Source organism: Netta rufina (genome assembly GCF_964035555.1).
Source record: "Netta rufina genome assembly, chromosome: 2".
NCBI classification, from domain to species: Eukaryota; Metazoa; Chordata; class Aves; order Anseriformes; family Anatidae; genus Netta; species Netta rufina.
Window position 1 is genome coordinate 35,943,270 of NC_140124.1, and position 259,832 is coordinate 36,203,101.

Below are 259,832 nucleotides of genomic sequence, written 5' to 3' on the forward strand. Positions count from 1 at the left end.
AGTGACCTACAACGAGAAGCAAAAAACGTACAAAGAAAACCTCAAAATACAATGAACAGGAGGGAGCGGCATTGGCAGCTCCCTGAGCACAAATAATGGACCTCCTTAAACCATGCGCAGAATTTCTAATTTTTATTTGCAACCACAGGCACATGCTAGTACAGTAGTTGCAAGAATTGGCAACACATAAAACATTAAATCTGTTGGCAATAGAGAACTACAAAGTGCTTTAAGACTTCATCTGAGATGAAGATAATTCTTTCTCACACACACATAAATTTGCACTTAAGTATTTCCAAATGTCTTTCTAACAGATATTTCAGGGGTAAATATTTAGTTGGACTGGGATATTGGTCCTCAAAAGTTTGATGGGCATGAACATAATATAACATCTTGTACAAAAAAAAAAAAAAAAAAAAAAGTAATTCCTAACACTAAAGTGATTGTTTACTAGTTCAAATGGCAAGATTTTCAGCATTTCAAGAGGGGGAAAAAAAAAAAAAAAAGATTTGCAAGATAATATAAAATACAGCAAGCACACATTTTTATGTATGTTATTTAAGTATGAAAATATTTTTAGCATATTATGTTAAACATTCTTTCTTATTTATATTTCCATTACCTAAAAGACTTGCTACTCCACTGATAACTCCATAATGTAAGGCATGTTAACTATAGTTTGACAATGGTGGTATTGTTTTGGTTTTGCACACACACTGACAGATGCATCGGAAGTCTTCATCACATTACAATCTTGAAATTACATCAGTGCCAAGCTCTCCTCCCCTTACTCCTATTCAACACTTCAGTACAACTAAATACGCGACGCCCCCTAATTTTTTTGTTTTTGGAGAAAAAAAGTTCTGAAGAACCTATAGCTTTTATAGCACCTTATCTCAAAGTAATGAAAATGGGTATGATGATTACATGTGCAAATGTACAAAATCATTAACTCTACAAAGATACATCATTCCAAAATTACAGAAAATTTTAAAGCATGCATTTAATTGTTTAAAGGGTTGCTGAATGCTTCCCCTGAAAAAGGTGGCTGTTCTCAAAATCAGCAACTGCTGGTGAGGATTTCTTGGCACATTTGTGACCAGCATGTTATTGCTGCATCTTCCTGATAATCTCAGCAGACACGGGGGGATGGAAATTGATTGTGTGGTGCCGCAGGCCCTGAGCTGTCTTGTAACTCTTTCCACAGCGACATTTGAATGGTTTGCGTACGCGGATTTGCGTTCTGTGGCCGTTCTTGGCGTGGTACTTTATGCCATTCACATTCTGCGAGCGAGAAAGCAGAGCGTTAGTGGTCGATTGGCCTCGAAACGCCTCGGTGTCTGCTGAAAAACACAACCCGGCTAATGGTTACGGGCAGAATTACTCAAATTGCTAGGAACCCTCCAGGTGTTGTGCATGTGTTGTGCTCCAAGACAGGGTGGGACAGGAAGGAGAGTGATCTGTGCAGTCCTAATGTATCACACCTGGGTAGTTCTGATTGTTATCTCCCAGCGCATGGCACTTTCCAGAAATATTGCTTGCTTAGTGGGATCATACATAAATGTTCTTTGCTTCCTGCCATTTTAAAATTTTTTTTTTTTTCATATAGCATTGAAAAATGTTATCCCGAGGTTCATTTACAAGCAAACAAAGGTTTGGCATCAAGACTCGAGTCACACTTCTTCAAAAAGCTGGAGCTCCCCCCATGGTGTTTTTGTTCCGCTCTGTGTCATTGTTTGTAGATATGTCTTTAGGCACCAGCAACTTCTGATAGTTTACACATTGTCTCCAAAGAATTAACTGCAGGGAGCAGCTAACTCGGAGTTGCGCAGGGCACTCAGAAAATAATCCAGAGAAGCAATCTTCAAAACAGCTATTGTTTGGGAAGATCCTACAGCTAAAACTGGAGGATCCTGCAGCTAAAACCTACCACTGCTCTCCTCGCATCTTTCTGGCAAAAATGGAAGGAGCTGTTGTGGTCTAACCAGCACGTGATACTGCTTTCTCTGGGGTTCATCCTAACAGAGTCCCTTTCACACAGTATACACCAGCTTCCACCAAGACAGCTTGGATTTTTTGGGGGAAAAAAAGGGAGAGAGGAGAGGGGGAGGCAAACTGTGTTTCATTAGAGCTTCTCCTAGCAAGAAAACCAAAAAAGAAGCCAAGATGACTGGTAGCAAAGGTACAGCTCTGAGGCTCTACCATATCCTGTCTAAAGTTTCTAGATGTCTGCCTCAGATTATTATTTTTTTTTTTAACTAAGAAAAGCCAAAATCAATTAACAGCCTAGATATTAATTAATTTAGCCCACTAAGTAAGAGCTTAAGGAATTTTGTCTTTGCTGAGCCCTGGGCTGTTGTTACACATGACAAAATGTCCCCGTGGCTCTTGGAGCAGCAAGCTCAGCTGTGTTAGCAGGCAGCTTACGGGGGAAGCTCCAGCTTGGAACTCGCAGCAATTGGACAAGGAAGAAGAAAAGAGAAGGAGAAAGAGAAAAAAAGAGTTAAAAGCCTTCTGTAAACAGAACCGAGCTGAAACTCCTCAAACTTCACCAGACTCCACACGTATCACAAATCTAACATCAGAGAGTCACGAGGTAACCACCTTTGGTACCGCTCTCCTGCCAACACTTTCCTTCTCCTCCCCTCCCTCCTAACCCGATTTACTCTGCATCAAAATCCCAAGTGCTCGGTGATGCTCCTGGCAGTCCCTTCCACATGCTGCCCACACAACGCCGAGCAAGAAAGGGCCGAGAGGAACTTGTGGCCCCCATCACGAAGCCGGGAGGAGCGCGGCTGCAGCAGCCACCGCCCAGCGCCCCGATGGTGCTGATCAGAGGGCGACCTGCTAAATGTTGCTGCTGCAGTGAGACTTTAAAAACAAAGTAAACCCCAAACCCTCTATTTATCTTGGAAACTACAGAAGCCTGCTCAGACTTCCACTCTTTATAAGCAATCATTTTGAGGTACTTTTAAGCGACCAGCACCAATTGTTACGGACTCCCCAGATCATGAACGCCCTCACTGCTCCGTGCCAACTGTGCTCTTCTCCTCTTCCAGATTTTCTTTAATGATCCACTCAGCCTCAAGTACAGGACGCACCACATGCTTTGATGAAAGGGGAAAGTAATTTCAGGCAGAAAAATTTAAGGAAATGCTAAAACAGCAACCTGTGTGGAATTAATTGGGCCGTGGAAGGTTTGAGAAATAGTAAAACACGCGGGGTATGAGGAGCCAGTGTAAGATGAAATCCGATCTGCACTTGTGTCTAAAAGAAAGCTGTTGTTAGAATTACAGTCAACTCTTCAGCACTTTTTCCACTGCTGCAATGTAAACACTTTGTTGTATGTCTGGGTTGAGTTTGTTGAGGTATGGCAAAAAACGCTGCCAAACCCATACATCACTTTTATTGCTCCGGTTACTTGGGTTGCTCGTTATTTACTCTCACAAGTGATTGAGGAAGAAGATGGCAGCATGGAAGGGCACTCACAAACCTTCACCAGGAGGAAACAATTATTAACCCGGGACCAGATCAGGAGGAGGCGGGGGAGTTCAGCCTGGCACTGCCCGGTCTGCAGGGACACGAGGACACTGGATGGACCCACGAAGCCACCACACGCCAGAAGCCAGAAGTAGGGCTGGTTCAGGTGGATTTCTTTTTCCAGACTCATCTCCGGGCTGTTCCTTCACAAAAATCCCACCCAGCCTAGCAGCCTGGCCTACCTGCTTCTCAGTGTCCGCTGAGGGAGGGCAGGGAAACGGGAACATCCTCGTGTCCCCTCCCTCCTCCTCGCCCCGTAACTGTGCTGCTCTGGCTTCTCATGCAACTTGTGCCCTACTGAGCACTACCATGAGTAAGGGAACACGCCAAATATATCTAAGTGAGACAATCTGGAACAACCGTAATGACCAACACGCCAACGGTAATTAAAAAAACACCCTTGCAAAGGCAATGTACGGACAGAGATGAGCCATGGTTTATACGCCCTTTCAAACACCATCATAAACCGGGTGCACTCAGGAAAGCACCTCTACCACCCCAGTGAATTTCAGTCCTGGGTAATGCACCCACACCGATAAACTGTTAGCTTTTCATGTAGGAAGAGCACGTAACTTCAGGAATAATCCACAGACTGCACAGAGAAACCAAGCTTGTACCTTCTGGGTAGCTAGAAATTTTACACAGACCAAGAGAAGCTTAGGCTAATTTGCTTTTCTGGAGTGCCTGTAGGTGAGAGATGAGAACTGAGGCTTGCTTCGATGAGATCAGCTGCTGACGTCTTTTGTATTTCATGATTGCACTGATAGAGATGCATATAACTACGTTTTGGGTGTATGTACAACTATTCTCGTGTTATTGTATTTGCACAGTCCGCAAAAACTATGACAAATACTCCAGGGTTTTGTCTGTAGTAGTATATACACATCATTTATGGCATTTTTGTCTTTATCGTGCATTGAACTTTTATTGGAAGTTGCCTGAATCAGTTTATCTACATCACATGCATTTTGAATGTCCTTCTCCTGAGTTGGCACCCAAGTAACTGATACAAACAGGTGGGGTGTACTAAAAGGAAAGCCAATCGCCAGCTTCACCAATCCACACTGCAGCTCCCACAGGTGGCATCTTGCAAAGCACGTTAAGAACTCATCACCCACCGACTACTGGAGAGGTCACCTAAATGTCAATGTGAAGCCTGAATTTGGCCAGGGTGAACTCTGAAGAAACAAGACGTTAAGGTTCCTTTCAATCACTTAGATGATTTTCTAAAATCAAATTAATGGCTTCAAATGCAAAGCAGATAAATCGTAGTGAAACAGCAAATGACAAACTCTAAAATACTCAGCATTTCCTCTCTCAGCAACTGTGAAATGACAAAGAAAGCAAGCTCCAGAAACTACTTCAGAGGGTGTTAGGCACCTACAAGTCAGCGTCCTCCAGATCCCTTTAGCTGTTTCAGAATATCCCAACAAACAAGTTTACAAGCCACTAAAGTTGTTATTTTTTCTCTCTCTTTTTTTTTTTTTTTTCTCTCCAGAATCTTTGGCCCTTCAAGAAAAATCTGTGCCATACTGTACAGAGGGCTTAGTACTAATGCATTTTATAAGCAAGCAATTTTATTTTCTTAAAAAAATAAAAGTTCCTGAAGAACAATTAAATGTTTATGACTGCCTTCTGCTGCAGTGCCTATGGGAAACTGCCAGCAGATAGCAGCTGGGCAGAAGGCCAGTAGGGTCTTCTGATACTCATCTGGGCTTGTGTATAAACATGTTCTTATTACAGTTTCCATTGTCCGCCCCAACCCACTCCTTGGGAGTATTTGTTGTACTCATTCTTGTTGTATTTACCTTTCCATAATGACTTTTCAGTGCAGAGGCCATCTTTTATCCTTGTACATTGTTTGCAAAAAGGAGCCCCAAACCCTACCGGGTCCTTTGGGCAGTCCTGCAGTACAAATAACACACCTAAAAATAACATCTCTGCTTCTCAAACGTACGTCACCTAGGGCCAGACAAAAGAAAATTGTGTACATTCTCCTTTCCTCCTCACTCCCTAAAAGAATGCATCCTTTCTCAGCCGTGAAGGGAGCCTGGCAATTACTGTATGTGCATGTCCGTGTTCCTGTTTGTGGCTCTATAATTGTTTTACAGCCCTGGCTGTGATTATCCAGTACCCACCAGAAAATCCCAGCGCTTTGATCACAGGACTCCCTACCCAGACTCAGCAAATAATTCATCTGAGGAGGGGGTTAAGTAGGAGGAAGACGAAGAGGAAACAAGAAACACAGCTGACACGAAACTAAAAGGAAGGAAACAAAGATAAAAATGTAAAAAGCAGGAAAAAAAAGGCTGAAAAGAAAAAAAGGAAGGAAGCAGAGCTCACAGAAAAGAGAGATGAGGTGAGGCAGAGCTAAAGGAAATGTATTTTCCTATCTGGATTGAACAGAGGTGAGTCTCTGAGGAAAATACGGCACTTTTTATTTGCTGCTGCTCTCTGTCTGCCAGCCTCTCTCTGGGTCATTAATTTGTTCCCTGTCCGACTGCTCAAACATTAATGGTGTACGAGATATCCCTTAGACAGTCCTCATGCATTTGAGATGAAGGTAGTGAGATAGCAGAAGCAGGCAGGAACAGCTTGCTTATTTGGGCAATAAAAAGACAGAGGGCTGGCAGTCAAACAGAGAACAGACAGGATATAGCAAATTACAGGGTTCTCCTTCTAGCCTGTGCCATTAAATGAATGTTTTCTGCAACGCATAGATGCCCTGTGGGCATACTGACTTCTAACAATCACCATGGCTTGTTTGCTTCCTGAGCTAGGGGTTTAGCATTTATGCCATACCCTCCGTCCAACACAGCTTCTGCCACACACAGGAAAAGTATTAATCTCACTTAAAGCGGTTTTATCTGCAAAGTAATACTTGGAAAATAGGCTCAAAACAGCTTTCCCTCTGTCCTGCGCCCTGAGATGGAGAATAATCACTGCACAGGTCAGACGCAGCTCCGCAAAACCAGGCTTGTCCGTCGCTAAGAAGGGAGCACGCTGCTTTCCTGCTCGCGTTACCAGGATTTTAGGCAAGCATTAGCCGATCCCCGAGCACCGTGCACGAGCCCCAGTCTCGTGACCTGCTGCTAACGGCGAAGGCGCAGCCCAGAACAGCTGCAGGATCGCTGCAACACATTTTCATCCACTACACGTTTTCACGCACAGTTTATTCGTTCTTGTCACAACTGTTTTATCTCAAACGTTATTGGTCTTCCTATATTTCTCTTTCATATTTCTGTTCTCTTTTAAGTCCCTGCTTTTCAGTTATTTAAAGGCAAAGCCATAAAATAGAACAAGTATAAAAACAAAGCCCACCACTACCGGTTTTTCTAGGGTGTAGGTCAGTGGTTGAATTTTCTAGGACTTCATGCACGAAGTTATTTAAAGGAATTGCAGCCAGTACACTATTTCTGATCCCAAATTTCAGTGTCTATACAATACTGAAGTCCAAGGTGGTCAATAAAACCTAATCTGCCCCCGCACCCGTTCACGTGAAGCAATATTCCTGTCCACGCACCGTCACAGCGTGTTCTTTACCAGCCAGCTCAAGGTTCAAAGTTAAAGACGTTTCACTCCCATAAACAGAGAAAATTTTCTCATGATGGAGTGTAATCAGAAAGGGGAAAAAAAAAAAGTTTCCCAGCATGTCACGCAGAGGGACGCAAGCCCAGCGCTCAGGGCCAGACACAGCGACTGCTGCGCACATGAGTCACTGGGACACTGACCCAGCACAGAACGATGCCAGAACTTCTCCAAGGCTCTGCCTTCTCGAGGTGACCTCTGACTCGTGAAACATTAACCACCACCTTCCCGCACATCGCCTGTACCAGAAGGAGTACGCCGGGCACGGTGTCTCTGCAGGAGAGGCAGCATCCCTCTCAGTTTACTTACACAGAAGGATTTCATCCCGGCATTGACGGGCAGAAGCTTTTTACTTAGTGCCTCTGAAAGGGACCCATGAGATCATTTTGCTGGTATTGCCTCCTGGGTTCTGCACTTAATTTGTCTGAATTATAGAAAACTAATTAAAACGTGGAAAGCGTAAGTCCTAGGAAAGTCACCATACGTAATCCCGTTTGACAGACCAGGATGCAAAGGCCACATTTAAAAACCTTATAACTTGGCTGCGCTTCAGAGGAAAGCGGTGAATAAAATACATACTCTGCTAAAATACCACAAAAATAAATATGACAAGTCTATTAAACATGACGGGTATAAAGTGATTTTACAGGCTTTCCTTTTTTTTTTCCCCTCGCCTCTCTGCAGCAGCTGGAAGTAAGATAGGTTTGCACTACTGCTTACCTTATATCTTTTTTTACATCCAGGAACAGGACAGGCAAAAGGTTTCTCATCCCCTCCATTCATGCACATTGAACTAAGGATAGCTTCAGAGCTGATAGCACTTTCTGTAGTCCAGGACTCATCACTGTCTGATTCTTCATAGTCTACTTCCTCCTCATCATATTCACTACCTAGAAAAGCAGGGTGGTGAGATAAGGATAAAGGAGCACGGCAAGATAACGCATTCTGTATTTATCACATCAGTTACAATGACTTGTCATTTCCCCACTTTTGTCTTTGCTGGAAGACAGTTTTAATTTCATAAACCTCTCCTCCTTATAGCCATTTTTTCTTTCCTGAAGGCACCGGTGGCTCTTTTTCTGATAACCGAGACAGGCATTATTCCTGTTATTTTCATAAACAGTTAACTGTGTGGCGCAGGAAGTTCAAAGGATTGATTTTAAACTGCAGTTTCATTACCCCGCAAACAACAGGATCCCTCCTTCTTTCCCACGGCCCAAACAGAAAATGTGTTTTTCCTCCCCCCTGCAATTAAAGCTAATTTTAAGGCTTTTCTTTATGCAATACAATACTGAGGAGCGTAATTCTACAGATCATAAACAGTGTAAAATAATATGTTGACAAGTCCTAATGCATTTACTAGCCCTTTGGAATTAATAGGAATTATAGCACAACATTAATAAGAATTATATTGTAGCAATTATAGTTGTGAAATTCATTCCCTCAGGTGTGGGGATAAATTGCATTGTGTGGCTGCCCTGCGCAGACCGCATTATGTTCCAGATATGCTACAAGAGCCGTTTGAGCAGCTGGTGCTGAGTTTATTTATTATTTTTAATTGCAATAACTATTAATGAAATTCTCTGAAGAAGTTAAATGTGAAACAAGAGAAATTGGGAAAGCAGAATTCCAACTGTAAAAATACAGTAAAAAAAAAAAAAAAAAAGGCAAGGGAGGGAAGAGCCCCAGCTGATTAAAAAGAAAATATATACACAGAGGGAGAGAGAGGGAAAGCTTAGGGAAACTTCTGTGGTGTCAGCAGGAGGTGGTGCTGTGTTTCCCCTCCCCTTTATTCTTTCCCTTTCCCAGCTCTGCTAAATTTTATCCTTTCTGCTGAAAGACGATTTGGCTCCGAGTGCTGGAATAGCTCCCGTTATTAAAGACAGTTACATGACACTTGCATGGCTCTATTTGCTTCCCTCATTTGCCCTTTAAGTGCATGCCTCCGAGCAGCTCGAGGCAGCGAGGGGAAGGCGCAGACAGATGCCTTATGGCACTTTAAAAAAGAAACATCACGACTTCACACAGAAAACCCGTGCAGCACTGTACAATGGAGGCTTTGTTTTTCTCGCTTCTCATGAAACTGGATCCGCACCTATCGCCTTCATTTTTCTCTCCCGATATCCCCCTCCTCCCCATGCGCTCCCCCCCTCTTGCTCGGCACCTCCCCGTCATTAAGCGCAAAACGCATGTCAACTGGTAGCTGGGAGCGCTTCGGGCTCCCGAGCTTTAATCAGATATTGGAAGTCAGCTTACAGATGTCAGGCCATTCACGGTTCTTTCCTGCGGCTCCCATCCTGGCGGGGTGGTGCGCAGATGAGGGAGGAGGGATCCCTTCCCACCACCGCCAAGCGCGGCCGCGGGCGCACGCACACGGCTTTCTGCGGGACAGCTGGAACAGCGCGCCGCTGCCCCAGGTCCCCCATCCCACACAGAAGGACTGAACGCCAAGGAAAGCATTATTGACCTCTTAAAATATTCCTGAACTCTAGGAACAGTTAACCTAAAATGAAGTTAAGAGTTGTTATAGTTTAATTAACCAATAAAAAAAAAAAAAAAAAGGAGGCAAAACCACAACTCTGCTTCTACGATTTCCTGCCCTTGATTGTATCTCGATGGAAAAAATTCCTCAAGCTGTTCCTTTCAAACTTTTTAGCTCACTTTTTTTTTTTTTTTTTTTTGGCAAATGCAACAGAAAAAACTATTGTAAATAGATACACGCATTTCTAGGATGAGAACATATCCAACCCCTCTGGACGCCGATACCAATGATTTCTGCCATTGTAAACAGCCCCTTAAAAGGGGGCTGATTTCCCCACGAATAGGATTTTGTCCTCCCCCCAAAATATCACCCAAGACCACGATGTCACTAAGGATATCACCACTTTCAAGGGTAACAAGGATCAAACAACCATCGGTGCCTTAGAAAACCTAATGTGCAATGCGCTGCACAAGAAAAAAAGGTATGTGGAAAAAAAGGGAGTAGAAGTAATCGTAATTATACATCTCCATAGGTTTTCCTTTACGTTAAGGCATCCTTTAATTTTTCTAGTAACTTTGAATAGACCCGATTCTGTAACAACTTCTGCCTGCGCTTCACTTACAGGTAGGCTCACTGTGGTGGTTTTAAGGAAAAAAAGAGAGGAGCAGTCAAAAAGGATGCACAAGCATCTATCTGCAAGGTCAGAGCATCCCTATGGTTTCACTTTAATTAGCTTACCTGAACAGAAATGCAAGATTTTGTCTAGTACAGTGAAAAGAGTTGTTTAAACAGTACAAACAAATTCTCTAGTGCCTCGGGTTTCTAAACCAAGACCTGCCATTAGGGATTTTACAAGCAGGATGGTATGAATAACCATAGGGATATGCTTTCCTTCTTTCCCTAGCCAGGCATCCCGCTAATGATGCGAAGCACCTTGAAGGCACAGCGCTTTGTACGAGCTGGAACTGCAGGGCCCATCGCTGCTCTTATCTGACAGCGTCCTACTGAACTCATGGCTTCTACCCTTCTAAAAAAAAATATAAACAAATCCCAAAATGTCTTTAAGAGGGGCCCTGATATAAACAAAATGTAAAAACTTACTGTCTTAAAAAATAAAAATAAAATTCATTAGCAATAAAAATTTATCCTTTAAATAATGATGTTGTTTCAGTTGCCATAGGAAAACAACACGGATTCAGCCGGGCTTTTACCCGATTCCGCCTCGGAATTTAATTTCCTCCGCTGTCGGTGCCTACGCGCAGCGGGGCCGGCGGCTGGGCCAAGCGGTTCCCACGGCGAGCGGGGTCCCCGGCCCCGGGCCGCACGTCAGGTGTAGGAGCTGCAACACCACCACGGCTGCAACTCGAGCCGGCGGCGGCGCCTCGATCCCTCCGGGCAGCCGGCCAGGGCGGCGGCACTGCGCGGGGAAGCACGCAGCACCGTGCTTTGATCCGTGAGAGGGCTCCTGCTTGCCTTAAAAAAAAGAAAAAGGAAAAGGACCGGGGTGGTGTTGCATGATATTAAGTGTAAATATTTGATCTGAAGAGGGAAGGCAAATGTTTAAGCGCATTTGCATCTAACCTGTGGCCTGTTTTGGGGTATGACAGCCCGACCATCGGACTCGGAGAGGCATCTGAAGGAACTGTTAAAGGAGCTCCTGGTGACCCGGCTCGCTGAGCTCTGCCAGGGTGCTGCCCTGTGCATGGGAAAGGGGCCGGGATGCTCTGCTGGGGCACGCTGCTCTTTTGGGGGACCGAGCAGAGCAGCTCGGCATGTCAGCTCATCATATTATTACCGTAACCAAATACTAGTTCTGCAACAGCAAAATCCTGCCTTCTCCACCTCTCTCCTCTAGCAATGCTCTTTCCGAGTCTCCTTGCTAGCTCACTGCTTTCTACCAAGCTAGCTGTACCACAGAGCTTTCATTTTGGGACCCTGCCCAGCCGCAGCTCAGCCAGCCGAGACCCCATGCTGCACCCTCCCAGAGCCCAGGTGACATCCTCCCGGCGCTGCCCCTGCCCTCGCACACAGCAGCATGCTCCAGTCCCGGCCCCCAAAGCTGTTTCCTCCGTCCTCACTCCAGCAGCCGTGCCAAAAGTTTGCTCACTTCATCTGGGCCGCCCCTAGTAGATTAAAAACCGAAACAAAACAACACAAAAGCATGGAAAGAATGCTATGGTTGTGTATTTTTTTCCCTTTTTTTCCACGTTGCACACTATGCCACTGCCCCTCAAACAAGAGGTGGAGAAGGATACCACGAGGCGCAGCTGGCATCGACTGCCCTGTCAGAGCCAGGTGTGACAGAAAATTACCAGCTAGGAAAAGGCAGAAATTACCCAGGCTCACAGAACTACACCACCAAGATATTTTCCTTTCAATTTTTATACTGCGTTTAAACAAAAGCCATCGCAAGTGAGATGGCTGGCGGCACCATGGCAGCTTATTTGCCAAAAGAAAACACGCACTAAAAGGGATTATGATTACTGCTAAAACGTCTTTGTAGTGTAACGAAGAGCAAAGTTGTACCATCAAGACTCGCTCTACCTCTTCCTCCAGTCGGTTTTGCCACTGAAGGCAGTGAGAATGCCGCTTATGCCTACAGCAAAGACCTGACCTCTTGAACGCCTATCTTCTTCTCTTCGTTCCTCCAGCAGATGAAGTCAGCACTTTAAATAGCTCAAAAGCATCTGGCAGGGAGTTAATCATCTGACATTCTGGAATTGACAACATCCCCGTTACCCTGCTGAGGATCTGGAGCCTTATCTTTTAGACTTGTTAAGGGTACTTGGCATTGATGCCACGGCAGCCAAGACCCAGTTCTACCTTTTGTGTCCATGCACTCTTTCTATCGTGAGATTTACAGAGGCAGTTTTTTCCTCAACTTCCCATGAAGCTTGGTTCTAGCAGGTGCACATCATTTGTAGTTGTTTGATGTGTAAAATCTAAAGACTTCTGTAGTGTGCACTGGAAAATAAAAAAGACAAAGCTGATTAAAACCAGCACAAGCTGCGTGCGCCATTACAACGAATATGATCCGTCTTGATCTAAAATCAAGAACATTACGAGTTCTTCCTTTCTCCTCCCAAGGAAAAAAAAAAAAGCAAAACAAAACATCCTTGCCAATTGCCTTTGTGACCAGAAAGCATACATTCAAGTATACAATGAATAACTAAGAGCAAATAGCTTACTGCAGCGGGAAGCAACATCGCCAATGTCACCGAAAGTTCACGGTTGTTCCAATGATCTCTCATAAAAATTCAGCTTCACACTTTGTCCCATGCGGGACTCGCAGTTTGTATTTCACAGAACCAGTTTTATGAGAGCACTTCTTATGTTAAGAAGCTTGCATTCCCATATACCGTGACAGCTTCCTTGATTAAAAAAAAAAAAAAAAAAAAAAAAGTGAATTATTGATGTTATGTGCATTTTGGTCTACCACTAAAGCACATTGGCGGGTTTGTCAAAGTCCTTCCTACATGTCCATGGATGTGCCCAGCTTCCCTCCGTGCTCGCCAGCAGGGAGAACATTCCCACAGCTGACACTTGCTGGTGATCCCAGGGCTTATCGAGTCATTCGAAACAAAATATTCTTCCTTCACAGAAAGCACAGGAAATAAATGCTAGGAGCAATGAAACACAAAGCAGTTAAATAACACGTGTCACAGCTGCTAGGCAAGGCTTTAGTTTAGGGGCTGCAGCAGGACCAGGAGCTGGTACAAGTGGCACAACGCATTGGGCTCTGGAAACTGCAACAAATTCCCAACACTGGATCATCCCAAGAGCCTAAGATGGATTTTTCCCTTTGGTTGTTCTTTTGGGGGTTGGGAGGAGAAGGGATTGAGAGGACAAAAATGCTTTTCAGCCTTGGTGACAGGTCCATTCAGATTGAGATTTTGTATTTCCAAAACCATTTTAATCACCGACGTCCACAAAAAATGATGTGCGCACGTGGAATACAAGAAAAAAAAGAACAAAAAAAGGGTAGCTTAAGCAGCCCAGGGCGTAGTGCTGGTATTTTAGACTGCCAGTGCAGTGTTGGCGTTTGGATTAAGCCCCTTCATGAAGTGAGTGCTAGGTTCCCCGTGGTGAGGCTGGACTTTCATCATCCAGGCACAACGCACACCGTTGCCTTCGCTCTTACCCCAGCCAGCATCTCTGAACCTCGCTCCCGAGCGAGAGGCAGATTTGCTCTCCGAGCCAGCTGAAGGCTTGGCAGCCCTGCTGTCACTTGAGGGAGCTGCTTGAGATGGTTATGGTTTGTCAAATGGGTGCCTGCCAAGGCTGGCAGAGACCTCCATCCCTCGGCGCGATCACAAAAGAGCCATCAAAACAGCAATTACTGCTTATTACTGACTTGGACCCTCATGAAGCTGTGTGGCCGCGAGGGGCATGCCCCGGGGATGCTGCCAGCCCCCTCGCAGCGGGTCCCGGTGGCTGTGTGGTCTGCGGTGCCGCTGCCGGGCAGCGCGCTCGTGCCAGCTCCATCCGCCTCCTGCCCTTCCTCACAACGCTAGTCAGAGCAGGATTTGGCCAGAAAAATGGCTTCTGGAGTACCCGCCCTTCCTTCCAGCCCTCTCCGAGCAGAGATCAAGTGTCAGGCGCTAAGTAACGAGCTGTTTAGGAACGACGACTATTTAGAGGAACTAATTTTCTATTGTTTCTGGCTGCAGCAAGGCTGGGTTAGTGAATAAGCACCACGAGCATTTCAAAAATGTGCCTCGTGTAATGATGTGCATACGGACTCAAACACAAAGAGCAGTATGACTTTCAACATTATTTAAACGCACAAAGTACTTAAAAAAATGGCTCTGGAGAATTGTTAGACAAAAAATGACTTTTTCTCGTTTACTTGCCTCAGTTGAAGAGTAGCTTTCAGCCACCACGGCCTGCTCCACTGAGGGGAAACATTAAAGTAGGCAAGAAGGTGTTTAGGGGTTTCTGGACTTCCTCTGTGGCATGTGAAGTAGCCATAGAAATGGCAACTGCAACTTGGACAGTCACAGAGAGGGCCTGAAAAGCTGGTATGAGTTGTGGTACCTCAACCAGGACTGACCCACAAGTACAGCGATGCACCCACTGACAACCTCAGTGCTTTAAATAACATGGTAGACTGGTCTATTCCCGAATTTTAAAGCACCTTTAGGTTATATTCAAACGCTCAGTGTAAGCACATGCTGAGTTTTAAGTGACCTAAGACACATTCAATTTTACTACGTCTGAATCTGCTTTGGAAATCACAGGAAGACCTCAGATCCTGGAGGTGTAACAGAAGCGCAGGCTGTATTTTCACGTAGAATGGTTTCAGCTGAGCAAGTCCACTTGGGAAATCACTCTAAAATCCTGGAGGTAAAGCTATGAAAACAACAATGGTAAAAAATAAACATCATGCTGTTTCTTTGAAGTACTATTAGTATGATATCAGCATTATATATTTTTATTTGCTGTCACTAAAATTGGGAACTCCTTCCAAATTGGATCTGTTCAACTTTCTGGGCTACAAAAAAATCAAAGCTAATCAAGCTAGGTTTAAAAAAAATCTGCTAGAGCCAATATAGGGGTAAGGTGGATATCTGTCTTTGTATAAATGTGTCGATATACACGTACCAAAGGGCACTCTCTTTGAAAGTAAAACACAGAAAATCCCAACCCAGAGATTATAAATCCATTACGAGCAGTTTGCACACCCCTATAAACAGACACGCTGTAACTTACTGAATGTCTAAATGCAAATAAAACATACATGCAACAAGCTGGATAAAAAAAAATAAATCTCTATTTTCAATTAGTAGTGAAACGGCAACTAATCACAAAAACATGCATGTAAAGAACCAATTCTGGCAAAAACAGTCAACTGATACCGTGGCATGTGTTTTGGAGAACAGGACTTTCTGAAAAACGCTGCAGAGGTGCTAAAGCAAATTGTTGTAATGTCACTGCACAATGTGCTGTTGAGGTTTTATGGTCACACTGCGCCAATAGTCTCGGGAAGTTATTTTGCATTCTTATATAAACTTTTTTTCCCAATCCTGTTTTCCACAAAAAAGGGCTTTCAATAATGTACAATCTTCTGTTTATACGTAGTACAGGAAAAACACGATAAACCCAAGAACACAATCTCGACTTTAAACATATTTTAAACGTAGATTTCTACAACTCCGTATAAACAAGAATAAGCTATTAAACGCTCACCAAAAGAGAGCATAAGCTTCCTGTAATTAAACGGCAGTGTTTTACATGGCAATTTTTTTTTTTTTTTTAAATCATGAAAATAAAAAAGTAAATAAATAAATCAATCCAGCAGACCCCTCCCAACTCAAGGCTTAACCTGTAAATTAATGTAGCAGCAATAAAACCTGTGCCAGCTGGAATCCTTTCTTTCTCTGGCTTTGGCATGAGCCACACGAGCAGGTATACGTTTGAAGAAAAACAAAGCAGGACATTTTCCACCTTTAGTCACGGGATGTTAATTGAACTCTGGCAAATGTTTAAAGATAGTCTCAAAACGTTCAAGAAAGAATTAAAACCAGTTGGGGCTGAGAAAAAAAAATAAATTCATCCTTCTTCCCCCTTGCTCTCCTCCCCCCTCAAACATCTGTTCCAAACTTATACTCCACAAACCACAGCGAAGAACATCCATAATTAATGTTATTTTGGCTTTTTTAGTTGCTGGGCCTGCATTCTGAGGTTACAGACACAAAAATACAAGTTCAGGGCACTGTTACTGTACTTTAGGACTCTCCCGATGCATATAACAAAAAGGCAGATTTTCTTTTCTTTTTCTTTCCCGTTTTTTTTTTTCATAAAAAGGAGGGGAAAAAAATAGAAACAGTATCAGGAAACAGTTTCATGTTTAAGATAAAGGATTACAATAAAAAGTACCTACATAAATGAACTGCAGTTTATGAAGCTATGAAAACGCATTGGAGACGTGTTTTATAACACCAGGTTAAACATGCTTTACAGCTGCACAAAAGCCATTCAGCCACTTAGAGCACAGGCCATAAAACCTGCAACGCGCACAGCCCTCACCTACCCCAACTGCTCGGGGCTTCCCATTTCTCAGCGGGCAACCCCAAAAAGGATGCACCAAGCTGGTGCAACCAAGGGGTTGAATCGTTCCAACCCCTCCTGCAGCAGCCTGCCCGTGGAGGACCATGGTATAGTGAAGCTGTGGAGACCCGAGGTGGCTCAGCACTCTTTAAGAAGTTTGGGGCAGGAGGAATTTCACACCCTGGGAGGATTACAGACCCTTGCCCAGCAACGAGGGAGGCAATGGCAGATTCTCCACCTCGATGCACTGAAGGCTGGGAGGGTTTATTTTGCACAAAAATATACTTAGCGCTTTCTTCTACCTGCCTTCAGATGCTCCAACCACCTAGATTTAAGAAACTCCCTAACTTTTGAAAGCTAACCCAGAATAACTCATAAACAAGAACAAGGACTAAGTTCATTACTGAGTCAGGATTTTGTCCTCCTACCTACACATAAAGTCTACAAGAGAGATGTTAACTTTTTACAATTAAACCTATGTTCTTCTTCTTAAAAAGATACTCCTTTTTAACATCCAAACGTAAGAACACATTCAGTAGGGAGTCACGACTCCCATCTCTTTTTTTGATGAAATAAAATCTGCACTACTTTTTGGTATGCTGTCACAAACCTTTCTTTGAAGCTCTCACAGTTTCAGTCAGGTGCACGGAACACATGTGAGCAGGTGTGAGTTGTTTCAGATGATATATCACTGGCCTACGGTTGAAATTAAAGTACTTTTCAAGTTGTTATTTTCCACTGCTCCTTGGCTTCTTGTATCCTTTGGCATTAGAGGCAGAAGTGTTGGGAAACTGCTCTGATTGATGCTGTCTGACTACGTTAGGAAAAACTTCACAAGACAGAGGCTATGCTAGTGTGGAGAAAGCATCAGATCTGATCTTCAGCAAGAGTTGGGGTGGTGTCCCTCAACTGCAAGGCCACAACTGCTAAAAAGACAGGAGAATATTTAGTTTTGGGGTCAGCAAGCCCATACCTCGCTTGGTAATGTATGAGAGCTAAACCACTGTTTTTCCTGGCATTTTACATCACTTTGGTGATCACGTACTGGCTAACATCAACTCATAATACACCGTTTCCCCTGTGAAATAAACCTCTCTGTGTTTCAAGTCATCAAGTGTGAAATGGTACGTTAGCCCTTGCTTTTTTCTACTTCTGATTTGCTTTGGCTAAAGTGCAAGGAAAACTCAAACATTTGCTTAAGTTTCACCATCTTCAGCACATTGAAGTGCTGGCCTAAGTAAGTAGGATTTTTTTTTTTTTTTTTCAGCTAAAAAGCTTTGAAAACCCTAACTGCTTTCAGTATGCAGACGTACAGCACTAGTATTGCTCAAGCGTTTTCTTCAGTTCACTCTCTTCTGTACTATAATGGTGTAAATAAATCCCACTCAATCTCACAGTGTAGTGTTTTATGTGAACGTGTGTGTGGATATACGTGTGCATATACAGATACACATTTTAAATAAGCATCCTAAAGGTTCCCTGTGCCCAACTCCAGTTTCCAGCTTTCTGAAATACATTTGTGCTTTCAGTTAGTGATTTTCAAGGTAATTAGCACATTATTCATAAATCTAAATAGTTTTTTTTTTTTTTTTTCTTTTTAAGATCTTTCCACCAGTTGGACCTTGCAGCGTAGACACACAAACCTGAATGCTGGCACTGTTACCCAGAACCACCAAAATTCCTTTTTGACTGTCAAGCTATTCCTACATTAAACCAATTATGCCACAAACCATGGAAAGCAGTAACATTTAGACAACATGCATTCTACAAAACTTATGTCCTTTTTTTTTTTTTTTTGTTTTGTTTTACACATTTGGGGAAAGAGATCCATGTGCAATGGAGGCACTTCTACACCAAAAACAAACCCCAAACCCTACCACAAATTAACACAGAGATAACCTTTACTTTCAGCTTATTGTACATTTTCTGTTCTTGACCCTGTTAATAATGGCTTGCCAGGTTAGACCACTAAGATGGGGATTATAAAACAGTTCCTGCACTTGAAAGTACTTTAAAATCTATGAGCCACAGTTCTGTTACTGCTTTGTAGCTCAAAAATCAAAACTAGTGATGATTTTATGAGTTGCTATAGTCTAGACAACATGGTTACTTTTCAATGAAATTGTTCCTCAGGGAGAGTACTGTGAAAATTCCCATACAATTAATTACAGGTACGTGCTACTAAAATACAAATCTACTGCACAGTAGCTCTACATTTGCTGGCCCATTTATGTCTGTATCAAGCAAGAATGAACTGGGAAGAGGAAATATAATGAACAGGTTACATGCAAAGCTACCCGAAGTGAGGGAGATGAGACAAATAGGATGCGACGTGGAATTTTTGATGCACCTTCTCCTCTAGCAAGACGCAGAGTTCTACTGGAGAGCACAAAATCAGAAGGCTGAGTCAATCTTTCCAGAACATATTCTTACAGAAAACTGTGTTCAACACATTTTTCCTGCCAAGTTAAAGAAAAGATCAGAAATTTAACAGAATTTTAAGGGAAATGCGCCCATAAAGCAGAAAAAAAGAAAGCGCAGAAGAAAGCTACAAGAAAAATTGGGAATAAAAAAAATAGCCTTCACGTATTTTCTCCTCATAGCACAGCCCTATTTTCCTCTATCAGCTATTTAAAATAATTTGATTTCCTGAATGTAGTGTACTTTTTGTACTTTATAAATTGGTTATAAACTGGTTTAGGATGAAGTTAAATAAAGGACTAAGCAGGGGAGGTCATCATGATATGTGTCCTTGATAAACCTGATAAAGGTTCTGATTTCTTCTGCAGAAGAACAAGCCCAGGGCAGCCCACCAGCCGGCCAGTTTGCAGCTTTTGGTCCAAACAACTTCCCACAGGTCACAGAGACACTGCTGTGCTGCAGAAACCTTCCTCTGTTCCTCCTTGCAAACACTTCTCCAACACTCCTCTTTCACCTGGGCCATCCTCAGCTGAAAGGAGCCGCCTCTGGGAAGTTCCAAGCTTAGTGTAAACCAAACCAGTTAATTCCTGTAAGGCAGATGGGGGCTGTGGTTTGCAGGGTGCTTAAAGACTCCAGTTTTGTCTGGGAGACAATAAAAAAAAACCAAAACAAAACAAAACCAACACCACATGGGTAGGCCTCCCTGGCACCCTGGTAAGAAAAATTGCCATCAGGCCTGGGCCAGCTCTCATCCTTCTTTTTAGGGTCCAGCCAAACCACAGAGCAGGTACCCAGGTAACACAGCTACGTTTCATTAAATGCCAAAAACTTTTGTCCTGTCTGTAATTTTAGGTCAAGCCCTTTCCTTTCTGTACACCTATTCCGCTTCCCATCCTGACTCCTGACCCTCAGCAACATCTTGTTGCCAGAGTTCCCTCCACAATCTCGCTGGATGTTGTTGCTTACCTCCAGCAATAGGGATGAGAAATTAATCCGTCACTGGAAGTTGCTTTTACCTACTGCTGTGCTTTATTAGAATTCCACAAGAATTTCAACAGAAATTGGAATTTCTAAAAATTTTTCTTCGGAAATAGGAGCAGCAAGAGTTAGAGCAGAACTGTAACTCCAGTCGCTTTGGTGTTCACTGTGTGAGAGGACATCAAGATATTCTTGTAGATTTGACTAAGTGTTCTTGGCCTTCATGACAATTTCCAGCTGCTTGATTTGGGGCTTTAAGACAAGTTATTAATTACTGTTTGCCACATAGTCATCCCCAAGCACATGACAAAAGCACTGGGGCCGTGCATGCGATACAAAATCATCTCTGCTCAAGAAATCTTCCAAGCCCGAGTTTCCCTATGTCCTGAGAATATTTTTATATATATAATATAAACATATATAATAAAATAATATATATAATATATATTATATATATTATATAATATTTTTTATATATATATATATATTTCTTTTTTGGCGTGCTTTTGCCAGTGAGTAGCTAACATAACATTCTTGCCTCTTTAAGGGACCTGTATGGCCATTTGACAGCAGATGACTGCTGGAAAGACAAATCCCTTTCTGAAGTACTCAGCCAAACACACACAGTGATGGGCACTTGTGCATTTTTCACTCTGTGGAAAGAAAGAGTTGGATATGGACAAGGTTAAAGCCTGGCTTCCTAGAAGTCAGGGAAATGTGGCATCAAGCTCTGAAAAAAAAAACCAAAATTCTTTATAGCTGGTGCTGGGAACAAATCCCACCTGTGCTAAGAAAACGCCTATAGGAAATAATTGCACTTTTACTTATTATTTTTCATTGTTATTGGAAACCTCCCACCATAGCTTTATTCCTTAAGGCAGAAACTAGAAACTACCCCAGATTTTACTTATTATTCATGCTCAGGCGCGACCTCAGCCAAAAGCTTGTGCTAAAATCTCATACCAACTCTCAACACACACATATATTATAGTCAACTCATATGTAGATCAACTGTTTTGCACAATGTCCCTCATTATTTTTTTTAATTATTATTTATGCATTTACTTTTTACAAGAACACCCATAAGGCTCTGTTAGAATAGACGCCTCAGACTGCTAAATGTTGGGCAAACACATGTATATATTAATTAGCGTGCAGGACTAATATAGGCCCCCAAACCTGCAATTAGATGGAACCATTTTGGCTCCCATAATTATAAACAAAGTTCTCTTTCGTCATCTGCACAGAAAATGTGAAATCTTGGCACCAGTGGAGTCCCTCAGAGGGAAGCTTTGCCACAGACCACAATGCAGTTGCCTCAAGATATTTTATCATATATTTTATCGTCCTTTGCAGGCCTGAAATACCAAACGCATTCAGACAAACTTCCATTATGCTAGAGAACAGAATTTGGTCTGGTCTTCATTTTGCGAAGCATGGCTTAGTTATTTGCTCTTTCTGTTTATACAAGAGTGGGTCTATATATCTAATTTTTTAATAAAAACATACCATACAAGTTCTTCAGTCTTCAGAACGAGCAATTAAGCGAGTAGAAACCTCTGTCAATCGGAACAACTAATGAGATGGTTCCTCAGACATCTGAAAGTGTGTTTTTTCAAGTTACAGTAGAACTTGGTTGGTTCGTGCTTTACTACCCTAGACACCCCATAAGTCATACACACAAAAATGTAGCACTCAACCCGCTTCTCAGCGACAATTTAATTAAAGAGCCCTGGGATTTGCGCTCATATTTCTACTTTTCATTATTTTTTTCAATTACATCTGCATGATACTATAATACATTAACATAGGGTGTAATAATTAAACCTGAGCATTTCAAAGACGCTAATTCAGGTGAAAATTATTTTTTTTTTTGAAGCGAATGGCTAAAGTTAGGTTTTTGTGCTTATATAAATTTTTGAGTTTGCAAGTCTGCAAAGTGCAGGAGACTTTATTCCACTCTGACAAAACGCTTGTTAAATGCTCAGAGTGAGGCATTCACCTCCTCAGTGAGCAGTCTGTTGCTTATCACTAATCCTGTGCTTAAGTGTGTAGGAGCTGAATTTGTAGCATGATTTACAAAAAAACAAAACAAAGCAAAACAAAAACCAAACTACCCATCAACTCGTACTTGTTTCCATTGACTTGGTTGTCCTGACTCTCAAAGCTAATTTCAAGCACATACAAAATCTTAATCGTGGAATATTTTGCTGCATACTATCTTTAAAAAAAAGCAGCAGACCACAAAAGAGCAAGCTCCCTCTACAGATACCAGCATTGAGCCAATCTGCATGGCTCAAGGAAAAAGCTGTTGCAGATTATCATGTGAATAGTGGATTTAATGGTTCACAGTCTACTCTGATTCACCCTAACATGGAGTTCAGAAATACCACCTGCTGACAGAAACTAAAGAGATTCTGATATAAATAGCAGTTCTGCTCCAAATTCAGATTCATTTGGCTACACACTGACAGGACAGCCATAAACAGAAAAGGTTCGAACACTGAATTCCTCCCCCTTTCAGTCCTCAGTTCATTCTGGGGGGAGGAACCCAGTTATTTTACATTTCTACTGTCCACTTGAAACTCACAAAGTAGCTTAGCTGCACAGATCTCTTTCTTTGCTGGACGGACTCTGTTTAACGTGCTGTTATGGCACTCTGCACAACAGCTGCCTGTGCCATATGATTACTTCATTGTTGAAAGCATAACATATGGAAACTGTACTAAAATGTTAGTTGCTTTGATACCTATGAAGAGGAATGAGCTTTCGCATTACAAAAAGACAACGTATTTTTCAAACAACTCCGAGTAACAAAAATTAAACACACATTTAGAATCTAAACCATATTAGTTTCTGGCATGTCTCTCGCTCTGTTTCAGTGCCCAGTTCCAGTTCCAGTTACTGTTGTGTTTTTGATCGCTATTACCAGCAAACAATGGGTGGCTTGCTTTTAACTTCTGCATTCCCAAAAAAGAAAATGAATAGGTCCAAGAGAAGGCCCTTGGGATTCCTTCATGAGTTATCCAAGGAGGAAAATGCTATATAGGCAAATTGTATACGTAATATCTCATGTCACTGAGATAATATTACTTGAGTTAATCAGGCTTATTGGGAAAACACCCAAATTGCCACACACTGCTTTGCAATCTTCTCCAAACCAAAGCTGCCACAATAAATGAGTCCCTGATGGACCAGCAGTGAGGTGGATCCTTACTGATTTCATTTCTGAGTCCCGATTCCCTTTGATGCAAGGAGAAAGGAGATCCTAAATCGTAACACAGAGTTTCCTCTCCTTTAGATTAGTCACCCGGAGAGGGAACAATGAAGCTCTAAATTATTTCATCAGTAGCAACACTCATTACCACGAGAAGGAAGCTGTAATTTTTTGGTCACTGTTTGGCCAGGAGTTGCATTTGAATACTGAAGCAAATCCAGCCGAATAAGAGGAAAGATTAATGGTCCGAGTTGTAAGAGTCTATTAACTTCATTGCATAGATGCTTACACATACATGATTTTAATCTTAGAAGATATTCTATAACGGTGTAAGTGGGGAACAATTCACCTGAAACTAAATTCACAACAAAACCAAAGATATTTAAAATCATTGTACAGATTTAAGAATTCAGTCGTGCTGGGTATCAAAAGTACTTTTAATTACAATAGGCCACACTAGCTGAGGTCTGCCTTTTTTTTTTTTTTTTTTTTGTCTGAAAATATATTCAATTTCACTTCCTTTCTTTAAGTCATGTACTGTATTTTAGAAAGGCATGGTTCACCACTGGTAAGATTTATTAGAAAAAAAAAGCCCATTTCACACAGTATGTTCTAAGTGGCTGAAGTGATGCAGTTTTAGGGTTACTGACAAAGCTACAAAGCAGTGTTGAATACCCTCAGATGGTAAATATAAAGGTTTCTACATGAACAGCACTAATATGAAAGCCTGAGTTTTCTTTTCCTTTATGTCTAAAAATATTTCTGTTTTGAATCTTTGGGCATACTTGATTATAACTTCACTCTTCACATCTTAGATTCATTAAACGTTAAAGGCAATTCTACAAAGTAAAAATAATTATTGATTTCATATTGCATTTAAAAAAAAAAAAAGAAAGAAAAAGAAAAGGAGGAGGTTGAAAAGTTACAGTTTTCCTGTGGGTGGGAAATTGGGTCATTTTTGTAAATACTAGTGCAAATTTCAAAGAAGTTGGCCATGGTATAGAAAAGTAAAACTTCCTCATGCAGTCAATCAGAAAGGACTGCACATATACGACTCCCCAGAAAGGCATTTATCCTAATTAATAAGATAAACCAACAGTTAGTCAGCTATTTAAATGACAGCTGCAAATCAAAATGGGCCTTGCCAACTCTCTCCTAGGGTCAGCTCTGACCACCCAGGAGAACTTCGCCCTTTCATCTCCTTTACAAGTGGAAGGACTGACAGACGGCTGCAGCTCTTGCAGCCAACCACAGCATCCTCGGCGCTGGCTGCCAGGACTCGCTGCCATCAGCTGCCCAACGCGATCAGGCAGTAAGCAGGTTTATAAACCTATTAAAACTGCATAAATGTTATACTTTGCAATCTATTAAAATCAAAATAAACAGGAAAGGAGGTCTGAGAGCCAATTTCTTCAGAGCAAAATGCAATGCCAATTATGAGGTTTTCAAATATTCCAGCCTTTTTTCTGGGGGGGATGTAGGGGTGAAGGGGACAAGACTTAGGGTCGAACCATTAAAAAGCCAGTTGGTAGTGTTAAACCCTTTCTTGAAGATTTATAAGGCCAAACATTCACTCCAGGCTTAAATCTAGAATCCCACGCCTGGAATCATTAAGAAAAGAAAAAAAAAAGTTTTCATAAAGATGAAAATCATACAGAAGAAAAACAAACAAACACAAAACAGTGGTTTCAGATGAGTTCTGATTTTTGGCACTTCTTCAATGCAAAAGTGGCTTTATTTTATTTTATAAGCCTGAGACTCATTACTATGAATTACTTTTGTAACTAAAATCAGGACCAGGTTGTTTTTTGTAATGAATTACCAGTAAGTCACTATCACTGAATCTTTTCTAAAGCTTTTCAGCATGACCAGATATCATAGTTTTAAAAGGAATGTCAATGCTCTGACTTGCGCTCAAAAGCCAGGAAATTAGGGGTAGAAATTTCATCTGTGAGCCACACAGATGTATAAAAATGTTTAAGAAATTAACAGCGTATGTTAAAGATGCAATGTCAGCCCCATTTTTATCCATAACTAGACTTCATTAGCTTTGTGGCTTTAAAATTGACATTTAAAAATAAAGGCAACACAAGTTTTTGTGACTTAATTGAGCACTTCTTAAATAAAGAGATATTTCAATGTTTGCAGAATGTTAATGCCTTTCCAAAATAAGCTATGTGCTGCTGCTACTTAGCTGTACTTCCCTTGCACCCTAAGGAGTCTATTACTGATGGAAGCCATTTCTTTCACTAAATCCTGCCCGCGAATCCTAACAAGAGCTTTAAGCCTTAAACAATGTCTCCTGGGAGACACTATTGTTGCAACAAAAAATGGAAGAAATTTCTTAAAGTGAACGTTAGGCAATTACTAGAGGATGTAGGTCTTCGGAAGAAGAGAAAACTTGTTACAGCAGAGGGAACAAAAAGCCAAATGTAAGCAGAGAGCACATGCCAGTCACCCCTGAGGGAACAGAGGGGAGGTATAGAAAATTAACTGCTGCATTTCTACTTCCCACCAAAACCACAAATGGGCCATTTCAGGGGACTAACACACACAGAGCTTGCAGATAAATACGTGTCTACCTCATTACCTGGGAAGAGCCTTCAAGAGCACACTTCTTTGCTGAATATTTCTGCTTCTACGTGAATAATCCCATTTATACAGAAGAAGGTGCTGTACATACGCATGCAACGTTTGCAGCATGTATGTGTGTCAGCTTGGAAGCTGCTCAGCTCCGTCTGAGAATTTGGCCCCTAGTCCTTTGGCACAGATTTTTACTGCTAAACTTAAACGTTCTCTGCAGCCAAGCCACCTTGAACTGTTTCTTATCAAATTTCATAAGCAAAATGGGTTCGAGTCTGGTCAATATGTGGATGGGAGACCATTATACGAAATTTATTCAGCTTTGCTGAGAAATGACAACAGCAGCTTGACGGCATCAGGCAATGGCAGGACTTAGCTGTAAGGACGCAGACAGATGACAGATTCAGACAGCTTCATTCAAGACAAGACTACTACATCTAGAAAAGCCAAGACAAGTAGCAAACCTAAACAGAGGACGCAAGTCTGAAGGATGAGGAGGACAACGATTATGTTTGGATTATACCAGTTAACACCAACCCAGACAACACGCTGTCAGACAATCTAAGGAAAAACATCCTCTTTGTTGTCTGAACTCACCAGAAGTCACGTTTACCTGTATTTGAAGATGAGTTAACAGGATTTGCTAAGAGTACAAATCAAATAGGATTGCACAGAAGGAACACAGCAATATTCTTCATTTTCACTGGATGCAGCATGGGGCTTGAAGGTTGTGTAGGAACTGAGAGACTGAAGTGCAGGATGATTTACATACCTTGTCTCCCTGAAATGGATCTTGCCTGGCTATCCTTGGTTTTATCACCTTGCTAGTTGATTGCCATATGTATTTGCACTCGAGGGAAAAAAATTCACACCAGCTAACAACAGACGTGTGAACTGCTTATCTAGAATTAGCCTGCCTGCCTTCCTGGGCTCCCTCTGCAGGCACTGCACAGGGAGGAGGAGAGAGAGGGAGAAGCTCAGCCAGATTGGACTGAGCACCTGACCTATGTATCAGAGAATCACCGAATGGTTAGGGCTGGAAGGGACCTCTGGAGGTCATCTGGTCCAACCTCCCTGCTCAAGCAAGGAGGCTTAGAGAAGGTTATCAGAAAAATCTCAATTCTGCCTATTTTAGGTCCAGAAAAACTTTAACTGGCAAAAATGGAAATTCTGGGGTGAGGCTGCTGAAATATAACTCAATTGATAGCTAACTAAAAAAAAAAAAAAGACCTCCAAGAAAGAGTATCTATTTTATATGTGGTTTTTGCTACCAGGCTATTCCAAATCCTAACCTTGTAATATGGCTCCAAGGGGAAAATTGGAACAAAGGATACAGAAAGTGGAAGCTGGTATTATTTATATCTTGGCAAGCAGGACTCGGTTAATCCAGAAACTCACTTGGCCAAAACAAGCTTATTCTCCTAACTACAGGTAAAACAACATTCTGAATAACTTTAAAAGTTTGAAAAAAATATATAAATAATAAAAATAGATTTTTTTTTAGTAGACTTTTTTTTTCTTTCATGTTTGATGGAGCGTATTTCAAAGATCATATAGTTAACCAATGTTACTGATAAATGTGCAAAGTCGTATTACCTAACCACATCATAAATTAGGCTGCTCAGTAAGAGCTGAACAAAAAGCAAAGCAAAAGAAAGGAGAAATTCCTTCACATCTGTAGTGAAGGAATTTAATCAGTTCATTCCAAATGGGAGATAATTAACAAATTCTTACTTCTAAAATTTCCTGTACTACATTAGGACTTCATCATTTAGCTGTACTCAACATGTTTCCCTTTTTCATACCCCAGGGACATACTGAACAAATGATTCGTTTCAGAACTTCCAAACAGAGTGTCTCAACTACAACTTTTCCACTTCATCATTAATACCAAAATGTTAACTAGCTTATGCAAAACACATGGCAAGGCAGTTTATCAAGGCAGGGATGCTCATGTTATTTCCTAGTAAGAAGAATATGTTGAGCCTATTTATTACAAAATAGCATAGATAAATGTGTCCATCTTTTTAGAAGAAAAAAAAAAGTTATTTAGCCTGAAGTGTATCACCATAGCCTGACAAGATCTCTACCTAATGTAAGCCAGAATGACTTGGGCTACAAGATCTGATTTAACACAGAAAGCAAATTTTAGTTTCTTCAGTTCCTTGGAATTTTAATACCTGGGAGAACCTGAGGAAGACTTGGTTTTGAAGAAAACACAGATCACTTTTTTCATACATTGCTTTTTATTTCCTTTTTTTACTCAGTGGATGTAATATGTTAATACCACCAACAAAGAGAAGATGGAAGAGTGTTCACCACTTAGCTATTCTGTAATCTGTGTGAGAAAAATTACCTATGATTTTGGCCCTCTCAAAGCCTAAAGCTTTTCTGTTTTACTTTTAGAGGTTCTTCTTCCTGATGCCTCAGTACATCTACTGTTCTCTGAAAGCCACACAGAAAAAACGCTAGCTGATGTGGGGATAAACAACACAGTATATGCTTACCTGTAGGAGTACTACTACGAAACGAAGAGGAAGGAGTGATTGGAGGGGTAACTGGAGGAGTAAGGCTTCCACTGCTGTGGCGAGGTGGAGTAGATACATTCCCACGGGATACTGTGCTTGACAAAGTCAAAGAGAGTTTTGGCTGAATCTTTTTCTTCAAAGATTCCTGCTCACGTCGAGCTGCATCAGTCATAAATCTAGAACAAGGACAATCATGAGGATGAGAGGCTTGAAACACTACCAGCACACAAGCTATAGGTAAAGAAAAAAAAAATATATTTTCCTTTCTGTAGCAAAATGAAGCTTCAAACTCAGCCATGACAAGTTCCTCCAGAATACAAAGAGATTTCAAGAATACAAACCTCTCTATCAACTTTATTCACATAGAGTTCAAGATCTGGGGCATTTGTTTCTGATTTTGATATAATTTACATTAGACATTCACATCGTGCACAAGCTTTTTGAATCTCCAACCAAAGATCAGTATTGCACACATCACACTAACTACTCTTAATCCTTCCATTGAAAAGTAGCTGAGTAGCTCTAGTGGAGACAAATGTTAGGGGCAAACATATTGAGTAAGAATGTCAAAATGGTATTAGAAATTACATTGTGCACATCATTTCCAGCTTTGGATAATCACATCTTTTTTTCTTAAGAGTTTTAGACAGTGTTGCCTGATATAAAACATGTCCAATTAAACTGTAATTCCTCAAACAGGAGCTCCCATCTCCTGAAAACTGAATTAGACCTCTGTGCAGAGCTTTGGTACATGCTGCTGAATGCCTAATGCAACTCAAGGTTCATCTCAGTGGGGTGCTAAGAGGAAATTCCACCAGCACAATGCAAGGTGTATGCTAGTAGTACCCTAATTCCAGCAGTGCAACTTCACGCATGGGTTCTCTCACTTGGAACAAAAATTGTTTTTTTTTTTCACTTTTTATTCTGATTCCTTCCAAAAAAAAATAACAGCTGGAAGGAAAATGTCACTTTTATTCTAAGTGAAAGTGCCTACGCACAGTTACACCAGAACATCCGATGCTGACATTTCAAAGCATCACCACTGGCACCTGTGTTAAACCTCACTTGAAAGAACTGGGGATCCCCCAAATGACCTCTGCAACCAGAGATCATGCACCGAGGGTTCCTTTCTTTCACTTCCACTGCACAAGGAGCCATCCTGAAGGATTCCTAAAAAGACAGCCTGGAGTAAATCACCTTTTCTATACAGTCCTCTGTACTTTGTGCTAAAGTATGAACTATGCCTCTCAGCAAATAATACAATACACAACAGTACGTGATACTGAATTATGCCTAAGTTACAACCAGACATTTGTCTGACTTCAGTTAGACAGAATAAGCCAGGTTTTAGTCAAGATACCAGGTTTAAACGACAAGCAACCTGGGCAAATGGTGAAGGCTGTATTCAGCTGAGAACTGCGCTCAGCCTGTGTGCTGCAGTCACCTTGGAGCCAGCTGTCACCCAGAAACTCGTATTTGCAATCCACTAAGGAAACAGATGACAGAAATTACCAGCAATTATTTGTATTGGACTAAGGAAAGGCAACCTGGCTTTCTTTCAATAGTCACACTCTCCTCAGAGGAGCCTAAGAGAATGAGGCAGACCCAGGGATGGAAACAGCAGCAGAGTACACATCCGCAGAGGAAATAATGAAGATGCTGAGTTGCTGTACTGGGCGTAGGTGGCACGGTTTTGGTGGCAGGGTGAGGTGCTGGGGACCTCTGTGAGAAGAGCTTGGAGGCCACCCTGTGCTGGACATGGCCCATTCCAGCCAGCCCCAGCACTGACCCACTGCAAAACATAGCTGAGCCCAGCAGCAAGGGTGGTGGCACCTCTGTGAAAGCACATTTAAGAAGAGGTAGGAAATGCTGGAGGGAGAGAGAGAGGAGGAAACTGAGGGAATGAGAGAAAAAAAAGGTCAGAGGAGTGGGAGATGGGGTGCTCCTGGGTGGAGAGCAAGCACAACCCCGAAGGGACTGCAGCCTGTGGACAGCCAACATCAGGAAAATGGTTTGGAACAAGGAGCAGCAGAGAAAATCCATTACATCCTGACGCCAGCGCCACTTGTTCCCTCACTGAAGGGAGTGAGTGTGACCATCAGTGGTGACAGCGTGGCAGAAGAGGTGTCTGAGTGAAGCAGTGCCCTGGGGACCAGCAGTGCCCTGGGGACGAGAGGGGAGTGATGTGAAGTGAGCCTGCAAAAAATGGCTCCCTCCCCAAATGTTTTAGTGCTTGGCTTTTGCTTCTTAATAACCAATACCTGAATCAAGAGTTAAATATTTCTGCTAGTTGGCAATAAATTAAGTTTAATTCCCCAAAGTGACTCTGTTTTGCTTGTGACGGCGCTTGGTAAATCATCTCCCTCTCTTTACTTCAAGCCAGGAGTTTTCCCTCTCCTGCTCCTCTTGTTTTCTCCTCATCCTGCTGGGGCTGGGGGTCAGGCAGGGGCTCAGTGAGCGAGCAGCTCCGCGGGTGCTTGGTGGCTAGCAGGGGCTAACCCAGCCCTCCACCAAATTCTTGGCACTCTACCTGCTGTGTGACTTGACACACCTCATCGTGAGAGAAGACATGGAAGCAAGCCCTGATCAACATCTTGAATCCAACATAGGACAGGGAGATCTAGTTGGGCTCCATGGAAACCCCGCATTTTGCGACTGCTTGCAGCCCCTGGGCTGTTGAGTGGAAGCTGCGTAGACTCTGCTGGCCATCAGTCCAGACCTGATAGCATTTATGGAGAGATCACTAAGAGAAAATAGCTCCTGGGGAAGGAACAGTAAAGGGTGCACAGGGAAAGGGAGGGGAGGAAGGAAGAAATCGGGTTTTTAGGTACGTGCGCCAACTATGAAAGAAAAAATTGGCCCGGATCTCCAAAAATTGCTCTTTTGAAAAAGAGATTTAGGTACTTTAACACAGCCTCAAAACACTAGGGCATAAAAATTTAACTACCCGTAGAGCAATAAAGCTGTATCCTGTCCAACCATGCCATGAAGGCATTAATAAGTGGATCTTTGCCATGATAGCATCATGCACACAAACTGCAGACTTTAATAAACAGGTATATGACATGACGGCTTATCTTCTTTCAAACAGGGACAATGCATCATGTCAAACCCAGATATGGCAGTTTTATGAAGTTAATATTTAAAAAGCAGATATCCATAGTAACGGCTCAGTTTTATATTTTTCTTCTCTCAACAAGGGTGCAGATATTGGCAAAACAGTCCCCATAGAGAACTCTACATTTCATTAAAGAAAAAAAAAAAAAAAGGATCTCAATAAAACGGCCATTCAGTACACATTTGCTTTTCCTCTAACCAGGAAACATCTAATTCACTATTTTTGGAATTTGTAGCACGATGTGTGCTTGCTTCTGGATGGGAAGCCTTATTCCTCATGAAAACGTTATGGCAACATTATAAATCCTTGAAAACTTGGATGATAACCTCAAGTGTGAGATGTTAAAAGCACCGGCATGAACGCCGTTATTTAATAAACTCAGCCACAAATAACAATGTTAAAATAATATTGAGGTATAACCAGTCTGGTTGAGGTCCATAAAAATCAGGAAAATTTGAAGTTATAGCTGAAACTTCTCCCTGTCCTCTTAACTCACTCCCCTTCGGGCTGAGCAGGCTGGGTACGTTCCAGAAGGTCGTTTGTTGTCTACACTGTGAACCTGGGAGAAACGGAGGGCAGAGTCTGCTGAGAAGGTCAGTTCCTGATACGTGAAGTACGAAATTAACTTCTTCAGATCCAAATCGTCCCTTACGCGTGTTTGCTGAAGCACTGACAGTGCTGAGCTTTTGAAAAGAAAGCTTGTCTAAATGGATTAAAATATAACATTTTAATTGAAACACAATATTATACTCATGCTTAATGATGGTGGTGTTCTTCAAAGCCTATAATATAAGCATTTTAATGATGGGTATTGGATGACATTTCCGACTAAACCTTTAATTTCCATGTTGAAGGTACATTACGGTTGCAGCATCAAGTGCACGGAAATGAAACATATTGGATTTAAGGTTGAATATTGGTCTCTAAATTACACAACTGCATAAAATTTTCCCTGCCTCATTTAAATGCACCAAAATGTATGGGACACAGACAATGAACTGTAACTAAAAAGGGCTGCCATAAGACCACTTAGGTCATATCTCACCTCCTTGCTTAATAGTCCCTCTTGCTATCTTTTTGCTGAGCAAGTCTCCCTCTGCTCTTCTCAAGCCTTATTCCCAGCTCCATAACCTTGCCCTCCAAATCTTATAGCCATGTTCCCTATTGCAGAGGATTGTGTTTGCACCTCGTAATTCTCTCTCTCTCTCTCCAAGTGCAACATACCACATAGGTGCAGCGGAATGGGGAGAATAATCGTTCAGTTCCCTGCCACTCACTGATCCTGTTTTGACAAGTAATTTTTTTTTTTGTGTGCTTCCTTGCAGATGGTTCACAACATTTGGAAGAAGCCTATTCCTTAGAAAGAAACCTCTTCTAGCCCGTTTTTTCTTTCCTCTCCCTTTCACCTTCCTAGGAATTCAAATCCCTGCTCCAAAACACGTAGGTGCAATGATTTCCGAACCAAGCGCTTGCAGCAAACTTTAATAAACATGAGCAAAATATAGTATTTCCCCCTCCTCTCATTCCCTGGAATGGTTCAAGTATTTTTATTGAAACTTTCCCAACAAATTCTGCCTGAAGGAGACACCCAGCACGGAAAAATTCAGCCCAAACAGCTGAATGTTGGCAACATAATAAGCAACCGAAACAGCCTTATAATGGAAAGTATTGCACAACCTTCCATATAGGTGGCAATGCGATACAAACAGCACGAACTGTTGTTAACAACAATAACAAAAGTCACAAAAAAGCAGAGGTGACATCCAAATTAAAACGTTTTTTTTTAAATCAACCCTTTGCAATGTTTGTGAGTATTCCTCCCTCCCAGCCCCCATGCCAAAACCAGCTTCCAGAAATCTCTGCTAAATATACTCGCACGGACTGCTTCAGGATCATGCCCCCGTGTGACTCACACCGTGACGCCGGGGTTAGTTTATCATAAACCTCTTCCTGCGCTCAATTCTGAGACAGCTGAAGCGTTCTGCACTCATACACCCGAACCGAGGGCAAGGGCAGTCATAAAAATAGGCTGCCCTGCAGAATCTATCTTCTTACTGATGGTCAGTAGGGTAGGAGGTGCTCTTTCCTCCTCCTCCTCACTGTTGCAGCTTGTTGATGTGGGAAGCTAGCCCTCTTTGGCCAGATCTACATCCACAGACATTCATATGGACAGTGAGAATGGTGCATTACAGCTACTTTGTGCAACTGAATATTGATTTTCTAGCCTTGGTTTCTTCATGATCTAGACTCTAAAACATACCAACAGTCAAGATGACACAATCACAAGTCTATCATCCTCCAACTCCTGCACACCCACACAAGAGAGGGGAGAGGGAATATGCTGAGTTTGCAGAACAAGCAGATTACACGTCGGAGATGCTCATGCCTAGGACTGCTCCGTAGCATTGTGTGATTGCACCCAAGCTTAAAATAATATTAATAATAATAACAGCACTACTTGACAGTAATAGATATACACCTTGTCCTGTGCCTCACCAATGACATGTTGTACTAGACCATAATAGTAAAAGGGAGTAGAACAGAATTAGTTCTGACCCTTCTTCTCATTATCACACAGATAATTATGGAAAAACGCTGATACTGATGTTCAGCTCAGCTTCATGTTTGCCTAATTTTGTTAGCCTGCACTGGGAAAAGCTCCTCACCTTTCCCAGAACACGAGAAACCAAGCGGCTGTGCTTCCACCACTCTTATTTCAGCAGGCTGCTCCCTAACCCAACAGTTGGTCAACTTCAAGATTGATTGGAAAGAGGAAAAAAAAAACAACACAAGGTGCTTCATAGCAGATTTGTGCTGTCTTCTGGTGGTATTATATTTAGGTTAGAAATGGTGAAATTTGCTTGTCAGATGGGCCACCCACCAGCTTAACTACATACTGAAGGCCACATATTGATTCTCCTGCTAGGCTTTACACCTACCAAAGTGCTCGTTATGTATTTGATTTTCCCCTCAATCTTTTTCCACTTTTGTCCCCAGATGTGCGTGCAGTTCTTTGTCACTGCTGTATGAGGAGAAAGGAGGAGGTGGGGATGCTAAGTTTAGCTCCTAGCATTCCTCCTATTAGTAGTGTTTAGGAATTTAAAAAATGCTAGGTGTGAAGCCCCTCTAGTAGTACAGTATGTTAAAACTACAGGAGACCTCTACATTGAGGAGGGGGTTAGGAGGGTCCATTTCTCATGGTGGGACCCTATTTCAGGAGGGTGGGGCTCTGCAAACCCTTGAACTTCTTAGTCAGGAACTGTCTCTCCCCCACACCCTTTGCTGCCCCTACAAAGCAGCGAGGTTTGGTTCAGCTAACACTGGGAAAAGGAGTCAATTGTTAAGTTGAACTGTTATCGGGTTAAGTAGAGATCTGGTGAAACCTACACTGCTGGAGCTCGGCAGTAGGCTGCCTTGTCTCCTGGGAAGGATGGAAGGCTTTTCTCAGCTGAACTTCACAAAACTGGGCCGAAGCAAAGACAATCCATGTCCTCAGTAATGCCTTGCACACTATTTACTTGATAACGAGGAAATAAATAGATAAGCAAGTTTCATACCATTACTCAAATTATTTGAGGAACCTTCTCAGCACTTTCACGTACCTTTCTTCGTAGTCTGGGGGGAAACAGAAATATCCTGCAAAAACACTCTGGAAAAAAAACCATGTTGCTTCACAGAAGCTATCAACCACTTTTTCCTTTAGAGATCTTCCATTACAGTCTTAGCAAAACCCTAAAAAGAAGTGTCAGTGTGACAAAGCCCGATAAAGACGCGTGCATAATCACACACATTCCTCCGCCAGTATCCGCGCATGCTAAAATGTGTGATTTATACGAAACTCCCTCTAGCTTTTTTTCTGATTTCACAAAAACATCCAAAAATGGGGAAGAAAAACCACAAAATAATAATTCTCAATTATTTCCTAAAACCTGTATTTCATAACAGACCCTAAGCAGACCGAACAACTCGTTAAAGGGCTTTTCTAAGTTTCAGGAAAAGAATTCTTCCAGCCCAAGATGCAGTATAGAAACACAAGGCATCTGTGTTGGGCTTCAGCATGGCACATTCACGAGATCAGGTCTTACAAAGGAATTCAGTGTTCATTCTCCATGCAAGTCTTACCAAGACTGATCTGTTAAAAGCCTTCCCTATGTCCTAAATAAGGAATATTTCTGACAAACTGATGACTATCTTAGATAGACAGGCCAGAATCAGATTTCTTTTTATTATTAGTCCTAGGAATAATTTAGTGCTGGTACAAGTCTTTCATTTCCATTATTCAGACTATTTTCTCACGATGTTAGTATTATTATCACCACAAAACCAGATATAATGGAATACAAAAACATTTTTCTGAATACGTGCACCTTCAGCAGTTGTATTACAGGTTATGAGGATGCCCACGTAACAAAAAAAAAAAAGGTGAAAAAACAGACTTTGCATTGCATTTTTGCTGCAGCACTGATAAGACTAGAACACAACATGCAGTCTTGTTCACATTGCTGTCACTACACTCAGGGTGCAACCTGGGGAAATCTGTTCAATATGAGCAAGAGTTCACTGCATTTAATTTAATTGTCTGCTCGTCACACACATTCTTAAAATATACAATAAAATACCCACCAAGTACATGTTTTGTGCTTCCAGCATGGAAAATTGATTCAAAAGATTGAGTAATTTCACATTTAAACATATGTAAGTAGAGCTAATGGACGGTGACATGCCAAATAATCTATTATCACTCCAAATGAACGAAAATAAAGCAGCAATTACTTAATCATCCCAAACCATATACTTCCCCAGAGTAAAATGTGTGTTTATTTGCTGTTGGTCAATACAAGCAGGGTTAAAAGTACAGAAAAGGAATTTAGTCTCTCTCTCTTTCATGAATAAACAGACAAACTTCAGTGTGAATTACACGTCACATTTAGGTTAATGTAAATAATTAACACTGGACATAAGCCCTACCTTCCCATTTTTCTACATTAATATTTTTTGTTTTGGTTATTTTTTTTTCTGCCTTTTTTTCCCTCCATTCTTTTTGTAAGACACTTATATTTACTGTACTGTATCAACTTTTCACAGGGCAACAAAGTAATTAAATTAATTAAAAAAATAATAACAAAAAATCAGTGTTGTACATTTCCCCACCATAAAAGCAGCTGTTTACTTAGAAATGTTTTGTTCTGAACCTTCCAAAAAAGGATATTGTTTATTTATAGCAAAAATGGTATTTTGACCTTTTCTTCCTTCAATTTGTGTAGGTCATGCAGAAAATGCAAAATCCAGGACTATGTCCGATTTATTTATTTATAATTACATTGACATAAAAATTCTGCCCTGCACAGAAAACATTAGAACAATAATGTAACCAGAGAAGATGAAGTCTTTTTTCAGATATTTCATTCATAATGAAAATTCATTACTTGTGCTGTGGACTGACGATGGGGACTAGAAGAAGACAAGAGCCCACAAGGGTTTTCTGCTTTTGTTAAAATAACAAATAATATTTCTATGCTTAAAAAAAAACCCACACAACAGCAACAAAAAACAACAGAGCTCACGGAAATCAACTTAAGAAAGCTTCCCAAACATTAGAAACATATTTCTATCTCTTTGTTTCTCTGCCACTCTTTTTCCACTCTATTTTGATGTGAAAGAGCAAGTTACAGAAAGGAGCTATAACTTGTCTGCAACTTCAGATTTCTGTAATTTCCATAGCGCGAGATGCAGGAAGGCAACCACCATTTGTCATGATAGTGTCACCTCTTTCACAAATAAAGAGTTTACAAAGTTGTGATAACCCTCTCAAGCATATCCTATCAGCATGATACTATGCTGTGCTCTACCTCTAGGTTGAGTTATTAGTTATCAAACTAATTCTAGAATTTTGCTGTTGGCAAAAAAGAAGCATTTGGATGGCACGAAACATTTGCAAGGTTTCTCATATTTGGGCTAGGTTTCCAAATGCTGCAGCAAACACTTGCCTTTAGCGTAATGTAGCAGTTGTCATTTCATAAAAAATCCTCCCTGCATTTACTGACTGCCTCATTAGGGCACCCCATCAGCCGTGGCTTTGCTTATGATCATTAATGAACAAACCAGTCGCTGCCCACTTCTAACAACAGATATGGACTAGTGCTTAATTAATTGTTAAATATAACTTCAGAAATCTTTATATTTCAAATTATATCCTAGCTAATATACAAGAACAATCTAATATTATAGCCATAAAATATTACAAAACCCCAAATTAGAATTTTAATTGACATCAGTAATGTGAAATACAAAGTTTCACTGATAAGAGTTTTTCCAATAAGACATATATTAAAGTATTTTTAAAATAAGACTTTAAAAATCCACACTGTCACTTTTTAAATTTGCATCACATATGCAAAATGAACAAATTCATTTTCTTGGCAGGAAGTTACTATACTGACTAAAGATGATCTCACATGAAAGACTACTGATGGTATCTTTTCAGTAATACTCTAACTTAACATATCACTTATCCAATTTAAATATTTTAAAGACTGTTATTCTGTTATTTTTATTTTTTTACTTGTTAGGCTAATCTGTACTTTAACATGAACTAAATGCAAAATTCTTGAAGGCAGAATAAAAATGTAACATTTATGTTAATGGGAAGGAAGTACAGGGGAATGATTTATTTATTTCTTTTTTCATTTGTAGAAATTCTAATCTTTAATGCCCAGTCTCTTTGAAGACGGTGAAATTAGGCTGCTCATAGAATAAAAAATAATGAGTCTGTATCTCCTGAGTTTGACTCAAATCTGAAAATAGTTCTTATGTGAGACTTAAGTAGTGTACCAGCCCTGCTCTGGCTCACTGCACAGGCTCGAGTACTGTCAAATTGCCTAGTTCCAGTAGGACATTTTACTTTCAGATGTGCTTAACCTAGAATACCGTATTTTTTTCCATTACTGGTCCACCCTCTTTCCTTCTTGAAGAGTTTATTGTAACTATTTATGTAAAAACAAGTTCTTGCAGTCAGCCCTACAGAGAAATAGATCTGTGTATTCGTGACATCCACTTTTACTGTTGGACTTAGTTTGGTTTTATTGATGCCTCCAGGACTTTTAACTTTAAGAAGCAGGGAGCTGAAATGTCAAGTATTTTATTCCTGTAATGTTCCATTTATGTCACGGTATTCTTGTGTCATTTCATACCAAGTTCTTCTGAGAATTCAAGTCAACACCCAAAGACAGATTCATCAAGGAAGAAGTCAAAAATAGATCCTACCACAAATCACTGCTTATTAGCTATAAGGATGTCTAATATCATCTGCATAAATAAGCCAGTCTTCAATAATTTATACAGTATTAGTCGAATGCACTAACCAACACATTTTCCGGTCTTGCAGAAATGCATCACATACTGCCTATAGTGGCTCCATCAGTAGCATCTCTACAGTAAGAAATCCAAGATACTCGTTCACTGAAATATGACAAAAAGAAGCTCTGGTAATAATAATCTGCATAATAAAAAAACTCTTAAGACCTATAGTTGCTGATTGTCTTTTAAATACAAAGACCCCTAAAATTTCTTACAATGCAGTCACCATTTTATTTTATTTTTAAACAAAATACTGCATCTATCTGGGAGGACAATGATACAAAATACAATTCTCCCATTAAGAAGGATCATTCAGCTCAAAAGATGCTGTTCCAAGCTTAAAACCTAAGTGAAGATTTAGATGGAAAAACATTTTTAAAAACTGATTTATAAATCTGTATTCAGAAGACTGGGTGGGGTGAAGCTTATAATGGAAAATTGCAGCAATCTTAACATTAGGAATGTGAAATGTCTGGTCTTAATAAACCAAATTTTCAGGCATCATGAGTTGTTTGGAAGGACGATAGCAACTTGCTAACAACTCACCCTTGCTGAAATGGCAAACTGAACAGTCCCAGTGTTCCAGACTCTGCAGCAATTAGTCACACATCTGTAAAATAGCTGATGTCAAAGATTCCTCCTAAAAGAAACTTCAAGGTGAAGGTAGACAAGGGAAAGCAGAGTAGGAAGAAGATAACCATCATTCATGGGTTTTGCTCTTTCATGCAAAAAGAATGAACTCTCATTTCTGTAATTACATGCTATTTTTAAAATATACCTTTCTACACTTCAAGCTGATTTGCCTGGAGGAACTGACAAAGTTAACAGTTCATTATGTAATCACTGTATTAGGAAGGAAAAAAAAAAGAAAAGTACCTAAGAATCAAGAATAACTCCCGAGGTCCCCTTATTCAGCTGTGAGGTACAAAAAGAGATTTGCATTTTGAAACTTTGGTGTCCCATTTGTCCCATTAAGTCTCGGGGTGTGCTATCGCACCAGAACCAGGCACGTACACGAAAGCAGTAAACTCCCTGGTTTCGCCCGGTCTGCCAGAAACCATTTCCATCGCTTCCCTCCCACCTCCAGCTCGCAGCGAGCTGCTGAAAGCAGCGAGACCCTGCGAGGATGCGGAAGAAAGGCCTGACATCTGAACAAGGCACAAGGCGCTGCCTCTCAGGCAGACAGCAGGGAAGTTCCTTCAGCCCTGTTTGATCTGCTTCGCTGGCGTGGCTGCAGAAAGCCGGGTTTTCATTAGGGAAGGGGGGAAAAAAAACAAAAACAAAAACACAACAACGTTGAGATGCTGCCCGCTAAGCGAGGTTACAAATGCACCGTAACACAAAGAGCGAAGAGAAAATATATGGTGTAATACAGAAAGGCCTAATACTTGTCAGTGGAAAAAAAGTATAAATGACTATTTTAATTAATTTCCTAATGTAAAACACAGCTGTAGTAATGTTGGCAAATATCACCTGCCTGTTTTAAGTTTGTTAAATGAAATCATGCTCTTTAATTGGGTCTTAATGTACAAAAGTATGTTTTATTTACTTTTTATTACAATATCAGCATTTTAACTTTCAGTTTGCTTGTGCAAAAGCTTTATAAATTACTTGAATCACTTAAATCCGAATACTATAATCTGCAGTTACAATGTACCAGTTTGAGTTTCAACAATTAAATGCCTTTTTTGTGGACTCCCGCTGCTATGTGAACTAGCTGTAGGCTATTAAAATAATGAGTCCGGACTGAGTCATCTGATCTCGGGCTCGGTGCAAAGCCTGAGGAAAAGGACTTAGCCCACAATTCCTACTCTGTTTACCAGACTGCGACCAGACCGCTGGCAGCCGCGCCGCCGCTCCCTCCCCCTCACGCCGCCCCAAAGGCGGTCTCACAGAGCCCTCTGCAGGCCGCCCCGGCCCCAAGCCACAGGCCCACCTGCTAAGGGACGGGCCCCAAAGAGCCCAGAGCACCCCAAGATGCAGGGCTGGCACCGACCACGCTGCCCCTGCCGAGCTGGGGTGGCTGGGGAGCTGTGGGGAGGATTTTAGAGGTGCTCCGCACAGCGCCTGCCTGATGCCAGGGGGTGGGAGGGAAGGGGGCTGGTGGCCCCAGCCATGTGGTGGTGTTCTCCATGACCTCCTTCATGTTGTACATCGGTTCAGAAACATCACCAGCAGCACCAATTTGCGACGGGAACGGTGAAACTGCCGACCCTGTCACGCACTGACATGCAATTTCCCCACCGCACCGTGTGTCTGCCTACCAAATCCCCACAGCGCGTGCACATTACTACGTTGCCTAAAGCACTGTCTGCCTACCTCGGCTCAAACGCCCAGCTGGTACCCAGGGGGTGCTGGTGTAATTTTCCTGTATTATTTTTAAGTTGGTTTGTGTGCCAAGAAGTGTACTTTATCCACTTCCTTGATCTTTGCAGTTTGTGCTTTACGTAATCTTACAGCATCAAAGATAAAGGGAGAGCTTTCTCTAACTAATCTCCATAGCTCTTTCGGTAGATTTACCATCATCATTTCCACTTACTACTCTTCTGGAAAAGAAAAGAGCTCTACAGTTACAGTTGTTCCTTTACACCCCCGTTAGGTTTACACGTATTACCAATCCGTACCTGCATTCCTGGCCCTCCAAGTGACACGTGTGCCCTATGCGTCATTCCACCACTCCTCACATAAGGTCCTTTTAATTCCTGCCCTCTCCAAACCACACTGCTGCTCTGGTTCGAGTCATCAGCCCTCATTAAAAATTGATTTCCCCGATTTAGGTAGCACTGTATTTTCGGCTTCTTCATGTATATTTATAAATACACACATACAAATACGTACATGTATGCACATATACACTATTGCATGCATATTTAATAGATAGAAATGAAATATATGTACACTCACTATGCATCTATGTATATTCTTTTTGCATTTTAATAGCCTAGTGAAATCACTGCTTTCAAGTGCCAAAGTAATCAAATAAGGAAGTTTAAAAAAAAAAAAAAAAAAAAAGCGGCCAAGATAAAACAGCTTGTGGAGTGCTCTTACTCACAGTGTGCAGATAATGAGATTCAGCACACACAACAAAGTTACCAACCTGTATGACTCCAAGTCTGCCAGTGTTTCTCTAAGGTAAGTCCTGATGAAAGAACCAATGTGGAGAGGAGAACCATGGCAGTTATATAAAGAAGGAAAATGATCTAACCCCTGTAGTTGCACATACATATATTTATTTTTAAACTTGGTTTAAACTCTAGAGACAATTTGAAACACTAGAGACAACACTGTGAAAACATCTGAAAAGCTCACAAACCAGAAAGTAAGCAAAGAGAAACTTTGCTATTAGTCAACTTTTGAACCATAGTAACTTGTGATCAGGTCTGATGTGATTTTTGAATTTCTGATGTTGTCTATTCTGAAACACATTACCAGACAAGCACAACACTTCCCTGCATCCATTTCTGCTTCCAGAAATACTGTCAAGCAGAGGGAACATGCCATGGCAAATTCAGAAACACCCTCAAACCACCACTACACCAGCACCACCAGTGTTCAGTCAGCGCTCAAGACACTATCCCACTGCAATTCCTATTTCATTTTGCCTACCTGCAAATAGCAGACTCAATAAAATGCCTCACATTCAAATTACTGCTCATCCTACATAGATTCTAAAACCCACCAACAAGCTCTGTGTAAACATCAGCCGTGTTTAATAGCTGACCTGGCTGACTACAGGGACTTGAAACTTTCCTCTGGCCCAGTCAACTAGCACAGTGGTTCCACAGCGTATGCTTAGTGGTAACTCGATGGTCTACAAAATTATATTAACCAGTTGTTCATTAGAAACCACAGGGCAAGATTTGGTGCATTATGGTCTGGGAAAAATATTGAGGGTTGGCTCTGGTCTGCTGAACTCCTACACTGGAGAATTGCTGTGCTGGTGGAAAGGCACAGGTCCAGGCCTTGCTGCCACTTCTGCCCCAAGCATCACAGACACATCCATGAGGGCATTTCTCACTCACATGCTTGCTCCACATCAAGCCCAGGCCAAGTGGCCCTTCGGCCAGGGAGCAGCACGGGAGGGGCAGGCTGCCAGCATCAGCAACATCAAGGAGGTAGAGAGAGTTAAAAAGCAGACAATGAAATAACTTCTCGTTGCTTTCTTCTCACAAAAGTTTCCACAAAATTTACTTTGCATATTATTAGGACACTACTGCCTTTGGAGAGGGAAGGACTCCCCCCCCTAATGTTTTAGATACTCATTTTTTAAACTTAATTTTGTTACAGGCTAAAAACCTGTTAAGCCCTACACACACACTCTCTGTCCACTTTCCAGTCTCATCTGCTGTATTCTTATTGCATAAACTACCCCAAAAATGCTAAGAAACAGATGAGCTGCATGAACTTTTCATTTCCTAAAACCTGTGTCAAGCACCAGAGCAGTCATTTTACAATTTACAATTTGCCCTTGGAAACAACCTATGGACTGCTGTCACTGCAAGCCAGTGCCAGCTGATTCTAAGGCTTTTTATTTACAGATGAACTACTACGTAAATCTGCATGCTTTTAGGATGGTGAACCAACGCAAAACACTTTTCATCTTGCAAATTGTTAAGCAAGAGCTTTTAATCCTCAAACATAGTCCCTGGATTTAATCCAAGTCCTCAGAAACATTTCAGGTGCTCCTAAGAGTAGCTTCTTAAAATGTTTTTTAAATTTCTAAATTTATCAATAATAATAATAATGATGATGATATAAAATTTACAGGCTGTTCTATTCATAAGCCTTAAAGCAAACCTCAGATCACAGTTCAGAATGACTAAAAGGTAATAGCAATCCATCTTTGCAAGAAGAGAGGGACAAAGAAACTTTGTTGCTTTGAACATTTCAAAGGTGGCAAAAGGAATTTTGTTTAACACCTACAAATGCAAAGGTTGTGTGATGAAGCGTCTTCCCATAATCATTAGCTTTTTCCTTCCATGCTAACATCCTTTCCTTTTTTTCTGTCCAAGCCAATTTTATGACCAGTTTTCATTCACAGAAACCAATTTCTACTTGAATTGCCACTTCTTTATAAGAAACTCACAGCATGACTAAACAATATAGGAACAGTGCGTTTTCCAACGAATTTTATTCAAGAATTTTTAAAGCCACTGGGATTTTCTAGATTGCTTGGATATGCTTACCCCTTGACGCAAATCCCTTTCTATAAAGGGAAGAGCTCTGAAACTGCCTTTGTAGTATTTTCCTACATAAGTTGTGAAGTGAATGCTCACTTATAATCAATTATAATAGTTAAATTCCTCACTGTCTCATAATAAATAGTATCTATTGTGCTACATAATCGAGAGGAACAAATAGAATCCTCTATGCAGGGTTCACACCCCTCCCCACAAAAAGTCTCATAAAGGTCTGAATTTTTAAAAAACAAAATGTAAATTTAAGAAAGATATGAATTTTAATGACAACGATGAAAATGAGAGTAATAAAATATACTAATTTAAATGTTAAAAGCATCTTAAATTGATTTTGGTATTGTCCAAAAGCCCTGGATGTCCCATGCAACCTAAGAGGTTCAGGGCATCTTTCAATAGCTGCAGAATAATTATTGCAAAGCTTAACTTAATCCCACTTTGATAACTCTAAATGATATTTTCAGATGAAATACATTGGAATGGAGTTGGAACACACTGCTCAACTGGAAAATTCTTTACGCTAGGAGAGTCAGAAGACTTAAGTAGATGCAGTATTTTTACTTGCTTTTGCTGGAAATTGTTGTAAAGCATTGTAGTTCACCAACTACAGTAAAAATGAGAAGTAAAAATTGAGAAATACGTATTTGCAGTAAAAACTGTGACACTTAGCACTGAACTTCACCAGCAGCGTCCCCCCCAAAGTTAGCTTCTTCCCTCTTCAGCAATAATAAACTTGACAACGATGCAGACTGGCCTATTTTCAGTGGCAACATAGCAGCAACATGCTGGAGCAGCTCAGCACCATTTTTATCCTCATCTCCCACTGACATCGGAGTAATTGAAAACACTTGCCCGAGGTGCTCAGCAACTCGCAGAATCTAACACAAACACAAGCGAGCCTCAGCGCTGCTAGAGGCCTTCATGCAGAGGAGCAAAACCATCGGGGTCACCGCAGCGCTTGACTGGGAGCCAAGGTAAGTAGAATAAAATGGGAGTGCTACCATAAAAGGGCTCAGTACCATGGGTGTTAACATTCTTGTCAGCAGCAATTCAAAACAGCAGGGACAAACTTTGCAGGACAAGACGCCGCGAAGGTGGATTGAAATGAGCAGAACTGGGCTGAGGAAGGGTGGAGAGGAAAGTCAGTAGTGGTGCAGCTGGGTGCACCGCCGGCAACAGCCCCACAGTGACAGGAATGGAGAAGGGTTAAGGCTCAGTGTTAATAAACAAATAGGAAAAATGAGACTCTCATTGCAAACAACTGGCCTCGTGTAAGTGTCCCGAAATCTCAAGGTAAGGCACTGCCCAGCTCTCCAGCTAAGGATGGCACTGGCTGTGTCTGCATGCAGTGAGCTCAGCGAGGAAACTCTTCCAGACCAACACCCTCAGCTCTCCCAGCTGGAGGGGAGCATCGCCCTCGCTTGGTCTGCTCTGACAGCGCACGACTGGAGAAGCACTTTAGCCCACCACATGCCTCGGCGTACCAGACTGCCAAGAGAACAGGAGCTGAGTAAGAGCTGGCATGGTTTATGGGATTAAAGTCCCAGCAATGCTTACAGACTGCTCCCCCATCCTCCCCAAAGCATTGCTGCTTAACTCTTATGGGCCAAAGAGCAGTTTCAACAACACCGATGCTTTCCTCGTGCAGAATATGGGAGAGGACAGGTGATGAGGATTAAGAGAAAATAAAATTTGCATGTCTTCAGCATAGCTGAGGAAAACCACACCGCAGTGTCATGATTTAATGGCAGAAACATGGACAGGAAAAGCATAAAATTCAAAGCAAACTCTGAGGGAGCAGAAAAAGAACCAAAAACCCTGAACACCAACCCTCCCATCCACCAGCCCACACGACTGGTGTAGGAGTGGAGGAGGGAAGCTGCTCAGTGTAATATTGGCAGTGATGAACAGACGAGAGCTAATGGAAGAAACAGAGCTAGCAGTTCAATCACCGATGACATCAGGCTATCAAAAACAATCTGGTCACTATCACATTAAAAATCTATAAAGCAAACAAAACAAAAATAGAGATGAGAACAGAGAGCTTAAGACTCACTTTAGCAATGGACTGATGATTGTCATTATTAGTTCATAACACTCTGAAAAACAATGTATGCAAGCTAAAAATTATTACCCATATTAGCCGATTTACTATCAAAAATGCTACCTCTCTGCCAAGATCTGGTGCTAAACCAGATAGAGATGCTCTGCTGATTTCCTTTCCAAGAGCTGATGCAGTGGTTGACTTGTCTTCCTAAGCCTTTGGCTATCCCAGCAAGCTAGAAATTGGAAAGTAATTCTTCATAGTTTTTAGCCACTAAAGAAAGAGCCTTCACCAGAGCACGCAAGCACCACAACAGCTGGCATTTTAGAGGCAGCATTTTAAATAACTCTTGATTTTTCAAAGAATAACTTTGTAATTCATTCACTGGGCATTATAAACATACATAAAGGTCCATACATTTAAATAAGCAAAGGGATAACATGATCTAATGGATGGGAGCTGGAAACATTCTGACTTTGAATAAAAATTAAAATTAAAAAAAAATCTAATTAGTTGTGAGGAAAAAAAGTTTGTCATTTGGCTTCAAACCATTATTGGATGCTTTTCTAAAATGTATGCTCTATTTCAAGGCACACTGTACAAAATTTGGTCTATACTCACTTATGCAGCAAACTCACTTTATGAAACTCCTTTGCGGAAGCAGAGAGGAAACTCCCTTGCTTGTGTCATGCCTCAGGTAAGACTAATAACCGTAAGGATCCCTCCTGTACTATCAAATGCTTTGTAAATCCTGATACACAATCTTAATCACAGCTCTTAATTGGGAATGTCTCTCTAGAGCCATTCAGGAAATGAGAGCAGGAAACAACCATTATGTGGCAGGAACCTCTGTAGATCAAACACAAACCAAGTTCATCTTTCCAAGTCCCTACCAACTCATCTCCATGCAATATGGATAAACCTACTAATCTACCTCGAGTCCACTGTACTTCAATTTGCCAGGGAAACTGCACAGAACAAGTAAGATAAGAAGGCCAAACTGAACCTCTGAAACCATTTTTTGTGTACAGTACAAATAAGACAAGCAGCAAGTATCACTGCTGTTAGTGCCTACAGAGCGTTGGCTTCTAACCCGTGTGTTGCCTGAATATGACATTGAATATGAGGCTGCATGTAAAAAGGTGGCCACAAGTTTAACAACATACATTTCCAAGAGCCCACATTTCCATGTGAGCACCCATCTGCTCTCAGATTCTTAGGAAAAAGTGCAATTACTCAGAGAAAATAAGGAAAGACCACACCACCAAGAGAAATCTGTAGTGCTGTCCTGGGAGAGCTGTGGTTGGGTTGCCTGATGTCAAAGCTCCTGCTGCACACTGACATGAATCTATTTCCTCCCCCAATTCCCCGAACCATAACAAATATCTTCTGCCTTTCTGATGGTGAAGTAGGAAGGGACCAAAACTCATTTGCAAATTCAGGATTACTAAGAATGACACCTTCTTCTGGTAGTCACAATGTAAATACCCCAGAGCATGGATTTTCTACTTACACATTTAGGTTTGCTAGGGCCTATTGACAATACTGATACAACTTATACATATGCAAAATAAATGACCACATTTTTGCACTTTGGGCAAATTTTGGAGAGATTCCTCAAACACAAAAGACATGCAGTAAGAATTTTAACTCCAAAATGCAAAATTACAGACTAGAAAAGATGTGTAACATCAACACTGCAGTTCTCTTCCCATGACAGCTCTCTACTGTCATCACAAACTTAATTCCACAGGTAAACAAAAGAGATGTTTTGATGTACAAACCTAGCCTTTTAAAAATCAGGACCTGGTCTTGGAGAATTAGTTGTTTCTGTGTTGTTGTTTGCTTTTGTTTCTGAAACAAAAAATACCAAGAACATCAGCAGGAAGAAAGAACCATAAAGATTTAATTCTTGACACGTCTCATTTATTTCCACTTTGGAATAAAGCACTTTCAAGTATTCTGGCTATTTTACCAGTGTTGTTCTTGGTTTTGCAATTCTTAGTCAAGGAAACGAACATCACTAAGAAACTAGTAACTACATGTGGGAATAAACAGCTGAATCAGAACGTACTTTTCCCATTCCTCTATCATCATCATCCAGGAACTGACGAAAGAGCCCACAACTGGTTTCTCTGTTGGGATAATCATCACCTCTGGGTTCACAAGATACTATCTCAGTGTCATCTTTTCAAAACGAAAAAACATTAAATAATTAAAACCAGGACACGTAGGACTCTGATGAGAGAAGGAAAAAAAAAAAAAAAAGATGAGAACTAGTTGGAAATTTTGGTATAAAGGTTAAGTCAAATTTGGGAAGTTCTGAGTTTTTCCTCACATATAGTAGTGGAACGGGGCCTTACAGCGTAGAGAGAAGCCAGCTCAGAGAAAGCAGCAGCTAACTTCATGTCCTCTGGAGGAAATCTCTCTCTACTGGTGTTTGAAACCAAGCTAGTTGCTATTTTATTTGCTTGCAGGAGTTACTGCAATGCAAGAAAGCATTCAAATCTCTTTCCCACCTGTTGCACCTAAGGCTGGCTGCAGCTCAGCTGGGGCAATGCACTCCATCTGTCCTGTAGGCACAGAGTTGGAGAAGGGCAATTGCACCCTAAAACAAGAAACCCCAACCAACCTCTGGGATGACTTGCCCACTCTTTCAATCTTTGTTTTTCAGCAATAACCCATTCAGCTGAGTTTTTGAGTGTGGCTACTAGCCCCTACACACACCTATGGGCTTTTGTAATGCTTTTGTAAAGGCAAGCATTTTCCTCAAGTTTATTTATATAGTTCTAGGTTTCCTCCGGCTCTTCAGTACTTCTTATCTAGAAACCCATTACTGTTCACATGCTTCCGAAAGCCAAGATGACAAAGCCTACACCAAACAACTCATCACCTCCAATGACAACAAACACGCAGCCCATGTAACGAGCTCTTTCAGGAAATTGCTTGGCCTCCAAAGTCAGGACTTGCCTTGTACAAACAGATTCTGAAAAGTTATCTGTTTTAATGCAAGGTCATAATAGAATCTGAAAAGAATCATTTGCTCTCTTCCTAACGTTAATGGGATTATTTATATATTTAACAGTTAAATAGCATTTCTTCAGGTCTTTCCTAAGTTTAAGGCTATCTGTTTTCACTTAAGCAACAGTCTTCTGCCAAATTTTTTTGGTACATTTGTAACTGCTGAACAATGAAGTGAAAATGTAATTGCTAACGTGGCTTAAGTCTCGAATACACACACGATTAATAATATTTTATTTAGGTTTAGCCACATTTTACTCAACCTTTATAGAAATCTTGAATCATGGCATATTAATGATTTTTATTAGATTTCACAAGTTGTAGAAGGTGTCTTTTATCAAGCTAATTCCAAATTTATTGCTGACAATCTTTTGCAATTTACACTCTAATGAGAAATAAAACCTAATTGTAACAGGGGCTGCTCTTACTACCTTTTAGCCTAATCCAATGCGGCGGATTTTATTTGGCCCTTAAGTATTGAGCTTCCCATCTAGAACTCCTCAGCTATTCACACGCAAAAGACCACACTAACAACGGATTTCGGTAAAGAATGCAAGGGGACCTCTTGTTCTGCTTTTGCCCTTTCAGGGCTTGATTATTCTCATATGTTATAAATTGCATCTGGAACTAGGCAGTGGTATACGCATTTTCAGGTCCCAAGTTCCCTCTCCACTTGCTCACGTGGTCCTCCACTTACCTAGAAGCATGGCAGGGCTCCCCCCACTGCCCAGGCAACCAGGCTGGCTGAACTGAAGCCAATTAATATAAATAAATAAATAAAGGACGTATTTGTCTTTAAAGATTCCCATGCCTCTTCTAGGGAAACCGAGGAGAAGCCGCTCTACAGGACAAGTCACACATTCCTCAAGTAAACTCCCTGATCCAGTTCACATGGGAAAGCAACAAAGGAAAGGTAAGATCAGAGCCTCAGGCTGTCTCTGTTCTCCCCATTTTCATTTCTCAAGAGCTTGAAAACCATCTTACAACCGTGTATCGATCCTCCCCTCCAGCTCTCAGATAACTCTACACAGCCTTTGTGTAATTTCAGGGGAAATCTGAAAACCAGCAGACCTAACCAAGTTACTTTTATGAACTGCGCTAGTTTTACTGCTTCTTCATTTTTCAGTGTCTCTACTGCCAGCCAAGGCTTCATGATAACCGGCATTCTGCTTCACAAAAGAGATAGAAGCTTGCAAAAAGTCACTCAAGAAGAGCTGAAAACAGGGCACAGATTTCCGCATCCGCATTGCTTTTCAGGAAGCAAATTGCAGAAATATATGCCTATTACCCTCTAGCACTTACTCTAGCACTGTAACTCTCTCTCTATAAGGTTACATACAGAGATTTGCAATTTTACTAATGCCTCCCAGCTGACAGACCTGCTATTTTTTTTTTTTTCATAATGAAACAGCCAAAAATATTTAAATCCTTACCACCACCAGGTCCCAGACCCCCCAGTCGCTGCAGGAGCAGTGTCACTGTGATGTGGGGCTGTTCCCTCAGAAAGGATCAGGCCCCAAGAAATCTCCCCCTGGTGAGAATGACATCCAATATCTGATGGTCGCCAGGAACTCTACCCTACTGTCAGCTCATCTTCCATCAGGAACAGAAGACAGGCGTCTACATCACGAACAGTACCTCACTGTGATGTGGAAATATATCATGAGCAACGTCAACCAACTGTAGTAAGTCTTCTGTTAGCATCCTGCTTTACTGCAGTTTGGCCTCTATATTTCGGGTAGTGGCATTGAAACCATGGAGCATTTCTCTGCAATGTATTTGGGATTCTAAATATTAGGAAATTTGGTTTGCTTGCATGCAGTTCAAATCTAACCCTGAATTTATCTTTTCTGGAAAGTCAACCCAACTGTCAAGATGCCTTGAACCCAAGTAAGAGATAACATCTCTGAGACAACTAACTAAGGGGCTTTTTCTTGGATGTTTCCACCTATTTCAGACTAGTTCATCTCAGTGAAAACTAGTCCTTACCAAAAAAAACAACCAACCAAAACCAAAGTTGCCATCTAACACCTGCTGGCAAACCTATTTGGATGTTCCAAGGGTCTTTTATCCAATTCCCAAAGTCCCTACTTGGCATCACGGCTTGCACTACAGGCTCTAAGCTCTCAGGGCAAGAAATGTCTTTTAATACAGATTTTACCCCCAAGTACAATGCTCCTAAATCCTAAAGAAGTGCTCTAACGGGAGTCAATAAAGAGAGAAAAAAAGAGAAAGTGAGGGGAGGAAAAAGGGCTCAGTATTATGCTATCAATATTAAATGTCAGGAGTCAATAAAACTATAATTACTGAACATGGGTTGGAGAGAAAGATAGACTTTTTTTTTTAATAACAGGAACAAAACAACAGTACGAACCCCAAATATCTTTTTTACAAAATATGAACAAGGAGAAACACACACGTGAACAACTCATTTGGGAGAACAAACTTCACACAGTCACAAGGACTCTTCGTAGGTTTTGATCTTCTGGGAAAAAAGGGGAGGTGAATAAAGAGAAGCAAGAACCAGATGACTGCCAAAGATGCATCACCTTCTTGCTAAATCTACCCACCTCTTTGTCTTGCTTGGGTCCAGGTAGGAATACTCAACTGCTTTTTACTTGAGGATGGTGAAACACGGGCACAGAAATACTGGTGCTATAGTAAACACAGTGTAAATATTAAAAAATCAAGAACTTCAGCAATACAACATGTGATTTTAATGGCTTTAAGAAGGCCTAAAAATGCCCGGACCCTCCTGCTGCCCCTTTGGAGGTGCTGGTTTCACAATGTTGGAGCTGGCACAATGCCCCGCTGCTGCCCGGGCACGGCGTGCGGCTCCACCTTGCTCCCACCCCAACCTGCCCGTTCTCACCACCGCTCCTTCCTCCTTCCCAGCAGCAGTGTTTGCACACTTGTGGGCAAGCTGGAACACGGCCCTGGATCCGAATGAAAACCAACCCGAGCAAAACCGCATCGGATGCGCGCAGGCAGCACCCGAAGGGAGCGGGCAGCCCAGGCAGGGAGAGGCAATCATCCCCTTCTGCAGCACCACCAGCCCGTGCCAAATGGAAGTGATGACAGCCTCAGACTGACTTGCCTCATCACGGACTCTCTCCAACTATTCCCCAAATAAATTTTGTGCATGACAAGCCTTTCCATTGCCTGTTCCCATACCCTGATCCAGGCATGGGGCTGGAAGGATACCATGGGAACAATTTCTAAGATACGCAGGAGAAAAAAAAAAGGGCTTCCACTGTGCAAAAGCCTAGAAGCTGTTTGTCACCACGTCATTCCCAAATTGTGAGTCCACTACCCATCCAGCTTAAATTAAAAAGTTATGTACAGAACAGAACTCACAAAGCTGGATTTCCTATGGACAAGCAAGCCACTTCCTTCAACTTCCTACTGCAATAAACACCAGCTCCTTCTGTGTCTTCTGCCACTCACCCCCCTTCAGCTTCATTTTCCTCCACACAACCCATTTCACAGGCTTCCCTCCACATTCAGGTCCACCCTCTCTTGCTGTGTTTAAAGCTGGTTCAACCTCAGTTGGAACCTCAGACAAATCTCTGTATGTTCTCTGTAGCCCACTGACTTTAGATAGCTCCAGAAGCAGCCTCGTTTTCTGAAAATAGCATTATTCTCTGAAAATGAGGCCTTTGCAAAAAGGCACCTAGAGTTGGCTTCTCCAAACCGCTAGTCACTTCGAAATCCTCATGCAGAATCCTGACTGCTGGTCTTGAGCCCAAAACCCCCACCCGCCCCAGCCGGTACCCCAGGAAGCCTTCTGAGGCTGGGCTGGGCTTTGCGCTGCAGCCCGAGCTTGGCTCCCCTCCCAGCTGCGTGCAGCAAGCTGTGCAGATAGCGCAGTGTGCGGCTTCCAGCCCACGGCGGGGAGAGAAAGCTTAAAGCTGGGCTGCTTTCACACGGGGAACTCGAGAGAGTAAGGCACGGAAGAGGTGGTCAGGACACACCGTGCCTACACCCCTGCCATTTACTACCTTCTGTGCTGGAGCAAAATCCCACCACCTTTGCTGGGAAGTCTTTCTTTGAAGACGCTGACCTTGCGTGGCCTCGCAGCCCAGAGCTATGCAGGATGCTGAGCCCTCGATCAGGGCACGTGTGCTGCTCGCTCCTCAGAAACATGCAGCTGACGGGTTGCAAAGACAGAGACAGGGGGGCTCGCAGAGGATGCTGTGCCTCAGTCACACCGCACCGTACGTCACACGTGGAGAAGCAGCTTTGCCTCGTTAAGCTTTTGAGGTGTATCAGAAGGGTTATTAAGCAGCCAAACCCAGTAATTAACTTTAATGATATGTAGTTATAGAATCCTTGTATTGGCTAGATAATGTAACAGCGATTAAAAAGGAAAAACAAACAAACAAAAAAAATACCTTTCCTACCAATTTGTTATTTAAAAAGATGTTTCCAGCAGAAAAAAATATATATCACTCTAACACTTTAATACATACTGTCCAACATACAATCTCAAGGGCAAATATTTTAACAGAATATTTAAGATACTTGCTTAAGAAATCTGGGTCTTTGATATTAAATTTATGACCAGTCATTGCTTGACAATTGGAATTAATATGCTGGGTGATTTTCTGACTTGCTCTTCCAAGAGACATTATTATTTGTAGTCTGCCAGTACAACACATAAATTATGAGCCATGTTCACCTGTAATAGACTGAAATGAAACTTCAAAATTGACATTTATGAAGAAAAATGAAAAAGTCCTTTTCCATCAGGAGAATGGGCGCAGCCCACAATCTGCAGCAGACTCAGAGCAGAAGAAAGTTAAGTTCTGTATTTTGAAATACCTGCCTGCCAAAAACAATTACATACTTAGAAATAGATTACTCTTTAGACCCAAGATCTCATAAACTGGGCAATGTCATGCATGATCAAGGAGACTTTTATGTAGATGGTAATTTTTTTCTTGCATACTGAACACCAGCATGCAGTCATTTTTCACTCCTTTATGAGATCTTTCTTGATGCACTGCTATGCATGACTATAAAATTACCTCCCTGCAATAGAGCATAAACTATTCATAAGACAATCCCCTAAAATATAACAGGTTTCATCTTTTTTTAAAAAGAAAAAAAAATCAAGATAATCTTCTCTTCCCATTACACTGCTATCCCAAAATTCAGTTTTTTAATCATGTGAAATTTCAGACCAAAATGCATAAGGACAAAAGCAGAAAAGCAGAAGCTGTTTACACCAACCACACACCAACTATATGCTTGGATTATCCAGATATGAAAGGCATTGTATGGAAAAACATGCCCGAACATCTCCCAGATATTAATTTGCACATTTGAAACAGTCAAAGACTCTTTCAAAGCTGCTGATCATTAAATCTGAAAAAAAAAAATAATAATAATAATAATAATGTATGCACAGACTACGTAAATGAAGAATATATAATACGTACTTGCCAAGTAAAAGTGTGGATTTTTTTTGTTGATATTCCTTTTTTTTTTTTTTTTTTTCTAACCAAATGAAATGTCTGAAGTAAATGCTGTGAATCAGTATTACTGAAGAAGTTCAGGTATGTCAAGCATCCCCAGATTCCAGTAACTTCTGATGGAACCACAATGGCACTTTTGCAAAATCAGGTAAGGCCCTGATAAGGCACAAATCAGGAGGAAAAAAAATATCAGTAGAAAATATTTATGCTGACCAAGCCTAAAAAAATCTAGAGGAGGCAACTGGTGCTCAAAGGTTACCTCTGCAGAGGATGGATGCTAGTGCAGGAAATGCTCTGGAGCCCAGGTGTCACAGGTGTCACACGGGGAAGAACAGTGACACCCGAGCCAGGCATATTAGAGCAAATCCTATGGAAAGATGCTCTTTAAAATAAAGAGGGAACCTACCTACAGGGCTCACCAAGAGAGCTGTATGAATCAGCAGGAGTTCTCATCTTGATCAGAAGTGAAGATATACCTTAGTCACTATGTGCACCAGTAGGTGTAATGTAAGAGTTTTCAACTTCTTACCAAAAAAAAACCACCAAACAACGCTCCAAATCTGATAGATAAAAGTTTAAACCACAAACCCAGACTGGTAAGACCAGAGTGAAACTAAACCAAATTCCATCCCTTTTTGTAATTTAGCCTAAATTAAGTGAAAGCATCAAAGTTTAGCCTCAACTTTTGTGTCAATATTTTGGTTTGTTCACACAGGAAAACCTAATTTTAATACTTGCAAGTTTTAAACTAATCACAACATTTCAACAATTTCAGTTTGGAAAATATGAGGCATACAGAGTTCCAGGGAACAACCCCGCAGGGCTTCTTTATTAATTATTATTTTTTATTTTTACTTTTATTTGTTATGCAACCAGCTTTGCCTCAATCATTTACATCAGAGTTCAGAGTACCAGAGCCTGGTTTAAGATTATCTGTCGCTAGTAGCCCTCTCTGTCTATACATTATCCCTTCCCTCCCTCCTCATATGCACAGGACATAGGAACAGAGCAAAAACAACCACTTCGTAGGGAGGTCTGGGCTAACTATGGGCTGAACCTACAGCATCATTCCTTGCTAGCCCACAGTCTTGGGGTTACATTCGTTGTCCAGCTTGCAGACTAAAATAGCAGCGACAAAACCCCTGAAGTTACAGATGCCAACAGAATTACTGTAAATACAGGGGAAGGAAAAGTCTGACCAAACGGTCTCAGATTAACAAATACATCTGCAGCTTACCCCTATTGATAGCAGTGTTGGTATTCTAACGATATAATTATTTTTGCCTGGTTTTAAAAGGTTTAGTCTTTGAATTAGTACAGTCGATGCATTCAGCCTACAAAAACACGTCTGTCCAGATTGAGGATATTTTTTTTTGCACACTTGTGGACAAGATGTTGGCTTCATTTTACAACCAACATCTTGTCCACATCAGGGGAGCGTTCTCACACAGACATGCATACCATGTGGGCTACCTGCTGAGTTTTGGCAAGCTTGGCAGACTGTAGAACATAAAGGGTAGGCAGTTGTAGTGGAAAAAACCTTCATGGGAATTTTTTTTATGTTGTGAAAAAAAGAAAAAGGGAAAAAAAAAAAAAGCAAACTGTTTCCCAATGAACCACACTGTGAGCTGGCATAAGGAAGATAAGGGCAGGAAATTGGATGTAAAACTTGTGCATAGGTCCTTTAACAGAGGAGGCACTCTGCGAGTTGCCAATGTGACATACACATTTCTGTTCTAAAATTCAGCCACTTTTTTCTTTTTAATTAGCCATATGGAAAGTTGAAAGACTTGTGAACTTACAGCACCAATCCCACATGTTGAGCTTAATTTCTAAGAGGTTTTACTCAATCTTGTGTCTTTAATTTGTTTTTATACTCACAGATATACACCGTTAGGCAAAACAACACACGTGGAACAAGATACTCCTTATGCTCGGAACGTGGGTCGGTATTACTTCCTTCTTATATAAAGGTGCTAAAGTGTTTCCAATTAAGAAATGAAATTCACCTACAAGTGGTTACGTTTTAGTGTTCCACCTTGGTAAATTTTACAAATATCAGCGTAGCCAACTATTCTTAATTTCCTAGCATGATCTAAAAAGCAAAGCAGAATAAAAATGACTGAAGCTTTAAAAACAGCAGCAGCTGAAAGCAAAAAAATGCAACAGCACCACCTAAGGTCCAGCTAAAACAGTGCAAAAAGTCATCCAAGATATTACGGATTCCTTATTCGTATTTATACAGCTGTAACACGCGTTATAAAATTTTAACACAGCATTTCTTCATCGCTGGAGTATTGGCTAACCAACTCCCGATACATATTTTCTCACATTCAGATTTCCATGCAGCTCACAGTACCGTATGAATCAAAGGGCGGGGGTTCAATGCTGAATACATTTATACTCCTGGTTTTTCCACTCTGTAATTAAGTGATATTGTATTTCAAGCACAGCAAGGACAAGAGCATTTTTAGAAGTGTCTGAAGCAGTCGTGACAAACTATCTAGCCTAATTGTAGCTGGTGAAGTTTCAGAGCACACAAGTGTACGCAGATGCAGACTTTGTTTTCTAACCTAGCTGAAGTGTCAAGGTCACTAAAACTTCACCTCAGATAGTTGTTCTCCTCTCTGCTCGTTTACTCTCCACATAGCACTTAAAAGCAAAGCTGTTCCCTCCTAGACTTTGATCGCCTCTAAACGAGATCTAACCTTCCCTTACACGACTGTTTTCCCCGCAACCCGCTGCCCCACGCCCTGTCCCAAATGAGTCTCCATGTCCACAGTGACAGGTCTTACCTTACTTCCCTTACCTTACCTTACTTCCCCTGCAAACCTTTCCAGCATATCTGACCCTCTGGCTTGTACCTATACACCAAGTGCTGTACTGCAGGATGACTGAATGGTGCTCCGAAATACAATGAAATCTGTTCCTACCGGGGAGCATAAACGTGCTCAAGTCACTTTTGATTTTATTCCCCCATTATTTTATAAGGAATTAATTTGTCATAACATATGGTACCAAGTAAGTTTAAGACTTCATCAATTCATCAGCGTGAGACCACTACAGAAGACAGACAAATGTTATCTCTTCCTCTGACCCACCAACATCCTTTTTCTTTCCTTGTTTGTAAATTAACAAGGCACTCCCAAAACCAACCTTTTTGACAAACCCGCCTGTAAGTGCTATAACAGATTTCAGCGAGTTCCCCTAACGTAGGAGCGATATTAGAAATAGATCATCACGGCAGAAAGGGAGGTCGATACCACATCTTCTGCCAATACTGCCACAGGTTACGTGCGCTCCTCAGCTCGTCAGCTGCGAAGTCTCACGTTGTCAAAAACAGGGCTTTCAGAGATGTGTGCGTGCTGAAAGCAAAGGCACTGAGGGCATTTGTCTACACCCCTAGCAGGGTGCGTGTGCTTAAGGCACCTCCGCGTGAGTTGGGGGCCACACGGAGCAGGGTGAGCTGCGGGAAGGAGGGGAGAGGACTCCACAAAGAGACACCCAAGAGGCAGACCTTTGGGTCAGCCAAGCCCGACCTAATTTGCTCTCTTCACTGCCCAGGCACTCGGCCCCCCGCCCTGCTGCCCCCCTCTTCTTACCTGCCAGAGGCACCCCAAGGAAGCAGCAGGCAGCGGGCTTGCAGGCGCGGAGCTGCCAGGGAGTGGCCTCCTCCTCCTTCCTATTTTATTCCAGGCACGACTCCAGCCACTGTCCCTTGTACTTGGACTATGAAAGGAACTATTTGAAACCGAATTCCTAAATAATGCCCTCTGAGCAGATGTGATTCCCAACCTGCTTGCAAACACAGCTCGTTCACTGTGTAGATTTGAACTCACACCTCCCCAGGAGCTGTTTACATTATTAACACAAAATTAACAATACATTAACAATGTTCATCTGAAAACTCGACCCCAGCCTGGGGCAGGGTAGGTTGCTGGGCCCATAAAAGCTTGCAGCCTGTATCTACGTTTTAGTGGTCTTCGGCACCCGCAGACCGATGGCAATAGCAGCAAACTGTTCACGTGCTGCAGCCAACATTGTGCTCGGCTCTCCTGCCTGGCCTCAGCCTTGGCTTTAATATCCTGTGGCCCGAGCAAGAGCCTCACACACAGCGTGGTGTTCCCACAAGGCAAGGGCTGAATGCTACACCGATACACCCGGCTGCTCCCCGTTGTTTAAGTGGGGCAGCAAGTCACTTCGTTACCTAGAAAATAATCTTAAAATAGTGTTCGGGGAATGTCATTCTGGCAGTCGTACAAGTAACACAACGCTGCCTGCAATGAGATATTTCGAAGGATTACAGGCTAAAGGAGGTAGAGGAGAAGAGCCGGTGCCACAGAAGTTTTATTTCAAGTGCCTGCTGTGAGGGAGGCTTGCATGACACTTGGGGACACTTGGATGCTTTATGCTCCACAAACGAGTTACTTGTTATTGATGCACCTACCAAAACGCCTCGTTGCTTTCGTTGCTTCAAGAGGAAACATTTCCTACCTATGCTTTACAGAGGCAACACCGAGGAACTCCTCATCCCTGATCCAAAGGCTGTGTTCTCACACAGCGACATCGACCTCCCTTTCTCTCTCCTAAGACAAAAGCAGCGAGCATCTCATGACAAAACTGTCCTGCACGTCCACGCGAAAGAGAATAATATATGCTCAAAGATTATTCAGACTTTTAACAACTGAAAATCATCTACTTACTTTCTAGAACCAAAAATTACTTCAACATATTTTATATTCCCCATGGTTACCCTTAAAATGTATGTTATCAAATCTTAGGAATACATTTATTATTTATTTATTTTTAAATTTTCAGTACTTCATTCTTTCAATTTCACCCCAAAGAATTCCACAGTAATTATTGCTCTCCTTAAACAGATAATTAGTGGAGGGCTATCGTTATAAAGGCCCCCAAGCCCTGTTTCCACCACAGTAATGAGTTAGCCACGAACGCTGCTGACCAAGGAGTGGAAACATCAGCCACTCTGCATGAAATATTCAGTGCCACAAATCAAACCAAAAAGGACTCTAAAATGCAAGCGTGTTAATCTCAAAACACACACCCATCATCAAAATGTGGCAGCTAAAGCTGCTTTCTATTGCTGAAGAGGCATGAGAGGCCTAACTGGGAAAAGCAGGCTCCCTGGGTAGCTCCTGCATTTCAGCAGCTCTTGAAATGCCTTTCGGATGCAGCACCCATTGATTAATTGGTCATCTTTGCACTACGTTTTGTCACAAAAGCATAGGTGCTGATGTTCTCATCTGATTTTGCACCCTTCGGAAGCCCTAGGTGCACATGTGCTGTGCAAAATGTGGTGGTTTGCAGCAAATGGCTTTCAAAAGCGTTTCTGGATGTCGCCTATTTTAATAAATGGGTTTCTTTAATTAAATGAGAGTGCCATAAACTGTCCATGTGTGAACCACAAACAAGAGCTGTGTTAAATTAAAAGCACAGTATCGTACTAATGCTAACAAATTAGGTCTGCCTCCAGGATGGAGGATTTTTTTCCTTTAAAGTGTCAAATAATTACGGTGGTGATAGGAACGGAACAGTCGTGCTAAATCACCTTTTCAAAATTAATATTTCTTTGCAATCAATTAGGAATTAAATTTAAGACTTAAACAGATACAGAGGACAGACGCTCCTGCACAGCATTACCTTCTTTCATAAATAAGCTTATTTTAGAGGCATGATCTTCCTGCCAATATTACATGAAATTAGCATGGTAAATATTGAAATAAAATGTTTCTTAAGTACTACTTGGCCTAATTTTTTTGCAGGCTGCACTTAATCTTTATTCATCCATAATCAGTATTTATTGTGTGACCCTGACAGCTTGCTACTGCTGTGATAAATTATCTGACTCAAGTCAGATTAAAAATGCAACCCTGAATCCTAATTATCTCAGCAGATCCGCTTAGTAATAGCATTTCTTGTCAATTATGGAATCACAGCATGGGTGTCAATTGCAACGAGCGCGCGGGGCCGTCTCAAAGGCAGGCTTCCCATGATGCTTTCTTATCTGCCATATGTAAATCTTGGGTTCTTTGTACCTTTGCTGACCTTTTATTAGCAAACTGACAAAATGATAAAGCTAGTCATGGCAAAACTCCCACCACTAGACAATTATCCGCTGCAGCTCCAGTCAGTGGGAGATCAACAAGACATAGTTAATTGTGATGCATTTTATTGACTTCCCCTGCTAATGGACCCTACAGGTCATCCAAACTGGTAGGGCTGGGCATTTATTTCACATCAGAAGGGGACAGCAATGCAATTTTGACCCATGTGAGGAGAGGTTCTTCCATCCTTTGTTCTTCCTCTTCAGTATGACCCCATCATCTGTTTTTAAAAAGACGTGTGAAATCGTTTATAGATATATAAAAGTAGAAGTGCTAGCAAAGACTGATCTGCTTCAAGATTTTACAAAGCTGAGATACTGTATGCAGAAGAACACCAGTTAGATCGAAACCACACTGAACTCCCTGCTCCCACTGCCACCCTCCAGGTGAGGATTCAGACCCCAGCACACCTCTGGCAACATTTTGAGGCAGGCAAAACGAATGCCAGCAAGTACCAGAAACATGAAAATCAAACAACCAAACAACCATAATCAAATGTTCTGCGCATTTAAGGCTAGCACTTAGGGTAAAGAGAGAAACAAGTTCAGAACTGCTCAGCACAGTTCAACCTTCCTGCTCCCTCAGAGCTGTTCAGGGACGCCTATAGCAGAGGATCCTGCAAGAAGCTTACAGCACACCCCCAGATGTTGCACTGGAGATTGAAAATTGGAAAAGTCTGCTCCAATTTTGGCACTAGTCATTCCACTCCAGCTACCTTCTGGCTGCCTGCAGTTGATAAAAGCATCAGGCTCTGCAGAATGCAATATCAGTCAAAGCCCTGTCATTTACGAAGCTGATGCATATTTGCTTTGTAATATCATTTATTTCTGAGAGCACAAGTTGGCACAAAAATCACTTAGATTTTTCCCAATTGCACGGAATGAGATTTTTGGAGAGTGCATGCCGAGCTACATCTCCTACGGTGCTGTTACCAAGGATATGGTTGTTTAAACAGGGCGAGAACTGAACTGTGATGATGTGTTGTATTTGGGGGAGATATTCTTGAATAACTCCGACAACCGGCACTCCCATGTCATCAGCTCCTGCAAAAGAGCTGTGTGCAGCAGGAAGAAGGCAAAAAGAAGGGGAAAAAATGTTTCTGTTCAACAAACATCTTGTTCAGCCAATTCCCCAAACGCATTTGCTACTCTTAAGTGGGTAAAATTCATGTCTTCTTGAAGAAAGGGCAAGACTGATGAATTCTTCAGACTGATCCCAAAGTGAATGAGAAAGGTAAAACCACAATGTCATTTCTTACCATAAACAGAAGCAAAGAAAAACGAAGCTTATAGGAAGATAGGAAACCTGTGAAGCACATGAGGAGAAAAATAAAGCCAAGAAGTGGGCACTGAATACTTTAGCTAAGATTTGGGCTTAAGAAAAAACCCTGACACACACACACAAAAGCCTTTTGTGACATTTTGTGACGGTCACTGTGCCCACGGTAGTTCTGATTAATGCAGATCTATTCTCTGCTTGGATCGTTCTTTTCTTCTTCAGTTTTAAGCACGCAAGGCACAGTAACAGCACCCTGCAGGATTAAAGACCATTCCAGACCGACAACCAAGATTCATACTCGCGAAGCAAAACTAAAACAGCGCCCAGTCTTGCACACAAGTTTGCAGGCTAAGTTCCTCGCTCAGTTAAATGATTCCAAATGCTGAGAAACCAGCCTATCTCACTACAAATGAAAAACTTGTGAAGATTGTGTCAGTTTATAAATCAAGAAGATGGAACGGATTCAAATGTCTATATCAAGTTGCATAACATTCTTCCAATAACATAGCCTCTGAAACAGCCCCGCAGCAGAGAGGAATATTTGGTTCAGCCACGATGGTTCTCTGAAATGAAGCAAGGAGATTGCAATCCCAGCTGTAAATGAAATGAAATGAATCCCCAAACTTTGAAAAAAAAAAAAAAATATATATATATATATAAAGCTTTGAAAGAAGATATTTCAGTGCTGCGTTATTTCTTCCCTCATCAGTGAGCTCAGTGCAATGACCCGATCTTTGTGCCAATAGTTTGTCAAATTAGTACAGCAAATATTGAAATCAAATGTTTCACAAGTTCTACATGGCCTGGTTTTCTTTCAGGCTGCACTTAACTTTAGTGATCACCCTTTATAAGCATTCTTTGTTTCTCTGCAAAGAAAATGTTCTTGATTGCTCTTTAACCATTGTCTAAAAGCCCCCTCTGCTGAGCTGCTAAGTGCTTCAGAGGTGTGCAGGCGTAACCATCGTCCTTCAAAGAGATGAAGCTGAATACCAAGGGGAAGATTTCACACCATTTTGCCCTGACATAAAACCACGATTTCTCTTTGTTCTTTGGAAGCTGAACTAGTTGCTGTGACGATACAGTAGAGTTTCTATATCCTCCAGTAGAGCTGACCCAAAAATATTAGACAGCACCAAACCATTCAAAGAAGAAATACGAAAGTCGTGTAACCAGGCATCTTTCACACTCCTGTTGAAAACACATCAATCTGGAAGTTTCACACCCACGATCAGACTAAGCATACTACACCGTTCCCTTTTCTCTTTTGCTTACACGCATTCAAAAGAAATAATGAGAATGCTCTTGATTCACATCGACACGTAGCAAACAGCAGACTTTGTGCAACAAGCTGTAGCTGTATTAATTAAGATACTTTTACTGTCAGGCTACGTTCAAATCAGGTTCCAATTTGTATTCCTTAAATATGAGATTACTGCAACCATGTTTGGCGTCTAGAAGCGCTGATCTCTCCAGAAGATACCATGCTGTTCGTCTCACTGCTCCACTTATTTTTATATACATTATAATGCACACACCCAACATGGTTTGTATTCCACGTAACGCAGCTCAGGCAGTGAAATCTACAGCGCAGGCTCTGCAGGAAGGTTTCTCCATCTAGACTTCAAACCTATTAGCCCAGCTCCGCTGGCTCTCTAATACTGCATCTGTGGTCTTCCACCAGACACGGGGAAGGGAGGGGGATTCCTCGGCTGCAGAAGGGGAAACTAAAAGAGCCAAAGCTGAAGGAAGGCAGTCCTTTGCTGGTTTACTGCTTCCTTTCCCCTCGGTAGCACAGTGCATGTATAAAAGTTTGCCTTTGACCTGACTCCTCCCATGCTGCTGTAGACCACACACCCTTGCCTGCAGCCGGCGGTTCACTCATGCTTCTGCGGATGGATGGAGGGGCTACACACAGACACACACAAGATTTTACAGCAAAATAACGTATCTGTGAAGTTCACTGCCTGGGAGAACACATGGCCCTTAATCCTTCATGATTTTTTAAACCATTAGTGATGTACGCATTAGAATCCTTAGTGGTTTTATCTGTAATGGAAATAAATTTCATGGAAGATGTAAGCTCACCAGGTTACCCGAGCTGTTCTTACAACACAGCCCTCAGAGAGGCACCAACCTAAGAAAAACCCTCAAAGAATTTCAGGTTGGTTGGCAACCGAAAACCTGATGCCCGAGTGCCCAGTTTCTGGTACTTACCAGCAAGCCACATACAACAGACATCTTGTCATCTACCCCTGCCTGAGCTTCCATCTTTTTTATTTCTTCACTTTTAACTTTTCTCTAGATGTTTATATATAGTTGCGTACAGCATTTTGAAGATCATTGCTGTCAGCAAGATCTCAGAAAATACAAAGACCTGATGATGGAAGAGCAGCATTTTAACACTGCAAAAGACACCCTTCCCCTTTTAAACAAAATAGTGAACTGATCGCAGCCCCGCAGCAGCAATCAGCAGCAATCTCCTGTGCTCAAACGCAGCCTTTAGAGCTGCTAAATAACAGGGCATCATCTCAAGAGTGACAGGAGGCTATCGAATTTCTCCCGCTGATCCCTTATAAAGTCACAGCTTTCCTTTTGCAATGTTCTGCTGTCTGCAGGATTTCCCCTGAGGTCTGGAAAAAGCCACAGCTGGTGGAGTTGCTCCGCAGCACTGCCAGCACTTGCGCACTTTCAACAAATCTGTACCGAGCACTGTAACGCAAGCCTCACTTCGCCTTTCATTGGAGGCTTTCTTAAAAAGAGAGACTGCCCTCCCACTGATCCCAGCGGGTTTCTTGGCAAAGACGACTGCAGAGCCTTGTACCTGGGACAGAATAAGCCTATGCTGAGGTACACGCTGTGGGCTGGCGGGGCGAGCAGCTGCACTTTGAAAAAGCTCCCGGGGATTCTGGTGGTCAGGGAGGGGATGAGCCAGCAGGGCAGCACGGCAGTGATTCGGGCTAGCAACGCCCTGGTAGCATTAAGGAAGATTGCAGGCAGCAGGTCGAGAGGAGCCCTTACTCCTTTATTTGTGGCACTCAGGAGGACAGATCTGGAAGGCTGTGTCCTCTTCTGCAACATGAATAAAAGAAGAAACGCTTCAGCAGGGAAGCACTAAGATGGTCGAGGCCTGGGACATGGAAGATGTGAAGAAGCTGGGAAAGCTGGCTGGCTGCAAGGTTGAACCAGGCTCTTCTCAGAGGTTTGTGCACGGCAGGAGCAGCAAACACCACCGGATGCAAGTTGTAGCACAGAAAATATCAACTTTAATCCTGGTTTGAGCACAGGGCTGGACCATCTCAAGGGACACTTTTCAACCTAAATTATTTGGTGTCTGAAGGGGGAGATGTCTCTCCTTTCCTAGAGGGAAAAGGTCATCTGAGCATCTTTCTCACCCAACCCTAACATTTACGTAGCTATTCAGCGCTGGACTTTATCTTAAAACCAAACAAATTCGAAATTCAAGGGCCTGAAATACAGAGATCTGTGATTGGAGTATCATCCTAAAAAAACTACTCGAAAACTTCCACCGTATTCTTTGGTCCAGTCAAGAGCCCCAGCTTCCTGCTACGGTCTGGGTATTCCTATTACCCGGGCTCTACCAACTCCTCTATCAAAACACAGCTCCTCTTTGATGTGAAGTACTTTGAGATCCCCACATGGAAGGCAAAGCAAAGTTCAGCCCAAGCTGCTATGTGTAAAACGTTACTTAGTGAGTTATTTTCCTAGCCCTGTATTCCTCCTCTGCTGTTTCACCATGTGACATTTTCACTCATTCCAATATAAAGTAGGTTTCAGAGTATTCAGAGCTGTAACACACAGACACATTAATCACCAGCCTAATACATGTCCTGTGTAGTAGCTTTATTACCTTTTCAAAGCAGGCTTGTAAAAACAGAGAAACTGTGATCTTTTATGCTATCCCTTAATAAAGTTATTTTAAAAATGCTATAAAAACGGTTTCAGTTTTTTTTTTTTTCCAAGCTACAGCTTAATGCAACTAACTCTTGTACATCCAAAACAGTAAAGTCTGAATAAGTAGTTTTAAAAGTCCCTGTGGACTTGTAATCTAGCAAGAGTGAAGAATTCTAACCACTGGAGACAGAAATGGGAAAGAATCCTGAGTTTCAAGTTACAAAACATGCCTGTTCCTTTGTCATTCTGATGGGCACCGCCTCGCAAAGCGCTCTCGCTTCTGCGATAAATTTTAAACGTCTATTCCTCTATGCCAATATTTACATGTTTAGGGCAAGGGTGGGTTTTTCTTTTTTTCTTCTTCTTCCTTTTTTTTTCTTTTTACTTTTCATAATTCCTTCTTCTTCAGGCTCAGTGACAGCCTAAATCCTTATCCACTTAAGTTAACGACTATTTTATGCTGGCCAAGACTGTGGCGATGTAACACAGCCCTAGCAGCCTAGTGTTCTCTTTCACACACAGCATGAAGAAGGACCAGTCACCGAGGTTGAGCATCTTGCACCCTGTCAAAGCCAGCAGCAGCAACTTTAGCAGAGCACCTTGCACATCATGGGAGGCGTGAAGTGTCCTTCCAGTGGTGCAGGCTGACCCTGTTTCCTTCTCTCCTTCCAGAGATGCAAGAGTGCACATCCACGTGTTTATGGCTTTCAAAAATGGCACTTTGGAAGACAGACCTGAAATCTCAACACAATTTGGAACAAAGCCAAAATGCTCCAAAAATCCGTGCTGGTAATAAACACGGCGATTGACATCAAGTAGGCTTCAAACCTGGTCTGGTTATCCCACACCACTGTTTGTCCTCATCTCCTCAGGTGGAAGCAAGGCACATTAATTGAAGGGAAACCTGTACACTTGAGTTTTGTGCAACTTTCACACCTTTGCCTTGGGCAGCCTAGCACTCTTGGACAAAAATCTGCCGCAACTGGTACAAACCCAGCAATGGCAGACGCAGATGGGTTATCTGCATCAGCTGAAGTCAGCCTTGAAAGAAAGGTTTTCTGACTACATAAAGCTGATTCATTAATACAGACCCAATAATATGTCAACAGACCTTCACCAATCCAGCAGGGAACAGCCTCTCAGCTCCATATGTTACGGCCGATCAACCAACTGCACATTTGCAGTGTCAGGGAGGAAGGCCCTGCATGGCATCCTGGTGGCCTCTGCGTGGCCACTAACCCAAAGCAGGAAACATTGCTGCCATTTCACGCAGACTGACAAAATTTCTCAAGTTTCCCGCCAATGAAAACTAGATCTTCTAAAATTAAAACAGCAGAAGTGGAATAAAACCTTGCATCTCACCAAGTGTAATTTAAAATCAGTCACTCAATAGGTGTCACTTTCAATATCCAGCAATTTCAGCCATGACCCAAAAAGTTTCCTTCCCAAAAGTCCAATAGAAAACTGCAGGCTTTTGTAGCAAGTTGTGGTTTGGGTAAACCAAGATCTTTGTAAAAGATGCGTGTAGATGAAAAACATCACAGATGACGACACGTTATCCCAAAGTAGACACCTCCAGAAGAGTTGCGAGTGGTTAATTCCCTCAAAGAACCATTTCAAGACCGCTGCTATCAGCGCCCTAGGAAGCTTGTGACCAAGACTGTCCCCACTCTCATGGCAAACCGAAAAGGTGGCCAAATGGAAAAGGTGGCTGTGCTCTTAGGGTACGCCGCTCCCCTGACGTCCCCAAGGAGCTGGGGGTATTTGGTGTTCTGTAAGGCAGAAACTTGCATGTCATTATGCTCATCAGCAGTACCTCACCTTTCCCTCAACACCATCCCTGCAGCCCCCTTACTTTTATTATTATTATTATTATTTTAAAATCAGAGCTATTCTGAAGCTGCAAAACCGAAAGCAATTTATCAAAACAAGGACATGTTTTAAATCATACTTTATTGGACCCTCTAATAGGGGAAGAAAAAAAAAAGCCGAATTCTTTCGCTTTTATTTCTACATCTGGTAAAAAGTATGGAATTCAGCAACGTTGTGCCAAGTTTTGACTAGAAATGAATTTTTAAATCCAAGTAATAGATGACTAGGGAAATGGAGTGGTTTAAAATGCAAATGTGGGGATATTAATTATTGTTGTTATTGGGGCATTTACAAGAATAGCGTGGCACTAGCTTAGAACCAGTAATTTCTAATCTTTTAAAACTGCCATAACAAAAATAGAACTAGAATTAAAAAAAAAAAAAAAAAAAGCACTAAGAAGTGAATTTCCATAATACTTCAGTTTGTTTTGTCTGAAAATTTATTTGAAGTCTGGAGATGGCTGGTGCACGTATTCGGCATTTTATAACTTAATTTGTTCGACGAGAACTGCAGTATTTTAACAAGGTGAAACAACTTCACGATTAAAGCAGTGCCTGCTCCATCAGTGCTAAAGAGCTCACTGAAACATATCTAATCTTTGCAAGGCAGAGACTCATAATTTAACTGCTGAGAACAAATGAAAAGTGTAATTCTTTTTTCTGCTGCTTTAGTGGTAGCATGTGGCGATAGCAAAGTATTAGCATAAGCCCGAACTTGCTCACACTTTCCTTTCCAGGCATGTAACAAATATCTGGTGTCTATGCAAATTGCACCCAGAGCTGAGCTGTCCCAGCTGGCAAGCCATACATTAAAAGGTAAATTACACAAAGCTGAGGCCATCTGGACTAAAACACTCACCATCAATAGGATCTGAAACCCACTAATTCCACAGAACTGAGGATAATACATTAAGTATGCATAATGATATTTTGAGGCGTTTACTAAACACTATTTAAAAACAAAGCAAAAAAGAAATGATGATAATAGACTACAAATTGATTTTGTTTTCTTGGAATCTAATTTTTAAAGTGTGCATAGCCTAAATTTAGTGGTATTTTAAACGTACCATACATTCAAGTTCATAAATGCCCGTTTTCTGACAAATGGCAGGTTCAGGGAGCCAGCAAATCTAAGCCATTACACGAATGCCACGTACAGGCAACTCCACTCAAATGACAGTATTTTAAATCGCAAGCTGGATCTCTCAGCACTAATGGACAGATCAGTACGTACTCAAGTAGTACATTCAAGTAAAGGCATCACCGAGGCATTTCATTACCTGTGTTCACCAAAGCAGCCTACAGTTTTCTAAAAGTGCTAAAAAACAAAATAAAAATAATAAAAAATTTCAAATTTTGAATTTGCAAGAAGCCCCCCAGCATAGGCATTCCCACACAGCTGTTGGTACTGCGTGCGTCTGTGCAGGCTGTTAATAGACTGCAAACCTTGACAGGACACCTTCACTATTTTCTTTCATTTTTAAACCACACTACCAATGAGGAAGAAATGTGTAGGAAAATGAACATATGAGGGAAGAAAAGCTGACCAAATGACGGCAGAGTCTCCACTTAAGTTTGTGGAGATTCCTACATTGAATTCACTTTACATTGCCCATCTTGTCCACTCTTGAAAAACTCATCTCCGTGTCATGTATTAGGGAATTTAAAGCAACATCTGCTTCATTGAAATTAAATTAACACACTTGTATTTGATTAGCTTATTAACTGCAATCCTCAATATGCTGCAGAAACAGACACCAACTAGAGAAATGCAATTGACAACACCACCTGTCTGATAATAAAGTACTTCTTCTAATAGACATGGAGAGATCTGTCAACAGGCAGCCGAAGCACCAGATTAGGACGTGACCCAAGGGCAGAAAAATGACTTGCCTCTGCTCATGACACAGGTAATTGATGGAACGGGGAGAGAACCTGAGCGTCTTGGCTTACGGCCTTGTACCTTTGCTAATGGCTTTCCCCAAAATCAAATGATGCAAGGAAAGAGCAGTTTGTAACTCGTGTGAGGTTAACTGAGGAAGCGTTTGAGGAAAAATACATTTAGGTGTTTTATGTGCTGCTGTGAATATTTATTATACCAGTCCTCTAATTTACATATTAAACATTTCCCATTTCATCCCCCCAACATGATAAACAGAAGACCTGTGAGCGTACATTCATCTTCAGCTGGCTGCTGCCAGCATGATTCCCTTTAGTACAGCGATTGGAAGAGTTTCTTCTACAAAAGGGGGACATCAGGAGAGATTTTATGCAAAACACCTCCCTAGCAGGGCTCTAAAAATACACGTGCTCAGTCTCAAAGTTACGATGCATGAACAAGGGTAACGAGCAAACACAGCCTCTGGGCAGTCCCCACTCTCTTCCCCTACCTGGTGAGATCCTACATGCTTCCTCACAGCAGGGAGCCCTTATTATCCCACCACCTCCTCTTAACCTACAGGACACTGCTCCAATCACCCAGCATCTCAGCAGGTCAATTCCAAGCCATCAGGTCTGTCCCTACAGACAATTTCAGTACGCTGAGAGCTAGAAATGCTCTCAAGTTATTCAGGAACAACAACAACAAATTGCATTAGTTACGTTTTCACAAGAAATCAGGAGAAAAAAAGAATACAAATACATGTAGGCATTCAGGCTGCCAAAACAACCAGGGTAACGGTGGCTAGTCCTTACAACTCAGAGCCACTTTGGCTGAAAAAAACCCTCAGGAACTCTGGTTTTGTTCTCCTCAAAGCTGCATCACAGACGTGATCATCAAGATGCTACTTTCTGCTGCTCTTATCTAAAAGTCTTCTCCGAATCCCATCTATCTTTATGTATATAGTTTTTAGGCTTGACACCCCAAAGTAGATGTTAATGTGATTTGTCTAGCGGAGTCATCTGTATCCTTCACCTGAAACCACGCTGTACTTCAGCTCCTGTGGACCATTTGCTGGAAGACAGCATACATTTTTGGCTACAAATGAAATAAGTACACTGCCCACTGATCCTTTTAGATGCTGCTCCCTATCACAGTTACCAGGGGATTCCCAATCCCAATTCCAGCTCCACAGACTGTGTACGCTTGCCTGCAGCACACAGAACCTTCAGAATCTACAGATGGCAGAGATATAACTTGAGGAGTTAATTTGGCAGGTTTCTTCATTAATCTGGGTGATGCTGCTTCTTACAAGTTCTCCCCAGACTTGCTTCTATCTTACCAAACAGAAGGCTACAGAGAGTTTTGCATTAGATGATACGAACGGAAAACAAATTGCCTACGACCAACAAAAATACCAGAAGGCTGCTTTCTTAAAGCACTTACATGTACGTGCCAAGGCTGGTCCAGGGCCACGCTGCCAGACAACAGCTGAGTCCTTTCCTCAGTACACAGAGCATTCGTAGGGGACGTTCTCGCTCGCTCAGCCAAGAATTTATTAGATGAAGATGAGATTAATTTATCTAACTTTAAGACCTCTATCCTACTGGTACACTTGGCCAAAAAGGGTCTAAATGTTCCACAACTCTGATTAGCATGAAGTATGGTGGGTTCCCAAAAACCAGGCTTCTTACATATCTCTTGGGAGATCGCTTACTGAATTTTCTTTTGCCACTTACAGTTCATTTCCAGTACGTAGAAATAAAACAAACTCCAGCAGCTTCAAGTGCTACCTAAGCTGATTTCAGCACAGCTGACAGAGAAATAGAAAGGGAACAATTTGTTAGTGGCATAACCTCAGCACCAAGATACCAAGCCCTGGATGTTCAAACAAGCATCCACCCAACTCGTTCCTGCGACACTGAGTTCACCACAGAGAGCTGCAGGCACCACCACCAGCAAGTATCTGCTGAGGACAAAGAAATAAAGAGTGGGGTTTTTGTTTGTTTGTCTTTTTTTAAGAGATGCCCAGCAGCCAGAAGGTTAGATATACTAGAGATAATCCAAACTATAAAGTTTCCTTTTACATTTATCCAGAAATACCCTTCAATGAGAAACTGAGCCCCTCCCTCCTCTAACTGCCCAAACGAGATGCTGGCCCCCACCCACCACACTGAGGTACTCCTCCTGGAGGCACTTTGTGTCCCCTCTCTTGAATTCTCCTTTAAATATTTCCGCCATCGTGTACCTCATCTCATTCCATCCTTTATTCCCCCCAAAGACTCATCTCCCTCCGTTACAATTTCCCATTTCCCCCTGTCTCCAAGAGACCTCCCACAAAACTCCCACGTTTGTATCTGGGAGGGGCAGCTACGCCATCTCCATTTCCACTCCTCAGCTTTTCCTTGTCACCAAAACCCCACTGTGCCTGCATGGTCCTCTCCTGCCACGTTGTCCTACAGCCCAGCAACGACCAAGTGGGAGCTTCTCAAACACAGTGGGAGGTGGTGCCTACACATGCCCTTCCTCTGCATGCTTCTGGCAGTGCCAAAGCCTCTTGCTTTCTGCCTCCTTCCTACCTGAGTTCACTTCCCAGAGTTGGAAGAAGGGATGTCCAGCTCTTCCTGAAGACACCAGTCGTGTGGAATGACTGAAGGCTGGAGCCATATGAAACCAATCCAGCTCTCGTGGTTCTTTCGACACACAGTAAGTGAGCACAGATTGGCTGCAAATTCAACCCAGACTTACAAACCTCAGCAAACGTTCTTGTGAACTGGATCCAACCTTCAGGTTTGTTTCATCCAGTTTCAGGTTGCATCGTGAAAGTTTCACTGTGCCCTACATGCTGCCCCAATAAATGATGTCTCAAACAGAATGAGGACATCAGCAAAAATGAAGAACTCTTCAGATAGCAATGTTTTAGTTTTATACCATATGTGAGAACATGCACTGACAAGCAGCATGCATACAATTACTGCTGTTACAAATCAGAAATTGTTCACAGTTAATGGACTTCTACTTTATTGCAATTTTTGCCAAGAAACTACTTTCAAGAAGTACCTCTGCGCCATATACCACCCCCCCCCCCCCCCCCCCCATCATCATCATTTACAAAGCAACTGGGAGCCTTTTCATCACAACATGAGCACAAAAAAAGCTAGCATGCTTTTCAGACATTCTGGATGTGAAACAACCAAGCCCGGTTTACTGAAGCTATATTGTCTGCCTCCATACATCATCACTGAGGTAACAACAGGGAAGGAAAAATAATGCTGAGGAAACGACGTCTTTTATGGATCGCATGAATACAATGCCAAAATGCACTTAACTGCCTAGCTCATTGAACATATCAGATCTTTTCCTATAAAGCTGTTACTACTGGCCATGTTTCCTTACTTCTCTTCAAGTATACTTTAACAATGATTGAAGTAAGTAGTTGCTAGACTTACTATACTTTTGGGAAAGGATGTAGGTTTTTTTTTTTTCTTTTTACATTGCACATCACACAGGCAAAGTACTGTAAATTTTGTAGTCAGAGATCAAAACTAAACCTGTGCTATAATCAGTTTGGGGAATGGTTTAATCCGTGCATGAAAATATTATTAAAGAATATTATTAAAGAAAAAATAAGCCCAATAAAACTAGAGGTTCAAGTCATATAGGAACTACGTAAGCCACAAGACAGCCCACTCCGACCTCCCACAAGCAGCACTCCGCTGAGATCACTAGGGGAAGTCCTCATTTCTGCAGATGTCATTTGTAAAAGAAGGCACTAGAGAGACTGCAACAGGAAGCTTCCACAGCAGATTTGGAGGCTGACACACCTGAAGTTAGTGCAGCACGCCAGCCCGTGGCCCTTACTGGACTGGCCCCTAAATCTGAAGGGAAATCATTGACTGAAAGGAACGTACACGCTGCTTTCCAGCGGGGCAGCTATACTGCCTGCAATTCCAGGTTTAGCTGTGCTGAGTTACGCTGGTCTTACTAAACCAGATGGACAAAATCAAAAGGAGTTCCAAACACACAGCGACATCTCACAGGTCCTTAAAACGTACCATGCAAATGATCAGTTACGTGCACAGGACCTTAGGTACCAGTAAAAATAAATGAGGTTGCACTAAATGTAGAATTTAAAAAAATGAATTGTTACCTTTTGATTGTATGTTTCTTTCTAAGATATTAATTTCATACAACGCCGCAGATTTCTACAAATCCTTTCTACATTACACAGAACAACAACAACAAAAAGGGCAATATGTGAGTATATAATGACTAAAAACTATGAAAGAGGTATAAGAATAAAACTTATAAAAATTAAAGGAATAGGTTTTGGAAAACAAAACAAATGGGAAGAGGAATCCTAACTACTCTCCTTCATGCACTTGAAGTCCCCCACAAAGTTTTCACAGTGTTTTCCACTGATGATCAGAATTACATTTAGCAAAAGATAACTTCTCATTACTGAAAATGGTTAACTCTTGGTTTGTTTTCGTTTTATTGAATGACTGCTACGTAGCACAGAGTGCAAATTCAGGGAATTTCTAGGATATCAACATAGCTGAAGATATTCAAAACAGGCTCTTGTATTCAAGCTCTGTGGTTATAAAGCCAGCTGTTATAAAGTTGGAATCAACCCTGCTAATCATGTATACATAGGACAGGAACCTCTTCCATCACCTCTTGCAAACAGCACTGCCCAGCTGACCTGGTGTAAACTGCTTAACAACTTCTGGTAAATATTGACCTTCTAGAAATGGGATGTGAGCAAGTGAGATAAGAAATAATACAAAAGGAGGTCACAGATAAATGCATAGAATCAACATTTTGAAGAGAGGGAGGTTTTTTGGTTGGTTGGTTTTTAATCCTTTTTTTTTTTTTTTTTTAAGGAGTGCTTTGTGTTGGAAATCAGTGCAGGGAAGGAAAACGCTTGTTAACTCAACTCTGTTTTTGTTGAAATTACTTTGTATTGTGTGTAGCAGGGGAACTTAATCACAAATTGTCAAAGAATGCACCACCACAGGGGTAACTAGATGTCAAGAGGAATGCTCCCCATGTCAAAAATACAAGGCATAAAACCAAAAAAATCCCAGCCCAAGGTTTTTTTTTTTAATGCATGTTAATGATTTAAGACGCATGGTTAATCCCCAACATTGACACTGGCAAAGAAGAAATGTGACTTATACGCAATTATTGTGGAACAACTTTCCTCTTCTGCACCTCCATCCAGAACTCCCTTTCATCAGGGAAACTTGAAGAGGCTGGGGGCAGGAGGAAGAACAGAAGCCAGCAGAAGCAGAAGCCAAAGTGTTAGAAGTTCTTGAGGTTCACCATTAAAAGCAAAACAGGCTGCAGGCCTCGTTAGAACAGTTTCATTAGAAATAGAGATTAACACATCTGACACATTAAGAAAGTCCAGGAAGGGACTGTGTGGAGAAGAAGCTAGAAGAACAACTAAAACATACCAAAAAGACTATCTACATCTGTAAATGGAATTTCAGTTGTAATAATTTCTGTCTCTGCCTCTATCCTCATCATACACCACTTTTCGGAAAACAATGTGCCTGATTTTAGAAAAGCAAACAAAGCCCCAGCAATAATAAAGAAGGAAAACCTTTCTCAATTCACCAGAAAATTAGAACAAGAAATCTGGTGTCCTCAAATGAATTGCTCCAGGGAAACCAAGATTTGGAAAGTATTAAGTCAGCCTGATTAATTGGTCTACAGTCAAACCAAATTAATTGAATAAAGCCTCCTTTCAATAGCGTTTGCTCAGTGAACCAAGCAAATGATTTGTTAAACTACTTCAGGCCACCTTAATTCAACATAGGTCACTTAGACAACACGTAATGCCAATGTACAAAATAACTATTGTTAAAACACAATGAATTATGTTTTAGAGCTAGATTTTCTTAAGTCAAAAGTATGTAAGTGCCCACCCGTATTCACAAATAATTCCAACAGTTGTGTATCACAAGAAGCTCATATATGTGCACCCGAGTGTGCATGTTTACCTCCAGTTAAGTGCCGGTTGTGGTACTCACACATCACTCCATAAAGATTTCCATTCTGCGGTGCTTTTCTACTTTGTTGTGCAAATCCTTCACTTCTACCACCTTGTACAGTGTCCTCCCTTTCTGAGGTGGGGACCAGAAACTTCAGAAAAATTCAAGGTCAAGATCTGAACAATGCATCCCCAGTTTTTGCATTTATGAAAAAGAAATGAAGTCCTATGGTTTTGTATATTTTTCTACTCTGCTGAAAAAGTATTTTCTGATTAAGTGATGCCATGCTATCTTAGCAAAAACAACTAGATCAAAAAGGATTTTCCACAGATGACATGCCAAGGCTTCCTCCTCTTAGCATTAACAACACTTTGCCTGTTTATGAGAGCAGCTCCAAAGGAAACTCAAAAGCCAAACAAAATTCAGTTACACAGGAACCTTTCTTATTCTGTTGTTCGGACCCTATTAAAAGTTCTTTCACTATAAAACACGTGCTCACAATCCAAGTGGTCAAGCATCACTGATTCCTTGCCACATGTTGCTGATGTTGTGTATCTCATGGGGTAACGAGATGCTGCATACTTCATTGCTAGTTTACTCTCACATTTCATGGATGGATATCAGGTGCTTTCAGCTGACTTCAGTTTCAACCTTTGGATTTTGTCTGGCATTTCCGTGACATGAGCCAGAGTTTAGATTCCAGCCCACAGCACAGGTTGCTTGCAGTTTGGTATTAAAGGTGTGTGGTGACTGTTACAAACCGTGTTGCTCTTCTCACAGATCGGAGAAATGCTTCTGGGAGATGGTTCTCAGAGGAGGCCTGCAAAGTCCCTTGCTGGCTGCCGAACGCACTCCTCTCCTGTTATTAGGGAATAAGGGAAGAAGCCAGCTCCATCAAGCTCTCCACCTGGCCTTCATTTCTTTGGACACTGGAGTATTGCAGAGGAAGTGGTGGGATAATGAATGCATCCTTGCAGGGATACACAAACTTTCTTTCTGGCTCACAATCAAATTGAGAGGTCAACTCAACCGCAAAAATATTTAACGAAAATTAAGGCTGAAGCTAACACTTTGGAGTAGATTTTATGGAGCGGAAGATGACATCAATATTCTTTCTTCACGAGCCAAGTTCTCCAGGACTGAGTATGGTCTCTCATGGGCACTTAATCCCTACAACTGGCTGCTCTAAAGGATGTCCTGGGCAGGCTCCGTGTAAAACCTCCAAACTGCAGCCGTAATTCTGCATGTCTGCAAGAAGGTACATAGACACTGTGCTACAACTCACCTGGCAGGCCCCCTCCCTCCCTACACACTAAGTTATCATCCATGTAAGTAAACTTCAGATTATTAAATAAATTAAAATTTCAAATATCAGACCACAGTCAACGTCTACTACAACTGGCTGGTCTGGACCGCCTCGGGATTTAACAGGGACGCTAAAATTTCCCAATCTGTAAGTCATTACATTTAGCTAAAATGGTTGTGACAAGCATTGAGCAAAAACACTGGCCAGGGAGGAACTTTCCTAGAAAGTCTGTAATTTCCTGTGTGCAATGTTTTGCTGTTGATGGCGATTTAAAACAAAATACAAAACACAACAACTAACAGATAGGAGATAACTAGCTGTCTGCTGCAGCCATTTCTGTGCATGAAAGGTGGGAAGAACAGCTGCTGCTCTCAGCTATTTTACCTCTGATTATACCTGAAAGAAAACTAAGGCACCAATGATTCAATGTAAAATCTTTGATCATTTTTCACTCTGAAACGAAAGCGTAAGTTTCCACAGCTTGTTACTACTGCAGAGGATATGAACATGGCACATTAGTGTGGTTTTCAAATAGCTCTTCAAACACGTTAAATAGCTATAATATAAATAATGAGCATACTTTATTACCAGAATCTAATGAGAATAAGGGCCTCACTGTGCTAGCATACACAAATGATACTGAGAGAGTTGTTATCCCACATATGAATGACAATGAAATATCTGAATATGTGTTTTTCATAAGGCAAACACGCAGTCCTTCTGAAAGCACTACTACCGCTTAAGTTTAAACGTGCTTATTTTAAAAAACCAGAGAAAATATATTTTTTTTCTTTCTTAAGAAGTGAAAGAAATTGAAGAATTACTTCCCCTCTTCTCCACAATGAAATGACCTGTGCAGGAGTAAATGGAAAATGTATGTAGAAAACTGGGAATTGAAACAGGATCTGCCAAGACAAAGTCCAGTGCCAGAAAGAAAAGACTTTTTTTTTTTTTTTTTTGGTATATCACATTGACCAAAGATGACAAAAATCCTGATAAAGATAAGAACCCTGAAAGCCTTGACGATTTATACTGATGGCTCTAGCATTTGCTAACCAAACTACACACACGCAGAGGTGTGCATAGACACACTCCCAAGGAACGATGAGGACTTGGCAACACTTCTTTCACTTGAGATTTCTGTGTGCATCAGAAATCGTGAGATGGAATTTTTTTTCTGTCTCTGCGTTTTCCATATGAACGCTGCCAGAAGAAAGCTAATCACCTCTCAATTAAAAACAAAAAACAACCCCACCACTAAAACATATTCTTTTGGTGTCCTACACGTTTTAATTCATCTTGTAATTTTTATTTCAGGGCATGGCATTAGGGCTTTCCTTAAAATGCCAATCTGCTTTTTGATCTTTACTGCTGACATGAAATAAAAGAGCTGTACATTAAATAAATCTTCAGTTTCTCTTAGCTTGAAACTGATAAAAAGAGAAAAGAGAAAACAAAGCCAACTGCATAAATCCTTCCAAACCAAAAGGCATTCCCCTTACCCTAACTAAAATTCATTTCTGCACAGCTTGTTTGAATTATCGTCTGAAGTTTGTCTTGTTCCATCTCCAGAACAAGTCAAATAGCAGAGCATAAAGATATGGCTACATGAATAAAAACACATGATCTACTTGGTCACTGCAAACATAAAAATAAGCTCAGGCAGAAAAATATTATCTGGCAAATGACATGTTACTTTGATCCCTTCGTTTCTGTAGTCTGTCACATGCATTCAATCCAGCAGCTACTGGAAGCATTGGCACGCATCTCCAAGGAGATGCAAATCAATAGTCTGAGGGAATCACTACACTTTTACAACACCGTGATATTTAATTCAAATAGGACAGCATCATGTTACAGAAAAGTTAAATTTCAAGACAAAGGGCAAGAAGTGTGGTAATAAGCACTACAAAATGTATCAAGTCCAAACAGGTGGTAGAGAAAGAGTTTATCGGATTCACAAGCTCTGATTTTCTTGTGTGGAAAAACTGACCTCCAGCAGGATTCATAAAATGGAAAAATCTTTCTGGACCCTACCCCTTTTCTTCTGAATCACAGTGTGAGAATTAAGATGGTTTATGTGAGAGGTTGGAAGAATCTGAAGAAGAGGTCAGGTTGTTTTCTTTTAGTTACCTTTCTTTTTCATTTTGCTTTTACATTCAAAAAGTCAAATTAACTATTCTGAGATTAAAAATCAGTTTTTAAGGGTTCTCATATTTCCTTGTAGCATGCCTGAATGAATCTACAAGGTACCACCAATAATATACCTTCAAAGTTGAGATCTCTGGCCTGAATTTGAAAGAATCGATTTGAATTCTGACCTCCTGCTTATCAGGTGAATGCTGAAGTGAGTATTTATTTTAGAAGGAGATTCTCACTACTTCAGAATGGTTCAATTTTGCATATATTTGCTGAAAAAAAAAAAAAAAACAACCCATGAAACAAAACATTAAGAGAGTAAGCAAAGAGAAAAAAATATACTACCAGCCTCACGATTTTAGTAGTTTCCAAGCTGTGCTCCAACAGAATGTATATAGAAATCAAGAGAACAAGAGAAGAAACATCAAGAGAAGAAGTGATATCCTATCTGAAGACAATAGTCTTAAGATTAAAACAATCTTAGCCATCAAAGAGGAGGAAACTGAATCTTGGTTTTCCACACAGTATACAAAAACTTATCCTCTTAGATAAGAGGAACCAGGAAGAAAGCACACTGCCACTCAGAAAGCATCCTACTGAGCTTTTTGGTGGCATGTACAGTTAGCAGGTAGGACCTCTGAGAGGTTAGAGTCTTTCATTAGCTTCTTATTTTACTGCTACTGGCAGCTTACCTCAGGAAAATCTGTTAGAGCAAAACTACAGGAAGAAGTTCAATGTGCTGCTGAAGCTGAGGATGCTGCTAGGTAGCTTTAACAAATTGCTCTACTTACTGAAGAGCATGGTTACTGTTATAACTAAATGCATGCACAGAACTAACTGGCAGAGGAAACCCAATAAATGCACAGCACAGGCTGTACCCAGGGACAGAGGATGGAGATGAATGGAAGTGATCAATGGCAAGAGTTTACATCCTGTACAGAAAGGAATAAGAAAGACTTTAAAATTTCTATCAAGCACTGAACACAAGACCTTAACAAAAAAGTAAAGGTCAGTGACAAAGAAATAAAAGACCAGTATTGTGCAGCTTGGATACTCTGCTATGAAACCACAGGAATATAGTCAGAGAGCCATGTCTCCAAATCCAAAACATTCTTGTTATTGAATTAGCAAAATGCTGTATACTAAATATACCGCTACCTGAAGACTTACCACTTCTTAAAATAACTCTCAAGAGAACATTAAATCCTGTAATTAATAGCAGTAGAACCAAAATTAGTGTGCTAGACATGACATGGGGATGGTTTGCAGTGGTTAGAACTTTATACGCAATTAATTCCTTTCACAAAAGCACATGTTCACAGAAATGATGGATTTTACTCCTAGCAGTATGAAAGGAAGCTGAGTGGGGAAATATGTTCTGCAGAAGTCAATGACTATTGAGAGAAAAGGGAAAGGAGGGGAAAAGCCTGGAGCCTACAGGAATTTAAAATGCCAACAGTGAGGCAAAATCATGCTAGTTAAAAATAAATTCTGGGTAAAAGTAAATTCTGGATAAATTCAAAAAATGTCAGGACCAGCTCAGAGATGTACTCGGGTCTACCGACCCAAGAGCGACATTCAGTTTTGATCACAGGCTTCGTCTGCACTCCTCCCATTTGTGCATAAGAATAAACTTTATAGACATTCAACAGCCTGCTCACAGGCAACAGTGAGAACATTCACCCTACTACTCTGTAACTGCCAGTAGGGTCAATATTTTATTATAACTTTCCTTGAATGACCTCAGTTGTCAATAGAAAACTATGCTTAAAAAAAAAAAGATCCTAGGATTAATGTAATTAACTTAATGCTATAAGTATTGTATCTAAGTAATAGCATTTACAATAATTAGTACTGCTTCTGATCACTTTATTTCACTGCAATGAGAAATATAAAGGTGTCTTGAACTGTACACAAAGGAAGTACCTCTAAGTAGTACTGGAGGATGTAGGTCCAAGTGCTTGTATGCAACTACTACAGATCACAGCCAGGATCCCACGCAGGTAGTTGCACCTCTGAACATCTTGCAGGCAAACTACTCCTGTATTTACAGGATGAAAGCAGATTTATTGCATCTGCTTTGGTAGTAGTGACTTCAATGTTGACTTTGAAGAAAGAAAAAAAGTAAATAGGAAAATCATCAATACTGGGGACCGCATTAGGACTATGTTAAATTTTGTTTGAGGAAAGGACTTGCTGCAATTCAGACAGTGACCATTACAAGCATTTGATGGAGAGACGGTAAACCATTATGACCTATAATTTATGCTTTGTCCCTCAGCTTGAAAAGGAACGTTATCAGTCTACATGAGGATCGCACACTATGGAAACGGCATCTGTGTGTAGTTACTGAAGGCTGTGGTGGCAGTAAATCTCCAGCAGAGAAAGAGGCTGAGCCTTACAGACATCCGCAATCTGAAGGTTGTTTCAGAATGTAAGTGCACGCACAGTATTGCCATATTAATGTGCCTGAGAAAATAACCTGGGAGTAAAGGGGAAATGGATGCAGGAGTATGTTTCAGGTTGTCTCCTTTACCTTTTCATCTCTGTCTGCTCTACTGATACTTTACCCTCCCAGCTATCCAACCAGACAACCCCAATTTATGTTTTGCTTTAGCTTACAATGACCACCATGCCGTAAGGCAACGAGCAGAGCATAGCACACACCCACTTAATCATTCTCCTGCATTTTTCCACCTCTACATATACTAAGTATACATCTTATACAATTTTGACAGGCCCTGAGAATCACAAGTCCCCGTTTTCCCAGGCTCCATGAGAACGTATGGCCCACACAGAACATATTGAATATACAGACCTGGAGAGGGAGATTGGTTTAAGGCCTGGAACTCACAGCAGGAACCGAGCTAAGTTCAGTTCCACTTGGAAGCTATAAAAGCACGGGTTTAAAAAAAGTGCAGCAGTATCTGGTGTTTGATATCTAACAGTATGCAACATGTTTATGACATGTATTAGGCTACAAAATCTGAGTTCATAGCCTGGGACAACAAAGCAGAACCCAGCTCTGGCATATGTAGCGGGAAATAGAAAGGCATGTCTCGGAGTGTAATGGATATCGCTGCTCCCTCAAGAGCTTGAGCTGCGCAGAGCAGGTGGTTCAATGAAAGACATCAGCACTTTTAGAAAAAATTAAAAGACAGTTACAAGACAGCTAAATAGCAGCTGGTTTAAGTAAGAGTCAATTAAGGTTGGGTTTTTGCTATAAGAACACAAATTCTGCACAATTATTTCCCAAAATTAAAAGGGGAAGAAAGTTTGTGGGCAAAACGTAGTAAGCAAAACAGTCTCACTCAGTTAAATAGGGTAGCAAAATTGTGAAATTTGAACAGGGTATCACTTTCACACTACTTTTAAAAGCAGTTTCCAATTCTGAATCAGACAATCAAGTCCCATGGTACTTCCTGTGATCTTACAACAGCTTTTCCCTAATTTTTTATTTTTATTTTATTTTATTTTTTTATAAAACTTTCCACTCTCTCACGTTAAGTAAAATAACCACAGAAGCAACAAGGGAAAACGCCCAAGTATATAATGGCAAAAGGGAAACACACCAACATACATGACAACATACCAAGCCTACATATTGCAAAAAAAGTTTTATACATTAAATGAGATCAACAGAAGTAAGTGTAAAAGAGGGTCACGGTTAATTTCAAAGTATGCATTAAAAGGTAGGACTGTCTCCAGGAAGAACAGCAGTCACTTGCCAAATAGGAAATCATGTCAATACCAGCTATTCATAATCATAACAGTATCATACAGTGGAGAAAATGTAGTCACTTCACCAAGTGAACATCATTTCTTCCTTTCATACATCAGTCTTTCTTTTTCCCCTCACTGCCACCTTTTTTCTATAGCAAATATTAAACAAAAGCCAAATGATGGATTCGTTTTACAAAAGTGTGCTTTCTTTCCCCTCACTTTTAACATGAAGTAGAATTAAAATGAAAAAAATTACTTTATGTATGACCAATGAGAGTTCAAACAAACTCAGCTTATCCTGAATTAAATTCCGGGTTAACCTTTCAGGCTTGTGAGTTTGTATCTCATGCACTAGGATAGCAAAGATACAAAAGGAAGCTCAGATACCATAGATAAAAGCCAATAACCCCATACACAATATTTTCCAAAAATGCATTTCCAAGAGACAACTGACTCCAATTTTTAACCACAGTACATCTGATTGAAAAACAAAACAAAACAAACACATGATACATAAAAGAAGGCAAAGTAAACCCAGAATAACAGCATGTTGACTTACAGAAAACAGGAAAAAAAAGGGTTTTAAATGAGGAATAGCCCTTCATGTATAATGCTTGCTTAGGAGTAAAAGATAACTTGGAAGACATGCTGAGAAAGGGGCACTGCAACTCCACAAAAACTTACCATCTCTTCCTTCCATGCAGCATGCTGCATGGGTCAATTCTCCCAGAGGAAAAGCAATCTGAGGTACCTCTGTCGAATTCTGTGATAGGCTTAAGTGAGAAGAAAACTAAGGAGCTACTCTCAGGTTGCTCTTTACCATAGTTCAGCCCAAGACACAAGCAGCCCTTCCATTCCTGCATTCTGGAGGTTTCAGTTCTGCTATCAGTCAATAAATGAAAAGTCAAGTCTATTTTCTGTTATTTAGATTAGTGTTTTAAAAGCTGTTTAAGTTTCTTAAATTTTTCAGGTCTTAGGTTATATAGGTCTGGTAAGCAATTTTTTATTTTTTTTTTTTATACACTGTAGCTGAAAAACTTTCAAAGTCCTATAAAAAAACTCATATATCGTACTATTATCAGTTGAATTTAAATATTTATTGTAAAAAAAAAGTATTTTTCCACTCATTTGCATGGAGTACAAGAAAGTGAAAAAAATAAGCAATGAGAAATTATCTTGCTTTGCACAAGATTTAGCTTCAGCATAAAACATTAAAACCTCATCCCCTAAGTATTTGAACAGTGCAACTGAAGGGCTGCTCATGTCCTATATTAAAGTGGTTTAAAATTTAGTTGAATTTTAATTCAGCTGTCCTTGTAAAACTTGTGTTATCACAGTGTCTTATAACATAAAACAAATTAATCATAATGAACACAGAAGTGTATCATTTTGGCATGTGCATATACACACACACTGTGCAAACCATGATCAATTCTACTTGAAAAATAACCACGCTTACCTGTTAATATAACTTAGAGCAACATAGGTTGGCTGCTGAAGTTCTTGTTTCTCTAATACACGTGGGTCTGTATCTGGAATTAAAAAAATAGATATACTGAATTCAATTTTCTGTATTTACCATGAAACATACAAGACTGCATAGTGCAAAGTAACATAAGTGAAGACAAGAGATGTAACAGCTCAACCCAGTTCATCCATATACAGTATGCTTAGCACAGCACAATCATTTGTTCATTCATAAACACAGTATTGCATTACTTTACACAAGAATTTAAAACATCAACAGTGATGTAATTTCCAACTGTCACACAAGCTTTCACAATCTCCCTCATAAATATTAGTTTTCACTGCTTTCCATGATTTACAGTGTTAAAAGGGTTTAGCTTTCTTGTTTTTTTTTAATGTAGTTATTTCTAAATATTGTTGACACATTTTGAGATGTTTCAAGACCCATTAAATCTCTTCAGCTGGGACTTGACTTTTCTTCTCCATCTCTGAGTTTTGCTTTCTCCCTTCTCTGCAGCTTATTTTTGAAGCTCTCTATCAGAAGTCATATAAAAACACGCTCGAATTAAAATGCCTGCCAAGCAGATCACTGCCCACCAAAAGCCCTGAAACAAGCACAATCCAAATCCCTCGACTACCAACTTTCTCATTCAAATGAAAGAAGGTTTTCAATCACTATTTTCAACGTCCCTTTTAAGTTTTGCATTTTTTTTCTGACAAAGAAATAGCTTAAACTAGTTTAAAATTCTGAAACCAAAACTATGTATGCCCATAGTCTAAGTAGTTTACTCATACAAAATTTAGACTGCATTTAGACTTCAAATACAACATTCCCCACATTGTAGAATGCATCTTTATGAACAGACTTCAAAAGTTCCCAATGGAACATGTGCATCATGCCTGTGCACATTACTACATATTCATTAACAACGTATTTTATGCATGACTTTAAAAGCAGTTCTAAGTTCAACTTTTGCTTTTTCAACTATAAAGAACACAAACTGTTTTTACTAAATGGCTGTCCGTAGCGCTGCTGCTATCTTTTATGTCAGAGAAAGCATCTATTTTGTGTTTGGGGAAGGAGAAAAAAATAAGCGAAACCCACCCAAGAACAAACAAACACGGGAAGATCTTACAGTCAGGATGTATTTTGGATTGTTCTCACTTCTTGCTGCAACTTTAAGCAAAGCTGATCGCAGAAAGCTCATTATCTTGACAGCCACATTTGTTTGACCTCGTCAGTTGCTTCTGGTGGGATTTGCGGTTTTTGTTTTGTTTTTAAAACCTGATAAAAGTTGTTTTGGAATCTGCCTCAGCTACCCTATCTTTAGCAAGATTTTTAACTGAAATGAATGGGGACTGTGCTTGAAATAGGTACAGTAGTTACCCTACTGCCCAAAGCTGATGTCTTTATTCTGTGTGCAGAGAATTCCCTGTCTCACCCTCTCAGAGCTCAGATCGATGCTAATCTTTCTTCCCACATTTCAGTTCCTACAAAGCTCATACTCCAGGATTTGCTAGCATGCCTTATCAAAGTGTCCATAAAGAGATAAACACCTTCAAGGAAGGTCAGAGAGGGGAGATAAAAGCCCAAGTACGAGCTCAGCCACCAACCCCAGCCTACTTTCCTTGCCTTTCTGGTGCCTGGGGAAATCCTGCAGCAATTATCAGCACACCACTCTCTGCATTAAACTAACCCAAGACAGCAAAGCATTGGCTATCCTCCCCTTTATCTTTGTAATTCCCTTCCCCTCTCTGAGGAACTGGGGTTTACAGGACACACAAATATCTTTTCCTTGTCTTTGTTTCCACAAAACACACAGTCATTTAGCAGGCCAAGCACACAGCCACTGTCACGGTGAACTTTGTTAGATTTACATCTCTGCGGTGCAGGGCCTGCCATGAAACTGTCTCGATACTGCATGTCTGCAGAGCCCTAATCCCTGCCAGGACTGACTGAACACCGCCTCAGCCCGCATTTAGGCCTCTGTGGTTAAATGACTACGTCTTTGCTAATCCAGTTCTTAAATGGGATTAACCTCCACCTATAAACAACAGTTTCTGCAACTGAAGTAGGCAAAAATAAGGTTGGTTTACATCAGCGTGTTGTCCTCTCCCACAGATAGGAGCAAGGGAAAGCTCCGATGAAGCTTTCACACTTCATCTGCCTGCCAGCAGCCCACCATAATGCTCGCTAAAGATGGAAAAACAAAGACGAAACCCAAAAAACTCATAATTTTTGTAGGAGCTGGTTAGCAAAGCACATCATCTGCTAGTCAGCACCTGTGCAGAGGAACCCCATCTCTCAGGAGATGCCATCTGACACACACTGCTTGGCTGGCTTGTCCTTTGGCTGCCCTCAGAGCACCCACACCTGCCTGCGGCAATTTCCAGCCACCACCACCAGCTTTTTGGTCACTGCTACAAAATGCCACTGGTTCGCTCCTTCCTGTCTCACCGTGCTCCTCCTCGCCCTCTGCCTTTCTCCTCCCCTGCCCTTTCCTTCACACAGCCCACTTCCCACTACTCCTCCATCCTCCCCTGCCACCATCTCGGCCCTTGCTGAGGAGGCCATCACAGGCTGCGCGCCTTCCCTCCCCTCAAAACCCCCTGCTGTGTGAACAAAACCTGCAGAGATGTGTATAGCTGCCTGTTCGCCTTGTGCCCCAAGACTTAACACCTACACAATGCACACACGAAATGGTTTCCCCATACCGCCCTCTCACTAGCCTCCCTGCTGTTCACAAAATGGCCCTGTAAAAATGTTTGGTCAATGTTTCCTCAAGCACGCATAGGCTGGTCAAGGCAGCCAAAAGTTGCCTAAATAGTTTCCAAACAGACACCTATAATGGATTAAACACTCACTAATGACGAGTCTCTTTCTCAAAAAGTATTTATGCAGTATAACCATGGACTGATCTGAGCTCCCTTTCTTACACTGAAATAAAAACATCCAGACAGCATGCACAAAAACCACCACAAATTTTGCTTTGAAGGGACTGATCAACAGCTGGCTTTAACTGGTTACTCTGGCTTCTTGAACTGACACGGGATATTGAAGCCTCACTGCTGCATTATTTTTGCTGTATTGCTTTAAATCTAGCAGAACAAATTGCCACCCGCTGTCCATTAGCTGCCTTCATTACTTGTCTCTTCTCATAAGCATTACGTTCCACTGAGTCCATTTCACAATGGGAAGACAGAAAGCACTACGTACTTTCTGTAATGCTCAGGATGTTTCTGGTTTTTGATTTATTTTTTTAAAACTTATGGTCTCTTATTTTACTATGGTGTTTGATGTTGAAAACCCTGTTGTTTTTTTTTTCCTCTAACAAAGTGTTATAAAAATAATTTTTTTGTTGTTGTTGTTGTTCTGGACTTCCCCATCTCGCTATTTAAAGACTGAAGGGTGGGTGCCAACACCCACAAGAGATACAGTTGCTCAAGTAATCAGGGATTAGACACTTTCAATTTCTCACGTCCACAGAGTGCTCCACACTGGGCAACCAGACAAGTAGCATGAATACATAATTAAGGCTAAAACCATAAATTGCACTACACCTCCTTTAAACTGCTCGACTGAAGCCAGGCATTTTCTGCAGAGCATGTGCTAACAAAATGAATCACTGACTGCTGAACCAAGCTACCATTACTAAATCACCTCACTCTATGTAGCAATAGCTTTCAGCTTGAAAACGTTGCAAAATCCTAACCTGGCAAAGCATTTGAAAGAGAGCAAATAATAGAAAAGTATACCCATCCTGTTCAAGTACAGTCTCCATCAGATGCGTAACTTTGTTCTATGTGAGTATTCATGCACAAAATACATGCCACATCTTAGCAGTGAATTTTGCCCTACCTCTGTACAGGAAATGTATCAAAAGCAACTTTGTGTGAGAGAATTCTCATAAAGTTCTTGCAATTAAATAACTGAAAAATCACCTTTCACCTATAAGGCACATAGAGGACAAACAAATTTCAGTAGCATTATTTGAAAACTGCAAGCATTCTTCTCGTAGTGACTAGGAAAAATGCAAAGTGGCAAAGCTGGTCTCAGATTAAAGGAGGTAAAATTTAAACTACTCTTCCACGTCTTAAATACGAAGTGTCCAGTGCTGCTTCTACTTCATTGTGCTACCACTGAACGAATGAGCAGAAGCTGAGGTCAATCCTGATAAGAGTCCAGGACATCTAAATCCCTATTCACATACAAAAGAAGTGACCAGACTTTGAAGATGTTTTCGTAGCTGTAATCCTCCAACAGATTTTACTGACACTGTAGAAACAACATTTCTGGGGTAGAAAAAAAAAGGATGAATTCATATCTTCAAAAGATGTAGGTTTGAAAAAATTGCCATGTCATTACTTCAGCCAGATAGCTGCAACAAAAGCAACAAGATAAAACTCCCCTTGTCAGCCCAAGGGTATTTTTTCTCCCTGTTTCATCTCAAAAAGAGCAACAAAACTCCACAAATGTTAGGAAAATAATGGCCCTACAAAGGATTTTGAAAACACTACAACTCATATTTAAAAGGACCATGGACTTGAAGTATGATCCATCTCCCAAGTCACTTGGAGATGTTTACAGTAATCTCACCTTTTTGTACGAGATCGGTGCATGTAAGTGCTGGAGCAAACAGCAAATGCAGAGGTTCTCCAGACTCACAACTTGCCTGCTAGAGCAGTCCTACACACATCCCACGCGCCCACCACTGGGTTCGCAGAGTGTCTGTCTTATATTTCACTTGGCCTTAAAAACTGGCTGATACAAGTCTGCTCAGCTAATTAATTAAAACCTACACTTCCCTTGAAACTAGCTCCCTTCACTAATGATGCCAAGGCAAACATTTCTGTTGGCTTCCTCCAAAGTTCACAATTGTTCTTACGTGGGCATAGCTTAAAAAGCCAGAAACAGATAAATTCAGTGTTACTGGAAACTGTTCCCAATCCCACACTTCCACTGCAAGGAAGCCACTAGGAATTTCACGGTTTCGATTCCAGATGCAGTGTTATGAATTTGAAGAGCAGGATCACAGACAACTATGATTTCACGGGTGTCAACATGGCTTCCTGGTAGTATCTTTACAGACAAATATACATATTTAACTTGCCAGCCTATGACACATGCATTTAGAGTTTGTTCAGTTAAGGGCTTCACTCAAAATCCAGCAGGGACATTATTTGCTCCATGCAGTACTTCAATTCATCTCTAAAAGGGAAGCAACTTGTGTCTCAGCAGGTAGTGCTCTATCTCAGAAACAGAAGACTGGAGATAAATACCATGAGTCTGCAAGAGTTTTAAACCCACCTGACTGCAAGAACACCTTATATAAACGCAAGTTTAACTTCTTTCCAAGGGTGCCAAATGCCAGATAGACTTAACAAAATATATAAATCGGATAAGATGCTAAATGCTTCTACACTTCCAGATAAGCTCTCATTAAGCAGATGACTAAGAAAGCTATATTCAGGCAAGTTCTAACACAAAAACACTATAGTTATTTCAACTCACATTTTCAATGAACACTGGAGACTCCATACTACTTTTTTTTTTTTTTTTTTAAAGCACATAAGTCTCCCGATTTGGACTACTCAAGACTTGCCAACCTTTCTCAGCTGCCAACAGTTTGTTTCTCCTGTCAAATTGCTCTTAAGTTCGTGAAGCCATGGAAAAGAAAACTGACAGTCGCAGGCCACCGAAATACAAATGAAAGTTCAGATCAAAGCAGTGTCCAGTGTAGACACAAGCAATACGGTAGGTGATCTATCACGGCCCTTTTCTAAGGCCTTGCAAGCACAAGACAGTGTAAATCTTAACAGTGGCAGATTTCTTACTGCAGATGTAGGCAAGTGGTTATCGAAAAGAAATACCAAACAGAAGACTTATTTAAATGAAGGAAGCCCCAGGAAAGTAAAAAAGAAAAGTCTCTTCTTAGGAAAAGCATCCGATCCCAAGGCCACCACTGCAGCATTTCCCTTTCACTTGTGTTAGTACTGCAGAAGCCGTGAGGCTCAGTCACAGGATGTCACTGCAAGAGGGACCATCCAAAAAAAAAAAAAAGGGGGGACAAAAGTTCAAAGCAGTCTGCTGAAAATTAAAGCACAAAAAACTCCAAGACAACCATAACAAAGAGCATCAATTCACTGCTGCAGCTTAGCACATCTGAAACTCCATTTTATGGACACAAGAACTCAGAGCTCTGTGGTATGAGAAAATGGTTTCTTACTGGTGTTAAAATAATATATGCTATTTTAGATAACCTATACAGAAACCAGCCACTTCTTTACTCTCACAGCAACAGAATAGTAGAACATTTTTATATAACACTATTATTGAGCAATACCGCTTCATCCTTGCATGCTGCCACTACTGAATTCAGACTGTGAGTTCTCAGAAGCAACAGCCATCCTGTACCTCCCACAGTCCAGCCACACCGGGTTCTGATTGCAGCTTCAGATGTACTAATTTAATGTATAATTATATTCAAAGGATTACTGGTTTAAAATGGTAGCTCAGTAACACGACAGAGATCATTTAACATTAGTTTATATATATACATATTTATACATGTATATATACTTGTGATATAACCATGGACACGAAAAAGATATTTCAGATACAGAAAACAGAAAAGAAAAAGAATGCATGGAATCCAATTGTGGTTCCCAGTTCTGTAAGATTTTCAAATTTCTGCAATTAAGTTAATTATCACATACTAGTAAGCAACCACAGCACTCCTTGGCTGCTGAAGTCAACCTTTGATTCTGTCACACTGTCTTCAAAAAGGCAATTAAAGTGAAAAATGAGAGTGTGCATAACTTTCCAGTGCCACAGATTATATGTAAATAACACAACACAACTAAGAACAGGACAGAAGTTCCCAATCCAAATACTTGATCAGCTAAGCCATGTCTTTATTTGTTTATTTGAAAAAATACTACTTTGCTACTCTTGTGGTTCTTGTTATTTACTACCTACTGCCTTATGAAGAGTTTTTCCTTGCTAGAAATTAAAAGAATTTTCCATTCCTCTATCCCCAAAATAATTTAAATTAATCAAGGTTAGCCAGTATCAAATATGCTAGAATAACTAAGAGGTAGTGGCCAGACCCAATAAATTTGTCTGTTCCTTCCCTTCTCAACGGGACGATCTGGTTGACCAGAACTTGTTGAGGTTGCCTACAGAGTTAGTCTCTTGCTTCTCACCAATTTACAGCACTGTAAACCAAGTACAGAATTTGGGAAATTCTTTATTTAAAAGTGAAAACAAAGTAGCGTATGCTTTAAGTGTTCTCAGTGGGAAGCTTGAGAAGCATGTGCATCCTGCGAGGAACACCATGTGTGCTCTCTGCATGCCACCCTGCATCCTCATCACTTTCCCCAGCCCACTCTTTCCAGCACAGAAACACAACCAGCATCGTCTTCAGCAGATAAATTCAAATGGTGGCTTCTCCTGATTCCATTAGAAGGGGCCCCAATTAGAAATACAGCCCAGAACTCAAGCACAACTGAACAACTTGCTGCCACCTACTTCAGCCTGCCTTTGACAGAATGGATGGTGCTTGACCAACCATTTTTTAACCCATCTCTCATGCATGCCCTCCTCCAAAAACGTACCCAAAACTCCAGCAGCAACTGTGAAGCAGGGAGCTGTGTAGGAGAGTACAGCCGTAATTATTTAGAAGAGCATTACCGTGCACTGTGATTACTGCACCCTCATAATATTCTCAGTAGCTCATGTCTCGGATTATAAAGAGCAATGCTGTAAATCAGATACTTGATTTCTATCCGAATGGAAAGTAATTGCTGGTAACTAGCTGCAGAGCCACAGATGTCAAAAAGGCGTCTCGTGATCTTTCAGATGTAGTGAACTGCGAGCACACTTCATGTGCTATGATGCTTTTCCACTTATGTTAATTAGATTTTATTTGAAACATATAATTATCGCAGCAACCAAATGCAATAAGTAATGGTTATTTTTAATAGGTAAAATATTCATTAATCACATCAATTGGAGACTAGCAAATTGCTGGAAAGATCCCTCAGAGAAGGAAAAGAACACGAGTCTGCTGCTACTTTATTTTCCTTTTTAAATCGTGAGATGTATTCCGTTTTTAAGTATTTGAAATGTTAACATCTTGCTTGCAACTTCTAAGTGCAAATATAAGTAATGAAGCTTGAAATAGAGAAAAATTAGAATGCCATTTTCACTAAATTTCCCAGCATTTAATTCAAGTCACATAATCTCAGGAGGTGCCACTGAGGAGTGCGAAAATAAAGGGTCCATTCTCACTTAACAGTCAAGTAAGCACACGGGACATAACATGTAGCGTTAGCATTCCCTAAATGACCACATTTCAATAATGAAATGAACCTTTTTTCCCCCCTCCACTCTGTGATCAGTTGTTGTTTTTTTTTTTTTTGTCTGAGAGTTTTAAAAATGCACATACCATGGAAAGGCACTCACCTTTACTTCACCCAAATCTAAAGTAAAAGAGAAATCAAAAAAAAAAAAAGTGATTTAGGGATATTATTCTATTCTGAAACCAACAAAGCCAGCTTCATGGCATATAGCACGCCCCACCAAACACACACATCAACATGATGCTCTTGTTAATCGTGCTGTAGGTCCTGGCCACGCTCCCTGCCCTCTGCACCAGCTGTAAGAGCACAGCTATGTTGGCAGAGCCCTCTGATGGGGACACAGCAAGAGTACATCAAAAGGCCTTCTCCTGTTGACATAGTTGTATCACCTCCCCAAACGACACGCAAGGCCAATAAAAACATGCTGCCAGCATAGCTGTGACCGCCCCAGGGGTGAGTGGGTATGGAGCTGCTGGTCAGGGAAAGCATTTTTCATTCCTTGCGCTGACAGCCTGGAGAGAAAGGGAGAAAAAGGCAGGAGGTTGTTCTCCAACACAGAGACATGAATTTTCTAGGTACACAGGCAACCCCCCCCCCATTTCCAAAATTTGTACATTTCTCCACTCTCTAAGATCCTCTGCATCACTTCCCATTACATTTGGAACAAAAAAAGAGAAGGGAGGAACATTTGTCTTGTGGTCAGCATTTTGCCAAAACTGTAAGGAAATAAATTTTGGAATTGGCATTGGATTGATTTAGGGTTGAGTGTAGAAGGTTTCTATGAGAACCAGGTTCTGGCTTGGGCAAATCCATTGGGAAGTTTGGCCTTTTTGGGCAAAACCTGGTGACTACTAGTAACAGAACAACCTTTACAGAAAACCAACTAGAATCCCACGTCTTCTCAAATCCAGGGTATAAGGTAAGTACATGCTTAAATCCATATTCTAAGATAAACAGTTTTGCATAAAGCAGGCAGTTATTTCAAAACAGCTAGTTTTCCTATTAAAAAAAAAATTGAAAATTTATAGGTTTGTGTTTTGCCTTTTTATTATTATTACTTTAATACTCAAAGTCTTGTTCTAGTCTAGTTTTAATAATGAAAACCTGGCTAAGCATTCCAAAATAAATAAAAGCCAGTATTACTTTAAATAAAAGTTCAAAATATATATCTTGACAGTTTTGATGCTTAGGGGTTTTATTTCCCAAAGTAGTAATGATCTCCAGGAGTTAAAATAATATAATTATATCCCAACTCCATAGCCAACTAAACCACAACTGAACTTCAGTGGCACATATTTCATCCGCAATGTCAGAAGATCTTCATTTCAGACTATCAACATAGCACTAAATTTTCAAGTGTCATTGAAAACAGGCCACTTTTAATTTTGGCTGGAAACACTAAAATCAACCACTACAGGCAAGGCAGCTAGTATTTCACAAATTAAACCTCTTCATCTTTACCAGGAATCAAGAAGGAAAGTCTTTACTGTGTTATTTACTGTCTCTTCACTGCTCTGCAAACAATATTTTTGTTTGTTTGTTTTGTTGGTTGGTTTTGTTTTAGAGAAAGGGTTGTAATTAGAAGGAAACAATACATATTTTTCCCGTGACTCACTGAAGCTGCTGTAAGAAACTTATCTTCTGAGCTACTGCTTTGCACAATGTTATAGGACGCAGCCTGGGTTCCCGATCTTTAGTTCCTGCTGACAGGGAGTGCACAAAACGAAGCAATTTCCTGTAAGGATGAAGGGAATGGCATCACAGCACAGCGATGCCAGCTGTTTCAGGATTGCTTGGCACTGCCCTCCAGAAGGCAGCAACCAAACCTGGTGGAGCTGGAGGCTGATGGTGCACAGATGGGAACCAGCTGTGTAAGAATACCAGGTGCTCAGATAACCTTTGTTTCCTGAAACTGCTCTGCCAAATTCATTTGGACATACTCCATCTTGCACAATTTTATTTCACTGAAAATAATTTCACCATCAATGTGCCTTATCCAAGACTGTGAGCAACTCCACATTTATGCCGTGTGCCACCCATGAAATATCCAGCAACAAGCCTACCGCAGGGAACAAGAAACACCCCCACATCATCGCTCAATACATTTCTTACAAGGCTGTTCCCCTTTCTCTCAGAGGGATCCAACATCACTGAATATATTAGGTTCACATTGGTGTGCTGCTGTGAGATGAAAAATCCATTTCTCTGCACAAAAACTGACAATTTTTATTTAGTTTTACTGTATGTCTTCTGTATCAGCTTTTTAAAGCTCAGTATTCAAACACTGGGACAACAAGGACTAGTGTGGAAGAAATTCTTCACGTGCTACCAACCAACCTCGACCTGTTTGTTAGCCCTGAAGCACTAACGGTGGAGCAGATCCCCTACACCTTTAAGATCTGTTCTTTTAAGAGATAATCTTCAAAGCATCTCCTCCTCCTGAGGAGTACCAGGGCGAAATAGGTTATTTAATGCATTGAGGTTACCACTTCAACTCTAGGATCTCCAGGCATTGACCGCCTTGGTGTCCTCACCTGGATGAAACCCAGCCACCTTGGCCCAGCTCCGAGCAGACACTGGTTTGCAGAACTGGGACGAGGGGAGATGTCCCAGCCTGACTCCGCAACCATCTCTAACACCACACCGGGAGCTGACCCGTGCCGTGCTCCAGGGCTGGGCCGCCTCGTGGCCGCCATGTCACCACCTCGTGGTGGCCCCCGCGCCGCTCCCCTGCTGCCATTTGCCATCCCGCTGAGGCGGCAGGCATTATTTTACCTCAGGTGATGGGAAGGTGTTTCTCGCCCGGGTAGTTTTCCTGTCGTTTGTGGCAGGAGGGTAGCCCTTGGTGCTGGCATCTCTGCTGGCTCACCTCGCAGAAGAGGGGGGCATTCAGCAGCTTTGGTCTTTACCTCCATGCCACATCCTCCATTCAACTTAAGACTTGCAGCATTCTCCGCTGCTTACCTACAAGTTTTATTGTCCCTGCATTTAACTACTTGTTTGCTATTGTTTATTGGAAAGGGAAAGGTTTTGAGATACTTTTGCTAATTGTAACGGCTCTAACATAGAGAAAACCCTGATCACAATGAATTAAACTAAGCCATCATGTCTTTAAAAGAAAAAACTTAAGGCAGGGGATGAAAAAAATAAGTAAAAAAAGATGAAGATAAGCCTGAAATGTTGACAGTAGGTAGGAATTTAAGGAAATCAAAAGACTTAATATCAAAGGTGCTTTAAGGCCAAGGCTCATTCTTAAATACATTTCACTTTATTACCCCAATCAAATGCTGTCTTCAACAAATAAACATTTGTGGGAAGACAAAGGAAATGCTGCAAGGTGTCAATTCCTTTAGAATTACAGTATTATTTTTTGCTCACATGTAGACTTTGAATATAGAATCATTAATCTAATAATCATGCTAGTGAACACAAAGTTAATTTACCATAATATATTTTTTAAAAATGTTTACAGATAAAACAACTGGATGAGTACTCACTAAAGAAGATAACAAAACATTACATTCAGTTTCTGAGCTTCCATTTTTTCCCCTGACATTCATGCAAGCCAAACCATCTACATTTCCTTCACATTGTCATATAATAGAAAGCAACAGTAGGACACCACATTTTTGGCAGGTTAAATTGGTGCTCGAGATTCAGAACACTCAAGATTTCCTGAGAATGCTTCTCAGCACAGAAAGCTCCCTCTTCTGCTCTGAAGCACCTGACAGGATTAAACAATCTAATATGTATATTCATTTTTGCACACCCGAGCTTTCTGTGTTGTAATTTCTGATGCAAGATGCAGAGAAACAATGCCTCACTCCTAGCTCAGTACAACTTCAAGAAGTAGTGTTGATCTGTTTCAAAACAGTGATGAATTTACTGTATTTACATGTTTGTAGCCATCTGAAAACTTCATTATTCAGACTCACCAAAACATCTGTTTAACTCTACTGAAGCACTATACGTAACTAGAATCAAGAGGAAGTTGGAAACAGGGTTGGTGGGAAATGGAGGACATCAGCTGTTCTGAAAACTCAAGCAAGGCTGTCTTAGATCAGGATACATAAATATATACAGTATATAGACATGTTTCCTGATAGCAGTATATATCTCGAAGAAAATACGCACATTCCTCTGAAAATCCTGCTGCTAATTATATATTTAACTGCTGCCAAAAAAATTACTTCATGCAATGATGGTTCAGCGTCTTCTAAATTCTACTATTGTTGTTACTAAACAGCAATTAACTGCTGCAAGCTGATGGACGGTACTAAATATTTTTTCCTGTACTATTTATCCTCTTATCAGCAGCTGACTATGAAAGAAAAAACATTACATACATTTATCAGAATGATCAGGGAATAAGATAACATGGAATCACTTAGTAAACAAAGGTTCTGATGCCGAATTTAAGAACAAATTAAATTCTGATGAATTCAGCTAAACCTATGCTGTTACTTGCTCTGTTGGAGTTATTTTTAGAATGTGATTTTTGAAAATTCCCTAAGGTACATTAAATAATTTTGCTTCAAAGGACTAACAAGAGTATACGAAGACACTTTCAACTTTAAAAATAGTAGTTCTTTCTCAAGGCATATTTCAGTAATAATCTTACAAGTGTAATTGCATATGCATCAGAAAAATAACATCACCTTTCCAAGTCTGCTACTATATGCAACAGCAGATGGCTTTCCCTTTGTTGGCAGTTTCTCTCTCCTTGAGAAATAGCTTAAAAAGTTTAACCAAACTCTTTAAAATATTTCCATATAACAGTTAAAAAGGTAAGGCCTATTAAAAGGCTATGTTTTCAGAGAGAGCTTGTTTGATTTGCTGTTTCCAAACAAACGAATGAAAGAATCTATTTGGCAACTAAGTAATTTTCCAGGTTCAACAGACACCTGCATGTCAGCATCAGGATAATATAACTGCATTCCTGCCAGGATTAGTTCAAGGTACTTGACTGAAGTTGCTTTGAACTCTCTTCATATTCAGGACTAAGAGTAGGTAAATATGGTTGTTGGATTACAAGGAAATTAAGACCACCAGCACCAATACTACACCCACGCCACCCCCTGTCCTCCAAAATTCCTTAAGCATTTTCCCTGCCATTTACTAAGGCTAGCTGAAATATCTCCATTTCCATTCTATTTGAATTTTAGTAGCTTTTAATATTCATTGCTTAATGCAGTGTCAGTGTGCTCACCCCTTGCTCTGCAGAGTGGTATTGATTTGCAGTGAGAAGCAGAGAAATGCCTAGTAACTCCTCTGTAATTTATTCTAGCTCTAAAGCTTTTCACTACAGTTAGTAGACTACCTAATAACCTAGTCAAAACAAAGACAAATATCTTCTATGACAGAAAACTGCGGGGAAGGTGGCATGAATTAAAGAGTATGGAAATAAACACCTTAAACAAACCACCTCAGTGGGAGACTGACATTGCCTGTCTGCCAATGAACCACAGACAAGATGCTTAGAAAAACCCTGAAACAAAGAAAAAGCTGCATATTGTTCCAGGGTTCCCATGTCAGCACCACCCCTGAAGCCAGAAACATTAATAATTTTTCTTTTGCTTTTCTTTTATTCTATTCCGGGGAGAAGGGAATTGAAATTAAAACAAACAAAAAAGTATCTAAATAAGATTGCCTTTTTTTTTTTTGTCTTTTGCTGGTTGAAATCTGCCTGTGCCAAGTGCTAATGCAAAATGCTGGGGTTAAAGATTTCTTGGTTTTGTTTTGAAATGGGTAAGTAACAGTCCTACAACTTGGCTGACTCATAAAAAGCTTCAGACATTCCTTATGAGAGGCTCTCTACTCCATCAACTCAGAAACCAAGCTTGCCCATTTGATGAGGTAACTAATTGTCCCTGCTTAACATCAGCTACTTTTTCTACTTCTTTCACCTATATGTACTTGAAAAACTGTTTACTAAACTCAGTACCATTGAAACACACCAGACTGACAGCAGTCAAAAACAAACAACAAAAGACCCTCACCAAATTGCTTTGGTAAGGAGAAATTCAATATGAGCAGTCAAAATGCAGGTTTTCCTATTCTTATTATCACTAGGATGAACACATTCTAACTTCCAGGTCTGAAAGCACATCATGGTGTGTCATTCCAAAACAGGCTGTGACCCACGCACTCGTGCATCCCCCTGCAATCTGAATTCAACAGGAAAGAAATCTGCTGGAGTGGGCTGTGGGAGGAGGCATGGGAAGCTACAACTTGCTCCTAACATTCCTCAGTCTAAATCATCAATGGACCAGGACAGAGGTGCATGACAGGAGGCAGACTGCGCTACAGTCATGATGCGGCCTGAGGTAGTGTCTGCTGGAAAGACAAATCCATTCCCTACACACACACAGTAAGTGGCCTTCTCTCTGCAGCTACCAGCTAAGATTATAAATCAGCATGTTTTTGCAACATTAAAAGCCACTACAGCTGCATAGGAACCAAGATCATAAATTTTTTTTTTCAATGAACCTTTGAACAGCATCAGGCAAAAGCAAGGCTTTCCACACAGTGTTAGACTGCTGTAAAATATTCACTTCAAATTAAGTTTCTATTACAGGAGACGGAAGACACCTGTATGAATTAATTAATTGACCAAGCCAGTACGACTCACAAGAGTCTTACTTTCAGCTCATAACAACGTGTTTTAGCTCTATTTCTTAAAAAGATTTTATAATCTCTTGAATGCTTTCTACTTGGACGGTAGCATGAGCTGAAGAACATCTCCAGATCTGGTCTTCGTGTTTCTATTAGTTTATGTCAAGTGAACAGCAGGTAACTGAAGTATTTGTCTAATGGATCAACGTGTCAGCTGGAGGTGTGGGGAGACCACGTGCCAGATCTTCTTTACACAGCCATGGAGAAGGTGTTCATGGCTGTGTGAAGAAGCTCATGAAAAAGCTAATCAGTTTATTTGCTCACAGAGTCAAAAAAGGTCTTCTTTTCCAGCTGATCATTTAATTTAACAAAAAAAAAGAAAGAGCAGACTACTTTTTCTACAGCTCAATAGAGTTGTAGTTCCCCTCATATTAACCATGCAAATTGCACCCCTGGTATACACCAGACATAGGGCAGCGTTAGAGTGGTAGAGAAAAAGAAGATTGCAGTGTCTGCCATGACCATTACAGGCTCCTTGAATTGTCTGGATAATTATGGCCAATAGCTGCAACTATTGCTCAGCTCTTCCAGTGGGACTTAGGCTCTGAATGTGATAAGAAGAGGATGTTATAAAATCTGAGCGGATGGCATCAGTAGAAGAACCAGAGTTATGTTTCTTTTGTGGAAGTGAGCATCCACAAACATGTTTCTGGGGGATTTAATTCCAGTCAAGCTTGGCAGAAATGAAGAATGAAGCCCACTGGCTAGCGTGTTGTCTGGAGCAGTGGACATGGAGACAGTAACATCTAAGACCATTAAGAAGAGAAACAGAACTGAGAGTTTCCTGGACTCTGCTGAACAGACTTGGCGATGACACAGCATATTCTGTCCTTTTTTGCTTCTTAGAGCAATTCTGGACACAGTCCTGGTCTCCACTGTAACCAAGATGTTTTGGATACTGTTTTCCATCCAGATGTAAACATCTTTGTATAACCAGGAGCAGCTTCATTCCTCTGTGTATACAGCAAAGATAAAAAAGAACTTTCATTGCATACAATATTTTGTTTTAACTTACCGCCGCTAATGGTAAAGATCATCTTAAAATAATTAAGTACCAAAGTTAATTTTGATCCCAATTTTAAATAACAGAGTGAAGGTTCTGCGCTGGCTAGGATCAAGGGCTACAGGTTCCATTTCCAGCTAGGCTACACACTGCTCAATGGTCCTGACAAACTCCTTTCTTTGCTCAGTGCACCAAGAGTCTCCTGTCCCTTCTATCATTTGTCTGCTGCATTTGTTTACCTACTTCATTTTCCAAGACCACAGCTTCCACTTGAAATGTCTGTCTGATCTGCAGGACCTTGTGAAATGAGAAGGAAGTGGGCATGTGATCCATCTGTTTTCATCTCAAAGCTATGCTCTAAATGGCATGAATTCCAGCAACAGAGCGACGAGACATACACAGTACAGCCAGTCTCCACTTAGCATTTTTAATTCAAGGGGCATTATGTTTGCTTGTTGCTTACTATAAACAAAAACACGCCTCAACCCCACTCCCGTGCTATGGACAAAATGAGATTCCTTATGCTGTTTTATAGTTGCTGGCACAACTGATTAACCAGACAGTGAGACGTGAGAATAACTGTATTAAAAAACCTTGCTGTAAACACACTTCTTTTTATAGTTCCAACAAAACCAAAATGCCACTTGCCTACATTATTACCAGTAGTGTTAAAACATTCATACCTTGCAGTGCACCACTGTAAATAAAGACACAAGGAACTCAGGCTGTAAGATACAACACTGAGGAGAAAATGCAGGAGATCCATCCTGTGAATGTATGTAACACCAGGCACTGACTGCATCCAAGCATTAAGAGCTCTTCAAGTTCTTGGAGCCACCAAAGCAGAGATCAGGGAGAGGGGGACGGAGGATGACACCCAAAAAAACTACCATGAAGAAATCAAGAGAAGCACTCAGTTTGAGTTCACTGTGATATTCCTGACAAAATGTCTGCTGAAGCACTGCAGAGGATTTTATAGACCGAGAGGAGACACTGAAGAAATACAAACAAATCAATGAATACCAGCAGTGAGAGATAAACAGTTTCAAATGCTTCATACAACCAGAATCACTTTGCAGCCAGATTCATTGCCAAGACGAAGACTTGGAAAGCTTCTGTCAGACTATTTCCAATTACAGTGCTTTATGAAAACACTAGGGATACTGTATGCCTTGATGAGAAAAACCAGTGTATATATAGGCTCATCGTCCTCGAGCAGAAAGCACTGAGGTAAGTACTAGTTGTTATGGATACGTCTGCATAAGTAATGGGTGTTATTGCATCCAACCTTCGGGTTTCATTTATTTTGTATTGGGGGGGCGAGATTTACATTTGATGTTATAAACTATTGTCTGCCATCCTGTGCGACTGAAAAATACATTCAAGGGATGAGTTTAGTGTAAAACTAGGAGTCAAATACTGTATTTAGAAGGCTTTGGAAGATTTTGAAAAGTGCATTGCTGATATTTCTTTTAATCAATGAACACACACACAAAATTGTGAACAGGTTTCATGACAGAACAGATGCACAACTCATTTGTGCATTCCTTGTGCCAACTGACCTCCTTTGCCAAGAGCTGTTTTTCTATTAGTGACACTATGCTGGGGAAAAAATAAAATAAATCACTGATGACCTCACATTTACTACATAAGGCACACACATGCTAGGAACACCACCATATTTTATATATTTTCCTTTATATCCATAAAACAAAGAGGAAAGGTCAAAAACCAACAATTAAACAAAACTCTAAATCAGTTTCAGTACTGATACCACTCTGGTAATATGAGATATTAGGGATATGAGATATTTAAGATATTCTATGATATACATCAGAAAACGTTTGTTTTAAAGTAAATTTTAAATGTCAGTGTGAATCTCATGGTTATTAACGAAAGAGTCTATGTTCCAAGTCTTTCTCTTACAGGCAAATCTGACAGCTCCAGAAAAAGTTTAGGTTTTGTACTTATAAACTAAAACCACAACTTTCTTTGTCCTATTTAGGCAACAATTGAATATAAGTACATACGTTAACCCCAGTATACCAGATCTCGAAATCAGTCAAGTGAAAAATCAGTTTCCTAAATTTTTATCCCACTTAAATCAACTTTACAAATATAACTTGTACAGACAGCGTACAGAGTTTAGAAGCTATGGGCCTACACATCTCAAAGGTCATGATCTTAAAAAAAAGCACTATGTTAAATTAAAACCTTTCTTCGTTTTCCTTAGTCCTCCATTTCCTTTACACTTAAGCTTGAGAAACGTCCTCCTCTCCTTCACTCTTGACCTGTCCGAAGTCCATAAGGGCAGTTTGTGCTGCCATGCATACTCTGGTCAGATGAAAACAGAGGAACACGAGAGCGAGCCTACAGTTCTCTCATCCAATACCTGGAGCTCAAGAGGTTCCAGTAGTCTAGAAGAGGAGTCGCAAGAAAGTCCTGCTTCAATCTCTGCAATAAATGCCTTCAAACTTGAATTTTTAGAGACTTCTGCTTCTTTACAATGTCTAGCAAACCTACTGTGTTAAAACAGCAACCAATTTTCTGAGACCTGCCACCTTGCCAAATTTGAATGATTTTCATAGAAACAAGTCCTCTTCACCCTCCGCTGAATTCCAAAACTTGTTCCAAAACAGAGATACGGATCATCTGAATGAAATGGAATTCCTTTCTTTAACATCAGGGAAACACATTTTTTCCTAGCTTTCTGTTAAAATCACATAAAACTTGTTATTAAAAATTACAAACAAAGCGTGTTTGCAAAAGCAGACACAGAACACAGAACCGTCAGTCGAAATGGTTGAGATATGGAAAGGCTGTAACTAAAAACAGTCTTGCAATGGAAAATGGAAGCTCAGTGTGAGATCTTTCCACCATTTCTTTACAAATCTCAGGTGGCTCGGTATTTTAGAAGCTGTCTGCCACACATGTATAGAACAAGGAACTGTCAAACAAAGTCTTTTACTAACAAAACAAGAACATCTTGAAAACAATAACACAGAAGGAGATATTATCTAGCAAAACCTTTCGCCTTTTTTTTTTTTAAACAAACCTTTAACCCTGCTTCTTTACTTTGAAGCAAGAGTAGAGGGAATAACCTGCCAGATAACTTTGCACTTATCTGTTTAATTGAAACCAATTTCTGAAAGTCCCTCCCGAAACACTTCCAAGTTCAAAACGTCTCAGCTTAGTTTGTGCCAGCCTGTGGCACCATCAGCATTTATTTCTTGTTCTATTTTTCCAATGTTCCTTTAACTTTCTGAATGCTCCCCACATTTGTTTCTTGCAAAACTCACGACTTCAGCTACCTCTAACCTGAAACATTCTCGAAGTACAGATTTGACAAAGGGAATCAGTTCAAACCAAAAGGACATTAAGTGGTTAGGTGTACGGATTTCTCTGATCTAATTTCAAGTTTGTTTTGTCATCACAATTAGTTGGACTACTACTACTACTTCTGCAAATCAGGATCAGGTGAACTTCTTTTAACACAAGTCCTGCTATTTTTAAAGCCTTAATGAGGCTCCCAAGTAATTTACCATGAAAAACAATTTGGGAAGGATTACTGAAATCAAAGTGACTAAAAAACAAACAAACAAAATCAGAGCAATACAAAATTAACATTTTGAATAGGACTTCGGGCTGCACAAAGAAGTAGGAACTAGATTATATCTCTAATTCCAAAATTACAGCACATACTTCAGAATACTCAACTCCAACACACCATTTACATCAGCCACTCAGAAACCTGTGGCAAAAATATTGTTTTGACTTGGCAAAAATCATTGTTTCAATCAAAAAAGAATGCTTTTAATAGTTTGTTTAATTAATTGTGTATTTTAACCGTTTATTTGTATACTTTAACTGCACAATTAAAAAAATAAAAACAACTAAAGGTGCATATGTTCCAAAACTAGCTAAAGAGCATCAAGAAAGTTTAAGCAAGGAATCTCAAAGTCAGCCTATAGAAACAAGCAGCAGGCCTCCTGAAAACACCAGGCCCAGAAGATCTGCATCTTCTAGGTGGTGATAAGTTCTTCAGCTCTCATCACTGAAGCAGTTCTTCCGTGTTCTCAGCAGTTATCAGGTCACAAGGACCTTCCTGCTGCACTGAATAAGCAGCAGCACTTCTTCCCCCTCCCTGCCTCCTGCACATCTCACAGAAATCCCCTGTTCCTGGGAGGACTCCCAGCTTCAGGACTTGGTACATTCAGTGCGATTGCTGCAGTCTTGCTATGCCTGGAACTCCATGCACCCGACAAGCTCCTGGCAGCTGCCCCAGGCCCACCCAGAATATACTTCAGTGAGCGAGAACCACTGTAACTCTTGTTTAGGTTGCCCATTTGAATGTGTTCTCTGTCTCCCCTCTCACCTGCTTATGGCAGCTATGCAGCATTTTTTATTATTTTTTTATGTTTTAATTCAGAGGAAACCTGAAGATGAACAGAAAGTGGCCTACCAGTAACAAAATTCAGCTCTGTATTTGACCTGCCAAATGAACAGGTACTTTCCCAACAGGCAAGCCAGACATTTGGACTCCTAAACATTGCCAGGACAGAAAGCAGCTCTCCTTTTCAGATGAGTATCCAGTCTTTTGAGACTTCAGAAATAAACCAGACAAAGTGCTGGACTGGAACAAAAGGTACAGGAACAGTGCGCAAGAGCTGCAGCCCAAGGTAAGGGCACAAACAGGAGAAAAACCAACTTTTTGAATTTAGTAATTTTGCCAAGCCAAGTTTAATTCCTACAAGTAAATAATTTGGAGCTGAACTTAAGATTTTATCCTTCATTCCCTGTGACTTCTGGAAATTACAGAGCACATCATACCAACTTACCATTGCAGAATGAATTATGGAAACACTGTCTGTACTTTGATACTTTCTCTGCCACAAGTTTGGAAAGAATACAACTATGCAAATGAAACAAAGTGGGATATATATAATATATATAGGGATAAACTTCTGCATGTTACATGGAAAAATATCTCCAACTTTGTTGCTGTTTCCTGCCTAGGCTATGAGAAAGTAAGCAATACCTACCATACAAAACCAAAACGAACACAGAAAACAAGAGATACAAGAAAGGAACAGATATTTACAAAACAATTTTCCAGGTATTTTAGAAAGTCATTAAGATAGATTTGTTTTCTATGCTATAGCCTCGGGCACAAGCTTAGAAGAACAAATGGCTTGTTCCTGCAAACTTTCTTCGCAGAGTTTAATCTTACTGCCTTTGAGGAGTAACGTACACAGCAAGAGGGTAAACGATGGAGGCCCTGAGATCAAATAACACAGACAGACAAAGTGAAAACAGCGCTGAAATAACCAAGTCTAACTAAGAACTGGGTGCAAACAGGACTACAGACATTTGGTTTTAGACTGCTTGGGATGCACTACATTCATCTTTTGGGCTATTGAGCAAAGATAACAGCACTGGCAGCAGCAGGCAGAAGATGAAGTTCAAGGATGCTCTTGTCAGATGCTTTCCCTTCCTGCAAACAATCGCGGCAGCAGTGGCAGACAGACAGACAGACAGACGTCAGCTGCCCTGTGAAATCAGGCACCGCAAGCCAGGCAGCACTGCAGCATATTGGTAACTGCGGTAAAAGTTCAACTCTTGAGACAGCTGCCATAGAGGAAAGGAGGTAGACTGTGCTGGGCAACAGCTACAGAATGGGAGCAGAGATTTTTCCCTTTCAAAATACTACTGCTGTCACACAGAAGGACTCCGGGGTCAGACCTCTCCAGTGAAGCAGTCAAAAATGGAAGCAATTAATTTGTCATTACTGAGTTTATCGGCCGGGATAAAATGAAGCGTGCAGGAACTGTACCCTACAAAGCCTACGATAAATGGTAATTTGCTCTGTGAAAAGTTCATGAGGCAAAAACAAGACCTCTGGTACATAATACATCGTGGCTAAGAGAGGACAGCGTGGCAGTGCCTCTGCGAGCAAGCTTCCTTCTGAGGCAGAATCCACTCAAAGTCTCAACCAAGATCAAAGTTTTTCAGTTTTATTTTTTAATCTCTGCTCACACTTGTGCCAAATGATTACACAGCCAGCACAGAGTGAAAAATGATGCAGATGAGAACTTGCAAGAAGATGAGCGCATGCCATTACTGAGGAGCAGGAAATCAGCAGCCCAACAAAAACGACAAGGAAATAATTGTCAGGGACAACAGCAGGCTTGACATAAGCACTGAGATGTACGAGTATGCCCATAAATACTGTGAGCTCACTAGCTATCATGACCTTCATTTTTACAGAGTATTTGTAAGTTTTTGTCCCACTTTCATGATTTTCACTCATTTTCCACTTCCTAGGTACCCAATGGAACCTCCCCTCCTGAATTGAGAAAGCCTGTGCATTCAGCCCCTCCATGTGGTTCATGATGGCATGCCACAGCTGCCTGAACTCCTGCCATGGCCATACACCCTTCAGGAATGGGATACGACATCTTTCAGAAGAGCATTTTTGAATAGAAATGGTTTGTCCTCAGGGTCTCAATACAGAACGGCAGGGTTTCAGGAATCCTTGAAGAGATGGAAATACCTGCTGCCAACAAGCACTTTATCTGATTTCTATTAAATATCGTACTGTGTATGTCCTGCTCTGCATCTTTATCACATAGGCCGTACTTCCACATAGACAAGAAGTGCTGTACGAACAGTATCTTGTTTCAGCTCACTTGTTTTCTGTATGACCATACTGCAGCTAGGTATGTTCCAGCAATCTCTATTTGCAGTGGACATGGTTTGGGAGGCTGGAGAGAACTAAAGCAGCTTGTGGCACTCCTCCGAGACCATTACCAAGGATGTCTTTATGCTGGTGGTGTGTTCTACGTGGGTTAAACATGATGAGGATAAATACACTATCAAGAAAGGCAGACAGTAATGAAGTTTTCTATAATTTTTATTAAAAATACCTACCTACTTTCTGGTGCTAAATATCAGTACAAACCCAACTGACAGGCAGTGGCTTCAGTTACAAAGGTAAGTTTGCACTTGGGAGCATCAAAAAAAATGCACTTTCCACTTTTCATTACATTTGCAATGGAATCTGGTTATGATGTTTTGACAACACGAGCACTTAGATCACTTAGATGCTTTATTTATCAGCTTTTGTAACATGGAGTTTAACAATTTACTTTGGAGTGAAAAAACTGTTTTAATGAACACAGCAAAATGAGCTGATTGTTCAGGTGATTGGCCGTTTTTGGGGCCACATTTCAAAAGGCACAGAGCTATGATACAAACCTAGAGATGTTAAACGTGTCACAAAGACATTATTTTAAGAAAAACTAATGTTTCAGGGAGTAAGTGACAAAATTCTGAATCACATTTAAGAAATAAATAAATAATGGCAGATATTACTCTATGCAGCTGGTCCTTTTTTTTTTTTTTTTTTTTAATCTTTCCTCCTGGATTTTATTTAAACACTCTGCCTCCTCCTTTCCCCATGCATACTCCTAACATCTGATCTTTTTACAGTTTACTTGCCAAGCCCCTACAGAAGTCTCAAAATCATAGTCAAAACTCTGAATTTCAGAGTAACACAGAGGGTTATTGGGGGAAAAAAAAAGCTTGTCTCAAGTTCTTCATAATTTGTGATCTTATATACGTATTTCATCAGTTTTACATACAAAAGAACTTCATTAATAACTTCCCAAAGTCGTCTAGAGGTAATACCACATGAAGTAGTTTCTTCTTTATACTCAGTTTCTTTTAAGACTAATAATTCAAGTACCTTATTTGGAGAACTGAGCAACGAGCAAACACAACCAGTTCTACCCCATCACCCGCTCTCCTTCTTAGGAATGAGAAAGCCTTCCAGGAAGCTCAGCAGACTTCACTTTCAAGAATCATGATGTAGAGATAAGCCACCATTTGTACAAGATATTCTTAGGGAGAGCCAAATAATCTGTTCTATACAGATTGTAGAGAAGTGCATGCTATAAGGCACACAGTTGTAATTCAGTGGAGTTGAGGCACATCACAGATGTAATGCAATGCTTCTCAGTGTGTTTATAAAGGAACTATGGTTTCCTCTCTAAGGAAAGAATATAGTTGCATAAACACATACCGTGGTGCCCAAAGATAAAATTATCTCAATTTCCAAAGCAGTCACACAACCTCAGACAGAGCCGTAACTTTCCTGCCAGCATTTCTTTCAGAACCATTGCTCTGCATCAGAGCTCCAAACTCCGAATCGAACCAGGGTAGACAATAATTAAAAGGACACAAGGTAAGGCAAACAAAGTAGAAATCAAACTGGATGTCTGCTTTATGAGCCACAGAAAGAAACAACAAAAACTTCTTTATCTTTTACCCCCAGGTCCCTTTGTTTTCTCCCCTCTCTTAGTCCATCAGCATTATAACACTTTATGTTTCCAAGCTGAGATGTAGCAGACTGAAGATGAATCTCACATTACCGAGGTAAACATATATATTTTATTCTAGTGTATTACCTGACACAGGATATAATAACATAAACATTTATTTTCCAGAGAAGATGTTACAGAAGTAAAGCTATGGAAACAGATGAGTAGGGTCTCTGTTTCCAGTCTAAGCAGCCTCACACCTGCTACCATGACACACGAAAAATGCTGGTAAAGGTATCAGCTAAAAAATGAACTCTCCCACAGCAGCCTAGTTCAGAAGTCAGCAAAGGCTTTTGTGTCAGCTTTGGATCACGCCTCAGGAGACTACCATGGTTATTAAGCTTCTCTTTGGGTGCCCGAGAGTTAGAAATGCAAATGGAGTTTCAAGAAGAACAAACACATACTCTAACCCTATTAAAACAATTTAGGGAGCACTAAATACTGTAATTCCTTCTTGCAATTATATTAATGATGGTGAAAGGGAATTTCACATCAAGAAGCCTCAGAAAAGCCTAACAGTAGTTAAATACATTGGAAGGCTATTAAAGGAAATCTGCATTTATTTTATTTAAACCAGCTGCACGCAGTTCTGAAGGAGTAAGATGCAGTTATTATACCATAAGCAGAGCTAAAAGTTGCCCCGATTCAATTTGTAGCCATTTTCAATTGAAATACCGACACTCAAGAGCCAAGTAGGAGATATTATAATCTCAGTGCAGTTTTATATATTTATTTAAAGTTGTACAACAGTCCTCTGAACATTTTCAAGGAAATATTTTCAAATAAAACATTAATGTATTTTTCCCCAAGAGTAAAACAATTAGCACAGCAGGTTTTAATCAAGTGCTCTACATTCCTCTACCCCAAACTCTCCAGCAACAAGTGTCACAAATAATCTCACTTTTCGGGTATCAACAGGCTAAGAAATGCCAGTTGTAATTACAAACTTTATGAAGTTGACAAATGAATTAATGGTAACAACTGCTCCTAACCCCCGTGAACTCTCATAAACCTGGACTAAACCTAATGGATCCAGCTCTTCTGTAACCATATTCCAGCAGTACTCGAGAGAGTCCCAAATACTCTCCTATAGAAGACTAATTGAACAACATCAATCTAGCAGGTTACTTGTAATCTAGGAATGCTTTAGAGGATGAGATACCTAATTCAATAGACATTCAAACCAGGGAGCTGTAATTCAAAAAGCAGGACCTCTAATGTTCATTTAAGAAAGACTATAATCAGTAAGCTCATTTTGCAGACCTCCAGGAATTACATGGGAGGAGCACCAGGACTTGTTTCCAAGTTCTGTGTCAGATCTGAGCAGTGCTGTTTTATCCCTCAATAGTAGAATTTCAGAGCATTTAAAATTCCCGACTGCCTCTCTGAGATTTTGCTTTAGAGACCAAATAATGCATCTGTTTTTACCTCTCAAAAGCGTTTCCATGGGTAATTCTAGGTTGCTCTTTCTAGAATGAAACCTCCCTGACCTGAATCCACATGACCATACCCCCCAAAATTCAGCCTAAGAGACCAATTGCTTTATGAATGCGAGGAAAAAAAAAAAGTATCTGTTGGATTTTTACATCCCTTCTACATTTGTCTCTACTTGAGCAAGCACCCTACCTTCCAGGGTAGTACCTCAGGTTAGGGAGTATTCAACATTACGAGCTGTAGCAGGTTTTTTCCATCTCCCTTCTCTTAAGACTTCAGCTTTAGGGGCAATACACCAAAGGAAAAAGATACCATTCTCTATTTCACACCCTGAAGTAGATGCTAAAAGCTGTGGGAGAAGTGGGACCATGACCCTACTTTTAAAACTGAGGCCTTGTCTATTCTAGCAGACCACTCTGACAAAGAACCAGGGAAACAATGAAATTGCAATATGAAGCAGCAGAGTGAATTATAATTAAGTTCTGTTTCACTGCTGTCTTCTTCCCAAACCCAACATCTAACCAACATTTTGGAAAAGTGATCTGTGTTACTGGTTCAACAATTCAGACCCTGAGTTTGAGACCCCACAGTAATGATCTGAGTCCTATAACAGGTTGTCTATTAGGACTATACCTAATATCACGCCACCACCACATGAAGCAGAAATTCAATTTAAAACAAAATTGCCCATTAGAGTAGTTACTCCACCTGACTCTTAAGGCAAAATCCCTTATATTCTACATTACAAATCTGAGGCAGAAAACACTTAAAAACATATTCAATCTTTTCTTTATGATGGAGTACTTCCAGCTCTACAACAAGGACTACCATTTTAAGTGATTGTTAAATGAAAAGAAAAAAAGAACAAATCAGGGCTTCTTGTATCTGTTATAGTGATTTGCTATGTACTGATTTCTGTAATGTTGCTCAATAGCAAAGTGGTTGTAACAAGAGGGGTGCAAAGAACCCCTCTACTCTGCAACACACATCACTGAACACTCCATAGTTTTCATTAAAAATATGGTAAGCATATTTAATTTTGATGATTTATTGCATTCCTCCATGGATTTATTTTTCTGGTGAGAACTACTGATGAGTTGTTCATAAGAGATGCTTCAGCTCCTTCTAGCAACTTCACTCCTGCAGTATAAACTTTTATGTTTGTCAAACAAAATCCAGCTTTGTGGTCTAGATAAGTCCATTTAGGACAAAGACTAATGGCCATTTCCCTGTCTGGTCAATTAAGTCATTTTCCTGAGTCTGGAAACAACAGTACACAGACAGCAAAGTCTCTTAGCTGGGGTGAAATGACCTTTTATAAATCATATGATGCAGTCCTGATCATTACCTCCTCTCAGCAGAATGCAAAATAAAGATGTCAGCATGAAAGAGAGTGCCACAGTGCAAGGAAGATAAGGAAAAAACAACAACTACCCAGTGAGAAGGGACTAGTGTGGAAATCAGAAGACCATGCTTCAGCCTTAATCTGCCCATTCTAAAAAAGTAGGATGAATTCCTTCCTGTATTTGTCCTACCTCAAAAAAACTCGTGATAGCTATCCCACTCAAAATCAGCTTAATTTATGGGAAGATGGATAGAGTGTAAGCATATCATAGAAGAAATTGCTATTGTGAGCCAAAGACTTCAGTTACTGCTAGCACTAAACTGGCTGTATCCCCAGAGCACAGTATTTTCGCATGTAACACACATTTTCCCTCAGAAAAAAAGGAGAACAGAGCATAGCAGAGATACTGAATAGAGACAAGGCAGGGAGCAGAGAGATCAGAAGCAGTTTCCTCATGTTTCCCTCCTACCTGCTCTACCACAGAACTGCAGGCTATGTTTTTGCTGTTGCTTTTATCTGCAGATAAACCTTGAGATGATTCAAGAGGAAACGCAATGCTAGTTTAACCATCCTGGGCACAGAAGTTCCTAATGCCCCGTTAGCCCTAAAGGATATCTTCTGAGTAAATTCAGAAGCAGCACCAAAGCCACAGTAGCAAAATCCTCCATTTATTAAAGCAACGAAAACACACTGACTCTGCACGTCAGCCTGCAGTAATGGGCACTGAAGTAGCGTTTTGCTACCTAAAAGAAGTGCACTCCCCCAGCGCTAATGACAGCAGCGAGAAACCACAGCCTCTTTACCACTTCACTTGCATGCCACCAAAGTAAAACACCTCTAGCACTTTCAGATACATTCATCTGAACTACTGTCAGAGATTATTCTGCTTAACACACAAGACAGCAGCCATCCCTGTAAGTAGTGGGAGAGAAGCACTTGTCTATAGCGTGCCACCTACATACTCCATTCCTGCTCTTGTGCACTGGGCTTCTGCTGGCATCACACCTGCACTTCGAACTCAGCAGCACAAGCACCATCTTTACAACACTTCTTATTTATTCCCAGATAGCACACAGAACATCCTCGACGAGGTATCAGTGAGGGTTTTATCCGGAGCTGCCACCCAGAAGTAAAAGAAGAATCCCCAATTCCTCTGCACTACACACCAGTGCTTTTTCCCCCTCAGATTATTCAGTATACGACTAAGGTTTAGCTTACTACCCTTTCCTTTTCCCTACTGCCTCTTCATCTAGGAAAATACTCTGTCTCCTTTATCAGCCCTCCCCCATTCCACCCCCTCCTTTTTTAAAAAAATATCTTTACATGCAATTTATGGGAACAACACATCTCTGATATTTCTGCTCTAGAAGCAGGCTTGGTTGAAACTAGCCAATGGACTTTAAAGTTGGAGGTGGAGGGAGAAAAAGAGCGAGAAAGCATGCGACTTGCCTTGCTTCCCAGAAAATCAGAAAATAAACAAAACCAAGGGAACACAGACATCTAATGTCATCCTACCCAAAGGAGGGAGCAGGAGGAGGAGGGAAAAAAAAGAAAACAGGTTGGAACAGGCTTCTCAGAAGTACAGCAAAGAGAGACTAAGATGAGAAAGTTCTGTTCTTGTCCGGCCATAAATTAGTGAAGACCAAATGAGTTCATGTTTTTCTAACTTGAAACTGTTGAGTTGTATCTTTCCAAGAGGGAAAGGGGGTCATCTTGTTCCCTGAGATGAGTTCCTGATGTTATCAACTTTCAGCAAGGAGGGTAAATTTACGCTAGTTACAACATCCCAGTCTAAGCATTAAGCTTTCGCGTGACCTGCCCTATTTGCTAGAAAACCCGAGATTCAAAAATTGCATGGAGTGGAGGGGGCCAAAAAATGAAGGACTGCCAGTGCTTGCCAACCTCATGTCCCTTCAAAAAGGGCAGAGCAGCTTCAACTCAGACAACATCAGGCAAACAAGCAAGAACATAGAAAAGTGATTCTTTGATATTTTGGCTACTGCCACTGAATATAATCAAAGCAAGCCATTAGTTCTGAACTTCCACCTCTAATTTAGGTTTGGAATGAACACAAACATGGTTGTGACCACCCTGGAGTTAAATCCAATGTGCTCTGCCTTGTTCCACGTTTTTGCAGCCTGTGCCAGCTACACGCTGCCATGGGTAGACAGCCTCCTGTTAGCACACTTGAGCTGAGCACATCTGAAACTACCTTCGGTTTATTACACGCTATCACGACACTGCAACAAATGCCATTTCCTTATCTCCATCATCTCTTTGCAACCCCTTTTTTTTTGGCTCTTTTTCTGCTTGTTGACCTCTTGCAAAATAAGCAGAGAGCTCTTCCACATATCCAGTGCAAGGCCCAGTTCTGCTTTTTTGAACTTAAGTATACTCACGCACAGTGAGGTGAACATAAAGAGCTTAATATAGCTGTCAGTTCTGCAGCAACTTCACAGAAGACACACGATATCTTGGACAAAACTTACTCATTTCCACAGGGTAACCAATAAAGCCTCTATGGGGTGACGTGGGGTTTTTTTTGCACATCAGTCTGTACAGGATACACTTCCCATCGAACAAATCAATAAGAAAAGTACCACAACTGAGATTATATCAAGTGTTAGTCTACAAGAGTTGGGCAAAATTCAGTTTATGTCCAGGGGAAAAAAAAAAAAAAAAAAAAGAAACAAGAAATTACATTCACTGGGGTCATTGCATTTAGCCATCTGCATTAGCAGAGTTTCTGTGTCAGTTTGTAAACATTTTGAAATGTTTTTATCTATAGCGCAACCAGATTTTTATAGTGTTGCTTTAATCAGAAAGCCATACTTCTGGATGCTAATTTTTATTGCCAGCTTCACTTGCATGCATAAAACAGAACAACCAAAGCCCAATGAAAACATGTATGAAATTCCCCTATGAAGGTCACTGTGCAATGAAAAAGGGTTATAAATGACACAGTCCATCAACATTTAAAGCCTGCAAATAAGAACAATTAAGATCAACTACAAAAGGGAAGTCAAACAAAAATCACAGGGAAAGGAATCACACCTTCAATTGATTTAAAAGGGCAGTAGAAACCCTGGCATGTGATTTACTGGCAGAAACTAAACACTCTAGTGTGGGCTAGTTGTAAAGAAAAAAATATTGTCATTTTTTTTTCCCAGTTTGAAATCTAGTGGGCTGAATCTTAAGAAAGAACAGGTTCACTCAAAGTGCAAGCTTCTTTTGATGTTAAAGGGGAAAAAATTAACCTCCTCCATTTCTTCTATATTAAAAAGTTCATTAATGAAAGGCTAAACGTTTAATTCACTGGGATGGTTCTGTTTTTTGTCATTTTTGTATAGTTAACAAGATCATAATTCAAATAGGTCACACATTGTAAATATCCTCACTATATTGTTTTCCTTTCCTCTATAATTAGACCACCTTTTGTTACCGAGAATCCTATAAACTGTTTAAATGTGAATGGTTGTAAACTGCTCGTATTAAAAATTAGGCATCTCCTCCTCCCAACTTGGTACAATGAGAACTGCATCCAGAAAGAAAGAAAAAAAATCTACAGCACATAAAATCAACATTACATCTCTGACACCTCTTTCTGCAGGGGTTTGACCCACATTACATCATCTGCACACTTTATGCAGCTTCTGTCCTTTTCTCCATCCACACAAATTACTCTTGCCTAAACATCCAGTAACAAAGGGAGACGTACAAGCTCGCTGACAGCACAACTGACTCGAGCAGTCCAGCTGCCATGGAAAGAAAACCACTCCATCTCCGCCAGGGCTACAGGAAGGGCAGCATAGCCCTACTCTTCCAGCAGCTTTTTGGGGGCACGCGCAGACGGTGCTGAGCCCTTGCTCCTGCTGCCCAAGAAGGGGATTGCCTGCATGAGAGCAGCTAGATAGAGCCCAAGAGAAAAGAGAGGGCTTCCCAGGAGCTGAAGTATCTCTGTAACACTCTGCTCCTCTCTACACTATTTTTCTTAATTACCAGAGGTGCTTTCTGTAAACTCCAAATCACAAAGGTGACTTCAGGGAATTACGGCCCTACTCCTGAGTGAGCTGAGCAACTGCTGCCCCCCCAAGGTATTCCCAAGATTTTACCCAGTGAACTTGCTTCCCACTTCAACTTTTTGCCATCCCTTCTCTCCCCCTTGGAACCAAGCAGCAGCGGCACTGCGGGTTCTCCTGCAGTACCAGTTACACTGTATGCTTGGTGGAATAAGCAGGGTCACGAGATCGAGCGAGAATTATTTTAGCATAGGGGTATTAAAACCCAATGAACTGACAAGGTTCACACTCATCATTAGTAGGATTAATGGATCCTACCCACGGATTTTCAGGCAGACTCCTTATGAATGCTGCAGTCCTCCTAAACACACACATTTTATGGAAAGGATCATTTGAACCGATTAACCAGGGACAGCACAATCAGAACCGCTTCCTCCACTGCTAATGGTTTGATCGATGATGTACAGCAAAATGCTGATGAAAACTCTCAGACAGAAAGCTGGCATCTCACACTAAACGGGCCCAAATGGGCAGCTCTAGGAAACACAGCACTGCCAGCTTACCCTTCCCTGCCTCATCTGAAAGAGAAATAATAATTAAAATTAAACGCCCAAATTAGTAAAATGTTTTCAAAAGATTAGTTTAAAACGAAGCCTGAATTAACTGAAGTTCTTAAAATCCAGCTTTTTTTTCTCATATTTGTTTGGATTGGGAGTTGTGGATATTTTCCAAAATCCACAGCAATCTGTATGGGTGATTACATCATACACCCACCTACAGGAGATTAAGTAATTTTTCTGAAGTTAAACACAGATTTGATTTATTTTTTTTTTAAGCTCCAATTTTGACAACTGCTGTTTGACACATGCTGCATAAAAAATGATGCCGTGGGCAACTGTTTTCCAACAGCACACACTGAGCTCTCCTCCACTATTCAGTGGCAGCCTGCAGAAGCCCACGTTACTGCCTGTTAATTCAAAATCCACCTTTTATAAAAAAGCTCTTATATTCCACAGAAAAACGCAATTGCAGAAGCAACTTTAGCTCTCACGTTTCACATCATTTGGTCAGAGAACAGACTGAATTTCCCTAACCCCGAGGAAGAGCTGCAGCCTGCTTTTCCTCCTGGTTGCACAGACAGCACTGCAAGTGAGGCGGATAGAAAGGGAAGTGCAGACAGACAGAATCCTTCAGTGCCAGACAGATTGCAGTTTCCACTGTGGTGTTAGGGGCAACAGGGAACAACCAAACCCACCCAAACCTAGAGGATTTGGTTCAGATGGAATAGCATTATTATGCAGAAGGAGAATGGAATAAAAAGGAAAATAATATTAACCAGTTTTGAAAGAATCTAAATCCCGGAGGGGATTATAGCCCGAATGAAGTACTATAGAAACTACATATAGTACTATACTGTAGAAAAAGCATAATTTTGCAGTAAATACATCTCTGCCTGGTTAACTTGCCCAGGACTTTGCCACAACAGAAAACACAGAGGAAAACTCCACAGGGATTTGCTCTGAGGTTCATGGGCTGTCTCCCAGCACGTTCCACTAAAGGGGTCGGGCAGCTCCGCGACCACGGTGGGTGCAGATACCAGGCAACACAGCCCCACTGCTACGAAAGGTATTTTAAAAAGGGTGCCAAGCTGCTGCCTTTCATGACATCCCAAAACAATCGTGAAGCACAGTCTAACACTCATTTGTATACTTCAAAGGATATTTTTAAAGCATTTCATTATCTAGCAAAAATTTGAGATGTTTCCTCTTGCTATTCTCTACAATATTTCAGTTTAAAAAAAAAAAAAGAGAAAAGCTCCTATAAAAATAAAATGCTATTTGATGCACTACCATCATTACAATAACTAAAAGAAAACTAAATCTCTCCATTGCAAACTACTTTCCACTTGCAATAAAAACCCTGGTTTTCTCCTTTTAACCCCCATTAAAAGATCAGAGGGAATGCTGACATACAAGATTTGGCAGGCACTCAAGAAAGAGTGGGTACCCCATCAGACATCTCTTGTTCTTAAAGACTAGACATCAAGTAAAAATGAATCTTGGCCCGATATCAAACCTTAACAGTAATCTATGGTAATTTAGCTGTTCATAAACGAAAACGTTCAACCTTTTTTAATTTTACCTTCAGGACAAGTGAAGTGAAAGGGAAGAGTAATTTAATATTGAAAAAACAGCTTGCTAAAGGGGTAATTTCATTATTAGACTCTTTTAATCTTGTTCAGAACACCAATATGGTTTATGGATAAGGAACCCTATTTGGATAAGGTGATTTACATCAATCTCTAAATCACCAATATTTCCCTTGAACTTTGGTTCATATCCCATTTTCCACTTATATTAAGACATGCCAGGGTTTCTTTCCTAGCACCGTTGGTCTTCTCTTTCAAGAGAATTATCTGCTAACAATAAATATGTTTCACCATACTCTGTCACAGAATATGAAGTATTTCTTGCATAATCACAATAAACATCCCGACTAGAAGCTGGTAAGTCACCCTTACCTTTGTTATAGAAAAAAGCTTAATACCAGCACTATAAATAACGTCACTATTGAATGACAGCTAGCTTTCTGGCGTGATTAACAACGTTAACATATCATGTGCCTTGTAAACCTAAGTTATTTCAATTTCACATTATTCAAGCTAGTTCCAACAAACCTTCAGGCTTCACTGAATGGCGTGCCCTTTGTTTCTGGCATCAAAACCCAGGAGCTATGGAGTCAGCTAAAGGCAACCACAACCACTATGGATAGCACTTGGCGCATCTCACACTGCTGCCTCCTCCCCTCGCATGGAGGCTTCTGCCTCACACGCTAGGTAGGCTCATGGTCAGCAGAGCAAGGAATCTGATCTGTCTCAGACTAACCTAAAACTAGCCATTTTTTTCCCCAACGGCAGCTCCAAAGTCCAAACCATGGTATATGCAGAATGCAGCTGGTTAGACTTCAGCCACTGCTGAACAGACAGACCAGTTGTATCCCCTGCCATAGCGACATCCCTAACAAAATGTCTGCAAACACAGACACGTTGAGTTTATTACAACCCTGCAATAACCATAAAAGCTAATCCTAGAAAGACTTATCTATCTAGGATCTTCAGAAATGTTATATTTTAATAGAAAGTGGACTTTCCTCTTCCAGCACCATAAAGAACGTGGACCTTTTGACAGTTATTCCAGTTCTAGTATCAATGATGGAAAAAAGGTACATCTGAACAAATTTGCTAATTTATTATTAAAGTCACTACATTGGCACTAAACGTGCCTCATTTTTACACATGGAATTACTGTAGCATATACATGTTCTACCTTACATTTCTTGGCAAATAACGTACAGAATGGGAGTGGGTATTGTGGAGATTCTCAAGGTCACAACACCAATTAAAGTCAAAGGACTCACTAGAATCCAATGGGAACTGATATCTAGCTAAAATATACATCTCAAAACTAGCCATCCATCACGATATCAACTTGGGAAAGATATCAACAAACATCTAAAGAAATTCAAGTATCACCACCAATTTAATTATGGTGGCTAATGTTACATTAAAACTCTCATTCCATGACAAGATTTATATGTATTTATGTATAAATATATATAGCACAGTCTTTGAAAGAGATTTTTGTTAATGCATATCATAAAGTACTGAAGGTATCTAATACAAACATCTAAAAGGTACTTCTCGGTTAGACAAACTACAAAAAAATATTAGAATGAAGATTTTTATGGAAACATCTTAGCACTGTAAATGTATGCTGATACATTTTTTTTTCTAATAAGTATTTTTTCTTTAAAAGAAGTATTAATATAAGTAATAATAAGTATTAATATAAGTATTAATAAGTATTTTTCTAATAAGTATATAAGTTATAAGTATTTCTACTGTGAATTTGTCTTTTGAAATACTAAAATATATCCATTATATACAAATACAGTGAACTTAGTGCAATTTGTAATAGAGTTGAGTAATGTTGTCACTATACACAAAGGGTCAAACAGGGAAGAACTGAGGAGATGAAGACCTAAGAAACACAACAGAAGTTGACCATATGTTTATACGCACACAAACACACCTATCTCACCACAACTTAATAAGGACACTCCTTGAAATCAAAAGGCAACATATTTTATTATGAATTTTATGAAAAAATGAACCAAACCAAAATGAACATCTGCAGTTGGAGCAGCTGTAATAATACCAAAACAGCCAACAGTTGTTGCTGTCAAGCATACAATGACTATTCTGCCTTTGACAATTAAAGGCAGTGTAGGAGTTTTATAGTCCCTGTGGTAAAAAGGGAGAGTTCGCTTGTTAGAAACATACTTTTTAGAATAAAATACTGTATGGAAACAAATATGACAGTTCAGATTCTAAATTGCTTCTCTTCACTTTGATCAACGCATGAATGCTTCCAAACGGTCCCAGTAACTGCAGTGGAACGAAGAAAAATCAATTCTCAGTATATGAAAATGCATTTAACATAGATGAGTTTTGCCCATAATCTAATTTACTCACAAAACAATGTATTATTCTCTTTGTACTGAAATCCTTGGGGCATCCTCCATACATACAATAAATACCAAACGTGGAGTATCACTCTTATGTTCAGTGTTATTAGAATACACTGTGACTTGGAATTAGAGGTAGTATTTACCTTCATTTTTTCTTCTTCAGATGCAGAGGAGACTTCATTTTGAAAGACTAAAATTACAAGTCCTGGTTGGGAACCTCCTAGCAGTACAGGCATTGAGCAAATATGCATGGCATGGTTACGCAAAGGATTAAAAGAAATGGCATCAATTAGATTTTGCAAACTCTGACCAAATTTAGGACATCCATACAGAAGGAGTAGGTGTTAATAATCACACTATGAAGAGCATGAAACTATTTTCTGTTTGCACAATAGCTACAAACCGTGAAGAATGCATTGCGAAGTACTGAAGAGTATTTGCTCTGACTCCAGGTCTAACTTTCCTTCGAAGCATTAAGGAAGGAGACTCCAACCAGGCAGCCCACGAGGTTCAGTTTAAAATAGCATCGCATGGCTGAAGAAGGTATTCCACAAAGGAGGTAATGTGCTGCTTCTTGTGAGTGGGAGAATTATCCCAAGACAGGCACGCTTTATTTATTTTGGGCAAAACTCTCCCTAAATCACAAGTGCAGACACGTTTAATGCTTCCCTTCTTCCTGCTCCAGCGCGGCATGCTAGAAGGCTACAAAGTCTACCTAAGAAACTTTTAACGAGGTACTAGTGTACCGTGGGTTTCCACGCCCTGCCCTACTGCAGATGGCACCGCTATTACCGTCGGCAGACTTACAGTAGCTGCTCACTGCCCTGGCTGGAAGCCGGATCTCCTGCCCTACAACCCCCCCCCAGCACACCTCTCCTGCTTTTCCCTGCGTCCCGGGATTGGGATAAGGATTCACAGTGCTGCCACCTCTTACAACAGAGGCTGCCTGGTTGGGAAGGGCACGGGACAGCCTGTCTTGAAGGCACCTCGAAGCTCCCATCGCTCCTGCCCACAGCAGGGGATGGATGGATGGATGTGTTTGGCATTTTGAGCCCTGCAGTTATCCCCACACTGACAGTGTCCAGGAGAGGGAAGGAAGGGAGGGAATTTCCTTCCAGGACTATCGTGCAGAAAGTGAGGAGCGGTTGCACCGCGTTTATGGACACAGTCAAACGAAGAAGGAATGTCAGCTATTTGGCAGTTTCTGCTCAAGAGAGAGCCAAAATTAGAGAATAAAAGTGGTATTTTGCAAGGCTCAGGTGCAGTCACAGCATGAAAGCACAAACCTGCAAGAACTCATTTTGTGCTTACATTGTTAAAGTCATAATAAAAGGTATTTTTTTAAGTAAATATTTATGCAACAGAGAAACATTAGAAGAACTAAGGATTACAGCAAATATGACAGGCTGGAGCATTAGCTATCTAAGGTATACAGAAATGTTAATGACTTCAGACATGTTACACAACAAGCTGCTGTAACATTTTAAAAACAAGTCAAACCACAAACACAAAATCAACCTACAAATTACAGAAATCTTTATAATCACTGCAGTTGTACACTATCAAAACAACATGATAGAATTACTAAGATCACCAAATACAGCCTCCTACACATTCATCTTTGCCTGTGGGAATGAAAAAAAGAAAACATCTACAATGGAGGGGTAATTTCGAAACGTTCATCCAATAAGGGTTGCAAATGCTGCTAATTTTTTGTCTTTCAGGCAAACAGAATGAAGGGAGAAAATTCTTCCTATCAAGATAGTGGAAGTGGAGGTACACTACCACACAAGCAGAAAGACACTCACACTTAAAATGGTAATAGGATTAAGTTTGGGTTACGTACAAAATAACAGACAGCAGATGTGCACACAAAAAAACATTGCCAAAAATACCTGCACCAAATAATGCCAAGGAAAAGTTGAACAATCATTTGCATGTGCCTTAGCTAATTAAAGTACATTTATTTCTGTCTTTCTATCTATATACTTGAACCTTTTGCAGTTCTATTGGCCAGCTAGGATACCTAAGCATTTTACACACAAATGCGCACACACACACACACACACACCGCATTTCAAAATATCAAGGAAAATAAATCTGGAATTGTAGATATGTAAACAGTTTCCAAATACTTAGCAAAAATTCTGTGCACCAGTACATTCTCTTGTTGCTTTTGTGTGAACAACCCAAACCAGGTTTTACAGCAGCATGATTTGGCTCCCTCTGAATTCATATCACAGCTTTCTTTCAGTGGCACTTGTTAAACTTTCATTGATTTATTTTCAATAAATGAGCACTTTTTTTTTTTAATGGCTGCTCTATTACCTAACAGCATTTGCATCACCAAGCACTGTTGAGATGCAAACCACTAAACTGAGAAATATCTGTAACAGAGGGATGGCCTTGAAGTTTCATTTGCATGTTTTTGAAAACTTGACTGGTCCCTATAAGAGTTCAAGAAGTCCATTATCAACCCATGCACACACACAAAAAAAAAAAAAAACACAAAAAAACTACAACCAACAAACATAAACCAGGAAACACACACCTCCCCTTCATTTTCTTTCTTTAGGATCTTTTTGAGGCTTTTATCTCACACATACACAAAACCTCCACCTCTTCTCTTTATGCATAAATGTCAAGCAGAGTTAGCCTGGCCTACTCATCCTTCGTCAAATCACCTTTTTTCTGGTTAAGAGCAATTAATTTCTTATGCACAAAACAACTGACAGGTACATGGAATAAACATTATACATCAATTTCTGCCATTAGTCATCTTTCTGTGATGGGTTGAAATGAACTTCGATTGTCTCTTGTCCCTCCATTGTGCATTCAGTTAGCTTGTTTTCTCTTCCTTTGCAGTCAGTATATAGTTCAAGTTCAGTGTAGTTCATATGTTGCTTTTTTTTTTTTGTTATGTACTTGTCCGTGGTATGTACACAACAGCTTATGCTTATCTACATGTTAACATGATCCACAGTTACACCACAGTTAAAATTTATGCAGTGCTTCAACTTTTTTGGAGAGGTGTAAGTGAAGTCTGATTCTCAGAAAGAAATTCAATGGGAACTGCAGGTGCTTATATAACCTCAGGAAAAAAATAAAACTCACTCCTAGTAGAGTGTGCTCTCAAGATCCCCCCACCCCCATCACATCTCATCAGCCTAACCTTCTGAGCCCTCCATTGCCAAATCCCATCACAGCAGGACAGATGTCTCTAATTGTTTAGGGGGTGGTGTGTGCATATATTTTGTAGTACTTTGCATGTTATTGAGATAAATCCAGCAATTTAGAGGTGCAGAGTAGGCTTTTCTTCAAGGAATGGATATTTGTTAAGTCCTTACCTGCATATAGATGCTTATTTATGATCCTATTACTTGCAAAATTGTGACCAGCATTTCTCAAATATTCCTTAGGGTTTCAATTGTGAGAGTTAACAGGCTAGAATAAAAGCAGCATTTTAAATAGTCCATGTTGGAATTTTATGCCTACTATGAATTGCTCTCAAAGAAGTGCCCAAAAATAACCAGGAAAAGAACATTAATTTGAGGTACAAAATGGCGTCCAGAAAAAAAACAGCCCCCAACTCCAGAGTCCTTTACACCACAGTCCCTTGTCAAACTGCACGGCAGCTTCCCCTCTGACAGTATATTAACAGGAAACTTCAAAACAACGTCACAGCTTTGAAACTGTAGTTTAAGGGCAGAAGATAATTTTAGAAGGAACGGTGTTTTCAGCAGGACTACCAGAGAGAACAATAAATTCAGATACTGCAATACAATGATGGTAACATTAAAGTGGTAAGCAGCGATGAAATACTAAACCCAAACAGTATGTGCACATACCACACACTTAAACACAAAATTGTAACTAATCTTTTAATATCACCAGAATAAATGCACCTTCTTAAAAAAAATCAGAAACCTCTTGTCCATATCAATTATTGCATCCTGCCAATCCAAAGAGGTGAAAGTGGATGGACGAAAGGAAGATGCTAAATCCCCCAAAATGGGCAATATATCAAAACAGACAATCAAACAAAAACGCTATCACAGCTTATTTTGGGGGAAAAAAAAAAGTGACATGATGCTGTGAAGTAACAAGCAGTTCAACAGGAGTTTGCCTCACTTGTAAAGCAACGTAGAACGTTGTTGAGTGAAAACACTGCATTCACTCAACAGAAGAAAACCCAAGAACCTAATGACCTTCTACTTATCCTCTCAGGAGTATTTTTGAAATGAGTATGTAAATACATATTTTTAAAACACAGAGACATTATGACAGCAAGTATTCACCTTCTTAGCCAAGGTTTTGCAACTTAAAACCATCCATTCCTCACCCATCAGAGAACATTCTCCCTGAGTACAAGCTACCAGTGAATTCTGGACAGGAGATCCCAGTCCTTATTTCATTTTCCTTTCTTAATTTCATTTTCTACTAGCATGCTTGCCAAAAGTTCTCACGGAGAGCAAATCATATATCGCACCAATGTGGAGTGTTCACTTACAGATTACACATCATATCAGGGCTCTCCCATGAAAGGGCACGTCCACACAGGCTTGTGAAAGACCTTACACATATTTATTTATCTCCGTACAATATTATTTTGGAGTTACACCAATGTTCATGATTTTTATTGCCTTTAAGGTTATCTTTCCTTCTAAATTTCTTTCAAGTGTCTTTATCATTTTAATGCATCTTGGCAAGCCTGCTACTTCCTGATATTCTGAAATAACTTCAGAGTTTGAAGACTCTGATGTAGAGAGATATTTATAACAACTAACAAAGAAGCATGTCTTTAATTAATGCCTTTCTTTTGGTAACTGGAGTAAGTTTTGCTATGGATAATGTACTTCTCTGGACTCCAAATTTCCAACCAATTGCATGACAGTTTTCACAAAATGAATGCCAAAACTTTTTCAGTGACATCTATCAACACCACACATTTTTAACATAAACACCTTGCCAATATACCTATATATCTTTTTTTTGAAGCTGCTTACTGTGTATATTTCTTGCAATCTTTTCACCTTTTATTCTCGCTCTAAGTTTACCTCAAAACCCTCTGTTTTGTTTCAAATAGGAGACTGCTAGGCACTGACCGATAAAGAATGCTTTGGTACTTTCCTGTAGAAAAGCTATTATTTGTTATTATTGCATGTTTTCCTCTTGAAATGCTAAAAACAGCTGTCAAGGAAAACAAACGTCTTCCAGAAAGTCTTTGACCCATCTCAGCTATGAAGTATTATTTCCAGTGAGGTATCCTCTGAACTACGTACTCCAATTCCATCTGATCCTGTCCAGTTTACCGACAGCAGTGTTAATTTTCCTCTAGCGTGGAAGATGACAAGAAAGTAAATAAAGCGTATCATCTCATGGTCTTGCTAACAGTTTCCTTAGCAATTGGAGACACTGAGTTGGTGGGTATAAAGGAAAGCTTTATACACCTAAGCTTATACAACTTTATTTTAGTTGGGCCTGAACCTGCTAAGTGATGCCCTGACATTTTACACACAAAATAATTGTGAAACCAGGCAAGTCTGACTTCAATGTGGATCTTTGTTCGCAAACATTAGCATGTCTTTCTTATATTCAGATCCCTACTACAGTTACAGTGCTTCTTTTTCAACCCAAAGGAGCATTTTCAACAAAATCAGCTCTCATCCCTCGGAGCAGACTTCCATGTGCTCACACAAAATTCATGGCAAAGGTAGACAACTTTCCACAAGCTTTCACTTGTTCTGTTCAGAGGGAAAAGAGAAGATCATATATGTTCAAAGCCCTCTAAATGGAAACGCTTGACGGAACCATGGCTTCTGTAAGCCATACGGAACCAACTATAAAAGTTCCAAAAGGAATTTTTCCTTCTGTAAAGATAAGTATCAGCTATGTGAACAAAAATATGCTCATTTTGATGGCCGCAGCAGTCTTAACAGGCCAATATGACTGCGGGCCTGTCTCTTCATAAATACACACGCAGGCACTACCTCTGAGCCTGATGAGCATTAAAGGTTGCATGCAAGAATGTACCAACAAACCAGAATTTGAAGGATTTCTTTGATATCCTTCCTGAAGTTAAAATTAAGGTTACTCACTGTAGTGTAAACCCTATTAAACATAACAACTATATATTAATTTTTTCATAAAACTAACACTGATGGCTGTATTTCCCCATGGGACTCCTGCATTTAGTAATTTTAAACAAGAACCACACCTTCACATTTTAACAGTCTGCTAAAAGTTAATGCTGATGAAGTTACGGTTTTGTTTCTTAGATCCGTAATGATTTTACTTTTATTATCTATTTATTCTTCACCTAATTTAATTCTCTTATCAGTTTTCTTGTTCTCTTGTTGCTGATAGGAATACATGCCTGGTCTTCCGATTTGTGTCGCTTTCTTTTGAGAACTATCAGATTACTTGTGGTAAAACTGTCGCAAAGCAATACCAATAGCTAAGCTGAGTAGAACTACAGACTTTCTACCAGTTGTTACAGAAATTTCAGTCATCTACCACTACTGCATATATACACTTGTGGGTTTTATTCTTGTGGGTTTTTTAAACTGTAAATAAAGGGTACTTATTCAGAGTGAACAGCCATTCAAAAACACTACGCAGAAATTTTTGTTGAACATGCATCAGGAGATTTTAAAATGGTTTTCAGGGAGAGTGCAAAGTTTCAGTTTAAATGACACAAATTCAAGACTTGAGGAGTTTCAGGAGTTTGAAACAGACAATAGAAGAGGTTACTTCAGAAATCCAGGAACCAACAGGTTGAGAGCTGCAGTTATTGATGAAAATTCATTAGGTGCCAAATTAAGGCAATGGGTTTTGTGCTCTATTTAACCTGCACTGAAGAACAAAGTGAGCTCCTTGTTTACCCAGCCAACCACCAGAAAGACTTCTAATGTTACCTCAGACAATATTTTTCATTATAACCTGGTTGTATTCTCTACCTCAGTGCCACACGCACACAAAACACTGAAAACTGTATTGTCTCCTGACAAGGTAAGAGCTTGCATGAGGGTGTGTGCATCTACACTACATTAATACACGAAGACATACAGACTTATTTACACGCGTACATTTGCATGCACTCGCTCACTGATAGGGAAATGACCGTTTCAAAAGCCCTGAGTTATCAGGACAGCATTAAGAGAATTACAGTGCTTGAGACATGAAGACATAGCATTCCTGTGGCACTGGGAGCTGAACAAAGAGTATAATGTAAATGTGGAACCTCGGAAAATATAGACTGAGTAATTCTATCTTTACTATTTCAATAACTTCCAGCCTTTGTAGAGGTACCATCAAACTGAACTTACAATTCAAATGTTCTGTAGGTGTGCGTATGGAGAAAGGTCAATACATTAGATATTACAGCTTCCAAGATTTGGCTCATAGTAGTATTAAGGAGAAAAGCTTGCACATTTCATCAAGGGCTCACTGCCCTACAAATGCTAAATCACTGGTGCCTGTATTTCTGCAGATGGTTAAATCAAGCCATACAACAGCAGAAGCACAGAATTACTTGATACTGTTGTACACAAAGCAGAAGGCATTGTTGGATATCCTGCTGTAGCAGAAAAGGCAATGTTAAATGTAATGTAAAGCTATTCCCTATATATCCTCCATAAACCACAGCTACTACTTAGACTGTATGAACCACTGCTAAGTTCAGCAAAGGGATTAAAAAGAGGACAGCCAACTATTTCACATGTGGGCATGCATGTCTGACAGGAACCATCCCTACTCATCATCTCCTGACTGACACTAGGCAAACAACCACCCTTAGCCGTGTATCATATTCTGCAAGGCAGGGACTTTCTACCTTCTGATCTCAACTTGCTAAAAGGCACGGAGGGCCTGCCTCCTGACATCCTCCTCCTCTCTGCCACTCAGGATAACCTCCCCATCTCTGCATCAGACAAGCAGTATAGCTTGGAAACCACCTCTGCTATGCAGTGTCTGCTAAGAAAGACTTATTACAGCAGATCCTGAGTATACTTCTGTTTGCAGAGCCCCAGGCTACACAACTCCAACACTTTATTTGCTTTGGAGCGTGGAAGAACTGATAATTTGACCTGTCAAAGCTACTTGTGCTTCTCTGCCACTTCCAAATATTTTTCCCGCAGTTCCTTTCCTCTTTTTGTGCCCTCCTGCACTACAAATATTCTAATCCACAGTGACAGCACTTAGGGCTGATTAAAGTGTTTGCAAGTGATGACAAAAATATGCCCAAACAGCAGTCGGCTTGCAAGGACAGATCTGCAACAGAGAAGGAAAAAAATTTATGAGCAGAACCTGCTTTAAATTTGCAGTAGAATCATTACCTTCACCATCCTCAATACATCAGGAAAGCAAATAATTGCAATTACGGATGGGACACAGCTCTTGCATATTTAACATACCTGGTAATTACCGGAGTGAACAAAGTCAAGTCAAATGCAGCAAGTAATTTTTTCTTCCACAGAAATGAAACAGATTTAATATCACCCTTGCTTAACATTCATCCCATTCTTTAATTTAATATTTGTGTAAATGACAATAGTCATTTTGTTTTAATAGTCTTTTAAAACAACCCTGACTCCTGAACTTAAAAAAAAAAAAAATAAAAATAAAACTGCTTTAGGGAGATGTAATGAACTTATAACACAGACTTTTTTTTTTTTTTTTTTTTTTTTTTTGCAAATGGGAGATTGATAGCACTTGTTAGAGCCAGGCACTAGGCCTGTGGGCAATGTGCTGGCTTCAAGAGGCAGCCATACAGCAGGGCCCTGTCAGGCACCGCGCCAGGCAAGGCCTCACCCTGAGGAACTACAAATGGCCTGCTGATTTCACCAGTAAAATTGCCCCAGCTGGGCTTACTGGTTTTAAGACAATCCTCTGGTACAGTCTGAGTACTGTCCTTGCAAAGGACAGGCTCTCTGCAATGACACACAAACAAGTTGTGCTTTGGGAGCTCCAGTGAGGCTCAGAAACCCTCCCATGGACTCTTCTCTTGTGGCCAAGAAACTCTGACTGAGATGAGAACGTGAGCAAACACCAGAGAACTGGGATGCAGAGGAACATTGCTTGGGAAGATTGTTCTTTGATACTTTACACACCACGAATTCCTTCTCAATACTCCCCTGTGCCTCCAGCACTCATCACCTCTCCATCACATGGATGATGAGCTAAGGTGGCAGGCATGGCCTTTCCATCATCTGCAGACATAAACGGCATCTTTCCCTGGAAAAGGTAATAGGAACACCACCTCTATGACATCTTCATCCCAATGGCAAACTTGGTTACAAGTGGCCAAAAGATGAGACAAAAAACAGAAAAATAAAATACATGTAGAATTAGCACAGCTGGGTCAAGTCTTGTTTCATAACAAAATAAGGCTACGAGCAGACGCAAGACAGACCCCATAAAAACCTTACAGCAGAAGCAGCCCAGCAAGCCTCCAATCACTGACCTAGATACCAAAGAAGCATCAGGAAGTTTCTTTTATTACAGGCAAAAATCAGAGCATAACAGAAGACAGGATGAGAGGGGACCTCAGATGTTTAACTAGTCCACTCATCTGCCAGAAGGATCAGCTATATTATTCCTAATATTTTGATAAATAACTGCTAGAAATGGAGATACCAGTCTGAAACTATTTCCATCACACCTGAACCATTCTTACTGTAAATTCACGTGGTCAATTTTTGTGCTGCATGCATCTAGGGACTGAAAAGGACACCCATTTCTCCCCCAGTTCTTACAAGGTGCCAGGCCCAAGTCTGACCCACTCCGTGCTATTCTGGGAGCTGGGACAAAACCCAGCTGCCCCACTGCTTTTGTTAACTCAAAACCTGACTTCAAATTCCAGCTCTGGCCTCCTCAACGTCACCAAAAGCAGAAGGATTTTCAGTGCTCCACACGTAACTGCATTCCTATTTCTTACCATCTTCTGTTTTGCTTCCTTCAAAGTACAAGACACAACTGCTCCAGGTGCTGCTGAGGTGCCACAAGATCACAGACCATTTTCTGAAATCTTTTTCTTAACAAGTTTTTCCCTTTCCAGGATCATGCAGTTTGTACACGTAGGCCTTTTGCACATTCAGTTACTGAAGAGCACTCAAGCCTTTCCAGACCAACCCATTGAGATCTTGCTGAATATTAAATTAAGCCTTCAACAAGCCCTCACCTTCACTCTTACCTGAGAACAAAGAACAGTCTATATTTGAAATAGTGTGGAAAAAGCCCAGATACCACTGGATACGGTCAAGAATTAGCCATTAACAGTAGCACAGGCAGCAGTGGGAACTAATGGAAGAGTTTATTGATTTGCTCCCTGATGCATCACAAAAGCAAGCACAGAACTAGCACTGGGTCCAGAATCCAGCCTGCACTTCACTGCTTGGAGGCATTTTCCTTCCCTTTTACATACACCATGGATCACTCTCTCCTAAGAAAGGCTTAGTACAGACAAGACAAGGCAACAAGTAATGGAAGGAAAGAAGGAGACAGCTCCTGAGAGGAAGTAGACATTGGTCAAGGACAAATACCAAAGTTCATTACTCTTTCTGTTATTCAGTTGTTTGTCCCAATATCTTATAAGCAATCATAACTCATAATAAGACAACCAAAGTTTTAACTCACTAATGCTATTGATTTAACAAAGATAAAGCAAAACAAAATATGTGGTCAAGCAAGTCCCAGACACACCAAATTCACTTTCTGCATCCTTCTCCACTTTAACGTGAAAATATAGAATTTCCTAAGAAGGCATCAAAACAAACAGTTCTTTTTTGTTCTTTAAGTAGGTCTAGAAAATCAGATTATGCAAAAGATCATTACAAACAAATAAGAAAAACAAACCAAAAAAAAACAACCAAACTACTAATGGAAAAAAAAAAATCCCCAACATAAGGAGACTACCAAAAATCCCTTTCCATTATCTGCTTTCGTAACCTATTTTGCAAGTTAGTAAGGCTGAAAACAGATAACTGAGCTACAACTTCACTAACAAAGGAAAAGCAGGGAAACAAATGAAACATCCAGCTGAGGAGTAGCCCTCAAGGAAACATTAATTCCTAACACTAAGAAATAGAAGAAGCAACTAACAAACTTTGAAGTACTAAATAAAAATAAAAAAAGAAAAAAAGAAAAATGGATGAACCTGCAACTTTTTCACCCTTTTTTTTCACCCTTTTCTTTTAGTATCAGCGAATCATACCTGCTTTTGAAATTAACTTCAACTAAGTCTTCAGTAAAAATGTACCTTATTGTAATACTGCCTACTTTCTTGATTTTTTTCCCCCCTACATAATTCATAAGTTGTGATCTGTACTGACATTCCCTTTTCTTTCAACAGGCAAACCTGGAAAACCTAGTGATGAACTGCCTATGAATTTACCTAATCTGTGGTTTATGTAAAGGCATAGGCACTTTTGACATTTAAAAATGCATTTTAAACCTTAATTTGACAATAAATGCTTTGAACCACAAGTATTAACAGTGTCATAAAGACAAAGCTAACAGATAAAATACCAGTGACCTGGTAAGGAATGGGAGTATCTTCCCCGTATTTAAAAAAAACAACACACACACAAAAAATAACACAAAACCACAGTGTGTGGGAATGACAGATCCACTCTGACTAAGACAACGAACTTGACGTGCTTAAAATACCTGTTTAGGATCCTAGACTTGGCTTAACTCAAACAGCTTTGATTGGATGGGGTCCCTCAACAGTATTAAAACTGCTCTAATTGCATTCTTCAAGCCAGCTGAAGGCTGACAGCTTCCGCTCGCCGGCTTGCTATCAGGGCACATCAAGGAGCTCTATTATGAGAGGAGCACCTGGTCCAAATTTATTTCAACGGCCCAGAGCAAAATGGGAAGGTGCTTAATGTTCAGCCACAATGGTGACATTTTTACGATACATCCAAAGTTCAGAAACAAACAAATGAAGGATTTGAAAGGCGCATGAACAGAAACCGTGACAATAAAAATTCAACATTAATATATCAATTTTAAAACATATACCACCCATATTCTTGAGGGCAAGGCCAAAAGTTCAAGGCAGAGAAAAAGGAGAAGCTAGCCTGGAAGAAGAAGAAAAATCTCTGGAACTTTTTGAAAGAAACGCTGACCTTTTACCAAAACCAACATACTTAATTTCATTCCATGTTTGACGACTACAAGTAGTAGCAGTCATTCCACCCAAAAGTAAGGGGTGGCACATTGCAGCTTGAGCAGAGTAACAACGGATAGAACTGAAAGCCTTGTGCTCTTTCTGTTAACGTCTGTCCCTGTAGTTTTTCCTCCCCTCTTTTTACGTTAAAAATCAAAGCGGGGGAATGCTGCTGCATGCACACGGGCTGATACTGTACAGTTTTCAGATCAGGAGTGAGAGATGAATGAATAATTATCACCAAATTTATTACAGTATTAAAGAAGCTTTAATAATATGTCACAATTTCTTTGAAAAATAGCACTATTTTTAACCAAACCTTTATGAACAAAGCAGTCTTATTCACTCAAGACGAGGCCAAGATTATTTTTGCAGCTCCAACTCCATGGAAATTAAGGTCATTATGTACATTTACAGAATTCTCATGCACAAAATGACTGAAGACCGGATAATGCACTTTAAAAAAAACACACTAAAATTACATCAAAATAACCACTAATCACAGTAAAGCAAAGACTACATAAAAACTCACAACTACGCAATGACACAGTGTCAATTAACTCTACAATTACAGCATTTGGGAACAATTATATATGTATGCTTCAAAAACAAGAAACAAATTATTCTGAATTAAACAATTCCGTACTATTTATAACAAAGATCAGAAGTTTGATGCTTTGGAAATTTCAATTTAGGTACAACAATATACTGAGAAAGTAAATTCTTTAATTGGTATCTTGGCTTTTCTGCTGCAGTAGAAAGCATCTATTTCCTCCTACTTAGTAATTACAGACAGGCTCACTTTCTAGTCAGTACATACTACCAGATTCACTGCCTCGTATGAAGTTATTAGCAAAGCACAGGTGTGGCATTTTTATTTATCAAACAGATAAAAGCATCATTTAGCAACTGAGAAAATCTGCAGTACAAGCTAAACTGCAAGAAAAAGAAAAGACCTTGTTCAAGAAAGACTGAAATACATAACTCTACTGGCAAAAATACACCATCTTCAGAAATGAATCACAACTAATTTATAGAACCCCTAATTATAGCGATTTCTTTTTCTCTTAACTTGCAGCTCTGCCTCCTCATGCAATTTCCCCTGCTATACTGTATGGTAAATTAGAGAACAATGCACAAGTGCAGCTTTTTCTCAATGCAGTCTGCTGATACCAATCATTATTATTGTCATGGTGATTGTGCTTGATCAGCAGCATGCTTCTCAGAAATATTTGCCTTCTGCTTTCTTCCTATTAACTGGGACAAGTTTGCTTAAGGTTTTTCTCAACAACAGCTTGGCCTCATGAAACATCACACTTCCTTATTTCACCTACGTAAGGCTTATATTGAAAATTTTCAGATTCAGTGTACTAGCAAGTATCTTGTTTCTACTAAAGCAAATTATTTTTATTAAGAAGTGGAATTCAACAGCATTTAACGCTCTTCAAAAATCCAAATCCCAAACCTACTTTCCCCCAAGTCCCTAATATATATATATATATGTATATATAAACACACACTTTTTAAAATAATAAAAAAAAAAAATCTCATGAAGAAGAAAGGACAACATGCCAGTGGAAATAGATGGATAGAGGAACAAAGAGTTAACAAAAACTGCAGTATACCTCAAAATTAGCTATAAAAGTTCAATAATGAACCTTCTAGTCCTGAACTATCTCTCAGGCGCATTCATTTAGATTTCTTTATGCAGTCATCTCTCACTGCAAGTATAACAAGAAAGTTAAAATGTAATTTTACATGTAGGTATATCACCTCAAATTAGCAACATAAAATTACTGACATTTATTCTAAAAAAAGGCCTACTGGCTAGAGGTAAAATGCTGAACTAGCATCTGTCAGTACTGCTAATTGAGGTAAGGTTGGGAACTATAAAGTACTATTAAAGGAGTAAAATAATACCAAATGGAAATGCTGAGAAGGTACACTACCCTTTTGACACTCTAAATTATTATCCCGATTAAAGTAGCTAGTATGTTTGACTCTTAAAAGTGCCATGAACAGTAATGCTCTTCAGAATTGCAAGGAACATTCTTATGCCCCACATACCTGAATAAATACATTAACAAATTCTTGCAGTATAATACCTATAAGCTTGATGTGTTTTTAATGAACTATTCATTTTTCTCTATTTTTAAAAAGCATCTGTGTTTTTATGAAAAAAAAAAAAAAAGTCTTGAATGCCACATTTTCACCTCCAGGTTCAGCAGTTCCACCTGGTCCTCTTTAGCCTGAGCTTTCAGCAGATCCTTGGACCACAAGCTGCTTACAAGGTTCTTGCCATCACCTTGTGAATAAAATCCAATGTTGGACTCAAAACGTAAAACAATTAAATCTTAAAGAATACTGGCAGAACTGATTCAACTTTATCTTTTTTTTTTTTTTTTTTTTTTGGCGTATCTACCCCTGTGACAACACAGCATGACAAAATCTGTGGAGCTCTGCCGATTCATTTGGAAACATACATCAAATTTTACAGTGACATCTAGAAGTCTTTTAAATAAACTATATTCCTCAGTTTATCAAACAGACATTCCTCCTTTCTCTTCCAGGGCAAACAGCAGGGGAAGAAAAATCAAAGACTCTCTTCTGGATCCTTTTAGTCTGATCTATGCCTATAATTTGTTGCTAGCCACAGCTTTTAGAAATTCAAAGACTTCCAAAGCATCAGCAGACATGGTGCAAAATAAAGGCAATTTGGAGAATATTCAGAGATGAAAAAGGACTGTGTTGCATTTATTTCTGTGCACCTAAGCGTGGTGGGTTCGTTTACCAGCAGCTACCTACTCTTCGGGGAAAATGCTGAAACCTGAGGGCAAAGCAGGTACAGTAGTACGCCTGCTTTGCTGGTATTCTTGGAAGTATTAAGCTGCATAAGTTTAAAAGCAAACATTTACAGTTGGATCCTACGGGATTTGTTTTCGTATAGACTGCTCACATTAGAGAAAAAAGAAAAAAGCACAGAGTTTTGCCTTGCTAAACTTTCACAGCAACACCAGTTAACAAAGAAAAAGGTTGTGCCTTCCCCTTGATTCCCCAGATAGACTGAAACATTTCACCCGGTTTAACATTTTGACATACTAAAACGAAGCCAGATAGAGCATACTTTACAGCTGAGTATGGAAATTATTCCATCTTATGAAACGTATGTAGGTTGTTTGCAGGGTCCTTTAAAAAAAAAACTTTACAATTTTCTTGGACACTTTACACTCACCAAGTACTTTCCATATTCCAAGTGATCCGAAAGTCAGTTTTCATAAGCGAGACTGCATGTATGCATGCAACATATACATACACACACAAAAACATCCTCACTCCTTCTAAAGCAAAGATGGTAGCATATTGAATTCTTTTTCCATCTCTTATCTCAAAAATTCCACATCCCAAGGCCTTCCAAAAAACACCTAACTCGAAAAGTCATGGTGAATCAACTGCATATGAGGAGTTTTGAGAGGGCAAAAGGACACAGTTTTTCTTGAGTTCAGAATGTCAGAACAGTCCATCAAGCTAATGAAGGACTTGTCTGCTGTAAAAAACATCCCTGATTTCACAAAAAGGATAAAGAAAAGCTTAAAAGCCACTGAAGTTCTCTCCTGTATTTTGTCAGCATTCAAGTGACATCCATACTTTAGAAAGAACAGAAACATAAATGGGGTATTAAAGCAACCTCTGCAGAGCTGGACAGTTTGTAAAGTTCATTAGCACCCAGATTACCTTCCTACAGACTCTCTGAGTCCCTCACAATCATCTTAAAGATCATTAGATTCTGACACATCCTTCTCATATATCTAAATGACCTTTCAGATATGCTCTTCAGATTCTCACAGTTAATACTGCATGCCAAATGTCACCAAAATTTTTTGAAGCAAGTGTCACCAAAAAGACATTTTGACAGGCCGCTTTGTTGCTGGATACAGCCACAGAATTTTATTACGCTGCGGGCGGGGGGCTGAAAGAGCAGAAGCATCGGATCCCTGCTCAGGTACACCCTTACTTCGGGTACCTGGTGGATGCATCAGTATGCACACAGAGCCTTAAGGAAGGAGGAGAGGCCGCTACCCCAAAGCTGGAGGCTCTCCTGAGAGCCTGGCATCCTCAATTACATCAGGTGTTTTAAAGAAAATAGGAGAAAATAGGCAGGATGGGCCACATTGGAGGGCAGCTCCCCAGACTAGGCTCCCACTGTCAAGAGTGGCCAGTCTTGACTATTGCCCTGTTTTACCAGAGCTCACACACCTTAGTGTATGACCTCTGAATAATCTTGCCTCTCCCGAGGAGCAGGCTCAGTGTATGCCCCATCGCATAAGCAAAACAGGGCATACACCACGTAGTGCTCCGAGGCAGCTTATGCTGTCAGCATAAATATATCCACTCCTTCCTGCTTAGTCATGACTGCAAGCCCACCGTACCTCTGGGTGAAAAAAAAAAAAAAAATCAGACATACATTACTTCAGGATGAGGGATGCTGAGAAGAACCATCAGTGGGCCTGTTTATATTGAAGGGAAAAAAAACACATGGCTTCATCTCTACCAGTTCGAGTGGCCTTCTTTTCACTTGCCTTCCCAAAGGACTTGATAGCAGTATGACCTGGCCCAAACAAATCCCAGAAAAAGCTTGCCACATTTTCTGGATCAATCAGTACAAATGGAAACCATGAGAGAGTGGATGTGAATGAGCACAGAAGCATCAAAAGGCAGGAGCTCACATGGTTTACACACCACGGGCTCAGAGAAGTTTCAATAAAAGGAGATCCTAGTAAATTGCAAAAAAACTGAAATGTTGCTGAGAACTACTCAGCAACTGGAAGAGTGGGAGACCTTGGGTCCAAACTGCTCTTTAATGCATGTTCCCTTCCCCTTTGAAAATGTTGTCTTTTTTATCAGCACTATCTATCGCACTGTGAGTACTAGGCACCATGAGCTTAGACAGCAGGAGACGAAAAAGCTCCCTTGTCCTCGGCGGCGTGGCCACGCCTGATTTCAAGGCTCATCCGATCGCTGTCAAGATTGCAGGATGCTCAATGCATTAAAATAATGTTAGAAAAACACGAAACGCCACAGAATTCAGACTTCTTAGAGCCCTGCGATTCACAGCGGCAATTTACTATTAGGCAAATAGCTTACCAAGGGAATTTTAATGAGCAAGTAATTAACAATCATGACTGCCGTAAAACAACCTTTTTATGCAAACAAGCAAATTATAACATCGTAGGACTTGCATGAAATTTCACACGACACAGACCGAACGCAGGAACTAGACAGGGGCGTGTGTCTGTCTGCTCTGCACGCTGCTCGTCAGAGTCGACTGTCTGCAGCTTACGCAGGAGGAGACTTTAAAAACCTTGTGAAAACACAGATGATAAGAGGAACCGAGAGCGTGGTACAAAGAAACCAGCTTCTCCAAATAAATAGTCTCCACAGCTGTAAACTGGATTTAAGTTCCTGGGGAAGCAGGAACAAATCCGCAGATAAAAACCACATCTACTTAATGAATAGATATGTGGGAGCAAAGAAAGGCTGACATTTCTATAGCAACAGAGTTAATGGTGCGTGGAAGTATTTAATTCCACGTTTTCAATTAAATTTGCTGGCTTTCACTGTTTGTTTTCTAGTTCCAATACAAACTACCTAGGATACTCTTCAGGGTTTGGGGGTGTACAGATTTGAAATTCTGAAGCAAGAACTAAAGCGTAGCAGTCAGCAAAACTGGGTGGACTTTATTCCATCTACACCCAGAAAAGTTTCCAGAAACAAGAGCTGAACCTTGAAGTTTGTTAGATGCTCTTTCCCAGGCCTTTATAAAGCAGAGGCAATAAAACACTGTAGGCAAAGCATTCTGATCTCAGACACCATATACTGTACTTACAGCAACCACCCTCTGCAAGTCTTGTTATTGCTGCCTATTAAAAAAAAATAAATAAATCTGAAAACCAGAAAGTTAAAGCCTTGCTGCTGTGGAGTAAAAGAATGCCCTTTTTATGGTGTGCTACTGCTGCCTTAAGGGGTAAATCCTGTTTAGGGCAAACCCTAGTAACAAAAAAGCCCAGCATCGCTGTTGTATTAAACAGATCCCTCTTTTTGCTGATTTTATGGCACACGTAGAGCCAAAAACCTCCTTATCAGACCAAATGCTCAACTACTTACTTTGGAGCCAATTAAAAAGGATTGTAAGATGACTTTTAAATTAAGACTTTCAAGATACCCAACCAGCCAAGTAAACTGTGAGAGCCGGATACCCACCCTCAAAAGGTTTAGTGCTTGCGTCCCACCACCCACTCCCTCTGCTTTTATAAATAAAGTTATTCGAGAGTCCAGGTTCTTTCTTTGATATATGCAAGCTGCTTTTGGGGAGGATTGGGCTTTTTATTTGCAGATAGGGTGGGGGGAGGAGAAGGCTAGGAGGGGGAAGAGAGAGAAAGGAGGGAATCAAAACCACTCTATGCAGCTTCAATTCACATCACAAATGGAAATTTTGTAGGATCCTAAAAATCATGGTTGTGCTAGAACTTATATGCTTAAGCCCCTACAGTGAACAACAAACTGGAGCACTAATGTCAGTAAAAGAAGTGAAGGCATCTGTCTGATGTGAACTAGTATCTTTTAAAAGCATAAAAGCCCAAATCTTTACCAAAGCTGTGGTACTTCGAAACAGCAAGACTTTCAGCAGTGGAAACAACCACCATCCAGACATGTCTGGATTTTTTTTTTTTATTTTTTTTTTTTTAAGGTGGTGCTTAGAGAAGCAAGCATCTTCTAAAGGATTTTTCCTCAGCTATTTCTATCTTTAATTCTTAAAAATAAGAGAGCACTGAATATCTTAGTTTTGCTTAAACCACTAACAAAGGGAAGGATTGGGGGAAAAAGTGATGAAGCTTTCCTTTCTCTTTTTCAGTAGTGTTTGATGAGCATGCGACCTGCTCAGTTACCTGGAGGGTAAGAAAAATTTAATACAACTTAAGACACCCTAATTAATTACATGGTAATAGGAACAAAAGAAAAACTACTTGTAAATGCATCCCCATTGGGAAGACGTCACACATTAAGGTCCAAACATTATTTGTCATATCAGCAGCTTTGAATATAGAAACACCACTCTGGTATGGTACAGATACAATTTATGCAGTTTTCTTTAAAATACAAACACAAGTTTTACAATCTATAAAAGTGAGGATAAAAAAAATCCAAGCCACAAATATGTATTTATTTAAAACAAAGGAAGAAAATGCATTTAATATTGAGGGAATGACTAAGAGAGACCACTAAAGAAACATTCAAAATTCTATCATAATTTAAAAAATAGACATCTTACAGTGCTTTTTTTTTTTTTTTTTTTTTTTTTTTTTTTTTTTTTACCACCAACAGCACAGAAACCTCTCTGGGGTCTAACGCAGTAGAACAGACCTAAACACAAAGCATAACTAAAGTAAAATCTCTAGCACGTAATCATAAGTATTCCAAAATGTTTGTGTTTTTAAGATAAAAAATTACAGCCTGATCAAAGTAAACTTTTTAAAAGTTAAGCCTTAAAAAGAGAGGAGAAAAAAAAACAAAGATATTTTGCTAACAGATGTCTACATAGGTTTACAGAAGTTAACTTAGCCCAGGTGAGGATCATGCCCAGATCCCCTTATTTAACTGAATATGTTTTTAATGCTTTTCCCCCTGACCTTCACACTCCATTGCAGTAATTATATTTTATCTATAAATTGGTGTTTATTGTTGGTTTATGTTGTGGATAAAAACTTCAAGGTATTAACGCTATAAGAATTTTTTGAAAAAGTTATTGCACACATACTGTGTTTTAAAAATATTTATGACAGAAGTGTATACATGTATATATATGTATAAATGTACACACACACACTGAGTCTAACATCCACTAGGGAGCAAAATGTAGCTACCTTTCATCTCAAAAAAAAAACAAAGACACTTTTCAGTTTCAGAAAAAAAACAGGTATAGATGAAAAATTAGCAAGTCTGAGCTTTCTGAGTTTGTTCAACTTGTGTTTTTTTGTTTGTTTTAGTATATCTGTATTTTAAATTACTTGCTTACAGTCTAGAAGCCAATAGTATAAATTTCATCCCAGAGTGAATTTTTATGATGGAGTTATAAACCCCTAAAGAAACAGGGTTTACAATGGAAGTGCTGACATAACTAACTATAGCAGCACTAACAGTGCCTCTGTAATCAAGGCACATTATATTTATGAGGTAGGTAAAAGTCTGTAACCATTAATCACTAGAATCATATTGACAGATTCTAAGTTTGAGGTCCACCAGAATTAATGTATTCAGTTTCTCACACCATTGATATGAAGGGGAGAATTTGCAGGCGCTTTTATGGCCTTAGGCTTTGACATCTTTACAGAAATCAGTGAGGGGCTGTCCTGCTGAAACATTGCATTAATCTGCTGTCTCAGCATTTCTAGGTTTTGTACCAACCTTTTTGCAAAATGCTAGAGAAGTAGGCTGTCCAGAAACCAAACGTGACCTTATTCACACAAGTATGCTTCACAATTCAGTCATTACAAACATTAATTCTTTGTATATCCACCAGACATTTAAATTATACCTAAAAATGATTAATCACCCATAGAATATCCAACTCCTAAATTATAACTCCACATCCCTATATAAAACAATCTAAAATGTCAGCACCTCACTCTTTATGATATCACACCATTCCAATAATTCTGTTTTACAAGTAAATTCCTATTATACATTAATAAGTGCTGTTGGTGGCTAAACTTCATGCCTTTGAGTAATGACCAGGTTGAAGGCAATTAGGCCGGCCAGGTGCAGCTGGGTTAGGTACTAATAAAAAGTTTTTAAATTTTACTATTTCCGTTTGGATTTTGGGGATGCATTCCAATCTGCCCAAATTAGGGAGGAAATTGTTTCCATGTTTTCAGCTGTTCCATGGTTTGACTATTACTGACCGATAACCCTCATGGATTTTTTTTTGGCTCTCCCCTCCACACACACACGTGGATGAGTTCCTGGACCTGACACCTTTATTGTTCAACTTGACAGAGCAGTACAACAGAAAAATTAAGAAATTTTTTTGCTGAATTCAGAAAAAAATTTCAAGTCAGCTACAGATTTAGCCAGGCCTGTCTGAATCTTGTCAGAAAACAGAAATTCTTTTTTTTTTTTTTTTCCAAGCCTTTAATCATATATAAGGGTATATATAGACACACACACACACAATAAGAACAGGAATGAAACCATGTCTGTCTTCCTCCTTTCATTCAGTCCTCATAAAGTCCAGATTATTGTCAATTTATCTTCCATAGCATGTCAATAAAAAGTAAAAACAATAAAAACAAACAAAAATCACACAGACACACAAAACAACACCCAAAGAACAACAAGCACCACAACTACCTGAAATGCTTTTTTTTTTTTTGAACTAAGATGACTTAACGTTATTTACTCTGAATTTAAAAGCCGTGTTTTTATTAAAGTATATTTAGAACGTGTAAATTGCTGGTGCTTGTGGTTTAAGTCAAAGGATGAAGGTTCTTTGAAGAGATAGCATTGCAATCAATCTGCAAGAGGTTTTTCCATGGGTATATGCACATGTTTACATTTGCCTTCCTGCCCTCTTGCCCTCCAACACATCTTCATACATGCATCTAATTCCAGTATGGCCTGAATTTCTGCACAGACAGCAACATACAGCCCATCGCCAGATGGATGAGGAAACCTCAAATATTTTTTCCGAAAATTTTCTCAGGCAGCAAAGCTACCGACAGGGACTTGAGAAGCTTTGGGACATCTGTTCCTCACAGATGAGTCCCGAGGCCTTGTCTTCTCCACATCACTATAAAGCTGTCTCTCACACGAGGCTGTACAGCTAGATGTGACAGGGCAAGTGGGAATAGCTTTAAACTTTCAAGGACAGATTTAGATTAGAGATTAGGAAGAAGTTCTTTGTATGAGGACAGTGAGGCCCTGGCACAGGCTGCCCAAAGAAGCCCCATCCCTGGAGGTGTTCAAGGCCAGGCTGGATTGGGCCTTGGGCAATGTGATCTAAAAGGTGGCATCCCTGCCTATGGGGATGAAGTTAGATGATCTTTAAGGTCCCTTCCAGCCCAAAGCATCTGCGATTATATGATTCTAAGATGCACACTGGAGTCATGGGTTCTGTTCAGATGCTTACTGCAGCATTTGTTAGTTTACATTTACTACTTGTAAGGCATACAGAGATGCCACCTTGGTACAAGATGGCCTTGAACCATGGCTCAGAGGTAACTGGCAAACTATCCTCCAGCAGGATCAATACAAGCTTGCCCTAGAAAGACACACTTGGTGAAGCCTGTGCCAAAATACCACAGAACCCTGTCCGACTCCACTAACTGGACAGCATCACCAGAACTGACAGGATTTAGCCACAATTAAACCACCTCCTCTGCTCCTTCTGTAGCTTTTGAACTGTTGTGAGTCTAGAAAATAAAATCAGACTTTGGAAATCAGAACAAAAGCATCGTTTTATGTGCCAATTAAAAAAAAAAAAAGCCATCATTAATTCCTCTGGCTCAATGACCTGAAAGTAAACAAGGCATATATTTAATTTTTTGAGGCCATTATGTTGCAGACAAAATGAAATAGCACTGCAGCGTGTGTATGCAGGAACACAGGGAGCTCAAAGAAAACGACCTGCCTTACTTCTCACAAACATGCAGCGCCCTGAGGAGGGCAGCATGCAGGCACATATTTAAATACGCAGGAAACTGCTCGGAAGCCCATGCACTGCTGAACTGCCCCTCCTTTCAAAGGACTTGTACCACACACACAGTCAAACTTAAGAGTCAAACGTAGGTAGGAAGACAGCAGGATATTAAAAAAAAGCTTACTGAAAAATGCCACAGCACTTGCTTCAAGAGGAACAGATTCTTGGTATCTGTGATACTCTCAGTACTTTTTCAATATAAAGCATTGCCAGCCTGGCTTTAAATGTGTGCTTAACTGAAGCACGAGACTTGAGAAACAGATCATCTAATACTGATCACACAAATAAAATGTAAACAATTACCAAAATCTGAAAAACCACAGCAATACTGTCATATTTTTAAATAGTATCCTTTTAAAAAAAAAAAAAAGTATATTCAGTTTTCAGGCAAGCCAGTTTGATAACAAACATGACAAAGCATGTGATCTCCAAAAAAAAAAAAAAAAAAAAAAAAGCTTACTGAAAAAGCCCACACATTTAAAATTAAAACACTTAGTCTGGTTATTAGTAAACTTCATGAAAATAAAGTCACTGAAAAATAATTTTAAAAAAAGGGAGGAACAAGTATTAGTTTCCAGGTATTCTCGACCGCTTATAATTCAGTCATGTTGTCTTAAATGTTACAGGAAAGAGTACGCTTTCCAGTTATATAGATTGTTAAAAGTAGTTGTGATGCTTGGAGAAAGCAAGATTACAGAGGTATGTCCCACACATTCATTCTCTTCATAAATAAAACTGAAGAATTTTTTTAAGGACTTTTAATATGGCACTGTCTTAAGCACCCAGGCAGTCTTTTCTTACCAGTCCTATTTTTTGTCAGTGGCCTCAGGATGATTGATATTTTGAGGTGATAAATAAAAGTGCATTGTAAATGGCATTGAGTTTTGTTTTTTAATAATTAATTTAAAAATATTTTTTAAAGTGTAGCAAAAGTTTGAAATCTAGAAGTCTGGGTAGTATGAGCAGCAAAAGCAATGCTGAGTTTCTGAGAGGGAATTACCCGACTCAAGGCACAGAGTGGCTCTGTCAGCATTTTAAAGCAGATTACAGGGCTGGCAGCAACATGAGGAACTCGCAGCAACCTGGAGATATATTTCAGGCCGGGCCATACGCTGCCTTGCAGTGCCCTCTGCTGCTGTACAGGCAGAAGTGGAACAGCTCGAAACGGCTCTGACAGCACCCACACCAACCTGAACGTGGCCCTGAGAAAGCCCCCATCGAAAATCCTGCAGCCGCTCCATAATCACGCACACGTATTTAATGCAAGGAGCGTAACTGCGGGAAAAGCACCAAATTACACGGGCTGTCACTTGAACAAAATTCCAAGGAAATACAAACCTACAACACAACTGTTCCCTGAAAAAGAAACATCAAGCAAGTTATCTGAGAATATAAAAACATACAGTGAGGGAAGGTCAGAATTATATTTCAGCCTGCTCAGAGACTCCAGCTCCCATATTTCTTTGTTTTTGGAATCCATAAATAATGCAATCCTTTTCTCCCCAGCAGTGAGTACTGGTGCTTCAGTCCTTAAAGTCACCTACAATATTGTCATGAGCATGTAGGAAGCAGAGAGGAATTGTCCCCAGATGCCATAGGCCAGATGAACTCAGGCCAAGTGCTCACAGCAACGTGCCATCCAGCCAGGTAAAGCTTCAGCTCACCATGCTGTTGGGAACCAACCTGCTCCACATCTCCATGCCTCCTGGCCTCCACTTATTCATATGCACTGTCAGGAACATTGATTAAAAAAAAAAAAAAAAAGCCCAACAACTTTCTTCCGTGTATCTCAAGTTTTCTGTAGCTACATGGGAAGGTCACGTGTATTTTTTCCAGCATTAAGCTAAGTTTTGCTACCAAAGTTGGAGCAAAGATGTTAGCCACCAATCACGAACCATGGTTTGATGCAAAGTTAAATCTTCTGAAGTTATTTGTTACAAGCATCTAAATAAGAAGTATTTCTAAATTTAGTTACACCGCAACATTCTCAAATCAAAGATTACATGCACTTCAAGCCGCAAGCAGTGGTAGGCACAAGTACTTAAGGTTTCTGGACTACTCAAACTGTTCAAACAGAATTTAATATATTAAGTTCTCTCTTAATATTAGCTCTCTTCCTATGCTGAACAAAAATGTACGTCCTTTCCTAAGCTGTGTGTATTTTACTGGAATACAGCGTACACCATGAAACATGTCTTTCAATTACTGCCACAAGTACTTCCAATAAATGCCTCATCCACTTCAGTGAAGGATGGTCCAGTATCTTCAAACTGTGTTTCTTCCTGTTACAATAATTCTTCCCAATTGTATTATTTCAATGTAGCTTCAGAATTCTAGACAGCAAAAACATGACAGAATCTTTATAAAACAGACAATAAAACTGCTAGTAATGTCAGATCTACTGCAGTCACTGTGTTTTATATCTGTAAAAATCCAGGTTAGGAGGACAAAAAAGACAAGGAAAAAAGGATCACTGTCCAAAATGATTAGTAATGGATTGCAAAGAATGCTGTTACCTTTGGTGGGTCATAAAAAATAAAAATAAGTAAAATGTAAGAATCTAACACGTGACAAAGCACACACACTTCAACACATCAAGCACTAAAATGCATGCTTTTTAAGATGTCATTTTGCAGAACTCTGCAAAAAGTGTCCCTTCTAAGCAGCGGGTCGCAATATTTTCTTAGTAGAAGGCACCTGCCTACATTGATGCGGGGCTGTAACGGGGTAAAGGCAATGATCTAGGACGCATAATCATGCTTCCAGAAAATACATGTTCCAAAAAATAGTGATTTTTCTGCATCTTCCCAAGAATAAATGTGGGCAAGCAGCCCAGCACAATTCCTTTTTTTCTCTCTCTTAAAGCTGAGGCTATTAGAAGCTAGTACAACATTACGCACGAAAAATAATCATCTCAAAAGTAGGAGTGACAAGCAGTGGTTTTAAAGTTCAGTAAATAGAACTAATGCTTCAATAACCATAACTGTTACAGTAGGAACTTCATTAGAATAAATCTCAGTGACTAACTGCAGCTTGAAATACATAAGCTGAGGACTGACAAATTATTCTTCATGTCTCAGAAGATGACTATCAGAAAGACTGACAAGCACCTGGAATTTCAGCCCTCTGTCTTGGGCACCAACATTTTCCTATCCCACCTTTTACCCTGCTCAAAGAAGTTCTTGCTATGGTATCTGGAGACGAGTTTCACTTTTTTCACCTTCTTTTCTCTAAGACAGAAAAGACTGCTTCCAACCATTTACAAGTTAACAAATAGAATAGTCTAAAAAAAAAAAAAAAAAAGGACAGTAGACAAGATGTTTCTCACTTTTAATTTTAAGTACATCAACCTGCAGTTCACTGAAGCCATTCCAAGATAGCCAGATAGCTCTGTAAAGTTCTGCCACCACAGGTCTTTCCTTCTCTGTCCTCAAAGTTGCTGTAACTCCGCTTAGAGGAGAATTAAGTGGAATATAGTGGAATGAGAGCAAAAATAAAACCACCGTGATGTTTAATTTTAAAAATGAAATTGAAAAATAAAAACGTATTGCATGCATCATCGATCCCTAACATCTTACGTCAACCGCACAAATCTGAGAGCTAGCCAGGTGTCACTACAGGTGTGGGGGCTATCAGAGGTGCAACTGCAACTAATTTGGACACAGCCAAGCAAGCTGTGACCTTGCTAGGGACAGATCTGACATAACAGCAGTGCCAGCATCAACCATTCCTGAGAAAGTCCCAAGGATGTCATTTGTTCTGCAGCACTGGCATTTTTGGTATCAAAGATGGGAGGACTTGAACTCACTTGACTGCGTTATGGCACAATGACATTTACTTTAGGAGGAAAATGAATACCTTCATATCCACAGTGCCCTAAAGAACAAAACACACAAGTTGAGAATACAGAGGATTGATTCTTCACCTGCTCTTAAACCTTATCTACCTGCAGCATTTCTCCCTGGACAGGACACAGGGGTCTAAAATATTATACCTGACCTTCTTGTCCTAAGCTACAATAACAGGGCTCTCAATGCTCTACAGCTTAAGGATTTAGTATTGAGAAGAACTTGGAATATATTATGATCATATCACAGCTTAAGCTGGTAAAAAGGAAAAGGCTTATCATATATTCAGCACTCAAAATGAAAAAAATAATCAAAAAGCTGTTTTTTTTTTCTAGCTGCAAGTGTAAATTCAGGAGCCGAATCTACTAGCTATTATGATAGACTCATTATTGGCCTGCATGTATCTATCTTTCAGATCCACTGTAGCTGAGCATCTACTTTGACAGGACTTGGAAGCAAATGATGAAAAAAATCCCAAGGAGACGCAGAAAATAGAGGTGGGGGGCAGGTAAGGAGGCAGTTCAAATACGATTCAAATACACTTGTGTCAAAATGGCAGAAACCATTCTCACCATACTTCATCATTATACAACCAGTAGCAACTAGTAACACTGTGAAACCGTGACAGAATAAAAAAACACAAAACTTGCCTTTTAACTCTCACAGCCTTTCTTTTAGTCTGCTCCTGGATTAAAAGAACATGCTCAATCACTGCTGATTACAGGATATTTCTAATGAAAATTTATTCCTTAATAAAAATTGATTTTTAAAAGAAAACTTTAGAATTTTAGAAATCTTCAAATGACAATGGCAAATATGAAAAAGCAGAAACCTGAAACAGAGAAAAAAATCTTCATACAGGTTTCTTACCAGAAGATCTGCTGGTCATCTGGGGCAAAGTTATTTGCAGTTTTTATTTTTAAAGAATGCAAGCAATTTTCTTGAGGATTAAAAACATTTAACAGTGCCACAGAAATCTGTCTTACCTTTGGTAATAAAATTCCATTAAGGATGGTATTTGTGTTTCTTTTCTAAACATAACACTACAACTAGCCAAGCCATTTCACACGTATTTAGTACGCATGTTATCTGTTAGTAGAAACAAATTAAGAAAAATTTCATCCAAATTTAGTTGAACAATAAAAAAACCTTCGAGGGTTTTCAGAAAATTGAGAGTACATGTCAGTCTGGGGATAGAGAAGGGATATATGTGTAAAAAACACTTCCCCCCCACCGTCCCCAGCAGATCAAGGAGAAAATTGTTGTCTACCTGCTTAATTTTCACAGCTAGAATAAGATTTTGCCACTAGGACATGTGGCTGCTCTTAACTCTGCATTTATAAACATGAACCAATTTTAAAGCCATGCCTTCTTGAAGCTGACAAAAATAGCAATAGCTCTGCCGTCTCACACTGCATGCAAAAAACTGCAAAGCATTAACCTTTTTCACCATTAAAGTGAGAACGAAGCATTTCATTCATGCTAGAGAGAAAGCATTCACCACAGACAGAAGCGCATGGGCCACTGAGTGACTGCCAGTTGCCAGCACTACCCAGTATGTGACTAGACACAAAATAAGGGAGCAGAGTGATCACCCCATGTGGCTCCTGAGCCTGCTGAGAGCCCTTTACTATCCTAACAATACGCACGGGTATCCTAAAGGGGTGGTGGTAGACACCCTACTGAAAGCTGTGGAAATTCATTTCAGAAATACTCTTCTCCAGTGTAGTCTTCAGGAAATTTCTTTCAGAAACTCTTCTAATTGTCATCCATATAGCTGCCGTATTCTCTGGAGAGATGGACTGCAATGGCATTTCAAGCCTTTTTGCAAATGGCTGCTTAGGAAACCTGAAACACTTCTTAGCTATTAGAAGCTCTCCTTCACTGTCAGTTTTAGAAAAAAAAGCAACAATCTTCACTGTGTCACTACAATTTATATTCAACAAGTCAAAGAACGTAGAAAAAAAAATCAGAAAATTTGAAAGAAAACATTTCAAAAAGGTAACACATGTAGTTAACATATTATCCTGACGCTGACTAAAGCAGCATTCTATACATACAGATATAAAGGAAGACAACAATTACTGCCAATCACTAAAGACTTACACAAAGAAGATCATACCCAACTTGTTAACAGCTCTTTGCTTTGATAATGTTGAACTTCTTGTTGATAGTCAGTAGCATTCCTGTCACATACAGAACTCCACAGCGGGTTCTTCTGCTGCTATCCAGGGATGTGCAGGATGTGGGGCAAAGGGTGCACAGAAAGAAAACCAGCAACCCCGGAAGAATACCCTTAGAGCCTTGAAGTCATCACTGAGCAGATGAGTGTCCAGCAGTATCGTGGCCATGTGAATTCTCAGCCCCTTATTATGCAACTTTTTAAAGTTAACCTATTTAAGCAAGTTACTACTGACATGTTTACAGATTCTGAACATCCCAAGATACAGAGAGAAATTGCTGATGGGAATCAAGATGCAGGAAACCAAAAGAAGGCTGTGTGTCAGAAGAACCTAACGTGAAATTACCTCAAATATGCCTGCAATATTAACAGGGTGGTGGAGAAGGGGATGTCTGCCCAGGAAACTTTTGTTCTGGAAAGCCTGGAGAACCATGAAGAATAGCTACTGGGGAGTGGGGTGTGAAGACTGAATTAGAAAGATTTCACAGCTGAATTCAGCGGGGGCCAAGCTCCTAATAAAGCACATGTTTTTAATAGTGAGAATAAACCACTGAAACGGCTTACTAAGTATCAAGGTGACTGGCGCTAGAAATGTTAAGCTCAAGATGGGAGGATACTTGCTTTCAGAAGTCCTGTAAACTATGCTCTGCTCAATGTAGATCAACACAGTGAAGTTCCCTTGTCTGCAAACCAAATTTTTATAGCAGTTCTATGTTGTTGTTGTTTTTTTTTTTTTTTTCTTTTTTCTTTTTTAAATAAAATTAAAAACTTGAAAGAGTTGCTGCACCCAAGGGAAGAGCATACAGCTGGCTAATGACTCTGCTCCAAAGCCTAAACATAAATCTCAGTTGCACACAGTCACTTTTATCTGTGCCTCTGAACCAGGATTATCTACAGAAGCAAGTTGAGCAGTGCTAGCTCTCTGTTCGCACTGTCAAGCCCAGAAGATTCGTACCCCACAACTCATTTCTCTGGAGCACGGGGTCAGCCCGGGTACAGCTGAGACTTCCCTTATGCAGCAGAGATCCAAAAACATTAATAAAAAGAAGGCTTTGCCACTTGAAAGCAACCTTGGCAGACTGGGGAATCCCAGTCAACAGCATACTGTTACTTGCCTACCAGTTCCAACATGCAATGCTTTTTTTCTTGATGTGAGACCTCACTACAACAAAAACAGTCCAAAAATAAAAATACAAAACACCCACACCCAGAGGCATGAACCTTTTCCTCCTTCCCCCTACACAGACAAAACCCACCCAATGTCACCACTCTTCTGGACCCTTCCCATGTCACTGATGATGTACAAATGTGTGCCCATGAAAAAGCAAGGACTTGCCAGAGACAAAAACCCATTGCAAACAGGCACCCTTCCACTTGTGCATTCCCATGTATACTGCAGCTGCATGCGTGGTATTTATTTCAGTGTTCAGTTTACACTCTTTCCCTTACCTAAGTGTTGTCCTGCTCTCCCAAATTTGATTTGTTGAAAGAAATTCAAGGTTGAGGTAGGAAGTACAGATTTTGCTGCCTGACATGCAAGTAAAGACGTTCAGCCTATAGTTTTCCTATATGCTGTAAAACTTTACCAATCTTCATTATTAAACGGAGGGAAGAGTTTGCTAACAGCTCAGTTTGGTCACATAGCGAAAAGCCCAAACCATTAAAAAGGAGAAATTCACCACAAACGTACCTTTGCCTGTTCATTTTGAGAGCTGCCATTTATAACAGTATTTAACAGCTGGGAAGTCTGAGGCTCAAAACTTGCTGACTTTATTCATGTGCTTAACCTGGCAATGAGGTCCCAAACTGGCATCGAATGCCTAGCAAAGTTGAAGGTCAAATTAACATTTTTACAAACCAGACTATTCAAAGCCACGTCCAGGCTGGAGTCTTTACACGTGCAGTAGTCACATTCCGGAGTCTTCTGGGCACTGACTCTTTCCCGGATCATCATTATCACCTGCTCCCATTGCATATCCAGTAACAAATTTGCAAAATATTTTTGGTAATCTTGCCTATACAAGAAACTTAAGAAGAGCAAGCCATTCTTAAAGCTTTAGTCACAGACATAATAAAAGCAAAGCAAGGTATAAACAAGGCTCTGAGTTAAGAACAGAGTTATTATTGCCCAGACCTACTGCATAAACTAAGACCACCACCTAGGTTTGCTTTAAGACATTCTTCTTGGGATTAAAGACTCCCACAATACTCCTTTGAATTTATATTATTCTCAGCTAAATTGGTCATACTGACATCAGTTTAGGTAATGCAAATTAGCATCAATACCTAGGACAGTACCTCCTTGGAAGTCATGTGTGAATCCGTTTTTTCACCAAAGAAAGAATGTGGCATTTCCAAGAACATACATTTAAAGCATCGTGACTGGCATAAAACAATAGTTCAAACACAAGAAACAATCCAAGTCACATGTGAGGTATAACAATGCTGTTCTTTGTGTCAAATGAAGAAGACTGATCTCAGAGAACAGAAGGTGCTTTTTTGTGAGCATGAACTGAAAACGTTCCTGGTACCCACAGTCACGACACTTCTTACACCCTGGGCTTCCACGACAACACTCTTTAGCAGCATCCCATATGATGTACAAGATGTGGAAGCCAACCAAATGTACTCCAAGCAACTAAACTGAAACCGCTGACAGCTGCGCTTCAACAGAAGGCAGGCACATGCCAGAACGCTCACGAAAACACAGTCCGTGGGTGTACCTGGGTATTTTCAGTTAGCCCCCAAACGGAGAAAGAAGCCAAGCAAGAAGTGAGAGACACCACCTGGCTAACAGAACAGAAATATTTAAGAACGCTACATGGCTTACAAGATGCAGACATGAGAAAGGTTTGCTGCTTCAACATCAATAGTCATATAAATTTATAACCTTAGCTCTTTGATAATAGTGCTGGTAAGACACAGAACTGAACATGGGAAAGAATAATACTTAGCCATGCCCACTTCCAGTTCTTGCAGCAAGGCATAAGAAATCAGCAACTGTTTAAGTGATAAGGCTAACGAAAAACATGGAGGCTGCCTTCGAAATAGAAAAAACTTAGAAGACACGGTTGAAAGAGCTGAAACACTACAGACTGCAGGAAAGGAAGCAGAAATAAAGGCCAATGAAAGGTTATTCATGCTTGCACATACAGCAGATCACCCAGTTGCAATTGAAGGAGCTTTTCAAAACGGTACCAAAATAGCAGTGTCCTCTACAGCCAGGAAAGAACAAGAAACAGGGGCTGGGAAAATGGAGGGGGTAGGGAGAAAGAGAAACTTTCCACCTCCACCTGGGGGAATCAAGACTAAATCTTAATTGACTCAATTAAGTCTGCAGAGAATAGATACTGTAAATACTAAAACTCACTAGGAAAAAGGAAAAAAGAAAAAACCTCCAAGACAAAGCATTCTTTTATTCTATGATCTCTGTTGTGCTGTGCAATTCAGAAGACAGAGGTTTGCCCTAGGGCTGTATTAGGGGTTATGCTTTGTGGTTTACAATTTTGATACGCCATTTCTGAGGTTTCTCAGAATATCTCATGAGAGGGCAGGATTACAGAGTATGACAGAAACACTTGTTCTGGTACAGAAATTCGAATCTAGGGAAGAACACATTATAATACACCAAGCTGTCACTCAAGCTGCCCGTTTCTTCCGATTTGTGGTACACAGAAAAACAGAGCCCTTACTGCTTTTCTTAAGCTATTAAATAATTTCACAACATATAAGGGGAAAACCATGCAGCGCCTTTCTCTCTTGCATGTTAACTAAAGGACAGGGGCAGGCACTTTTTTTGGTATTCCCACTGCTACATAAATAAAGCCTACCACCATCCTGCGATTTGCTCTCCTGACTAAGCATCAAAGAGAGATGCTTTATATGAAAGAGCTTCACAGCCACAGCAGACAGAAAGCAATAACGGAACTGGCAATCTCATTACAAAGTGTGTCCTCACTCCCACACATTAGCTGGGGAATTTTAACATTTTAGCTCCAAAAATATATACTAAACCTATGACGGGGGATAAGAATACTCTAATAAATATTTCAAGTGTCGTTCCACTCAACAGCAGAACGAGAAACCTGAGTTTAAAGAAAGGGATTTAAAACCCATGCGTAGTTTATGAAGTGTACAGAATAACGTGAAAGTTTAGCCTCAGAAATACATTATCTAAACCAGATGTTGGCTTCACAACACTCAATTTATGATAAATTGTTTTAATATTTATACCTAGACCAAGCTCTGTAATAAATCAGACAGAGCCAAAACATAACGAGCACTCTGAAGTGAAGAAATTACATGCCCCCTTCTCTGTAAAACCAGTTTGTTTGGAAAGCAGCGAGAATAAATCTCACGGTGGCTTAACGATGTTTTTCTTCACCTGCCTTATCGAGCACCGGGAAGCCAAGACAGCAAACCTGAGAAACCAATTACTACGAACAGGAGCTGAATGCCAGCTCCCCCTCCACAGAGGATCTCCCGCTGGATTTAGCGCTGCTGCAGCCTCACCTTGATTACTGTGCATGGCGCTGGGCTCTACAATATAGCATGGGTGGTCAGATCTCCTAAAATATGCCCATAGGAGGGCACCCAAGCTGCCTGTAAGAGGTGGGAAGGCATGCCCTGTGAGGAGAGGCTGAGGACACCGGGTTGTATGGGCTAGAGAGCAGTAGGCCGAGGGGCGGCCTCCATGCTCCCTGCTGCTTCCCAGGGAGGGCAGCGCACTGATGCACACAGGAAGCAGCAGGGCCCAGAGATGAGTTTTACCATTTCACATGGCTCCAGAGCAAACTGAACGTGAAGATCACGCCCACAAAAACATCATTTTGGTGGCATGACCTTTTGGTTCAGTGCACAGCTGAGTCACAGTGTCAGACCACTTATGTCAGGAGCAGATACTGCAAAGCAAACTTCTTCCCCTATAAAACCAGCTGTTTTAAGCATGTTTTGCCATCAGGAGACTTTCTTCAAAGCTCTTTCTCTACTTCACCTCCATCCTCTTCGCCCCCTCCCAAAAAAAGGCTCAGGGTGCCACTGGTGAAGTGCCAAGCATCTGCTCTGCCACCAAAGGCTGTGGGGAAAGAATACTTGTATGATCTGTACAGGCTACATAACAAGAGCTGTAAAGACTGAATGAGTTCGCATTATACAGTATTTAAGAGAAAAAATACCTCCTCTTCTGCCTGAAACCATCTCTCTGACAGAGAGCAGTGAAGCAGGAAGCACTCACCACCTCCCCAGCCTGAAGGAGGCTTCCATTTTTCCTGCATCTAGGAATAGAGGGTGCCACCACCACATTAAAACGTTGCTTTCAGCACTCCTGGCTTTCCATGCTGCACGCCGTGTATAGAGGATCAGAAGAAACCAATGAAAAGTAAGGAGAAGAGAACAGAGAAAATCTCCAGGTAGGTTTCAGAAGCCCACAGTGATACGAAGAAGTTTTTAACTTTTCAGGAGAGTCTCATAACCCTGGAGAGGGCCAAGGCAGCTTTGCCTCGGTTAGTGGCAGGCACTGCATGCCTCAATCTTACTTTACAGTTTGCACTGTCAGCAAGAAGCCAGGCAGATAGGGAGCCACAGCAAGTAGCAGGGGGATCCCTTAGCTTTTAAATTTAGGAGCATTTTTTGTTGCTAGTTTTACATTTCCCCTTCCTTCGACTTAACATGTTTCTACTGGCACCGCTCTGTAATCAACTTAAAATAAAACAGAACAGAAAAGCACCCCCTTACCCTACCCCCTGCCCCAACATAAAGGCTTATATCCTGTTGGGAGCCACACTGGAAAGCTGTGCTTTCATGTTCTAGGTGCAATTCACAGGGGGCTCTCCCGATGACAACACAGACAAGTGCAGAGGGGAGAAATACCAGATCAGAATAAAAGCAGTAACAAAGAGCACCGATGCGTATTTAAGTCCGCAGCTTAGTTCACTCTAGCCCACTTGTCTGGTTTTGCAACTCTTCTCATCTTTCTGTACTGTAGACGAACAGCAGCACTGACCCACTGATTGACATGTTGCTAGAGATTTGAACAAACCAGAGCAGTATTCTGGAAATGAATAGTTTTGATTCTATTCACTCGGAGAAAAACCAAAGCCTGTATTCCACTTGCTATCTATGCCACTCAATAACAGGATGCCCCATTACCGGGTAGCGCTTTATTGACACGCCTGTGCTGCTGGGTAACGTTGCAGCTCAGCGGCCGAGCACTCAGCACTTCAGTTCGATGCATGAGCAGGCTGAGTCAGGAAGCGGAGCTGCCACAGGCACCGCGTTACCTTGATAACTACTGCTTGTGGCTGCTGTGGCCTTCTGGCTGCTTTTGGGACTGCCAGGAGTACAACAGGCGCCGACAAAACTGAGACGTGCTCCCAAATCTGTTACAAAAGCAAAATGTCAGCAGCAGGCATGGGAGAGTACTGCCAGAACGAAGTCGGAAAAGCAGCTCTCAGGCTGACGTAAAACCTGTTTGAATAAGTCATCCTTAGGAAACTGCAGGTGTTGCTGTTATTGCGTTAGCTTTATTTTCTAGAGCAATCAGGCAGTACGTTGTGTGCCGGGCTGCCACCAGCCTGAAGAACAGCATGTGCTTTAGGACAACAAGAGCTGACCAGGCGGGCTTCAAAGCATGGGAACTCCTCGGGCCTGGGATTGCACTTTCACATTTACAAGCTCAGCAGCTAAAAGGAGCCCAGGTGCAGACACTGAGAGGACTGTGGGGTACATTTCAGGCAAGAGGTGCAATGCCCTGAAAGATTACCTCAGCCAATGCAGACAGCGAGTTAAGTTTCAGACACTACCATGATAACCTCACCTGAACTCAGTGTTGACCCTCCCCTCTGCAGAGGAGGTTGGATTAGGTGAGTTCCCCAAGTCCCTTCCAACCTAAGGGACTCAGGGATCTTAACAGGCCGTGATTCAGTAGGAACAGCTTAAAAGAGTGGCATCTGACATACTTCCGATACATCAGACATTGGGACATATAGCCCATCTTCACAGGTTCCTAATGTCTAAGGCTTTCTGGCCCCAGGTAGCTCTGTTTTGTAGAGGGTTCATACAAGTGCAAGGCTGGCAGTTTAGCAGATACTCTCCTTAGGCATTTAAAAATCAGCCCGTGAGGGAGAGTTTCTGTGCTTAGCTGAAAGTCAGAAAGGGATGGCACCCACTCAGAAGCTTTCTAAATGTCTGAAATTAGGCTCTCCCACAGGTTTACTTACATGAGAGTTACACTCTAGTCAGAAGATTGTTCAAGTTTTCCTGCTAGGTTGGACATGGAAGGAGACAGGCCAATCAAATGGTAAAATATTAACAATTAAAAACAATATATATCACTTGATACTGAAGTTTTATCAACTCCAAGGTGAACTAGTTCAGTTATCTTATCTTTCCCAGTTCATGCAGGAGCCACACAAAACAAGTAGGTGGTTGGGTACACAAGTTTTGTGCTGGGCCCACAAAAAGCAGAAGAGCCGTGATTGTGCCTGCTGGCAGAACTGCATGCCTGTGGTGCAGCATCAAAGGCAGCAACTTAGCCCACAGGCTACAGCAACAGTCATGTCTCAAACAGCCATCCAACAATATACATTTAAGGAAGAACAATGTTACAATTCTTCCTGGTATGGGAATAAAATGGAAAACTGGGGTCTTGCATCCTTTTTTGCATTATCCATTCTGCTGCTGAAGAGGGCACGTCACTTTTTCACCTACCTGAAGCTCATCACATCACGTATCAAGTTCAGTTATGAGGTTGTAATTAAAGCTACAACTATGCAGAACATGATTTGAACAATAACTGGGAGGAAAAAAAAAAAGATGAGGAAAACCACACTGCACATAGAAATGCCCATGAAAAGCAGCCTCCATACACCAGAGAAAGCATGTGAAATCAGCCTGGAGGAAACAAAAAAATCCCTGATTCATCATCGCGCTAGCCAAACATTTGAAAAGTGAGGCAGTGCAGTCATGAGATGATGTCACACACAGTGCTGGAATCCAGTTCGTTGCCACAGCCAAGACCAGAAGGAAATAATTAAATGATCATTATCACACAGCGAAGTGGTATGCACTGAAACACAGGGAACAGCCAGTCCAGAACCCATAAGAACACATAGGAGTCAAGCTGCCGGACTATGCATACCCCACACTACAATCAAACTTCCTGCTCTTCCACTGATCATCACTGTTAACTGAACACTTTATTAGGGTCTCCAGACACAGTCATAAAGCACAAGTCCCTTGCTTGAGCCCTGGACAGTTTGCACTGAATACATGTGGATATAAATTCTTTGAGGGGGTTGTGGTTTGCCATCTAAGTATCACACTTCAAGCTTTTGCCACCCTTGCACACATCAGAATCAAATGTGCAACTCCAAGCACATCTGCAAGGTAACAAGGACAGGAAATTGTCCCTTTCCACTGACCCAGAATGACCAGTGGCAGCAAACCCCAGCATATGAGAGCAGACAAAATTACCAAAACAGCAGATAATTGAAAAGGTTATCTTTTCGGCTACACAGGTGTGTACACAATACTGTCTCATATATAATATGAGACAGTATTATATGTGTATATATATATATATAATATAATGTGTATATATATATATATATATATATATATATATATATATATATATATATGCTATAAGGTGCTTCACCTTTACAGTATGCCTTCAGACATACTCATACAAATTGGATATAAAATACTGTTTGATAATTGTTCTCACATCACGGTGCCTAAATCTGACTTTTGGCAAAGCAACAAGAGAATGACCAAAGTAGTAATCTAGCAAAAGCTAAACTTAGCAACCATCTCAAAGTCTTCATTCCCATATAAAAGAGGTTCAGATTATAATTAGAACTCCTACAAAAATAATTATATGGATTTAACATTGTGTTATAGCATAATGAGCATGCACATCTATGCATTAAAATGTAAGTTAACAAAATTTTCTTTTAAATGAAGCTGGAAAAAGTAAGGCTTGAATAATATCTTAGGGAGCCAAAACCAAATACACATCAGCATTTGAATACAGTAAGCACCTGATGAACAGTGAGCATTTTGTGACATCTTGAAATGTCCTTTCTGTCCCCTTTTCTTCTCCCACCTTTTTTGAGCCTAGTCTCAGTACCTACTTACACATTGTCGACCATGAAGAATTTGGGCTTCTTCTGAGAAAGAAATTGAAGAGACTTAAAAAGCTCAAGCAGATTAAAAGCTATCAACTAAAAAATCACTAGAACTAATCTAATTTTGCTTCTCATCTCATCCACACATGCAATTTCATCATTATAATGCAGCCAATGTATTTGCCTTCAATAATGAGCTTTTCCCTCTCCCCCGCATTGAAGACCTTGCTCAAACATAACCTGCTTGTAGTATTAATAGCATACATGAGCACTCTGGAGAAGTCATCTCTAGCCAAGAATCAGTGACAGGCTTTAAAGAGATGGGAAGATTTTCCTTTTCTCTGTATAGCTTGAAGTACACATGAAGCTGAATTTTACAGATTTCTTTTTCAAACAGAATCATTGATGTTACTGCAGCAGAGGTAAGAAGGGTAGCCCCTGCCTTTTAGACCCCATAGCCTGCAACATTTTATGGGGCTGGGGAATGAAGTTGGAAATCCTTTTTACTTTTGTGTTAGTGTGCTTCCTATGTTGCAGCCATTCAAATAAAACATACTAAATATCTCAAGATGCAAACAGATCAATGATGTATTAGAATTGCTATGAACAATTGCTCTATCACCAAGAAGGAAGAATATCAGTTTTTAGGGTTAAAAAGTGAGGCTTACCTCCTGTGAAGTCTAAACACAAAGGAATACGCCGATTAAATACAAATACTGCTTATACATCAAAACCAAACAGCTACCTGTTTCCCCCACATTTAAAGTACAGTTATAATAAACCCAGCAGGTCATTACTCTCAAAACCTACTACAGTAAATGTTGTAGACTCCAGTTCATTCTTTCAGCTGCATTAGGATGCATCCCTTGGATGTCTGCTGCTGCTGCACTTCTCTTCATTCAACAGAAGGGTACCCACAGAAAAATTAGGCTCACTAAAATAACGTAAGCTTCCACCTGCCAGCAGCTAGCATCATTAGAAAACTAGAAACCCACATGAAATCGGTGCATACAAGCACCTGGCAATTCAGCATGATGAAAGCTATACCATAAGAACGAAGTAAATGCAATAGCATCACTTGACAGTCAGCAACCACAATAATAACTAGAGCAATAGAAACTAATTCCTACAACACAAATGGCAAGGAGAGCTCTTTGCAAGTAAAACAAAGCATTGCTGTAGACCCACAAAGAGAACAGTAACAGAGATTCAGACATAGTGCTGAAAACAATGCAAAAAAAAAACTAAACAGGTATATTTTATAACTAATGATGAAAATTTAGAGGTAAACCAGTGAGTTCACCTACTTAAAGAAACTTTGTAAGGCCAAGAAACCTTTCTAAAGAAGCAAAGTATAACACAAGTTGCTTTTGTGCATCCAACTTCATGTTATCCTCCCCCTTCCCAGAACAAAGGTGGGCAACGGACCAATTACAGGATAACAAAAAATTCAACTGAGCACCCAGAATAAAACTTAAACACACAGAATTAATCAAGTAAGAATATTTTTTTTTTTGTGCATCTCCATGCTTGTAAAAATCAGCCAACGTTTAAATCTCTAGAACAATACTGTCCAGGAAAAGCAAACAACAAAACCAAACAAACAAATCCACCCTGTTCTATATTGCAGTTACTGCTCCAGGAAAAAAAAAAAAAGGGGACGGGGGGGGGGGGGGGGGGGCAACAGAAGTTCTAAAGGAATTAAAAGCATCCAGTTAGCACAAGCTAGCACACACCGTGATCTTTGCCCACAGAAGCTGTGGGTGCCCCATCCCTGGAGGTGTTCAAGGCCAGACTGGATGGGACTTTGAGCAACCTGGTCTGGTGGGAGGTGTCCCTGCCCATAGCAGAGGGTTAGAATTAGGTGATCTTTAAGGTCCCTTCCAGCCCAAGCCTTTCTTTCTGTGATTCTGTGATCCCAGAAGTGACAGCAATGGCCAGCCTCCCAAAAGACAACTGCATGTGCCTTTTGAACATTTTGTGTAAAACATAGAAGCAGTAGGTTTCTACAGGTTTTAAAGTATCTTGGAAAATAACAGTGACTTAAAATAACATTTAAACAGAATTAATAGATGGCTTTGCTAAGTGATAGCTTCTATATTCTGCTGTGCACTCCTTCTAAAGACACTATCCATACATGAAGACTATTAACTTCAGCATGGATTGAAAAAATAATAATTTCTACATAGAGACGGCTAATTTTCTGCTATGCACTTACATGAAGTTTTATGTAGATGCAGCTAAGATCATTTTGCCTCCACTTGAATTTCACCCTAAGAAACCTAAAAAGCTTTCTCTTGAAGAAAGGAAACCCAAGCAAGGCACAAAGGCTACCACAGGGGTGCACACACACACTACATGCACACCACCCTCCAGTCTTCAATATTCTGCTCAAATTTGCTCAGTTTCCTGTACTTAGCCTGAGCATTTTAAGAAGCTGGCTATTAAAAAAAAATCACCTGGTTATTTCAAGTTACTAGGATTCACTACATATCAGTGAGGGGTTTTGACGTTCCCATCTTTGCTCTACAAACAAGCAGTTTGTTTTTTTTTTTTCCCCTATGTGGAATTTTTCCCTGCATTGAAGTACAGATATAAACCTTCATCTTTTCTCCACCTTCTTCCAATGAGGTAGCCCATGCTCCCTCCATAAACAGAGCTCCCTGTTGCTCCATGGTGGGGCTCAAGCTCCATACCTTGTCCTCCTCTCCTGTCAGAGCTGGAAGGCAATGAGAGCTTGCTGAAGGACTGCAGGCTCACAAGTACCAACACCTGAAACGTGGGAGTATGCAAATGAGAATTAGCCTCCGAGCTTTCTTTCCAACCACACTGCACCACACAGACTTTTTATTTTTTTTTTAAAAAGGCAAATAAAGTAAGTAGTGAGAAAAAGCTATTTTAATCCGTATTTTCCAGTAAGGAATGCAACAGGTGCTGAGTGCTGAAGGAAAACCACATCTGCTCCCTTGAGACAGCAGGCCCTGCCTGATTACATTTTATAATACATATTTTGCAGACGCACAGATTGCCCAGAATCCCAGGAATGTGGCCCATACCTCTGCGAGACTGTAAAAAAACATAAGGAATCTGCGGGTTTTCTTGTGGCAGGGATCCAGAATGCCCGTGGTGTTTGCGCAGCGTTATAATGGTAGTCCCCAAACTATTGTCAACGTGATTAAACCCAGTAGCTTTCCTCGTCCTGGCCAGGAAGCCAGGCGGTTTGCATGTCACACTTGTAAACCCTGAATCCTTTTAGTTCTGCACGCAACGTGGAAGCCCATTCGCCCACTTAACTTGACCATGAAGGTGGAAAGATGAGAATTAGGACTGTTTTCTGAAGGGATTAAGGAGGGATAACAATTGAAATTGGGCCAGCCCTCTGCCCGGGCTTAGAGAAGTTTGAATGTCCAAGGATGTTTGTGAGCTATTGACGGGTGAATAATGGCTGCTATGTTTGCCTACAGAGTCACCGTAGGACCAGCCTCTGGCGGAAGGCTTTGCAAAAAGCTCTGGGGTCTGTGAAGCAAAGAAAATGGTGTATCTCAAACAAAATCATATTGTCTGGTCCAGCAGGGCATGGAGGCAAGAGGGTCTCTCATCCATCCACCGTGCAAGGAGCCACATTCCTTCAATCACGTTGTTGCAGCAAGTTTCAGGGAATTGCCACATTTATATGCGCCACACAGATAATGCACTCGAAATGCTTTGAGACTGATATGAATAGGAACTATTCTTCCCTTTAATTAGCATTTTTGCCAGATGAACACTGCAAAGTGCCAAGCTGTGGAATGCTATTACGAGTTCAAGTCGATAGACAGTTGACTGCCAGAATACAGCCAATACCGAGAGATTTCGTTTCCCACCTATGACTTGGTTCTGCCTACTTAAATGAAAATAACTCAGTCATCCTGTCACAGGACAAAAAGTGTGCCACACAAACCCTGAAAAAAGTCTTATATAAAACTTGTCTGAACTTTTACGCAGCTGTATGATGTTCTTTGGTTCGCATATTGTCACTATCCATCAACCATTAAAAAAAATAAATGAGTTAATACACTTCCTAAAAGGTAGTTTATCATAAAAATACCCAGATTTTTTTCTGCATGTCAAACAACTGATGTTAACTAAAAGAAGACCATTTACAAACATATTTCTAACTTATTTCTCCAATGCTTCACTCTAAGTTCTGACCAGGAGGAAAACTGAGCATCCAGCAACGTAGCAAAGACACTAGTTATATTGTTTGCGTTTTGGTGTTCTTGCATTACCAGATGAATTGCCAATTAAATAAGAAGACATTATAGATTAAAAAAAAAAAAAAACACAAAACATTGGCTTGTTTCCTAGCAACAGCTCAGCTAAAATTACTTAACATTTCTACTCAATCAAATGTAAATTTGACTATGTTATCCCTTAAATGTTGATTATAACAGCCCTTTTCAAATGCAAATTCAATGTGTAAAGTGAATGTAAACGTTGACAAAGCTGATACCAAAATCTCCTGATTAACATCATTTGCATGTACACAGCAACATTATTACAAACCTTCAAAAGACAGAAGGAAATGGAAATTGGATAGAGAATCACCTTCTCCATCATCTCCTTCCTTCCCACTTTGTTGAAGACCAAAGCAGACAAAAATATAGAGCCTTCTGGACTGTGTGCAAGATTCCAACAATTTAAAAGTGCAAAGCATCAGCAGTATCTGAATGCCGTACCTTGTTTTGTTAGCAAATACAATAGAGTGACAAAATCTGCTTTATTTCTCAGTCACAGAACATGCTGATTATAGTAAATATATATAGCACAAGGCAGACTGTGATGCTTATAATACCATTCAGACATTGATAGCTTGCAAGTTTTCCTCCCTCTTTTAGCTGGAATTTTGCATGCAAAAAAAAAAAACATAACTGAAGGTACAGGACAAATGAACATGGATTGCTCCCTTCCAAAGTATGAAAGTTTGTCCTGCACTATTAATCAGCTTTAAGATTCAAACACATTAGTCAGGTATGTGTACACTCAGGACTAGATAATGATGTTTCACCGGGAATGTTAAAACTTTTCTTCTTACTGCAGCATTCCACAATTAGGGTATTAAAACACATCATTTTACAACACGCACATTGTAACTACTGCTACTCAACCAAAAGTCAGCAGGAAGCCAAGAACAGATGCACTGCACCTTCAGCACATTGCAAGTAATCAGAATTAACATCTTCAATTGAGAATATTTTCTAGTAGTAAACATCTTTTCTTCTTAATCATCTCAATAAAGACACTAGGCTCAAACACTAGATATATATCTACAGATATAAATGTTAAACAGACTTGTATTTGGCAATTTGGCAATTTTTTCATACTGATGTAACACGGTACCTTGATAGCTCGCTGTGACAAATGTGCTTCTCCAGCACATTTACACTATAACAACTCGCACAGCATCAACTACATCAGTGCAAAATGGATAACATTAGGAGATGGATGACATGTTCCTGAAGAAAGCAGATGTACTTTCTTCCTCCACTAAACATTCTTAATATAGTTATCACAAGCCTGTTGAGGATTATCTATTCTATTCCAGATTAGAGTTGTTACTCTAAGTATTTTAAACAGGACATAATCCTGACCCTCTACAGCCCCGGCCTGCAAACTTTAGCAATGTCAGGTTCTACAGGCTGAGGCAGAAGCCTTCATAACAAATAGTACAACACAGCAGATGAGTATTGGAAAGAACAACTGGTAAAAGTGTTTATATCCATATCAAGCTCAAATCATTCCCTTATCAAAAAAGCCAATCCCACTTCAAAACGATGGGTCTGAAACAGAGACAAAAGTGAGTTTTGGAACTGACCAAGAGCTGGGAAGGGAGGGACACCCAGGATGGTGCATCCAACAATTCATCCTCCTGTGCCATTCCTGCCTGCTCCCTCACTATGTACAAACTTCTTATGTTTGCCAGACAACTATTAGCCAAAGTCAGTTTCAAGGATACAGCCCACGTCTGGAGAAGCATCCTGAATCAGATATGGGCGAGTCTTCAGCAAAGCATGAAGCAGCAGGAGATCTGCACCTTACTTCACAATGTCCTTCACTCCTATGCTGCATGTTTGCTGCCAAACAATATGCCAAATCTAGCTTCTGGTAGGAGAAACAAGGAGATTAATTCAAACTTTTGTGAAAATTTTGAGATACTATAGTTCATTTTTGTTTGGAAAGATTCCAGAAACCCTTCTAGTGCACTATATGCACAGGAAAATACTATTATATCCTTATTAATATATATTTTCAAGTAACTTCCACAGTTTGAAAGCCAGGGTCGGTCACAATGATTTACTGCACAGAAAAAGTAGCCTTAGCTGACTATATGGTACTATAATTAAACACACAGCAAAATACTCTTTGATTTTATGACTCTCACCAAATACATGGTTCACAACCATATTTTTCCAACCCATGTTTTTAGCTGTAACTCTGCAGAAATACGATCGACAATTTTCCAACCATAAACAGTGAAACTAAAGACAACAAATTCTGCTCAACGTCTTACATCACTGACTGTATGATTTACCATTAAATATACCATCAGTGTATGTGATATGACAGCTGAAGGACAATCAGCCTGTGATGAGCCTGTGATGGAGTAGCTACAGAAGCAGCAATGATCAGGTGACTGGACTCTCACCTCAAGATCACGACACAACAGGTTGCAAGTTCATATCCACTACAGTGACTAGGAGAGATAACACAGTATTTGTTGAACATGCTGGACAATTGATCTGGGAACTAAAATAAATTACTCATGCACTCACAGAGTTCCTGGAAAAAAGGCACATTTACAAGTAACATGAGAAACATTTGCTACAGAACACAAGTATGTAAACAAAACACAGGCAAAACGTGCATACAGTTACCCTATACCATATGGAGCATCCCTGCCAAGAAAGTTCGAGTTACAAAGATTTTAAACAACTGAAACTTAAAAACGAGCAGAAGTTAGTTAAATGCAGACAAAGAACCAACAAACAACTGTTACTTGTGTACACGGCCCTTACCCACAGAAATCACCTCAAAGGAATTGTTCAGCCTTAGGTGAGGCGCTGCTGGGACTTTAAAAAAACATAGAGCAGCTATTCAAACTGCACAAGGCAATAAGATCCATGATTTAGAGGAAGATACCTTTCCTTCAACTCGCCAGTGGCCCAACTTTAAACCACTCTTTTCCTTAATTCTGAATAAAACACACAAACAAGGTCCATAGCTATATACAACTGCCTTTTGCCTTTCACATTTTGATGACCCAGAAGAGCCCTTTCAGCCCTGTGCAGGGGGAACAAGTAAAAGCAAGGAGGATTAAAACCAGAGCAATGCAAGAGCAGTCCAGGGTGGGGGAGCAGCAAAGCCACAGAAGGGAAGAAAAGAGACCAGAGGACAAGCAAAACGAATTACTGCAAAAGTATCAGTCCAAGTTCCTAGCTCTCCTAGGGAGTTATACTAGGAAACAGTTCAGCTGCAAGCAGCTACAACCCAGAGAACCAACAACCTGTTCTCATCTATGAGGTAAATGTGGTCAAAGTAATGTCACTCTCATGCTATCCTTCTGATACTGTGGGCAACATTTACCTGTAACATCACCTACAAGTCAAAAGAAAAGCCTCTTTTGACCCTCGAGTATTAACATTCAGGTGAAAGAACAAGGACTGAGAAGGGGCAGAGCTGCAGTTTGCAAAGAAACTTGGTTATAACCATACACATGCTGCGTAACCCTGGCAAGTGCTTTCATCTTTTACCTTGCAGGCAAACCACTCTAGATTTACAGAAAGAAAAAAAAAAAAAAAAAAAAGAAAAACCACACACCTGTGAATGAACGAACACGACAGCGCGATGACCTAGAAATACCGCCCTGCCTCGTGATGTGCAAGACCTCAGACAGCCACCATCCATCTCTGCAGAACGCAGGAGTGGCGAGGGCGGGGGGGTAGAAAGCAGAAGAGAAAATAAATAGAAGCAGCCTTCACGGCAGTGTCAGACTCCACGAGCAGGCCTTCAGCCAGACCACAATCTGGTTTATGATTCATAGTAAAAGAAACTACGTTATGTTCACAGACCGTCATTTCTGCCACAGCTTCTTTTATGGGCAGTGGTTTTGGTAGATAAACCATATCTGAGTCAAGAAGCAGCTTCAGTAAGCACCTCGGCATCGACCTAAGTCGTCAGCACGCTCCTCTCCAGCTCACTGCAGCACTGTGCACCGCCACGCAGGTGGCTTCAGAGAAAAGTGACCCCATCACTGCCCCCTGTTCGGGGAAAGGCAGATTCTGATAAGCATACTGAGAGTACAAGGATGAGACAAGTGACATTCACGAAGGAACCAGTTGCTAATCAGCACTCACTGGGATCCTCAGTGACTTCACAATTTGACATTACTTTCTGGGTGGAAAACAATTATTCGGGATCCTAACTAATCTGCTCTGACGAGCGAACGTATCAAGTGGCATACGTGACCTTTTCCCCCTGCAGCAGACTCCGCTTACTCAAATTCCTAAGATCTTGAAGAACAGATAGTATACACAAGGCATGAAAAAAAAAAATCAATAAAAACAAAATAAAAGGAAGAAGATTTGCTATCTGCAGGAAAGAGCATCCCTTTCAGTCCCACCACTGCTTACATTTTATTTGTCAATTTTCTCTTCATCCAGTTTCTCTCCCTCTGCAGAGACAACCTGGCAGCAGCACATTCTTAGTATTCAACACAAAGTCAAATATAATCCCAGATGATTAAAAAGCAATAAAGCACTCCTTCAACAGATAAAACAATAGAAACAGAGTCAGAAACAGTACTCTTGCTCATCTGGAATCTCTCTCCCTCGCTTTCTTAGGGCCATTTCTGGCACATTCTTCTGGTCCAAATTCACACAGAAGAGGAAAGGTTACAAAAGAAAATAAATATGTATTTATAAAGTAGAAAAGTCAAAAGACAGCAAGAAATAACTATAAATATAGCAGCTAATATAAATAAGAAGTTCTTGAGCACTTAATCGACTTTGGATTCAGAAATGGTCTCACAGATACTGCTCTGATTATTAAAGCTCGCAGACAAAACACAAAGCTTAGAAATTAAATTACTTGGCTGCTGGAATAAATATTTATGGTTCACCTCACCTGCCCACATATTTCAATCATTTAAGATTTTCTCCTTCACAATCAATTGAGCCGAGATAACTATCAAAGGCCCAACAGCAGGATTTGTGTGATACAGAAAAACAATGGCAAGAGTTACTGTAAATGTGTTTTAAAAAAAGAACAGTAATCAGAAATGTAAAGTATTTGTATACTCCTCTGAGTAAAACTCCATTTTAATTCTATGGTGTCCCCTCCTGGAAAGAGAAATTAGATGTCAGTTTCCTATCCAAAACAAAGTATTTATTTGAATGCAACAAAGGAAAAGTGAACATTCTTCATGCAGATATATGTTCATTTTTACACACTTAGGCATAGGCTTTGTTACGAGGCTACATCTCCTGATGCACAGATCAGGATCTTTTCAGTGGAGAAGTCACCCGTGCACAATCCAAAAGTGTCTGGGGTCACAAAAAGACTGTTTTCAGAAGTGCAAATTACCTCCCTGTTTTACAAAAAATCCTTCCTGCCCACACCCCTGTGGCATCTCCAAACAACTCTCGTCACTGGGAGGCAACCCAGCCTCACTGCCAGTATTTTCACTGGTACAGTGGTTACATACATAAAGTCTGAGAATTACGATTTTCACCAGTTTTACTATTGGTTGAAAGATTTAGGAAAAAAGGGAAGGTGCCAGTGCTTTAAAAAAAAAAAAAAAGGCATACCCAGAACACAACCCCCAACACCACCACACAGATTTGCCATTTTATTCTCCTACTGTATTGGTGCCAAAGTGGAAGTTCAAGATCTGTTACACCAAGCGGAATTGCCATGAAGGAGGAGATCAGATGGCAAATCAAGCAATTCAAATCTTGCAATAGCCTGGACCCATTAACATTGTGTAGACAAGAATGGCTTTTATCTTATTCCAGTCTGCTTTGCAACAGGCCTTCCTATTTCCTCTACCCCCCTGGACAGAATCCACAACAGCAATGCTGGTTCACGGTTACATGAAGTTAAAAACATGCAAATTCCACTGTATGCTGTATTTGATAAGCAGATTAATCTCTGTAGTCCACATGCACAGCAATGTGTTGGCCATCTCTTACAGGCAGTATGATCTGTTCATCGTGTCAGTGGAAGCAGGGGGAAATGTCAAACCATAGAGGACTAAATCCTCGATCCACAGCAACTGTGTACAACTCCAAAGCTGTACACAGAGAAGATGAAGTCGAAACAAAGCAGAAATCTCTATCTAGTGGTGAGGCACTGGTGATCTTCAGAAGTCATCTCTGGTGTATTCATTTCTATAGGAACACTGGATATATGCTGAAAAGGAAAATGTAAAGCCAGACCCCTCATGCTCACAGTTAGCTACAGAGTGCAGTGCTAGTAAGCCACGTTCAGGAAATAAGGAGCACTGTTTTCATTTTCCCACATCTAGTTCAAACTGGTAGTATTGACACCACCACAAGTGCACACCAGCAGAAAAAGACTGCATGGATCTCAAAATCTTCGCTCCTGCATGAGCTGCTCCCTCAGAACTAAAACATGAAAATCAGCTGATCACATACATGCACATGCCTGGCATGAGACCCAGACCACAAAACGTGTAAGAACACGTTCAATCTCAGGAAATGCCCACAATCAGTCCTCAAATTCAATCCCCACAAGCCACTATTCCATTTATCTAATTCCTTAAACCGGGCCCATCACTGTCGTCATCTGAGTTCTCGAACACAACTGACAAGTATGCACTTCACAGCCTATCTCATTATTACTACATGTTTGTGACAGGCAGATACACAGGCTTTTTTTTCCTCAGTTCTCCTCCAACCAAGATATCTGTTAAAAAGTCTGTGTCTCCCCAAGCCAGCCACTGTGTTATTCAAGCCGTTCTGGTAAGGTCACATCATCGTTACTGGATGTCTTTCATATTGCAACACATCCTAAGCAACAGAAACAAGGTTACAGCTAAACAAGATTCTGGTATATTAACATGTCCATCAAATAACTTGTAAATGTAATGATTAGGAAAACTTTTGTAAGTCATGTAATGTTCTCGAATCTCTTCCACAGCATAGAAATAACTCTGTGCGCTCTCTGCACTGCCTCCATTCTCAACATCCATGAAGGGAGGATGGAGCAATAAATAAATCAACCTACCTCTCACTACCACATCTTCTCTTTCCCCAGGTCATCAGATTGGAATAGCTTCCAAGCTTGATTTATCTTCCAGTATAAGCGCTTCCTACAGCTCCGCCACATAATGATGAAACAGCTTTGTTTAACTAAACCATGTATGTCTATTTTAAAAAGCAGTCAGTACCAAAAGATGGCACAGCAAAAGGCAATGTGGCTTTCAAACGATGAAGAACTCAGCAGTCCCTAGATATAAACCCTTCTACTAGAAAGTATCTTATGGTGATTGTGCAAGAACTGGAATACTTCTCTCCCTTCTAACACAAATCACTATTTCTCCCTTCCTAAAGGGAAGAAAACTCAGAGAGTACCTATAGATATAAGACAAAGTATTACAGTTGTGCTTTTCTTTTGGATGCACAGCCCAGAAATGACCTATGCAACTGGAGATAATATACAGTGAATATATCCCACTGTAAGACATAATGTGAGATACCATACAGATAAGCTACTGTTTGTCTAAGTCACATGGATATACGTGCAACTGGAAGGAGCAGTATTTTATTCTGGCCAGGTGAACTCACGACTGTCAGGACATGATGAGCTGTTGTGTTTGTAGGAGTCCTTTTTCACATCCCGCTGCATAGCCATGGCGCTGTAAGACCAACTAGCAGAGTACAAGGAGACAGAATTACTGTGAGACTTCAAGCTTCATCTACTTAAGCATCGACAACAGTGTACAATACTTAAGAGGAGACCACTGCGCAGCACGGATACCAACTGCAAAAGCAAACCTCCTTTACCATGCTGTAAAACATCCTGGGGTTCAAAATACACAATACAGAGCAGTTCAACCTGTTGCATTGTATTAACCTGCGGGAAGCCAGTTCCTCGCCTCAGATACATGAGACGAAAGTCTCACCTTCCATCTCCTTCAAAGGTCCCTGTGCTTATGTTCTGCTTCTAGTGAGAAGTCAAAAACATAAAAAAAATAAATCCAAACCTTTGCTTTCCCAAACGCTTGTCATCAGTTCTGCCTAGTACATTCTAACTTCCGTCATCCAAGATGTGTGGTTGCTTCACTTCAGAGGTGGAAAGCTGTAATGGACTCATGATGAGGAAATCAGTCAAAAAAAAAAAAAAAAAGAAAGTCAGGACAGGAGGTTCACATAAGCAGTCACTGAACTAGCTGCAGACTGCCTTCCAGAGAGGCTATTATTAGGAAGTCTAATCTTGGAAAGGGATCTATTCTGCTGTGGAATCACTGGGAGAATAGGAGAGTGGGGAGGAGACAGAAAGAAAAAAAAAGCAGGTCTGCTACAACAGCAGTGGAACAATGTTTGTTTAGAAGGGATGGGCAACTGCCTGTCCAACTTACAACAAATCCAAGGACTCCAAACACGATGACTTTAAAACTGACCTTAAGGGAAAGTTTACTGTGTTCGTGAAAGAACAGGAAAAGGGTACAACCTATCTGACCAGGAGATGCACTATTTCTTCATGAGGAGTGCTTAGGAGTATCTAGACAGACCACCTGCAGAGGAGAGAAATTTAAAATACCAAGAGGGATTCAGCTTGAAAACTAAGGTAGATAAAATAACCTATAGAGATGATCCAATGTGAAAATTTATAGTAATATGGACTATAGGAGTTTTCAAAGTTGATTGACTGTGAGGGCAGTATACTGAGGATATTTCAGGCATGTTTTAAGAACTCTGAATCTCAGTCAAGTACACTCCCCAAGCAGACTGCGTGAACATCCCTGACCATCCACTCCCAAAGCGAGCCTGCAGAAAATGAGTAGCCAGAATAGTTGTTCCTGAATTGGGGGTGCCTCCAGCTGGCAAGAAAAAACATGCATTCTATTCAGGCAGGTAACTCTGCCCAGCTTTTGGGATTCAAACACTGCAGCCAAGACTGCCTGTTAAAGAGCTTATAAAAAAAAAAAAAAGCACACTTGTCATTCACAAACTCCTTCTGTTCCTTGCTTCAACTTCAAATTTCTTCCTTCTTTACCGCTTGCTATACTTTGATTTTTGCTTCCTCTAGAAGGTTGAAAATCAGGAAAAAGTTGCCAGGCATTAGTAGAGAATGCACCCAATATATATATGCACGTGGTATATTAAGACTGGAGTCTCTTTGATCCTGAAACTTGGTATTTCAGCATTAGTTCTTCAAATTGAGAGACTAACATCATACACACTTGGCGAAGATGGAAAAGGAACCTTCTGGGTTTACAGGGTTCACGTAGTAACACAGGGGCCTTATCAGTACAAATGAAGTATATTATACTATTATACCTGTGTAAGCAACCTGTTCCTACTTGCACTCACCCCATAGAGAATCAAAACTAAATAAATCAGAACAATGAGCACTGACAACTAAAGAAGGCTTTGAGATTTTACACGATGAAGTGGTTCAGTGGTTCCAGGACAGAGGAGCAGCAGCAGCTGTGACAGAATGGCTCCAACTCTGATGGGGAAAAATAAACCACTCACCTATGGAGCAGCAGAGAACAAAAAGAACAACCAGAAGGGTTAGCAACAGGTGAGCAGAACCACAGGCTAGGGGTTTTCTGAAATGCAGGAACAGAACAGTAGACTGTTTCTCATTTGCCTAAAAACCCTAAAACATGTCTACCAGCTCTAAAACAGAATACATACATAATGCCTTTCTCAGTGGACATTTATTATGCAAAGGGCAAACCACCTTGGGTCACCAAAACCCATGGTCTGTATGGGTACCAGAACTACTGAACATAATTGCTTATCAAAGGCTATACAGTGCCTGAGCAGATCCTCCTACGTGGACAGCAATAGGTACATGTGGAATTTATCATCCCTCTCCTTCCGTCAGGGTTTGACACAAGAAAGGTCAGGTGGCAGGTTATGAGTGGGGCAGCATCTTCCTAGTTTAGGAAACAGCTAGGAGATTAATAGAAGAGAGATGTAAAGGTCTGTCTTTGTTCCACACATCAACACAGATTAAGAAAAAATATTTTTTTATGCCAACCCCCCACTACATATAGGGTTTTTGTTGCTGTGTTGTGAAAGGGTGACTAATCCTACACAACTGTCTTCCCAAAATGCAGGTACTGGAATTTTTTTTCTTCTTACTTCTGCAATTTACTATCCTGTGTCAATTTGCCAGCAACAAACTAAGTATCTGGACTCTTCTGCTCTCACTTTTCATCCTAACCACCTGCATCTCTCCAGGCTTCTGAAAGAAACATTTAGCTGGTCTTCAGTTAGAGTTAATATTTTTAAATTACACATGCAGAAAGATCAACATCAATTATTTTCCCTAACTATTGATGTAAGTCTAGTAAAACAAAATGGCTGTAAAAAACGTTGGATTATTTCACCGCATAAGTTAACAAAACTGTCTAGACAACTGTATGCTCAGTTACACACCCCAGTTCTAGCCACACATAGCGGAGAGCTACTAACAAATACTAATATTATACGAGGTGCCAAGGATCTTAAGCAGTCACTTGTACCACTGCAGGCAAAATTCCTCTCCTTTGCAGTATTAAAGAGGGCTGGGGGAAGCAAGGTGGCGGAGGATTCACTTTTCAAATGTAAATGCGATGGCTTCTCAATAAGCAGAGACAGGGAAGAAGCATTCCTACACTTCCAGAATGCTTCCTGACAGTAAGGAGTCCCGCTGCTGGCACACTGTGCTGTTTGCAAGAGCAGAAGGGGTCAGGAGCTATATGTACAGTACATTTCAGAGGTCAGTGGAACTGCATAAAATTAGGGTAATATTGCTACAGGAACTGGATTTTTTTTTCCTTCCTTTTTTAAATAATTCAGATTGCCATTGAGGGGAAAAGATGCAGCTACAGAACAACTCGGTATATCTCAGTAACACTCATTAAGCTAATAAATTAATGTTCATTTTTATTATACCCATTTCCATATCTGACATGCATTTAAGGGTATGCCTACAGTTCAGGTAAAGCAACAGCAGATACAGACATTCTCACTGATCTCTTTCACAATGGTTTCAGACTCTAATATGAAAATTGCTCCAGAGCTGAAATCCATTAGGTAACGGTAGCTCATAGGTAATTTCTTCTACAGAGTGATTAAAATCCAAGCAGGTCATATTAAAATACAAGAATGCAATCAACATTATCCACAAAAGGTAACAGCAACAAATACCTTTTCCCCATCCTGGGTATCCAGTTATCATCTCACCTTAACAAGCTTTGCTTTCAGGCTCTTGATATTTACCCTGGCCTGGAAGCAGGTTCAGAGAGCCACTAAAACTCCCTGGCATATAACTTTGTTCCAGATCACCGTGTCCAGTGCAGACTTTATCTCCCCACTGAATCTGGTCTAAAGAGAGCCCTGGTAACCACCCCAAGATAACTGTGAGCAGACAGGATTATTTGCTCTGTTTGGAAGACTCACTCTTCACAATCTCACCAAAAATTGCCAGCGAGAAAGAGGTCATTCTGGATAGCTGAAAGAAGAACACGATATTACATCCAGATAACTAACTCTCTGGATAGCTGCCCTGGGACAGAGAACAGTATTTGGAAGTCCTGATAAGCGTGACCACGAAAAGATAAAGCATGAGGACTGACACAGCTACAGCAGCTGCATTTCTCATCTATAGTAGCATTTGCATGGTTCAGGATTATTTAGTCAATGTAAGAGATTTTCTGAGATGCAAGGAAACTGCTGCAATGCTAGGTCTGTGTGGGAAAGGTCCTACAGCACAGGTATCGAGCACCTCTAGAAAATGAGATTCCCTAGCATAGTCCTCTGAAATGGAAATGCATACAAGAAAAAGCAAAAATCAAACAACAACAAAGCCCCACATGTAACAGTTTCCCACCCTCTACCATGCTCTGTCTCTTCCCAGGAACACACAGTGCTTCTAACTCCACTAGAGGACCCTAGGCCACCCCAATTTCTCCCTGGAAGGCTGTGCAAACCACAGCGGTTTATTGTAAATACCTCACAGCTAGGTCCATGGCACTCTGTGCTTGGATGAACAAGCCCCAGCTCAAGAGCACAAAGCAGCATATTCCTGCTTTTTCATGTCACTGCTGCAGAGAGGTTTAACTCCCCTTCCCACAAATCCATCTTTTTCACATTAGCAAACACATTAAACGAGTCAGGAAGTTCTTGCAATGCGGCCTAAACAAATCTATTGGGAAGAGGAGCTATTTGGGGGTTTCTCTGGAACTCTACAGCATTTATTTCTGTCCCCCTCTATCCTAATCATGAAGAGTTCACATGATGAAGCCTCAGTAGAAAAGTTCTGCTTAACCTGGCCCCAAACTGAAATGCAGGTGAGTGGGTTTTTGTTTGTTTTTATACATCAAAACTGGAACCTTAATAACTCTCAGAGCGCTCAGGTAACCCGATGTAAGAAATAATGATGCCTGCGAGGTAGCAGACACTCCTCTGCAAGTTACAGACACCACAACACTTCTACAGGTTGTTACAAAAAGATGTAAAAAGACCTGGAAAATTTACAAGTTTTTAGAAAAAGATGTAAATTTTCCAGGTCTTTTTACAAGTTTGTTGCCAAATTTACTCAAATCAAAGTCAGTACTTTGAACTGAACACAAAAGCAAACGGGAAGCAAGGGCAGACCTCAATAATCTGGTGTGCAGACTTCACCTGCAAGCATATAAGCATCCGAAGTCTCCACGAAGCCCTTAAATGAATTCCTGTACCACGCACACACACTGATGAAGATGCTCAGAACAACTACAGCAAAAAGAAATGAGTGCAATACGGACGGACAGTTTTGTCCCCTGAATGCCCCAGTCATCTATCACAACATGGGGCCGAGTTCACATTCACGTGCCCATGCCAATCTCAGACAGCAGTGAAATTGGATCTCTGGCATCTTAGATGTACCAATGTGCCTGCAATTTCTGTGTTACAGCTCCACTTACAGCTTCTGTCTGGATACCTCCTACAAAGTAAGATGACCACTTTACACATTACTCAAGAAGGACGCGATATTTTACATCTCCTTGTTTCCACAGCACACTCAGATATTCGGTAGTTCTATTTTTATTCAATGAATATTTACTCTTTGTCAGAATATGTTGGAAAAAAATATGTATTTCCAGAAGGAACAGAAACATTTGCAGCTTAGTCAAGTTTGACAATGTAGTCTTCGAAAAAAAGCAAAAAGTGCATGTGGGGAGAGAAATCTCAGCAGTGTCCAAGTATTTCCTAAATTAAAAAAACATTTTGTTGGAGCAATTTCAGAAATGTCAACATTTCAAAATGAAAGTGCTCAGCTCTGCACAAAAATCTCTTAAAAAATCTTTATAATTCAAAGTCAGAAGAAATGTTTCAAAATACATCCGAACTAAATTCTGATCTTTGGGTCATAAGACAGCCAAGCTTGGCTTCAAATCCTATTGTTTTTTTTTCCTCTGCTTTTTCCAGTAAACTGATAAATTCTACTTAAACTAATAAATTCTCTTTCTACTTCATCCTTCTACTACAAGACAGAAATGAGACTAACAGCTGTATTTCAGTCTTTTTTTTTTTTATTATTATTCTTTAATGTATTATCATATCTTAAATGAAAGTCCACAGTAGTAATGTACTCTAGTGTGGGATCTCATCAGAGACGCAAACAGCACTGCAGTCTCTTTGGTCAAGTAATCCACTCCCTGTCTTTGTCACAGCAAATAATTCAGAAAGAGCACCCTAAGAGTTCAGGGTGAAAAATGCAAAAATCAATATCAAAGAAAATCATTAGACTATATGTGGGAATACTTCTTGTATTCCACAGGTCAGAATATTACTCTAGCCTCTCATAACTAAAAGAAAGTCTAATAAATAAAGCATTTGCAAATGTCTTGGTGTAGAATCAGACACTGAATAACCGTAATTGGTTGCTTAATTTTAATTGTGAAATTATTCACAGACCCTTAAAACCAAGGACCTTTTTGGACCTTTTTTGTTAACTACAGCTAATTTATCAAATCTATTCTTTAATTGTCACTGTTTCAAATTAACACTAAAATCTTAGTGTGTGACTTTCTCAATGTGTATCTGGCTATCTACTTAGATTTTTATCAAATTTTGAATCACTGGTGTTTACTAGAGACAAATGAAATAAATTCTTAGTAAATCATAGCTTGCTCAAGAAAAGAAATTATAAATGAAGAAAAAAGCACATTCAGGGGCAATTCAAGAAGTACACTGAAAGCAGCTGGCCTCCAGTGCTTATTTGTTTTGCATGAAAGTATTCTGCAGCCTGTCACAAAGTATCTCTGATAACTTGTTTATATTCCAGACCAAATCATACACACCAAATCATACAGGAGGAAGGAATAGTAGAAGAGTTTGGCTCCAGATCCAGATCAGGCACATTTCCTTGTCTTTTTAGCATCACCTCTTCCTCGATTATTTTTTATTATTCACATCATCTTCTCACATTCCCCAGGTAAAGATGAGGTGAAAAACAGAAGATTTGACCTGACTACTTTACATTCCTCATAAGGACGGCTGCTCAGCTACAAAACTGTTCTCTCATGCCCTGAAGAGCAGACACAATAATCACTACACATTTTCGCCCCCAAATACAACACGTATGCCCAGCTCAAATGAAGTATGACACAACCACTACAAGTTACCTGATGTTTCTTCGACTTGTTTCACATGCTGAGTTGTATGTATTTAGGTTTGCTCTTGTACAAGATGAACTGTCCCTGCAAACCGCCGGTACGCAGCCCCGCAACAGGCCTCACCCGAAGCCACTCGAGTAGGCAGAGGAAAAAGAGAACATTCCTATTGACTTTATACAAGGCCTTCAAACTTAAAAAAGGAAAAATGTGTTTGTAACACGTTAACAGATGTTTGTTTTCAGCCCTGTCTTCCTAGAAAATAGGAGACTGAAACTGTAAGCCCTGAAAATATTTTACGCCTTAGCCCCTCCATGTAATCAGTAACCTCAGAACAAGAACATATTTTGTGTCATAGCAGTATCAAAAATCATGTTTTAGTTGAAGTTTAATGGCAATTCCATTTACCTCCATATGATTAATATAATCTAGGCTTTGTCACAAATGTTACGCTTAATGTTTTATCACAATTTAAATTCAAACACAAAGAGCAAAGGAAACCAGACCTGGAAATGAAACAGAATCCCAAAATCCGCTCTGCTCAAGATTACACGTGGGGAAGAGAAAAAAAAAGGTGCTGATCAGAACTGTTAGTCACAAAAGACTATTTAAGAGAAAAAAACCTTCCCGAAATAGAATGGCCTTTCTCACCACACCAACTTGCAAAGCGAGTAAGCAACATCCTTGGAACATACATCCTTCTACATCACTGTCAAATGCATTTTCTGTAAATAAATTAAAAAAAATATTACAGCTGGACAGAAGATTAAATTAAGATAAATACTGACACAATTAGGTTTCTCTAGTTGCTTCCAATGAACAATAATTGGTACTGCTGCTGAGGTAAATAAGTGTAATTGCTCATTTATTTTGCAAGGCCACACATTTATGCCCATTACATAGCATAGCAACTGAGCACAGGCGTGTCCTCCAATTTCCAGGTACTGGACAAAGCATCCCATATGCTGACTACTTTACCTCATTTCCTCATAGGGGCTGCTGCTTGCCTAGAAAAACGTTCCCTCATGCCCCAAAGAGCAGACATGATAACCATTATATATTTTCTCCCCCAAACTGTCCCATATAGTTGCCACATCGCTTGCGGTATGTAAGAAGCCTTCGGATAAGAACTACCACGTCTTAATAGAGGCAAATCTGAACTCCAAATTTTAATTTATACATTAAGCAAAATGCTAAAATAGAGCTGCATGACACTAATTGCTTATCTTCATATTCTTCTGAAGAACTCTGCTTGAAGTTAACAAAATCCTTCCAGGCTCCAGTTTGCTAGGCCTCCCGTCAGTGCTAACATGCACAGCCCCTTGTCCTCATCACGAGCAACATGGAAGAGTTGCATCTTTCTGTGCTTGTTTTACACAGCGTACTGCGAGCTCCAGTATAGGAGCTGTCACTGTCATCCCACTGCACTTTATCCAATATGCTGGTGGAAGTTTCCCCAACACAAAGGGGAGCAAAGCAAACATCTCAGCAATACCAAATGCCATTTTTTTTTGCGTGTGCCTGCAGCCAGCTTGTAACTCAACACCTCGCAGCTAAAGTGAGGACATGGCCCAACCTTTATTAGCATTTCTGAGAAAATATTGAAAGGGCCAACTTCAAGCAAGCTACACGCATTCACCCGACGGATTATGAAACCACTTGAACTCCTTGCTGCAGAATTTACCCCCCTGACTGCCTAATATCAAGCACAAAGTGAAGTCACTGAAGGCAGCAGATGCCGAAGTTTCAGGCAGAATTTCAGAAGCCTCTTTCCTCCTCTATATGACCTGAACTTTTCAGATGCGTGGTATTTTATACGCAGCTTTTGGTCCATCTTCTGCAACTATTCTTTTGTTGAAGTTGTGTTTTTCTTGCTAATCCTACTACTTGGAAAAACAGCTGCCTGTGCTCTCACAGCAAGTACTGTTCTGTTGCAGGAGCCATCCTAGTATTTGGGAACCAGTCAACTTTAATGAGAAGCACCACAGCTCAGCTCTGACAGCCAAGGCCACTATACAAATACCTTGCTGGAAGCTATTCAATAACAGGACTGTGTGTGCGCAGCGCCAATAGATCATCTTAGTTTGTGTGACTATTCTATACGCAAATATTTGGGGTTTTTCTCCCTTCAAGATCTGCTAGCCATTTTCAGCACAATACAATTAACAACTTCTATCTCCATTAATGTGCCTTCTGATTTATCTTTTGCGTCTCCTCCTATACACAGTGTTGCTTCTTCAGGCCCACTGTTGTATGTTCAGACACTCATTTCATTCACATCCATTTCTCAGCAATCAACAAGTCTCAGGAAAAGCAGAGCTGTCCAGGTAAGCCATACAGCTGCACGGGTATGTCATGTCAATATTTGCCATGAAACAAGGGAGCACATCAGAGCACATACTGGCTCAAACAAGCAACAAACTCATCTGCACACATGATTAAAAATACCCAAAATAAATGTAAATCAAATTAGATATATATGTTGTCAAAATCTGATAAAGTGACTCAGCTAAAGTCCTGTCTCTGTTTTCAGACTAAACATTACATTAGGAAGTAGCTTTAAGGAGGTACTGACCCTCCTCTCTAAAGGATACAGATCAGCTATGGGCAGATTAATGAAAACGATCAAACTCTGGGAAAAAAGTGTATAGCCCTCCAGACTTCTGAGAACAGATGACAAAGCCCCGAAAGATTACTTACACCAAAATTAGACTTGAACATAATTTCAGAAATGCTCTGTGGAACCAGAACTGCTGTTCCTAGCGTCACAACCTTACCACACAGTCCAACTTTTGATGAAGGCATCACCTGGACAGAAGAAATGCAATAGAAATTGCCATGTTGCCACATCTGAGTAATTAGCAGTTAGGTTTTTCAGATGTTTCCCCCACTGCCCCACCCTCTTCTACACAGTACTTGTTGGGGAAATAACTGACTTGGACTGATATAGCCTATTCTATAGGGTGAATCCAGCAAAGAGTGGTAAGTTGGGCCTTTTGCTCCCACCCCAGAGATACCAGAAAATAAACCAGGCTACCTGAAAATGGATAGAGTATCTAAAAATCAAGAGACAGGGAGACCGCCTACTAAAGCAGACTAAAAGACACCCTCGTTGGCATGCTTACAGGGAAGGTGACAGCACTTCAGGTTGCACGAACAAAGTGCTGGTAGAAAAAGCTCACGGAGAAACATTGCAAAAATTACTAACCAACAGTTTTGAATCAATGTCTATTTTCAGCTGTGAGCTGCAGAATATGAGAATACAGCCTGCTTGGTAGTCAGCACTGCCACAGAATTACAAAAGTTCCTCCTGCAGAACACACTCTCATTGCATAGAGCACCGTTAGGGCCCTCTGAAAGGCCCAAGAGCAATATTCCTGATTTAGCATAACTATTCAGTGCAACAGAACACACAAAGGTAATACTTAAATGTAAAAACAGAAAACGCAGCAGCCGATCACCACCTCAGATGTGAATGTTTCATCCAACAGGCAAAACTCTCCCAGGTTACCTGCACTGATTTTCTTTTTTAAGGTACTGGTCACATATCAGGTGGTCCCTAAGATGTAAGGGAAAAAAAAAAAAAAAAAAGAACTGCACAATGAATTACTTCATTACTATATCATTATTCATGAATATTATACTACAAGTAAGAAGAAAACGAACTATAGAACCCCTCAGAAACCAACTGCATTTCATCCCCAAAATGCCACAAGTGTTTCTTTATAGTAAGTTGAGCTTTGCTGGCAAGGCTGATGAAGAAGACCCTTGGGTAAGTATTTGTTTTTTCAGGGACAACTGAGTTCTGAAAAAATGACCAAATCCTCACCAGCACTCTGCTGAGGATGTGAATGACTGCACCCTGTGGAATGTGACACAGCAGCAGCACTGCAGCAACTGTAGCTACACGGAGGGAGCATCAAAAGCCGATGCCATAGAGGTCTCCCCACACAGATCTGTTCACAGCATCAGGTTTGTTACCTGCACTGCAACACCGTTTGCTTTGCAACCTCCCACTTCAGTTTAAACTAATAGCAGAAAATAACTCAATTGAGTTTTCTTTTTCTTGCAGCACACACGGAATGTCCCAAGCAACGTATGTTTTACATGGCACGTTACCCTGCTCTGCATGCCAAAAGCTACAGTTATTTTTTAACATGACAAATTTTGGTGCACATTTCTAGACCTGCGTGACAGAAAGCATTGGATTCTGTTTGCATCAGACTTACTGTGGAAATAGTTCCAACACAAGCTCCTGTTCAGGCATTTGCTCCTTTATTTCAAAGCTGCCTTCGGAAACGTTAATCATTTTCTGGCAGAATCCATATCATGTGAGTTTTCATCCTCCGATCCTTCAAGCTGCTTGAGGAGCACATCACAGGCACCACCCTGTACAGCCGAGGCCTCCATGTGAGGACTGGGATCCATTTTGGTGTAACAGGTGCAACTCCCAGCTGATTTGTCAGGTGTTTGATAAAGGTGAGTAACACAACATACCTGTGCCTCGTACCCACAAACAGGTCAAGTTTAACCTACCTTCACACCAAGGTGAAGTGTTAAAGCATGAGCAACCTTACAGCATTTTGCACCACTTACTACACCATCAGATGCATGCGTGATGTCTTATGTGCAAAGTGTCTGTTCTGCATACTCCAATTGTTGGCCAATGCCACGTAACATGTATGTGCACATGCTGGATCAGTAGCACTTTATTAACTTCAAGATAGGGGACAAAAACAAGTAATATTTGAAACAGAATTAAATATACAGTTATTAAGGAATTACAGTATTTCCAGATAAAGTTCTCCTCTCTGCTGAGGAGTCTGAGAACTGCTGAGCAGCGATTACAGCACAACGCACAGACCGCGTGGGCTGGCCTCTATCTTTCCTGACACCCTGCGGGCTGTGACACCTACGGGCCGATAACCCGTTTGAGGGGCACACCAGATGACTTACGAGCTTTCACTTGGGGTAACTGCTTCCCCTGAGCTTTTCCGTCACAATGTGATGCAGGGCATAGGAAAAGTGAAGCTTATGAGATTCAAGAGGAAACCCCCCAAAAGCCAGCAGCATCACAGCAGCGCAGTGCAAGCGCGCCGAGTCATAAGTTGCAGAGTCTTGTGGTGTGTGGTTTTGTTACTTCATCCCAGACACTGTGGTAACGAGGAGCAGCACACCTTTCATCCTTCTGACCCGTAACGTGAAATGAGTGTGATGTTACACTTGCAATTTGAAGTTTGGTGGTTTTTTGGGGGGGATATTTAGGCCTGCCTATCAGAATATAGTTACACTGATGAAACCTGCGTGCGTTTCGGTTTGTGGCAGCACTTTATTTCCTTCCACTTCCACCAAAGCTCGCCAGCCTGCGGCCCACAGCCACCCACTTCAAACTTCAGCATCCCCCATCCCACCACCCCTACGGCTCCGGGACCCGCTCTGCTTGGCAGCACCACCCCGGGCGCGCCTCAGCTCCGAGCCCACACCTGCCGGAGCAGCACAACCCAGGGAAGGGAGAACCGGGGAGGGGGCAGAACCGAGGGGCCGGGGCCGAGCCGCGGGGCGCTGCCTCCCCGGCGGGCACGCCTCGGGCCTAGCCGCCGCCGGAGCAAGGCCGCCGGAGGGGGGCGAGGGAAAGTTGGCGAGCACGGCCGGCAGCCGCGCCGCCCCCTGCCCGCCGCGCCGCCCGCCCGGCGGCCCCTGCGCACGCTCCCGCCCGCCCACGAGGCCCCCCTGGCCCTGGCCCTGGCCGGGCGGGCAGCGGGGAGGGAGGGAAGGAGGGAGGCAGCGCCCCGCGGGGCTGAGCGGGGGGGAGGCAGGGAGCGGGGCGGCGGCGGCGGCGGCGGCGGAGGAGGAGGGTGGGGGGGAGCCCGCAGGTGATGGGCTGAGGGCGCGGAGCCCGGCTCCGTCCCGGCGCTGCCCCGGCCTCCCCTCGCACGCCGCCCCATCCTCGCCGCCACACCTAGCAACGGCGCTGACAGGACGCAGCGGCGGGAGGAGGAGGAGGAGGAGGAGGAGGAGGAGGAGGAGGAGGAAGCGGAATGGCTGCCGCGGCGGCGGCTCCCTCCCTCCCTCCTCTCCCTCCCTCCCTCCTTCCCCGGAGCCCTGACAGCCAGAGCCGGGGCGGAAGCAGCAGGCGGCGTGCTGTGCCCGTCCTCTCCTCCTCCTCCTCCTCCTCCTCCTCCGGGGCTCCGCACTCCCTCCTGCCCATGCAAACTAACTCCCCCTGGCCGCAGCCACCACGCGTCCCCCGCCCGTCCCTCCACGTCGCCCTCCCGCTGCACCTTGTGCCCCCACGCCCCCTACCCCGGCTCCTTCCCCCCCTTCCCCTTCCACCCTGCCCTGCCCCTGCCCCGGGCGCTCACCGATGTGGTTGTCCTCGATGTGCTCGATGAGCTCCGCCAGGGTGGGGAAGTGCAGCCCGCAGCCCCCGAACCTGCAGGCGTTGGAGAAGAAGGAGGCGGCGGCGATGCCTGTCATGGTGTTACATCGAGATCCCCCCGCCGTGCCTGCTCTGCCAGGGCGGGGAGAGGCGGGGGCCGGGGGGAACGGGACGGCGAGAGGGAGATGGGGAGGGAGAGAGAGGAGAGAGAGAGAGAGGCTGGGGGTGGGGAGACGACGACGAGGAGGAGGAGGAGGAGGAGGTGGCGGCGGCGGCAGCGTCGGGAGCGGCGGAGGGGAGGGGAGGGCCGGGCTGGGTGGGGGGAGATGAGGCAGCCGCAGCTGGGAGGAGGGACCAGCGCCGCTCCGTAACAGCTGGGCTACCCCGGCGGCAGCGGCAGCGGGAGCGGGGCAGCCCCGCACCGCCCTGCACCGCCCCGCACCGCGCCGGGGGTGGGTGCTGCAAGGCAGGCACCGGCAGCGCCCCGCCGACAACTTTCGCCCTGCAGCGGGGACGGGGCGGGGGGCGGCGCGGCGCGGCGAGACGGCCGCCCCTGAGGGGAGGGGAGGGGAAGGGAAGGGAGGGGAGGCGAGGGGAGCCGCCCGCCCGCAGCCCCATGCAGGGGGCTCGCCCTCCTCTCCCACCCCAAGGCTTTACCTGCGTGGGCAGGGGGCACCTGCAGCCGGGCCAGGCCTCCTGGGGTTCCCCCCCCCACCCCCGAGCACAGGGCCCACCCCGGGGCCTGATCCCTGGGCTGCAGCCCCGCGGGTGTAAAGGAGGAGGAGGAGGAGGAAGGAGAGAGCAGGAGGCACGCACCTCACTCTGGAAACCTATTTTGACTTTTTGTCTCCAGAAAGCTATTCAGCGGAGAGGCTGACTGATTAATTGATTTTAATGAAGGTCTCCCTAGGCTCAAATTCGCAGACAGCTTTATTTAAAATTAAAAGGGGAAAAAAAAATAGTACTTGTCAGGAAGCCTCTCCTTCCCCCCCCCCGACTTCTGTTTTATAATCATCTTTTTCCATATTTATATAGTCCTACAATACTATTAATGATTTCGAGGAGAAGTGTAACTAAAAAAATCTCAAAATCTGTATAAAGCTCTCTTAATTGTCTAGACATAAATAACTGCACTGATCCCACTGATGGATAACAGCCCTAGACAGTTCTCATCTCTATAAAATTAACCATGTGTATAAGGATAAGCAGGATCCACGTGTGTTTTATTCATTGTATTGCAGGTGGAGATGTTCTTAGCATTGCTGCAGGAGCTAAAGAACAGCCAAGCCTAAAAAGACAGTAGAATGATTAGTGGATGGAAAGATAAGTACTTGCCCATTTAAAAAGGAAAAATCCTGGGCTGTGATGATAGTGCCCCATGTATCACAGAACTTACCATTTGTGGTGACAGAAAAAAGCTTTATCTTGTATGTTATTTTAGTCATCTCCTTACACATTCACTTTAATAGTCATGATTTTTTTTTTTCTATTCTAGTTGTATGTTTCTTAATGCAAGCACAAACCCTATTTTCTGGAAAAAATAACGTGACGCAACCTTTTACTTTGATACATAGAACCAGAATTTGTAAACAGAGTTTGCAAATAAACTTTGCATAGCCATGGGATGTTGAACCGCAGAACAATGTTGTACAGTTCACGCATTAAAAAAGGTAACAGACACATGGTAGTGCACAGAATGCTTTCAGGATGGAGGGCAGCAATCAACCTGTAGCCTAGAAGGTTAGGGAGCTGATGCTGTGAAACGTTATATGAAAATATGTAACTTCTTTGAGTAATGCTTCTTTTGAGAGTGTTTGGTATCAGACATCTCCCTTTTGATCCGCCAGTTTTGAGCGTAACTGTTTTAGAGGTAACTAGTCTCAAACAAATAGTCTCCACCGTCTTTCTGTTACTGAAGAAACTTGCTCACAAAGAGTTGACTCAGCAAAGGAGTTGTTCCTGGACCATGTTCCTGGAAGCTCATGCTGCACGAGTTGCTGTCATGAATAATGCCACAAAGTTAAGTACATGCAAGTGTCCGTGTGATCAAGGCATAAAGCAACAGTGGGTGGGGAAGAGGAGTAATATGGCAAGGTAAGCATCTTCTCTAGGAAGTTGCAGTTTTGGAAGGTAATTTGTGTAGTCAGGCACATAGGCCTTTTTCAACCTGCAGTGGTTTTGGTAAGCATGGGTCCTCTGCACAGTTAACAAGATCAGGACTGTAGAGTTTATAATTTTCTTTGTGCATGAGTAGGCACTGTCTCAGTGTAGATCAGCATAAATCAAATAGAAAATTTCTGAGGTAGGAAATCAAGATTAATTTGAAAGTACATTGAATATAGGAATTTTCTCAGGGCTGATCTACCACGTTCAACAGATGCATGATTAAGTCTGTTAAAAAACAAAACTGTGATGGACATTGGGTTGGTGTCAATAGCTGGTTATAGCTGTTAATAAGGAACACTTGCTACCTACAAAGAAATTAAAGTAGTTTTGTAGCTATCAAGTAATAAACATTCAGAGTTAACCACCTGCTTGTAACAGACAATATTGTGATTGCTTTCTGATGTGTGAACTTGGTCAGTTAGCTGCAGGTCTCTTTTCATTCGCTGTTTGCTAAATTCTCTGGAATTTTTAGACCTTTTGAGTACTTAACTCTTGCAGCGGTTGTGAGGAGCTGGAAAGTCAGGAGCCATTCAATATCCCATAGGGTAAATATTCAGGTCGGTATAGTTTTATGTAATTATTCCTCTTACTCTGTAGGGCTTGATTTTACAGATATTCAGCCTTAATGGCTTCACTAGAACTTGCTGGTTAAGTCACTTATTTTATTTTTTTTCCCCCCTGATTTGAGCTATGGGCCTGGTTTCAATGTAAGGACAAGGGACTAGATTCAAGACACGGGCATGAAAAACCACAACAAAGAACGTCCTACACTCAACACTTCTTATCCCAGATTCACTGATCTTTTTGTCACCATCTGTGTATTACAGATGTGGAAAATACGTTATGTTCATGTAATAAATAATTGTTGTAGAATAAACTACTACTCTTCCTCACTTGTACTTTTTGTTTTGTTGTTTCCTAAGTATTACCTGGGAATCCTTTTTAACAAACTTAATATCACTAGTTTACCCAATCCAATATATCTTTAAGTCCTTTATTATGAATAATCATTTTCTTATTCAGGTTTTCCTGGGATAGAAACTGTGGTGCTCATACAACAAACTAAGAGAAGGAACTCAGAACTTACTCCCTTGTTGGTTTGTTCTGTGGGAGAAATAAATGCAAATTGGACCCAAATGATTTGTCAAGCTGGGACTAATTGCTGAGTAGATCCATTTCAGGGGTGATAATAGTTGTCTTAAAGGATACTTTAAATAAATGGAGCTGAGAAAAAAAGCTCAAATGGCTGGTAGGCCGCGCTTTATTTATTTTTGAAGAAGTTAATTTGAAGGCCACTAAGAAGACCCTTAGTTCAACAACCACTTCTGCTTAGGCAGATGCTTGCACGCAGCAGAGAGCAGGGCTGTATACAAGGAAAAGGATGTGTTATTCAGACCTCATTACAAGACTGAGGGGTGGGTAGATTCCTAGGTCATCTGATTACCTGCTTAGAAATACGTGTGTTAGGTCTGTGTCTTTTCTTCACTAACACTATACCTTTGTGCCCCATTTAAACTCCATCTTGGTAAGTAAACATGTTTAGAGTAATTTTAATTAATTTCTTCCTTAAGCTGATGGTTTATAGTCATGGTTTGGTGAGATCCCTTATTTCTTTAGATCTCTCTTAGACCTATTCAACAACTTTTGACCGCTGGTCTTTCTAATACCAATTTCTACTAATGACTTTCTAATTTCTTTCTAATGACTTAGTGGTTACATTGTGCTAATTAACTGCTGTAGCATAACTGCTGGGCCTTATCTGAAGATAGATTGCTACCATCCAATCACACTGTTCTGGATTCCTGAAAGCTGCTTATTCTATCCTCATGCTCTCTGGACTGCTAGAGGTCAGAATTGGAAACACTTGGTAGTTGCTGTCCTTGGCTCTCCGAGAGTGATAAAACTTTTGTTGAAAATATCACCCCCTGCCAAATATTAAGGAAAACCTAATACTTGGTTTAGAGCTTTATTTACAGTATCGTTTATGTAAAGTTCTTGTTTTCAGCTGCGTTTATAATAGAGCATTACTGAGAAGATTGTTATGACTCTTGTACAAGAATGACGTGAATCTGTGAAACTTTAAAATTACAGTCTTAATACAGTTCTGATTGTTAAACTATTGAAGTCATACTTGAAACATTTACTTTTTTTTTTTTTTCCCCTAAAGAAAAAATAGTTCAAGGATAATTGAGTATTACAGAGAAATAGTTGGCAACACTTTCCCCTAAAAATCACTTGTTCATCTTTCAGTAACATTTTTTAACATTTCATTTTTGCTTCCCTCTACAAACTGGCAATGTAAAACACATCTCACAAGTTGAGAAGAATTCACAACAGAGACACATCACTGCTGCAGAGTCATTATACAAGTAAAACATATTTATGCAGTTTGTGTCACGAGAATCCTATTTTTAATTTATACTGCTGAATTAGTTTTCTCTTGGCAGTGCACAGTGTAGCTTCAGGGTGCAATGGAAAAATAAAATGTTAAGCTGGGAAAGTACTGTATTCCCCACTAGTTCCAGATGCCCCAAAACAATAGATAGAAATCCTGCTTAGCTGAACTTTTTGAGAGACTTGCACATTTTCAGAAGGACAAAGCTTCAGATAAACAGGAGATCAAAGCTGCCTCTGTACTTCCAGTTACCTGTAATCTAGAAAGAAAAAAAAAAAAACAAAAACAAACAACGAATCTTGTCTTATTTTGACTACTTCAGGAAATTTGGAGCTTACATGATGTTATAGCATAAACTGCTCTTACAGTGTTAGCCTGCCTTGGAGTTTTAAAATACAAGCTGTTTCAATGGTCTCTTCAAAGAACCTGCAATTACATCGGTATTAAATAGCCTACTCTATTCTTACTATGGGTTATAGCAGCATACTTTTCTAAAACCTTTTATACTTTTTTACTCAGACAATTGGAGATAATTAACGTATACTTTTTGAAATAACTGGTTAGAGAAATAACACAATTTTGTATGCTTACCTCAATGAAAGGTAAACTTGTTCTTTAATTAAAGCTAATAGTCCAGAGTGAAACTTTCAGTCTAATAGTTTTTACAGCCTCTCAAAAATACAGAAGTGTCTCCCATTCTGAAATTTTTGTCTTTTCCACTTTCACTTCCTAAATTGAGGACCCAACTCATAACTGGATTCCGTGGCATCTACTGACATAATAGTTTATGAAGTCAGTCAAAAAAAAGATGTTCACTCCAAAATGTATTAAGATTATAGTATCATTTTCACAAAAAAATAATCCTAAATTAAAACAAGCCTTTACTTGTTTTCTTTGTTTGAGTAGAAGCGTCATCAAAACTCAGAACTGCCAGAAAGTCAAACTCTCTTATCCTCTGACCCTGAAGATCATTTATGATGCTATAGTTACAGGATGATTTAAAGCGATCCTTAAGGCTGTTCTGTCTTACATCAGTGATCTGGAGTGCAAAGACATGGGACACGGCAGTGGTTTAGTGCCATCTCACATTTTCCTTCCAATTTCTCTGCACTAAATCAAAATTTAGTTAAGACAACCCAGGTCCTTCATTTCTGGATCTCCTCACAGAGAACTGTGTATTTTAGAGCCTGCAAATTCAGTACAGACTCCCCTCTGTTTAGCCTGAGAATTTCCCATTAAAGAAAAAAAAAAATCCTTCATTGAGCCAAGAATACCAGCAATACAGAGAATTCTGCACCAAGGCATAGGTTCCAGAAAAAATGCACTTGCTAAAAAGTACAGAGGGTCAGAGAGTCCCCTGTGTTCAAGCAGGAGTGCAGGGAATTCTTCCGGTTCACAAAAGATGTGTCCTTCTGGCATCCCTAAATTAACTTAGGGAGAAGAAGGCTTTGACATAAAGTCAACTGCTAGCTCTAGGGATGGTTTGCACTTCCTAAGAGTAGAAAGTCAGGTAACTTTGTTAACAGGAGGATTGGCAGTTGTTGATCCAGAGCCTGACATTGCTGGAATGGAGATCCATGGGACAGTGTTCAGAGTAAGATCAGTTTTCAAATAAAAGAAAACCCTACCTTAGAAAACCTCTCAAATGGTCTTCCATGACAAACGGACTGTCAGAAGTTCAGTGGCAAGAATGTTGTGAATCCCTCACAATCACCGCCATTGGTTTTTCAAATAAATGCGGATCTCTTGTGACGGCTTTAATAAGCAATACAAATAACATGCCCATTATATGGATCAAGAGGACTGAATATTGCCACTGCAATACCGAATAAAAGAACGAGAACATCCATCTACTAGTGAAAATGTACATGGATTTTGAGTAGTAGCCTAGGATCTCTGAACAGCCTCTCCCCTCCACTGAGCAGATTGCTGCTACACGTGGTTAACTTAGAATCACTTGTTCAAATCCACCAATGCATTGCATCACTAGAAGTAGATAGTGGACAGAAATAAAAGAAGCAGAATCTCTAGAATACTAAAGTGGAATATTAAAATGGTTCCACACAAAGAAATCCAAACTGAAAAAACTCACAGGTCGATAGTACAATATTAAGAAAAAATAAAAAGGAACAGGGAGAAACTGTGGAGATTTATCTGAGAGAAACATGGAAAAGGGCAGATGATCGAGAATAGGGTTCTAACACTTCCACAAAGACAGTATTTGCTGTCTGCCATATCAGGCAAGGGATGCAACTCCATATCAAAGAAAAGGAGAATTCCCATCTCCACAAAGGCCCAAAGATTCTCTCATTTCCTTTCACGGAGTACATAGTTGTAAAGGCTTCAGAATTCCTCTGATACCTTCCACGTGTATTATATCATAAAATTTAGGTTAAAGAAAAACAAATTTGGTACATTTCCATGAAATTTACCCTTTTCCTCATCTGCATAACAATGTGTAAGGGTTGAAAGCTGTGAGATCTGATTTCTTTTGAAGCCCCACTTATTCTGTGTATGTTCTGACTTGTGTATGCCCACTGTCTGCAGTGTAATTTTAGGTATTCAGCTCTTTGCAGAATTTCATCTGTAAACAGCTGTGGAAGCTCCTGCTTTACATAAACAAAAACTACTCATCATAGTCTCAGAAAGTCATGGGTCTGTTTTATAAACAAACAAACAAAAAATGCCTATGCATAATGCAGTGTTTGGAAACAAACTTGGACATTACTCACTCTTCAGAACATCTCCTGATTTAGTTATCTTGCACAGAAGAAGCTGACATGCCTCTCTGCATTAGATGCCAGGAGCTCTTAATGAGGGGTTTTATTTTGAAATAAAAGAGCATAGGTTTGTGATGTTTTAGTAAGATATTATAAAGCCCAGGCAAACTGTTAGAATATCTTACCTCTTAGTTTCAGCTGCATCCTGAAAAATCACCATATTTCAAACTAAACAGGTTACTAACTGACCAATAACAACTTTTTCAAACTGCAGTAAGTAAAAGAAAAAACACTATTCCATGGGCATAATGGGCATAGATATACTTAATCTTACAGAAGGAAAAAAAAAAAAAAAAAAAAAAAAAAAAAAAGATGGAAAAAAAAACGTGTATCTCTAAAGCCCTATTTATTTATTTTTTTTTTTTTATTTTTTTCTTACAAAATCTGAATGGAATTATATCTTTGCAATAGTGTCTGTATATATCTACAGAAAACAGGCCCAATGTCTTCAGTTATTTTTCCTGTTTCTGTGTGTTTATATTGTAACTAGACCGTGGCCAGCCCCACAAAGGGAATAGCGAAATACATATACTTCTGTAAAGGGACATATCAGAACAGATATTTTTTGCAAGAGCCCACTCGCTTTTTTTCTTCTCTCTGTTTGTGCTTAGGTTACTTGTGCTTAATTCATTTTCTGTACATATCTACCTTCCACCATATAATTTGAACACGCAGAACTGTACCAATAAATAAATAAATACATAAATAAATAAGACTTGGGAGTTCAATAAACCAAAGCTTTCCTATCTTTTCTCTGAAGGATGTTCACCAACTCATAGATGCGATGTTTATTATTGCTACCTCTATTTTCAGTATTTCCTTTTGCATAGTTTTGGGCATACAGACGTGTGAATCTGTCAAAGAGTAGAATTGGAGGCCTCGTACATGTTTAGCAGACACGCCATGACTCCTTGTGATGCTAGTAAAAATGTACTGAAAAGCACTGGCAGGTTTTCACTTCATCTTCAACGGGTTTGTGTGGCACATTGCCAGCTTAGCTGTACCGCAAGAAACTGCCTGCCCACATTGGGGTGCTTCAGGACTAGTAGCACCCACAAGTAGCACCCACAAGTAGCGCCTCCTAAATTTTAAACCTGAAATGATTTTTTTTAAATGTATATTCATAGAAAATGATTATTTTTATATATGGATAAAAGAGTAATTAACTCTGAAAACTTAGTGTATTGTGTATATTAGGGTACAGTGGAAGTGAATTATCATAGATCTGTTAAAATCGCCTGAGCTTTCATTCAAGGTAGTATTTCAAATAAAAGAGTATGCTGCCTCAGACTATATGACGTGAAAGTGTGGCCATACCTAACCTCCACCCTGCAGGTTTCCCACCACCAATTCAGGCCCTGATCATAGAAAGCAGATGGATCGCTTCCCTTAACCAACCCCAGCTGAAGTCAGGGGGGTTCCACACCTACATGGGTTTACATGCAATTCACATCTGCTTCCCAGCGTTAACGTTTTCTGATCTGCAGTGTCAAACCTAAAAGATTGGCAGTAGGGAATTTATGATTCACTTTGTTTCACGTTTGTTCTGATTTTCTTTGTTTCTGCTGCCTGGCAAAACCGGAGCCAAATATTTTTCTCCTCTCTCCTCTGGGATGATGGTTTGTTTGATAAACATATTTAAAGGACTGCTAATACTCAGGCAACATTCTCAGTTCTGCAGTGGCTGCCTTGTGCTCCTTTGATGTTACACAACAGCTATGATGGTGGCTCAACCTGACTCTCGAGAACATCATTTCCTTGGTGGAGCCTCGAATAGTGATGAGTCCATAGCAGGGTCTCCATCCCTACATTGCCCCTGCCTCCTGGCAGTGCTCCTGAGAGAACCAGGGGTGGTCTCTGGAGGGCCATAGAAGGACAGCGTAGGTTACAATATTTCTCTAGCTGCTCTAAGTGTGTCACCTTTATAGGCTAGGACAAATCAAAACCAGAATGAACGGCAGCTCTTTGGTCTGCAGGAGAAGAAGACGGATGGACCAAGTGGAAAAAAATGCCCTTTCTTTTACTCACCACTATTCAAGTTCCAGGTGGGAGCAGTTGACATGATAGCGAGTTTTAAGGACCTTAATGAGTCAAAGAATTATTTATCTTTGAAAACTGCTGCAATTATTAAGCAAGTTTCCAGTGCCTGTTTTCATTTTACAAAGTAGACTTTGACTTGAGCAGGCTATTTTCAGGTGAGAGGTCTGTCTCGTAGAGAGCTCTAGGCTAGATCTATTTCTGGAATCATCAGGCCAGACTTCTCATGCTTAGGAAATGGGGAAGTTAATGCTCTCACCACAGCATCTGCATAATCAGCAGATTTGATTCTGCTGGACAGGTTAAGTTAGTCCAGAGCGGTATTGCTCATCGAAATTGTTTGAATATCCTTTGCTGCCAGAAAGCTGCCTCTGTGAACGATGTTCAATTCTGTCAGAACTGTTCATTTGCAGGGGAGGAGTAGCATTGCTAAGAGGGCCACATCCTTACTACCAGAATTTTTCAGTCAAATAACAGAAGTTTTTGGAGCACTTCTAATGCACTCTTATGCTTGAGACTCATCTCCTTTTCACTTCTTGAAGTGTATGGGAAAGTGCTGGGTCCATAGTGGTGGCAGGAACTTCTTTAAGGGACATGAACTCTGAACTTCACGTGAAAAAGCACACGTTTTCTGTACTGGTTACTAATAAACCTGCTAACTATTAGCAAGAATAGTTGGAATACACTGGTATCTCCTCCTGGAGGTGATAAAGATCTGTGCCAAGGCTCTCAGTGACTTGTATTGCAAAATGTTTTTTTCTTCTTTGCTAAAGAAAATGAAAATATCCTTTGAAGAAAGGACAAAAAGCATCCATTGGCTGGTGGTATTCTTGCCTTACTGAGTATTTCCAATGGCTAAAATTTGTTTCCTCAATGAGTTCTGTACAGTACCTGCTTGTTTCCCTTCATTTAATACACATATCTGGTCACAGAGAGTACACATTCAGTATCTTTTGTACTCCCTTCCATACTTGATTACTAAGCCGGCTATTAGGAGCAGAAGAAAGTGACCAGGATGGATAAGGATGAGCAGCTCTGACTTTGTCAAGGCAAGAGCCAGGTGGTACAACTAGAAGTGATGAAGATGATTTATGTTTTATTGTTTTCAGGGGGTTACCCCATTACACACCTAACTGCTCATTCTTTCCTCTCCTTTCAGCAGAGATGGAAGCTGCCTGTTTAAGGATGTAGGCAAGACTACATATTTCTTTTGGGCAATCTCATTTCCTCTTAAGATGTGAGCCCATGGGACAGAGGGCCCAGTGCAAAGGGGAGCAGACAGCTCATACAAAGAAGATTGCAAGGATGTTAAAAGTCAGTAGGTTAGGACAGTTCTGTAATCTGCCTCACACACTGGTCATTTTCCCCTAGATTACTCCATTATGAAATTTCATCTCAAACAGAGTTTGAAGCCACTATAGAAAATATCAACGGTTTGCTTACTGGGGAACGTCTCTTTCCTAGCTATATTAGAAATCTTTCTTATGGTCTGAATTGTCTGGCTTCTGGTTTCTGGACTCAGTTTTAACTGTTAGCTGTGATCTGTAAAACCATAAATGACCTGAGTTCTACTTTGCTGCAATAGTTGATGGTTGAGTTAACACCCAACTCTGCTTAGAGCTGTTTTTGCCAAGTGTTTTGTTGTTGTTGTTGTTGTTGTTTTTCTCCTGTTTGCAGGTCCTTTTTAATAGAGGCACAGACAAAAGCAATGTTTTTTCTTAGTTACTTTCTTTGGATTCATTACAAGTAACACAAGGTTTCCCCCAGGTCCCTGAATTAAAGGTGTGTTGAGAATGGTGTAATGAAAGAGTTGAGACTATGACAAGTCAGTCTTCTTTAGGGCACTGGGCCACTGGATTGTCTCCTTTTTATAATAAGACGAAGCTTATTATATTTCTGGACTACATTTTCTTCCTTGCTTATAGGAGCCGAATGCCATTTGAGTAGGGATTGAGCTTTGGGATTCTGGAAACTGTTGGCCAAATCAGTTTTTTATAGTGTGTGTATATATATATATATGTATATATACAAACACATGCTTACATTATTTGTGATAATGTTTTTTGGTCTGCTTATTTGTTAATGGTGCTCCAAGGGTAAAGCTGACATAATAATAATATATAACCTAACAGGGAGAGGGGATCATAGTTTATAATTCTGGACTGCAGAATGGATGCCTTGCTCCTTCTCACAGCTCTAACTGGAGAGTCAAGAAATAATCCTATTAGAAAGCCTCAATAATGCCAGAGAATAGGAGAAATTGAAAACAATGTTGCAGTGGTCCTATACAGGAAAAAGAGTAGAGTTTATAAACTTATAAAATATGTAAATGTGAATAAATCCATATAAAATATTGCAAATATATTTTGAATTAGGCTTGTATGTTGCCAAATACAGACAAAACACACTTTAGTCACTGTACTTTTGAGTACCTATTATTAATTTCACATTCAAAAAATTCCTTCAGCAAGATCCTAAAGCCTTTTAAACAAGAAAAAAAAAAATCTAAATCTCTATAAAGAGGAATTTTGTTCACCTACAGCTAAAATTGTTTCTTTCAGTTCCTTCTCAAACAAAAGAAAGCAATCAGGTTGCATGCTCATGAAGCAATTGGTTACAGCTGTACAGCTTTAGTAGTGGGAAGAGGCGCTTCCTTCTAAATGTGAGGCTTCCTTCCCTGAAAGTAAAACTAGGTGGAGGGAATTTGCCAGGCTTGATTTACTCAGAAATGCAGCTTCTTAAAGTTTTTATTATTTTTTTTTTTAAACACAAGTTTTTGTGTTGATTTTTTTCCCAGTAAAGTATTTAAAGTTTATATAGCTAAAGATTAAGATTATCTAAAAGTTTCCAACCAGGAATTAGCACTGACCTAAAAACATTTAACTCAAGCCAATGCAGCTTCTTTGTACAAACAATCTTTGTATAATCACTGAACAAGAACAGGCATTAATAAGTACCCAATCGAGGTGCAGTATACTTCAGAAATCTTTTCTTTCAAAAATGAATGAAGGCCAGATTACTGGTTTGACCAGAAATAGAAAAAGGAATTAGAGAAATAATTTTAAAAAAGAAAGAAAATATGCAGGATCTAGTTTTGCCTCTGGAAAATACTTACAGTACCATCTCAAACATCTCTGCAAAGACCTGTGTTACTATTCTGGCCCCATTTAAATCTGTGGAAGTGATGCATAGATGATAAACAAAAAGGAACAGAAAACAAAAAGGAACAGAAATATCTCTACAAGTAAAATATTTGGAAGTTTCTTGACATTTTCATAAAGGCAGTGTTAAGTGTATTCTCATTCATTACTGAATGTTAATAGAAAAAAAAAAAAAAAAAAAAGAAAGTAAATAAGAGCAAAATGGAGATTTACTCCATAATGTTCACCTTGACCAGTTCAATTTTTATTCATCTATGTAAAGTCTTACATGATTTAGCCTACTGGATTGTATCCACCCCAATCTGCTCTGCTTAGGCTTCACAGTTACAAACCTCTATAGAGGCAACATATTTGCATTAGAAATGTCTTGGTCTCATTTGGTTAAAGCAGTTGATGTAACACAGAGTGAAATAAGCCTAGCCTGAACCAGAATAAGACTGTCCTCACCACTTTTTACACAAGGTAATTTATATCACTTAAGAAAAGAGTTGCCCCTCACAGTCAGGATAATAGTTCTTGGAAGGATATTAACCACGAAATTGAAAACAAGCTCTTTGGACAGACCTCATCTGCAGCTGGCAAAGGCAAGAAGCCATCCTATCTTAGAAGGAAGAGAACTTCAGAAAGGGCCTTCGCTCCGCAGGGGAATGCTCTAGCTTGTTCCTGCCAGCCCACATTACTAAACGTTGGTGGTTTTTTGGTTTCGTTTGTTATGTGTGGTGACTGTATGAACATTCACTGTGTGTGTTCTGGAATAATGGTGTGGTTAATGTTAATTTCCCAAACACTTAATGGTTTTTAAAATAATTTTCAAAGTTTGGCTTTCACCTTTTCACCTTCAGCTGGGAAAAGCAACTGGAGTGTGCATGATTTTTCACTCATAATTCTATTTATATACAGCTTAAGACCCACAGACACCTGCTTTTTTTTTTTTTTTTTTCCCCTCAGGTACAATCATTTATTTAAATGAAAATTAATTTTCCTTAAAATTAAATTTCCTAGCGACAATAATTGAATCGAATTAATCTGGGTGTAAAAATGAAGGTCTAATCAAAATACTTTGGAATACAATGCATTTTTCACTTTCCTGTATATATACATATGTTTTTATATATGTATGTGCATATGTATGCGTAGCACATGTATATGTGAATATGTAGTAGGTTTTATTTGTTACATTTGAGTTTTGGATTCTCTATTCTAAGGACATGACATACATTAGTGGGTCCAGTGGGGGGCCACCAACTGGAGCGTGTGATGTAAAAGGAGAGGCTTTCTTCAGCCTGTAGATGAGAAAGCTAAGATCTTATTGCTCTCAAACACCACCCAGGGGGTGGATACAAAAAATAGAGAGCCCAACTCTTCTCAGAAGAGTATGGTGACAGGAAAAGAGACAGCAGACAGAAATTGAAACATGGGAAATGACGATTAGATATTGGGAATATCTTTTTCCCCGTGAAGGTGGTCAAATACTAGAACAAGTGCACAGAGAGGCTGAGGAGCATCCATCCTTGGAGACAGGTAGAACTTGGCTGGACAAGGCCACAAGCAACCTACACCACTCAGGTCTGCTCTTGGCCCCTTATAATCTCAGTTATTCTGTGATTTTGTGCTTTTAATGATGGATTACATTTTTTTTTCTCTGATTAAGTTCTAAGCCTGAATAACCAGGCAACTCTATACATAATCTTTTCTTTAAAAAAAAAAAAAAATGTAAAAAAAAAAAGTTGTTTTTTAAGCTTTTTAAAATGAAGAGAAGAGAAAGAGTAAAGAAGAATATGATTCTTTCTATACAATAAAACTGGCCCAGGAAAAATCACAATATTTTACAACATACAACACGGGACTGTTATTTTTTAAAGTCTGGTTAGGAGTTGCAATCACTAAACTGGTATCTACTAATCTGTTACTGAGACAGGTGTTGGTGACCTTTAAGTTACTAGGGGAAAGGGTTCTCTCATGAAGTACAGTTCTCCCTCAGAAAATCTTTTTTTTTTTTTTTTTTTTTCCTTCCAGTGGAAAAGCTGGCCTATGGAATTTTATTTCAGATGTCTGCTTAAATAGTACATTCAGTATACTTCACATTCCTTAAGTGTTGTTCATGCTTGTAGCCCCTGGAAACCATGGGAGTTCAGATTGCTGTATGGCCTAAGAAAATCAGTTTGAATATTTTGCGAGCATAGATCCCTGCCTTTTATATTTTCACTGCAAGTTCCAGTTAAAACTAAAATCCTGTCAGGTTTTCTAAAGAAGTAAGACTATTTCTTGTGGCATATGCACCTCTGAATGATCTTCTCTAATATGGAAACTGGAATATAAATGTATTGAGTAATGTCCCATTGATCTTCAGTATTTATCAAAGGGCTGTGCTGAATTTCATAGTCCAATACATTTTATCTTCCTTATTTTTTCTGCTAGGAATGACAATATGACTGAAGCAAAAACTGCATTTTACTGTAAATAGGCTGTATAACTTGTTCAGAGCATTCAAGGCCCACAGGAGCTTTCAGTCTGTGCTCTAGGACACATTTTCAACTCCTAAGATCTTAGGAGCTGGACTTGGTTTTATTTTTTGTGGTGGGTTAAAGGTGGCTCCATTTTTGTGCCTCAGGTTTTGCAAATAAATGCTGGCCCACGCATTTTCTGTGAAATTTTCATAGCTGTTTCATGGATTTGCAAATTAACTGCATATAGTAAACTTCATCTTCACTGTCAAAAGAGTTGCAGAAGCTGCTGAGTGAGAAGGTGAATTGAGTCAGTTTGCAGAAGTGAAGGCCATTCAGCTGGCTTTAGACATTGCTGAACGAGAAAAATGGCCAGTTCTCTATCTCTACACTGATTCATGGATGGTAGCAAATGCCCATTGGGGGTGGTTACAGCAATGGAAGCAAAACAACCGGCAGCACAGGGGCAAACCCATCTGGGCTGCTGCAGTGTGGCAAGATATTGCTGCTCGGGTAGAGAACCTGGCTGTGAAAGTACGTCACGTAGATGCTCATGTGCCCATGAATCGGGCTACTGAAGAACATCAAAACAACCAGCAGGTGGATCAGGCTGCTAAGATTGAAGTGGCTCAGGTGGACCTGGACTGGCAACATAAAGGTGAATTATTTATAGCCCGATGGGCCCATGACACCTGAGGCCATCAAGGTAGAGATGCAACATACAGGTGGGCTCGTGATTGAGGGGTGGACCTGACCATGGACACTATAGCACAGGTTATTCATGATTGTGAAACATGTGCTGCAATCAAGCAAGCCAAAAGGTCAAAGCCTCTTTGGTATGGAGGACAATGGCTGAAATAAGTAAATAAATTAATTAATATGGAGAGGCCTGGTAGATTGATTACATTACATTCCCTCAAACCCACAACGGCAAGTGCCATGTACTTACAATGGTGGAAGCAACCACTGGATGGCTGGAAACATATCCTGTGCCCTATGCCACTGCCCGGAACACTATCCTGGGCCTTGAAAAGCAAGTCCTATGGTGACGTGGCACCCCAGAAAGAATTGAGTCAGGCAATGGGTCTCATTTCCAAAACAACCTTATAGACACTTGGGCCAAAGAGCATGGTATTGAGTGGGTGTATCACATCCCCTATCATGCACCAGCCTCTGGGAAAATTGAACAGTACAAAGGATTGTTAAAGACTACACTGAAAGCAATGGGTGCTGGGACATTCAAAAATTGGGATGTGCATTTGGCAAAGGCCACCTGGTTAGTCAATACTAGGGGATCTACCCAATCAAACCTGTTATGTAATGTATAAGGGGATAAAGTTCCTGTAGTGCAAGTAAGAAATATGCTGGGTAAAACAGTCTGGGCTACTCCTGCCTCAGGGAAAGGGCAAACCCATTCGTGGAATTGCTTTTGCTCAGGGACATGGATGCACTTGGTGGGTAATGCAAAAGAATGGGGAGGTCCGGTGTGTACCTCAAGGGGATTTAATACTGGGTGAGAATAGCCCATGAGTTGAATTGTACCATGTTAATTATTATATAATACTGTATGTCATCACTACCGTGATTACTACATATCCTAGATGAAAATGGTGATTAATTAGAATTTATAGGAAAGAGTGTAACCTGAGCATGACATAAATGGTATGGAATAGGGGGTGGATACATGTCCTGGTTTCAGTTAGGACAGAGTTAATTTTCTTCCTAGTAGCTGGTAGGGTGCTATGTTTTGGCTTAGGATGAGAAGAGTGCTGATAATACGCTGATGTTTTAATTGTTGCAGAGCAGTGCTTACACCAAGGCAAGGACGTTTCAACTTCTCACTCTGTCCTGCCAGGGGGCAGGCTGGGGGTGCAGCAAGAGCTGGGAGGGGACAGACCCAGGACAGCTGACCCCAACTGGCCAAAGGGGCATTCCATACCTTATGGTGTCATGCTAAACAATACATAGGGGTGGCTAGCCGGGGAGAGGAGGGCCGGACCGCTCGGGGTTAGGCTGGGCATCGGTCAGCAGGTGGTGAACAATTGCATTGCACATCACTTGTTTTGTACACATTGTTATTAGTAGTACTATTATCATCATTATTGTTATTATTATTGTTGTTATTATTAGTTTTCTGTCTTAATAAACCGTCTTTATCGCAACTCACAGGCTTCACTTTCCCGTTTCTCTCCCCCATCCCGGAGAGGGAGGGGGGAGGTTGAGTGAACGGCTGTGTGGTGTTTAGCTGCCGGCTGGGTTAAACCACAACAAGTAAACTTCATCTTCACTGTCAAAAGACTGCAGCTTTAGTGCTGAAGAAAATAGTCCATTTTTGCTGCAAGATAGGTGAAAAGAATAGATGACAAAAATGGACTGGTGTCATCTAAGCATGTGAGACAACTTAAACATTTCCAGTGTTGGAGACAAAATGGTATGTGACACAGGAGCAACTATTATTGCAAGGATTTCTCAGAGAAAGCAGGGAGCCACTTTCTGGATGAATAAATAAACGCACCAGAGAGCAAAAAAAAAAAAAAATTACTGTCACAAATGACTTCTGTGGGCTTAAGTCCATCTGGACAAGCCTTGGTGAAGATACCAAATCCCTGGAAAATACTGTCCTCTATGTATTTACAGGACAGCTGTTGCACTAATCTTCCTATACTGTTTGCTTTAACAGCATGCCTGAAACTTTTATGGGAACAGTTTAACTTCTGTAGAACTGTTGGCTCTCTGCTGAATATGCCAGAGTTCAAAACTTGTTGTGTTAATTCTCTTGTTTTGGCTTCTCCAACTATCACATCTCCTAGAAGGAACAGGAAGCATCAAATGAATAGCGTAGGCTTGACTCAGATTAGTAAATTATACCTCATTTGCAGTACTAACGCATAACATCCACAAGTAAATGCTAACTTTATTCTCCCTGCATTGCTGTCATGAAATGCAAGTTTATTAAATCAAGCTTTGCCTTTTTCTGTTTATAAAGTCCACCTCATGAATACACAACCAAGACCACCTACAAATATTTGTCTTATGTAAATGGTTTGTACAACTGGGTGTGCCATGCTTTTCTTTAAAGGGATGTGTTGTTTATGCAGGATATAAAATAACTTATAAAATAGTAAAATTATAAGCTCAAATAGATAGTATAGTCAGTATTCATTATATGGTACATTACTCAGTGTATGCCTCACTGTAACTTTAAAAAGGAATGTTACATTAAAAAAAAACCAGAAACCTAACCAGAAAGCTTCCATGGAATAATTGTTAACCTAGGTACTCTCAAACAATACAATCATGGAAATAAATTAATTTCTGACTCTAGTACTGCTAGAATCTCATTTAGAGTCATAGGAAAACACTAAATCATCTTATTTTTACGTTTATTCACACATCACAAGAATAAACTGTGTGACATGAGAGTTCATGCATTTCAATTCCAATTTTCACCTTGTTTCACAACTCAATGTAAGGAATAATTCACAAACTTTTGAGAAATGTGGTGTGTTTTGTATGGTTTTTTAATGTCTGAAGAAATTCTTTCATATCATACACAATAGTAAAAAAAGAGTTTTTAACACAAAGTTGTTATAAACTACAATTTCAAAGTGAAATGACTTAGTTTTCTGATAGTCATGCAATTAAAAGTATCATTTACCATAGCTTTGTATATTAAATACAAAATTAGATTGTTCCTACAGGCAAAATAGTTGCCTTAATTCACAGGGAAATTCATTGATGGTGAAGGAGAATGTGGTGCATCCTGTGTACACTACCCGAGGGCTTTCGTGAAGAAGTTGTGTGGAGCCTGAGGTGTACATGTATAAGTGGATGTGCTACAAATTGTGTAACAATCATTATCTCAGCAGGATCTCGCATGGATGCTTCCTTTGTACTAAGAAAACTCCCTGAGATGGAAGGATTTTCTGTGATCAGTGGTTCAAGGTATGCAATCTGGCCCCAGACCAAGATTTCTTCACCTTGTGTATGAGGCACTTCAAGGCGTCTTGAAGCCAGAGACAACGCAGAGTCATAGTCCTGTATTCCTATCTCACCTCTGCTTGGGAAAAAGTCTTCTTTAGCTGTATCAGGAGGAAAGGGAAGGGAAGGGAGTATAGGAAACAATAGAAAAGCAGTGGTTTTTTTTGTTTGTTTGTTTGTTTTTGTTTTTTCTTTGAAAATACCCATCCATGAATAATTACTGTACTGCATAAAGCTAAACTGGTTCTATCTTTATATAAGAATTTAGGGAAAATGGTTGTTATGGTAGTTCAGAGGTAAAGCAGCTAATGAGACAGCATCTTGGGGCCAAGCCCAGCCATCTACAGACCTTGTAGGCAAAACCCTTGACAACGTGCAAAAATAAAACAAACAACCAAAAAACACATTATAATGTTAAGCTTTTAAAATCAAGTTTGCTTCATTCAGTACATGTCAAAATTAAGGGAACAACAAATGTAAGTCAATTCACACTTTTTAACTTGTGGTCTGATGAACTATTGCAAAACAATTATTCACCCATATTCCTGTACATACAACAAAGCAAGCAATATGGCTGAAAACAAACTCTGAGTGTTTAGTTGTTAACTAAAATGAAACAATTATGGATGATCCTAGGATTTTTTTTATTTTTTTTTCAAGAAGCTTAGGTGGTCCTTTGACTAAAACATAGAAAAGTACCTTCATGATGATATCCTGTATAACATCTTTGTGGCAGAATCAGGGAAAGAAACAGATCTCCTGGAGCCAGTCCAGTGCCTTAAAGAGAGTATCTTATTGTTTGCCTTATGCAATAAATGAATTACTGAAAAAATACTATGTGATAGCCTGTTTTCTGCTATACATAGAGGGTCAGAGTTAATTCTGACATTTTTAGTATTTATTACACAGGCAACTTAACTTAATTAACATTGTTTTGACTGCAGCAAAATTATGAACAACTGAAAGCAGAAACTTGAAACAGAATATTAGTGTCTTGTATAAACTTGTTTGTTACAGCCCTACAAGAAAAAAGAAAGAAAAAGGTACCCAGTGTAGCTATCCAGTTGGTAAACTATATTTGCTACCCTACAGATATCCTATAACTTGGTCTGGATACAGATTTTGGTTCATTTCCTGAACTAAATCATTATCAGCTAAGAAGTGACCACACGCCAGTCCTTTCCCCAGTTTTTCTTTCCCCTCATCCTTTTGAGTGGAAGATGAGAAGTCGTGATTTTATTTATTTATTTATTTATTTATTTATTTATTTTCTGTACTGCTTTAGAGAGAGATCGCTGTGGATCCTTCATTTTCAGAAAGTGCCCTGTGTGGGAACATAGCGCAGTGCTGGGATTGCTGAAGACTCTATTGCTGCATGAAAAGGATCTGCATGAAAAGGACAGCAAGTTGTGAGGAGAAACATCCCATCCAAACTGTCTCAGACTCCTTAGGTCCTCCATTACCCTGGAATATATACAAATAATTTAACCTACTTTTTTTCATCAATCCCATCAGACGTGCCACAGTGATATCCCCTGACATTCCAAGTCCCATGGCATGGATAATATGAATGGAAATCAGCAATGCGGGATTTTCTGTTTTGCCCCATGAATCTCTCTCATATCTCACCTGCTGAGGCTCTTTCTCAGGCTGAAGTGCTAGCCTGAAGTTTAGCAAAAAAAACCTCAGGTATGCTGGTATTTTTGTCAGATACTCACTAGCAACAGAGCTAATGACAAGTTCGTTTTTACAGGAGTCATGAGAAAGTTGTGGGCTACTGACTGGTTCAAAAGACTAGATTGGTACAAGGCACTGAGAGCCAAAGTGACTCAGGTCCCATCTCCAGTAATGTAAAGCCTTCATTCCTTTGGTTCTATGTTTTTGTACATGACATTGCAAATACATTGTGTAAACATAATTTACAAGGGACTAAGCTGAATTATCTTCTGAAACACTCTGTGTCAAATTTGACATTTAAAGTATTGTATACCTAATGAAATGAGCTTGAATGATTTTTTTTCCCTTGTAAAACAGGGAAGAATTTAGCCTTACACTGCTTTTCCAATATTTACAATCTCATTTCTAGATCTCTCTATACAAGAGATGCCATGTTATGATAAGGATACTTCCCACTTTTACACCTAGTATGAGCCCCTTCCAAATAGTGTGTCTGCAGATTTTGGTGTTAGCACAGTTGTTACCATAAACTGTGCCATACTGCAAATAGTTGTATAGTTGAGAGAACATTACCTTTACATTATCATCTTCGTAGCAATGTGAACTGATGTCAAGTAATGTGGGTTTAAATCTAAAAGCTTTTTTTTTTTTTTTTTTAAACATTGTTTTCTCTTTTGGAATTGGATCCCTTCCCTCTGAAGTCAGGGGAAAACTAATGAATTAAAGCAGGACTTGGACTGAATCTTTAGCATAGGCATGTGTTTCTTCTTTAATATATGTATTTAAGATAAAAAGAGTAGTAAGAATAAGAGAATACAAAGGACAGTAGAATGAACATTAAAAAATGGGAAGCTTTGAAATCAGAAGTTTTACAGATTACTCAAATACATTTACAATAAATTACATAGCAGGTAGAAAATGTGATTGGGAGTTTTTGTAATGTTTTAATGTAGAGAACATAGCCACATTTAATGAAAGATGAACAAGAACAGGCTGCCTTTAGTAGAAATAGCAGATGCTGGTTTTAGGCTTTTCTAATCAAGGACCCTGGAAACAGCTAAGCACACATCTGCTGACATCTTTCAGGTTATAAATTGAACCTGCTCTCTCTTCTCCACATCAGAGTACCAATTTGGCACAATTTCCTTTTTAAGAAAGCTTCAGAATGACCAGATTGCCTTAGCAGGAAAGCAGCAGGTCAGGGCTATTTCGCTGAGCAAAGCAACAGTGGGAGCTGGTGTGCTCCCTTCTGCAGAGTGCCCAGAACTGAATGTCCCCTCAAGAATTCAAAATATGGGAGGGCCTGGTCTCCAGAGCTCAAGCACTTTAAAGAAAACAAAAAGATGCTAAATACTTCATGTACTCTGGATGACTAACCCTCTAAGAGTGGAGTGGATGCAAGTAAATGCAAGCCCCACTGAATTAAGAGTGTTTTAAGATAGCCTTCAGGAAGACCACGGTGTTGCCCATAAATGAAGTCTCTGTCAGCACATGGTGCCAGCCAGGTATGTCTCCTTCCCACAAGTAATCCCTTTCACAACAAGTTTCCTTCTGAATGGTGAGGTTCCTCTGTGTGAATACAGACTTGGCTGCCTGTCATCTGAGCTCTGATTTCAGTGCTGGTGTGTATTTAAGTGTCTCTGTCACAAGACCAAGGACTTAATTGTCACTTTTCTTGCCAGTGCCTGCAGAGAGGCTAAAGTGTGTGGGAACAAAGGTGTGTGTGTGTGTCAGTTGTTCCCTTGGATAGCTGGACGATCTCCAAATCTCCATAACCATAGATATAACTGTTCAGCTACTAAAAATTCCAGTCTTTAAGTGGAACAAGTAGAATTCTCCTCATGCCCTTAACTTAGTCTTCTGCATAAAATACTTATTTCCCCAAATGAGGTTTCTCTTAAGAGATAGGACACCTTCCCTTCTTTCCCTTCTGCTTTTAATCATTTCATCACCCATTATGTAGTCTATCTGCCCTCTTGTGGTTTCCTTTTTGATCTTTCCACTTTTATTTTGCATTTTTTCAGAGACTTCTTGACTCTTTTATATTTCCTGTTCTCTAAATGTGGGATGAGCTCATGAATCATGTTTCACCTTGCTGTGTATTTTCCTAGTCTGACTGATTCTGAAATCCATTTTTAGCATCAGATCAGACTGGGAATTAGTTACTGGAAAGACATCCAGTGTAATGGTCAGTTCTTAGAAGTCTTCCCACTTGTTCTAACAGTCTGAGGGGAAAGCCTTTTCTCCTAATTTTAGAAATTCTCCATTTGAAATGGATTTTTATTTTTATTATTTATTTATTTATTTTCAGCTGACTGACCTCTTTTAGGGGATAGTAAATGAGCATTGAGGGCATTGAGGGGTGCAGTTCTGAGAGGGGTGAAACTATGGAATTAGAAAAAAAGATGCTTTCTATTAGAAATAGTGTTGGACTAAGATGCAGGCAGATTTAATGATCACTTAGCCTGAGTTACTCTTAGTCTAGTGAGCACAACATTCTATGCAGTAATATCATTGCTGTCAATAGAGATATTTGTTTAAAAAAATCTTTTAAAGAGAGGCATTGCATTCACCTTGGCAAACTGGACTCTGTAGGGCAATAAGAGGAGGGCTCTGTGTGCATGGTTGTATCATGCGTGACTGTATCAGGTAATGCAGAGAGGCTCATTGCATCAGTCGATGACAAAGAGAAGAAGTGTATTCTTCCTCATTATCCTGTGTTCATCAAAAGGAGTAATTACTAAATCCCAAGCACTTCCATCATCACAGAAGGGTGCATGAGAACAGAAATACTTCCTAGTGTATTGCTGTCTGGTCCCGTGTATGGTTGAACAAAAAGATGTCAAGGATTTGACTCCTGTTTTCTTGCCCTTTTGAGCTTTTTCAAATGCTTTTCATATCTCTTGTCTCTGATTGTGCAGCTGAGGTGTGTGCACTGGTGGCCAACAGGAGGAACCCAGGAGGTGTTCTGCAGCTCTTCAGGAGGACAAGGTGTCTCAGTGGTTCTCTTCCGAACACCACACTTTACAAGCTGTTCCAAAACCACTAGATCTATCTAAACTGCGTGCTACAGCCTGCTGAATGACATACTAAGACTTAACCATTTTGGCATTTTTCTTCTTATTATTTTAGTTTCCAGGAATGCTTACTCTCCTTCTGTACCCCATATCCCACAAAAAAAAAAAAAAAAAAGCATGCACAGTGCCATGAACATCTCCCATTCTTCTTGGCTGCTTTGAAACTTGCAAGGAAGCGGAGTGACACTGTATCTCACTTGATGAGACTTGCTAAGTGTTGGTGGGAAGTTCAGTGATGAAAAATTCAAGTGTTTGTCTAAGGTTCCCAGGACAGAGAGTAGAAAGTGAGAGAAATAAGAATGTGCTACTACTGCATTTTGACATTCCTTAGCTTGGAAATAATAATTAAATATTGTAGATAAAAGTACCCCATAGGCTTTTATAAGCCTGTATGAGCTCTGGAAATTGAGGAAGCTGGAAGCTGCTTCCAGGAAGCTTCAGGGTATATCCATACAGAGAGCTGCAGACAGACGGAGGGTGCTCCTCCCACACTCTAAGTTCACTGGCTGCCATCCAGCTGTGAACAAGGGCCAGGTACAGCAATTTTAGTACAGTCCTAGGCTTCATCTAATGGTGCCTTCTGCCACTGGGATGGCAGGCGCTTGTGTCAAGAGCGATTTGTTTCCCTTCACAAGTTCCTCAGCTACTCTCTTAACCACTGAAAACTGCATTCTCACTGTTAGCTTCTGCATCACAAATACAAAGCATTTCCTTCCCCCCCTCAAGATTTGTAGTAAATGTAGTAAAAATATAATTCAGGCTTATTTAAAAGTGTAACAGAAACAAAATTGCAAGAGCTCTTCACTACTGATCCCTTGCACAACGAACACCATTCTGGCTTCACTAAGCAAACCTCAAAGCGTTTGATAACAGAAGAGTAAGATCTCTTCTTTATTGGAGTAGGAAGTTTACTTATTTCAGGGTTTCGTTTGCCAGCACATTTGAATACTGAGTTGTGATTTGACACAGAAGAAATTCTGAAAACAGAGACATAATAAAGAAATGATTGTATTGTATTGTATTTATCTATTAATAAAGTCAAGTTCTTTTCAACCAAACCACAAAAAAAATCCCCAAAAGCTGATGCCTGGCCTCCCAAAGTCAGGCATGAACACTAGCAGACATATAATGCCACACCTCAATTTCAGTTTAACTTTAGTAAATCATAGGTGTCTGCTATCTGTGATTGTTTATTGTTCATGATGAGGACTTGATGAGGACATTGAGCTCCAGAAAGAGAGCACATAATTATTACTCTTGCCCTTCTTTCCCAAAGCAAAAATAAAGTTACAGCATCAGTGATACGCCCTTCTGAAAGAAGCTCCTCTAGCTTGAGCTGTAAAGCACAGCCAGTTCTTCCTACAGAAAGATGCTCCAGGTGCGTAGGTGTAGGGAAAGAAGCATACATATGATCTGTGGAACACGCAAACAAAAACAAAACAAAATCCTATTCTGCAGACTTTCAGAATAGAATTATTCTTGCCCTTTTATCTGGAAAGCTTACCTATTTCCCTCAGAAGTTAGGGAGTAGGGAGGACCAATAGAAAGTAATTTCATTTTCTCAGTCTGGTTTGAAAGCCTGTGTAACTTAACTTTTGGAAGAAGTTTTTTTTCTGTTTATTTTAGGACAAAACTCCAATTTTATGTCCCACATCTTGGCTACAAAATATGACATCTATTGATTTTCTAAGCTTTTTCTAATAGTGAAATTTTACACTTAACTGGAATATTATAAGCCTGCAGAGGTTTCAGCATTCATGAGAAGAAACTTGGTCAGCAATTACTTAATACTACCCAAAAGTCACAGTAATGTTTAGAAATTCTGGGCTGAATTCTGTATTGAAGTAACCAGCAGGTAACTCTACTAATTTCTTTAAAAACTCACCAATGTTTGCTACCACGAAGATCTATCTAGATTTTTTAAAATAAAAATCTTCACCTGGCTTCTGTGAAATATAACACTTTTTTTTTTTTTTTTTTGGCAAAAGTGGATTGTAACATTTTATTGGTCCTATGAGACACCCCGTTGGCTAGGCCTATGGTTATGCAGATTGTACAATACTTAAATTTTGTTACTGAAAAGTTAGTTTTCCTAAGTCATTGCAGGGCAGTAAACTGGAATTCCAGGCATTTTTCCAGGGCTGTCTTTATTTATTTATTTATTTTTAAGAAATGCCCAAGTTTGTATATAAAAAAAAAAGAGGGAAATTTGTTTTTCTCAATAGGTCTTGTGACAGCATATGAAAAATTAAAGGCTTTCCAACTGTTTACATTACAGCTTCTGTTTACGGCTGCAATATTTCTAAGCTTAAGCAGAAGTATTATTTGTCCAGAAAATGCAGGTGGCAAATGGTTCTCTCCTGCTGTTTATTATACTCATAAATGATGTAACAAATATTATGACATCATAATTTCATAATTCAAGGTAGATTAGCGTTACATTTTTGCTGCTTCTGTGGCTGCTGATACAAATGGTTTGTGATTTTTGTGTACAGAAATTGTTTTATTTAGTTAATGCACACTGGTGTCAGTACTCAGTACTGGGTACTCATAGATATAGCAGAATCATAAGATTATTACAGAATTTATATAATCTTGGAATTGCAGAAGCCTTGCACCTGTAAAATGTAGGTATGGGGAAAAAAAAAAAAGTCCTATTTTTGAAGTCAGTCTAGACCAGTACACTTGGAGTTTAGCTGACCTTGAGAACCCAGAAACAGCCTAAGCAGTAACAGCTGTGACAATTCATTGGTACCCTAAAAACAGCAGTGTGATAGAGGCAGAACTCATCTCATTCATATTATGTCTATCAGAATGAAATTAATGTGATTTTAGAACAGTGTAATTAAACCCAGGTATGTCAGTTTTCATCACCTTGCACTGTTAAGAATAATTAAGACTATATCATCTGATAGCCTAAATTGCTATCACCATCTTTGGCAGGACTGTGATAATTTACACCAGAGGACCTTTAAATTTAGCTGGAATCTAATCTATGTCAAGTATTATTCTTTAAACCCACTCATGTAAAACTCTACACTAACCGAATGCCGAAAAACACTCGGGTTTAGGAAGAAATGGACTACATCAGTGCTCACGTTCAACGTGGTTTGATTCTATTTAGTAACAATAGATGGAAATTAAAAAATAGCTGATTCTAACATTTTTTTTTTCATTATGGAGATGTAAAAGCACCTTGAAGAAAATGATTAAAAGACAGGTAACTCAAAAACAGTGTATTTTCTTTTTGAGAGTTTTGTGCCAGTTCTAATCAAAAATAAGACTGGTAGCTAAGAGGGGGCAAGATGTATAATTACTGTAAAAACCTGTTGAGCCTTCTGCTTGTTTATTAAGTAAAGATTGCACCAGGGCTGTTACAAATGTTACTACCTATGGTGGTCTTTACTAAAAACTAAAAGATTCCCATATATCACCCTTTTCTCTTCCATTTCTTTGAGACACTTTCTAGTTCCCAGTACTTCTCAGAGGCTCATTCTTTCATCTTGCCTCCTAGTAACCTTTCCACTCTCCTAAATCACTCATTTCTTCCTCAGTCCATCACTAAGGGACAAAGCAGGACCTTCTGGACTCATACTAGATGGGCTGATTAAGTTTTTAGGATCATTAATATTTTCAGCCTAGTTCTGTGATATCTATTCAGATGATCCCAAAATAACTCCAAAAGATTGGCAATGACACAAATGCTTAATCTGTTTTTGATGAGTTTTATAACAAGTGGTGCACTTAAATAAATTATTTTCATTGAGGTCATTTTTGAATCTCACTGTTTGAAGATGTACAATATGTAGCAGCAAAGTTAGTGCAGCTGCATTTCTCTGGTAGCTGTTTTCATGTCACATGTAGTGATTTGCAGAGAACCCAAATCTCATTAATTCTGACAGGGCAGCTAACACTTTCAGCACAGAAATCAAACACTGAATGGACTTCATAAAAACACTATTTTTTCTTTATGGTATGAGGTCGAATCATGGCTAAAGCAGATTGGAAAGGAAGGGAGAGTTTTCCTTGTGCCATCCCAGGATGAACCACTGGAAAGCCTTTCCTTCAGAGAGAGAGGAGGAGGAGTACACCTCTGCCTCGTGCAAAGGAATGAGAATGACATTTCTTTTGCTGTGAACAATTTTAATTCTTGTAGTACTCTTGGTCATGTTGGAAGTGCAGCAAAACAAGCCTCTTTATATGACCATGCTCTTCCCTTTTGGAACCTTTAGTCTCCAGAGCACCAACTGAGGACTTTCTCCAGCTGCTGCATTTACACAAAGAAGCAGTATAAACGAAAGCTTTACTGATGCCAGGCATCAGACCCTCTGAAGGAGCTTCTGTCCTCCCTGAATACCAGGGGGCACAAACATTGATCACTATTGAGTATTGTATTTTTAAGGTTTAACACTGTAAATGCCACAATTTTGAAGAGATAGAGATAAATAGAGTAATAACAACTGGACTAACTACATCAGAGATGTCCTGGTTTTTATAAACATGCATCCTTCTATATCTGATGTTGTGCCACTGTGGGAAACACCTCTCACTCTCTGGCTGGCTCCAGATTATTTTTCACACTTGCTTAGAAGATCTGTCTGAATTCTTACTCCTGTGGGTTTCCCTTGGCCAGTTATGGCCCAGTAGTAAATTCAGTCAGCAAAATGCCACCTCAGGACCAGATTCAGTGCTAAGTGAGAAGAATGGGCAACCTGGAAGCATTTTTTTGGGGGGAGAAAGGGCAAGGAAGGAGCATTCTAACTCAACAACTTCTACTTACTTACATCTTACCACCATTATCTTCCTCCCCTTGTCCTCTCCCAGGACTCCTGTGATGATCCCTGAGCAGTCTAATCACTTCAGCTAGTTTGGGCTGTGAGCAGATATTCTTGTGTGGGCACTCCTCAGTTTCCTTGAGAAATGTGTCAGCAACTAAGTGCTATTTAACTAAATCATCATGCTCTTCCCCTAGACCCACACGTATATAATTTGGTGTGGTGAAATAGTAAACATCCCAATACAGTGCTGCATACCTCAGCTGTTAGCTTTCACAGGGCTGTTTTGTTTTCCATCACAAGAAGTATGGTTGAACTTCCAACATCAGTCAAGAAGGCTGCATCAACACAGAGAACTGTTTCATTATAGAAAGGGGCATATGTTGACAAATCTACAGAAGAGAGGATCACATCTGGGTGAAGATCTTGCTTTTTATGGATCATTCAAAGAGGAGGTGAGGGGGCACTGCACTACCTCTCAGGCAAAGCAGGATAAGCTTCAAATCACTGCATCTATATATCTAAACACAGGTAGCTCCCAATTTCTCTCCTTTTTCATTTGTATCAAGAAATATTAAAATAGAAGCTGATGTTCTAGGCAAAAGAGAATCAATGGCCATCATTTGGAAACCACAGAAGGAAATTCTACCTCAAAAATCTTTGGTTTTACTATCTTTATATTTATCCTCCTATGTCAGAGACAGTAGTTATATCTACTCTGCCTTTTCACACGAGACTTCACAGAAAGCTAAAAAGGCATTCATGGCTCCTGGATGAACACAAATGTGATTGAAGGATCTCAGCAGCATATTTACTTGAAGCTATTGCTTATTAAATCCCTTTACCTTTAACAATGTACTTCTAGGAAAAACAAAAACAAAAACAAACAAACCAAACCAAACCAACCAACCAAACAAACAAACAAAAAAAACCCACAACCAAACAAAAAACACATACACATTTAAGTGCATCTTATCAGCATTGCAAAATCAATACAGCTGTCTTGATCAGATTTGTTTACTATCACTCATTTGAGTCAGACTGCAATATGCCCAAAGGATAATGGCTTTTAAAACTAAGCATATAAATCCTCAGTGGCCTGGTCACCATTTGTCATACTGCTAGATGAAATTGATGCTGTTTCAATAAAGTGAGTCCATGGACTGATCTTGAATACCAAAATAGTTGTGGTTTTAATTCACTTAAGTTTGCCACCTGAATTACTCTCAGTTTAGTTAGACTTAACACTTCCCACACTCCTTAAAATAAGTCCAGAAGATTTCTGCTACAGTTAGTAGGTCCCCTCTAGCACAAGACAGTGCTATTTGTGCACCTATGGAAAGATGGAAAGGGCACAAGGCAGCACCTGCACCTCCAGGCCCAGTGCTGTCCTCCCTGCAGCACAGTGCAGATACACTGACAGCATCTGTCCTGGCTGTTATGGATATATCCTGAATTGAATACACTATAGTGTCCCTGAAAGGATAAGTAAATGGCCTTGGTGAATTTTGCTAGGAATGGTGAACAAGAGAGTGTAGGCAAGCCTGCTGTGGTGTGCTTTCACCTCTGGTAAAAGTGCATCCCGCCCCCAGGCAGGACTGAGTGGATGGCTGCTCTCCTGTTGATTTAATGCAGGACTTTGACAAAAGTGTGACTGAAAAAGTAAAGCTTTGTTAATGGCTTACCTCTGTGTGATCAATATGAGAATAAAATTAGCTGAAGTTAACGAGCAGTTGATACCTTTAGAGAGGTCATCTAGAGTATTTCAAGGAAATCTAATGATCTAAGGAATCATCTAAGTAGAATTTAAAAATGAATGTTTTTCTTGAGGAAAAGTAAAGAAAGAAAAGCAAAGAGAGAATTAAAATTTGCTAAAACCCAAAGATGAGAAGGCTTGAAAAAGTTCATTTTCATTCTTTATCAAAATTTAATCTTACTTCTAATCTTTTGGCCATTAGTGCGAAGTACCGTGCACTCTTCTGAATGTAAAATGTAAAATTACATCTCATCGTGTAGGTCTTCAGAATAGTAATGTGCAGTCCAGCTATATTCATATGTCACAAGCTGTCAAAATACTGATGAGGGATACTGACCCCGAGATCCCTATTGGGAAAAAAATGTTGCCACTAAATGGCTGTGCTATAAATAGTTAAAGCTGACTATATTTCTGCAAGGTGGCTCCTGCTGGCTGTCCGTGCACTGCCTGAGAACAACATTTCAGACAGGGCACGTTTCCTGCTCTGGTGCCAAGCAGAGAAGAACCCAGGGGCCTCTGAGGACCACCAGAAGAAGTTGCCACATGGTGGCACACTTTGTAGTGCAGAGAAAAATGCCTTGGCTGCCATCACCAGAGAGAATTTATTACCCAATAATAAGCAGCCATTCAGCAGCTATACCAAAGAAAGTTGCCCATAGTGTTGTCAGAAAGTTGTTACTATTGTTTTCCCAGGTGTTTAGCAAAGTTAAAGGTTTAATAAACAAGCCGCTATGTGATTTAATTTCTTTTAAGAGAAGCTCATTTGTAAAAGGCACCCTTTTTAATGGGGTGTATTAAATTAAATATATATATATATCTAGAAGTAACACCAAACTATTAAGATTGCAATTTCCAAAGCCCAGAACAATTGCTGACAACCTAAGTGAATTTCTGTTGTACTTTCCCTCCTCCCATTTCAATGCCACATAAATCCAGGGTAGGATCCAACATGGGATAAGGCACCTAGAACCCTAGCACACTCTAAGCTTATTATTTGGCTTTCTTGTTTGTGAAGCTGTTTCTGTCTTGAATGTTGATGGAGGGGACAGAGTTTCTCCTGCTGTTGAGTTCATGCCCTTTCTATATCCCCTACTCCACAGTCAGAGATATAAGTGTAGTCTGAATTTTATACATATAGGAATGAACTCTTGTGCCTAAAAAGAACCTAGAGACTACAGGTAGACTTGTGAGACACAGGATCAGGACTCAAATAGCCTCATTCAGATCTTAACACTATTACAGTCTTCTTATTTGCTGCACTGGGCAAGTCACTGAGAATAGGTATACTCCTATCTGAAGGTGTAATTGCAGCTTGAGTTTACTTACGTGAGCTAACCTTAAATTAGCTCAAGCAGACATAGCTGTTAAGAAGTGCAGCGTGGACTTCAGTGCACTATCAAAACCCCTTTGTGTCTGTGGATAGATGGTCAGCAGGTATCATGATTAAAGTGCTGTGCACCACAACCCAAACCTAGTTAGAAGTTCTGATCTGGTGTGGGTTGCACTCATAATTTGAATGGTATTTCAGGAGTACAATGGATTCCACCAGTTACTGCTGCAGTTCCCTACTGTGTTAGGGAAACATAAATATTATTCTTGCCTGAGCTTTTGTCTGTCTTGTCTGCTTAAGTGGTGACCTCTTTGGGGCAGGAAATGTCTATTATTTTTTGTTTATACAGCAAATAAGTCTTGGATCTTCATTGTGATTTGGAGCACACTGAAGTTATGGAGTCACATCTTGTCCACTTCTGATAGTATGTTGTTTCATGATTCTGTTGCACAAAGCTTTCCTTAGGATGTACAGCTGAACTGTCTTCTGCTTGGAAAGGCTCTGGGCAAACGAAAGCCATCCTCACATTTCTCAGGTTCACCAGCAAGATTTCAGCTGCCATTGTTACAATTCTTGCCAAATTGAATCGAGTCAACTGTCTTCAGTGAAGCAGAAGAAGTCCAATTTTAAGCCTTTGGCTGCAAATGGAAAGCTCTATACCAAAATGGAGTGTTATAATCCAGAAAATGACTGCAGGAGTTTTGTAGCATCCACGCTAAAACCTCTTGCAAAATTCTCAGCTTGAAAGTTCAAGGGCAAGATCTACATTATCAGAGGATTCACTGCAAGAGACAGGGATATAAACATTTTATGGTACTGTCCCACTTCTGGACCAACTGTGAACTCTCTGATATCCATGGTCACAGACAACAGATGCTCTCTGTTGAAGAAATAATATATCTGGTAGGGTGTTGTACCAAACTAAAAATACAGCCAAAGTGAGGTTACTTGTGTGCTCTTGCCTGTTCTCTTCTGTTTTTGTCCAAAAAAGTGCTTTGAACTGTAGAAAAAAGCATGCAGGCATACATTTAATAAGGGAAATAGTGTTGCTCTGTTTTTATTTGGAGTTCCATGAAAAAATAATAATTTACATCTCCTTGAAACCACACTCTCCTCTGTCAGGTGATAGTGACCATTGTCTTCCTCTTTTCCCAACATCCCTATGAACGTAACCTTACCAGTCAAAAATACTTCCAAGTAATGCAGTTACTGTGTTTATCAAATCACTTACAGAAAACTCCTTTTGTCACGGTAATGCCCTCTTGTCAATGGCAATGCAACAAGTGGCTCTTGGCAAAGTACATTTTAAAATCTGCTCTTCTTGCAGATTACTGAATATGAATTAATTATTATTATTATTATTTATTTTCTATTTTTCTCTTCTTAGCTGAAACTCAGTGGAGATTTTAAGGAAAAATAGCACAGGGTGAACATGTGACCAAAAGGAGCACTGAAGACTTGGGGCACAACCAGTTCTGTTGTAATATTGTATTTTGTGACTTTTGGAGGGCACTTCTGAGAGAAAGGAATGTTTATTGCAGTTGTGTGTGTATGTGGAGAAGAGTGGATAAATCAACAACTTCCCAGAAATACTGTTTTTATTTATTTATTTATTTTTAATTTTTTTCTTAACTCCTTTCCAAGCATCCTTTCTCTCAACACCCCATGAATTCACCCTTCTCATCCCCTTCTCTAACACAGAAACTTACTTACCTGCCCTCCTCCTTTAAATATTTGTTGCCATCACTATAGTTTACATCACCTTCCCAAGACAAAAATAAATAAGTAAATAAATAAACAAACAAACAAAACCCAAGACCAGTATATTTGCTTCTCAGCTCAGCCTCTTCTAAGCCCCTATTTTCTATCTTATTACCCTGAAGGTCCAGGTTTTCTTCCTTCCATTACCCTCAAACCACACAAAATATTCACGCTTCCAGAGGAGGGCTCCTGCAGCTCTCCAAATTCAACCCTTCTCTCCTTGGTAGTTTGGTTTTCCTAGCTGAAGAAAATGAAATGAAAGTATTGGCTGCACCTTACAGTGGAAAGAAACTTACACAGTTAACTGTCTGCTTTCTATTTTAATTAGGATTTGTATAGTTGAACCAAAAATACTTGCTGTTCTGAACAGGTTCTAGATATTTCAGACTTTTTGTATATTAGCATAGTTAGCTCTGATAGAAAAATAAAGTAAAAAGTTTCCATTTCCACTATTTATGAGAATGATTCAAAAGCATTAGTGCTGTAAATCATGTGCCACAAGTGAAATGTGTTATTAAATACCTTATAATGTTGTAACTTTGTCTTTGGAAACTATTGCCTAGCTAGGAAGAGAAACCTGGGTGGGCCACAGGTTATGGTAGATGGGCAATGACAAAAGCTCTGACTTTACGACAGATCATTTGTATCACAAATGACTTAGAACAGACTCAGATTTGGACAGGCTTGGGTCAAACTGAAAGAGCTGCTGCCCACCCATGGCTGCGCCTTTTGTTAGAAGAACTGGTGAGCACACTGGTTTAATAAAATGTTTCTGATGAAGCTGCTATCCAAAGCAATGAAAGATTTACCTGGTACAACGCATTTCATCTTCATGAGAAAGCTCAAGCCCATTAATAGATTTAGGACATGTGCAAGGACATGGATATCTGAAGTCAGCACACCTGTTTGTGTCAATGTCATCCTATGCTCTGTGAGTGCAATATGTCTGGGCATTCATTTTGCACAGAGATGGTGTTTGGTACTCACAGGGCTTTCCTTTTCCCAAAATTTGTAAGGGATCTGTGAAACAGTGTTTGGTCTGCAGAGTAGCCGTACCCAATGCCTTGAAGGAAAGACAAAACATTTTTTGTTTGTTTGTTTTGTTTTGTTTGTTTGTTTCTTTTTAGAAGAGCAAGATAAAGCTCAGGACTGGCTACCTCTGGAGTTGTATGAATGTTCTGTGTTTGCTTTATTCAATTACTTTAAATTGTTATTAGTTCTGTAACTTGGTTTGTACTGACAGATTCAGTAATGACATACTGTTTTAATACTTGGGTATTACATTTGTTATATTATATAATATGTATTGTATTATATGATATTATATATTATTTCCCTTCCCTTCACTTCCTTTTATTCCTGAAACGCAATGTACACTACTGAATAAAAGAAGATCTAAAAATAGAAGGAAATATTTTACATCCAGGTTTTGTGAAAACATGAAAACATTATCCCACAAGAATTATTATCTTATTTATTAAACATATATGTGCTGTTATATATGGAGTGGTAATTCGTGTCGAGAAAATGGTTGATGTTAATAAAGAAGGGGGAGATTTGGGAATGTGGCCATGGGGGTTGGAAAGCCCCATGGTTGAGATAACATTAGACTCTTAACGACGAGGCCATCATGAATATAAAAGAGTTTAGAGGGAACAAAGAAGGGTGATTCAGGAGACTCCATGCAGTCTCCGTGGTTTCTTGTTCTCCAGCCATTAAGGCATGGAAGTTTCTGGGTGTTTGCTGTTGTTGTTACATTCAAAGTTGTTTGACCAATGAAAAGTTGTTTTGAAAAGAACCGCTGTGGAGAGAAGGGTATAAGAGGGGAGCCTGCCCTCAAGAGAAAAAAGAAGAAAGGCAGCATGATGAAGTTATGTCATCAATGAAGAAGCAGGAAAAAGAAGTGAAGAGGAACAGGCTAGCAGAACGGAGACCAGGACGGGAGCAGGCACACTGATCGCCTCATGAAGACAGGTTCGTCCAAACTCAGCAAACTGCTCAGAGAAGCTCGTACAGAAAGTCACTGGAAACAGGCACACTGGAGCTGGAGAGAAGCTCGAGCTGAGAGAAGCGGACCTGTGCACACAACTGCCCCTCGCTGGTAAGCAGTTGCGCATTATGGGGAATCATACGTCCTTAGGAACAAAGACTGTCCTGGTAGCCTTACAGCTTATTCTCCTTATTAACAATCGGGCAGATTATGAGCCTGAAATATGGAACCAAACTGAGGTCAAGGTGTGGGACTCTGCAACTGAAAACGACAAGGTTGCAGTGGGATTGCTCGGCACCTGGCGAGCAATCTCTGAGGCCTTAAAGAGCCATGTGGAGCCACAGTCAGAAGCGTGTGGTTTGCCAGTGAGGGAGCTGCGGGCTCCTTTACTGATCCGACTGCTACACCATCGGCCCCTCTCCTGCTACAGCCATCGAGGGCTTTTGCTGTTACGCCCCCTGCTGACCTGGACGTGCCTTTTGACCCAGGCCCTATTGGCCTTGAAAAGGAGATGGATATGCTTTCCTTCAATCTGGGAAGAACGGAATACATAAGGCCTGAAGACCGAGTTGCTTGACAACTTAAAGCGAGACATATTGTTCAAAAGGAATGGAAAATGGAGACTTGTTAGTAATCAAGAAAAGGAATGGAAAATGGAGACTGTTAAGTCATGGAACTTGAAGGATTGTTTGTTACCTTTTATGTATAGGCGTACTGGATTTTATTAAGTTATGGAACTTAAAGGATTGTTTGTTACCTATCCTGATTGTACGTATGTATAGGCATACTCGGGTTTAGTATGTAAAGCAATGTTCTGTATATTTAGAAAGTTTGATGTTCGTTTGTGCATGTTGGTGGAGCGTAGAGTCCCCACACACCCAGCACTGTTTACTTGCCTTTTATACGTTTTAGAAATATTTGTTTTATAAATATTACAAAATTCAGATTGAGTTGAGACCTCATTCATAACATGTGCCATCTCAGTCTTAAACATGGTACTGCTATAAAGTTGCTATTAAAACTGAAATGCACTTTTACCTTGATGAAGCTTATATGCAAACCAGAAACAGAATTTTATTGTCTTCTCCACACATGATGTTTTAGTCTTCACTGAGAAGACCAAGCATTCACTCTGCCAAGTCCTGTGTCTCAGGAAGCAGTAGCCTTCAGCTAAAAAGGCAGTAATTAGCAGGTAAACAGAGTAATTTCATCTATTGTTCTCAGTCATACCACAGGTCTCCTAGTCTGTCTTGAACTTTGCTGACTGCGGCTTGCTGGGGAAAATGATGTTGCCAACATTTGACCTAAGTCAAACTATTACATTTTATAACCTATAAAACAAACAAAAAAGCAAGCAACCAACCAACCAACTAAAACAAAAACAAAAACAAAAACAAACAACAAAACAAAAAAACAACAAAACAAACAAAAAAAAACGAACAAAAAAGCCAGCAACACAACAATCCTGGCAATAATGTCACCCTTTGCATTGTCTTATTATATTTCATGATGTGTGCCAGTATTTTGTACAAGCAAAACCAGACTCGCTCACTCACTCACTTACTCACCCCCCCAAACAAAAACAAAGCCAAGAATAACTCTGTTGCAAAATATTGCTTTAAAATTCATATTACAATTGGGTGTTTGTGGTAGTTCATTGAAATGAGTTACACAGGATTAGTGAACACTTGCAATGTGAGCAAATGCCACTGTCCTCTAAAAATCATACATCATGACTTTACCTGTGCAGGTTACCCCATAAGATGAAGAAGTTAGAATTAAATGCTCATAGCCTCTACACCACAGTGCACAAACCTTACTATTTATTCTCCAAGAACTACTTATTCTCCAAATGCATGAGCAAGGTAACCTGTTATCAAGCCCCCATCTGAATCTGAATGATTGTCCACGTGAGTATGACAAGCCCACAGCAAATGCAAGGTAACATATCTATTGACAACTAAGGTAAGCTGCATTATGCTGTGTTGGCTGAGGGCTAGGAGTGTCTGTGTAGGTTAATAGCTCAGTTCTGCTGGTGTGCAGTAATGTGTTAAATCTTCCCAACCTGATTTATGTTCAGCTGCTAATTAATTACTTTTTTGTTTCTTTATTTTTTTATGAAGTGTTTAGGAAGCAAAATGCTGCAATTTTAAACTATGTATGTGTAACTACACAGCATAACTCTTTTAACATCAGTCTGTTTTGAAAGTATGTTTATAGTTAATCTTTTTTTTTCTATGACAACTTGTGCAAGCTTTTTTTGTTGTTTTCTTTTTCTTTCTTTCTTGCTTGCTTGCTTTCTTGCCTTTTTTTTTTTTTTTTTTCTTTCTTTCTTTTTTTTTTTTCTCTAAAATAACAAGTTTTCTAATACCTGTACAGCACTGGTCAGCCAGCTGCTGGAGAGAGGATACAGCAAAATCCCAAAACTTGATTTGTCTTTCTTTCCTTAATCCATCCTGTTCCTTTCACAGGAAGCAATCTTGTTACAGCCTTTACAGTCCCTGTCCCATGCAAAGGCAGTATCACTTCTCTGCATAGCTGGTCTGCTAAGGCACCTAACTAAGCAGCTCACCAAAAGTGCTGTACTTTCACTGTGGAGTTTAGCCAAAGTTTGCATCCTTTTTAGCCATTAACTACAACATTTTTTGATGTACATCCCAAGTATTTACAGTTTTTGCATGACAAATGTTTTCAGTCTTAACATAACCCACACTCCTCTGTAGTGTCTATGGATTGTCCAGGTCTAACATTTCAAAGGTTTGCAAGATCTCCTTATGTCTGAGAGGATATAAATAGCATTCAAGTTAATTAACATCAGCAAAGGCATGCTACAGATAAATTTGTTCTTTAACTGTCTTTCTCAGTAGTCTTAATTTCAAGATGTTAAGCTTTCCAAAATAAATGTATCAATTTATTTAGTAGGAGGAAAGAAACCTCTTCCTTTTTTTTTTTTTTTTTTTTTTCCCCCCGATAGAGAAGGGTTATTTCAACTCAAATGTTCACTTATTGGTGAGAAAGTAGTGAGGAAGGTTGTTGCTGTGATGGGCTAAGGAAGTAAAACAGGTGAGATTGTGTGCAAGGGGTGAATCAGCCAAAGTGGTATAATACAATTACTACATTTCCCTACAAACCTTTGTCTTTTAAGAGGTGAGGTTTGCTTCCTTTTGTAGCACCATTTAGTAGAGAAAAGGGGAAAAAAAATGTTAAGGCTTGAGCCTGTTGACATATCTGAAGATCTTGTATTACAACAGTGTAAGCAGAGCTCATGACAGAGGGCTGGACAATCTTGATTCTGGATAGAGTAGATGCCAGGCCAGATCTCATCATAATTAAAACCAGTTTGGAAGCTGTTTCCAATTATGGCAGCTGCCATCGGACCACGTTCCTCTCCCTGCCCACACCCCCTCCTGGTCATGGAGGAGTGGGGTTGTCACTGGGGCAGCTCCACGCATACCCACGAGATGCTTTTGCTGCGGGGACCCTCACGGAGCGTGGGAGGAAGCCTTCTGCTCCAGAGAAAGGACATAGTGTGTAGCTGCAATCATGAGTCGCAACTGAAAGGTTACTTAGGAGGCAAGTGCTCCGGTTTCCCAAAAGCAGGCTTAAAAGGCTGTAGGGTACGTTTTCAAAGCACTGTGCAGGGTTTCAGCCATGTGACTCATTAATGTCAATGGGAATCATGTTGTTAAAACTTTGGGCAATGCTTTGAAAATGTATCCCTATATGTCAATTCTCTTTTCTAGGCAAAATTATCAAAACCAGACCTTGTGGGCCATTTTTTTTAAAGAAAGTTTTCAGGATTATATGCTAATAAATCAACAGTTTAGCGGGCTTGATCTGCTCTCATTCCTTCTTCCTCCCTCCCCACTTTCCATTTTATCATTGACTTTGATTTTATGCAGAGTTATAGCAACGTATAGTTTTTACAGACATCGCCTGCAGGAAGAGTGCTGGAGTCTCAGAGACCAGACTGAAAATAGTGTGAAAAGTTGTGATATAGAGGGGTAATAATATTTGTTTTGTCATTTCAGCTACAAGGCAACCTCAGTAAGGAAAAATAGTCTATTTAGATTTTTATGACAGTTTTCATTAGCAAATTACAATAAATCATCCCTTATTAAAAATAAATAAAAAAGCTGGAAGTATTTGCACTTACATTTTTCAGGATAATTGTGGGATCTGCTAATAACAAAATATCAGATAGGATCATGGGTTTAGAAAAAAAAATCCCCAACAAACTAATAGATCTCTCTTTTCCCAGGAAGAATTATGCTTCCCTTGATTCCGTTGAATACAGTGGGAATTACCACGAAATGCCTGTAAGCTCTGAACTACAACAGAGGGATGAATTATGTGTTCCTATTAGCTGCGTTTGGTATTTGTTCAGAACACGCTGCTACAATTTTGGTCCTTCCTCCAGAAGTTAGAGACACCTCCAACATGCAGTTTACTACTTGTTCAGTAAAGAGGTGCATCATTTCTATAACATCCATAGCTTTTCACCTTTAGATCACCAGTTCATGTCTGTCCTTGGAACCGTATCTTAATTTGAATTAATCCCTGGAATAAAATGATTGCTTTCTGTATGGACAGCATATCATATGCTTCTGCAGCTCCATTTCTCAGTCAGCAGCTGTTCCATTCAGTAATCACGCTTTTACAAGTCTCAGCAAAGACAGAGGACTAGAATTACACCCTTTTTCTCTCTTGAAAGTCACTGTTGTGGAACTGTTTTGAGATAGTGTTGTTAAGAAAGCTTGTCTGCTGCTTCTTTGTGATTGCACATGGCAACTAGTGGTCAATCAGAGCAGGAATCTCTCCTAGATAATCCAACCCGAAAAGAAAACAGATCTGTCTTTATGATTGCTAAATAAGGGAGTAAGAGAATGCCAAAATTCACCAGATAATTAGACAAAGGTAAATGGAAGTATTCTTAGAGAGAGGATAAACAAAGTGCACCCACTCACTTACCTGCTTATTTTTATCTTCATTTTTCCTTTGCAGAAATAAATTACAGTTTTGTCCAGTCTGCTATGTTTCCTAACTTCCTGACAATATTGGGTGTCAGCTTATGTAATGTTCTAACTTAAAAGAGTAGGATCATTTTATTTAATGATAATTTTGTGTAATGATGTCCTCCTATGTTCCAAGACCCCACTATTTATATAGCTTAAAACATACTCCCTTTTATGACTTCACAGAAGATGGCATAGTGCCACTGAAAAGTGGATATCTGGATTATAACACCAAATACAAGGATGCCACAAGGCTTACTTTGAGAGAGACGAGTTCCAGTGCATTTTCCAGTAGTCACATTTCCTCCTTTTTCATTTCTAACTTTTTTTTTTTTTTTTCCCTGTTTGCTCTGGGAATTAGAGCTGTTCTGTTATTATAGTAGTCTACTTAATAAAATGGCAACAGAGGAATGTCTGATTTTGTTTTAGAATATTGTGTTACTAGAGGCAAGATGGCATCCAAAAGCTTTTTAATATGCACACCCTGAAGTGCTTAGGAAGGTCTAATGTCCGTATTATCTTGTAGCATTGTATTGGTTTGGGGGAAGACAATTGTTAAAGAGTGAGTCAGGGAATATAACAGTCAGTGAAAAATTTGGAACTCTGTTCTGTGTCCTGTATTCAGTAGACATCCAAAATAAAATGCGTAGGAAAAACCTGAGCCAGATGAGTTTGTTGATTTGTTGCTTTGTAAAGTATGTTCAAGAGCATTTATTCCAACGTTATCAGCAAAAATGGGAGAGAAAGTGAGAGCAAGTTGAGAAAGGTTGGTATACCTTCTTCAAATAGAGGTGTGGAGATTCAGCGTGAGTAGCACTATTAAAACAACAAAGAAGGGCTCTTTTTCCCTTCATTATCTTGATTGTAATTGGTAAAGTAATAGTTTTTGTTTCCATGCTGATTTTGCTCTGCAAAGCTTAAAGCTCTCTAGAAAGGTGGTTGAACTCTGTGAGCTTTTTATTCAGATGGAAAAACTGACACAGAGAGAGGTCTGTCTTCTGACACGCTACCCTGAAATCCCACTTTTCCCCCATGCAGTCATCAACGTCCTCACTCTCACCCTTCCTGTACTCCCAAGGCTTCTGTTTTGTTCCCTGCAGAACACCAAAAGCTCCTACAGAGAGATTTTAAAAGTCTTTTGTGTTTGGTGTTTGGATAGCATTGTGATAAGTATAATATAAATATTCAGAGAGAGAACAAGTACTAAGAATTTCTAAATTTTAGGTAGCAGTAACAGAAATTGTAATAGATTTGTAAGCACAAAGGTGGCAAAGGTGGCAAAGTCACTTTTCTAGACTAATTTGTTGTGCTGTGAATCTCTTTACAGTTATTACCAATATGATTAATTAATCCTACCAAATACTTTTGATATTAAGCTCTAGAAATGATAATAAGATGTATATTTTGCAGCTGTAGAAGTAATTTTAAAACATGAACACTGTTATCCAGTAGATTTTCCTTCTCTCACCAGGTGTGCATGCTGCCTCATTGCCTCCTTATGTGTCTGATATATGAGTTAACACTCAAGGTAAAGCAAAATTTCTCAATCTTTAATGAAATCCTAGGCAACCCATATTTTGTCTAATTAAGTCTAGTTAGTAAAATCAACAAAATACGTAGTTGCCTTAGTCTTTCCGGGGGTTAATGGCTCTCTGCTTCACATATACTCTTCCTCTGTCAAAACACTGAAACTTCTGTTATTTTTATTATTTAGGTAACTTCAGATTAGATTTTGAGTTTATCCTCCACTTGTCTGTCTGGTGGAAGAAGAAAGATGTCCTTTGTGTTTGCCCTCTGAGTTTAAAAACTTCTTTCCTGTGAACCTCTGGAAGTGCCCTGACAGCTCGCCCTGATGATTGTACTGCTTTTCCTTGGATCTGGGTACGTTCCAGCCACATTACTCCACATATTGTATGATTGGGCTGACACAAAAAGTGAATGCAAGTGTTGAGGAGAACCACAGTCCAGTTTTCTAAGATCTTATTATATCATGCCTGTACAAGTCATTAAGTTGCCCCAGACTCCTTTTTCTGGGGCTCAGTTACCTGAGAGACAGTAGACACTGTGCCTATCATCACCAGGTCAACAGGACTGCTTTAGAGGCCTCAAGATTATCTCTATATGACTGATGAAAACTGAACTGCTCGTGTAGGTGAAGCAGATTGAATGGAGATGCCAACTGAGCTACCAGTTTGATCAAAAGCATGATTGAATCAGGTATGAGGGCAGCAGGTTGAAAGATGGACACAAAACTTTTCAGTGATAACCCATGAATTCTGTATTCTAACCTATTATGGAGAGAATTATAGTAGGTACTGAGTTAAGTCAACTTGTTTATAGAGAAAATAACAGAAAGAGAAAAATAGCTCAAGACCAGTCACCCCTTTGGCAAATTCAATTTAACCTCAATTAATGGAAAACCTGGAAAGGCACGGAGAGCTCCCACACCTCAAAGCTTAGCACCCCACGGACCCATGGGTCTGCCAAAGTCTGGCACTCTGCCTGGGCTAATAAACTCTCTGACAAGCAGGAGCACTGGGGATCTGTGTGCCGAGATACCCTTGTGGCTCATGTCTGGCAGAGCTTAATGATTCAGGCTCAGCATTGTGTGAGAGCAGCTGCACTGCTGCTGGACCTGGTCCCAGAGCTGGCTCAAAGTTTCTCAGCAGCATAATGACTCAGTCTTGCAGTGGTGGCTGAGAAATTTTGGAGCAGGTAAAAGAGTGGGGGAGTGGGAAGGAGGGTTGGATACAGTTATTGCATTTTTTGTAGCACTGTTCGTAGAGAGCAAGCGGTGAAATTTTGCATTATGATTTTGCTGGGGATGGGGGCTGGTGTAGTTGGTAATATTTTGGGTGGAGGAGTCCAAGATAGAGCTGACAGATTTGGGGGCTTAAGAGAAACTTTCTCCTTCCTCTGCTTCTGGGAACCCCTTTCTGTTTTGTTTCACGAGCGTGGAGCCTCTTCCTCCTTAGCCTATCCCCTGTGAGGATCACAGACCTTCACTCCCCCCTAACGCAGCCCCCTGCTCAGAACCACCCTACCAGGCAGCCACTTCTCCTCTGGGGTGGGAAGCAGGCTGAGAAGGACAACAAGGGACATCCCACTGATCATGGCCCCCACCCATGGGCCAATATCCAGGCCCAGCCCCAGGGGGTTCCCCCAGCCACCCCACTTCCCATCTGGGGTGGTGGGATGGGAGGAACCAACCTACAGTAGCTCAACACTAGTGCTGCATGATCTTCTCCCTCCCTAACTGCAGGGTAACTCAAGACCATTTCCCTTACATTGATTAAAAATGTGTTTTTTTTTTTTTTTTTTTTTAAATGCCAATGGATCCATTTTAAAGCATTTTCCTAAATAATGCTGGAAATTTTATGGAGTCATTTTAGATTCAAGATTATCTCAGCTTTCGGTACCTACAGTATTTATCATATTTCTAGCCGTTCATGAAAACAGCCATTGTTGCCTTACTTTTTTTCGTGTGTCAGATTTTATTTTTCTTTTAGTTTTCACAGCTCTTTCTGTCTTTTTTTTTCCCCAGGCTTTACTTTCTTTCCAAGGTTTCTTTCCCTCCCATAATCTTAACTTCTGTTAATTTAGAGTTCATTGAGCATGTATGAGTGGGTATACATGTTCATTCTTCTGCAAATACTGTTAATTATTATTTCTGAAACAGTTTTCTGTGGTTATATCTATTTTTTTTTTCACTCAGTAATAAGTTAGGAAAGGAAATAAGGGTAGGGGAAAACTCCCTAAGCAAAAAAGGGTTTCAGTACTTGGTGAAAAACTGGCAAAGTAATTTGTGTTGGTGCAAAATTGTGGTAAGCAAACTGTAGAATCCTTTTAGCTGTAGAGCATGGTGAATGAAACTTAGCCCTTTGGGGAAGGTGAGCAGGAGGTCAATGGGCCATAGAAATCCCTCTCTGACTTCAAAAAACAGGGTTCAAGATGAAATGTCACTTCACGTGTAGATAAAACATTGGTTTCTCTCACTCTCTCTTTATTTTTTTCTAGACATTGCTGTCTCCTTCATTTCTTCTCACTTTCTTTCATTTCCTATTTCTTGTGCTGTTTGCTCTTTTCTCCCACCTGGTGCCTTTCTCCACCTGGCCGATCAGCACTAGAGATAAAGATTCACATGATGCTTGTTCTGAACATAAAGAAAAATTGATTTTTCTGTTAGTCAAATAAGGTACAAATAGTTTCCCTTTTTTGTGAAGACGGTTTTCACACCTCCAACTCAATGGGAGACAATGATATTAGGATTTGAAGTAATGAAGGTTTTGATCCAGTTGCTGCGTAGATTGAGCTGTATAATTATATTTGTTGTTGTTTTTTAATGCCAGTTTTTCTATGAGTGCTTGCAAATTTTACCAATCTGTTTTATTTTCAGGTGCTTCTGAGTACTGTTTTCAGTAATGGTGTTATTACATTTAGTTCTTTCCCCATATTTCATGAAAACTACCAGCCAAAAGATCAAAAGCTTTTCTGTGCAAAACAGATTGTTTAAACAGCTGAAATACTTCTTACATGTGTCTGCGTCTACTGTATATTTCTATGAAGTACTAAGTATCACACATTTAGGCATCTGCCATCTTAGAAGTGATTTCTGAGTAATGGATGTGAACAAGTCATCTCTTCAGATGGCAACTTTCCATAACTGCATTCAATTTTGGGAGTGCTGTTATTTGATATTTCTTCTTATTCTGTTAAATTTTATTTCCAAATTTCATTTTCATTATGTTTCTTTTTATACCATTTCCATCATATATCCCACGGGAGAAACTAAGACAAGTACTTTTGAAATAATAATAACATAGAAACTGCATTTGTATTCTTTTAAAGATGGAATTTATATCCTCTCTCACAAATCATGGAAATTCATAACAATAGGCTCATCTGAGTTCAAGACGAATAGAAAAACATTCCATTGACCTCAGAAAGTTTTGAATCAGGACTTGTACTATGTTATCTACAGTATCAATGAAGCATTTGTGCTTGCAATTATTTCTATAAAATTTTTGTCTTGCATTTGTCTTTTTATTTCCTTTCTGAGCTTTTGGATTCAGAAAGTTCTGCATGGAGAACTGCACAAACTGTGCATGGAGAAAATTCCACTCTTACCAGTTTTACACTTATGACCTTTTGTTTTTACTACTTGCCTACTTGTCTTGTATAATGTAAATTAAAGTCTAATATTTATTTTTCTAGGTGACTAATATTTTCTTATTGTGCCTTCTAGTTAGTTTGCTCTCTCAAGCAGACAGCTGCAAACATTTTCAGGTTCTCATTGTATGAGATCTTTCTTCATGTCTTTTTTTCACTTTCATTTCTTAATTCCATCTAACTGTCCTCTACCTTTATTGAGGTAGATGGATTTTAATAGTGCAATACTGCTGATTGTGTCTGCAGAGGAACATGAACTACTGATATAAATAATTTACATGGCAACATTTATCATCTCCCCCCTCCCCCCCCCTTTTTTTGGGTGCCTTCTTTTATTTGCTTTTATGGGCATTGAAGTGGCTCAGCTGTCCAGGGCAACGTCTGGGTCCCTCTCTTTAAACAAAGTTATCAATTTAGAAACCAGCAGTGTTTAGGGAATTATTTTAAAATCTATCTACCCTCAGATGGTGGATTCTAGTAAAACTCCCTGACTGCTCTTTTATGTATCACTTAAGAAGCTTCCTAATGGTTTTAAATATTTCTCACAGTAACCAGTCAATAAACCTCCTAAGTAAGTTGGTGGGAAGATCTTACTCCTGAGAGAGGAGTTCTTTTTTCCATAGGCTCAGAAGTTTAACAGCATTATGCATAAGGATGGTAGTGCTGTACTTGGCTCTGATTCAGTAAACAGTTTTCTCAGATGTTAACATAAAGTTTGCTTTAGGTATCTCATTTCCAAACTGAAATTCAGGTGATTTATTTCTTGTATAGATACTAATTACATTATTATTATTATTATTATTATTATTATTATTATTATTATTATTATTATTATTATTATTATTATTATTATTATTATTAAAATTTGCTTAGAGTGCAGGAGGGAAAGTAAAAAAGGCACCAGGATTTTCAGGTCTTGTGTGTGTGCACATATCTATAGTTAAAATAGAACAGAGAAAGTCCTTCTCTGTTTTTCTCAGAGTATGGGGAAAGCAAATTCTGTCCAGCTGAAAGCACAGTAAATAAATTACGTTCCTGGAGGGAATTTTTATTCCCAATGTTTAACATTGGAGTAACACAGCAATTCCCACTCAAAGGTAGGAATTCAGTTGTTAACCTTTTTTTTTTCACATGAGGGGGGAGAGAACAAACTCCCTTGTCATATGTGAATTTGCTGACTCAGATTCTTTAAGGATTAACAACCCTCCTCAGTGCTAATGGTGAAACTTTTCTTGATACCACTGGTGTATGGCAGTGCCCTTTAAACAGTTCAACACTGCTCTTCGTTTCCTGAAGGCAAAGTAAGAGTAAATTGCTCAACCTTTCCAAAAGCATGGTATCAAACTGGGCTAATTAAGAGTTGCACTTGCTGATTCTAGAGACTAAATCCTGATTTCAGTTAAATCAACGTAAATTTTCCCTGAAAGCAGGTCAGCTATTTCAGATTTACACCAATGTAGCAGAGCAGATTTTGGCTACAGGTCTAACTTTGGCTGACATGCTGTAATGTAATTATGTAATTAGTTACGGAAACTCTAAAAATAATAACAGATGCTTTACCACTTGTTTAACCAGTAGATTTTGGGACAACAGTCTCTTTAAGAACAAAATAATTCAAAAGTTTATAGAAACTCATTCGTCTGATTATCTGGAAGAAAAAAAAAAAGTTACATTTTTGCTTGTGTCTGCTATTAGTGATTGACAGGGCAGCTTCATTTAAAGACTAGCTTGTCTAGCTTCTTATAACTTGGCCATAGGTTTTGGAGGACATCTGCAAATAATTCCATGAATCAGAAAAGTACAAATTCACAACAGTTCTACTCTCTTGAGTTGCGTTTGATATTTCCTGTTTTTAAGGTTTCCTTGGTATCTAACACATAGGCTGCTAAACACCAGCTGCTCCTAGTGACTCAGATCTGTGACCTTTGATCAATTTATCTTGTCCTGATTAACCAATTTCTATACTGGAGGGAGGATGTACTTACATTTCTTTGTAAGTATAAATATTGAGCAAACATCTTCTGCATTTCTGTGTAGTACAAACCTGTGTCTTCAGTGTGTCTTGTAACAACTTCTGTAACTGAGGCTAGTTTGTTATAACTGCAAACTAACCTTCTTCCTTTCCATTTCCCCAAATTCTATCAAGGACAACATTAGCAAAGTTTTATTCTGAAACTAAGATACTGACAGGTTGGAATTGAAGCTGTGTAACTGAACTGGGCTATTTTTCTTTCTATTTTTTGAGCACCCATTTTCTTCTAATTTTGTTTAAATGCATTGATTTTTTCTTTGGATTGATCAAGGAAGGAAACGATAAAAATTAAGCACTTATGCTGTGGTGAATTTAACCTGCTTTTTAGAAAATAAGACACTTTATTTTTTGTTCATTAGATCTCTCTCTGAGTGGAGAGTTTTTGACTTTTGTTGGAATTTTTTAGATCTGCAAATGTATCTAATGAACATGAAGATCCCTGTGCAATTACAGTACCAATTTCCTTCAGAAGCCGTGGACCATGACCAAGAAATACTTCTATGGAGCATAATACATAAGAGACAGGTAGACAATGATTGATACATATATGTAAGTATCCATATGTATATATGCACACGTAGTTTATCTGTTAATCGTTTTCCATGAGATGTAGTAAATTCCAAGAGTCTCCTGAAATTCAGAAAGGTTACAGGTACTACGGGTAACAGTATGCATGTTAAACCTCTTCTTTATTTGGGTCTACATGCAAGTTTATTTCAGTTGTTTGGATTATGTCAGGCAAGACATAAGACGGGCATGATTCTCTTTCTCTGTCATAGATAGTTATCCACCATTCACATTTAATTGATTTGAAGATAGCCATTTACCTGTGATGTTTTAAAATCCCCTAACAGCAATCCAGACTTTGCTGGTAGCGTGTATCTATCTAGCCAGTGTATTTGTCTGTCTGTGTCATCCTGTGGACTCTTTTACTTCATTTATTTATTAATTTATTTAGAGCATGCTTAATATGCTAGTGCTCATATTGCTTCAAATACCAAATTTAATAATGTGACTGTTTTATATAGTTTCATACAGTTTCATGATGTAACTTTTTTTTTTTTTTTTTTTTTTTTTTTTTTTTTTTTTTTTACAGTACTGCTTCCTAGAATGGACACTAGCCCAAAATGCAAAGGTTTCAAAAAGTTAAAAAAAAAAAACACAGGATTATGTTGGGAATTCTATAGAAGATGTTATTGAATGACTATGATGTGTTAGCTGTGCCAAAGCTTTCAAAGTGCACAGGTCATATCTAGGACATTTGCTTGATCCATGATGCTTGTCATAATTATAGACTAAGCTTTTATTCCATCAGGAGTTCAGCTCTCAGGTGAAGGGCTCAGCTCCAACGTGATGTTCCCTCTCCTCTTCATCCCAGGGTGCTGAACTTCCCATTTACCATTCACTGTGGCTGTCCCATGTGGGTCTGGCATCAGGAATTCTCTTTGCTTAGCCTATGATCTAGTCAGTTAATATCCTTTTTGTTCACACCAACTATTATTTATCTGTCTATAGGTGTCTGTCTACAGGTATCTGCCAAAAAAGAAGATGAAATCAACTGATTCTTTACTAAATCTTATTTTTCATTGTAAAGGCAAGTGAATTCTACTTAGTGGATTATATATATATATAAATACAATTTATTTTTATATTGTATATATAAAAATATATATATACAATATATATATAATTTTTATATACAATATATATTATATAATATATAATATATATATTATATATTATATATATTATATAATATATATTATATATTATAATATATATATATTATATAATATATATATATTATATAATATATAATATATATTATATAATATAATTATATTATATAATTATATATAATATATTATATATATATATTATATATATATTATTATATATATTATATAATATTATAATATATATATTATAATATATATATTATATAATTATATATAATATATATTATATATATATTATATAATATAATTATATTATATAATTATATAATATAATTATATAATATAATTATATATTATATTTAATATATATAATATATATAATATAATATATATAATATAATTAATATATATTATATATTATATAATATATAATATATATTAATATATAATATATAAATTATATATTATAATTTATTTATATAGTATTAATTATATATATTATTTTAATATATATTTTATATATATTATATATATACTTATATGTATATATATTTGAGTTAGGACATTGTCTTAGGCCTGAGAAAAGTAGATAGTATAGACAGAGTACCTTAAAAATTGTTGGGGTTTAGCTCTTGTTTTCTTCTTGTAGTAACCCCTTCAGATATAACTCCAAGTAGACAAGCAAGTCAGTAATAAGGGATGTTTAGAATATTAATTAAAAGTAGTAGAGAGATTTCTTTTATTCCGCAGTTTTCCCTTTGTCCTTCTTCCCTTTACCTTCCTGCAGAGAAAAGAAGAGAATAGGGTTGGTTCTTTAGGGAATTCCTAGCTCTTTGTTCCTAGTTAGGGTATCTGCTGTTTTCACATGCCTATTGTCCTGATGTTTGACCATGATCCCATGTTTGACTGTCCAACTCTACTTTCACAGGTTGTTATTAGATTCTCTTGTTTGATGCAAGTGTTAGTCTATAAAGTTCATGACCCGAACAGTGTAAATGCATTTTAAACATCGACATTCTGCACCGATGGGCTGAGGTCAACTGCATGAAGTTCAACAAGGCCAAGTGCCGGGTCCTGCACCTGGGGCGCAATAACCCCAAGCAGAGCTACAGGCTGGGAGATGAGTGGTTGGAGAGCTGCCAGGCGGAGAAGGGCCTGGGAGTGATGGTGGATAGTCGGCTGAATATGAGCCAGCAGTGTGCTCAGGTGGCCAAGAAGGCCAACGGCATCCTGGCTTGTATAAGAAGCAGTGTGACCAGCAGGGCTAGGGAGGTGATTGTCCCCCTGTACTCGGCTCTGGTGAGGCCGCACCTCGAGTACTGTGTTCAGTTTTGGGCCCCTCGCTACAAGAGGGACATCGAGGTGCTTGAGCGGGTCCAGAGAAGGGCAACGAAGCTGGTGAGGGGCCTGGAGAACAAGTCCTACGAGGAGCGGCTGAGGGAGCTGGGCTTGTTCAGCCTGGAGAAGAGGAGGCTCAGGGGCGACCTTATCGCTCTCTATAGATACCTCAAGGGAGGCTGTAGCGAGGTGGGGGTTGGTCTGTTCTCCCACGTGCCTGGACGAGGGGGAATGGGCTTAAGTTGAGCCAGGGGAGTTTTAGGTTGGATGTTAGGAAGAACTTCTTTACCGAGAGGGTTGTTAGACACTGGAACAGGCTGCCCAGGGAGGTGGTGGAGTCACCATCCCTGGAAGTCTTCAAAAGACGTTTAGATGTAGAGCTTAGGGATATGGTTTAGTGGGGATTGTTAGCGTTAAGTCAGAGGTTGTACTCGATGATCTTGAGGTCTCTTCCAACCTAGAAATTCTGTGATTCTGTGATTATACCAAGGCTTTCTTCCTCCAAAGTAGAATATTTTCTGTTCTGACCAAAAAGTGTCTTGCCCAGATGTGAACTGTGTACTGCTGCTCAAGTATTAGCATAGCACCAAGTCCTTGCTCAGGGCTCGATGGGAAAATGTTTCTAAGAGCTTGTCAGGTCTTATGAGAGCTTTACCACTTGGTTGGGTCCCTTTACTACATTTAGTTTGTTATTCTTGCACATTTTGTTGGTGATGTAGACAGTCAAAGAGATAACATTTTAATACATGGTTTTTGATAATATTTACTGCTAAATGAAAAGGCTTTTTTTTTTTTTTTTTTTTTTTTTTTAAATTTCTACACTAGTGTAATGATCCACTTCTGTTCTCTTATTTTTCTTCATCCATTAAGTCAGCTCTGCACTTGAATACTTCTTCAGTACTTCATGCTCATCTTTTTTTTTTTTTTTTTTAGTTGGCTGAAATGATCAGTTGTGCCATATGCCAAGACAAATCCCCCCATCCTTTTCAAAAGGCAGACAATCCAGATGTTAAGAAGTAGCTGAAGAATATTAGTGTTCAAAGTATAAAACCAGTAAACAGAGAAGACCTACACATGTTCTGAATGCTGATAGTTTGGCTGGAGTGCTCCAAATCCTTTCACACTGTAATTTCTAGTCCGTGCCCAACAGCAGCATGAGTCGCACATCAGCACTCAGTTCATGTTAATCCACTTCAAGGCTGATAATCCCAGCCACATGGGCATCTGCATCTTTGGTGATGTGCACTGACTCTTTTACTGTGAATTGATCTCCAAATTCAGCATTGCTCTAAATATTGAGCTAATTAACTGGTAATCTGTCAGCCCTTGCTTAGCACATTGGATTTTGTTTCCAGCAAGTGAAGCTGACTCAGCAGGCCTGCTGTGCAGCTCTGATGTTTTTGCTTGCTTTTCCTTTTTATTTTTAACTTTTTTTTTTTTTTTTTTTTTTTTTTTTTTTAATTCTGGTTTAATTTCTGCTATATTCTGAGAAAAGACATTCTGAGATGACTGCAGGAGTCTGTAAGGCCATGAAGCATCTTCACCTGATTCATCCTGCTTGAAAAAATGATTTTTCAAGAGATACCCAAGAACTGTGAAGTCCTCTTCCCCCTTCAGAAATATTTCCCAGCTTCTCATTGTAAAAGACCTGTCAGTTGATTCTTATGTGTCATGAAGAAAGGACCACTATTTGGCTTTTCCTAAAGCTTCCTTGTTGCAAAATCTATGTCAGTTACCATGATGAAACAAATTCCAAAGAAACATCACCTGCTTACCTTGGCAGCAATGTGGAGGTGATCTTTCAAGTAGGTTTTTGTTTGTTTGTTTTGCAGTACCTATTCCATAACTGGGAATTTTAAATGAAAGGATGGGGAATATCTCTGAAAACTGTCATGACTGACTTGCTGGTTTCTGTCAATGGTTCTTATGTTATTGTCAACTCATCATCCTTTCGTATTCACATTCATGTTGTTAGACCCAAATTAGCCAACTTCTACCAGAAATTCCCAATGAAACAATGTTCTTGGCAGTGTACTCTTGTGATAGTTACATTACATTGCCTTTTTCATGGGAAAAAAATCAGCATAACAATTTTCTTATGGCTGATATTTATATTGTATCCAACGTACTACCTCATTTTCATGCATGGTTTCTTAAGGGATTTGGCAATGAAAAAGTAAATCAGATTTGCTCTGATAACAAGTTTTGCCAATAGCCACATACCATAAGGCCGTAAAACAGAATCCCATGACAGCAGCCCTTTCAATCATGGGCCATGTGTGAGTGCTTCAGCCAGGTGTATCAGGCATCTGTGTTAATTTTATCACACATTAGTTTAATAAAACAAAACCTTTAATTATTGGCTATTGATTAAGATCTCTCTTTGTTTTAAGGAGCTCTGCAAATGCTGAAGGGAAGCAAGAACTCTAAGAAACTGGATATCCAGGTCTTTGAATATCAATACAGACTTTTCATACTTCACTTTGCTGGGTCACATTAGTTCACTTTAGATTTTGTTACACTGTAATAGTCTTCAAGAATTTTTCTAAAATTAGACCTGCAGAAATATTTGATGTGAAATTACTTAGATTTGAATATGAAAACTGTCTGCAAATCTGCACATTTTGGACAATGTTTTGCAATGTCTGTGAAAAATGCCGTGAGAACTGGGTATGAATATCATTTTACATTGTCTGAAGTCTGGAAACATTTATAAGTAGATTATATTGATGCATTTTACTTTCAGTGTTTGGGCAGCGAGTGGACAAGTGAAAGAATTTGCAAGCCTAAAACTATATGTTATCCATTTCAAGTCTACCTGCTTTCAGAAAAGGTGACTGAAGATTGTTTGATTTCTTTTCTCCATGGAAATACTGTCTTGGATTTTTACAGCGTAATAGTGGAATCAACAAAAATAAGTAAGGAGATTTTTTTTTATTATTATTATTATTTTATTTTTTTTAGATGGTAGAGACAACAGTGTTTCTAAGAGACAGTAAAAGAGGTTTACCAATATGCTTACCAATGAAGCTCAAAGATGGGAAAGATGGGCAGGGAGGGAGGGAAGAATGGAATTGTCCTGCTCTTGACATAAATGAGTTACGGTGGATAAACTGGATTTATTCCTGCATGCAAGAACTTTTAGCAGTGGTATTTGTGATGGGAAAAGGTGAGAACAAGAAGACCTTGGGGAAGAGGCACGATATTCCAGTGTGAGACTTTGTAGATACATATAAATATTTAGATTTTCCGCCAAAATAACCTTTGACCACTTTGGGCTTTTATCTTATTTATATCTTAAATTTTTTCTTATTTTATTTTTATATATAGCTGAGCATAAGGGAAGCTGTTCTTCTCTGAAAGGCTCAGCATGTCTTTAAAGCCAAATACCTCCAGTTCTGTGAAGAAATGGGACGAAGAAGCAATGCATTTTGGGATGCAGGACAGAGGAAACTGTGGACAGCATTAAAAAAAAAAAAAAAAAAAAAAAGAAAGACTTACGTAAAATCTTCCTTCCCTTCTGCTTCTGCTCCCTGGGTCTTCTCAGAGGAGCATATGACTTCTGTGAATGGACAGGTCACACACTGAGTCATGTTTTGGATCTGTGTTTACAATAGAGGTAATGGATCCTGGCAGGGGAGCACACCGGGAGATCTGTCCCATCTGTTCAGATCTGCTACAGGCTCTATCGGAGATAGTTCAGTGCATGATCTTTCTATGAATCATCACTGCTCCTCTAACAGTGTGTAGAATTCAGTTCATCATAGCTGGTAATGACACATTACACATTAGGTAAGAAAGCTATTTTCTACAGTTCCTGTTCTGTGCTGCTGCTCTACGTGCTTTAGTGTTTCAGTTCATTCCTACATTATTCTCATCAGAGATCTGCGCCTGTGTTACCTTGTAGACTCTTACCTACTTGTAGCAGCAGAGCAAGTTTGTGGCATTTTAATAAAAGGCCCTGTGATATGTTTTCTTTCTCTTTGTTCTAGTTTTACTTGGTTCTAAGCAAATATAGGCACTCTGAGTGACATTTTCCCAAGTTCGAGAGTCTTAGGGGTGAATTTGGCTTGAAGACAGAACATAATATAATGGACAGAACGTGAATTATTAACTTGGAGGTTAATGAAATCTGAATGACCAGTGGAGTTTCTCCAAACACACTTTTTAAATATAAAAAGTGAGTTCTTGCTCTCTTTAATCAGATCATTGGCTAAGGTTCAGGAATCATTTGGCAAAATTATGTAGCTTATTCAAACAAAGTTTACATAATAGTTCATAATAGAGGAAAACCTTGTATCATGATCAACCTTCAAAATCACTGTGAGCCTTCAAAATTCCAAACTAAAGTATACAGAACCACAGAAACGGATGTAGTAGTACCCAGAGAAATACCTCTGTTCTCAAATAGCTCAGCAGCAGTGAGCAGAGCTTATTTTAAATAGAAGATTTTAACCTTCAGAAGACCATGATTTTAACACGAGACTATAATCTTGTTTTGTGTTCACATAATATAGTTCTTTTCCTAAGAAAGTTAATTTTTGGATAGATAAATATTAATTTATATTGATTTACAATTAAAGTTTGCTTTTATGCTTCTATTTTCCTTTTTGCTAACCAGCAGAATGCTTATTTTCATATATAACTGAAAATGGAACTTGCCTTTTAAACCTTAAGCAAAATTCCTAACTGTTATTATGTTATGAAATAGTAAATTATATCTCTTGTTTATGGGAATACTTGTTCTTATTAATGCTTGGATAGAAATGCTTTTGGAAAGATAGGGAAATTTAAGTAACAGTGCAGAAAGCTAGCTTTCTGAAAACAATCTGATCTGCCAAAAAATAAAAAGTGTGTGGAATGTGCTGGATGCATAGAAAAAATGAGTCATTTCAAACTGCGTTCTGTTAAAGAAATTTTACCAATAAGTGGTCAACTTATTATTTCTGTCCAGGAAGTCCTTCAGAATTTTAGAATTAGCACATCCAAGCCCCTCAGACTTTTTATTCATGGCTTGGAAAAGGAAAACAAATTTTCCTACTCTCCGAGTCCAAATCGGTTTCTTGGTTTAAATGAATTCATTATTGACTGAGCAAAACTGAATAACTGGGAATGAGGAGGATGTTACTGCCTTCATCAGCCACTCCGAAGCTCACTAAAACTTGCAAACCATCCATGAGAGCACACTCTGACTCTAGCCACAAGCAGGCAGAGGTCTTTTAATATTTTTGTATCAAAAGGAATTAACAGCTTGTGCATTAGGTGTCACTGCTGCCTAATCACTTGGGATGAAACTTTCTGCATAATGAACTAAGATACAGTGCGGCAGCACAAGCAGGGGTAAGCTGTGGATAGGCTTTTTTTCCTTTTTTCCTTTTTTTTTTTTCTTCTTTTCTCTCTCTCTCTTTTTTTTTTTTTTTTTCTTCTTTTTTCCTTTTGTCCAAGCTTTTCCTTAAGTGAGGTTTACTTACGTTGAATCAGACATTTTTTTTCAGTTTGTGGCCTTGGGCTAGCGTGTCCCATGTGTGATGCTCTAAAAAGCTTTTGGAGAGACAGCCTCATCACATTGGCCTGGGAGGTCTGGGCAGTGCTGCACAACTCACCTGAGATTTTTTACATCCCAATGAATCAAAAGTTACTGCACTCTATCAAGGGGCTTACATTTTGCAAATAAATAAATCACACACAAATAACTGATGAGAAAAACATTTTGTTCCAAAAAAAAAAAAAATAAATAAAATATATAAGGCAAAAAGGAATGGCCAGATAGAGGAAAAATGTAGTATCAAAGGGTAAATACGTATGTGTAAAACAGCAGGAAAGTTGTCTTGTGTTTGTCCATGAAGTATTAAAGCTTCCTAAGTGTTTTCATTGCAGTCTCATAACCGTAGGTTTGGAGCTGTTAAAGGTCATACTCTCTTGCCTGTTTGAGAGTGAAAGTTAGAAGCCAGCTTGCAGTTTGGGCTGTGACTCCTTTGCCTGATAATGCTCAATGGTGCAGATAAAAACTACTTTCCTTAGTGCCAAAAGCATTTCATTAGCTTCCCATGATTCCTCTAGAGCTGTGTTTTCCTGATGTCCTTCTTGTTCTCTGATTGCAGGTGCATCTGCTGGGTGATTGAGCCTGTGCAACTGTCTGTGTTTCTGCATAGCTCTTCAGCGGAGAGGCCTTTGAGAAACCTTCATCCAAGCATGCTGCTCATTAACCAGAGGCTCTCCCCAGGGATCAGGTGGGCTTCTGAAGGTGACTCAGTAAGTCCTGCAAATGAGGACTAGTAGCCCACCATCAACATGCCTGCTAGGATGTCTTTAAAAGTTTGGCGGCAGAGGCAGCTTCAGTAGACACCAATTAAGTGCAGGGAAAGAACAAAACTCCCTTTGGAATCTGTATTTAAAAACAAAAGTTTTTTGTTAAAATTTCTTTATTGAGGCCAAATCAAAGGACAATGAACATTTTGGCCCAGGAAAGTATGATTAAACCATGCCTTTAATCATCTTATATAATTTCATACTTGATTTTTTGTTTTCTTTCCTTTGTGAACATGTGTTTCACAGATACAGCTCTTAAAGCTAGCTGCAGACCTTAGTTTTTTTTCACTGGAGTTTAAATCTCTTTGCTTTTTTTAGCATTATAGTAACCATGCAGTCTGTACACATGAACAAGGATGCATAGCTGTGAATGAGAGCAGAGTATGTTCCCAAATGCTGTAGGAGATGGAACCTTTTACTTTTATCTCTTTCAGAGGTGAGAGTTCTGTCTAGTCATGTGCTTCCAGGGCTATAGGGCTTCTAGGACCATACAGAAAAATCTCCTCTGGGCAACTGAGGATCTGGAATCTGGTTAAAAACTATTTTAAGACCCTCCTTGTGGACTTGCCTTTGCCAGTCTTTGGTAGCTTTGCATCTGGGACCCAACCTGCAGTGCACGCTGCTTGGTAGGAAGGGGTCTGCACCCAGTGCCTGTGTGCTGGCACATCCCAGAGAATATACCTCTTTTCTGGTGTATTTAGGAATATCTGATCTGCTGAATATCAGAGATGTTTGTATATGGTCTTTATCTGTGGCACCTCTGGCCTGGAACAGCTTTACTATATTGTGGTAGCTCATCGCCTTATAAATTTCCTCTGAGAGCATCTTTTCACCTTTCACTGTGATTATTTTTCCTCCCCCACTAGTAGTTATTTTCTTTAGCAAATTTATCCTGCCTCAGGACAGAGAGAGGAACTAAGTGACTCGATGCATCTTACTGCTGTGAAGATATATGTTTTTGTAACTCTTTCTTGCAATTATATTGTTTTAGCTTTTAGACTACACATTTAGTTTTAATATTAGATACCTGATGCTGTACCTCTGATTTAAGATACCTACCTTAGATGAGAGGAGTTGTGACCTAAAAGAACTTCTTTCTTCCCACTGAAAGTTAGAGCCCTTTAAACTCAGATATGTTTTGGAGTTGATTAGAGGAATCCCATACTTGGAAATTTGAATCGCCAGTTTTAACAATGATATAAGCAGTAAGCTTCTATTTTTAAAATAGTGATGTTTAAACTTGTTCTGTTTCTTTTTTTTTTTTTTTTTTTTTCTCCTTAGTGCTTTTCCTATAAAAGGTTCATCTTCATTGGTTAGAAAAGTAATTAAAGCAAATGAACTCTTCATGCTTAATTTGGTATGTGGGTGGTTTTTTTTTTTTTTTTTTTTTTTTTTTTAGCCAAAAAGGACACACTATATCTCTAAATATTTATTTAAGTGATTAAATATCTTGAGGTTTATCCAGATTCTCAGCGTTAACATTTTCCCATCATAAGGAAGAGCAAAATGAAGCATTTCTCATTTACCAAACTGTACTTTTTACTGTGGATTTTATCAATCTGCATTTATTAATTTATTTGTCAGAAAGCAGAATAAACAAGAAAATAACTTACAAAATCATTGTTTCACATGAAAAATGAATAAAATTAATGATTACAAAATGAAAGATGCAATAACTAGAGTTAATGATATTACAGACTAGGTCCATGCATGACAGACATGGTGTCTAAGAAGTAGTCTCTGTCCTTGGAAGGATTTCTGAAAGTGCCCAGCCACCTTAATGCCCAAACACTTTCATACTAATCAATGTCAATAGAAATCCTTGTGTCTTCTGATGCTTTTGAAAAGTGGGTGCTGTTTTCACAAGAACTGGTCCTGATGAAGGATAGGTTCTGCTTGATTATTTCAAAAGGGAAATCATTTTTTTTTTTTTTCCATCTGTCTCATATATTTCTCAGTAGTGCAACTGAAGAAAAGATTCTCCCCACTCCTGTGAGCTAACTTAAATCCTCAGGGCAAATTCAGGAAAACTCTTTTTTTTTTTTTTTTTGTACAACAGAACCTGAAAGTGCTTTCAGTCAGGAGAAATGTAAATATCAGAACTTGCTCAATTGCAAAGACTGAAAATAATGTAAATATTTAATGTAGTGCATGACTTTGCAACATATTTATAAGGTGAGCTGACCTCAAAAGTTTCTTTAACTGCATATAACTAAAGAATAGCACCTTTTATCTCATTAGAGTTTAAGGAGAGCTCATTGATTCAGAACATTTTTAAAGTGTACTTAAACAGTTTTCAGGTATTAAATCTTGGCCTTAATATAGGGTGTTGCAAAATCAAATGTAACTTTGAGCAGGCCTATTTTTTTATAATAAAAATATGTTTAAATAGGAAAAATACTAGCTGTTATAAAGCTGCAAATGTTATCCATACTGCTAGAATTATTTAAAAATGCATCAGTTTTATGAGTTATTTTGGCTCGTGTAAATTAAAATGTATCAGCTGGCGATGCTGATTGCCAGTGTCCTGCTGTCCAAGGGACTAAAGGCCTGGTAGTTATATAGTTAGTATAGTGTAGGTGTTTTGAGTGTGGAGAATGATCTGGCTGAGGTTCTTAGACAGAGAGGCCATTTGTTGCCTCAGTTGGGAAAATAAGAGACTGTTACAGAAGATGGTAGACTGACTATGGAAAATAGAGGCTGTGTTCTTGACTCCTGGGGGATCAGAGCCCTGTCTTCTCAACAGGAGATGGTTGATCAGGTTTGGAAACTAACCCACACCTTCATCAAAGGAAGAGCAAGGTGGGCACAGCATGGCTTCTGTGACTGTGGTTTGCCTTCTCTGCTGATGTCCCCTGCCACCCAAATCGCTCCTTGCTCCCTTCACCTGCAGGGAGCAGACTGGGCAGTGGGTGCCATGGCAGTGCCAGCCCAGGGGGCTCTGACATCCATGTGAGGTGGGGAAGAGAGGCCTGCGAAGAAGGTATGTGCACCATGTCCTTTACTCAGCAGGAGCAGTGCAGGTAACACCCAACATGGCTCAGTCACTTTTGTCTCCATGAAGCTTGGTGTACCAAACTTTTTACACTGCTGTTACAACAGCCCTCAGTGGGTGAGTAAATGGACATGAAGAAGCTCAAGCTGAGCACTTTCCCAGCCTCTTCTTAAGCTTCAGTATCTGCTAGCGCCTACAGTAGGGCCTTTGCTCTGGAGGACATATTTCCTTGGGAAAGGCCGACCTGAAGACTGTTATGTCTGGAGAAAATACTGTTTTTCTTTGCAGACATTCCTTTTAAGAGAAAGGTGTTTCGAAGAAAAGTTAAACTCAGCATATTAAGCCTGCCTCAAATGGATGTGTCACTTTTATTGGAATTCTAATTAAATGTAGACTCATAAAAAGTATACCTTCCCAATTTAAATATGGCTGGCTCTCACGTCTATACGGTTCCAAAACTTATGACGACAGATTAATGACTAGGCTGAAAGTCTGTCATAACCTGGTAGGATAAAGCTAATCCAAATCGACTATATGCCACGATTTTATGACACAAAGTTATTGAAAAGTACAAGAATAATTAAGTGGAAATATAATAGAGGAAGCGTTTTCTGAGCTCTGGCACTGTGGCAGAGCCTGCCACCTGATATGGTTGGTTAGAATAGCAGGTCTAGAGTAGTAACACATTTTACGCTACTTTTTTAAAGAAACTGTGGCTCGAGTAGTCCATCACTGAAATTCATTTTGAAAAAAAAAAAAAAAGTGACAGCTTTGGCAGTTATAAAACAGAGGTGCCTTGTTTAACTGGGTGACACTAATTATAGGTAAGAGCTCTATAAACACACTCCTTTGTTCTCTGGGAGCTGGACAACATATAATATAACTCTGGCCTAGCAAAAATGTCATCTATAAATAAATAGAAAATAACTGTTCTTGTTTAACTGAACACAGATAAGAAAATAAGTTGGGACCACTTAAGCTTATTTTTCAGACTTTGTTTTTGCTTTCAATAATGCTATTTAAATGGTCTTTGGAATACATCTTTCTGTGGCGTAACTTACATAGAAGATCAGCTGTGCATTGGTCAAAGCTGGTCAGCTTCCTAAATTCAAGGTAGCAATTTTGGTCTAAATTTCTGTATCTCTTTTAGACTGCCTACAGGTATAGTGCAGATGCCTGGGATAATGATGCCCACACCAGCTCCAAAATCAGAGGCAGGTTAGTCACGTCAGCATTATGTTCTGCCTGAGCCAATACATCCTAATGAGGCTGAATTTACAGCCTACACATGGTTTCAAGACAGAGCTGTGATCTTTGCATGGGGTCTGTACCGCTCCATGCAAGCATTCCAGCTTAGGTAATGCTAGCTGGCTTTGCCAGCCTTGTGCCTTTCCATTGCACAGGGGAGATGTATGCTAAATGCATTCTTACTTGGAGGTGAGACTGGCCAAATATAGATGCCTACTGGTACAGATAAATCAGATTTTAAGGGACAGTATTTAAGTGCAAGTATGATATAAACTACAGGTGAGATTCATCCACACTATCGTGTATGTCTGAAACCTACAGGAAGCTCATCTGTGCTATTCATGCAGACTTCTCTGGTTGCTGGAAGGAGTTGTACTTTTCCAGGGGATGAATTACCAGGAGTCATAGACCCTGTGCTACACTGTGTTGCTTTCATGTGTTCACAGCAATGCGTGTTATTTCTGATGGCAGCAGAAAAGTTGGCATCAAGAAAACCCAAGCAACTCTAGAACTGTTTTTTAATTACTTGAAAATGCATCACATGTAGGTATGACTTGTTTAGTTTCTTGTCACTACTACAGACAACATCTATAACATCATATAGTAATGTATTTCAGGTACTCTGGTACAAATGGTATTTTAAACTGCCATACTGAATATTGCATTCATGTAGCATGAAAGAAACAATCTAAATCACAAAGGTGTTCTGGTTTGTGATTGGGAATAATGTGTTCTGAGACGGTGAAGCATGTTTGGGACTGGTGGTGGAGGTCAGGGCAGCGGATGGAACTCCCCTGGCAGGTGCTGTGGCATTGCAGTGCTGAGCCCAGTGTGTGCACCCCTAGAGCAGGCTGGGATTTGCCAGTGAGGCCAAAATTTCAGCACCCAAATGCAGGGTGAGGAAACAGGGATGCTGCTCCTGCTCAGCCGTGAAAGCCTGAGCTTAAACTCTCTCTTACAACTCCTGCAGAAACGCTAACTCCAAGACACTCTGAGACACCACTCTCACCCCAAATCTACCTCTCCTTTTGTCTGTGTTTTGGAAATCCACCTGCTGATCTCTGTGGTGGTGGTGAAGAAGCGTGCCAGTAAGTTCAAGAACAGCACAACTGTGCTGCTGAAACTGCTGTGGACAACGCTAGGAATTTGCTTTCCTTCAGCTTCTCCAGAGCAGACATGCCAGGGCTTTTTGCTGCCTTTTCCACGCCAGAGGAAGAAGCAGGGCAGCGCTGGCCGTGTGCATCCAGATGTGCGTGCTGATGTTGGGGTGAAGGCCAGGCTCCCCAGCAGCTGCCCCGGGCTCCCTCTAGAGGGAGCCCGCTGATGAGGAATAGCCCAGGAGGCAGCGCAGAGCCGAACTTGAACTTGTTCAGCTTTACAAAAGCTTGCCCGAGGATTAAGCGAGCTTTTTGGGGAGTGTTTGCTTTAGAAACAGCCCCAGCCCTGTTGCAAACCTACCCTTCTGACTGCAAAATATATAGCATCACAGTCCTTTACTTACCCAGCACCAGGACCGCCAATGCATCCTAACCATTCTGAAATTGGGAATATTGATACGGTTTCAGGTCTTTGCCAGTTTGCCGCTCTGGCATGCTCCACAGAAAGCCTGCTCGAAGATGGCATTTGCATAGAGGGATATCGACTGTGTGATTTCAGGGTTAGAGCTGATGAGTCAGAGGTGCTGTCAGCAGGCAGATGCAGCAGGGAGTGCTCTGTGGTTTGTACACGGTGCACATTTTGAGCGTGAGACATAAGGTCAAAGGCCAAGTAGCTTTAATTGCAATTGCAGGAGAACAATCGGCAGCCTGAATGCTTTCCTGGGATCAGAAAATATGCTTGCATTGTTAGGGAAGAAAGAAGAATATAGACAAAGGTATTCAATAAGTTAGTTTTTAATTATTTATTTTATTTTTTAATATGTATTTTGAAAGCATTTTCATGCCATTTCAATTACTGTACTTAACTTGACAGATGTATCTCTCTTTTTCATCATAGACTCCACCCATTTTTCAAATAAAATTTACTGATATTTAATTTCTTCTAAACTCCTTACTACAGAGCAACAACAAAATTTTAAAATAACTTTATAAAGCAGAGCTAAACTCTGCAGCTTACTCCTTAAAGAAGCTGAAATAACTGAAGTACTGGCAGCTAAGCAGTTTGCAAAAAGTGAGCTGCTTAGATCTTTGCAACATGGAAATAAACATGGAGTTTTATGTGCCTTTCCTACATTATTAAGTAGCTTATTTTAAAACTCCAGTTTGCCCTGGAGTTGTGAAGAACATCAAATATGTTGCCAGTTGGAAATATGACTGTTTACTTTAAGAGGCACCTGTAAATTAAAAATAAAAAATGAAATCAAACTGAAAAGAGAAATTCATTAAATTGAAATAAACCTGAGTGAATAAGTGCAGTATCTCACTGAAATGAAAAAGCTCAGGGCAGGAGCTTGTTTGCTGGAGACTTTCTGGCCTCCCTATGTAGTTTTTAGTCCTATGTTTCTAAATGGTGTAAATACTTAAAAGTTCTGGGTATTTTCAATTACTATTGTTAGACAGAAAACAAGCTCCGGTTTCTTCAAACCTTATTTCGTTGAATGTGTCTGAGTCATAGGAAAAGTCATTCCATCATGTCTAGAAACTGTTTTTATTCAGAGTACTTGTCAGGAAAGAAAATAAACAAGTATTAGTTCCTGCCACCATTCATTTCAGAACAGTTACAACCGATATAATTAGGTCTCAGATTTAAAAAAAAAAAAAAAAAAAAAAAAAAAAAAGGTCTGAATGAAAAGATATAAGATTATATATGTCAGTTGCTGAGCATTTGGCATGAACAACTTTTCCAACACTTGCTCTGGTTATTATAAGTTTTGAGTTGTAAATGACTGCATTCAGCAGCAAACCTGTCAGGTTGGAGAGCTTTTCATTAAATGTTTGATCTAGAAATTTTTAATCAGCACACAAATAAAACAAATTATTAAAGCACTACATCAGCTACGGTGTATGTAATTGGGATGAACGGGGTGATGTAACTGGTGGGGAACAGCACAAGCATTCTTAACAGAAGGCCTGGAGCTACAGAACTTGTTACCACTGGAGATGAAGCAGAGCCTGAGTCTTAACCTGTGTCTTGAAAATGGTAAGATACACCTATTAGGTATATTTCCAAATAACTTGCTGATAAATCAGATATGTTGTACAGCTTTGCTGGGGAGACTGGGGAGGGATCACTTTTTTTTAATAATGCCTTGTGTTCATGAAATAATGCTGTGATGAACAAAGTACTAAGAACACAGCAGATTTTATTTAATAAAAGGAAAAGTGTTTTACATTCTCAGCGTTTTACCACTGTTCTCCACCCTATATGAAAGCAAAGCGGTAAGATATACTTTAAGAAGTTATCTAATGAAAACTATTTTGTGACGTTAACACATTAATCAGGGGTAGCAGTTGTAACTGTGGTGATATCAATGCACCTACTCTTGACTTTCTGAGCTGATACAGCTTATTGACACTTTAGCTTGAAAAAAGCAGTTCGTTTAGCTAGTCTGGTTAGTGAAATTTCTGCATATGTCAGCAACAAGGTGTTGCAGCTGGGCTGACAATTAAATGGGGGGTTGATTTACATATATCGAATTAAAAACCACCAGCATAAAACAATCAGAAGCAGTACTACTCTGCTCATCCTAGCAATGCAGATTTCTTAGGGTGGTTTTTGTTTGACATTTATATCTCGACGGAGATATAAAACTTCTGCTTATTTAATTTTTGTTTCCTGTCTTTGAAGAAATTAACCTAGGCAAGCTAATACAAAAGCGGGGGGTTATATATTGCTCTGAGGGCTGCGAGGAAGTTAATGTTTCGTGGCTGAGAAGCCTGCCTTATGTCAGTATATCAGTCGCCAAGACTTTTGCCTGCAGGTTTGTGTGCCTCGAGTCAGCATCTGAGGCAGGTCAGTGAGTATTCCCATGATCATGCTCATTGATGAAACCTTACCTCCATCCAGATCACCAGAAACATTGCTGCTGTTTTCAGAGGAACCAGAGCTGTGTTCAAAACATTGGATTTGGCAGCAGGGAATGCCAGTGATCCATGTATCACGGGGGTTGCATGCCAAACAAACGTCTGTCGGCTTCGTCTTGGGCTGTGTAGACATCCGTTTGCACGTTTTCATCTTCTTTCCCCGATGTGGCATATGCAGAAACTAGCTCTGCTTCTGGTCTCGAGCTCTGAAGCAACAGGAGGTGAAATACATCCTGAAAATGGTTAAACACAGCCCTCATGACAAAAATTCAGTGCAGCAAACAAATCTGCCTCCTGCTCTCTAGCCACATATGCTAGCTAATGCTCACCTCGCAGGAAAGCACCAAAGAAAAAGGAAAGAAATCTTTACTAAAAAGGATCTTTCAGTTCTCAGACCTTGAATCTCATAGCTGCCAGGCTTTGGTGGTGCTTTGGTGCAGGGTGCAGGACCTGGAGGTGCTGGAGCACTGACCACAGGGACAGGACTGGTCCAGGGAGGTTGCTTTCAGGTGTTTGTGGCAAATGTGCCTTGAGTACTCTGTAGGATGAGGGAATTAAGGAGGTTTACTAATTGCTGTACAATGGAAGCTGGGTCTGCTGTGGAGCCCTGGGCCACAGGCAGCCCCATGCTCAGCCCCACAGCCTCAGCTGGCTCTGTGGCTCCCATGGGAGGTGCTGTACCTCGCTCCTGTTTGTCTTCCTGGGGACTGTGGGGACAGAAAACGTACATAATATCCGTTTCTCTCCCTTTTAGTCTTTAACTGTTGTTGTGCCTTTAAAATAAAATGATTCTTTTCTTCCTTCCCTTCCCCCCCCCCCCCCCTTTTTTTAATCCCTTGCCTTTCATACAGCAATTTATATCCTCTGTGCCTTATCTCAGGTAAGATAAAAATAGTGGCTTTGCTCCATCAACATAATCGGTTGTGTTAATATCTCTGATAGTAGGCTTGGCTCGGAGTTTACATTGCCCCATATGGGCTTTGTCTGTGCGGGCACAGCCTATGGATTCTGCTAACCCCCCCCTGCACATCTAAAAAAACAAATCAAAACAAAACAAACACCACCTCATGATGAGATAGTAGATTTTAAGAGCTGTTTTAAAACAACACAAAACAAAAAATGAAAGTGTTTTCCTTCAATTTACAATAGTTATTAAAACACAAATATTTATTTTCATATTAAATAACTTAATGTATTTTGTTTCATTTTTATTCTGCTTTTTGAACACTAACAAAGTTCAAGATCATGCTTATAAACGCTGAAAAAGTTCTCAGTTACAAAGTGTGAGAAGTTGTCATGTGTTTCTCTAAAGATGCTGAACAAATATGTAATTATATGCTAGCATTCACCATCTTCAAATAAGGTTGACTGGTACAATCAAGTGTCTAATAACCCCTGTAAGGTCTGATCAGTTGTACTTCTCTGATTCCCTGAAGATGTCCTTGCATGCTACATCTCATGGATTGCCAAGCTATTTTCTGCTCTGTTTTCAAGCCTAATGCTTCCCCAAGAAATTAAACTCCTTAGGAAATGCTAAGCTCCTGGTTCCAATATTACTGGTCTTTCTCTTCTAGAAATATTTAGCAACAACAGTATTTGAGGCAAACTTTCTCTTCTTAATTTCAATCCTGAGTCATCAATGGCCTTGGCATTTATCTGTGTGTATATTCCAGTAACTCACAGCTCTTCTTCCATGCCTCTGATCATCTTACCTGGTGTGTCCCGTATGTCCTCCTCAGTGGGGGAAAAACTAGGAAGCAAACACCGAGTCAGCAATTAACAGTAAAACTTGTATGAGCATCACTGGGTCTAGGATTTCAGCATAAGTGTTTCCCCCTGTGTTTTCAGCAGGCTTTTTGTCATCTCTTAGGGCTTTTCACAAACAAATGGATGTCTCAGTCGAGATTGAATTATTTTTGTTCTACTGTCCTGCACACAAATAAGCTGTTACGTTTTTGTGTTCTTCCAGGTAGTTTTTTTTTTTTTTTTTTTCTAAAGAAACCCAGCTCTATCATTGTCCAACCATTTAATTTCCACTCTCACCCCAGTGCTGCTGGGTTACTCAGCTAGGTTGAGCTGAGTGTCATCAGATCTTCTGGCAGCAGTTGCGTCGGTTTTCTCTCTTGACATGAGCTATTTATCTTAGCCACTAAAACAATGCTTAGAACAGTTTAGAATTACAGCTTCAGAAAAACAAGTTCTCTCTTTTTCCATGATGCACCTGCATTTCCTAAAAGTGTTTCTAGTCAGCCTTAGTATAGCTGAACGATTTTTAGTGGTGCTGTTTGCTTAAAGGAACTAGGTGATCCATCCTAGATATTTAAGTGTGTTCATGTTTTCTAGGAGCAGAGAATATGAAAAGCTGTCTTATTCCCCATTCCGGTTCTTCTTCAGACTCTGATATGTCTGTCCTAGTTATATGAGTGGGGACCATTGGTACTGTGTGCATTTCATATAGCAGTTATTCAAGTAAAATTCCCTTGAATGTAAGGTGGCCTTTATTGAGCTGGAAAGATGAGATAAAATTTCCATGCTTCACTGTTATTTACTCATATAAAGCACCCTATCCACCCATGCTTCCTTGTAATTTATTGTGGGGGCCTTGGAAGACTTTTATGATGACAAATATATTGGGAATTATCTTTTATTGTTGTTCTTCCGAATGAAATACATCACTTTCAAAAGCAGGAATTAATTTACTGTATCACTCTGATTTACTCGCTTACCCCCTGAGAAGTCTGAATTGGAATTTTTTGTTTATTTACATAACGCTAATTTGGTTGCTAGTGTTTCTGTTAGCTAAAGTTCAACTATGTCTGAATAACTGTCTTATTTGTAACTTTGTGTAATATATATGAAAAAGCTCTCCTTGCAGCTTTCACTGCACTTCATGTACCTTTTATTTTAGAAACCCTGGACAGCCTTTTTAATTTGCCTGCATTAAATATTATGTAAATATAACTGTCTTTGGAACATACGGCATGTTGCTTGATCTGCGATAGATGGGGGAGGAGAAGAGGAAAATAGTCTTCATGCCATGTACTTTGTAGTCCTACTTCTCAATTTTCTGTTGCTTTCATATGTCATTTCTTCTTTTTCATACTACTGTGCTGAACTTCAGAGACAAACTTAATGCTTGGCAAAATAAAACACTTTACTTTACAAATACTCATCTGTCTTGCTTTCTTGCATTGTCCTCTGAGATTAATTAATTTCTCCATCTAGGAAGTGAAGATATTAGAATCATCCTCCTTTGCAAACAAAGAATGAAATGTGCAACAGAAACTTACAAAAGTAACAAGGGAATCACTGAGAAAGACGTGGAGTTAAAGCTGATGTATTTTTAAATGTCAAATACAGAACACACTTTGCAAATACAATCTGGAAGTCACCTACATGCAAGTACTAGTTTTGTAAATGTTTTTCTAGGAGTAACTAGGAGAGGCATTATTCCTGAGTCTCAAGTCTCTAAAATATTTGCAAACTACTCAAAGTATTCTGCTGTAATTTTTTTCCTGTGTAGTCACTCATTGGAGCCTGCTGCATTTTAATGATTGATTGCAGACACGGGATGAAATGTTGGCCTCCTTGAATCCAAGGGAGTTTTCCTATTGACTTTGTTGAAGCCAGGATTTTACCCATGGATTTACAGCAGCAAAATGCAACAAACACAATTCTGTACTTCAGCTAAAGTAAAACATACGACACATTTTGCATTACAAGAATGAAAGCAAAGCTATACCCTTTCTAAAAATGGCATTGTGCATCTATAAGCTTTTGATTAAACCAATGTTTTTGCACCTGTTGGGGTAAAAGTACTAAAAAGTCATACTGCTGTCGTTGTTTTGGCATGTGTGTCTAATTTTATAATACATACTGCAGTAGTTCATCCTAAATTAAAAATCGGAAGTTAAAAGGTTTTTTTTCTTTTCTTTCCATGCAGTAGTAATATAATCTCTATGTCACATGTGAAAGTACCATGTAATTTATACAGTCATGATGTCAGCAGTATATTATGTAAGTTCTTAGTGGCAGATGAGGTTTAGTAGAGCAGACTGATTTTTGTTTTACTTATGTGATTTTTAGTCATTTTCTTTTAGAAGAAAATATTTTAACCCTTGGGCTGCTGTGGCTTTTTATTTCTTCCTGATCTTCACACGTGTGAAGGACTGCTCTTCACACGTGTCAAAGTCAAATCCCACCAGAAAGTCATTATTGATTTTTGTCACCAAGGTTTGTCTGGAATCATGGCACTGCTGACGGGTAGCAAACCTTTTACCTTCTGCTGCATTGTCACAATTACTAGCTTTGCCACTACATGGGAACTGCTGGAGTTATTCTTCTCAACTCTTAGGCTGGAAAAATAAGGCAGAAATTTGACCCTCCCTGCACAAAGCCTAACAGCAGACTATGCAGAGAACTGTAATGGGTGTTATAAACCAAGGGCTGTGGGGAGGCTCCATTACAATCCCTCTGCAACCCTTGTCCTGGGCTAGAGAAGGAGCCCTTAACACACCTTTACCCTTGATCAACAAAACTGAGTTTCGGTGGGACTTCTCTGTTAAGGACAGGTCACATATTTCTCCCTGCCTCTTGGGATTTTAAGCAGCTTGATGTGATCAGCATTGTTAGTAGAAACATTTGAAATAGAGTATCTACAGATTCTCATGAATAATATTTTCCCCTCCTTCTGTTTTGAGCAGCAAAAATTTAAAGTGAGTCATATGAAGGTGTGAGCAACATTATATCACATTTAAAGGAGGAAGAGCAACCTTTGTATCTGACGTTTTTGACATCTGCAAGAACAGAAGTGGTAAGACAGAGTCTGATTTTAAAAACAAACAAAAAAACAAAAACAAAACAAAAACAAAACAACAACAACAACAACAACAAAAAAAAAACAAACTTAATTGCACTTACAATTTCTTTAAGATCTTTCTGTGACATGAGCCCATGGGTTTTATGGATAAATATTCCATCCATTAATAAGAGATGTGACAAAAGGAAGCAGATTAGAGTTTGTAGAAGTTTGTGGGTTTTCCTCCTTTTTGAAATATAGTTTCCAGATTAGACTCTCAGAAACATACAAAAATGTCATCTCCTCCACCTATTACTTCTCATTCTACTCCTAAGACTAAAGAAAACAACAACAATGGACAACAGAAAAGACCCCCCCAAAAAACAGCCAAACAGCAATTATCTATATAAGCCTCCATATGTGTCTGATTGGAGCTATATTACCCAGAAAATGTGTATCAAACCAGACTTCCATATTCATGCACTAAACAACAATATCAGAATATAACTAGTTATCCAAGAAGCATAGCATTAAAAAGGGTAAATTAAATGTAAAAGAAGCGATGCAGGAGCTCTGTGGGGGAGTAATAATGTGAATAATTTTGTAATTTCATCCCACAAAACATGAAATAATGGTGTCCAAGTATGGAGCAAACAGACTTTCTTTTATTTTTTATGGATGTAGAAGGAAACATAGTCTTTCTTTTCAAACTCCCTGCAACAGACCACATGGCATACTGCTGCAACAGAGACTGGGAGAACCCCTAGTCATACACAAGAGATGAGGGGCTAAAATGGGCATCCAGCACTGACATTGCCTGTCAGAGCTGAGAGAACAGGCATCAAGAACAGACGTGTGCTGAGATCTGGAGGAGATAAGGTCAGAGAAACAGTGTGCTTCTGGACCTGCTGGGATGTCTCTGGAGTGGAGCAAGAGAAATGATGAGAAAGAGGAGAGCTGACTCTCAGTCTTGCAGTTCTCGGCCTTGCATGTGCCCTGGCTACTCTCACTGGTCTGCACACAGCCTTCTCTATACATTAGCTTCCACCAGCATCTTATCTGCAGAAAGGACTATGCCTCCCTGCTCTCCTGCCCTTTTCTACATGGCACAAACATAAACCATGGCTCCACTAAGCATACCAAGAGTAAAGAGAAACAAGGAATAAGTTATTACATTTTGGGTAATGTTGGAAGAGCTAAATCTGTCATTGAAATGTTTCTCAAAGTTCAGTTGTATCTACCTGAGCAGCACATCTCTAACATGAGTTAGAATTCAACATGGCTACAGAGAGCCTCCTTCCAACATTATATCACATGTATTACATACATCCTTCCGACACCTAGCTCTATTGCTCCTCAGTAGTAATGCACACTGGCTTTGTCATACCATCACTCAGCAGTTTAATTCAGACAAGGAGTTTGAGATTTAGTGGTCTGATCCTTCACAGGATCAGGGAATGGAAAAGAAATGGCAACATTTCTGGTCTGTGGCTTCCACAGCATAGATGTGGCAAGAGGCAGACAGCTCTCATTTGACACATACAAATTCAAGTCAGTTTGCCATTGCAGATAAATGCTGTCAAAGAAACATTAATCCCTTATTAGATCCATTATCGGTGTCACACACTATCTGTCATAGTGCCACAGCCTAGGGCATCATTCAGAGATAGGAGAGAATTAAGATTTCATTGTTGCAAAACCCAGGAGGTGCTACTAGGCATGTTTATTTCCAGAAAACATAAAACTCCAGCAATTAATGCTGTCACAAAACCAAATATTTTCCCTTGTGAATCCATATTAAAAGTATATGTAGAAGGAGCAGGGCAAATTAATCTTCTTTCACAAAGCTCTTCTGTTGCCTTGTAACTGCTCCTGCTGAGATCTGGGTCCCTTTAGTTCATGTCACCTGCTTAAGACAGAGAAATGTCATTCAGTACAGGTGAGTCCATCAGATGAATGGGTGAAGAGATGTACTCAGAGTGAAGAAATGCAGATATGACACATTTGGTATCCCACATAACTGTTTCACATCCCTGCAATGTATCACACTTCCTTTCCTCTCTGGCCCATTGGAGAAATGACAAAGGTGAACAGGAACATTGCTTACTGTTTAAATTTCAGCTAATAGAAATTTTTCTTTATGTTGAATGCCCTCTAACTTTTGGTTAACTCTACTCATCCTCCACTTTCTGTCTCAGCTTTAAGATTAATCTGGTACTTCCTAGTGAGCCCCTGAAACTGCAGTGAGTACTTGGTTCTCTTTGCTCATATCCCTTTCAGTCTGTCAGTAAAAAAGTAGAGTTGAGATCTGAACAGAGATGCAATAATTAAGGAACCAAGCGTTGCACTAAAAATACCAGATTTACATTAGTTCAGGATATTATTAGGATTACTACATATAAAATAGCATAATTTGTATCCCCTTTTAAAATGCATTTTACTATGGCCATGGGTTAAAGAACATGTTAAGATCTAGAAATGACTTTTCCCCTTTCCATTTCTTATCTAAGTCTTCGTTTCTGTGTGAGTACTATAGATCTTTATGAAAAGAGAAAAGAGCTTTGAATGCCATTTTTTAAACTTTTTTTTTTTTTTTTTTTTCCAGATAGTTTCACATGATAAATGTGGAGATCTGAAGTGTTTGGTAGCATGTAAGGAGGTGAATAAATTACTGTTCAATTAGAGCAAAAGACATTGCTGAAAAGTACTTGTAATGAGATAATTGCAAGGGCCAAAGCTGAGAGTAACACTCAGTGCTGGCAGCAGCTTAGTTAAACATGTGGTTAATGATGTTATAGGAAGAACAGGTATGTACAATATTCATCTGTGCCAGCAGTAAATATTAATTTTATGTGACAGCAATAGTGTCTTACTGAGACTGATATTTGACATACAAAACTCCCATAATTATTTTAATATCTTCACTTACCAGTGATTTTAATGATATGACAAAGATTTTAGGTGTTTGCTGAAACAGCACTACTGTCATTTACTATCAATCAAGTAAAATATCATTTTAATTCATTTCACTGCAAAAATCAGAGCAGTTTTCATACCAATTAAGCTACTGCTGTAAAGAGTATGTTCTTCTTCTTGGGTTTTATAATTAAAGAATCAAAATGGCAAAGACCTATCCGGGAACATTGATTAGAACATATAATATATAGAAGTCTTTAAGTAGTGATTTTGCCATCAGAAGAAAGCAGTTTTATAAAAGCCTGGGTGTAAAAACAGCAAAGAGGCATGTGACTTTATACCTTTAAATTAATTATGAAACAACATTACAGATAAAACAGGTAGTGCCTCACGTAGTTGATTACTTAGTACGTTTCATTATGTGTTTCTTTAATCACTGAAAAACATTGCCAAGTTTGGAGCTGTTCAGGATGAAGCTTTCCATGCCAGGTGTGTGCCCTAGGCTGGAGAATTTTGGAAAGCTGCTTCTAAAATTCAGTCATACCAGAAACAATATTCCTGAAAAAGTGAATGTGCCTGCCTAACGTTACCCCAGCCCCCACAAGTCTGTTGCTGGGAACATCTCTCCCTTTTGGAGAAGGAACTCCAAGTTTTGCAGAAATCGTTTCATTGTTTCGGGACGTGCCTTTGATTAGCCTCTAAGATTTGCCCAAATTTGTCCCCAGTACAGAGCGCGGTCTCAAGTTACAGCTCGTCAGCTGAGCTGTGCTCGCTGGCTCTGCGTGCACTTCTGATTTGCCGAGCAGAATATGCTAATCTAAACCACCTTCCCAGAAGCTGGCATTAAAGTGCTGTTCTTCACGTCGGCAACACGCAAACGCCCATCAGCTCAGCGGGAAGGCAGCGGCTCTGCAGGCAGGGTCCTTCCTCGTGCCATAGGGCACCCCTCAGTTTGCATCACGAACTCAGCAGGTACATGTCCTGAGCATCCCTTCTCTGCTCCCTGTGCTCTGTCCTGGAGGATCGAGGCAATTTCTCACTCTCCTTTGTGAGCTGCTCAGCCGCCAGGCAGCGAAGTGAATGCAGAACAAAATGGGGCTGCACCTCTCGGTGCTGCTTTTCACATCCCCATTCGGAGGTTGGTGTGTGGTAAGAAACTAGCTAGTTTAGGATGGAGAGAAGGTGGGTGACAGACAAGAGGAAACCAGAAACAAGGAAGGGAAGAGCTAGAAGAGGGCAACAGGAGCTGGCGGTGACAACTGAAGCAGAAGTTGGGCATGGGGGGAAGCAACAAGCAGTGACATACTGCAGCAGATCTTAACCAGAGAGGAACTGGGGCCCTATTCTGTGCTCATCCCCCCCAAGGACCTACAGCTCATTTCAAGAGTCGAGAATCTCCCCTCGGGACCTGAGACTCATTTCAGGAATCCAGAGTCACTCTGCTCTGCTGTCAGTGAAAACCAACACTGACACGTACCAGAGCATTCGTCACCCCCTTCCCATGGCAGACACTCAGAGCGCTGCAGCGAGCTACCCGGCTGCTCGAGTGAGTGGCAGGCGTTTGTCCAAATAGGTCTGGGGCACATAAGAGGACTGATCTGACTCAGGCAGTGGTCTTGTTTCATCTTGCTGTTAAAGTTTTTTTCCACAAACACTCTGGACAGGGCAAAAAGATATGCAGAATGGTCAAGTCAGGGACTTTAAATGCAATTTCTTAAGTTAAAGTGCACTGCACACCCAAAGTCTTATTTAATCACTGTAATTTGTCACTGGTGGTCTGTAATATCATCTGTAAGAAAGCCACACCAGTAGGTCAGTAACATGAAGCTATGGCTCATATTCCATCTAGCATTTGTTTTTTTTTCTACATGTGTCCAGTTTGCCATAACATCCCAACTACACGGGTATCTGAGGGGTTTGGGCCCTGTTACCCTTTTCTGGCAGCTGAATTCTCCATCGTGGGTTTCATTTTGGTCTCAGAGAGAAACCTGCAGAAGGAACTGCTCTGCCCACCACAGGAAAAGTCACAGTAATAGACAGCCCTGCTGTGCATCTGTGAAAGGTGCAGGTACCCAGACTGCGTGGTGATATTCCAACGAGAGATACAGAGCTGCTTCCTGCCCTTAAATCTTTTGCCATGTCCTTAAATAACTCCGTGGTGCTTCTGTATGATAAAAACCTTCCTGTGTGGCAGAAGTAACTGTGATTCTTAGTTTAGTCATTGCCATAGTTTATCATTTTGGGACGTTCAGAAGGAAGATGCCTTGCACGCCTTGATGTGCAGTTTGCAGGGATAACACCTGGCAAAACACTTCTAGGGACAGCATCACTGAGCCTTACCGTAAGCAGCTGAATGAGCTCGAAACCTACTGATAGTCACTGATAGGATCTACTTCTACCTGCTTAAATCCTGCATAAAGTGCCAGTGCCGAGGACTACTATTAGATACCCTGAGGAGAAGGGTACAACTGGGAGTAGTGCCCCGTATTACTGCCATTTGTGATGTAGCTCCTGCTCGTGGCACTGCCTGCTGTATCACTCTCTCCTGTGTTAACTGAGTGCCAAACCCAGCAGCGCCTGTGCAGATCCCAAGAGCCTGCATTGTAATGCTGAGGTTTTCTCACTGCTCACCCCAGGGGCTAAAGCCCTGCGGGGAAATAAAGCAGGGCCCTGGCACCGGAGCAGCAAGCACCAGGCTGATGCCCGTGTGTCTCTTCAGGCACAGCAACTCTGTGTGAGGGGAACCTGTGGGATTGGGGCTGCAGCTCTATGAGCCAGGATAAGCTCTGGGCACAAGGAAACCCCAAAAGGGGTTTCCCCAGGGGCAGTGCTGTGGGGCTGGCAGGACACATGTAGGGCTGGGCACAGGGGGGTGGGTGGGGTGTGTCTCCCCCCCACAATGTATACCCTTTTTGGATTTTCCTCTGTTTCTAGGAAAAAAAAATTAAAAAGAAAATAGAAATGAAAAAAAAAAAGAGAAAAAAGGGAAAAAAGAAAAAAAAATGAAAAAAGATAAATAAAAAAGAAAAAGAAATAAAAAAAGAAAAAAAGAAAAAGGAAAAAGAAAAAAAGGAAAAAGGAAAAAAGACAAAGAAAAAGGAAAAGAAAAAGACAAAGAAAAAGACAAAGAAAAAGACAAAGAAAAAGAAAAAGAAAAAGAAAAAGAAAAAGAAAAAGAAAAAGAAAAAGAAAAAGAAAAAGAAAAAGAAAAAAAGGAAAAGGAAAAAAGAAAAAATAAAAATGGAAAAAGATAAAAGAAAAAGGAAAAAGGAAAAAAGAGAAAGGAAAAGGGAAAAAGGAATGAGGAAAAAGGAGAAAGGAAAAAGAAAAAAAAATAAAAAAGGAAAGAAGAAAAAAAGGAAAGAAGAAATAAAGGAAAAAAGAAAAAAGAAAAAGGAAAAAAGAAAAAAATTTAAAAGGAAAAAGAGAAAAAAAAAAGGAAAAAAAAAAAGAAAAAAAAAAGGAAAGGAAAAAAAAAGGAAAAGAAAAAGTTCTTCTGGAAGCTCCCCACCGCGGACAGACGGCCGGCCGGACAGACGTCCCCACGGGGCGGGGGGGTGGTGGGGGGGGCAGGCAGGGGGCGTGCCC

General features: G+C 40.1%; 1 protein-coding gene across 1 annotated transcript; it reads right to left on the minus strand.

Annotated features, from left to right (window-relative positions):
- Nucleotides 1–1,107: 1,107 nt before the first annotated feature.
- JAZF1 (JAZF zinc finger 1) lies at nt 1,108–183,491 on the minus strand (the record flags this gene model as incomplete). The annotated part of the gene is made up of 5 exons (XM_084281237.1): nt 1,108–1,284; nt 7,849–8,018; nt 28,367–28,563; nt 84,296–84,368; nt 183,377–183,491. The coding sequence occupies 5 exons, from the start codon at nt 183,489–183,491 to the stop codon at nt 1,108–1,110; spliced, it is 732 nt and encodes a 243-aa protein (XP_084137363.1).
- Nucleotides 183,492–259,832: the final 76,341 nt, after the last annotated feature.